Consider the following 243,793-nt stretch of genomic DNA (forward strand, 5'->3'; position numbering starts at 1 on the left):
AAACTACAAGGTTTCACGGCCTGAACTTCTGGCAAGTTTTCCTTATGTCACAATGTTTTGTCACCCTTCATCCCTGCCTCTGCACACCACAGTCCTCCCAGTTCCCAAACTGCCCCCTGAGAAGCCGGCCTCAGGCCCTGTTCCCATGAAACAGATCCCCTGCCATCACAAAGGAATTTCTGTCTGACCTCCATCCTTCTGATCACAGTTTAACCAGAATGCTTCTTGCTCTCATCAATGTGAAAGAGCACAATTGTCCTCAATTTCATGTTGCCCCCACAGTTACAATATGCGCTTACATCTGGTGGTGTAAAACATGATTAAATTTTTTCCCAAAACCCCAGGGCTGGAAGGGGCTTGGAAATTTTATCTTGTACTTCCTCCTGCCTTCAACAGGACGCTCCCCCCATCCTGACACATACCCCACAAAATCAACATAACATAGAAACACCCAGTGAGATCTGCAGGAAGGCCGAGTATTACTAACACCACCTTACATACTTGGAAAGCAAGGCAGAGTGACCGACCTGAAGTCCCTCACGTAGACGGTGGATAAGACAGGCACTGGACCTCCCAGAGCGAGCTCTGGTCCCATACAGCCTTTCCCACAGCGCCTCGGCACTCCCACCCACTACACACTATAGACACGATGAAGGTACGCGGACATGTGAGCGGAGTATCTTCTCACAGGCATTCAGTTTCATTTAGCAAACATTTTCGGCGCTGTGCTAGGGATACAGAGACAGACACATCAGACTGCCACCCCCCAGAAGCTCAGGCAGAGGCCTCAGTCAATAACCACCTCCATAACAGACTGACCTTGAGCGCCCTCTGTGGGCAAAGCAGGGCCTTCCGATCTGGGTTGTTAGGGACTGTCCTACATCTATCTGCCTGGTCCCTCCTGACGTTCCACAATGCTCTGTAGTACAGGGAGCATGAAGCACTCCTCAGGGGGCGTCCTCGCCCAGCTCTGCCACCCACCAGTTGAGCAGCTATGGACAAATGACCTGCACGGATTGAAGCCCGGTTTTCTCATGTGTAAGAGCAGGTTAATAATATTTTGTGGTGGGTTGAATGCTGGCCACCCCAAAAATATGCCCACATCGTAACCTCCAGAACCTATCAATGTGACCTTCCTTGAGAAAGGAGCTTTTGCGGATGTAACGAAGTTAAGGATCTTGAGATCGCCCTGGATTACCCAGGTGGGCCCTAAATCCAGCAACAAGGATCTTCATGAGAGATACCAGGAAGGAAGAAGACACAAGGAAAAGGGAATCAGTCTGTCTGAAGACAAAGACAGAGGTGGGATTATACAGTCACAAGCCAAGAAATGTCTAGAGCCACCAGAACCTGCAGGAGGCAAAGAAGGATTCTCCCCCCAGAGCCTTTGGAGACAGTGTGGCCCTGCTGGGACCTTAATTTCAGATTCCGGCCTCCAGAACTGTGAGAAAAGAAAGTTCCAGAGTTTTTTTCAAACCACTAAATTTGCGATGATTTGTTAAGGCAGCCCTAAGAAACACACCTATTTCATGCGCTGCTAGGCATGGAAACTAACTTATCCCAAAGACAGCCCTTCATTAAATTACTGGTGTTATTCTTGCCCTGACTGTGCTCAGAGCCAACTCAAGTCCCAGACCATTCTGCCCATTCCTCCTGGAGACTGTCACCCTACCAAAGATCCAGAATAAAGGCTTTCATGTTTTTATTTAGGGTTGTTTATTTGTTGCTATTAACCCATTTCCTATGCACACTGTTCCAAATAATAGCCCCAAATTGTTATTCAAATGAATCTGCATGGGACCCAAAGAACGTATTTTAAAATACATTATACAACATAGTACTACTAATAGAACACAACGATATGAATACAATCTTATCCCAAATGTTTTTAAGACAAAAAGTGACTAATATTCAACCAGTATGCTGACCAGCATCATCTCTGCTCCGTTGTGACTGGGTCATAACGGCTAACTACTCCTACCTTCACCCCTGCCCACAGGCACTGCTCTTCTGTCTCCACAGAAGGGGGAGCATCACTGCAGCGACGGGATAGCCTAGACAGACAGCGGACAGTAGATAGTCCAGGGGGTTCTAACTGTGTTTGTGGAAGCCAAGTTTGCACGGAGGAGCTTCGGGGAATACATGTGGGTGCAGAAAACGACAGGAAAGAGCCAGGCAGGACCCTGGGAGTCCTACCTCCTTCACATGGAGCTGCTCTTTTTATGTTTTATGAACTTGGAATATGCATATGATTCTTTTTTGGAGAAAAATGTAAAGCACTTTGATGCTTTTTAAAAAACACATGTTTAGGGGCGCCTGGGTGGCACAGCGGTTAAGCGTCTGCCTTCGGCTCAGGGCGTGATCCCGGCGTTCCGGGATCGAGCCCCACATCAGGCTCTTCCACTATGAGCCTGCTTCTTCCTCTCCCATTCCCCCTGCTTGTGTTTCCTCTCTCGCTGGCTGTCTCTATCTCTGTCGAATAAATAAATAAAATCTTTAAAAAAAAAAAAAAAACACGTTTAAACTACTGGAAAGACACGCTTCCTTTGCAGGCAGAAAACCGAGGTCCACAGCGCTTGAGTGGTATGCTCAGGATCACTCAGGGAGGGACCGAAAGCCAGGACCAGAAGGCTGGACTCAACTTTATCCAGGGACCGTCTGCTCCAGCCACAGCCACAGCCACCCGTCCCCACCGTGAGGCCTTGAGCACGGCCACTGCAGGCCCCACGGTTCCCCTCCAGGGGCAAGAGCCCCTGCGCCTCTCAGGAGGTCTGCGCCTGGGACAGGAGGGGACGCCCAGGCAGTCCAGTCTCCAGGCTGCTGTTGCCCGAGGTGGTGTCCGTGCCTGCGAAATCTTCCTCCCCACTCTACCTTTCTCCTTTCTTAGTGCTGACACCCAGGCCTTATCTCAGGTAAGGAAACGTCCATCATGCAGGACTGTTGAAATGTTTCTTGGAACACAATTGCAAGGCTCGTATTTTCGTGGAGAAGAAAACAAAGAGGAGAAGCCACCCACCAATTACCGAGCTGCTTCTGAGAATGAGCCCTTATCTGCTGAGCCCCAAGTCTGGACCCAGGGGCTGATGTCGGCCTCCCACCTGGCCAATGGGACAGCCAGGAAAAGTCCAAGTCAGGGAGAAAGAGCCTAGCACACAAAAATAAAGATGCAAAAAAATAAATAAATAAACATTATCAAGAGAGCTGTGGCCTCAAAGCCCTGGGCCACCCCCCGGCTGCTGTACCAAAGTGAAAAGACCGTGAAGCACCAGCAGACGAAAGCCCCGCACGAGGCTTCTGGCATGGAGGGGATTCGCGATAAACTGCAGTCAAGTTAGAAACGCTTGTGCAGCATCTTACCTCAAGGGACACCCAGTGCAGTGAGCAGGGTACTAGGCATCTTTGCAAGCTGAATGGCAAAAAGAGTCCAATAACAGTTCCAAGCAGAAAAAGAAAAAAAAATGTAAAAGGTGACACAAGGTACTACATGGCCAGTGAGTGACCAGTCAACAGATGAACCAGTAATTACAAAGGAGTTCAGAGGGGATGTCCAGGCAGGCAGGATTCGTAAGATTTGGCTTAATAACATCTCGCCTTTCTTAAGTACCTACTACCTGCCAGAGTCTGAGGATTTCACTTGGGACAACTCCACAAGGTCTGCATGAACATCTCCACTACAAGGAGGGAAAGCCGGAAGCCAGAGAGACCTGGTGTCCCGCACCGTAACTCAGTCGTGGACCTGGAGTGGGACTGAGGGCCTGCCTGGGCCGGGCCACTTCCTGAGTGTGCTCAGTCAGGGACCAGAAGGAGAATGTGGGTACAAGCAAAAGGGAGGAGACATCATTCCAGGCAGGTGAAAAGAGCATCTGAAATCAGAGGCAGGAAAGCCAAAAGCACACTCAAAACCATTAACAGAGAGAGTGTGCTAGGATGGAGGTTTCTGGAATGGGTAATATCGAATGAAGACTCACGACACTAGGTGAAATTCTAAGAACTTTGTATGTATCATCTCATTTAACCTCCACAAAAACGCTGTGAGGTATGGCATATAATCATTCCCATGTAGAGATGAGAATATAGAGACACAGAGAAGTTAAGTAACTTGCCCAAGATCACACAGCTGGCAAGTGGCAGAGGTAGGCTTTTTTTTTTTTAAGACTTTATTTATTTGACAGAGAGAGAGTGCTCAGAAGAACACAAGCAGGGGGAGTGGCAGAGGGAGAGGGAGAAGCAGGCTCCTTGCTGAGCAGGGAGCCAGATGCAGACTCGATCCCAGGACTCTGGGATCATGACCTGAGCTGAAGGCAGCCACTTAACCAACTGAGCCACCCAGGTGCCCCCAGAGGTAGGATCTGAACACATTCTGGATTGAAAGTCCATGTTCTTAATCACATGTTATACTTGAAAGTGATCGCTGTGGACAAGCAGAAAAGGCTGGATTCAGGGCAGGCACAGCCTTGAACAGAAGGTGCACTCAATCCTTCTGCAGAAAAAAAAAAATGAAATTACAATGAAATAATTGTCAGTATAAAAACAAAGGGAAAGCAGAGAAGATCTCCTCAAGAATAAAGTCCAGGCAGGATGTGGCAGCAGCCTCCCTGCCCCTGGGAGTCCTCTGCATCTTTTGCCTGCATTGCACTCATGGGACGGAAGCAGAAAAGATCCTCTCGCTGTGGGGAAGAAGGTGGCCGGGAGGGGGAACCAGTGGGAGACCAGAGCCCCAAGCACAGGGGGAACGGGTAAAGGCACAAATTGAGCGGGTGGTCCAGGGAGATGGGACAGTGGAGGTAGACATGACAACAATGGAGAAGGAAAAATAAAACAGAATCAGGGAACGAGGTGAGAACAGTACGTGTTGCCGGTTGTGACGACTTTAACCTGCGACAGACCCACTTCCCAAGCCACGAAACAGCCTCACGGGTCCTCATGAGAGGAAGGAGGCAGAGTGTCTGCCGCCGCACCAGAGAGGCAAGGACAGTCTGTCGCGGTGTCTGCGCCTGTCACCCTCTGCGTGTGTCTGGGAAGGAGTCACTAGGGCAGGGGGAGGTCTGTGCCGCAACTTACAACAAGGAGAAAGACCAGACATGAGGAGAGGCCCAGGGCCTGGCCTCAAGAGCCTCCAGACTTCCCGTGAGAAACCCCCGTGCAGTTCCCCTGGCGTCCATGAGGGGCCTTTCCTCTTACGTGATGTCATATATATTACTTGCCTCCACTCTGCCAGAGCGATGGGGTGCGGGGCAAAGAAGGAGCATTCGTTCGGGGTCTGTTCTCTGGGCGCACCCCAAGCGGTCCCAGACAGTCCTCGCTCTCCCTGGGCCGTGGGTTTTCTTCCTCCGACGTCACCGATGAAGAAAGGAGCTCCCATGTGATTCAACGAATTCTCAAGGTCGCATGACTAGGAAGGAAGAGGCTCACGACTGGCCAGGACAGGAGGGTGTGCCCAGTCTCGCCACCTCTCAGCTGAGGGAGTCCAGGCCCGGAAACACCGCGGCTAAACGGCAGAGCGCGGCCAGAGTCCCCCACTCCCAAGCCCCGGGTCAATGTTAGTTTTGCCTCCCATTGTTTTGAGTACACTTGTTTTTCCCCCTCGTTAGATGGCAAGTTCCTCACGGAGAAGGGGAGACCTTCCAATCCTAACATCCCCATAGCGCCCAACGCCACGGATGGCGCCTAAAGACGCAAAGCACGGCTCGCTGGCTTGTTGGATGAACTGACTGTTCGACCATCTCTTTAGCACCCACAGGTCGCTTCGTCAATCCACCCTTCCTGCTGCCTCCGGAGTTACAGTGCCAAAGCGTTCGTCTCCTTCAGCAAACGCGATCCTCTTCCTGCTGAAGGCACAGCTAGCCGAAAGGCCATCTTCCCATGGAGGCTTCCCATCCTCACCATGGTAACCTCCCGCTTCACCCCCTCCATGCTGCTCTGCTCTGCACGTGTGCGTGTCTGCTCCATGATGTTACCCATTCCTTTAGGGGCTGTCATGGCCATCTTCGTATTCTTAATAAATGTTCATGAGCAAACACGTAAAGGACTGCATGGACAGAGGGACAGACAGATGGGATGGATGGATGGATGGATGGATGGATGGATGGATGGATGGATGGACGGACTCATCAATGAACAAATAAATGTATAGAAGGATAAGAGGAGGGAAACACAAAGTACTGGGACACAGGGGTTAGGAAGCTGTATAGTAGGAAAAACAGTGGGTTCCTTGGCAGAGGCTCCAAATTCTACAGAGCTTTACCCCTCACTTGCTGTGTGATCTAGGAAAAGTCACTTATTCTCTCCTGGGCTCTTTGTACTTGAGTTTAAAAAGAAGGGTTTAAAAAGACCAAAATTAAAAAAAAAAAAAAAAAAAAAAAGACCAGAATTGCTACAAGTCCCCATTCTCCGGTTCTGTGAATGGAAAGTTCATCCTTGGACAAACCCATTAACGGATGTTTTGCAACTCCACCCTCGCAAACAGCCATTCTCTCCAACCAGCATCTTATCTGAAGTCACCCTTCTCTGCCTCATCCCCACCAGGAGCTGCTATCTTGTAGGGGACCTCCTGGGGTGTTTGTGAACAAAAGCAGTAGTCTTATCTGGTCGGTCTCTTCGGGGCCATCCTGCCCTTGGAAAACAGGAACGGATTTGCAGAATACCTGGCCTCTGATAGTCTTCCCGTCCCAGGAATTGCTAGCAAGGCAGCCTTGGCTTCTCAGAAAGATGGTGCAATTTCATGCTGCTATCGGGACTGACATGGAGGCAACTCCTAGCCCTGGACCCTTCAGCTAAGTTCAACTTCAGGTCAAGTCAGGGGCCCTCAGCAGCTCAGAGGCACAGGATCCTCAAGGAAGGAATTTCAGAATGTTGCCAGAAGCTAACAACAGTCCCCAGCTGTTCCTGGCCGCCTCCTGCCAGTAAAGTAGTTTGGAGTGGGGGTCTTCACACACACACACACACACACACACACACACACACATACGCACAGCGGAAGGAGGGGTCAAATGAACGGCTGTGCCTCTGGGCCAGGGTGGAGGGCAGGCCGCGGGAAACGGGAGTCTCTATGACTGGAAGGTCCTGCTCACGGCCCCAAGACCCTTGGCAGAGAGCTCCCATCGCAGGAGCCCTGGGGGACCCTGACATCAGTTGTATAGATGCACTACGACGTGAACACCTCTGCTCCCAGCCTGCCTGTGGCCAGGACCTTCACTCTGCAATTCCTTTTGGAACACCGTGAAACTCTCTTAGTAAATGGCTGGTCCAGAACTGATCTCCCTGGAATGAGACTGAAAACACCCACCTTAGAATGAGTTTGCTTCACTCTAAGCAACCCCACTCCCCACCAGCCCCACTCTTTGTCTGCCCTGCTCCCCCTCATCCTCAGGTCTCATCTGTGATGAGACGGGCCCACGCTCCATAGACCAGCTCATGTCCCTCCTCCCAACATACTCATCCACTTCCCCTGGGTATGTTCCTTCTCAGAACTCGACGTGCACTTGTGTGTGTGTGTGTGTGTCCATGTGTGTGTCCTCGGAATGACCATGTCCCTCACCAGTACTTCGATCCCACAGTGATGGAGGCCGCTGCTCGTTTTTGTCATCACTGTCTGTCAAGAACCCACACGCTGCCGGGTACGTGGGAGGAGATCGACAAATAGTTGTTGAATAAAGTGAACAGAATCATGAACGAATTCATTACCAAATACAGAAGAGTATTACTGTCAGAATCGTAAAAGAGCAAACTTTGTACTAAGAGCTATGACACACTTAACACATGGTCTCCTAATTTGTCCTTTTTTTAAAAAGATTTTTCTTTATTTATTTGAAAGAGCACAAGCAGGGGAGGGGTGGGGGGAGGAGGGAGGGAATCTAAGCAGACTCCCCACCGAGTGCAGAGCCTAACACACGGCTCGATCTCAGGACCCCGAGATCATGACCTGAGCTGAAATCAAGAGTCGGAGGCTTAGTGGACTGAGCCACCCAGGTGCCCTAGTAACTCTTATTTTTTTTTTTTTTCATGGAAAAGAAAGAGAGAGATGAAGATGACAGTCCTATGCACTCAGGAGTTCACGGGCTGCTGGAGAAGCAGATGTGGCACCTACAAACGACAAATAGCGCATTCTCATTGAATCTTCCTACGTGGGGTAAGCGCTGTGATCCACACTTGACCAAGAGGGCCTCTGAGGCTCAGAGACGTTAAGTTCTTTGCTCAAACCACAGAGCTACTGAGTGTCGGAGCTAGAATCCAGGTCTCCTGAATCCTAGCACAGAAGGTTTTCTACTCTCTGTCCTCCTGCCCTTCTCGACTTGGCCTGGTTTTTTCTTGCACTTGAAAATAGATGAGCCCAGAGCTCTAGCAACCCACACCATCACACCATTTGCTGGGAGTGACTCAGACGGACCAGAAGGTGGTCTTGCTTCTGAAGCCTGCTGCCCTGCTCCCTATTCCTGGCTGGGTATGGGAACAGTCTGAGAAGGAAGCGTGGACGCCCACTGCACGTGATCACCCTCGCCCTCCCCCCCCCACCCAGAGCCAGCGTTCACACCTTTCCTGGCCCAAGGCATTCTAGAAGGCTTGCGCTGAAGAGGCTTCTTTGGAAGGGCAGCCAGCACGGAGGAGGCACATTGTCAGCAAATGGCCCCTCATCTGACCTGCAGGGTTTTCAGGGTTCTGTGGATGCCCTGAAGGGAAAATGCGTCAGACTCAGAAACGGCTCCCTCCGGAGCAGCATCGGGGAGCCCCCTGCCAGCAAAGCTCCTTCCCTGGAAAGCACGAGGTTTTGGACTCACGCAAAACTGTCTCTGACGACAACTGTATCATTTGGGACAAGTCACCCAAATGCTTTGAACTTCGCCTTCCTAATCTGAAAACTAGATGCTTCTGCTTGTTGGGAAGATAGATCAGACGGACCACACAGCACCACTGGCACATAAGCAGCGTGAGTTCTGTGACAACTCTCCCTGTCCCCACGCCCACCCACGTCTTTAAACCTTTGTTTTACCCCCATTTCCTAGCTGGAGCCTCCTTTGGTCTATATTACCCTGTTATCTTCTGACTGTTTCTCCTATTATCAAGGTCCTTCGGATTCTGATCTCCCCTGGGGTGTAATTCCCACCTCCCAGTGGTCAGCGTGCAGGAGAATGCAAAAGAGCAACTCCACCTTCCCGAGAGCGCTGAGAACAGCTGCGCAGAAGAGGAAATTCTGAACTAAACTGACCACAGAGGGGAAGGCTCCCCAGTGGAAGAACGGGCAGGGGCCCTTGGAACGTCCCAGCTGGTGCCCCGGAGCCGAAGCTCAGAGGTGGGCCGGGGCAGCAGGGGAAGATGGGGCTGCGGAAGCGTCATGGGGCCATTGTGAAAGTCCTGGGTGTCACCAGGAGGCCTCTGGATGCCATCCTGTGGCTCTGGAAGGGTGTGAAATGATATTGCCCGTGTTTTAGCGGCAGTCCAGGCTGGCAACAGAAAGGACGGACAGGAGAGAAGAGAAACCGGAGACTAAGAGACCACTTAGGTTTTCGAGATGACCCAGGCAAGACAGGACAAGGAGGATGGAGAGGAGGCAGTGGGTCAAGGGGTGCACCAAAAACACGACACACAGGGGTTTGCCTGTTGATTTATGAGGGAGGTGGTGGAAACAGCGTGAAAATGCCTCGGGGCGGGGGGGCTAGCTTGGGAGGCCAGGTTTCCAGTGTCACCATTAATGGAGATTTTGGATGCGAGAGACACACCCACAGCAGGAAGAGAAAATGAGCTTGATTTGTGACACGTGGTGTTGTCCAAAAGGGATGCGATCAAATGGGTCTAGAGTGGAGATACAGCCCAGGAGACAGTATGAAGGTGCCTAACGGAATCCGTGAGAGTGGGTAAGATCACCCCTGGGATAGAATTCCTGTTGGAAAAAAAAAAAAAAGGCTTATACACCAGCATTTCAGAGGCAACTGGAGAAGGAGAAGGCTCCTGAGGGGAACAGGAAGGAGCAGGCAGAAAGATAGGAAACCAGGACAGGCGGGAAGGGCCTGGGGAAGGAAAGGACCAGAGAAAGCAGCCACACATGGTGGTTACACAAATTTATACCAATGCTAAAATTCACAGACCTGTACACCAAAACGAGTCAATTCTGTTATACACTGAGTTTAAAAATAAAATCAATGAAATGCAAAAAAAAAAAAAAAAAAAAGTCATCCTAAGATCCTACCTACCAAAAGTGGAAACCACTCCTAACATTTTGGCTTATGTCTTTCTAGTCCTCTTTTTTTTTTTTTTAGGCATTTTTTCAAATAGAATCATATCTGCATTTAACAAGCACGAATGTGATTTTTCCTAATTTATGTTACATTGTTTTAAAATTCTATGCTGTTTAATAAATAAAGTGGTGCCAACACAGGAAGAGAAGAAGGGAGGAAAGAAAGGAGGGAAAGAGAGAGGGAGGCAGGGAGGGCGGTAAGAGGGGAGAGACTGTAGATATTGGTGAACCCAGCAGAGAGGGAAAGACAGTATAGGCCTGAGGAGAGGATATGATTTCTTTCAAATTCGTTTTAAATCCTACCTAAAGCTTAGAAGTATACATCCTTTTAGAAAGTTCTCTCCCCGTTTTTCAAAGAAGAAGAGAAAACAAAAAACAAAAACCACACCAGTTTGCTTATTTTCTTCTGGGAAGGGAGGTGGTGGCGGTCCACGCAGCCGCCCAAACCCCTCCTGCATGTAGTAATATCGCCATCTGCTGGGCATGATGATATCACCAGGGAGTGCAGGCTTTTAAAGGCGTCCAGACCATTGCAATAGCCTAACCCAGGCGAGCCTTCACCCCCCTCGACCCCTCCCCCTTTAAACACTCCACCACCCCACGGCCACAAAGAATTAAGAATCAAACGCAATGCCAGGGGATACTGGGGTCTGAATGCAAGTGGAACAGGATGCAACTTAAGCCTTTTTGTGGCAAAAAAAAAAAAAAAAAAAGCAAGTTGGTATGTGAGGAGCACCAGTACAGACTCCCAGGTCCCAGGCCAGCGCTGCCGCCAGCGCAGCGAGACTCAGGTCCGCCCAACAAGATCATGGGCTTTGCCACCAAGCAGATGAGCATCTGGGGCTGACATCACAGCAATGTTCTTAACAGTAATTAAGTTTATTTGTTTTGCCTCCAACTGCCTGTCCTCTCTCCAATTCTTTGTAAGTTCTGGACAGAGAGTGGGAAAAAAAGGGTGTGATTAATTAGCATCCTCAAACTTTGTATCTTCCCAGAGAGTATCTGCAGGAGATATGTGTGTGTGTGTGTATACATATACGTATATACATATATACATATATATATACATATATACATAAACACACACACACACATATATATGCATGCCAGCCTAGCCAGGCAAAACCTATCACAGAAGAAAGGGACCCCCCCCCCACCAGGCCCCCTTGGTAGAAGTTGTATGGAGGCGAGAGATTCTTCTGTACCCCTTCTGTGACCCCCACAAACTAGACTCCCCACCTGTTCACACAAAGATCAGGCCCTGCAGCACTGCCACATTTGAGTCTCTGATTATAGTTCCAAGATGGGATGGGTTTGTTCTCTCTCTTCTCCTAGCTCACCTGCTGAGAGCCCCAGAGTATATGAGGCTGAGTGTTCCCAGAGAGAGAGCTCAGGGCCCCAAACTCCCAGGGTTGGTTTCATATTAGCACTGAAACTAATCTGATTCTTAGGCCCGGACTGCAGCCAAGTAAACAGATGTGGGCCTAACAGCTGCTGCCAGCAAGGGAGGAGGGCAGGACAGAAGTGGCATCGCCAAGCAAGCGGTTGGCAAAGGCAAGGGTAAGAGAGAGAAAGATCGGGGACCCTCCCTCCCCACCATCTGAAGGGCGAGGTCTCCAGTCCGTAGTGCGCACCCATGAGTCATGACCACGACCTCAGCCTCAGGGGGGCTCCATATCAGATCATCTGTGAAGCGCAACGCTCAGATAATAGAAGTTCTGGCATAAAAGAAAAGGTTTGATTTGGTGAGGCAGGCAAAAATGCCAAAAATACCTAATTCTTCTTCTCTCTGCTCTCACTTAATGATTCCATTCACAGAAACTACCAAATCATCGATGCTTGGGGTTTTATGTTTTCATTAATACAGTGTGTTTATTCAGTGCCTACTGTGGTGAGGCACCATACGGACCCCCATGGGGAAGACAACAGCCAGCGAACCGGGCTCAGGCTCGTCCTCCAGGAGCTCACAGCCATGGGAGGCAGCTTCACGGAGCGGGGCGCGGGCTCCGGGACCAGACAGTGGGGTTCCCGTCTGCCACCTCCTAGCTGAGTGACCTGGAGCAGACTGCTTAACCTCTCCATGTCATTATTTTCCTCACCTGAAAAGTGCAGGTAATACTAGTACTGACCTCATAAAGCTGGTATTAAGGGAGCTTAAAACTGTGCCAGATTCATGATAAACATTTAATAACTGTGAGCAGTTACTACTATGTGGCAAGTCCTAAGGGTCTTCCTCCTAGCACAGTAACTGTTCTGAACAGCACAGATTATAGGTGTTAGGAGGGGAGGAGAGGGCACTGACTTAAAGGCTTACTTGCATATTGTGGCAGGCGGAATAATGGCCCCAAAGATGCCCATGTCCTCAACCCCGGCACCTGGAACATTATATGGCAAAAGAGACTGTGAAGATGTGACTAAGTTAAGGATTCGGGGGGGGGGCAGGGAGGAGACAATCTGGGATTACCAAGCAGACCCCGTACAATCACACAGTCCATATAAAGGGAGACAGAAGGGTCAGAGTCACAGACAGAAGGTGATATGATGATGGAGGGATGGAGGGAGGGAGGTGATGTGATGTGACCCCTTCGCCCTGAGTCAAGGAATGTGGACAGCTCCAGAAGCTGGAAAAGGCAAGGAAGCTTCCAGAAGCAATGGAAGCCTGGATTTTAGCCAATTAAGACTCATTTTGGACTTCTGCCTCCAGAACTGTGAGAGGATAAATTTATGCTTTTATTGACCCCTAAGTTTATGGCAACTTTTCACAGCAACAGTAGAAAACTAATACAGATTTGAATAAAAATAAAAGTATATTTCCTTACAATGAGTCTCTATTGAAAGACAGCATAATAAAGCTGAAAGAGCACCCGGCCTGGGGTTTGAATCCTGCCTTTATACACTACTGTGTGTCTTTGGATACGTTATTTAACCTCTCTGAGCCTCATTGTTCCATCTCTCAAATAAAGATAATGATTTCAAGTGTTGGCTACAAAACTGCTCAACAATCCGATCACTCTTTCCGTGAAAAATACGGTGCCCTTCCCCCCACCTCCAAACAGCTGACAATTTAAAGGCTCTAGCTTTTCCATGCTTTGATTAAAGGTGTTCACTTGTACACAGGCCACCATCCATTTCTAAGTACTTGACTTCTCTGCTGTCAGAGTTGGGACTGACCTAGCTACCGTGTGCTTGTCAGAGATAATATTTAGGTTTCTGTTGCCATGGCCTGCTGATAACCTGAGCTTCACCCAGCCATGTTCCCCACCCTTGCTCATGCATCAGAGACCCCCTGGCTGAGAGTCTGTCCTCTGCTCTAGGTTATGTTGTCATCAGCCCACTGATTCACCATCACCTCACCCTTTTCTAGAATGCTAGAGAAAGGTCAGAACGTTCACATGCCCATTGAAAATACCACTGCTACTATCATTTCCACCAATTACAACGATGGCTAGCAGACGCTGACTGCTCACACCGCACTAGAGATGGTAGAAGACTGGGGGGGGGGTCTTTCAGCCTCTCTAGTCTTTTCCTGGGAGGGTGTCTCAGTAAAAAGAAAAATGCAGACTCTGTTAAAAAACGACATACCAGAATTCTGCAGAAAAAGGTGGTCAGTGGTCTATATTAGCAAAAGAGAAGGTTTGCCTTGGAGATGCTTCACTCTACAAGAGTGAAGACAAGAGAAAAGCCCCCCACTCCCCACCCCGCTCCATCTCTGCCCCCCACCTCTAGCAACCAAAGGGATTTACGTGAGCTAAAGCATTCATTCCACCCTAAACACGATCAAAGGAGTGCAAGATGGAACTCACGAAACCAGAGTGTGGGTGAGCAGTGAGACAGACAGAGAGGGGTGCACCATGGGGGCGCTGGGAGAAAGAATGAAGGGGGGTATCTGGGACGCAGGGCTCACAGATGTCCATGGCAGGCTGAGAGGCAAGCTCCCTGCAGCCCTTCCTCCAGACTCTGCACACACGGTCACCGAACAGCGTGCCTGTATCGCAGTAATGAACCGCACATTCCCGTGGTTCCCAAGGCTGCAGACAGAGCGAAGACACTGCGTGCACACACGTGCTTTCACTTCGTCCTCACAAGAACCAGTTGAGATAGTTCCGTCATTCCCATGATGCAGATGAGGCGCTGATGCCCAAGTGTCAACATGTCCAAGGCAACCGCTAGTCAGACCAGGATCTAAACCCCAGTCCAAGGCCCGTGCTCTTTCCAGGCACTGCCCTACTCCTGCTGCTGGCCCTTGCTTCCCCTCCCCACGACTACGTCCAGAGCCAAGAACATTTCCAGGGCCTCTTCCAACAGGCCTGAAGCCCTGGGTGGTCTAGAAACCTTGAAGCAAGCATCGAGTTTTATCCCAGAACAAATGAAGGGTCCTTCCCAAGCTAAAACAGCTGGGGCCAGCTGAGAGGCAGGCTAAGATCACCCCTTCGTGCAGCACTGTCCTTCAAGAGGAGGCCTATCTACCACGGGGTCTTGGAAGCAGGCCAGGGCTGTCTGCACAGAGCGGGCACTGGCGGTCTGCACAAGCGTGGGGCAGGGGTGGCAACGGACGCCGGACAGCTGCTGAGGGAAGGTGGCCCTGGGCTGGAGGACTGGAGAAATGCCCGGGGCGCTCTGCGCTGCCTGCTTTCCCAGGAGCTACGTGAGACAGTCAGAGAGCCCCTCCGAGTCCAGACTCTCCACCACCAGCCAGCTGCGGGCCCCAAACCTCCTCCACTTACGTCTCCACTTGAGTTCAAGTTCAGTCCTGTCCTGGGCCTTTCTCTCACGGTCCCGAAGAGACCTCTTTGGGGCTGCTCTTCCAAGTTCACTTGGTTCTAAACCTTCAGCATACATAAAGATCACGGATCTCACAGGTCCAGACAGAAGGATGCTCGCATGTTTCACAAGAATCTGCAGGTGATTTTCTAGGAGGATCGTCCCCAGACTACGCTTTGAAAGGCCACTCCTTTTCTAGGCTGCTGCCTCAACGCTTCCATTTTCAGACCAGCCACTAGCATGAGAGCTGGCACCCTGCTCTCAGATCTCCAGGCTTCTGCCCTGACATCCGGGCCAGGCCAACGGTTCAGCCAGCAGGTACTGGTTCACGTTGTGAACCTCACGAGACACCCGATAAAACCTGCCTGTAGGAGGACCTTTCTCTGAAATTGGTCTTGCCTGATGGGTTCTACTTTTTTTGTGTTCTGGACCTCCCTCTGCTTCCAGCTCCCCCTTTTCCCTCACTTGACTCAAGTCTCTCTTCTCTAGGCTGGGTCTTTTCCCAACCTCACCCCAACCCCTCCTTATCCAGCCTTGACCGCAAAGAACTTCATCTGAGTGCACTCCTTCCCCTTCAAGGCTCCATGGTGGAGGAGAGGGCCCCGAAGCCCTCCAGAAGTTCTCAGGCATCACGAAAATACGTGGTCTGGTGGGACGGAGAAACAGAGCAACAAGTGAAGTGAGTGCTTTTCGGAGTTTGCGAAGGAAGCCGGCCGAACGGCAGGAGAACGTGGACAGGTCATCGAGGAATTCTGCCCTGGGAGCCCAAATAAGCCTCCTGGAGGCAGGACATTCCTCTGAAGTGTCCGGTTGCCCTCAAAGTCGTGTATGAATCGTGCACTCTGCTCCACTGGAGACCTGTGTCGGTTCGAACACATCATTCCTGTTTTAAGTCCATTGTGCCCAAGGCAGACGGGCGGGTAGGGGATGAAGAAATCCCTCTCATAACTAATCTGTGTCTGTGTCTACTGGATAACTCGATTACAGAAGTTAGGTTTTAACACTCCAGCATGATGCGGGAGGTCCGATCCATTTCTCAGAGAGGCACAGAAGAATGGGGTGAGATGAATTTGGTTGTCGGGAGGAGGGAGGCAAGGAACCAGAGCAGGACATGAGCCAGTGTCTCCACAGCTCCAGAACAAACTTGGAAGGCAAAGACATAGGAGGTTAAAGGAAGCAAGGAAGGTCTCATGGACAGTGTGACTCGCCATCACCGGTCCCTGGAAGAGACGCGGACAGGTGCGGTGGGACATAAGGGCATTGCTTTCACCACGGATGAGCACAGAACAAGGGAAGCCCAGGAAACTGGCCACCCCCCACCCCCACCACAGAAAATCATCTTGCTCAGCCCCATTTTACAGGTAGGGAAACAGGGTTCAGAGAGAAGTGATCTGCCCTGAGATGTCGGCCCATGGTCTAAAGCCAAGATGACATCAACCTCGCTCTGGGCCCCAGGCCTGTGCTCTGTCCACAGCGCCACGCCATTCCCACAGGCGTGAGGGCCTCCCCTTTCGCTACCTGGTTTCCAATTCATCATGAGGCTTCAAGGGCTTCTGTGATAGGCACGAAAGTGCCGTGCTCTGACCTGCAATAAATCACCGCAGCTAATGGTCTCTTTGCTCCCCATGACCAACTGCACACAGCCCTGTTCTCACTCACGCACGCAGTAAAACAGCTGAGGCCACTGCCTGCCTTGAGGGAAGTGTGGGAACCAGGAGAAAGGGGAGAGTCACCAGGGATGCTGGGCTGGCATTCCTTTCCCTCTTCCCTTGCCTCCCTTCTTCCCACCTTCCCTCCCTCCCTCCCTTCCTGCCTGCCTGCCTGCCTGCCTTCCTCCCTCCCTCCCTCCTTCCCTACCTCCCTTCCTTCCTCTCACCTCCCTTGCCTCTGTTCCTCTTTCCTTCTTTCTTTGCTCCTTCCTTCTGGCATCACACAAACAAGGCACTATAAACAAACAACTTCCGTGGTAAGCCACAATTCAGCCACCTCCCTACTTGGGAATGTCCCCCTACTAGGGTCACGTTAAGGTTCTGAAGGTCTTATGCGGTGCGGAGCACTCACACTCATTAGCTTCTGTCCACTCAGGGGACGGCAAAGATGCCCCGTCCCTGTCCCCAGGTGCTCCAGGTTGGACAGCTCTCTGCTGCTTCTGGGCCAGGCTTCCGCCTTGGGAATCCCTTGCCAGCTGCCTCGGGTCGCAGCTCGCATGACAACCAGCCGGCTCTCCCTGCCATGGGTCTTGCTGCCTCCCTGGTGTGCCTCTGAATCTTCTCTGCTCTGGAGCCTGCAGACTCCCTCCCCACTGCCCAGCCGGGGAGGATCCCATCCTGGCCTGGCAGCTAAGCCAAGTCCTTTTATTGCTTCTCCCAGACACTTTGCCCATTCTTGAGATGCCTCTTCTCCTAATGACACAGGCCTAAGCTTTTTACCTCTCTGCACTCGGTTTCCTCTCCTGTAACAGTATCTACTCATAGGGTTACTGAAGATGTAATGTATTTAGAACACTGGCTGCCACACAGAACAATCATATGAGCCATGACCGTTATCATCAGTGGTACCCTACCGCTGCCTCCCCACTAAAAGTACGTTTTAACAAGAAGAACATGATCTCAGAATAAGAAAACCCTTTAAATTCACGAACTTCACTTTCTGGGACCCGTCTACCCTTCATCCCAAGATAAAACCTCACCTGGACAGACACAGAAGCAGGACACCCATAAAAAGCCCTAAAAAATGCATGGAGGAAAAAATCAATCAAAACCATGAGGACAGAGAATAGTCTGCACTGGCCTGCTCTGACAGACCTTTGGAAAGCTGCATTCTCTCTAGCACCCACACTGACCTCCCCCATTAATAATAACCCCCCCCACTGCCATAGTATTCAGATGCTTTTGTGATCGTGTGTTCATTCATCAAGAATTTATGGAGTATCCACTATGTACCAGGCGATGTACTGGGTTCTGGGAAACACAGCAGCAAAGACAAAGTAGGGTGCCTGCTCTGTGCTCCCCTCGCTAAACTGTAAATTCCTAGAAGAGCAGGGACTTGCAGCCCCCACTGATCTATTTTTTTTTAAGATTTTATTTATTTGACAGAAAGACACAGCGAGAGAGGGAACAAAAGCAAGGGGAGTGGGAGAGGGAGAAGCAGGCTTCCCGCCAAGCAGGGAGCCCGATGTGGGGCTCGATCCCAGGACCCTGTGGGGCCTGATCCCAGGACCCTGAGATCGTGACCTGAGCCAAAGGCAGACGCTTAACGGCTGAGCCACCCAGGCACCCCACCCCCATTGATCTGTTTGTCTCTGGATGCCCAGTACCTGGAATGATTTCGCAATCAGAGAATGGTTAAGAGCCGAGGCAAGCTCTGCCGGCTTCTCAGCCCAGGTAAGCCGTGTGGCTGTTCAGGTGACACACTGCAAAAATATTTGATCAAATAAGCCCTGAGTGCAGGGATACCTACATAACCTGCAGGACCCTGTGCAAAACAGAAATACAGGGCCCCTTCTTCAAAAAAGAGGGAAAAAGTGTCCTTACAGCAACTAAAGTATAAAGCTTTTTCCTCTTTCCTGGCCTCTCTTTCAATTAGTCGTGGTGTTTTCTCATTTGCTATTTAATATCATTCTAAGGGGGAAATTTTGAAACCTTGATTAGCATGAACTGTTCATCTCCATATCATGCAATGCCAATTTTAAATGCAAATATAAACACACTGAACTCATGAAGAATCACTGAAATTACACGATTCAAATTTGGTAGCCGGTGTCCCATTCTTGCCAGGATGGTGGGAACAGCACAAAAATAAGTCGACGATTTTTATTTGACTTCTTGATACACACATATTCTACCAACGCTCTGCCTCTGGCTCATGGATGACAAGGAGGGACACAGAGGAAGGGAACTATGGGATGACCTATCTTCACCTTTTGTTCTATGCCATCACTTTCGGCCTAAGTGGCTGATGAACACCAGGAAGTAACACAGCAGTGGCTATGAGGGGGTTGGATTCGTCTGTGGCTCATGCTTCTAGAACGTCATTGCCTTCTTTGTGTGTTCAATGCAAGTTCTAGCTCAAATAGGAAGCATGGCCTCTTGAGGCCACTGGCAGCTCCACTCCCGTCAGTGTAGATACAACATGCCCACCTTCCTCACTCTGAGTCACGCTGACCTCCCACATGTCACGTCCGCCAGACTTCAGTGCCCACAGGCACCACAAACACTATGTGTGAACATGAGAGCACCAAGGACATCACACTGTGCGTGCTTCATTGTCCCATTAGATCCACTGTCAAAGTACAAGTTCAAGGATAAAACTAGTAAGAATTTTGAGACTGTGACAATACCGCATTAAACGCAGCACAGGGCCTTTCTAAGCATGGATTTTGTGCACCTGCACAGGTCCCATGCCCATAAAGCCAGCCCTGCCTAGATAGGACCAAGGGTTCACAGCCAAGGGAACAGTCCCTAAGGTCTGAGTGGGGCCCCAGCTGGAGCATCAGCGGCTCCTGGAGAGGCCGGGGCACCACAGACCCAGGCGAGGTTAGCCAGTTCAGCCTGAATAAAGAGGGGATAATGGTTCCTTCTAGGAGTCTCCTTAGCAAGGAGAGAAACTCCAGGTCCTACAGAGAGAATGGCAGGGGAGCCTCTGTCTCCCCAGGGAGCTCAGAGATGAGTTTAGGGTGAGAAGCAAGAGAAAGCAATGCAATCCTGCCAAGCCAGCCTCAGAGTAACCGCCTTGGACCTAGAAAGGGAAACATGACCAAGACAGCATTCCCACAGTCACCAGGCCTCAGAGCCCCAGGCAATTCCAGTCCTAGCCAGAGCAGGTGCCGTACACTCAAGCTGGTGACAGAGGCCAGAGGGGCAGCCGTGGGAGGGCCCTGGATGGGAGCAGCCATTTGGCACTGGCCACACAGACAGGTGGGCTGCCGCCATCACATGGCCCACTCCTGGTCCTTATTCAAGCATTGCCAGTCAGAAACGTGGAATGCCATCCTTCACCGACGGCAGACAAAACCGGCCAAAATTCCTCTTCTAACACAAACTCCTCTCCAGCTGTAGAACTCTTGGCTGTCTCTCTGGTAAGCCTCCTAGATGTGAAAGCCCTTCCCACTCCAGGCAAGTGTCTGTGCCACCAACTAGCAGAGTGTCCTTGGCTAATTACTTTTATGGCCTCAGTTTCCCCATCTGAAAATAGAGATAATCATCCCTGCTCTGTAGGGGTGTTAGCGGAGGACAAATGAGGAAACAACGCACAGAGAAGAGAGATGGAGGAAGGATTTTCCTCAAGCTTCACTCTGCTTCTTCTGTCCTCCCTGCCCAGGACATACTCTCCGTTCTCCGAATCAAATCCAAGAAGACCTCACACAAGTCTTACACCATCCATGGGGCTTCTGTCTCCAACTGTCACCCAACTCCCTCTCCAGACGTTCAAGAAGCATGATTTTCTATCCCACGCTCTGGAGCACCTGGTCACATTCGGCTTGCTGATGCTCCCAGAAAGGGAAAAATACCACTGGAAGGGTTTCTAAGCTCACTGTATTTGTTTTAATAGAAGCATCCCAGGCACAAAGCCTGATATGCCAGAGACACACAGTAGATTGAACTAGGATGATGCCCAGCTTCAAACTCTTCAACAGTTCCTCTTTGATCCTGGAAGGAAGGAAGGAAGGAAGGAAGGAAGGAAGGAAGGAAGGAAGGAAGGAAGGAAGGAAGGGGACGCAGGCAGGAAGGGAGGAAGGAGGGAAGGAGGAAGGGGGAGGGGGGAGAGAGAAAGAGGGGAGAAAAGCAGGGGAGGGAAGAAGGGGAGGAAGGAAGGGGAGGAGGGGGAGGAAGGAAAGGGAGGAAGGGGAGAAAGCAAGGAAGGAAGGGAGGTAGAGAGGGAAGGCAGGGGAGGAAGGCAGGGAAGGCAGGGGAGGCAGGGAGGGAAAGAAGGGAGGGAGGGAGGGAGGGAGGGAGGGAGGGAGGTGGGTCCAAACTCCTACACTATCTGGTCCCTTCCTAGCTCTCCAATCTCATCCCCCTTCAACTGTGACTCTCCGATGCTACCCTGTTTTCCAAATGTCTCCTCGAAAATGCCCACCTCTTTTCCACAATAGGGCTTTGCATATGCCATTCCCTGTGTCTGGAAGGCCCTTTCCCCATGCTTGGTACAGCAATCTCTTCCTCGTGTCTGAGACCTCAGCCTACTGGTGGTGTTCCTTCATCAGCTAGTCTAAGGCAGTCTTCCGCATTGCCCTGGTGGTAGAAACACTACCTTTGTTGCTCATCTCTGGGTACCAGAATCTAGCACATTGCGTGACCCACAGCTGGTAATTAATAAGGACGTGTTCGTGCATTAATGTATGAATGATAAATGAAATAAATATTTTTTCTTCTCCCCTGTGCACACAATTCTTTTCTGGGTGTTTTGCAAATGCAAATCGTGTCTCCCATTAGAATGCAGGCGGGTGAGCGTTATAGATTGCTTTTGTCTCCAGCCCAGTGTGCAGCACAGTGCAGCGCTTGTATACAACACTTAAAAAATGTCTGATGGATGAATGAATAAATCACTGAATAAATGAGCAATCGGGCGCTTACCCAAAACTTGCTGGGCTGAACTGAATGAAGGAGACCTGCACGTGTAAAGGAAGTGCCACATCCTCGCGACAGCGAACATGTGTTCTGCATTTGTCAGCGGGGCTTTCTTGCTCTCCGCTCCCTCCCAGGGCCGTCACCCATCAGCCTGCTAATGGGATCATAAAGGAAAGGGAATCTGGGTCCTGGGCTTTCTCAGCGTCATCAGCTCAAAGCCCTTTTAATGTGAGTTTCTGACTCAATTGGGTGTGGAGAGAAGAGAAAAGGTGATGAATGGCCCCAAGACAAGGAAACTCAGATACCTGACTTTGTTCTTATCTCGGCAAGAATGCACAGCCCCAAAGAGTCAGCAGCGGGCACACTGAGTCAGGATGAACTAAGAAACTCAAGAATGTCCCTTGATAAATGTTTGCTGGATAAATGAATGAATGCTTCTGTTGCTTATTACCTTTTAAGTGAATAGGGTCAAAGGTTAGTATTAACCCAAGGCTCATGGGGTAAAATATTCTTTGTGACCTGGCAGGAATTATTACCAAGGGCAGTCTGGGCCAGCCGGTTCACAGGGCTAATGAAGCCAGGGTCACAGGTTTGAGGCTCCCTGGAGACTAGTTATCTGTAGGCAGAGGAAAAATCTGCTTCACAGCCATACTCTGTGCACTAACGTTAACGCTGGGCAACAATCTTGCAAATTCAAGCATTTGTCCGGGACGGGAGGGTAATCGTAGGGATGGCATAGGCGAAACCCTTCAGCAGAGGAAAGCAACTGAGGTCTTGCTTACAGGAGGCCGTAAGCACTGTGATGATAACGGCTAATATCGACCGGGTAGCCACTCTGGGCCAGGCGATGTGCAGAGCCCTCTGCAGGGCACGTATGACCATCCCACTTCCCAGACGAGACAAGTGGAGTGTAAAGAGGTTTACGAGGTGCTTTCACACCTGCTCTGATTCAGGTCATCGAAACAAATCGGATGCAGCCTTGTGAGGTAAATGTCATTCTCTTTCTTCTATGGAGAAGAAAAATGATGGGGAGAGAGATTTGCTGACTTGCCCAAGATCACCCAGCTGGGAAATGGCAGAGACCGATCCCAGATGCAAGTAGTTGCCAAAGCCAATCCCATTCTCTTAACCAAGATCCCAGAGACACTGTTTCTTTCTTGACAAGCAGATTAATAACATGGTCTTTACAGACGAAAAGTGACTAGTTCAAAATCAATGAGAGCAAGGCATCTGACTGTTGCAAAGAGTCGCCACCTAAGGCATCGCCCAGGTAATCCCCCGGATTCCAAGGCTGAGGAATGGGGCAGTGAGAGGCTGAGAAAGAGCCAATCCTTAGGCCAGGGGGCCTTTTTGCAAGTCCCAGCTTTACTACTCACCATGTACTGCTGGACAAGTGACTTGGCATCTCTAGCCTGGTTAGGCATGGTTCTAAATGCTTTAGATGCATAACCACTGTTTAAAGTGGGCAGGACTAGTCCTTCCCCACGGATGAGAAAATTGAGCCATAAAATGGCTAAGCAGCTTATCCCAGGGACTCAACTGGAAAACAGCAGAGTTGGGATTCCAAGCTAGGTGCTCCAGCTAAAGGGCCCCTGCTCCGAATCCAGCAATACTACTACTAATAATACCACCTACCTCACGGGCTTTGGGGATCTGATGCATGTCACATGCACAGCAAAGTGGCCTGTAGTATTTATTCAATACAGGGCACATTTTATCGTTAACTAAATTTCCCACCTCAGGAGATTCATTCTCATTGTTTAGTAGGTGCTTAGGAATACCCTGATTAGCTGCAGCTGGGTGATACAGATGGTCCAGGGGTCCAGGACTTGAAGTCAAACATTTTGTGCATGGGCTGAGCTGCAAGTCCTGGGGAGGCATCCAGTCCCACAGGCTGACTCTGGGGCAGCTTCCCTCATGATGGCTGCTAGCTCAGCGTGACCACCGGCCATTGAAGACAGAACACAGCGACAAGAGACCAGAAGCAGTCTAGGCTCTGAAGCTCTAGGAGCACTGTCTTCAGCCAGCAAGACCTGAATCTTGGGCTGGGGCTCAGAGACCAGGCGACAGGCCCCAGGAAGAAGATCTCACTAGGGCAAGGAAGGGCTCAGAAGTATCTACATCAGGAAAACAAGGACTTGGAACAGAGAATAAAAGAGGGGTAGGAGCCCGGGGTCAGGACAGTTTTGTCCCAGTGACTGGGCAAAAATGGGAGATAAGAGGAGGAGCCCAAGTGGGACCTGAAGTTCAGTTTCATGCACCAGATCATCTAGAGTTTCTTTTTTTTTTTTTTAAAGATTTTATTTATTTATTTGACAGAGATAGAGACAGCCAGCGAGAGAGGGAACACAAGCAGGGGGAGTGGGAGAGGAAGAAGCAGGCTCCTAGTGGAAGAGCCCAATGTGGGGCTCGATCCCATAACGCCAGGATCACGCCCTGAGCCGAAGGCAGACGCTTAACCGCTATGCCACCCAGGCACCCCTCATCTAGAGTTTCTTAAAGCTCTCCTGCCTTGGATGGCAGGAGTCCTGAGAGCTTGGCATAGGGGGTGGGCATGGAGGAGGCTGGGAGGTTCCAGCTGGCAGAAGATGCCCACCAAGGCTGGCGATCAGTTAGGGCCCAACACGCTCAGACTGCAGCTGGATGGGCACTCATCAGGGATGTCAGGGTTGGGGGCAGGGGGTTCCTGCATTTGGTAAAGTGTTGCACCTTCCACTCTGCCATCCCACGATTCCGATAGGCTCACTCCCTCGTACTCCCCCCATTCCCCCATCATCAACATGAGGCATCTTTGGGCTCAACCAAGACAAACGAGGACTGCGTACACGATTCCACTTCAGGTCCAAATATGGAGACAGCACAATTCTCCAAAATCCGAACCTGGCAGAGATGTCTCCGAGAACAATCTCCCTACAAAGTCAATGCTCATCCCGAGATCTAAGATTCCACAGTGGCACATCTGTTCCCGTAGGTGAAGTGGGGAGGCAGGAGCCCCAAGAGTGGCGCCAAGTCTCTCGAGGAGCAGGGATGGGATGGTCCGAGCCGTCAATGGAGCTTTGTGGCCTCAGTGGAAAGCGAGAAACGCCCTGTCTCAGGAATGCAACCTCAGAGAGCTGAAGACAGCCACTCTTTGCCATTATGAAACCCCAAACACTCTGGGTGTGGTGGGGTTTGTAAAAGCGTATTCTGCTACCACTGAGAAGCCTTGGAAATGTGGACAGCGCACCACCCAAGCCATTAAATGCCCAGACAGCTCGGGACAGAGGCAAGAACAAGGAGCCAATGAGTTTAGGGCAGAGTGTCTCAAAGAAATAAACATGCGGTGAAGGTATTTCCATAGCCCGTAAATACTGTCTTTCAGGGGGCTCAGAAGGAGACCAAACAGCCTGCCCCCACTATCCCCCGATAAAAGAGTGACACTGTGTATCTAAGGAGCGAGCAGCCAGGCCCAGAAGCCAGATTTGCCAGCCACCCTTTAATTTATAGGCCGTAAATGATGGAGCCCATGATCTATTGCCCCTGACTCAGGGGGGATTTATTCTGGCTAAGAGTACACACAGAGGCCACTGATACAAGTGACGGCCTTGGGTGGAAAAAGGTCAGGCTCTCACTAAATGCTAAGTAAAGATGTTTGGAACAGACAGTTGTATTACTAAGAGATGGTTCCAAACACATCACAGGAAGCAGCTGACACAACCCATCCCAGCCGAGGTCAAGCTGGAGCGGAAGACAACCCGGGACGCTGCCACGGGGAAGCAGTCCCCAGCAGCTGGGGGCCGCCTTGATCTCTAACAGTGTCCCCACTCTACATCCTTTCAAGCTGTCCTCCTACCCAGCTCCGGCCCCGTCCAAACCCGCTCTGGGGTCAAGGTTGGCTCCACTCCTTCACATGAGCTGCTAGTATCAGAGCACCACGAGGGCCTAGACCTCGTCTGTTCCGCCATCACTGTGACATGAGACGATTCAGTGCCGTCGTGGACCAGACGCTCCGTAACTCCTGATTCAACGAACAGACAGAAACAGTCTGTTTCTTTCCATCCATCCATCCGTCCATCTCTCACCCATCTATTCATCCAATCAGCCTTTCCCAAAGGGCATGACCAGTACATATTTTGTGCCTGGCCAGAAAGAGAGCATTTAATAACGTTTTATGTCACGCATATATATTTTATCATTGCCATCTGTATACGGTAAGTGACACTGATTTGCTATTTGTGGTAGTGATACAAATATTTTGTGTTCAGATTTCTTCATATAAAAGTAGAGCGTCAACTGAAATAAAAACATTGAATTAAATCATAGCACAGGTTTTATAAGGATATGGCAAAAATCTTAAAGGTGGCTCAGGAATGACTAAACCTTGAGGAGTTCCGCATTCAACAAATATTTATTGATTAGAGACAGTTCTGGAGTTAGTACAGTCCAAGGCGAAAAGCACCCATAAGGAAGTTACATCTTTTCAAAGTTCCTCTTTGTACACAAACTGAAATTTTCTGTCCTTTTCACTCATGTTGTTTGTCACTGGTACAACCCTATTATTTGTTAATTTTCGAAAATCAGTCACTGTAGGGCACTGATGAAGCCCTAACCCCCAGTACCTCAGAACAGAACTAATTTGAAGTTCGGGACTTTAAAGAAGTTAAAATGAGTGTGTAAGTGCGGCCCAAAGCCAATCCGACTGGTGTCCTTATAAGAAGAGATTCGGGAGAGCGCCGGGGTGGCTCAGTTGGTGAAGCATTTGCCTTCGGCTCAGGTCATGATCTCAGGGGAGCCCACTTCTCCCTCTCGTCCCCGCTCGTGCTCAATCTCTCTCTCCCACTATCTCTGTCTCTCTCTCTCTCAAATAAATAAATAAAAATCTTAAAAAAAAAAAAAAAGAACCATGAGAAAACCGATTTCTGTTGAAGCCACCCGGTCTGTGGACTTTGCTATGGCAGCCCCAGCAGACTGAGACGGTCACTGTACTCGGCATGTTTTCACGTTGCTCTCGATGCACCGTGTGAACGGGTTTAGATGTGAGTGCGGAGCCGGCGGGCACCTCTCCCGGTGGACGTGGGGCCTGCGTGTGAGCAGAGAGGACCTGAACTGTCCTTGATCAGCATCCCCCGTGAGCAGGCTGGTCTAAAAGTCAGTGCCTGGGGCACATTCACAGGAGTGGAGGTTCTGAAAACACACATCTTCCCATAAAGTCATATTATTTCATAATCTAGTCAGTAGTAGTCATTTGCTAGTCTTAAGTAAAATATCTGACAGTTCTGTTTCCATGGATTCTATGAACGAAACCTCAAATGTTCTCCCTAAAAGTGGCCAAAAATTCATGCATTTTGTGCTGTTTCATCCATACAAACTGCACTTGTGTCCACATGGGGCAATCAAGTGCCCACCTTCTGGTTAGAAAAGGAGTTCCTGATAGCAGGTGAAGGTCTTTGTCCACACCCTTAAACAGAGTTGCCCAGCTCACCGTGTGAAAAGAACACCGCCACATGACCTACAGCCTCTGCCTCCTGAACTTTTTATCTAGCAGAAGAAACAGACAAGTGGCCAGGCACGGTGGAGTAAGCAGAACGCAGCCTATCTCTCCCACAACTTGCAACTAAAAACTCTGCAAAGTCAAAGCTGATTGAACCAAAAAGAGAATTAGAAAAGTCAGCAATTACATTCTAAGATTCTAATACCCATCCCTCAGTAGTTGATAGAACAGGAAGGATACTGGAGATGTGAAAAACGCTATTGACCAACTGGACCCAGCTGACGTTTACAGAACACACGACCCAGTACCAAGATAGCTAAAAAAAACAAAAACAAACAAACAAAAAAAAACAAAGACAGCAAAGCTAGTAAGTTGGCAGGAGCCAACAGTCAAATCCTGTGCTTCTACCAACACAGAAATCAGACACCCTCATGGGGCTGCGGTGAGAACGAACAGGATCATGCTCATGACCCTGTTTTAAGAAGCTAAAAACCACCAACTCAACGTAACGATTAATCACTATTAGTAATATCAACATCCAAGATTATGAATGTGAGTACTTACAATGTTCCGATACCAGGACATACCACATACGTTTCTTTTTTGGCCTAAATTCTTGTTTAACAGAGAACATTTTAAAAGGCAGTCACTTCATTGTTTCCTGAGTACTGAGATAAACACACACACATTCACACTCCCGTACACATATGGTGCATATCATACATATATCGTGCATGAAGACACTTAGCATAACTCCTAACGCATAAAACACTAAAGCTACTATATATTTACATATAAATATACACATAATTTATCACATATTAATGAACACATGCACAAACGTTATATACATTTGCAATCATGCCACCTTAACCACACACACACAGCCGATTACAGGCTCATAACAGTAACGTCAGCTTATATTACGTATTAACTTATAATTTACATGGCAATTTCATATTCACCATTTCATTTTAGGTTCTCAATTGTCTCACACTGTAGTAGGGCTAGAAATCATCACAGCAAAGCAGAATGGGACAAGCATAGGTTCTAGAGACAGGAAGATCTGGTTTGAAATCCTAGCTATGTCTGTTGCAGAAGCAAACTCACAGACATAATGATAATACAATGTGGGAGCATGGTGGGAAGCTGAAATAGGTATTAAGAAGCCCAACTTCAGGTGCCTGTGAGGGACAAGCAGTGAAGACTGCCTGGAAGAGGTACCATCTGGGCTGTCTTAAAGAAGTGACTGACGTAAAAGTCATGGATCCCAGGAAATCAGAACCACACACAAAAGCATGGTGACAAGACAGCACCTTTATTCATTCTTCCCCCTGCTCTTGAGTCCCCAACCTGGGACCTCTTCTTGGGTCTGTACATGCTATGGACTGAACTGTGTCCCCCCCCAAAATTCCTACATTGAAGCCCTAACACCCAATATGACTATATTTGGAGATAGGGCTTTTAGGAAGCAATACAGTTAAATGAGGTCATAAGGATGGATTCCTAGTCTGATAGGACAGCACCCTCATAAGAAAAGAAAGATACGTCCCTTCCCTTCTCCCTCCCTCTCTCCCTCTCCCATGCACAGGCACCTAGGGAAAGCAAGAAAACAACTGTCTGCAAACCAGAAACCCCACAGTGCAAACACCCTGCTCTTGAACTTCCAGCTTTCAGAACTGTAAGAAAATAAAGTTCTATTAAGCCACTTCCTCTATGGCATTTTGTTATGTCAGCCCGAGCAGACTTAGACACCCACCCCCAGGCCCTCCCTTGGTTATTTCACCACTACTTATTTTAATTATTGCCTCCCATTTTAGAAATGGTCTCTCTCTTCCACTTTAGTCCTAAATGTCCAGCTGCCAGATTGGATGGCCAGCCGGCACTCGCAACTCAACACAATCTACGATGGGTTTCCCACCTTTGTCTCACTCCAGATCATCGTCCTGACTTCTTTAGTTAAGAACACCACCATCCTTCTAATCATCGAGAGGCTAAACCTTATTGGCTCTTCCCTCTCTCCATCATCCACCATATTCTTCTATAGTTCTTCTTGCTGTAGCTCTTCTATAGTTCTTTTATATATAGTTCTTATACATAAAAACCTCCCTAATTCCAACGACTTCATTAAAACCTTATTATTGTTCATTGTTCACCTGTATTAAGCATTCTGCTGCATTACCAAGAGCTCTTTTTGCAAAAATGGCAGAAATTCCAGGTTAAGCTACTTTTACCAAAGAAGACAGTTTGTTGACTAACAAAACTGAAATGAAGGCTTCAGGCAAGGCTGAGTCCAGGGCCTCACTGTTACCAAATACCACTCTCCATAGCTCTGCTTTAATTTGCTGAGTTGACCTCACTTTCAGTCAGGCTCCCCTCATGTAAGGGCAAACACAGCTTTGGGCTCACATCCTACCACTTGGCAACACTGATAACAAGGTGCCTTGTCCACTGTTCCAGCAAACGTCCTGCAAGTGATGATTGTGGTTTGAGAATAATGTGCTGTGTGTACCCTCAATAGTCAGACCCAGTCCACTGACCACAGCCACAGGGTGGGGGAGTCCCATCCAAATCATAATGACTATGAGTGGGAGGGATGGTTCCCCAAAGCAACACTGAGGAGCTGATACCCTAAGGTAAGGAGCGTTAACTAGATAGATAGATAGACAGACAGAAAGATAGACAAACAGACAGATAGATAGACAGAAAGATAGACAGATAGATAGACAGACAGAAAGATAGACAGACAGATAGACAGAAAGATAGATAGATAGACAGACAGATGGAATAAAACATCTGTCCTGTATGCCTCTTAATTGTATTTCTTAATTCCAACATCATTCCACTTCAATTCATCTTAAAACTATCTCTGACCATGTCTTTCCTCTGTTCCCAAGCCTCTCATGACTCCCCACTGAAGGCCCTGCAGGGTCCAGCGATGGCAATTCACAAGCACAATGAGAAATTTCAGAGCCCTCCTTGAATAAAAGGAAGAAACTCGGAAAGAGATGAACCTTTCATGACAGCATCGCTGGGAGGGAGAGTGGGAAGGAGGGCATTACGGTTTTGTTTCACTTCCTGTGGTCCCATTGGACACCTTGGGCTGGTAGGGCTCGTAAACAGGTCTGTGACATAAAAATCCACACATCCAAGATGGCAATCCCAGCAAAGCATCCAGAAACTCGGATTCTGGCAGCCCTGGGTTCCCTGTGCACCTGTCAGAACCCTCACCCACCTCCTGGAGTCCTTTTTCCCTCCTCCTTCCTCAGGAGAGCTACACTTTTTCTTTCCTCCTCATTATGTCATGAGCCCCACTAGAATGTAATACTATGAGGACAGGGAATAGATCAATTTTATTTATGTCTCTATTTCCAGAGCCTAGCCGAGTACCTGGCAAGTTGTACCCTTAATAAATATTGATTGATTGAATGAATGAATCAGAGGGTCCAAACATGATTATTCTTTTGCACTTTGACAGCACTTCATCCAGACTCTCGTGTATGGCACGTGCTCAATAGATGTTTACCGGATCTAATTTATTTCAAAATATATAAAAAAGGATCCTAATCAGATTTTCTTGTTTGGGGCCAGTGCAAATTTGGGGAAGCAGCTGGATTTGAGTTATCTCTGTGCCAGCATCCCTAAAATTTACAGCCTCTAATCATAAAACTGTAGAACGTTCACAGATGTGAGGAACTCACTCGCAAACAAGCCATGTTCTATTTTCTGTGTCGTTCCTGCTTCATTGCAAGGGCTGCTGAAGCAAGTGTCAAGGACATCTGAAAACAAATGTTATCCTTTCTTCGATATAAATCATGTCATTTTTCGCCATCTATACAGAGGAATAACAGCCACGTATGCACATCCCTCCCTTCCCCCTGCCCCTCAGGCAAACTCAGCTCCTTCCAGGGTTTTCCCACCTCGATGCCCACCCTCGGCCCTGCCAGGTGGCCATCTGGGTTCAGCATCCAGCAGTTTCTCTTCTGCTTGGGAAACCCAGTGAATTTTAATGCTATTGAGCAACTCAGCTCAAACACTCCTGGTGTGAACTGAGTAAAGCTCTGGTTGCTAGGCAACCGTTACAAAAGAAGAAGAATTTCCAAAATAAAAAGTGACCCAGAATACACTTGAATCAAGTACAATTGCACACTTAATTTGCAACTGGTTGGAGTGCACCCTCACCTTAGTTAGATGGTCTATTTCTTGGTTAGTCTAGGAAATAGCCTTTTAAATTTTTAATGAAGCTGAAAGTATTTTTGACTCCTCCCAGAGACCCAATAAAGAAACAAAGAAAAATGTTTCAGTGCTGGGATTCCTGGCAAGTAGCGGGTGCTCAATAAATATTTGTTGAATGAATGAATGAACAAATGAATGAATGGATACGTGGCCATAAGGGCCTGCTTTTGCATCCGGAGGAGTCATCACCTCGGAAGATATATACACACAAAGTTATATATTTATGTGATGGTTTTAAAATAAGTCCACAAATTCTTTGGTCTTCCTCCCCTCAGGAGATGAAGCAGGAGTGGAAGTCGGGTTTAATGACTGATTTCTAACAAATACAATGTGACAGAATTCACAGCATGTGACTCCATCATAGAAAAAACTGAAACTCTCTCCTCTCTCACTCTCCCTCTGTCTCATCACTCACTCTGGGGAAGCTACCTGCCATGTCCTGAGGACACTCAAGCCATCTATGAAGAGGCCCACGTAGCAAGGAGCTGAGGCCTCCTGTCAAGAGCAACGTGAGAGAATCATCTTCAAAACAGATTCTCTGGCCTCAAGCAAGCCTTCAGATGACTGTGGCTTCTGCTAACCTCCCAGCGCAATCACACGAGAGACCCCCCAGCCGGAACCACCCGGGGAGGCCACTCCCGAACTCCTGACCCATGGGAACAGGGAGATATAAATTAAATGTGTCCTATTTTAAGCCACTATGTTTTGGGGTGACTTGTTATGCGGCAATAGATAATCCTCTTTCTCCTTTGTGGACACGACAGCGGATTAAAATAGAAACTCCTTGAGGGCATCTTGTTCACTCTTGTGTCCCCAACACTGGGCAACTTGTGTGCATTCAGTAAACAATGGGGAGCAATTCATTCAATGCACGCTTGTCCCTAATCCTTTACGGAAACCTATACATACAGAGTCACACACCAAAACAGGAGCATGCTTCACCAATAGAAGAGACTTTTAAACAAAGAACCATTAGAGAGCTTAATTACTTAAAAAGGAACTATTAACTTGAATTTTATAGAAAAAGAAAGACTATTAAAAATTTTTAGTGAAAAGGAACTATTAGAAACTATGGAAACAGTGCTGTTAGAATTTGCATAGTCCTCCTCCCTTACTAGGGTGGCAAGGAGCTGAGTCTACAGGGAATGTAAGGCATATAAGGAATGTAACGTATCCACGGTAAGAACAATAGCACGGCACGGGACAGAGGGGGAACGGTGGGTCTCAGATCCCACTTGGGGATTTTCTTATCGTTCTCCTGAAGCAATGTCATCAAAGGAGTTCAAGGATACAAAGGCCAGTTGAATAGGATAACCCTCCAGTACTTTTCTGTCTTGACCTGCTATGATGGGAAGTCCTCCTGCCTGTGCTCCAGGCACTCCTAGGAGACAGGTGGGGAGCACACCTGCCCTCTGCTGGCCCCAAGAGAACTAAAGAGGAACACCAACAGGGCCCACATTCAGCCTCACACGCTCCCCATTTCCATTATCATAGGACATTATCAGTTTTAGGGCAGGCCATACACCTCTGCAGAAATAAGAGAGGGTGACTAACGGTAGCAAATCACGGCCTTATTTCCTCTGTGACAATTACGGCCATGCAGATTAAAAGCAAGATTTGCCCTAGATGCCAATCTCAGACACTTGAGGACTAACTATTCAAATGCAAAGACCCACTGGTGTTTGCGTTTCTTTTTAACAACTGATACTGTGCACTTCGCCACATGCTGTGAAGCAGGCAAGGAAAGAAGTATCTAGCCTGGAGTTCGAGTAACTTATCACTCCACTCCCACAGGAGGGGACATTTTTAAATAGGGCCAATTGCCCGAGAACACCTAAAAATTAAAATAGTAATTTAAATGTCCCAGACCAGAGAATCCCACTCTTTTTGTCATGCACTGCTTTTGAGTCTTCCCAGGGCCACAATATCAAGTACAAGGCAGGCCTCCCAAACTCAATGTGTTACTGTTGCCCTTAGTTATTTCAAGGAAAGCTTACTGAGTATCGGCTACATGCTAGGCACTGTGGAAGGTTCTTGACATACATCATTTAATTTGGTCCAATCACACTTCAATAAATGAGAAATATGAAGCTCAGAGAAACTGAATTCTCTACCAGAGGTCACAAAGCTAGAGAGGCATCAACCACAAACTCAGATTCTTGCAGCTGTCCCCACTAACCAATCAAAACACTCTACTAAGTGTCTGAAGACAAGCTTCGTCTCCATCATGATAGTGAACCCCACATTGTCGCCCCCTCTCCTTTCACATGTGTTGACCAAGCTTCCAACATTTTCAGAGTTTAATTGCTTGGCTGAATTTATTTAGAAATAATAATATCCCTGCTTATTAAGAGACATTCAACACTCTTAATTTGGGCTTTTGCTCAGCATGAAACAATCAGATTTATCACAGAATCCATAATGATCCCGGCACAAGCTGCTGACATTTTACTAAGGTATAGCTTTTCTGAACCATTGAACATAGCTCTAAATTCCCCGTAATTCAGATCTTACCTCCCAGAGATCTTTAAGGGAGACATTTATAATACAATCAATACAGTGTTTAAGAGGGAGATTCTATTCTGAGTATATAAAAAGAACCCAGTGTTAACCCCCTCTGACATTGCCCCATTTCTCCCAGCCTATTCCATGTTAACCCAGCAGGGAGGAAGCTGGAAGGGGAAGGAAGGGAGAAGTGGGGGAGGGGAGGCAGCCGACCAGAGCTGGAAGAGAGGAGACTACCTTTCATTCCATAGGTTCCAAAGCAAAGAAAGGCAAGAGTGCCTGGCATCACCAACCCAGCTTCCTGCTGCTTGACAATGCTGCCACCTTCTGGCACAAAGTGAAAATTCATGAGAAAATACTACCATTTACTACCTACCGTTCCATAGATGGGCCAACAAAAATGTGATCCCTATAGACCAATAAAGTAAGAAGAAGAAAAAAAATTACCCCCAATGCATTCCTGGGATCTATTTAAACTAGAATTAAGTATCTTCACTTTTCAGGCTCCTATCTTTTCAAATATACCATCTAGTGCCCAATCAGAGAAACTTAATATTCTCCCAACTCCCATTCATGCCCCCCTTCCAATCCATTGCCCCATCCAGCAGTCACAGCCTCCAGTGACTTTTCATTTTACTTGGGGACACACTTGTTGCTCTGGCCCATGAGGGATCCCAAGCTGGCCGCCTGCAAGCCCAATTTCAGCAGCTCCGTGTGTGTGTGTGTGTGTGTGTGTGTGTGTGTGTGTGTGTGTGTAAACAACAACATTTTCAAGTGCTTTAAGTGGGGCACTCCCTACCTCCTCAGACAGCTGCCAACCTCGATGGATATGCACACATCTTCACACCCTTGAAGTCAGGAAAGCACACTCAGAAATCCACGTCCACCCAGAACCTCAAAATGTGCCCTTATTTAGAAATTGATATACTTGCAGATATTCTCAGTGAAGAAGGGGTTGCACTGGATTAGACTGACCCTAAATCCAATGTGACTGGTGCCCTTATCAGAACAGACATAGTGACGAAGACGCACAAGGGAGAAGTCATGCGAAGAAAGAGGCAGAGATTGGAGTGATGCATCTTCAAGCCAACGAATTCAAAAATTGCCAGCAACCATCAGAAGCTAGAAGGGGCAAGGAAGGATCCTCCCCCAAAAGAGCCACAGGAGAGCGCATGGCCCTACGGACACACTTCTAGCCTCTAAAACTATGAGAGAAAAAAACTACTGTTGTCTTAAGCCACCCAGTTTATGGTACTGTTACCGCAGCCTTAGGAAACTCATACAGTATTTGTTTTCTGTATCTTCTACTAAAATAAAGACCCCTGAAATAAACCCTCACAAACGTGGTCAAATTATTTTTGACAAGGGTGCCAAGAGCATTCGGTGGGGGAAAAAATCATCTCTTACACAAAATCAATACACAAAAACCTGTTGTGTTTCTATACACTAATAACAAGCTATCAGAAAGAGAATTAAGAAAATGACCTCATCTATAATTCCATCAAACAGAATAAAATACCTATGAATAAATTTAATGAAGGAAGTGAAATATCTGTACACTGAAAACTATAAGACATTAATGAAAGAAATTGAAGAAGACACAAAAAATTGGAAAGATATTCCACACTCATGATTGGAAAAATTAATATTGCTAAAATGTCCATGCTATCCAAAGAAATATACTGATTCAATGCAGTCCCTATCGAAATTTCAACAGCATTTTTCACAGAAATAGGACTGACAATCCTAAAATGTCTGTGGAACCACAAAACACCCCAAATAGTCAAAGCCATCTTAAAAAGAACAAAGCTAGTGGCATCATGCTTCCTTAATTTAAACTATATTACAAATCTATAGTAATCAAAATAGTAGGTATTGTCAACAAAACAAAGCAAAACAAAATAAAAATACAGACACATACATCAATGAAACAGACTAGAGAGCCCAGAAATAAAACCAAGCATATACGGTGACTAATTTACAACAAAGGAGCCAAGAATACACATTGGGGAAAAGGCAGTCTACAAAAAGGCTGGGAAGCACATGCAGAGGAATGGAACTGGGCCACATCTTACACCACACACAAAAATTAACTCAAAATGGATTACAGACTTGACTGTAAGACCTGAAACCATAAAAATTGTAGAAGAAAACAAGGCGGGAAGCTCCTTTCCATGAGTCCTGGTGATGACTTTTTAGACTTGACACCAGAAACAAAGGCAACAAAAGTAAAAACAAGTGGAACTACAGCAAACCAAAAATCTTCTGCACAGCCAACGAAACCATCAACAAAATGAAAAGGCAACCTACCAAATGGGAGAAAATATCTGCAAATCATATTTCTGATAAAATGTTACAATCCGGGGCGCCTGGGTGGCGCAGTCGTTAAGTGGCTGCCATCGGCTCAGGGCGTGATCCCGGCGTTCTGGGATCGAGCCCCACATCAGGCTCCTCCGCTAGGAGCCTGCTTCTTCCTCTCCCACTCCCCCTGCTTGTGTTCCCTCTCTCGCTGGCTGTCTCTATCTCTGTCAAATAAATAAATAAAATCTTTAAAAAATAAAAAATAAAAATAAATTTAAAAAAATAAAAAAAGGTTACTATCCAAAATATATGAAGAACTCCTACAACTCAATAGCAAAAAAACAAACCACCCAATGAGAAAATGGGCCGGTGATCTGAAAAGACATTTCTCCAAAGAAGACATCCAGATGGCCAACAGGGAGGTGCGTGAAAAGATGTTCAACATCACTCATCATCAGGGAAATGCAAATCAAAACCACAACGAGATACCACCTCACTCCTGTCAGAACAGCTATTGTCACAAAAAAGACAAAAAAACGAGTACTGGTGGGTTTATGCACTGTTGGGATGGCAAACTGGTATGGCCAGGATGGAGGCTTCTCCAAAAACTAACAGTGGAACTATCATATGATCTAGGAATAGATCTGAGAATTCACCTAAAGGAAACAGAAACACTGTGTCGAAGAGCTATCTGCACCCCTTTGTTCATTGCAGCATTATTTACAATAGTCAAGCCATGGAAACATGAGTGTCCACTGACAGATACATGGGTAAAGAAGTTCAAGAAGTTGTGGGACACACACACGTGTGCACACGTGTGTGTGCACACACACATGCGAATATTACAAAGCCATAAAAAAGAATGAAATCCTGCCATTTGCAACAATATGGATGGACCCGGAGAGCATTATGCTAAGTGAAGTAAGTCAGACAGAGAAAGACAAATGCTGGATGATCTCATTTATATGTGGAATAAAAAAAAAAACTTCACATAAAAAGAGATCATATTTGCGTCAACCAGGGATGGGGTGGGGGGACAGGTAGAATTGGATGAACCAGGTTTCAACTATAGGATAAACAAGTGCTAGAGATGTAATGTACAACGTGACAGCTAGGGTTAACACCGCAGGATGGTATTTTTTAAAGATTTTATTAAGTAATCTCTATGCCTAAAATGGGGCTTGAACCCACAACCCCAAGATGAAGAGTCGCATGTGCCACTACTGAGCCAGCCGGGAGCCCCTGTATATGGTATATTTGAAAGTTGCGAAAAGAGTAAGTTTTAAGGTTTCTCATCACAAGGGGGAAAAATGTGTTTTTCTCTTTTCTTTTGTATCTGTAGGAGACGATGGATGTTAACTAAACTCAGTGTGGTCATCATTTCATAACAGATGTAAGTCACGTCATTATGCTGTATACCTTAAACATATACAGTACTGTATGTCAATTAGATCCCAATAAAACTGGGTGAAAAGAACTGTCAAAATTTAAAATAAGAAAAAAAATTTAATGGACAAAAGATTTAAATAAGTACTTCACCAAAGAAAATCCACAGATGGGGGGGCGGGGAGGCGAGCACAGGAGATGATGTTCGACACCACTAGTCATTAGGGAAAAGCAAACCGTAGCCACAATGAGATACCACGATGCAGCTATGAGAACTGCGAAAATCAAAACACATGACAGGCCAAGTGCTGTCAAGGGTGCAGAGAAAACTAGAACTCTGTTGGGAACGCAAAATACTGCAGCTGCTTTCGAAAAACAATTTGGCAATTTTTCGTGAAGTTAAGAGGACGCGCCATACAACCCAGCGGTCCGACTCTTCAGTGTTTACAAGTGAAATGAGAACCTACGTTCGCAGAAAAACGTGCCCAAATGAGTCTTTATGAGAAGTGCCAGAAACCGGAAACAAGCGAAATGTCCCACACGGGTGAGCAGGTAAGTGCATCCTCAGCAGCAGAGAGGAAGACACGCAAGTGATACACGGGGCAGCACATCACAAGGTGAGACGATGAGACGGGAGACCTGAACGCACGATGCTAAGAAGCCAACCGCCGAGTGGGGCGCATACAGTAGGATCACATTTACCAGCCGAGGCAGAAAACCAAGCAGCGGTTATGAGGCGCCGAGGGTCCGGAGACCAGGTGATTACAAAAAGCCACAAGGATCCTTGGGGAGGGTGATGACACAACTGTATGCATTTGCTGAACCTCATAAAAAGCACAGAAAGGGTGTATTTTAGATTATGTAAATTATATCTCTATGCAATCCAATTCCTGATCATCCCCGCTCTACTACTCAGAGCGCTTCAGTGAGTCGCTACTGTCCTATTAGCAGGGTTTTCAAAGACATGGCCGCAGACAGGTCAGGCCCCTGCCTCTCTTTCCAGCCTCATCCATCATCGGGCCTCTCCGCCTCCACCCACACGGCCTTCCAGTTTGCTGAACACACATTTCCCTTATCTTTGCATTTATCCCCTCGCCCAGATCACCTAACACCTCATCCCTTGATTTTAGCCCCCTTCCCACAGCCCAAGGAAACCACCTCCCACCTCCAGGTCAGCTCCGCACTGCACTGCGCATGCTCGCGCACCCTCCAGCTTTCTGCTCTTCAGGGCGAGCCACGCGCTTGGTGGTGACAGGTGTCTGATTATTGGAATGCTAATTTTAGAAAACAAGTGATTGTAAGAACTTTCTCGTCTCTTTGAAATACATGATGTGAAAACAGCGTTAGGGCTCAGGAATGCTTTCTCAGGACCTGAGAACCATTCCTTGAATGGTAAAAGTGAAGAGGTATCACCCCTCCCCATTTCTGCGGAAGGGCAGGAGCCCACATTCAGTGGGTACCCTGCTCCAAGTTGCAAATCTACTTCCTCTCGTAAAAATAGGAGAAGCGTGTTTTTCTTCTAGGTAAAGCTAATTAGCTAACACAGGTGGTCACCCCAATTACCAGGTAAAGTCAGGATAAATAATTCTGTGTGATAGATGGTGCTGTCAAGCCTGCTTCTTGGAGGACTAGTTATCATTTATCTTGCCAGTATGTAAGAAATTGGCTCTATCTGTGTGGCTATACTGAAAAGTGAGATTTCTTTGTTTTTGCAGTCTCCGGATGGGTTGTGTGATGTGTACCACACTCCGGTTTAATACTGACTCAGTAATGACGCTCTCTTGACTACCTTAGTGGGCAGGTTTCTTCGCTTGGGAGAAGAATTTCTTTTTCATCACCTTTCCAACAGCTGAATCTCAATAAAGGCATTCTAATTTCCTCCAAAGTCACACAGCAGGTGCTATAGCAACTTATCGAGCTGTTCCGCACATTATTTTCCTTTTTGATCTGCTATGAGGATTAAGTCAGCTCCAGTAAATCCAGTGTTCATTGCACTGGGCCATTGTAAAGGTTCACTCTCTTCACCCTTAGGCCTCAAGCCTGTCCACACGCCCCACTCGCCTCCCAGTGGCCAAGAAGTGACCTGCAAGCACAGCTGTGAGGTTGACCTTTTGTCTCATTTCATTTAGTTCACACCTTCCAACATTTATGAAATGTGATATTCTGGAAAATGGTGCTCCATTTTTCTCCTTCCTAAATTAAAAGCACTTCATTATTCCCACACACACACCCCCGTTAACAGCACTACCTGCTCCTTTTGCCCTCAGCAGAGTCTCTGACCTCTGTCTAAAGTGTGAATCCCATCCTCCTCCCTACCCCTCAGTAGAGAGCTGCTTTGGGTAAGACTGGTCTTTCTCCAAAAGCAAAGTCCACTGACAATGTGTGGTTGGAGAGGTTAGCCCCTTCTATCTACTGCCACTGACAGGAGGTAAGTGACACCAGGATGCTCCCCTGACAAAATGTTGCCATAATGATACTATAGGGAGTAGTGCGTGTGTGTGTGTGCGCACGCAAGAGAGAGAGTGTGTGTGAAAGAGAGTGTGTGTGAGAGAGAGTGTGTGTGTGAGAGAGTGTGTGTGTGTGTGAGAGAGAGTGGGGGGGGGTGAGGGCATCCCTGATCCCTGGGGAGCTGGACCCCAGCTGTATCAGGCTCACCTCTAACTGGGACTTCAATTTGGGAAGGGACAGGCCAGGGACTCCGAGCTGGTTGTGCCCCAGCACTCACCATTCCACCCAGGGATGCAGCTCCTGCTTGCTGTACATGGTTCCCTCCGGTGGAGTCAGAGCCCAGAGTGTAAGTGTGCTGGGGGCCCGAGGATAGTGAGGGAGGGAGAGGTGTAGATAAAACCCTGCGTTTTGCTCCTAGGGCATTATGTCTGCAGTTTTGTTTGGGATCATGCTGGTATCTCCTGGGCTTTGACTCCAGGTTATGGGTAACCTGGGGGAGCGCCCTGTGGCTTCCCCAAGTGAGCTGCTGAGAGTGGCTTGAGTGAGTCCTTGAATGAATAGAGATGGTGGGATTGGGGGCTGTATTTTGCCCAGTGCTAAGGACACCTCTGTGCTGGGTCCCCCTTCGTCCCTCTCCACGTGGGAGACTGTCTCTGTATCTCCCCCTAGCAGGGTTTCAGGCCATGGGTGCTGGGATGTGTGTGCCCCCACAGCTGGGAATGTCCTCAGCCGTCTCCATGAATGGGCAGAGCAGGGAGTGGGTGCGTGCCGATGCTCCTTCCCCCCTCAAAAGCTGCTCTCTCCTGTGGCATACAAAGGCAGGGCTCATACTTCTGAGGTCAGAGACTCCTGCTGAGGACACCAGGAGACGCTAGTGCTATAAAGCTCATGGTAAATGAAAACGTGCTATATATTTAGGGAAGGGGGAAAAAACAACACTTAATATTTTGTAAATGTTGACAAGTGTGAACTGAAACAAGTTAAAGGCTCTCACACAAGTACCTGCAAGTCACACCAGGTCCACTAGGGGGCGAGTGGGACTTGCTGTTTACACATTCCAGGCTCACAGGGAAGAGAGGAACCTTTAGCATGGCCCAGGGCAGCAGACCTTGGACTTAAAATGAACTACTGTAATCATCATGACAAATCAGACAGGAATGTAAATGTAGAACAGTTCAATAACTTGTCACAGCACTGGCTGTGCAATTTCAAAGAAAATCAGACCGTCAGCCATCTTGTCTGTAAAATGGAAATAAGCCCTTCTCTCCAGACTGGCTGAGGAGTAGCAATGAGTCTGGTGATGTGACTGACAAAAGTCATCCTCGCCCTCCCCACTTCACCTGGATTCTTCCCTGTGACCTGACAACCAGATCAGGTCCCTGTCATCTCACAAAACCTTTCACCCAAGTGTCCCCTCCAGTTACCCCCTCTTCCCAACCACTGTCCCCTCACAGACCACTTCCTTAAAGAACCGTCTACATGCTGAGCGCTCACTCCTCCCTGGTATTCACACCTCAACCCACCAAAGTCTGTCCCCCAGTGACTTTACTCCACGGATGTCACCAAAAGCACACACTTGACTACTCCATCCTTGGAGCTCTATACTAGGACACCCTGGTCCTTGGGGTCTCTTTTATGGGATCATTTCTATTCTGCCTCCTTCACAGGCTCTGGTCCCTGGCCCAACACTTAAATCCTACTGTTAGGCAAATCCCAGGTCTCAGCATTTCTCACATGCAGTGTGGAATCACCCAGGAAGAGAGCAGGACTGGGAGCAGAAACAGGTGAGGGAGGACACCTCAGGAGAGTAAGACAAAGGGCACCAGACAGACAATCCTACTCAAAGAAGGAGGGACAAACTGTTTCTATACCTTACAGAGACAGTTCTCCCAATGTCAGAGAGCACAGTGAACCACCAAGGTGCTTGGGCAAAAGACAGGCTCCAGGGTCCTCTTCAGAGTCAAGTCAGGGGTTCTGAGCTTTAGCCAGCATCAGGGGGGACGATGATGGGAGGGGTCCCCAGGCCACACTGAGAAGAGCTGCCACGGCTGGCCTGGAGGAGGAAGTCTGGGGCTGCAGGTGCAGGGATATGAAAGAGTCCAGCAGGAGTAACCTCAGCTGTCCTGGCCTGACTTCTTCCCATCCAGATATTCTCATCACAGATTACAAGGAGAAAACCTTTCCAGAAGGTGAGCTCCAAAGCTGGGCAGGTTCTCTGCCTAGACGCAGGCCCCACTGAGCCCTGACCTTCATTTGGGTTCAAATGGAGAGACTGTGTGTCTCCCCAGCCCCAACCCAAGGGCACTCTAAAGGCCCACAGAGTGCTCTATACCATCAGCGACAGAAGGGCCTGAAAGAAAGTTCGGTACATGTGAAAAATTCATGTGGTGGGAGAAGTGGTGGCAGCGTTTGCAATTAGCAAGTGAAGGCCTCACCGAGACGTGACATTTGAACAAAGGCTGGAACAGGGTGGGGAGCAGTGAACTATGTGGCTCTCTGGGGAAAGGATTACAGGCAGAGGAATGAGCAAGCACAGAGATCCTACAGGAAGAAATACCTGGCATGAGCCAGGTACAGGGCCTGAGAGAATTCATCAGAAAGGGGGGCAGGTGGGGGCGGGCCCTTGCTGGTCATTGCGAGGACTTGGTTTTTACTCGAAGGGGGACTGGCAGCTGTTGGAGGGGCTGAGCTCAAGAATGACGGATGGGATGCATCTTTTGAAAAGATGCCTGTGTTTGCTGTGTTGACCACAAACACAGTTGGGCAGGAAGAGCAAAAGTAGGGAATCTAGTTAGGAGGGACTGCAGTGACCCAAGTAAGAGCTGATGGGGGATGGGGCCAGGGTGCTGGCACAGGAAGCCATGAGAAGTGATTGGGTCCTGGTCTGTGTGGAAGGTAGAGCCAACAGCTACAAAAAGAGTGGGGTGGCAAGGTGGCCCCCAGGGCTACTCAGAGCCCTGACACTCAGAGTGAGTCAGGAAAGCGCCATTGTACATCAGCAGAATCATTCTGAATGGGTTGTGTGTGAGAGAGGGAGATGAACAAGGGAGCAAGGCAAGATGGAGGAAACAGGAGTCCTGGCAAATGAAGGGGAGCCGGCTTGGGGATCCAGAGAATCGATTCTGTCTACATGTGTCACTCATTGTGACCTCAGAGAACTTGTAAGGACAAGGTTATTTTCCATGTCTCTTTATTTTTTGATGTTTAAAATGTGCATTGCCTGTCTCTCCACAACTAAAGGTAGTCTCTGTGCTGGGGACTCTGTCTTACTACCCTCCCTATTCCCAGCACTAACATTGAGACAATGTGCAGCAAATATATACCGGGGACCTAGAAACTGCAGCTGGTACTCAGTAACTGTTTGGGGACTGACTGCCTCAGTGAGAGAGAGCTTTGGGCAGCTTTAATTATTCCTCAGACAGTGGGGAGAGACTGTGGAAGATAGCAGAGAGGAGGAAGAGAAAAGTGGGAGACAGAGAAGCAGAAGTGAGTCAGAGAAGTGGAAGGAGGGGGTAGGAGGGGGAAAGAAGGGTAGAAGGGGGAAGGGGGAGGAGAAGGGAAGGGAGAGGGGGAGAAATGGGAAGGGGGAGGAGAAGTGGGGAAGGAAGAGAAAAGGAAGGGAGGGGGATGCAGGGGGAGGAGGAGGAGAGGAGGGGAGCGGAGGGGAGAGGAGGGGAGAGGAGGGGGAGAGAAAAGATTTCGTGTAAACCTGTGAAAAAGGCTAACCTGGAAAGGTAACTAGTGGAAAATTTTGAAGATGGTAACATGTGCTGTGCAGGGGCCACCACCTCAGTCTCCATGTGTCATCTTAAGTAGATCGGCATCACTACTCTTGGCCACTAATGCCTGGGATAAAAGCTTCCTGATGATAACGGGCAAAAATCCAAGAATGCTGTTCTGAGGTGTGGCAGGAGTAAAGCGCAGCCGCTAAAGGGGAGAAAACAAGGGAGCGCTATCTACACACTTAGGATTCCTTTAAGAAGGAATTTGGAGCTTTTTCTCAAGCTTTTTCTCATGCTTTTCCAGACTGCTGTCTCCCCAGCCCCGTGGATCCAGGAGCCTTACCTGCTGCTAGCTGCTCAACTTTCCCTTTCTGCCCTGCCTGGAGAGTGCCGTAGGCTGCTCTGGGAGAGAGAACAGGGAGGCCGGTGAGTAAAGCTATCAGTCACTTAACCACAATGATCTTGGTTCTAGATCACGTCAGTTCGCAGCCTAATCAAAAAACAGAAACAGAAAAACTCAGGGTTCACTGTGATGTGGTTTTGGAATGTAGGTGAGGTGTGGTAGGGTGAGGTCCGGAGCTGAGGACCAAGAAGAATTCTTGAGAAGTCTTTGGTGCAGAAAGGTGGTTTTATTAAAGCACGGGAAAAGGACCCACGGGCAGAAAGAGCTGCCCTGGGGTTGTGAGGCGCGACTGATCATATACTATGGGGTTGAGGGAGGTAAGGAAAAACGAAGGTTTTCAAAAGACTTTTCCTATGCTGAAGAGGACCTACAAGATACCGGAGGCCTCGCCACTGTCAAGTTAAGGTTGTTTTTCCCTCTAATAAGGCATTAACATTAAGAGAGTTGGGAGCTTCCAGGATGAATGTCATACAGATCCCACCCAGGAGGGGGGGGGGGGGACGGTTTGCAGGGTGTCAGCTTGGGCTTTGTCCTCAGCCAGCCTTCTGCTCCCTCATCAGTAGCACTTCTTCCTAAAGTCCCCTTAAAAAGGCGAATTCCTGATAACAATATGCCAGTGTGCAGGGCTAAGGGATCTATCTTTGATACACATTTATCCAGGTCCATTCTCAGAAAATCTTCTTTTGTTCCCATTACTTTCTGTCATCCACTGATCTCTTCCATGACCCACACCAAATGGAAATGAAAGCCCTATCAAGCATTTTATAGGAACTGTTGAAAATTCTGTTTCTATTCAACCAATACATATTTAATAGATATGCAATAAATACTCAAAAGCTGAATTCTATATAGCGGGGAAAGCCTACTCCTATTTCCTATCTGTGGTCTGCAAAATGCACTGAGCATTTTCTCCTATCCAGCTATTAAATATTCATTCATGTCTTCATCTCCAGTACACTGGTTTCAATTTCCACCTCAACACACGTAACACATTACATCTCCAGGGCAGGTCTCAGCTCCAAGCTCCAATCTATGTAACTGTTTGGGGGGTGGAGGATTCTGTGGGGTTTTTTTTATGAGTCTCTTTTATCCCTTTTTCCGGCTTTACTGAGGTGTAACTGACAAATAACTGTATATGTTTAAGGCGCACAACCTGATATCTTGATATACGTTGTGAAATGATGGCCACAACCAAGCTAATAAGCATATCCATCACGTCACATAATTACCTTTGTGTGTGTGTGGTGAGAACACTTAAGATCTATCCCCTTAGTAAATGTCAAGTATATAATATTGTTAACTATAGTCACCATGCTGTACATTAGATCGCCAGGATTTTTTCATCTTGTATAACCAAAACTTAGACCGACATTACCCCATTTTCTCTTTCCTCTAGCCCCTGGCCACCACTATCCTCCTCTCTGCTTCTATAAATGTGGCTATTTTATTAACAACTGATAATCCCTTTATTAAAAAGATGATTGAAGCATCTGCAGTGGTGACTTCAACCTCAACTCCTGGCTCAATACTGATGGAAATCATCTGCTTAATGATCTCGGACGGACTGTGCAAATCAATGAGTCTCTCGTGGAGCCTCATCTGATAAGGATCCCAAGTCTTAGAACTTTCACCACAAGGGGTTTTTCTTGTATTCATTCTGAGTCTTGGTAAGCATCTGAACTGGTCCTTTCACTCTGAGATTCTCGTCCTTTGCGCCCCTCTGATCAAGTCAGTACATACCTTTTCCAAAGATTTTACGTTGTGGCTGGTGAGAGTAATTCTAATTCGGTGAATCTCCACATCTGGTTCCATAGGTGTTTTCCCTGTGTCTTTAAAAGCCATGGCTGCAGGGAGGCTTCCTGACCAACTTGTTCCTCAGAGACAGCCAACAATGCTGAGTCAGGGGCAGGAGGCTCCATGGTAGCTGAGACTGCGTCTTCCTCAAAGAGCAGTGTGGCTGTTTTAGATTTCACATATGAGTGAGATCTTGCAGTATTTGTCTTTCTGGGTCTGGTTTTTTACTTAACATAATGTCCTCCAGATCATCCATGTTGTTGCAAATAACAGAATTTCATTTTTTTAAGGCTTAAAAAATACTTCAGTTTGTGTGTGTGTGTGTGTGTGTGTGTGTGTGTGTGTGTGTGTGTGTGTGTAAATTCTACATCTTCTTCATTCATTCAACCGTCAATGGACATTTAGGTCATTTCCTTATCTTGGCTATTGTGAATAATGCCGCAATGAACTTGGGAATGCAGATAGCTCTTTGAGATACTGTTTCGTTTCCTTTGAATATATGCCCAAAAGTGGGAATGCTGGGTTTTAAGGTAGTTCTATTTTTAATTTTTTGAAGAACTTCTATACTGTCCTCCATAATGGCTATACTAGTTTACATTCCACCAACAGTACGCAAGAATTCCAAGTTCTCCATATCCTCACCAACACTTGTTAATTTTTTGTCTTTCTTTTTTTTTAGAGAGCAAGAGAGAGCACTCAAGCAAGGGTGGGGGGGGGGAGACAGAGGAAGAGGGAGAGAGAAAATCCCAAGAAGTCTCCCTGCACAGAGAGGAGCCAAAAGCGGGGGCTTGATCTCACAACCCTGAGATCATGACCTGAGCTGAAATCAAGAGTCAGACGCTCAACTGACTGAGCCACCCAGGCGCCCCTTAATTTTTGTCTTCTTTTAAAAGATTTTATTTATTTATTTGACAGAGAGAGAAAGAGCACAAACAGGGGGAACAGCAGGCAGAGGTAGAGGGAGAAGCAGGCTCCCCGCTGAGCAGAGACACCCCAATGTGGGGTTTGATTCCAGACCCTGGGATCGTGAACTGAGGCCAAAGGCAGACACTCAACTGATAGGGCCACCCATGCACCCCTTGTTTTTTTGATAATAGCTGTTCAACCAGATGTGAGGTGGCATCTCATTGTGATTTTGATTTGTATATTCCTGCTGATTAGTGATGTTGAGCACTTTTTCATATACTTGTTGGACATCTGTATGTCTTCCTTGAAGAAATGTCTATTCACATCCTTTGCCCATTTTTTAATGGACTTATTTGGTTTTTGCTATTCAGAGTTGTGTGAATTCCTTATATATTTTGGATATTGACCCTTTATCAGATAGGTGATTTGCAAATATTTTCTCATACTCCATAGGTTTCCTTTTCACTCTGTTGATTTGTTTCCTGTGCTAGGCAAAAGCTTTTTATAGTTCAGTGCAATCCCACTTCTCTGTTTTGCTTTTGGTGTCATATCTGTGAAACTAATGCCAAGGCCAATGTCCTGAAGCTTTCCCCCTAGCTTTTCTTCTAGTAACTTTGGAGTTACAGATCTTATGTTTAAGTCTTTAATCCAGTTTGAGTTGACTTTTGTGAATAGTGTAAGATAAGGGTCCAATTTCATTCTCTTGCATAGACAAATCTAGTCTTCCTAGCACCATTTGTTGAACAGACCAGTGATGAAGAGATTATCCCTTCCCCATTGGGTATTCTTGGCACTCTGTTGACAATCAGTTGACCATAAATTTATTATAAAGTGTGGATCTATTCTGTTCCTTTTGTCTATATGCCTGTTTTTATTCCACAACCATACTGTCTTGGTTACTGCAACTTTGTAATATATTTGAAATCAGAAGTGTGATACCTCCAGCTTTGTTCTCTCTCGAAATTGCTTTGGCAATTGGTGGGGGGGCGGTGGTTCCATACAAATTTTATAAATTTTTTTAAAATTATGTAAAGACTATCATTGGGATTTTGATAGGGTTTACACTGAATCTGTAGGTCACTTTGGGTTGTATAGACATTTTAACAATATTAAGTCTTCTGATCCATGAACATGGATGTCTTTCCATTCGTTTCTCCTATTTAATTTCTTTAATCGGTATTCTGTAGTTTTCAGTACATAAGTCTTTTACCCCTTAGTTAAGTTTATTCCCAAGTATCTTATTCTTTCTGGTGCAATTGTAAAGGGGATCATTTTCTGACTTTCCATTTTAGATAGTTTGTTGTTGGTGTATAGATATGCAACTAATATCTGTATGTTGATTTTGTATCCTGCAACTTTACTGGATTTGATTATTAGTTCTAACAGATTTTTTTATGGGGTCTTTAGAGTTTTCTGTTTATAAAATCATACTGTCTACAAACAGGGACAATTTTCTCATTTCTGATTTGGGTACTATTCATTTTTTTCTTGCCTAATTGTTCTGGCTAGGACTTCCAGGACTATGATGAATAAAGCAGACACTCTTGTCTCATTCCTGATCTTAGAAGAATAGCTTTCAATTTTTTTACCACTGAATATGATGTTAGGTGTGGACTTGTCAAATATTACCTTTATTATATTGAGGTACATTTCCTTTACAGTTTGTTGAAAGTTTTTATCATGAACAGGTATTGCATTTTGTCAAATACTTCTGCATCTACTGAGATGACTGTGTGATTTTCATTCTTTATTGTTAATATGGTGTTTCACATTAATTGGTTTTTGTATTATTTTGTCAAATTTTGTTGAATCATCCTTGCACCCCAGAGATAAATCCTGCTTGGTCATGATGTTTGATCCTTTTAATATGCTGCTTTATTCAGTTAGCTAGTATTTTGTTGAGGACTTTAAAATCTATACTCATCAGGGATACTGACCTGTTCTTTGCTTTTCTTGTAGTTTCTTTTTCTGGCTTTGGTATCAGGATAATGCAGGCCTTATAAAATTAGTCTGCCAGTGTTCCCTCCTCTTCAAGTTTTTAGAAAAGTTTGAGAAGGACTGGCATTAATTCTTCTTTATTTTTTTAATAATAATATTTTTATTATGTTAGTCACCATACAGTACATCCCTAGTTTTTTATATAAAGTTCCATGATTCATTACTTGTGTATAACACCCAGTGCACCATGCAATACGTGCCCTCCTTAATACCCATCACCAGCCTATCCCATTCCCCCACCCCCCTCCCCTCTGAAGCCTTCAGTTTGTTTCCCAGATTCCACAGTCTCTCATGATTCACTCCCCCTTCTGTTTACCCCCCCTTCCTTCTTCCCTTCCTTCTCCTACCAATCTACCTACTTCTTATGTTCCATAAATGAGTGAAACCATATGATAATTGTCTTTCTCTGCTTGACTTATTTCGCTTAGCATAATCTCCTCCAGTCCCGTCCATGTTGCTGCAAATGTTGAGAAATAGTTATTTTTGATGGCTGAGTAATATTCCATTGTATATATGAACCACATCTTCTTAATCCAGTCACCTGTTGAAAGGCATCTCGGCTCCTTCCACGATTTAGCTATTGTGGACAATGCTGCTATGAACACTGGGGTGCATGTGGCCCTTCTCTTCACTACATCTGTATCTTTGGGGTAAATACCCAGTAGTGCAATTGCTGGATCACAAGGTAGCTCAATTTTTAACTTTTTAAGGGACCTCCACACTGTTTTCCAGAGTGGCTGTACCAACTTGCATTCCCACCAACAACGTAGGAGGGATCCCCTTTCTCCACACCCTCTCCAACATTTGTTGTTTCTTGCCTTGTCAATTTTTGCCATTCTAACTGGCATAAGGTGGTATCTCAATGTGGTTTTGATTTGAATTTCCCTGATGACTAATGATTTTGAACATTTTTTCATGTGTCTGTTAGCCCTTTGTATGTCTTCATGGAAAAGTGTCTGTTATATCTTCTGCCCATTTTTTGATTTGTTTATTTGTTTCTTGTGTATTGAGTTTGAGAAGTTCTTTGTAGATCTTGGATACCAGTCTTTTATCTGTAGTGTCATTTGCAAATATATTCTCCCATTCCATGGGGATGGACGGTTTTTTTTTGACTGTTAGTTTTTTTTTACTGTTTCCTTGGCTGTGCAGAAGCTTTTTATCTTGATGAAGTCCCACAAGTTCATTTTTTCTTTTGTTTCTCTTGCCTTTGGAGATCTATCATGAAAAAAGTTGCTGTGGTCGATGTCAAAGAGGTTGCTGCCTATGTTCTCCTCTAGGATTTTGATGGATTCCTGTCTCACATCGAGGTCTTTCATCCATTTGGAGTTTATCTTTGTGTATGGTGTGAGAGAGTGGTCAAGTTTCATTCTTTTGCATGTAGCTGTCCAATTTTCCCAGCACCATTTATTGAAGAGACTGTCTTTTTTCCACTGGATTTTTTTCCTGCTTTGTCAAAGATTAGTTGCCCAAGGAGCTGAGGGTCCATTTCTGGGTTTTCTATTTTGTTCCATTGGTCTATGAGTCTGTTTTTGTGCCAGTACCATGCTGTCTTTAATTCTTCTTTAAATGTGTGGTAGACTTTACCAGTGAAGGCTGGGACTTTCTTTGTTGGGAAGGTTTTGATTACTATTTCAATCTTCATACTAGCTATAGGCCTATCCACAAATTTTTATTTATAACATTCCTATATAATTTATTCTTTTACCTGTTAGTTATTCTTTAGTTCCAATAAATTCGGGGTTAATTATATTTTTATTATTTATTTAAATTTAATGGCATTGTACATCACAGAACCATATCTATCTTACTGCTGACAACCTTGTCCTGAACCTACAGGATTAAAGTTTTGCCCTGGACAGTGACAGCCTTATCGCGGGGAAGAAATGAGCCTGGTGCACAGGAACTCCACCCCCAGAGAATTGGATCTGTTTCTCCTCTGGTTTTTGAGGAGCCAGCGTGGGGTCCAGCACACCACCATCCCACCCACAATATCATGTGATGGTCTCTTCTGTATCTGTCCTCCCAACCCTTCTTGGATGAACAAAACCTGACCAACTTTCAGGGGAATGATTTTACTCCTCCCTGTCTTGGCCAGAGATGTTGGGACAGTGTGATTTCTGAGTGATTGATTTCCTACAGTGTTGGTTCTTCCCTCCAGGATGGGAGGCAATAACCACCTCCCAGGAATTCCCAATAAATTTGTATTAAGTGGAAAAATAAATAAATAAATTTAATGGCATTGGGATAAAAATGTAATATGAATAATCTTGATTCTTCACATTTGGTGGAGACTTGCTTAATGACGTATGTGTGAAAAGAATAAGTAGTCTCTTTGTAAGGAGTATACAGAGTTTTATATATACCCATTCAATCAAGTTTGATAACTGCACTGTTCATATCTTCTATGAATATCTCCTATGATATATTTTTTTAAGATTTTATTTATTTATTTGACAGAGAGAGACATCCAGCGAGAGAGGGAACACAAGCAGGGGGAGTGGGAGAGGAAGAAGCAGGCTCCTAGCGGAGAAGCCTGATGTGGGGCTCGATCCCAGAACACCGGGATCACGCCCTGAGCCGAAGGCAGACGCTTAACGACTGAGCCACCCAGGCGCCCCTCCTATGATATTTTTATACCTGATCTACCAATTACTGACCTCTTTGTCTAACAATATTTGTTTATATGTTTTCACACTTTATGATGTTCACTCATGTTTTGAGTTACTACATGTTTTTTTTTTAAGATTTTATTTATTTATTTGTCAGAGAGACAGAGAGAGCCTGTGAGCAAGCACAAGCAAGGGGAGTGGCAGGCAGGGGGAGAAGCAGGCCCCCTGCTGAGCAGCGAACCAGATGCAGGGCTTGATCCCAGGACCCTAGGATCATGACCTGAGACAAAGGCAGATGGTTAACCGACTAAGCCACCCAGGGGTCCCCTACATGTTCTTGTTATTATAAAATGATCCTGTTCTACCCCAATAATGTTTATTAAATTGAATCTATTTTGTCTAAAATGAACATGTACATACAGGTTTTATTTTGGTACTTACCTGATTTGTATTCTTCCATTCTTTTAGTTTTCATTTACTAATACTGTTCTAAATGTGTCTTTTGTATAAAGAGTGTACTTCTAACATTTTGGGTTTTTTTAATCTAATCCAGCAACCTCTGATTCTTAAGTGAGTTAGAGTTAATACATTTATATTTAATCCATTTATTGTATATTTTTATTTTTTTTAAGATTTTACTTAACTACTTGACAGAGAGAGAGAGCACAAGCAGGGGCAGCAGCAGGTAGAGGGAGAGGGAGAAGCAGGCTCCCCGCGGAGCAGGGAGCCCAATGCAGGACTCAATCCCAGGACCCTGGGATCATGACCAGAGCCGAAGGCAGTCGCCCAACCAACTGAGCCACCCAGGGGGCCCCATTTTGATTTATTTGTATCATTTTATTTGAACTTTTTTTTTAAGATTTTATTTGAGAGAGAGAGAATGAATGAGAAGGAGAGGGAAAGAGAATCTGAAGCAGACTCCACACTGAGCACAGCCCAAGGAGGGGCTCAATCCCACAACCATGACATCATGACTTGAGCAAAAACCAAGAGTTGGACGCTTAACCAACTGAGCCACTCAGGCACCCCTTTTCCTGTTTTCTCTGCCTTTACTTCCTCTTCTTTTTCTTTTATTGGATTAGTTACGTTTTCTTTACTCTCTTCCCCCCGCCCCCCGGTCTAGAAGTTAAATATTCAATTTTTACTTATTTACTGATTTTCCTTAAATTTTGAAATGCATACTGACTGGATTTAACAAAATGTAAAACCGACTTCCTTGTCAAAAAATACAAAAAGATATTTAATATTTTAATTCTGACTTCCTTTCCCATGACTTCTGTGTTATCATAATCTAGAATTTTCGTTTCACCTTGTTTGCTGCTGCCGCCAAGTTAGTATAAACATAATTCTAACGTAATACTTGCTGCGATACTTGTTTAGATTTATGGATGTGTTTACCAATTGCTTGCTCACACTGCCTTCTTGGATTTCACTCCGTTTTATAATTTCAATGTCATTCCACCTTAACAACATCACTGTTGTCAGAGAGAGTCAATTATTGATAGCTCCTTTCACTTTTTTTGTCTGAAAAATGTATTTATTTTGCATTAATTTTGGCCCAGTAGTTTAGCTGAACTAACAATTTTTGGTGGAGAGTTATTTTCTCTTAGCACTTTTAAAATATTATTCTATTTTCTTTTAGCATCTATTGTTGCAATTGAAAATTCTCTTCTCTATATAATAGGCATTCCTTCATAGATGATTCACCTATTATTTGCAGAGATTTTTAAGATCTTCTTGTCTTTACTATTTCACAGTAATGATTAGCTGTGGGTTTGACAAGTCTTGCCTATTGTATCTGGACTATTGCCTTACTCCCATTCTTTCTATTCTCTCATATATATGCACATCTTCTGTGTATGTGTATACATGCATATATACACATACATGTATATACACATACATGTGTGTTTTACTTTATCATTATGTCCTCCATGTATCTTACTATCTCTGTACTATTTTCTATCTCTTTATAGTTCTATGCTGGATTATGGTTAAGTTCCTAAAATCTACCTTTAACTTAACTAATTCTCACTTAAGCTAGGTCTAGTCAGCTGCTTGTCTAATTCACTGAGCTAGTATCTACGACTACTTTTCATCATAAAAGTTTCTTTTGAGGGGCGCCAAGGTGGCTCAGTTGGTTAAGTGTCTGCCTTTGGCTCAGGGCATGATCTCAGGGTCGTGGGATCTAACCCCACATCAGGCTGTCCACTCAGGGGCGAATCTGCTTCTCCCTCTCCATCTCCCTCTGTGATCTCTCTTGCTCTCGCTCTCTCTCCCTCCCTCAAATAAATAAAATCTTTTTTAAAAAAAGTTCCTTTTGAATCTTTTTTCCAATTTGCCTGGTCACTTTTTTTTAAAAGATTTGTTTATTTATTTATTTATTTATTTGAGAGAGAGAGAGAGAGTGAGTGGGGGGAGGGGCTGAGGGAGAGGGAGAAGGAGAGAAGCAGACTCTGTTGAGTATGGCGCCCAACCTCAAGATCCTGAGATCATGACCTGAGCCCAAATCAAGAGTCAGAGGCTTAACCGACTGACCCACCCCAGGCACCCCTGCCTGGTCACTTTTTTATGTTACCTTGTTCTTTTCTCATGTTTTGTTTCTTTATTTATCCTTTTAATATTCTATATATACTTCTCCTTATAGTCTCTACCAGATTATTCAATTTTATGCCATTCTGTAGGTCTAATCCTGATGTACATTGTGTCTGATGAGCTCCAATATGGGTGATTTGCTTCCACATGTGTTTTCTATTTTTGGACTGTGAGATGATCTTACACACTTATCTATGTCTTCTGTGGGGCTGTGTTGAGTCTGTTTCACTCCAAAGAGACTTTACTATTGATCTGCCAGAGTTACATCCAACCAGAGGCCCATTTTTACATTAATCACTCCTCTGCTTACAATTCTGTATTTGTTGAATTTTGTTTTTCTCTTAGAAAAATGATCAAATACCAAAATAACCTCCAAAGAACAGCACAGACTGGCTGCCACCTACTTCCTGAGCCTCCTCTCCCACCCTTTCCACCACTCATCCCACTCCAGACATACCAGCCTCTGTCCATTTCTGGAATGGACCAAACTGTCTCCCAACACAAAGCCTCTATACATGGTGTTTATTCTACTGAGGGTCCTCTTTTCTCCCCCTCTTATTTTAGCTAACTTCTACTCATCTAGTATCTTAAATAATCACTCCCTTAAGAAAGACTTCCCTGACGTCCCAACTGCCCTGAACAAAGAGCAAAAAAATGTATCATAGTTCTGGGGGCATCAGATGCCTCTCCTTTATGGGACTAATCATGATTTATACATGTGCATGTATTTATTAGTGAAATCATTTGGTAAATACCTTTCTTATTAGGCTGCAAATCTCAGTGGACCACAGACCATTCCTATTTTTTGTTTACCACGGTATTGCCAATTCCCAGGACAGGGCCTTGCATATAATAGGTACTCATTAAAAATTTGCTGAGTGAATGAGTAAATAAATTAATGAACAAGTCAATTTACAGAGAATCAATTGCCCTAGGAATCATCTCTCTCCTCTTAAGCACTGGCCTTTGTTTCTTATACTATGACTGGTGGGAATCCTGAGTTGCTGACACTGAAAACATTTAGGAAGCATGACAGCACCATCCAGGATGATGACTACCTATTCAAGCTCCTGACACCTAGCAGACGGATTGCCTTTATTATGTTTCTAATGATTCATGGCCCGCCCAGCACAATTCAGGCTTCTGGGTTTATTATTTTACCATTTCAGCCCATCTTCATGCAAGTGATTCTCTTGTCCTATTTCAGTCACAGCCAGATTGTACAAAATCTTCAAAGGCGTGAGTTTTGCAGCCCTAAGCTTAGGCCATTCACAAACATATATAAAGCACTTCCCTAGCTAGTATACACAAATTGTACAACTTAGCTGGCTTCATCTCATCTACAGAGGCATAAGAACATCCATAAGTTTGTCCTTTGGAGGGGAAATTCTTCTCTTTGCCACTTCTAACACCTGAACCAGGTGCTCATTGATCCTCCTGATTCTGTCAAGGTTGCATGGCCTAGATCTTATCTCTGTCGTCTAAAGATCACCTGCCTGGGTGCCTGGGTGGTTCAGTTGGTTAAGCAACTGCCTTCAGCTCAGGTCATGATTCTGGAGTCCCAGCATCAACTCCTGCATTGGGCTCCCTGCTCATCAGGGAGTCTACTTTCCCCTCTGACCCTTCCCCCTCTCATGCTCTCTCTCTCTCTCTCCCATTCTCTCTCTCTCAAATAAATCAATAAAATCTTTTAAAAAATAAAATAATGAGGGGCGCCTGGGTGGCACAGCAGTTAAGCGTCTGCCTTTGGCTCAGGGCGTGATCCCGGCGTTATGGGATCGAGCCCCACATCAGGCTCCTCCACTATGAGCCTGCTTCTTCCTCTCCCACTCCCCCTGCTTGTGTTCCCTCTCTCGCTGGCTGTCTCTATCTGTCAAATAAATAAATAAAATCTTAAAAAAATAAAAAAAAATAAATAAAAAATAAAATAATGATCACCGGCTATATACCTACCTAAGTTAGCGTTAAGGCCCATTCCAGCTACAAGTAAGGGCCCCTTTGTGTATGTCTACTACCTCACTGTGCATAGAGACAAAGGCCTGATTCTCTGTGAAGTATTCAAATCATGGTCAACTGTCTCTGAATGACTATTAAGACCCACCGAATCTCTTCTGTAAGAGCGGAAGGATCCCAGGGCTCCTGGGTGGCTCAGTTGGTGAAGCATCTGCCTTCAGCTCAGGTTATGATCCCAGGGTCCTGGGATCAAGCCCCGGGTCAGGCTCCCTGCTCAGAGGGGAATCTGCTTCTCCCTCTACCCCTCCCCGCTCATGATCTCTTACTCTCTCTCAAATAAATGAAATCTTTGAATAAATAAATAAGCAGAAGAAGCCCATAAAAAGCATCCAGTTTGTCCTTACAAGTTCTCTGAGATCATGATGAGTGACACATGTAGACAGAATCGATTCTCTAGATCCCCAAGCCGGCTCCCCTTCATTTGCCAGGACTCCCGTTTCCTCCATCTTGCCTTGCTCCCTTGTTCATCTCCCTCTCTCACACACAACCCATTCAGAATGATTCTGCTGATGTACAATGGCGCTTTCCTGACTCACTCTGAGTGTCAGAGCTCTGAGTAGCCCTGGGGGCCACCTCGCCACCCCACTCTTTTTGTAGCTGTTGGCTCTACCTTCCACACAGACCAGGACCCAATCACTTCTCATGGCTTCCTGTGCCAGCACCCTGGCCCCATCCCCCATCAGCTCTTACTTGGGTCACTGCAGTCCCTCCTAACTAGATTCCCTACTTCTGCTCTTCCTGCCCAACTGTGTCTGTGGTCAACACAGCAAACACAGGCATCTTTTCAAAAGATGCATCCCATCCATCACTCTTGAGCTCAGCCCCCTCCAACAGCTGCCAGTCCCCCTTCGAGTAAAAACCAAGTCCTCGCAATGACCAGCAAGGGCCCGCCCCCACCTGCCCCCCTTTCTGATGAATTCTCTCAGGCCCTGTACCTGGGCTCATGCCAGGTATTTCTTCCTGTAGGATCTCTGTGCTTCCTCATTCCTCTGCCTGTAATCCTTTCCCCAGAGAGCCACATAGTTCACTGCTCCCCACCCTGTTCCAGTTCCAGCCTTTGTTCAAATGTCACGTCTCAGTGAGGCCTTCACTTGCTAATTGCAAACGCTGCCACCACTTCTCCCACCACATGAATTTTTCACATGTACCGAACTTTCTTTCAGGCCCTTCTGTCGCTGATGGTATAGAGCACTCTGTGGGCCTTTAGAGTGCCCTTGGGTTGGGGCTGGGGAGACACACAGGCTTTTCTATTCTAGCCATAGAGAGCAGTGAATTTCACAGTAGTGCTTCCCTCCAAAGCCCAGGCTGTGTCTAGAATACCCAAGTTGAGGAAGTTATGACCTTGTCACTATTCTAAGTTAAGACCTAAGTTAGTCTCATGTATTTTTCCTTCCTTTAGGAAAAATAGCAAGCTCTGTGACAGCTTCCCCCTCTCAACTGAATTTTGGACTGCCCTTCTTCTATCTGTTCCCAGCAACATGTCCTCCCTGTTTGAGTGTATTACCGAGAGCTTGGTCAGAGAGCTTGGAGACAAAGACCTGAGGCCTGTGAGATACCTGCTGAGCACCAACAAATTCCGTCTGCTGTCAGTATTACAGAAGAGGAAGAGCTGCTCACGGTTCTGGGAATCACCCGACGTTCCAGCTGAATACACCCTCATGGACCTCCTGGAGCCAGGTGCTTCAGTCCCAGGTACTGTCAACAAGGGCAAGGGGGCACGGAGTGGAGGCCACAGGTGCTCATAGGCAGTGCGGCATGCAGGGATCCCTGAGGCACCCACATAGGTCAGTGTTAGGGTTGGTTTTGCCACAAGGCACTGGGCAAAGCTATGGTTACTGGAGAATCTGGACACAGGCATTTATTAGTTCATCTAATTCTTATAGCAGCCTCTGAAGTCAGGGACATCATCCTCCCTTACAGAAGAGTGAATTGAAACTTATAAAATAATCTGTTCCAGGTTACGTACCTGGGAACGAGTAAAACTAGAATCCAGACTCAGATCCACCTGGCTCCATATGCTTAATGTTTTCTGCCGCCAGGGTGCTGCCTCCTGGGGCTGGATGCTGCGCCTCCTGCAGAAGAAAGGTGATGTCGTGGGTCCCCTCTACCGGTGCACACAGGATGTCACCACATCTTAGGGTGTGGGGTGCTATGCCTGTTATCCAACCCCTGGGCTGATTCAGACATTTGTCCTCAGCAGTAATTTACACTTGAAACATTAATTGAGGGGCACCTGGATGGCTCAGTTTGTTGAGTGTCCGGGTCTTGATTTTGGCTCAGGTCATAATCTCAGGGTCATGAGATCAAACCCCCACATCAGGCTCCACATGCAGCAAGGAGTCTGCTTGAGGATTCTCTCCCTCTGCCTCTCCCTCACTCTCTCTAATAAATAAATCTTTTTCTTTTTAAGATTTTATTTATTTATTGGACAGAGAGAGACAGTAAGAGAGGGAACACAAGCAGGGGGGAGCTGGAGAGGGAGAAGCAGGCTCCCCACTGAGCGGGGATCCTGACGCAGGGCTCCATCCCAGGACACTAGGATCATGACCTGAGCTGAAGGCAGGTGCTTAATGACTGAGCCACCTACGTGCCCCTAAATAAATCTTAAAAAAAAAAAAAAAATTAACCATTGATGTGTTAGCTTCTCAACTGAGAGATGTAAATGAATAGGAGATTGGGGCAACACTGGACTCAGCCAATTCGATCTCCCAACCATTCCAGAGTCAATTCTTAGTTAAACCTAAAGCTGCCTTTTCTGTCCCCAGAAACTGCTATCACAGGACCATTTCACTTCAGTAACGCTGTGGTCCAGCAGCAAAAGGCTTCTGCCGACTTGACCGCTGGGCTAGAAATGAATGTGTCAGGGGAAGCTACTGAGTGCCATGGATCCTCTCTCCACTTTCAGGTTGTTACTATCCTGCCCCATAACTGGAAAGACCTTCAAAAGAGGTGAGGCCATGGGAGAGGAAGGAAGTGGTCAACAGGGCCACTAGGGCCCTCCTTGTGCGCAAAGAGGCCACTAGCAGGCTTTGCTGCTAGGTCAGTGCAGAACATGACATCCCAGACCATGCTGTTCTTCTTGGGTATTTATTCATTCATTCATTCTATTCATTCAACAAACAGTTATTAGTTATCTAATATATATTTATTAAAACAGTAATTACCCATTACTGTGCTGGCATGTGCTGGGAATAGAAAAATGATAAGACTAATAGAAATCTCTACCCTACAGCCACTTACATTCAGTGTGGACAGCCAAAGGGCAGGGAGTGAGAAAGCAGGCAATAAAAAAAGTATTAATTTAGGTGAGATGAAGAATCTGAGACTCTTCTTAATAAATAAAGTATACAGCACTGTCCTGGGATTCCATTCACCTCCATGTATTCGGGCAAAGGCAGGTATCAAATGTTCCTCTAAGAGCTCAATGGAGCACTTCCTAAGTCAACTTAAATAGTATCTTTACAAAGGCAACGAGTTGTTAGGTAAACGAGTTAAAAATCACAGACCTTTTAGAGACTGAAAGTTACTTTCATGGGCTTTGGGCAACTTCTGTATTCCTGGGTTCTTACAAGGCCCTTATTAAAAATAACATTTGCAAAGACTATTTATGGTGCAAAAGAGTATCTCAGATTCTTTAGCTGCTCAGAAAGAAACAAAATAATTCTCAGTATTTCAGTAGTAAAAGAGGCAATTTCTAGGGTACATTTTAATTAGCTAGCTCCAAGTGAAATAAGCCTGAAGTCAAACCTTTAATATGAGTCCGGGGGGGGGGGGGGCGGGGGGCAGTTGGCTATTTCTAATAAATGGGATGTGGGCGTGTCATGTATTCAGCTGCAAAGGCACTTGCAGATCATGATGTGAGCTCCAGAGATAAGAAATAGGACAAGGGAAAAGAAACACTGCAGGTGGCTGGCATAGGTTTCTCTGGGTGCTAACAGTTGAGCTCAGACTTAAAGAATGACAGAAGCAAGCAAGAGCAGGAGGAAAGGGGTTCAAATTAGGGTTTAGAGGTCCTGGGGCATGGCAAAGCTGGGTGTTTCCAGGACTGGGGGAGGCCGGGGAGGCCAAAGCTTAGTCAACAGGGATAAAAGTGATAGAAAATGAAGCTTAGGAGGTCAGATGACACACCCCTTGGACACATGGTAAGAAGCTGGCCTTTATCTCCAAGGGCAATGGGAAAGCCCACACTGGATGCTCAGTGACCGCCTGCACTGAAAGGTGAATTTAAGGATCTCACAGTATTCCCCACGGAATACCAGGGCGCCAAGCACAGTGGGGCCTGGAGTAGAACCAGAGTTGAGTCTCAGAACTAAAAGGGGATGGACTTTGTCTTCAGCACTGCAGACCTTCCCCATCTCCCCCAGCCTAGATCTTCAAGTCAAGCTCTACCAACCCACCTCCTAGGGATAGTCAGCCCATAAAAGCCCACCTGTGGTAGTCATGAAAAATCACCCAGCATCTGCCTGCTTCATCAGCTTTATCCACCTGCACCACATGGGCACATGTGGTGTGTGTAAATGCCTTTGACTACAGGGCTTCCTCTGCACTGTTCTCAAACACCTGAACTCGTCTATGTCCAGACTCCTTCTGCTGAGAGGCCCTAGTACTGGAAATCAACAAACTACCCCAACAGGACCAAAATAATTTTGGAAAATGCAGATGCCTCTCATCATATGGTGTGCATACTGTCACACCCATATCCCGGTCAGAGAATGGGGGCCCCTCCACCGTGCATAGCAGAGAAGATGTTCTGTTGCCCTAAGGCACCCAACCAATAGGCCAGTATCTTCCTGCCTATTGAGAGCTCACCTGTCACGTTCCAAACACTCTGTAGTCCATCGAGATTCTTAGAAGAGTAACCCACTAGAATAACGCAAGAAGGCATCCCTTTCCCACTGTGACCTTTCTCTTCCCACCTACCCCAGGAAAGTGTTGGATCCAGAGCTGTTATTTCTGGTGAAGTGCCGGGACAGAGGGCACAATCTCTATGTGGTGACAGAGACCGTGGAGCTGACCCACAGTACTGTGCTGCATGACATCGGAAGTGTGACTGCTAGGGGAAACTGCTTAATCCCTTGGACTCCTCTGGTCAAGGTACACGGTTGTCCGTGTTGTGGGTTGTGGGTTAGGGACACCAAGAGCACAACCAGCCCAGCCTCACTTCCCAGGGGCTCTGCATCCTATTAGGACCTGTCTTTGGGGGTGGAATGAATGGGGTCATTATTTCCCACTTCTCATGTGCCACGGAATCCTGACTCCTGAACTGAGAGTATATTGTAACATGCTCATTTTAATATTTTAATATATGACATTATTCAACATTGATAAAATAGAAAATAGACTTAATTATTGGCCATTATATTTTGTTTGGGTAAATGATGGATTCTGGATCCTCTAAAAGTATGGCTGCTCTACCACGTGTATGTGAGGCTCTATGGCTGGAAGAAACAAGGGACCACAGCACAAAACCTCAGCAGTTTAAAATATCCTAAGTACTGGGATACCCTGAGTAGAAAGTACTCTGGATTGAGATTAAATATCTCCAAGCACATGTGATATACATAACTTACAATAACTACAATTTTAAAAATGGTTTAAGCACCTCAATTTACCAAATATTAAGTCAGCATGAACCGTGACTCAGGGACATATACAGTGTGTGTGTGTGTGTGTGTGTGTGTGTGTGTGTGTGTGTTACAATGGACATTTACACATAATATATTTTATATGTAATTGGTCCTCATTTAAGAGATGTAGGAACTAAAAAAACAAAACAAAAACTGAGATGTGGGCTAACTTTCTCAAGATCTGTGAATGAACTCAGAGGGCAAGGTGCCACCCAATGGACAAAGAAGTTTGAAGCAAAACTCACTCCAGTTGGGAGGATATTTCCACGTTCAGCTGTTTTCCCACCTGTTCACATGGGTGGACTGGGTTTTGTGAGGACAGAACACCCTGTGGCATTTTGCAGAGGGTGACTGCTCAGCCCTGTGTCCGGCCGCCATCCCAGCTGTTTGCAGCTGGTGCCGTCTGGGCTCTGGGGCTATGATGTGGTTAAACAGTTTGTATATCACGCCTGGTTCGTGGCTGCCTCAGAGTTTCCATGCTGTTGATTTGCACTTGACTCTCAGGTAATATTTTATTCACTAGGACATTCAAAGAGTAGGGCTGAATTCTGGAGAAGCCATTTACTCACTAGGCTGCCTGAGGACAGTATTCTTGTTTCTGAGATAGGGCTCCCTCATTCATAAAATTAAGATATAACACCTACGTAAAAGTCTACTAGAATACGTATTAACAGTCAGTCAGGTCTCTAGAATATAGTAATTACTAATTACTACTCAACGTGATGGTTAATTTCATGTTGCGAATGTGACTAGTCCATGAGGTGCCCAGATATTTGGTTCAACGTTACTCCAGGTGTGTCTGTGAAGGGGTTTCTGGATGAGATTTGAGGGGGTAGACTGGTAAAGCAGATTATTTTCCCCAGTGTAAGTGGGCCGCATCCAATCCACTGAAGGTGTAAATAAAACAAATGGTGGAGAAAGACTGAGTTTACTCTCTGCCTGAGAATCTTTCAGCTGGGACACTGTTCTTCTGCCATCAGACTCAGATTTGCACTGTGAGCTATACCACTGGCTCTCCTGGTTCTGAGGCCTTTAGATTCGGGTTAGAACCATACCATTAGTTCTCTTGGGCCTGCACATCTTGGGACTTTTCAACCTTTATAACTGCATGAGCAGATCCCTTACAATAAAGCCCTTTAGACAGATAAATACATAGGCAGACAGACAGCCTATTGGTGCTGTTTTCTGGAAAACCCAGACTGATATCTCAGTAAAGTTTGTTCAGCTTTTCACTTGATTTGAGGACAGAGTGACAATTTCTAAGCTCTTTACAAGCCAGACCAGAAATCGGAAGTCTAAAGAAAATTTTTTTAAAAAGAAAAGCCAAAAAATAAAATCAAAGAAATTTCCCCCCCAAAAAAGTAAGCAAAAAGACAGGAAAATATTAATTTTAAAATTTAGAGGATTAGTCCAGGAGATCCAACAACTGAATAACAGGAGGTCCAGAAAGAGAGAACAGAGATACAATAAGACAGGCGAAATCATCCAGGAAATAATACAAGAAAGGTGAGACCTGGGGATGTGCTTCCAGATGAAAGGACCAACAGGAGACCAGTTTCATGGGTCCACATACACCACAAAACCTAAGTGTGAATTATCAGGACACTTGCCTCAAAAAAAAAAAAAATCATGAATATTTCTAAAAAGGAAAACAAGATATAGAGAAGAAGCTGCATCTTGTAGGTTAGGAAGGTCAGAAAGGTGGAGGGAGACTCCCCCCAGGAGGGCACATGTGGAGAGGGCAGAGAAATGGGCCTTCCCATCAGGAAGCTCACACGGGTAATACTAAACCCTATAACATTTGGCTTTAAAAACCAAAGGGGTTGAAATCCATGACTTTGTAAAAATAGTTGGGACTTGGAGCCTGGCGCTTTAAAAATCTGCTGACTCAGGAGGAAAAAATGGCAGAGGAGTAGGGGACCCCTTTTTCAGCTGGTCCCAAGTCAAGCTGGATATCTACCAGACTATCCTGAACACCCACGGAATCAGCCTGAGATGCAGGAAGATACATCTGGATCTCTACAACCGAACATCTCCAGCGCTGAGTATTGAGGTACAAAGCGGGGAGCCGTCAATCCGTGCACAGATATCAGGAAGATAAACGGAAGGGGGAGGGAGCCGCCGCGAACGGGAACCAGGAAGCGGCAGCCACCTGCACTGAGGAGCGGCACCCGAGAGACAGCAGACTGAGACCGTGAGCCAGGGAACGCGCGCGACGACCGGTCTGAAAACCAGAGCTCCAGAGCGCTCACTGGAACCGGACTAAAACCGGGAGCTCAGGAGCGTGCACGGGAACCGGGGGCGGCGATGTTAGAGCACAAAGGACAGAGACGGGCCGGCCCTGGAAGTGAGGGCTGGGAGAGCGGCTGTGGGGCGCACAACCCGGGATGCTGCAGGGGTTTTAGCAGCACTGACAGAAACAGAGTTAAAGAGGCCAAGAATTGCTCAGTGGAGAGCGGACTGCGATCTCTCTGTTCTGAGACAGAGGCTAGGCTACGGCCACTGCTGCTCTGACTCTCAGAAGAGCCACAGAAAACCACCAGGGAAAGCCGCCAGAGAACAAAAGCCCGGAAATACCAGCTCACAGTGTGCCCATCTCCATCCCCCCTCACAGGGGACAGGGAGACTGTACCCAAACAGGGTTGCCTGAGTATGGGCGCGGCAGGCCCCTCCCCCAGAAAACAGGCTGAAAAATCAAGAAGCCCATATCCCTAAGGTCCCTATAAAACAAGTGCACACTGCCTGGGTCCTGGTCAATAATTTGGGCTCCGGGCAACCCCACAACCTCTCCTCATCAGAATGATGAGGAGGAGAAATCCCCCCAGCAAAGAAAGGAGACAGAGACTGTGGCCTCTGCCACAGAAATGATGGATATGGATATAACCAAATTGTCAGAAATGGAGTTCAGAGTAACAATGGTCAAGATGATGTGTATGTAGGCTCGAAAAAAATATTAACAGGAATATAGAATTTCTAAGGGCAGAAATAAGAGCGAATCTCACCAAAATTAAAAATGCTATGAATCAATTGCAGTCTAAACTAGACGTTCTGACGGCCAGGATAAAGGAGGCAGAAGATCGAATTAGTGAATTGGAGGATGGGATGGTAGAAGAGAAAATTAAAACAGAAACTTGCTCAAAAAAATCCAATCTCAAGAATGTAGATTACAGGAGATTACTGACTCAATGAAACGTTCCAATGTCAGAATCATCAGCATCCCCGAGGGGGTGGAGAAAGAGAGAGGTCTAGAAGAGATATTTGAACAAACTGTAGCTGAGAACTTCCCTAATCTGACAAAGGAAACAAGCATTCGTGTCCAAGAGGCAGAGAGGACCCCTCCCAAGGTCAATGACCACAGACCTACACCACGTCACATCATAGTGCATTTCGCAAATATTAGATACAAGGATACGGTATTGAAAGCAGCCAGGGGGAAGAAAATCCTTACGTACAGAGGTAAAAATATCAGAATAACGTCAGACCTGTCTACAGAGACATGGCAGGCTAGGAAGGGTTGGCAGAGTATTTTCAAAGCTCTATCTGAGAAGAACATGCAGCCAAGAATCCTTTATCCAGCAAGGCTGTCATTCAGAATTGATGGAGAGATAAGGACCTTTCAGGATCAGCAGAAACTGACCGAATTCGTAACCACCAAACCAGCCCTACAGGAGATATTAAGGGGGGTTCTACAAAAGTAAAAAGGCCCCAAGAGTGATACAAAACAGAAATTTACAATCTATAGAAACAAAGACTTCACAGGCAACATGACATCATTAAAATCATATCTCTCAATAATCACTCTCAACGTGAATGGCCTAAATGCTCCCATAAATGCCACAGGGTTGGCAGATTGAATAAAAAGACATAACCCATCCATTTGCTGTCTACAAGAGACTCATCTTGAACCTAAAGATACATCCAGACTGAAAGTAAAGGGACAGAAAACCATTTTTCATGCCAATGGACCTTAAAAGAAAGCTGGGGTCACAATTCTCATATCAGACAGATTAGATTTTAAACTAAAGACTGTAGTTAGAGATACAGAAGACACTATATTATTCTTAAAGGATGTATCCAACAAGTGGATATGACAATTTTAAATATCTATGCCCCCAACAGCGAGCAGCTAGATACACAAGCCAACTCTTAACCAGAATAAAGAAACATATAGATAATAATACATTAATAGTAGGGGACCTCAACACTCCACTATCAGCAATAGACAGATCACCTACACAGAAAATCAACAAAGAAACAAGAGCTTTGAATGACATATTGGACCAGATGGACCTCATAGGTATATACAGAACACTACACCCCAGAACAACAGAATACACATTCTTTTCGAATGCACATGGAACTTTCTCCAGAACAGACCATATACTGGGTCACAAAACAGGTCTCAACTGATACCAAAAGACTGAGATTATTCCCTGCATATTCTCAGACCACATGCTTTGAAATTGGAACTCAATCACAAGGAAAAATTTGGAAGAAACTCAAACACTTGGAAACTAAGAACCATGCTGCTCAAGAACATTTGGGTAAACCAGGAAATTAAAAATCAATTTAAATAATTTATGGAGACCAAAGACAATGAAAACACAACAGTCCAAAACCTATGGGACACTGAAAAGGCAGTCCTAAGGGGAAAATACATAGCCATCCAAGCCTCACTTAAAAGAATAGAAAAATCTAAAATGCAGTTTTTATATTCTCACCTCAAGAAGCTGGAGCTGGAACAGAAGAACAGGCCTAAGCCACGCATGAGAAGGCAGTTGATCAAGATTAGAGCAGGGATCAATGAATTAGAAACCAGGAGCACAGTAGAGCAGATCAACAGAACTATAAGCTGGTTCTTTGAAAGAATAAATAAGATCAATAAGCCACTCGCCAGACTTATTCAAAAGAACAGAAAAGGACCCAAATTAATAAAATTATGAATGAAAGGGGAGGGATCACAACCAACACCAATGAAATAGGAAGGATCATTAGAAACTTTTATCAACAGCATTATGCCGATAAATTAAACAACCTGGAAGAAATGGATGCCTTCCTGGAAACCTATAAACTACCAAGACTGAAACAGGAAGAAACTGATTATTTAAACAGACCGATTAATTATGAAGAGATTGAAGCAGTGATCAAAAACGTCCCCAAAAACAAGAGTCCGGGGCCTGACGGATTCCCCAGGGAATTCTACCAAACATTCAAAGAAGAAATAATACCTATTCTCCTGAAGCTGTTTCAAAAAATAGAAATAGAAGGAAAACTACCAAACTCAGTCTATAAGGCCAGTATTACCTTGATCCCCAAACCAGGCAAAGACCCCGTCAAAAAGGAGAATTACAGACCGATATCCCTGATGAATATGGACGTCAAAATCTCAACAAGATCCTAGCTAATAGGATCCAACAGTACATTAAAAGGATTATCCATCATGACCAGGTGGGATTCATCCCTGGGATGCAGGGTGGTTCAACATTCGTAAATCAATCAGTGTGATAGATCATATCAACAAGAAAAGAGTCAAGAAACATAAAATCCTCTCAATTGATGCAGAAAAAAGCATTTGACAAAATACAGCATCCTTTCCTGATTAAAACCCTTCAGAGTATAGGGATAGAGGACACATTCCTCAATTTCATAAAAACCATCTATGAAAAGCCTACAACGAATATCATTCTCAACAGGGAAAAGCTGGAAGCCTTTCCCTTAAGATCAGGAACACGACAAGAATGCCCACTCTCGCCATTATTATTCAACATAGTACTAGAAGTCCTTGCAACAGCAATCAGACAACAAAAAGGGATAAAAGGTATCCAAATTGGCAAAGAAGAAGTCAAACTGTCTCTCTTCGCAGATGACGTGATACTCTATATGGAAAACCCAAAAGACTCCACCCCCAAACTACTAGAACTTATAGAGCAATTCAGTAATGCGGCAGGATACAAAATCAATGCCTAGAAATCAGTTGCATTTCTATACACGAACAATGAGACTGAAGAAAGAGAAATTAGGGAATCTATTCCATTTACAATAGCACCAAAAATCATACGTTATCTCGGAATTAACTTAACCAGAGACGTAAAGGATCTATATTCTAGAAACTACAAATCACTCTTGAAAGACATTGAAGAAGACACAAAAAGATGGAAAAATATTCCATGCTCATGGATCGGAAGAATAAACATAGTTAAAATGTCTATGCTACCCAGAGCAATTAAAATGTCAATGCTATCCCAATCAAAATACCAATGACATTTTTCAAAGAACTGGAACAAACAGCCCTTAAATTTGTGTGGAACCAGAAAAGGCCCCGAATCACCAAGGAATTGTTGAAAAGGAAAAACAAAGCTGGGGGCATTACGTTGCCGGATTTCAAGCTATACTACAAAGCTGTGATCACAAAGACAGCATGGTACTGGCACAAAAACAGACACATAGACCAATGGAACAGAACAGAGAACCCAGAAATGGACCATCGGCACTTTGGGCAACTAATCTTTGACAAAGCAGGAAAAAACATTCAGTGGAAAAAAGACAAGTCTCTTCAATAAATGGTGCTGGGAAAATTGGACAGCTACATGCAAAAGAATGAAACTTGACCACTCTCTCACACCATACACAAAAATAAACTCCAAATGGATGAAAGACCTCGATGTGAGACAGGAATCCATCAAAATCCTAGAGGAGAACATAGGCAGCAACCTCTCTGACATCGGCCAAAGCAACCTTTTTCATGACACATCTCCAAAGGCAAGAGAAACAAAAGAAAAAATGAACTTGTGGGACTTCATCAAGATAAAAAGCTTCTGCACAGCCAAGGAAACAGTCAAAAAAACTAAGAGGCAGCCCACGGAATGGGAGAAGATATTTGCAAATGACACTACAGATAAAAGATTAGTATCCAAGATCTACAAAGAACTTCTCAAACTCAATACATGGGAATCAAATAATCAAATCAAAGAATGGGCAGAATATATGAACAGACACTTTTCCAATGAAGACATACAAAGGGCTAACAGATACATGAAAAACTGTTCAAAATCATTAGTCATCAGGGAAGTTCAAATCAAAACCACATTGAGATACCACCTTATGCCAGTTAGAATGGCAAAAATTGACAAGGCAGGAAACAACAATTGTTGGAGAGGATGTGGAGAAAGGGGATCCCTCCTACGTTGTTGGTGGGAATGCAAGTTGGTAACAGCCACTTTGGAAAACAGTGTGGAGGTCCCTTAAAAAGTTAAAAATTGAGCTACCCTATGATCCAGCAATTGCACTACTGGGTATTTACCCCAAAGATACAGACGTAGTGAAGAGAAGGGCCATATGCACCCCAATGTTCATAGCAGCATTGTCCACAATAGCTAAATTGTGGAAGGAGCCGAGATGCCCTTCAACAGATGACTGGATTAAGAAGATGTGGTCCATATATACAATGGAATATTACTCAGCCATCAGAAAGAACGATTACCCAACATTTGCTACAACATGGACAGCACTGGAGGAGTTAATGCTAAGCGAAATAAGTCAAGCAGAGAAAGACAATTATCATATGGTTTCACTCATTTATGGAAGATAAGAAATAGGAAGATCGGCAGGAGAAGGAAGGGAAGAATGAAGGCGGGAGTAAACAGAAGGGGGGATGAACCATGAGAGATTGTGGACTGTGGGAAACAAACTGAGGGGTTCGGGGGGGGGGGGTTTGGGGGATTGGGATAGGCCGGTGATGGGTAGTAAGGAAGGCATGTATTGCATGGTGCACTGGGTGTTATACACAAATAATGAATCATGGAACTTTACATCAAAAACTAAGGATATACTATATGGTGACTAACATAACATAATAAAAAATTATTATAAAAATAAAAAAGGAAAACAAACGTCATTTTCCAAAGAATTACAGCTTAGAATTCTATGTCCAGTCAAAATAACAGTCAAGTGTGAGAGTAAAGGAAGGAAGTCTTCCGATATGCATGATCTCAAAAAATGCATCCCCAAATTCCCTGGAAAGATGAGTAAGAGGCAGAGAGAGCACATGACTAGCACAGTAATAAACTGCTAAGGAAAGATCTAGAGTGAGAAGAAGCAGTCTCCCCAACAGTGAACAATGAATATTAACTTAAATATTGGGATGTGAACATTTTAGGAGGATGGGGGAAGGAGGGGTAGGGGTGGGGAAGGTGGAAGAATAGGAAGACGAAATCCTCACCATCCAAAGGAGAAAATAACTGGATATACTTAAATCTGAAAAAAAAAAAAAAGTAAAGAGCTGCAATATAAACATGAAACTAAGAAATATGAAGGTAAATACTGGACCAAGAAGGAAAAATGAGCAGTACCTGAAAATCAGAATCAAGGGAGCGTGCGAGGGGGGGGCTGCTGGGTTCTTTGATCATGAGCTTCCTAGATCTATCTGAGTTTTAAGATCACATGCATATGGGACCATATTGCCAGCTTTCTCTCCCCAGGGTCAAGGCCAGGGAGAGGGTCACAGAGTGAGACAGAAGATGTTGACTCTGCCACAGGGCACGGTGATGGCCTACAAGAGGAAACAGCTGGTTTTTAAGGAGAATGGCTGGGGTAAGCAGAGGTTGAAAGAGGCAGATGGGGAGAGGGGACTGCTTCTCCTGAGAAGAGAAATGAGAGGGGAAGGAGCATCAGCACGCACCCACTCCCTGCTCTGCCCATTCACGGAGACGGCTGAGGACATTCCCAGCTGTGGGGGCACACATATCCCACCACCCACGGCCTGAAACCCTGCTAGGGGGAGATACAGAGACAGTCTCCCACGTGGAGAGGGACGAAGGGGGACCCAGCGCAGAGGTCTCCTTAGCACTGGGCAAAGTACAGCCCCCAATCCCACCATCTCTATTCATTCAAGGACTCACTCAAGCCACTCTCAGCAGCTCACTTGGGGGAGCCACAGGGCGCTCCCCCAGGTTACCCATAACCTGGAGTCAAAGCCCAGGAGATACCAGCATGATCCCAAACAAAACTGCAGACATAATGCCCTAGGAGCAAAACGCAGGGTTTTATCTACACCTCTCCCTCCCTCACTATCCTCGGGCCTCCAGCACACTTACACTCTGGGCTCTGACTCCACCGGAGGGAATCATGTACAGCAAGCAGGAGCTGCATCCCTGGGTGGAATGGTGAGTGCTGGGGCACAACCAGCTCGGAGTCCCTGGCCTGTCCCTTCCCAAATTGAAGTCCCAGTTAGAGGTGAGCCTGATACAGCTGGGGTCCAGCTCCCTCGGGATCAGGGATGCCCTCGCCACACACACACACACACACACACACACACACTCACTCTCTCTCTCTCTCAGGCACTCACACATGCCCACACACACACTCACTCACACACTGCTCTCTGTAGTATCCTCACTGCAACATCTTGTTTCAGCACATTTCCCACATAAAGTGTGGAATCACCCAGGAAGAGAGCAGGACTGGGAGCAGAAACAGGTGAGGGAGGACACCTCAGGAGAGTAAGACAAAGGGCACCAGACAGACAATCCTACCCAAAGAAGGAGGGACAAACTGTCTCTATACCTTACAGAGACAGTTCTCCCAATGTCAGAGAGCAAAGTGAACCACCAAGGTGCTTGGGCAAAAGACAGGCTCCAGGGTCCTCTTCAGAGTCAGGTCAGGGGTTCTGAGCTTTAGCCAGCATCTCGGGGGACTATGATGGGAGGGGTCCCCAGGACACACTAAGAAGAGCTGCCACAGCCGGCCTGGAGGAGGAAGTCTGGGGCTGCAGGTGCAGAGATATGATAGAGTCCAGCAGGAGTAACCTCAGCTGTCCTGGCCTGACTTCTTCTCATCCAGATATTCTCATCACAGATGATGACAAGGAGAAAACCTTTCCAAGAGATGCCTGGGTGGATAGCCCAAGTAAGTGTCTGCCTTTGGCTCGGGTCATGATCTCGGGGTCCTGGGATCCAGCCCCACATCGGGCTCCCTGCTCAGTGGAGTCTCCTCCTCCTTCTCCCTCTGCCCCTCACCCGTTTTTGCTCTCTCAAAGAAATAAAATCTTAAAAAACAACAAAAAACAAACAAACAAAAAAAAAAACCTTTCCAAAAGGTGAGCTCCAGAGCTGGGCAGATTCTCTGCCTAGACTCAGCCTCTGTTGAGCCCTGACCTCCTTTGGATACTAGCTAGAGCCATGCTTAGGGCTCAAGCCCCCACAGATCCACAGGGAAACCTTTCCAGCCGGACTCCTCCAACGCTTCCTACTCTCCCCTACCTTTGACCCTGGCGCAGGCCCCTGGCCAAAGAGAAAGCCACCTTTCTCCTTTGAACACTGAGATAGGGTTGTGGGGGGGCTGCCTGGGTCTCCATGTGCCTAGGCACCAAGTCAACTGAAGTAGTGGGAAGAGGTAAGAAACCGGGGGGGGGGGGCGGTGAAGAGAAGAGGAGAAAGCTGGGAAGAGGAGGAAGAGCAGTGGGGAGGAGGAAAGGGAAGAGGAGAATAAGGCTTTGTGAATGAGTACTTCTGTTTCTCTTTCCAGGGGAAAAGGTCCTGAATTTTCTACCATCATCACCACTATTAGGTGAGTGGGTGATTTTCAAGGCAGGAAAGTGGGACTGGATCCCTCCATGAGGCCACTTTGCACAACTCCCGTGATTGCCTCTGCTGTCCTTACCTGAGGCGGGAGGATCTGGCCCCTGGGCAAAGGGCAGGAGTAGATGGAAAGGAGGGGGTCAGGGAAGGCAGAGGCAGAAGGTCAGAGAAACTGAATGTCTTCAGAAGCTAACTCTTGGGTGGGGGATGTACTTTCTCTTTTAGATACCCTCATAAGTGGTCCCATCCCCCCAATAGGTATATGTTTTCTGGAGGTGAGGATGAGGATCCCATCGTGCACACATCTGGTGAGCAGGGCAGACTGCCCTGGCCTTTGCCACCATGGCCCTAGGGCCTGGCGCTAGTTGTTGTGGAATAGGAAAGGTTCAGAAAGGCCATGGGGATGGAGGGATGGACCCAGATTGGGGCAGGAAGAGGTTTGGCAAGAGGAAGTGGTAAGAGGACAGAACCCTCCAAAGTGTCTCAAAAGCAAATCTGAGCATGAGAAAAGAGATGATCACTTGTGATTCTCTTTCCAGGAGGAGGATGGAGAGTCCTCCCGAAAGGTGAGTGTCTATTAAGAGGGAATTAAGGGGCCTCCAGGGTAGGAAGCTGCAAAGCGGAGAACCCAAAATGGAGTTTCCATGCAACTCAGAAAACTGAGCTCTGCTTCCAAATATATGCTTTGGTCACCTCCGCTTATTCATTCTTTATTCATCTGTGCATGTCTGCGACAAACATTTAAGAACTTAGTGGTCAACAGGCATTGTTCTGAGCCCTGAGGATACAGCAGTGAACCAAACAGAAATGCCTATGCCACTGCAGCTTCCCTTCCAGTGGCCTCACACTCAGCAGATCATCTCGAGGTCACCGGAAGTCGGCTAAGAGAAGCAGAGAGCCCCCGAATCCATTCCTCGGTTAATTCTTTTTTTTTTTTTTTAAGATTTAAGATTTTATTTATTTATTCGAGAGACACAGAGAGAGAGAGAGAGACAGAGAGCATGAACAGGGGGAGGGGCAGAGGGAGAGGAAGAAGCAGGGAGCCAGACCTGGACTCTATCCCCATGACCTGAGCCGAAGGCAGAAGTCCAACAGACTGAGCCACCCAGGTGCCCCAATTCCTTGGTTAATTCTCTGTGGATATAGACAATATAGGTAGAATTACACAATAAGAAGGATAACTCATGTGCACTGGTACTACCCCAAGCATTTTCCATACATAAATTCAATTTAATCCTTTTAACATCCCCACTTAACAGATACAGAAACTGAGCCCAGGGCACTTAAGATCCTCATCTCTAGGAGCCCAACGTTAGAATCCACATTATGTCAGACATGTCCCAGAAATGAGCACCTGGTCATTTTCTTCCACTCCCCATGGCCCCTTTCCAGAATCTCCATCGCTGCTCCCTGCGTTCTACCGCCCTCGTTTCATAGTGCTAGGATTGTCCGTTTGCTACTCTGTTATATCTAGCCTATTCCCAGAGAGCAGACATGCCATCCAGAGACGCTTTTGGTTGACAAAACGGCTTCTATTGATGGGGAAGGCCTGGTCATCCCAGGAATGTTCTAATCAAAGCATTGTACCCATTTTCTCGCTGTTGCTGATTCCTGAGGGCAGATTTCGAGCACCTACATGAGGAGATTTTCCAGGAAGTGGAAGCCCTGGCCCAGCTCTCAAAGGACGCTCAGGATGCCATATTCCATAATATCCTGAACATGCTTGGGAACCGAGAGGCTTTGCAGGACCTCGTGGACGAGGTGAGGGGTTCCTACAGCTAGCTACCTAGGGCTGATCAAAAGTGGTAATGGGGGCAGGTTTAGGAGAAAATACTACCAAGGCACACGGGGGAGGAGGAACGGGGCAATGCCAGGAGAAAGAGGAGGATGTGAGAGATGCAGGACACTGGCCCCAGGCACAACAGGGCCAGGGAGTGCAGTCCCAAATACTGACGCTGCTAGGAGTCCCCTGGCACAGGTAAAGCGCCCTGACCTCCCACCTTCGTTAATCACTTACCGACTTAAAAGACACAAGCAAAATTACTTAACAATGCTAGCTGTAGTAGTAGTAGTATCGTATTACCAATAATACCAGTCTCCTACAGCTGGATGGGAACCCCTGGGATTCTCTGGATGGCTTTGGTGGCAAAATCCTAAATGAGATGCAAGAGGACATAAGAGACGTATGGATCCAGGAAAGATTCCACATGATTTATCTCCTTGAAGCCATAATGGGTAAGAGTGATGTGGGGAAATGTAGGAAAGTCTCAAGTTTGGCCTGCAGACCTCATGAAAGCCATGGGTTAGATGCCACCTCTCCAAAACCCTTCAAATATCATGATCTTCATCCTCATACACCAGCTCTCTCCAAAGTCTGGAGGGCTTAGTGAGATAAATTTGCCGTGTGAACAGAGAACCAGCCTGAGGACTAGAAAGTGACCCGCCCAAGTTCATCCAACAGATCATTGTGGGTGGATGACTCCAGATTCCAGCCTCAGGATCCCAACCTCTGAACCATGTCATGTAGCATCCTGAGGACCATCCCAAGAACAGGTGGAAGACTTCCCAGTACAGGGAATTTGACCTTCAAATCCAATGGATTATTCCTCTGCCTCAGAGTTCTCCTCTCATGGGGTCTCCTAGTTCACAGTGGGGAGAGGAAAAGTATGACTCTTCATCACTCTCTTTCCCCAAATGTCTCCCTGTTCCCAGTGCTGAGTAACGCCCAACACGATCTGCTGACGCAGTCCATGAAGAAGAGGACCCTGCTCCAGCAGCGGGAGCTGGTAAGAAATCCCCAGGGGCCAATGTCCAGGGAAGAGGGTGAGAGAACCAGAGTTAAGAATGAGTCTGAGGAAAAAGAGATGATGGAGGTTTCTGCCAGGAAGGGAGACAGGATCCTGCGTTGGCAACTGGGAAATCCCTGGATGCATCTGCCTCTAGGGAACAGGCCCAGTAGGTATGAGGTTACCTTAGGAGGGTCTCCGTTTCCATGGCAACCCCTGCAGAAGCCCCCCCCCCCCAGTTCTAAAGTAGCCATATAAGAACCCAGGTTTGGGAACTCGGGGCCTCGGAGTCCTATCCCTGCTTTATTAACACAGTTACCACTTGGTGATTGCTCTTTCTCTCTCCTCATACGTATATATAAGTATGTATGTGTGTGCGGACATGCATATACATGTACACACATTGCACATGTGTATGTACATGTACACACATCTGACACCCGATGCCACTATTCTACAAGGGAAACGTTAGCATAACCATTTAGCAGCTGAGAAACCAATGATCAGCGTTTTCAGATAATGTGTCCACAATCCCACTGATCACAGGACATGACAAGTACATGACTCCTGGTCCCCTTGACTCCAAAGCTCTTGTCCTTTTCAGCTACCCTGCATGACCCTCTTAGGGACAGATTTTCTCTTTCCAACCTCAGATGCTGACCTGAAACATAGGATACTGTTTATTCTAGGTAAAGAGCATCCTGGAGCCCAATTTCAAATGCTCCGGAAACATCCCCTTCACCCTCAAACCTGAGCTCCTTGCCCCACTCCAGGATGAGGATTTGGCCATCACCTATGGCCTGCTGCAGGAGTGTGGCCTGAATATGGAGCTGAATAGCCCCAGGTCAACCTGGGATCTGGAAGCCAAGCAGCCCCTGTCCGCCCTGTATGGGACCCTCTCTGTGCTGCAGCAGCTGGCAGTCAGTCCAGAGAGTCCTGGCCCCGCCCCAATCTATGCTGGGAGCGTCCCAGGTGAGCTCAGGGGACCTAAGGTAGCATGGAACCAGGGGACGGACTTAGGGTAGCATGGAGCCAGGGATCAGCACACTTGAGGGAATGTTCTGAAGTGATCAAGGCTCATGCAATTGTCAAAACTCATCAAATAGTATCTAAAAATATGAGCATTTTGCTGTATATTAATGCTACTCCAAAACAATGTAAACAAATACTGAACTCTAGTAACAATATGAATTGTTTGGGGTGAAGTGTACTGATATTTGTAACTTACTGTGAAATCCATCAAAAAAAATAAGGTGATTAATGAAGGGACAGAGAGACAGATACGTAACCAAGAAGAGGTGGTAAAATGTTAAAAACAAGAGGGTCTGGAATTGCTGCAAAAAAAAATTAAGTCCCCCCCCCCAATTATACCTGCATATTGATCATTATGTGTGAGTTTTCCAAACTATGCTTTTTGAACTATTTTAAAAGGAACATTAAGAAAACAAAAAAGGAGGTCTTAGAAATTAAAACTGCAGCTCGCGGGCCCCCTCGCCTCCACCCGCCTTTCCCGTGGCCAATTTGCCTTAAACTCCCTAAAGCCTCTGCAGCCCCGGTTCCTGTGGCAGCCGGTCTCTAACAGATGATGGCAAAGCCCAGCTACACAGCTACATCCTTCAGCTAAACAACCAAAGGGAGTGGGGTTTTCTCTGTGACTGTTGTACTGCAATTGAGGACGTTTACTTTTCAAGCACATAAAGCCGTCCTGGCTGCCTATAGCTCCTCTTTTAGAATGTTTTTCTTGAACCGTCAGCACAGGACTGCACAACTGAATCTCAGCAACATGGACATTCGTGCTGAGTGTTCTGATCTCATTTTGCAATTTATGTATTTGGGAAAAATTATGACTGCTCCCTCCAGCTTTGAGCAGTGGGAAGTGGCAATGAACTACCTGCAGCTGTACAGTGTTCCCGACTGCTTAGAAGACATACAGGACGCAGACTGTTCTAGTTCAAAATGTTCATCTTCTGCTTCTAGCAAACAGAACAGCAAAATGATATTTGGGGTAAGACACAGTGGCTAGAAATAGCAGTGAAGCCAACAGGTGGTGGGCAGAGCCAAGTTCAACAGTAACTACACCACACGATCGAGAGCCTGATGAAGAGTCTTTACAATTTGGCAATTAACCCAAACCACTATTTGATGTATGTAAAAAAAGTTCAGTGTCCAAATGATCTACTCACAAAGAACACATGTTATGCATGCTTTGGATGGAGTTTTACCTGGGATAGATGTGGATCTGGCTTTAGCTGTGAAAAATTACTACATGAGCATTCTCTAACCTGGACGAACGGACATTCATACCAACAAGATCCTATCACAAAATAGTAGATACCAGAGATGGAAAAGACGGTAATATCAAAGCCGGATGTGGTGAAAAGGACTCTTCCAACACATTTTATACACAGACAGATGAATACAGAGGAGACTCCAGCCAGGCTGCCGCTGATTCGACCTCAACCACTGGAAGCAGAAAGGGTAGCACCGTGGAGTCTGAACTGGCCCGTGAAGAAAAAAGCAGAGCTGCTGAGAAGGAAAGAATCAAGATGCAGCCAGAAGATACTCCTGCAGACGAACTGAAAGGCTATAAACTATTAAAGTTACTGATAAAGACTGTAATGAATCCACTGATAACGATGAATTAGATGAACCTGAAGAGCCATTTCACAGATACCTTGTCGAAGAAGTTAATGGTATTAAGAACAGTGGTAGGGAGGCGCCTGGGTAGCGCAGTCGTTAAGCGTCTGCCTTCGGCTCAGGGCGTGATCCCGGCGTTCTGGGATCGAGCCCCGCATCAGGCTTCTCCGCTAGGAGCCTGCTTCTTCCTCTCCCACTCCCCCTGCTTGTGTTCCCTCTCTCGCTGGCTGTCTCTCTCTCTGTTGAATAAATAAATAAAATCTTTAAAAAAAAAAAAAAAGATTCTCTCTTTCCGGGGCGCCTGGGTGGCTCAGTCATTAAGCGCCTGCCTTCGGCTCAGGGCATGATCCCAGAGTCCTGGGATCGAGCCCCACATCGGGCTCCCTGCTGTTGGGAGCCTGCTTCTTCCTCTCCCACTCCCCCTGCTTGTGTTGCCTCTCTCACTGTCTCTCTGTCAAATAAATAAATAAATAAAATCTTTAAAAAAAAAAAAAAAGACTTTCCCTCTCAGAAAGAAAGAAAGAAAGAAAATAAAGGAAAGAAAGAAAGAGAAAAGAATAACTTTAAATTACAACCACAGAGCAAACTAGAGGCAATGGAACAATGACTTCTTACATTTTGATGGAAAATTATTTCTAACTAGAAGTCTACATCGTTTGAAGGTAGAATAAGGGCATTTTCAGACAAACATTTTAAAAAATTACTATGTTCCATTTTCCAGAAAGCTATGAGAGGATGTGATACAGCAAAATGAGAGAGACCCAGGAGGAAGATACTGGCTACAGGGAAAAGATTTAGTGTGGAATAGAAATGGGAATTCCTAGGATGACAGTGGTGGGGGCGTGGCGAAGAACAAGTAGTCCCCATATGAGCAGACAGGAAGGCTTAGGGCAGATTCTCCAGGAAGAGGAAAGTGATAGAATACCTTGAATCTGAGATATTAAATACAAGAGTTAAGGAACTGGCAGTTTGGATTTAATTAGATACAAACACAGAAAATAGAAGGAAAAATAAACAAAAAATAATGAGAAAACAAAAATCCTACAGGAAAGGAAAAATATTTATGGTTTATTAATAGCTGAGTCGTGTTTACATGGTCATAACTGTGATAGGACCTGTGGTGCGGTGTAGTGCCAAGGGTACCCTAAATCCTCATCTTCCCTAGTTTAAATACATGGACAACGCCTACAACTGAGCAAGCTTATTATTAAGAAATGACAGACACAAAAGGCCGCATATTATATTCTCCCGTCCATGTGAAATATGTAGAATAGGCAAATCCAGAGAGACCAGAAAGTACATCGTTAGGGTGGGGAGTAATGAAAATATTCTAAAACACTGTGGTCTTGGCTGCACAATCCTGTAAATATACTAAAGCCACTGATTTGTACACTTTCAAGGGGTGAACTTATGGCTTGTGAGTTATATCTCAAGAACGCCCTTTAAACAAGAAATAAGGGAGGTAATTACCAAAACAAGCCACGAGCACATTTAAAGTGATCATCTCTGGGGAGAAGCTATGGAAGAAAGGAGGGGCAGGAAAGAGGGGCTGGGATTGGATGGGCTTTGATTAAAGAACACAAAGCGTCAATATTAATGTAAGTCCACACGCCCTTACTGAAAGCTGGAGGATCACCCCACGGGTCAGGGGCAGGAAACCCTGTAGTGCTGGACGCATGTTCTAGACTTCCAATCTAGACTTCCAACGCTGGGCAGGGCCTACAGTCCGGAACGGTCACCCGGCCACCACCCTATGGGGCAGCCACCCAGGGCCTCACGTGAGTGTGAAGGGCAGGGGACAACGGGTCCTGGAGGGGTGGCCGGACTGGGGGTAGGCAGGGGGCCCCAGGCAGGAGGGCAGGCCCGCAGCTCCCCCCCCCCAACCCCCCCACCCCACACACACACCGGCCGCTCCCGGCCCGTCCTTCTCAGGCGCCCCCTCCTTTAGAGAGCGTCCTACTTCCCCTCCCGGACTCCGAGCTGGCGCTGCCCCCAGGCGGTCCCCGCGGGGGTCCTCTTGGTCACTAGGTCACTATCTGACCCAGCACCATTTCCCATACACCTCGCCGCCGCCCCTCTCCGCGGTCGAGCGGACGCGCCTCTGGCGCCCCCTGCAGGCCTGAGCAGGCCCGCGCTTCCCCAGGCCGCTGTCGCTTTCCGGGGCCCCTTCCTCCATAGAAATAGCAAATACTGTCATTTAAAGTTGTGTTGGCCCCCATTCCCAACAACACGGAAGCCTCTCTTTGGCTTTAAGTTGGACAGAAAAGGAAAAAAAGACTACTGGCATAAAGACGAATATATTAACACTATATATTAAGACACTCTCTCAGACCTAAAAGCTATTTCTTTCTTCTGATTTTAAAGTAAACAAAAACATTTTCATGGACCCTAAAAGTAGTGTGGGCCCTGGGCACCGTGCCTAGTGGAGAAGCTGACCCCTCACCTCCCTCCTTTCCCTGGGGCTGCAGAAAAGGTTGGCCCCCACATCACGCTGGAGCCCTGGGTCACATTCCCCTGGACTGTAGTCATAAGCTCCTGGAATCTCCCATTTCGAGTGGACTGTCAGTACTCACCCTAAAACACATGCACTGGCTTGCAGTGTCACTGCCCTGCTCACAAGCCTTCGGTGACTGCCAGGGCCCACCTCAGGAGGTGCTCACAGAAACAGCAAACTCCATCAAAGACCCAGGAACAAAATGCTACTGCGGCCCACTGGAGGGGGAAAGAGGCTTACCCCAGATGCCTCTACCCAGAAAACTCCATTATGGGTGCTAAGAGGAGGGAGAAAAGAGAGGAATCCCTGTTCCCTTCTCATGCCACCCCCATCTCCTTTCTCCTCCCACCCACCTGGGCACCCACTACCTCAGAAACGCAAGCAAGGCCAGAACAAAAAGGGTAACAGCTTATCAACGTACACCAACATCAACTTGTTATTCCTCCTAACAGCCCAATAGAGGGTGTACTGTTACAGACAGTAATTGTCTATATTTTACATAAATATGAATAAATTTCTACTTTACAGCTGAGGAAACCAAGGAGCAGAGGGATTTAGTAATGTTCCCAAGGGAACACCTGTTCTAAAACAGAGAAGGGAGTTCTTGGCTTTGGAGCTTCTCCAGGTCCCATGCTGGCAGGAGGGGAGTGATCTAAAGGGTATTTCCAGGGTGGTTTTGACCACCTGTCATTTCCACCTACCTGCTGACTTTAGAACCCAGCCTGAGTCAGAAGCACTAGGGAGAAATCTGCTCAGGGCTCCCCACTCCTCACACTTTTGGAAATTCAATTCAGCTGAGAGACCTCACCAAGGTCCCCAAAGCCTTGTAGGACACCTGCCCTCTTTACCCCTCCAGGAACATGTCATCCCTGTTTGCAAGGGATGCCAGGAGTGTGGTCAGAGAACTGAGCAGGAGAGGTGAGCTGGTGCCTGCTGACAGTCTGAACAGCACCCCACACCTGCGCCCCTTCTGCCTGGTGAGGAAGAAGCACAGACACCACCCCTGGCCTTAGGACACCCCCTTCATCCCTACAGACTTCTCCCTCATGGACGCGCTGGAGCCCAGTTCCCCCATCCCAGGCACTTTCAGGTGGGGCCTGTGGGTAGCACAGTGTTGCAAAAAAAGGTAGATTCATGTGGCTGAGAAAGCAAACAGCCTCTGCCCAGACACACAAAACCCCGGTCTGTCTGGCCTGGACCATGCCACTGACACCCCATGGACACCCATCTTCCGTGTAGGGGAAGGATGAACCCATTTTTTCTTCCTCCTATCCCCAGCTGTGTGATAAGTAATGATAATTTTAAACAACAATAATGGTTGAACATGGGTCAAGTGGTTGCTATGTGCCAGAGATCATGCTGGCAGTTCCTCAGTTAATCCTCACAACCATCCTTGGGGGGAAGACCCTGTCATTCTTCCCTCCCCTTTTTTAGACGGGGCAACTGAGGCTCCAAGAGTTAAGTGGCTTGCTCAGGGTCACACCCAGCCAGTAAATGGTGGAGGCCAAACTGGACCCCAGGGCTGAGGCCTTAGCCACACTCAAACCTGCCTCCTTCGCCGCCTGGCTCCAGCCTGGACCTCTCTTCCCACAGAGTTGAACAGGGGCCAATCCATTCCGATCCAGGAGATGGTGGCAGGAGCTGTGACAGGGGCCATGAGTGTGAGCACCGGGCTGCCAGTGCAGGTGACAGGGAACAGTGGGGTGATCCACAGTTCCACACTGACTGTACACACACTTATGGTTTCCCCTAACACCTGGGAAACTCTGATGAAGAGGTGAGAGTCAGGTGGGCCGACCAGGCCACCTGGGCTCTCCTGGCTGAGGTCTGTCTGTGGACACAGGTCTTCCAGGCTGGAGTAGGGATCAGGCGGCAGGAGAGAAAAGCCCAAGGCTCCGGCCAGCCCCTCTGAAGAGTGGGTAGGGATGGGAGAGTCCACCATTAGCAGAGAGCCCGGGAGCCCAGGGACAAGGGAGTGGGTGGTGAGAAGGGCTTCTTTGAAGTCAGAGATTTCAAACCAGATGAAAAAAGAGAAAGAAAGAAAGAAACATGGTAGCTGCTCAGTGCGAGGCAATAGGGAATGTTGAAGACTATGGCAAACTGTGGACACAAGCCTACCTAGAGCTGAGCAGCAGCTGCTGGGACTGCTGCCAGGCAGGACTATGAGCTCAGTGGCACCATTTCTTCAGAGAAGCTAGAAATTGGGATTTTTATGTGAAACCTACCAATTTTAATATTATCTAAAAAATTGTGAACACCTCGTGGGCCAAATAAACATAAGCCTTCTGTCCAATTCAGCTTGTAGAAAGCCACATGGTGGCCTCTGGTCTGGACATTTTACACCTTGTAGAAGACAGATGTCACACTCCCCTCAGTTTCTCTCCTTTTCCAGCCACCCCCAAGTGACCTTAAACAAGCAGTCCCTAAGTCCAGGTCAGTCACACCATGAGAGGCCTGGTCCCAGGAGGCCTGGTCCCAGGAAACCTGGCAGAGGCCCTCCCCAGCTCTGCCCTACAGGAAACTGAGGACCCCAAAGCCCTTGTTCCTCAGGGAACTGCAGCGCCAGAAGGAGAAGGAGAGCCTGTATGTGGTGACAGAGGCCGTGGAGACCATACACGACACCATGCTTCAGAGCCTCAGCAACACAGAGGGAGCAGGACGGCTGGCCTTCCTTGGGCCGGGCCATTTAAAGGTGCAGGGTGTGCCCTAGGGGTGCAAATTCGGGTGTGCTGCAGATGCTTGCAGCCACCAAAGAGCTCCCCCTCCACCCTAACTCCTGCCAAAGGACTGCCCCACTAAAAATCGCCCCATCTAAACAAGAATGGGATTCCTGGGTGCTTGTGTCGTGGTTCTTAACTCCGATGACACGTTAAGAGTCACCTGGAAAGCTGTTTTGTTTTTTATTTGAAAATCCCCAACACTGCCCTGCCCAATTCTGTTTTTGTTGGCCCAAATACCCATTGGCTGGTATTTTTCTAACTCCCTCAGGTAATTCTGTGCGCTGCCAGGGCTGGTATCACTGCGGAGGGGGTTCACATCAGCTTTGGAACCAGGTGCGCCTGGGTACGCTAGTTGTGTGGCCTCAGGCAAGTCACTTGACCCTCTGAGTTTGCCCGTTCTTGCCCCGGAGGTTGGGCTGCAGAACCAGGGGAGATCAGGCAGCAGTGTGGGGAAGGTGCTGAAGACACTGGTGCAGGGACACTCCTCTTCCTTCCACACACCCTTAAGACCTGGATCTGCTCCTCACCAGCTCAGTCCTTAGGTCATTTAGCACGTGTGGGCCTCAGATCCCCGTGGTGATGCAGGAAGTGTGAGCCCCACACTAGTATCCTGGGGCCCTGGGATTCTTGTCTCCCACAAATTAAGTGTGACTCAGCCTCACAGCTGGCCTCACCTCTCACTGGCCACAGGAATGCAGGTGAGTATGGGTCACCTATCAGTCCAATCCCCAGCTGCCATTGCTGACTACTGTTTAGAAGACAGAACACAGGACAAAATGTTCTCTATCAATTTTTCTCATCCATCCCTCCTGACGATTCTATAAGGTGGGCACTATATGTCAGGTTTTCTGGGTGCCGAACCTGGAGCTCAAAGAGGTTAAGGGGCGCTGGGGTGGCTCAGTGGGTTAAGCATCCGACTCCTGATTTTGGCTCAGGTCATGATCTCAGGGTCATGAGATTGAGCCCTGCCTCTGTCTCCGTGCTGAGAGTGGAGCCTGCTCAAGAGTCTCCCTCTCAAAAAAAAAAAAAAAAAAAAAAAGAGGTCAAGCTCCTTGCTTAGGAGCACGCAGCAGGCACGTGCTGGGGTCAAAACCCAGACTGGGCCTACCTGGTCCTAACACCCATGTGTTTAATCAAACCAGTTACACTACAATGCCACCTCTGAACACAGCAGATGGCTGGCCTTCTAATCCATGGGTGAGATGTTACTGAGATGTTCAAATATGCAGCCTCGCTCCACTTGCCAGTTGTGGGAAAGACAGGACAATACAAGGGGAGGGTGGGAGTAGCTGGGGAGCAGGGAGCCATCTCGGGATTACATATTTGCTGTTGATTTCTTACTATGTGGGACACCGGGTGTGTTATGGGACGAGGGTCAGTGTAGGGTAACCGACCTTCCCAGCCTGCCTGAGTGAGGGCTTTCCCGGGACAGAGGACTTTCAGTGGGAAAAGCAGAACAGTTAGTCACCCTAGTGGTGAGTGACGGAAAACCCTGAAATGACAGTGGCTCTTAACCAGTAAAGCACTTCTCTCTTAGGTAAAAGTCCAGAGGGGAGCCTGAGGTAGTGGCTCTGCAGGGCGGAGCGTAAGGATCAGAGACCTAGCTCTTTCTGTTTTGTCACTCTGCCGCCCTTTGGTCCGAGACGGCTGCTCTAGCTGCATTTATCATGTCCACACTGAAGCCGGCAGAAGCCACCTCCGCCCATTTGCATCCCACTGGCCAGGATCTGGCCACAGGGCCACGTGTAGCTGCAGGGGAGCTGGATTCTCAGTCTTTATTCAGCCAGCCAAGTGCCGGGGAAAGGAGGTGTTCTCTTACTGTTGCTTTTTTTTTTTTTGGAGATTTTATTAATTTGAGAGAGAGAGTGTGTGTGCATGCTTGCATGTGCATGGGGGGGGAGGGGCAGAGGGACAAGGAGACTCCCCGCTGAGCACAGAGCCCAACACAGGGCTTGATCCCAGGACCCTGAGATCATGACCTGAGCCAAAGTCAAAACCGACTGAGCCACCCAGGCGCGCACTCTTACTGTAGGTTTTAAACTGCACTTTCCCCATGGGAGGAGGGCGATCGCAGTGACACCACTGGCGCCGCGTCACAAGTCCCAGCTTCCGGTGGGCCCCATGCCACCCAGGGCTTGTGCACCGCGGGCTCCGCCTCCGAATGAGAGGGGATGACTCAGAGACCACTTGGAGGTGATCCAGCTGCAGTGCCTCAGGACTCCAGCTCAGCATTTCCCAAAGCCAGTACCCCAAACTCTGGACAGTGCTTAACAACACTAAGTGAAAACCGTTTCTTTACTGTGGGACTTTTTAGAGCTTTTACCATGCCAATGTGTATTGCTCTGACCCCAGAATGCCTTGGGGTTTTTTTCTGGAAATATCTTGTGTGCAACTATTTTGCTATTCTTGCTGCCTAGGTGTCCCCCCGTCCACTGCTTTTGGATCTTCCCCTCCCCTCCAACCTGTAAAGTCCCTACACTGATCATCAAGAGACACCCATGCAGTCCCTCCTCCTGTGTCTCCCCGTTCCCTGCTCCTGTCTGCCCTGGAGACACCTTCCTGCAGGTCCTTCAATCCTGTGTGGACTTGAGGTCCTGTTCTCCCTGCCTTCTTCCTAGCTCCAGGTTCAGAGCCACATGGCCAAAGAGAAGACAGTGACTATCCCCCGGGGCACTGTCCTGGCCTACAGGGTGCTGCAGCTGGTGATCAAAGAGGATTGCTGGGGTAAGTGGAGGCTGGAGGCGCAGGAGCAGCAGAGACAGGACTCTCCCTCTGGAGGGCTGGCAGAGGGGCAGGGGCTACTTGCAAATGTGGAGCAGGAAGAGGGAGAGGGAGGCTATTTCCCAGCGGCCTGAGCCCTCAGCCAGACAGCTCCACCTTCTGGCAGCTGCTAAAAGGATCTGAGGTGCAGAGAGGGCCCCGAGGTCAGCTGTCCAGGAGAACTTACAACCCAGTCTGCACCCCACTTGGCCCAGGAGCAGGAGGGGGGCCAGGGAGAAGCTGCATTTGATGGGAGGAAGGGCTGTGTCATCTAATTAGCCCAGAGAATCATGCAGACTGGGTGGTCCTGCCCATCCTTAGCCAAGGGGTGACCAGTGGGAGGCAGGGGGTTCGCTCTCCCAACAATGCTGCAGCCTAGAGATGGGCTGGGGACTGAGCCCAGGGTGGGACCACTCTGATGCTCAGATCTGGCCCACTGAGTCTGTAGGGGTGGCCTTCGGTGGGGGAAGGAGGAGAAGGAGGATCCAGCCACCCCTGCCCTTATGCAAAGAGCATGAGCCTGAGTCCAGGGCACTGAGGTTTGAATGGTGGCTTTGCCGTTTGCCCTCTGTGTGGCCCTGGAGATGTCACCAAATGTCTCAAGCTTCAGCATCCTCGTCTGTAAACGGGGCTCATGCTGCCTGCCCCCAGAGTGCTGTGCGGCCACAGGAGATCAAGCTGTGAGGCCCGGCTCTCTGGCCAGCGCACCGTAGGAGCGCCGTAACTGCTGACTGTCTGCCTTCCTCTCAGGCACTCTTCTCTTTTGCCCTACCTGTGCTCCCACACAGCTATTCTGTACCTGCCTGAAGGAAAGCTCAGTCGAGACTTGAGTGGAGGTAAGGCGTCCTGCCCAGGGCCTGGACCCCAACCAGAAATCATCCCTTCCCACAGAGAATGCCCTGACACTGTTCTCGGGGTCCCTTCCCTCCCCATGTGGTCACCCCATGTCCAGGGGCAGGGAGGGCCATCTTCCAGCTGAAGCATGGGCCCTGAGCAGGAGGGGGAGAAGGAAGAAGGAGTGTGAGTGCAGGAAATAGGGAAAGGCAAGGATAAGACCCATGACTGCTACCTGGTATTTGGTGGGTACTCAATAAACCCTATGGAAAGAAGGAAGGGAAGGAGGGAGGGAGGAAAGAAGGAAGGAAGAAATGAAAAGTAGGCACACACAAGAGGGCTCTGCATGAGGTGGGAGCTTCAATAGGCCAGGACTGTGGCACCAGGACCTCCTGGGTAGGCAGAGGATCCGGGCAGACTGGCCCTGGGCAAAGGGCCTGGGCCCAGGAGCTGGGGGTGCCAATCCTCTCTCCACAGGCTCAGCCTACAGCTGAGCCATTGGTGAGGAGCCCAACTTCCAGGGCCTGCAGAGGCAGGTGGGTGCCCAGTTGCAGGACCTGGCCACGCTGCCCGCACCTGCTGCTAAGTGCCCTCCAAGAGCTGCTCCAAGACCCTCGGGCCCTGCAGAAACTCGAGGACGCAGTAAGGGGCCCATAGGCCAGACCGGGGACTGGGGACTGGGATCCAGGGAAGGGGGAGGAACAGGGAAATGAGAAGCAGGAATGGGATGTGCTCTGAGTCTCGGTAGTTCCCAACCTTGGATGGCACGGTGAGGCCAGCCCCCTGGTGACCAGGCACAAGCCTGTGCCAGCTTGTGTGTCAGCCACTCAGCATTTGCTCACAAAAGCCCAAAGGAGGGACCTGGCTCAGCACTGCTGGCATCAGAACCCAGGCTCATTCCATCATCACTGGCATCAGAGGGAACACAGTGCCAGGGGGTGGGGTACAGAAGCTTGGGTGGTTGGGTACGGGGTCAGAAGCCAGAGGAGGAGACCCACAGCCTGTCCTTGCTCCCCTTTGCCCTGCCCTGCAGATGGAACAGGCCCTGGACACTGGGGTGCTGGGACAGCTGGTTGGCCCTGGGGGCTCCATCCTAAGCACCGTCCGGAACCCCTCAGGCAGCCTGTTGACCTTGAAAGGCAGGGCCATCCTCTGCATTCTTAGAGCTCTCGTGGGTAAGACAGTTGCACAAGGGGCTAGGGTGGGGAGGAAGAGAGTCCAGAGGGAAGTCCTCCCAAGGGCCCTGCCCAGCAGCCCTGTGTTCCCTGCCCACCCTCTCTGAGTGAGCCTTCTCCCGTTTGTTCTGTGCTCTGGATGGTCTCAGGCCATTCCCACTCACATGTGATGCTCTGTCCAAGCTCTGTCCAAAGTCAGCATGGAAAAGCACAGCCCCCATTCTCTCATTTTGCTTGTGGTTAAGTGAGGGTAAGTGGCACTCACCTTGCAGGACGCTCCAGCCCTTCCTTCAGTGATGATTTACTGAGCACCAACTGTGTGTCCACAAGGCACCAGGAAAAATGGAGACAGCCACTCTCCTCTTTCAGTCTGTAGTGGGGACAAATGTCAAACCAATATAGAGAATTACCAACAGCATGAGAGTGTCTAACAGAGGCCCTGCTCCAACCCAGAATGGAGACGAGGCTCACAGAGGGAGCTAGGAAGGATCCCCACACTGGTGGCCCGTGGCATGGACAGAAGCACTGGGGCAGGCAGGAGGACAGAGGCTTTGAAGACTGGGCCAGTCTGTTCTGCTGTCACTTCAGGACATTGGATCATTTCCCAGAACCCCCTTCCCTGGGTTCTGGGTGAGAACCCCCCAAAAGAGGAATCAATGTGAGATGGGGGCCAGAAGTGAAGCAGCAGCCATTCATCTCTGAAGGCTCCATGATGGCCAGGTTCCCAGTGCCCAGATTCGCAGTGCTTCCTCCCAACTGCAAGTGCTGCTGACAGCAAGGCCTGGGCCCTGTCACCACACACAGAGAGGCCATAGCTCCCCATTGGCCTTTACCAGTAGCACCTTGACAGTCCCCTTCCCACTAGCCTTCACAACTTTCCACCTTGCTTCCTGCACTCCAGCCACGGCACTCCCTGTGCTGTCGTTGCTTGAACTAGTCAGACTTGCTTCTGCCTCGGGAGCTTTGCACTGGATGTTCCCTCTGCCTGGTATACTCTTCCCCCCAGATATTTCCAAGGCTGACGGTGTTTATTGTTTCTCATCAGTCTCCCCCTGCCAGAAGTGTAAGTGCCATGAAAGCAAGCATTATGGTTTGTATTACTCACATGCTCCATCTACTGAACACGTCTGTATATCACAGGTGCCCAACATCAGTTAGGTCCCTCCCCACGCATGAAAAGGAGATTGAGGGGCAGAGATGCCCACATGGGGCTAAAGGCATGCTGTTCCCCAAGACTGGAGCTTCATGTTTGGAATCAGGCCAGCCTGGGTTCTCATCGCAGTTTTGCCCCCGACAGGATGAGGAATCACCATTATCCTGGCTAATAACCACCTCGCAAAGCCTCTGGGGAGCAGATGAGCTAATATGAAAGCCCTTTATAAAACGAAGCCCACCATCTACCTTTCATGGATCGTGTTTTAGGGAAACTGGGGGGTTGGAAGGGGTGGCAACTTATTCAGCACTTCCAGGGCAGGCGCAGTTCTCACCTTCTTGAACCTTTCTCAGGAAGGATGGCCCAAGAGGTACCCAGTGGAGGTTGTCTCCACTTTAGGGCTCCAGTATCCCAGCCATTCCTGGGTTACTAGGGCCCACAAGGACACACACAGGATGTTTCAGATGCTCAGTGGCCCTCAACCCGTATCTCTCAACAGTGCTCAGTGACACCCAACATTGCTTGCTGACCCAGTCCTTGGAGAGGGGGATCATGCCCCAGCAACTGGAGCTGGTGAGAGCCTCCAGGATGGGGCATGGAGGGATGACATCTAGGGAAATATCCCAGGTGGTTTGTCAGGGCTCTGGTCCCCAGTCCCTTGAGAGCCCTTTATCAGCCCTCACTCACAGAGGGGTACTTCCTGGCTCTGACTTCTGAGCACCCAGGCCTGTGCAGCCTCTGCTGGGTGTGCCACATTCACTCATGTGTGGGTTGATTGATTATGCTGAATCCATACCTTGTACCACCAGGCCCTCTGCTAGGCCTGAGAATACAAAGGTGATGGGGTACCTAGGTGGCGCAGTCATTAAGCGTCTGCCTTTGGCTCAGGGCGTGATCCCGGCATTATGGGATTGAGCCCCGCATCGGGCTCTTCTGCTGGGAGCCTGCTTCTTCCTCTCCCACTCCCCCTGCTAGTGTTCCCTCTCTCTGGCTCTCTCTCTCTCTGTCAAATAAATAAAAATAAAATCTTTAAAAAAAAAAACAAAAAACAAAGGTGAAAGACGTTCAACCCCTCACAGTCTGGTTAAGGGACTATGTAAACCAGTGACAAAAGACATTTCCTGCTTTAGCTCAAACAGGAGGCTATGAGGACACCAACTACAGGGCTCAGGGGCATTTCCCAGGGGGGTTGACTCCTCCATGCAGTTCATGAACTCATGGATGAAAAGATGGGGGGGGGGGAGACAGAATTCAGGCAGAACAGTGCAGACAGAGGCTGGGAGCTATCAGGGAGTGTTGGAAACCAATGACTCCAGCCAGTGTGGGAAGGGCGGTGTTGGGAGTACACTATTTTGCCAAGCCTCAACTGTAGTGGGAGATGGGGGAGCACTGGCCCCAGGTCCCACCCTCAGAGTGGATTCCACTAATGCAGGGGCTGGGAGACCTGTTTGTTCATTCTGGGTGGTTCCTTGCAGGTGGTGAGCATCTTGGAGCCAAACTTTAATCAGATGGAGGAAACCACCTTCTCTCTCCCACTGGAAGTCCTCTCATCCGTGCAGAGTGAGGATGCAGTCCTCTCCCTGAGCCTAGTGGAGAGCTGTGGACTGCAGCTGCAGGCACCCAGCCAGCAACTCATGTGGGACCCTGACGTGGTGCCACAGCTGTCTGCACTCTGTGGGTCCCTCGCAGGGCTGCAGATGCTGGCTGCCCCCAGCCCTGTAGCCCTCTAAGCCAATGCCTGAGAAGGGTGCCACATCCTCCCCTAGGGTTCCAGTTCTGCCTCCAGGGAGCTGCTGGCCTAGGCAGCTGTAGGTGATTATGAGCTCCACCAGGACTGGCCCATCTCCTCCAACCCTTTCAGGACTGGTCTCCAGACATTAGTCACCCATCCAGATGCGAGGGGGCAGGGGCACCCATTAAAGTAGGGTCTCACCTTGGATTAGAATTCTTCCTTGAGAGGCAGTAGAAGCTGGTTCCAGAACAGCTTGGACTCCATCCACTGCCCCACCACGGACAGCTGTGTAGCTCTGGGCAAGTTACTCCCCTCTCTGTGCCTCCTTCTCCTGCAACATTACCCCCTATGAAATGGGGCTAAGAATCCCTAGCTCACCGGACCGTAGTGAAGACTTCAAAGTTGTACATAAAGTGCTCAGAACAGTGCTTGGCTGTCAGCTATTATTGCGTGACGTGGCTATTACTGATCGTCTGGCTACTCTGGAAGAAGCTGCGGGACCCTTCCCCAGCTGCACAGAGGACCTGCACAGAGGAGCTGCGTGCCGCTCACCCCGGCCTGCTTTCCCCGCGCAGGATGGAGATGGGGGAAAGTTCCACTCGGCCTGCGCGGGCCTGCGGCCTGGGACTCCTGGGCCGGGCCCTCCCCAGAGCCTTGTCTGGCGGTGGGAACTTGCGGGGTCATGGCCAGCAACGCCGCAGAGCGGCAACCGGACTCATTTCACAGTACGAAGTATCTTTGCTAAGACTTGCAGGACCCAACATGGCTGAGACGTGTAGGAGCTGTGAAGGAGTGCGCGTGCGTGCGCGTACGTCCGTGCGCGTGCGTGCTCTGCGTGCGCAGGGCGTGGGAAGGGAAGAGCCTGAGGACCCGTGGCGTTGCGGGTCATGGAGCCTCAGCTTAGTTCTGTTGACTTGGCGGAGCCCCTCCACAGCCGGAACAAAGCCCGGGACACGTCCCCTTGGTTTTGGCCAGGCCCGGCAGTCACAGTATATGTTCGTTTCCCCTGATAAAACTTACTTAACAGTCAAAACAATGGCCCTTGTAAAAAAAAAATGAAAGTCTCAGAAATACACGAAGAACATTTGAATCTCCGTAACTCCACTCCCCAGATATAAGCAGTATCGATATTTTGGTAACATTTGCCCTTCAGTATTATTCCCATGCATTCACACAAATCATCTTGCAGGTAGCTGTGTGAACTTAGGCAAGTTTCTTAACCTCTCTGAATTTGTTTCCTCTCCTGTAAAGCAGGGGTAGAAGTATCTCGGGCTAGAGAATAGCATCAAAAGGACGTGACTGTCAAGTGACTTGTGAGCTGGACCCCGCCACTCCCAGGCTCCTCACCCCCTCCCCTGTCCTTGGAACGAGGGTTCCACTTGCCTTTCCTGCTCTCAGAGGCTGCTCCAAGGACATAGCCTTGAGATGGTGATGTGATGTTGAAAACACCTGCATTGTGTATAAATGAGCACAGTTAGAGCCTCTCTATAAACTTTTAAGATTTGGACGGTACCTGCAGGGGTCCATTCGTCCTGTTGCAGCTCAAGACCAGACCCGTATGTAAGTTCCCTCCACTGACATTAAAAGTACCCACCTGGAGTGGCCTGCTGCTTTCTTAGGTCTCTCTCCCAGCCCTCTGATGACAGGGGCCAGTTTCAGATCATACCCAGGAAGCCGAAGCTCCCAAGAGCTTGTGAACCAGCACTCCATGTGTTTGTACCCCTTCAATAACATGCTCACATGCAGTGGCCCCTCAAAATAATCCTCCTCCCTTCGTAGGACCCCCCTGGAGAGTCCCCCCCTAACAGGACTCACAGGAAAGCTCTTGTCTAAAACCCCCTTTCAGCAGCTAAGTCAGAGTCTCCAGGAGCTGTGAGCTTGTGGCCAGCAGAGAAGGCAGGATAGATGAGCTGCCTTGCAGCCATGGGGGTCTAAAAGAAGAAGCATCTCTCTGCCTTTGACCACCCCTGTGCAGCTCTCCCCTTTCTTTGGACCTCCCAAAAGCACATAGGGCATAGCCTGCAGGCCAATGTTGCCTGAGCAGCTTTTCCAGGTCTGAGGTGGGATCTTAGAAGTAGGGAGAATGGGTCATAAAGCCACTGACAGGCAGAAGGGGGACCAGAACCCATACAGTGGACTTTCCCCTACCCAAACCGTTTTGGTGTCCACCTTCCACCCCCCTCCCATCTCCCAGCCTCTCACTGCCTTATGCTCTTGGGAGAAATACTCCCCCACCGGGGCTGGAATCTCAGGGCAAAAGCCCTCAACTAGTGAAAGATGCTAGTGCTTACTGAGCCAGAGATAATCTCCCTGCTCCTGCAAAATATGCTCCACTCGCCTCCTTCCCACTTCTTTCCCACCCCATCCCTCCTTCCAGGCATTCAAGCCCCACACTTGGATCCTTCTTGACACCAACCTGCTGGGGATGCCTGTGGCGCTCCCTCAAAATATACAGAATCTGGTTCCTTCTCACTGCAATAATCTGCCATTATTTCTTGCCTCGATTGATTGATTGATTGCCTCTTGCAATTCCTTAACTGGTCTCCTTGCTTCTGTCTTGCCTCATCTCAGTCTGTTCTTGGCAAGGCAATTAGAGAGTTAGAGTTAAACCTCATCAAATATATCAGTTTATATCATTCCTCGCTTAGAGCCCTCTGATGACTCAGGGCAAAAGCCAAAGTCTTCTGGTGGTTGCTATGGCTTTAAGTGATATGATCCCATTACCCCTCTGACCGCGCTTCCCTCCCTGACTCCCTCTGCTCCTCAGGCACTCTCTTGCTTTGAGGTGTCTGCACGTGCTCTCAGCTTTGTCTGTCAGGGACACCTTTCCCGATACCCTCACTGATAACTGCCTTCCCTCCTTCAGTTTTGGCTCACATATTACCTTCCTAATGAGACCTACCTTTGTCCACCCTATTAAATTGCTAACTGATCCACTGCCCAGTACTCCCAATCTACTTAAATTTTCCCATAGCCCTTAGTATCTTCAACTGTACTGTATAGCGACTGAAATCAATCTAGTAATTGACTCCATCTAGACACTGGGAATACAGCAGTGCAGGGAACAGACCTGGTCCTGCTCTCATGGAACCGACCATCTGGGGTATGACACAGACACTAAACAAAAATTCCACGATCATTTTGTTAATTCCTGCCATGGTGAGTGATATGCAGGAGACTACCGACACTGGTTAGGGGAATCCAGGGCCTCCTCAGAGCTGAACGTGACCTAGGATTCCACTTTGGTCAAGCACATTGATCAACAGCATGACTTTCCCAGGTGTCACTGACAAATGTGCTACTTTGGGAGATATGTCTGAGGGCAGAAGGAGAAGAATAAAGAATGGGGTGGCAAGAACAGCAGGGGCCAGGCCTCATATTGTTGTAACCTTTGACGAACTACAGATGGGTGCTGGTGGATAAATACTCCCCTTGAATGCCTCCAGAAGGACAGATCCAAGGGGCTTTCTACAAAGCTCCCCAGAAGGGCCAGGGACACAGAATCCCAACTTGAGAACCCAGCCTTGTATTGACTTTCCCTGTTTCACTCTGCCCAGCCCCTGGTTCTGCTCCCTGGGACCTCCTCCCAAAATCACCCACAGCACACAGCCCCTACTCGTGCTCTGCTTCCCGTGGACACCCCGGGCTACAACAGCAGGTTCAGGGATAAGTGCAGTGGAGACAAAAACAGAGTAAGAGTAGTGCGAAGTGCCTGGGAGGCTGTCATTTTCAACAGCAGGGATCAAGGTAGGCCTCCCTGGAAGGGAACATCTGCACAAAGACAGAGGGAATGACCCATCCACAATCTCAGTAGGGGGACCTGCCACTGCAAAGGACTTGGGACAGTGGAGTGACCACCCTGTGCTCAAGGAACAGCAAGCTTAGCATGCCCAGGGCTGATGAATGCAGAGTGAAGGAGACACACGATACCTGCACACATGCGTGATGTGTGTACAAGGCTTGTCTTCACACCATTGTTTACAATAGTCTGGAAACAATCAGAGTCCATCAATTAGGGGAATGGTTAAGTAAGTAATGGTACATCCATACAATGGACTACTACACAGCATTCAAAAAGAATGAAAACACTCTTTATATAAAAATATGGAACAATTTGCAATTTGTATTAAGTGAATAAAGCAAAATGTGGAATTATGCATATAAGAAGTTGCATTTGGGTAAGGGGATGGAAGAATAAATATGAATGACATAGAATTTTAAGTCTATTGCACTTACAAAAGCCATACTATTTCTCCTATAACCACACATTATTGAGGAATTTCTCAAAAAAAATATATTGAAAGAGACTGGTGTTTTGTGTCAACATATTCAGACCACACAGTGGAGAACATACACCCAACATTAGCTTCTACCATGGCTTCTTCTATCTGAACGCTCTCTCCAAACACCCAGAACATGCTGCCCTCCTCCATTCAGGCCCCACCCAGCACCCATCATTACAGAGCTAGGAACAGTCTAAGTGGGCTCTGGAGAGGTACTTACTAAATGTTGACTGACATAAAGATGTGCCTGTGAACACAATAACTGAAGCAATGTATCAGTATACTGGAGCTTGATGTTTAAAATCATTGTGTTGCTAATTTTCATTTCAAATAGGCAGTGAACCGCCTGTCCCCTTAGAAAACTGGAACTATCATGCAGTGTTTATTAGTTATAGGATCTTTAAAGGGTTCAATAAAATTGAGCAGCTTTGCCTAGCACCCTCACTGACTGAGGGAAGTAGAACTGGTACTGTTGACTTCTCTAGAATAAATGGAAAACAATACAAGTTAATGGACAGGACACTTGGAATAGACTGGGCTGTTTTTAGTACAGTTAAATGCCATGATGGACCTAGTAAGACTGACAGCGAGCACTTCTGACATGTACAGGGCATTACGGGCATTATCTAGAATAATCCTCAGGGCCGCTGTAGAGGGGTAGGTATCTCGAGTTTTATGCATTTTGTAAATGAGGACGTGGACTCACTCAAAGTCACACTGAGTTAAACTCCAGTGCACCAACTCCAAAGTCTGTTTTAACTGTTCACATTCCTATTGCCTTTTGCAGATAGTATATACAAGACATGTAGTATATGACGTGGCATTAAACGTGAGAGATTTTGTTTCAATTCTCTCATTTTACTGATGACGCAGAATTCCAAAGTGATGCGGCTTGAGTTTCCTGATTCTTAATGCACAAATCCTTCTATGCCATCTTCTGTGATCACAGTGTGCTCTACTTTTGAAATATGCTCTGTAAGGGATTATATGAATTTATGGAATGGAGTTAACTGCAATCTCAAATGGAACCAGAATGGCATTTTTAACTCCAAAGACCTAGATTTGAGCACAAATGCTAACTATCTTTATAAGTCTAAAATATTTGGGGCAATCTTAAAATAGTCGAGTGCTTTTTAATCCCAATCTGTAAGGGGGAAAATAGAGGACTGAAATGTCCTGCTCATCCACATGAGGGCTGTAGAAATGGGGCAGTGGTGAAGAGTCATGATGCAATGGGTACTTTGTATGGTGAGGGAAGACGGAAGAGTGCACATGCACTGGCCTGAGAGCAGCAGAGAGATACCGAGCAGGGCTGTGTTTTAGAGGGGAAGAGCGAGTGAAAGGAGGCTGGCTCTGAGTGACCTAAGATGCACCAACGCAGAGTAGGGTCCCACCTCCCTTCAGTACGCAGGGCAGACCCCGCCAACTCACCCTGGCCCTCTTTCTTGATGAGCCCATGGCCAGTCCCATAATCCTTCACTCTAGGATGGACGTAATGAGTAAGAGATCAGACTTGGTAGGTGGGAAGTTGCCCGTTTGGTCTCTTTGGCCATCTGAACAGCAGCTATTAGACCTGAAATTAAATCCGTGGCAGCAGGGATGGCTCCTTTCATCACACTGCAGCACAGCACTTCCAGCACACCTGGTTCTCGAATAAACCTGCTCTTGTGACTAGCGGAGGGGTCGGCAAACTCTTTCTGTAAAGGGCCAGACAGTAAATATTTTAGCCTCTGAGGGCCATATGGCTTCTGTCACAAGAATTCCATTCTGCTGTTGTAGTGCAAAAATAGCCAAAAATAATACATAAACAAGTGAGTGAGGCTGTGTTCCAATAAAATTTTATTTGTGGACACTGGAATTTGAATTTCGTATACTTCACACATGCCATGAAATAGTCTTTTGATTTTTCTCAACCTTTTAAAAATGTAGAAGGTATTCTTAGTTCACAGGCTGTATAAACATAGGTGGTGGGCGGATCGGCCCGCAGACCAGTTTGCTAGCCCTCAGCCTGGAGTTAGAGATTTTTCTACTTCTTTTCCAATATGCGCAGCATGAGCTGTGCTGACCGCAAAGGCCATAGCAGTATTGCTTTCTCTCTTCCAGCTGCCTCATTATTTTGTACTTGTATTCATTCACTCCATTCGAGCGTTCGCTTGGCCCCTACTCCAGTCTGGGCACTGTGCAAGATCCTTGGTGCACAGAGGGAAAATCAGACACAGCTCTTTTCCGAGTTCTCACAAAGTCAGAAAAGGTACCCACAAGTGCAGTCAAATATCAGAGGTGTTGGCCGAGACACCTGTGTTAGATTCCGAGGGCTGCCATGACAAATTACCACAATTGTGGTAGAAATGTGTCCTCTCATGGTCCTGGAGACCAGAAGTCTGAAGTCAAAGTGGTGGCAGCGTTGGTTCCTTCGGGAGACTCCCTTCTTCTGGAGGGAGCACCTGTCCCATGACTCTCTTCCAGCTTCAGGTGATTGCCAGCCATTCTTAGTTCCATGGCCTCTCGGTGCGCTGCTCCGATCTGCCTCCATCTTCACATGGCCTTTTGCTGTGGTTTTCCCCTTCTTTTCTAATGATTTGTCATTGGATTTAGGGCCTGTTCTAATTCAGGATGATCTCATCTCCAGATCCTTAATTTTATCTGCAAATACCCTTGTTCCAAATAAGGTTGTATTTTCATGTGCCAGGTAGACCTATCTTTAGGCCACTATTTAACCCATTACAATATTCTTAGAAGACTGGGGTTAATGTTATCCTGAAGGCTTCATGAAGGTCTCAAAAAAATGAGAGCTCCTGTTCGTCAGATGGATGTGAGGGAGGAAGGGGAGGGCACGTTCGGGGACCAGCCAGAGTTAGCGAGGTGTGACGCCGCATGCAACTTGTAAACTGCAGGCAGCTGAGCCTGGCTGGAGAAGAGCAGGGTATGCGCTGGGAGAGCGTGAGATGAAGGCCAAGGAGGTCAGCAAGGAGTCCACGGTGACGCTGTGGGCATCATGATCCAGCACCATTAAGCCAGAAGGATTTGGTGGGAGCCTCTGGGACTCCTTCCACTTCAAATGCAGCAGAGCTCAGACACTCCAGACACTCATCACACCACCAGCACAGCGGGACTAGACAACTTTTAAGCTGCTTCTCCCAATCAGGACATTTCAATCTCTTGATTAAGGTTTTATGATCTTCAAACAACACACATGCTGGTTTTCTACCATTTGTGTCAAGGTTTGTGGCTTCCAGCCCGTCTTACACGCACACTCCTCCCAGTGTTGAGGGCTGCTCTTCCTGCCACCCTCTTCGCCTCCTGTGACTACCCTCTTACTCCAGGGAACTGTGAGTCAGGCAAGTGCAGTTTTCCTCCAACAACTACAACCATACAAGAGTAAATCAAGAGTAAAATGCAAGTTAACGACAAGATCACTGGTCTTACTGCATTTAGCAAGATTTTAAAAGCAATTAAAACTACCTACATAGACAGTAATGAAGAAAAATGCTATTACAAAGAAACAGCTCTCCTTTACAAAAAGGGGAAATGATTTGTGTATGCATTCCACTAAAATAACACGGGGAAGGCTTTACAAGCCTAAAAACAAAATACCAGTAAACCAAGCCACACTTAGAAAAATGAAAGCTGATTTTTATTTTATCATCAACAGCCATTCTTTAAACATGAACATGCATACGTAATATTCTACGCACACATCACAGTTTTTAACGTTAGTTAATAAAGGTTAAACACACAACATACATCCTTACAAAAAAAGTCAAATGCAAACTTAAAACTTTAAACAAAAGTCTTACTAATTTAAAAAAAGTTTGTGTTGGGTACCATTTGTACAACACAGTTAATTTAAACATTTTCATTTTGGCTGCACATGAAAAAAGCGGCAGTAGAAAATAAAGTCATTGAGGGTTTTTAAATAGCAGAATAGGCAGTTTTGCCATGCAGGAGAAGCAATATTAAATATTAGTTTTCAAAAAAAAATCCACATTTAAAAATATTTAGTTCAAGTCACAGAATTTTTCTCAGTAGAGATCCCAATGCAATGCATAATTAGCTGCCTTAGCTGGCCCGTCTGAAAGGACAACTTCCCTTCAGAGTATGACTTTACTGATTTTGGCACAGAAAAGAAGTCTTAAGAACGAGAACATGATTAAAAAAGAGGGAAGAGGAACAGAGGCAAGAAATAAAAAGCAAGAGTACATGAGATAGTAATTGCAATCACTAAAAACTGTGCATTCCCAGTCACTGCAGAATACTGTCTTCCGTCCACAGCAGGTGCGCACTCCTCGACTGTTACTGCAGCATGGACTTGATTTGCTTGGAGGTAGTCTCATCATTCAAATGTTTTGTTGTGTACCTAAAGGTAAAAAACAAAACAAAACACAGCAATTTTAGGGAATTTTTAAAAAAACCATTACCTGCACCGGGTTCTAGAATTATTACAAGATGAGCAAATAGGCAAATCTTCTCTCACAGAATTGTGCCTTTGATTTCCAGCTTCAACTGGGTTCAGGTTCTGCCTCGCTTAGCCTCCCTACCAGCTTTTAAACAGAAGATCCACGAGCTGTGTTACTGAGTCCCAACGACCTTGTTGAAATGATCTGGTTAAATTCTAAAGGACCACTCAGCTGCACCTCTCACTCAGAGGAAAAGAGTCCTTGCTCCATCTCAGGGACTGACAAATTACACCCGGTGGCCCAATCTAACCCTCTACCTATTTTTGTATGGGCTGTGAGTGAATTAGATTTTTATAATTTTAAATGAATGGGGAAAGAAATTGAAAGAATAATATTTCATGTTAACATCAAGGTTATATGAAATGTAAATTTCAGTGTTTTACAAAAGTTTTAATGGAAGACAGCTATACTGATTCACTTCAGGATAACCTACGGTTAACTTCTTGCTACAGTGGCAGAGTAGCTGTGACAGAAACCATGTGGCCCCAAACCCTAAAATGTCTGTTGACCCTCTAGCCCTTTACAGAGAAATATGCCGAGTCCCATTCTAGTCCCAAACCGTCACATCCCAAAATGTCCCAATACTCTACGTGCCTTGTTTCCAGCTAGACAGGTTTTGCTATAGGCATGAAAACACAAGAATCATAGAGTGACCACTGCTTTATGAGAGGATTCACCATGGGAGCCCTTTAATAGCCCAAAGTCAGTGAGTAAGCCTGTTATGTGTCCAGTACTGTTCCAGGAGCTTAGAGCCTGGCAGGGCAGACAGACGGTAATACACTCATACCAGGGGCAAAGGAGGAAAATACTAGACGAGGCCTTACAAGCCAGAAAAGCCCAGCGCACAAGGATACCGCAGGCCACAGTGAGGAGTTGGGAGGTTATTCTAAGTGCAGTGAAAGCCAGTGGAAGATATTAGGTAGGGCAGTGATGTGGGATTTCATTTAGGTTCTGGAAGGACTGCTCTGGCTGTTGAGGAAGAACCGTAGGGAGCAGAGCAGCAGCACAGGGACCAACTGGGGGCCGCTCCAGGGGCCTCAGTGAGAGACGACCAAGGCCTGGAGCAGATGAGCAGCAGGGAAACAGGTGCTCAATGCTTGAATGTGGGACAATTCAGACAGAACTTAACGCTGGACCAGTTAATTTGGCTTATAAGAATTTCATATATAATCTTTAAGGAATAGATCATTTTAAGCAAGTACACACAGATGGTCTCTGTGTCTTCAAGAAATTTAAACCCAGTTCTTGTTAGTTTCATTTCAAATCAATTTGAAAATTGAAGAAAGTACCTGAAGTCAAATCCTTGGAGAGGTAAGGACACAAACATGTACTTATTAAGTACCTGATATATTCTCAACAATTTTACTTAGAAGTCACTTCCAAATTGTTCACATGTTACTGAAGAGACACCAGAGCACCTGGCATGTGATAGCTGCTCCATTAGTACTTGCGGAAGGAAGACAAGAACGCAAGCAGCCAGGCTGGAAAAATAATCCATAAAGGAATATTTGCATTAAGTGGCAGGTGATGTAGCCGAGACTAAAGCCTTCTGTTTTCTTTTCCAAGTGCAGATAAAGTGTATATATAGCTGCACACAAGCCTCCTGATGTCAGGAAATAAAATGTTTAACATCCTTCTCTTCACTTCCGCTTTTTCCCCTTTCCTTTATGGGCCTGAATAGGGGAGAGGGCCAGGCAAGTGGCACACCAACATTTCTACTTCGAGTGGTTGTTAGCACCGCTAGTCAGCAATGTTCTGTGACATTCCAGGAGTTGTGAGTGCTTTCCTCTCTACCAGACACAAGTTCTTGCTGCTTCTGCGGAACGTGACCATGCATTTCTGGCAGTTCTCAGATCCTTCCCCCAAGCGGGACTGATTAGAGGGAGGCCTGTCACATCACCACATTCTTCTCAAGAAATGGCCAGGAACTGGGGCACCTGGGTGGCTCAATGCGCCAAGCTGTTCGACTCTTGACTTCAGCTCAGGTCATGATCTTGGGGTTGTGAGGTGGAGCCCCACGTCAGGCTTTGCACTGGGCCTGGAGCCTGCGTGGGATTCTCCCTCACCCTCTGCCCCTTCCTCTCTAAACAAACAAAAAAACCAAACCAAACCAAAAAACCGAGAAGAGAAAGGAAGAGAAGGGAAGGGGAGGGGAGAGGGGAGTAAAGAAGGAAAGAACGAATGAAAAGGGCAGGAATACCTAACACATGTGAAAATAACGTACAGACACATGTGGCCTTATCTCACTTTGTGCCTAACAACAAAGTTCCTCTCTGAGTACATATGTCTTTTCTAGCAAAGAAAATCAACTATTATCTACCTTTCCTCTAAAATGTAATAAAGAGTGCAGTTATTTAGCACGGAATCTTAACTCCCAGCTCTAGCTTGCTCTCTCATGATCAAGGCACTTGGTTCCATTTTTTCACCTGTAGAATGTAGGCACGCCTTGCTGCTTTTCTGTAACTACATTCTGTAAGTTGGAGGCACTACATAGAGAAGCATTCAAAATAAACAGCATATACATGTGTACACATTAAAATTTAAAGTTTTTTAGGGGCGCCTGGGTGGCACAGTGGTTGCGCGTCTGCCTTCGGCTCAGGGCGTGATCCCGGCGTTATGGGATCGAGCCCCACATCAGGCTCCTCCGCTATGAGCCTGCTTCTTCCTCTCCCACTCCCCCTGCTTGTGTTCCCTCTCTCGCTGGCTGTCTCTATCCTGTTGAATAAATGAATGAAATCTTTAAAAAAAATAAATAAATAAAAAATAAAGCTTTTTAAGTTATTGGGGCGCCTGGGTGGCTCAGTCGGTTAAGCATCTGCCTTTGGCTCAGGTCATAACCCCAGGGTCCTGAGATCGAGCCCCACGTCAGGCACTCTGCTCAGCAGGAAGCCTGCTGCTTCTCCCTCTCCCTCTGCCTGCTGCTCCCCCCTGCCTGTGTGCTCTCTGTCAAATAAACAAATAAAATCTTTAAAAATTAATCAGTCAAATTTTTTAGTTATTAACTGCTGACTGAGGAACACGATGGAGTGAGCATCTCTAGTAAAGCAGCTACTCAGAAAGTAATTCCACAAAAGTATCTCCCATTTTGTAGAGGTGTCAATAACAATTAACAATTGCACAGCACTTCTGGGATTGCCAAATGCTTTTTAAATAGTATCTCCTTTGCTCTGAGTGAAGCACGTTAAGGGCTGTGGTAATTTAGTTTGAGCAGTGTTTCTCAAAGTGCCAGCGTTATATAAGCTAGGGCGTTTACTTATAAAATGAGGTGCCTGAGCCCCATCCCAGACCTAAGGAGAGAGACTCTCTGGGGGATGGTGACCTGGGGATCTGCATTTTCACCTCCTTCCCAGTTACTTCAAAGCACTCCAGGGTTCAGTCACAAGGAAACCTAAGGCTCAATGATACAGCATCAAGCATATGGGATTTTCAGAATGAAATCCTAAATGTGAAAACAGATTCCAACATTTATTAGCTATACAATCTCTGAGTCTCTCAAGAACTCAAGGTAACTGTTTGTACAATGGAGACAGCCCCAGCACCTCATATCCATCACCTACCTCACAGAGCTGTGGTGTGGATTAAGTAAAGTCATACATGTGAATCTGTATACGAATGTACATTGATACAAAAATGCTACTAACTGTAACCACTACCACACAGCATCAAGGGCACCCATGAACCTTACAAAACTTCCCAGGTGAAAAAGAAAGAACCAGACATGTAACACATTCACTATGTATAAAAACAGTTGGACAGTTATCTCTAACAAAACCTTCATCTGCTACTTTCCATTAGTTATGTGAAATGAAAACTGAGAACTGACAGGTGGCTCTTGCCTCAATGGTGCTTTTCTTCCCCTTTCCCTCAAACACAGACTGCTGTGTGCGAGGCTTCAATTCCACCTCTCACTTAGCCCCGCTGTGGGGTGCTGCCTTAATTCTAGAAAAGGCCCAACTACCTTTAAATTCTGAAAAACAAAAGCAAACTCTGAGTTTTTAATGTGTGGAACACCGTCCCTTCAAGGTAAAGAAATATAACACCAGACCCGGGGAGCCTGGGTGGCTCAGTCAGTTAGGCGTCTGCCTTTGGCTCAGGTCATGATCCCAGGGTCCTGGGATTGAGCCCCGCATCAGGCTCTCTGCTCAGTGGGTAGCCTGCTTCTATCTCTCCCTCTGCTGCTCTCCCTGCTTCTGTTCTTTCTCTCTCTAGTAAGTATAAAAATCTTAAAATAACATAACATAACATAACATAACATAACATAACATAACATAACATAACACCAGGCACTCCTAGACTTTAAGTCCCTCTTCCTTTTCAAAGCAGGTTTCCTGTCGTTGGCTGGCTTCACAGAGTCTCACCAGCAGGAATGAAGGGTCTTGGGAGAAAAAACAGGCTGACTGGGACCCAGGGAGTCTTCAGAAAGGGATCATGTAGTAAGATTCACCATACCATGACATGGATAAAACCAATGAGGTTTATGTTGTAAAAACCTCCAGAGTAAAAAACTCCCACAAGTTGTGGTTTCTGCAGGCTTATGGTTGAAATAGTTTGACATTATGAGGCTTTTTATTGTTATATTATGGTCCTGAATCATTCTGGTATTTGTTTAGAATTGACCTCCTTTACTCAGGTAGTCACTGCTTGCAGAATACTTTTCATAATCCTAATAAAAGCATTTAATGGCTCCATTCAGCTGAAATGACACATACAGCACAGAATTCTGCTTTACGGTGCACCAAGTGTGACTAAGCATTCAAGAGGAATAATGACCTGTTTTTTGCTCATTAAACGTGAGAAACTTAATACTGAACTGGAAATTATTTTTGCGTATCATATGAACTACAGTGCACTACACTGAAAAGCAAAGATGGCCCGTGACCTCAAAAGTCTCTATATAAATACAACTGTGCTCGTGTAATTTTGTGTTTAAACACAAAATAATGGAGCAATAACCAAATTATCTTTTATGTTAGGAAAATTATACTATAAAATAAATCTCTGTAGTCAAGACGTTACAATATGCTGAGATTTGCATTTAAAAATATTCCAGCCTTCAAGACTCTGGCTGGCTCAGTCAGTAGAACATGCAACTCTTGATCTCAGGGTCATGAGTTCAAGCACCATGCTGGGCCTAGAGCTTACTTAAAAAAAAATAAAAGAAAAAGAATCTTGTCTTAAAAAGAAAGAAAAAATTCCAGCATTCTTTGGAGCTACAGTAAGACATCAAGTAGATTTAAGCTGAGAAAAGATAGCAAATAACTCCTTATTTTCATTATAAGAAATATTATAAGAAATATACAAAAGTAATAAAGGTATCTGTGAAACTAGAAATGTAATTACACTATATTAAGGAAAAAGAGCTCGTTTTTGTAGAAGAGTTGTTATGGTACTGTATTTGTAAAAAGGTAAGTATCACAGAGCTGCGACTATCTGTACGTGTAAAGAAAAAGCTCTACAAGACTATATACCAAAATGTTAATAGCAGTTTATTTCAAAAATAGTGAGATTATGTGATTTCCTTATTTTGCTTTAAATTTTCCTGTGTTTGTGAAATTTTATTTACAATTAGCATGTTGTACATTCATGAAAAAAATTAAAAAATAAACATCCCAAGACAATCAAAAAATGAAAGCCAAAAATCTTTGGCAAAGAAATAAAGCTGCTATTTTCATGTGAGTGCCCCCCCCCCACGCACACTCTCTTTATTGTGAAAATACTGTAACCAATATTTGAAAGCAAGATTGCCAATAAGCAAAATGAGATCTTCCCATTTCTAACACGAACATGTACATTCATATTTTTCGTACTAGTACTATTCACATTTTGAAGCATTTTCTTAGGTATTTTTTCTATAATATGCACATGTACATATACACACCTGAGAGCATTTAGAAGACCTTCTACACTATTGGGAGGTTGGTCCTTTAGAACTTTGATACAACCTTTCATCTAAGGAGAAAAGAAAACAGAAAAGGTAAAAATGTTTGTTTTCTCATATAACATTATCTCAAAACAGTAATACTTAAATTAGCACAACTATGGAACTCATGAGAAATTACATTCTAGAAATGTCAAAATCATTTTTTTTAAAAGAGGGGAAAAAAAACTACCAATTGTTATTTTCGGTTTCTCTGTCAAACAAAACTTTTTTAGAACTGAATCGGTCAAACAGAAGCACCATGCACACGAATGAGAAAACAAAGGATGGGCCAAGGGAGGACTTCCTGGAAAAGGTGTGGAGCAGCCTTTGAGAGGACAGAATAGACACGCTGCCAAGGAACAGATGAGCCTTTCTAGGTAGACAAACATCTTGGCAAAAATAATAAAACTTATCACACACTGAGAACAGAATTTTGCAAGGCTGAAATGACTAGCATAGGGGAGTTTACAGAGGGCCTCACAAGCCAAGGAAGACTCAATTGTAACTAATGGGGTAGGGACTTGTTACAGGTATAAAAAGGGAGCAACTAAGCAAAGACGGTATGTAAGGAAGATGAGTCTGATGACTGAAAACGCAGAGCATAGTGGAAACAGCACAGGCTTGGAGCGCCAGGGTGGCTCAGTCAGTTGAGCGTCTGTCCTCTTGATTTCGGCTCAGGTCATGGTCTCGGGATCCTAGGATCAAGCCCTGCCTCAGGCTCTGCACTCAGTGTGGAGTCTGGTTGGGATTCTCTCTCTCCCTCTACCCCTCCCCCAGCTAGAGCGGGCACTCTAAAATAAATGAATGAATGAAACACAAAGAAAGAAAAGAAAAGAAGAAAAAAAAGAAAAGGTGAGCACAGGCTTTGGAAGCCATGGAGATGGGGGTAAAAATCCCACTCCACGATTCACTAGAGATTATACTATGTAATTTCCCTAAATCTTAGAATCTCTATTAATACAAAGGAGATAACATCTACATCCTAGGAGTATTTCCAGACGTACGTGGCATAAAATTCCTAAGACACAGTAATCACTCAATAAATGTTAACTCATTTCTCTTCACAGAGGATGAACATGAATAAAGTAAGGTAGGGAGGCTGGTTAGCACTCAGTAATCTGGATACGAAACGCCGAGAGCCAGAGCTAGCTATGAAGGGGAACCTGGAAGACAATTCTCAGCAAATACTGGTTATAATTCTGATGAACTAGATGTGACAGGGTCAGGAGAGAAATTATAAAACAGAGAACCCAGGAACCTGCTTTATTCCTAATATGAACTTCTGTAGAAACAAGCAAAGTAGGAACCCAGACCAGAGCCACAAATTATTATGATTAGGAGGGAGGAGAAAATCTGTATTACATAGTCTTTTTTCACTGGAGCATCTCTACTGACTTTCTATATATATCTGGAAATAAATCTTTTGTTTGAAATGGACTTTGGTCAAAGAACACAAGGAAATTTCTTATGTCTGATTATTTATTTATACTGCCAAATATGCAGAAGGACCGCTAAGGAGTAAGAGGGACAAGGAGGCATGCTGAAAGACTGCGGCTGTCCTTTGGTTATTCTACTCCACCATATATGGTGGTAAAAAAAACCAACACAAGACGAGAGGCAACAGACACCCACCATTATCAGAAACTATAAAACTGAGGTTTGTGACCGAGTGCAACCTGCAGCTCTTTTAAATAAACGCCTATGAGTTCTACTTACAGAAATGGTTTGGAATTAAATAAAGCAATATAACTTACATCAATCTTTGAAGTTTTGGCAAATGCTCCCACTGGATGTACATGGTCATAGAGTATTATGACACCCACCATTACCCTCAAGCAGAATGACACCGTCTCTTCATTTGTAAATCTGCTTCTGTATTCCCTGGAGGGTAGAAAAGATATGGATGGATGAGGCACATCACTACTTAATGAGCTGGTTCAACATTCAGCTGATGCTGAAGGATGTATCCTGTTGCTTTCTAAAAGGAATGCGAACATTATGCCCCCCTTTCTCCACGGTGATATTCCCAGAGAACTGAGGCGGGTGGAGCAGTTATCACGCACGTATTCCGATCTCGATATGCACCCTCCTTGGTGTAGCACCCCTTCTGCTTGGCAGAGATGAGGCAAATTTAGAGAAATCAAAAGTAGCCCCAAACTAATGGTTTCAGGATAGGTGCTTTGTAAGGTGTTCCCACCAATATGATGGAAAAAGCCACTAGCTTAAGAGAGCAATGTGCTTGCTATTTAGAAGCTAACGTAATCTAAGCATTTATATTACTGTATTACTGGATTCTAACTTTACTAGAATTCACTCATATTCTTCTCTCATTTGGGAAAAAGGAAACGAGAACTTTCATCTATATATAAGGCAGCATGGCATAGCAGAAAGCGTCCAGAACCAGGATGGGGCCATCCAGGCACAGGTGTGGCCGACCAGACCCTTCACTTCCCAGGGCCTCACTCCCCTAAATGACAATGATAATGATAAATAGTTGCCCTCTTACTCCATAAGGTTTTCCAGTAAGATGATGTGTATAATACTGCTCTGGACAATGAAAAGCTCCAGAAAAACAAAAGTTATTCTAATAAAACCATATGTTATTAGGAATCCAGGAGGGATTCTTTCTGCCTGCTGATAAGAAAATCCAGCCAGACAACACTGTGGTATATATGATAAATGGCTTGAAAGTAAAGGGAAACCCAGCAGAGAATTCAGATTAGTGTTGGAAAAAATAAATAAATAAATAAAGATTGTGAACTAATTCTGAGAGAAAGGGATAAGTAGAAGAGTAACTCTAGCCCTCTAGCAAAAAGGCAAGGTTCTTACTGAAAAGGAGAGAGAATGCTGATGAGAAGCATAACCAAAACAGCAAAGCTCCTCCCGTATTTCTGAAAAGAGCACCACAAAATTCCCCATTCCGAAGAGTCTAATGAGTGAATCTGACTGGCCTCACGCACCTGAAAACCCACTGTACTTTCTACTTAACCAGAAGTTACATTAAGCTGCAAATTATTTTAATATTGTTCATATATTAACTTTGGATACTTCAGATACACTTATTTTCCGCCTTCCAAATAAGACCTGCTCATATCTAGACAACCGTTTCAAGAGGATTGTTAAAGTGAAAAAGAATCAGCTAATACTCACGGTGTTTCGAGCATGACTCTGCATACACTAGCCATGGTGCTTAGACAATCTGTGGTATTTTCTATTGGTAAATTTTTATTCTGTAAAAGTGTATGGAGGAAAAAAAGTGAAAGTGATAGTTATTACTTAAGTAAAATTTAAAATTTAGCACAATGTGAAAAACTGACAACTTTAAATGTTGGTTCCTACTCCTAATTTTGTAAAAAAAAAAAAAAAAAAAAAAAAAAAGAAATGCAATAGATTCTAGATACTTTTCTAAGCTCTAGGGATACGGCTATGGGCAAGAGAACCAAGACCTGCTCTCCTGAGAGTCACTTACATTGTACCTGAGTGGAAACAACCATCACATGCAGACAGGGGCTCACAGGCCATGAGGTATGGGGAGTTTATCCTAAGGACACTTGGGGAGTCACTGGAAACATTTTAAGCAGAGGAAGAAGGGCATGTGGTTTTTAAAAAGAAGATTACTTGGCTGCTCTTTGGAGAAAGGACTATCGTGGGGCAAGAGCAGAAGTAAGACCAGTAGGAACACAAATGCAGTCATCCAGGTATGAGGTGAGAGAGTGGTGGGCCAATCTGGAGAGGCAGAGTAAGAGAGGGGCTAAGTTTTCAGAATCAGAGTCTATTTTGGAGGGAGAGTCAATAACACTGTCTCACAGAGGAGATATAAGAGGTGAGATAAAGAAAGGAATTCAGGATGATAACCTCTAAGTTACCTGCCTTTACAGTGGTATTATTAATGCAGACAGAAAGACTGGAGAAAGGGCAGGGTTGGGAGAAAACACCCAAGACTTTGGTTTGGCCACGACAGCACTGACGTGTTGACTATGCAACCAGAGGGAAGCTGCCCATGGCAGGTAGATGTGCACATGTGGGCCTCGGGGAAGGGACAGGACTCAGCGCATACGGGCACAGAGATGGCAACATCACAGGGCCTGCAGAGGTCACCATGGCTGCAGACAGGAAGAAGAACAACACAAAGAGTAACTAACTGTCCAGGCAACACTTACCTCTGATACAAACTTTGTCGTGGCATCACTTAAGGTTTTCAGCATTGGGGTTGCCTCAGCATAAAACAAAGACATTCGATTTGCCAATTCATTATTTACTTCATTTTCTCCTTCTGCCTGTGTGGAAAATAAGAGCATGTGATATCAGCTCATAAATTATTAAATATAACATTTACAAAAGAAGGGCCTAGGCAGAGTGCCTGTTCTGCTAATGCTTGTTCAAATACTCTATTAAATACTCCTAAATTATATTTTAGACCCTCATGTGCACTTAATACTTAATATTCTTTAAAAACAGGTTAAAAATGATATTAAGCAATTTTTCAGAAAGAGTAACCTCTTTTAAAATATTGTAAATGATATTAAGTAAATGAGTAAAACCTGGATGGGCTGCCTACTGTAACAAGGGATTGCTCTAAATGCTATGAAGACAGGGAGATGACGAGGATGCTGCCCTGGCCTCTGTTTCGGGAACACACAGGTACCCACAACAACACGCTAAGAGGAGATGACCAAAAAAGGAGGTGAAAGGAAGACTACGTTAGACAGGAAGAAACTAAAACGGACTCTGAAGATCTAGCCTTTGCAGGTGATGATGGGCAGGTACGCACAGCATTCCAACCAGTCAGGGGAAAGAAGCATGTTTTCAAGTGGCTTAGAGTGTAATACGGTATGTTCAGTGTAATAAGGGGCAACAGCCAGGAGACAATAAGGTTGGGAAGGAACGCTGGGGTCAGACTGCAGAGTGTCTTAGCTGCTAGCTTAAGTTCGTATTTTTCTTCTGCATGTAACAGCGGGCCCCTGAACATGTTAGAAGAAAGGAACAACAATTGAGTCAATTTTCTAAAGCAAACTGACTAATGGTGGTGGGCAGAGTGTGCCAAAAAGGAAAGAGACCATGGGTCAAAAAATGAGTTCTCCTGCAGCAGAATGCCTGCCAGAGAGAGTGAGAATGAGGCTCTCAACTGGAACAGAAGAACTGAGATGAAAAGGGGGGTGAGGAAGAGATGTGAAAAAGATTTCACTTGACAACAGTTGAGTGTACCTGTAATTACTGAGGGTGAAAGACAGGACAAAGGTGATTTTACGGTCTTTGGCCTTGAGTGGTAACAGGATGGTTATACCAGCGGACTGAATGGGTGTTATGTGTTTTGATTTGATTTGATATGATTTTACATGGTGGGTATGAAAAGACAAATGATAAGGTCAACCTCACAGCAGGAACTGATCTATGCAAAACCAAACTGATATAAAATAACAGATGCTTCATGGAGGAGAAATCCTTTTCCTACCAAGGCCTGTCTTACAGCAGCCACTTCAGGAACTACTGATTCAATGAAAAAAGAAAAAAAACGGTCACTCCTTTGGCACCTTCTTTAACCTCTTACGCCACTTACCACTCCTTACACACTTATGTAATCTTTCTTTATTAAACTATCTAGTTGAGGCTATAAGGCTAATCCTAAAAATTTCCCCATTTTTCACACCAATTAGCACAATGTAGGTCCTCAAAATCCCTAGAGAAAAAGAGATTTTCTTTCTATTTAAGGTTTTACTTACGGTATTTGACTCCCTGGAGGTAGAAAAGGGTAAAGACAAGGAGAACTCAAGGGAAATCAAGCCTAAGTAAACCAGAAGATCGCCTATGTAGCCAAGGAACAGGCATAGAAGTGCTCACGGCCCATGACCCTGCGCTCCCCCTTTACAACTTCAGTATCCTCCTATTCCAGGTCAACTTCTCTCCAGGATTCTTCTGTGCTAAGACTATGGGGTCAAAAAGCTCACAACCACAAATTCACAGTTTTTGTGCAATTTAAATGAGAATACACATAGGGCATCTGACTGGCTTGGTCAGGAGAGAGTGCGACTCTTAATCTCGGGGTTGTGAGTTCAAGCTCCATGTGAGGTGTACAGATTACTTAAAAATAAAATTTTTTAAAAAAATTAAAAATAAATAAATTTAAAAATAAATGTAAAAATAAATAAGATGAGAATACACAGATAAATTTTTTAACTATCAACGTTGTATGGACCGATAGCAATTTTACTGAAGGAAGGAGTCGTGGGGACTGAAGGGACTCAATGGAAGGGCAGGCCAGCATTGCGTGTGGTCTGCGACATCTGCCCTTTCTTCTCACAGCTACAGCCCGTAGTGGGTTACCAACTTTATCACCAGCTTTAACTTCATTTGAATGCACAAGCACATGAACAAGCAACTAAACTAACGGCTATCATTACTATACCCCTGATTCAAAGCATTAACTTACTGGGACGTTATTAATCCTCATACGACTCAATGTTCTTCTATAATAGCTGAAATCGTTCTGTATGGCAGGATTTGTCATCTAAAGAAGACATTTATGAAAGAAAAATGTATTATGCACGCTAAGTGATAGTGTAAAAATGAAGTGAAAAATCTCCTAATTACAGTTTTAACTAGTTAAGTGACACTCCCTAATCTGTTAGTATCATTTTAAGAACTAAAACTGGCATCACCCAAGATAGCTTTTTGTACCTAAATCACATAACATTGTACTTTGTCCTTCTGAACATATATAAACCACGTAGACTGTTTTACAATCATGATCTGTATACTTCCCTTCTTCTTTTCAATAATTTTAGGTAATATACTAAAAGGTTGTTTCCCCAAAACTAGTATTACCAAAAACCAGTATTACCAAGTAAACAAAAACAAGAAGAAATACGTAGGCACTTGTTTTGAATTATTACAATAAAAGTATGTGTATATGGTCAACAGGGCAATCCTCAGACTAAACTTTTATATTCAAATCCTTTGTGCTCAAAGTATTAATAAAAGATAATAGTTTATTAATATATTTATTAATTATATTAATAATATTAATAAAAGAGAATAGTTTCCTATTATCATATTATCATAAAAGGCTGTAATTAGGAATCCACCTCTTCCTTTTATCAGATAAGGTCCCCGAGGTCTTGGAAAGTCGAAGGCCCTGCCTCACACCTGGTTACTGTGACATAGCCTCAAGTGGATCAGGTCTCCTCACATGAAAGTTACTTCTGGTTTCTTTACACTCAGTCCTTCTAACAAAGGGGGGGTGGGTGTGTGTGTGCAGGGAAATAGGAAGATAGACAGATAAGGAAGAAAGGGAGGAGGGGTGGGAGGGAGGGAGGAAAGAAGGAACTATCCTAACATCTTTATATAAAGGGATGTTGAAAATTAGGGATGAGGGGCGCCTGGGTAGCACAGTGGTTAAGCGTCTGCCTTCGGCTCAGGGCGTGATCCCTGCGTTGTGGGATCGAGCCCCACATCAGGCTCCTCTGCTATGAGCCTGCTTCTTCCTCTCCCACTCCCCCTGCTTGTGTTCCCTCTCTCACTGGCTGTCTCTATCTCTGTCGAATAAATAAATAAAATCTTTAAAAAAAAAAAGAAAAAAAAGAAAATTAGCAGAAAAGAAAAAATAATATTAGAAAAGGTCAATATTATTCCAGCGACACTTTAAAATGAAGCTAAATGAAGACTGAGTATTGGGTAATTTGCTATTTGCTACACATGTAATACATCAAAAGACCTGCCATAACTTTTAAATCCAGTTTTCCACGTTTTGCTAAGGACTAACAGACACCATGTAAACACACTGTGACAGGTCTCCAGGCATTTCCTGCCGTGCTCACTGAAAGGCTCACAACATCCATGCACTCAGGGCCAGCATGAAGTCCTACCTTGAGCTCGTCGAACCGGAGTGTGAAATGAAGAATCTCTGCAAACTGTTTGGCAAGAGCCTGCTCTCGCTCTAGATGCTGCGTGGGAGAGTATGGGGTACTTGTCAAGGCTCCCAGAAGACCTCTTAGTGCTGCTTCTAAAGAAAGGAAGATTAAAATGTTAAGCCATACCTCCCTGATTTTTATTTAAAAATGAACAATTTATAAATGCTATGATTTTAATTCCCATAAAAATAAGGTCTCTTCAAAAGCCAGATTATCTAAATATAATCACTGAAACTGAATAGTGTTTAACAGAATAAAAACCTTAAAGGGACCAAATTCAGTTCCATAAACCCAAATTCAAAATAACATAGAATGTGAATCTGAATTAAACACCAGAATCAAACAGCAAATTTTATATTATTTTCACCATTCTACAGTGTTGATTTTTATGAACTGGTAAGGGTTACGTAGAGCTGAGTAACTTTTTCAGTGGCATCGTGTCCACACAGTCAAATCTCTACATGGCTGAGAACGAATTACCAACTTCTCACACTTCGAATGTGTTGCTTATTTATAAACACAAATTGCTTTCTTTCAGATATTGTAAAGGAAACAAAGTATTTGGTTTAATAATTAGCTTCCTGAGTGTCTTTAGAGCTTGGCATCTTAGAATCACAATATAAATATTCTAATTCATTACATAAGTAAAACGGTCCCTTCAAAATAAGTGCTCTTTTTGGAATGCTAGACTAATATATAGTGTTTAAAAATGGTAATATAGATATTTCACTTCAAAAAAAACCAAAGCAGTCAAACTAATTCATTCAGATTTCAGAATCAGAAAAAAACGCCAGATTCTATTCAGAGAAAATAAGAGTTTATGGTAGTAGGTAGTGATTTGACATTAATGAAAAAATGTCAGATTAAGTAAATATTTATTAATAATAAATTTATGTCAGATCATCAACCCTTAACTTAAAAAAACACCAGCTCTACGATTTATGAAGAACCCTACCATGAACTAACATCCCTACTATGCATTGTGACTTAGTCTCATATTTAATTTTCACCATCAACTAGGACATGAGCATTACAGATGGGTGCATTGAGTTTCAAAGATTTTAGACCCCCCAAGGGTATAGCTAGTAAATGCCAGATGTTTCTGACCCTAGAGCCCTTTTCTTTCCACAATAATACATAATAAATTGTCTCAAATAAAGCAACATTCTACCTAGCCTTCTGTAACCTTATAAAACATGAATCTATGGATTACTACATGATAGATATGTGCTAGTATGTCTAGTATGTGCTGGTACTGATACTAGTATGTCTAGTATGTGCTGGTACTGAGCTAGACACTACATAGTCATTATTTGTCACCTACACAATAACTCCAAATGATAGTTATTTTTTTATAGCAAGTCAGAAAATGTGCTGATTGTCTACCACGTGCCAGGCACTGGGAGAACAGAGATGAAAGCAGACATGCCCCCTATGCCCACATGGAGCGTGACTACACAGAGAAGAAAGACAAATTATTACAGTTGTGATGTGTGTTAAGGAGTACATGATACAATGAAAAAACATAAAAACAGAACTTCACCTAGTTGAAGGCTCAGGAAAAGATCTCTCTGAGTAAGTGACACTTGGGCTGAGACTGAAGTGTGTACTAAGGATGAGCAAGAGTTTGCAAGCACGGCAGTAAGCCAGATCCTGAGCTGAGAAGAGCATGACATAGCAGAAGAACTGCAAGAAGACCAATACAGGTAGAAAATAGAGTACAAGGAGGAGAGTAACCCCAAACTAGAACAATAAGCATGTGATTTATGTGCCATATCAGCTATTCTGGTCTTGTCATCCTAATGTTCCTGGAAAAACTACTTGAGCAGGGTAGTGATATCATCAGATCAACATGTATAAAAACTCCACATCATCTGCTATGTGCAGAATGGATTGCAGGAGTATGGATGGCTTATAGACGTGCAAGAGTGGATGTGAAGGTCAATTAAGAGGAAAAAACCATTTTAGCTATTTTGAAAAATGGTCTACTCATCTCCCAAGATTTATTCCATCTGTCAGTATTAACATAAGTGGAACGCAAAGTTTGAGAGAGATGAGAACAGTAAAAACTCTTAAAACACACACACACCCAATACTGTTACAGGCTGTTAAAGAAAAAAAGAAATTTGCATTTTTTAGATTTTATCGAGTCTCAGGGTAAATTTAACATTCAAGGTGATCTACCACTTTGGGGGACGGCAGACACCCTCCCTCAAGGAGTGCAGGCCAGTCACTTGACTGAGTTGGGATGGACAGTATCCATGTTGGATGACTTCTGTCCCTGAATGGCTGAAGTCCTCAAGGGCAAATCTGTGAAAAAAAGGGCATCTCAAGACAATGGCACTGCTTATCTGCCTTTGGGGCACCCAGACCAGCCTCTCATCTTGGGGGCCTCTGTGGATACAAAACAGTCCTACTAGTCTACAATGCCATGTGTCTAGAAAGGAATCAGAGACAGAAGATCCCAGAAGGTGGCTCATGTCTCTGGCTGAGTTGGAAAGAAAGGGAGGTCAAGGAAGAGATGATGTAGGAACTGGTCCTCCTGATGGAGCTCCTAAAACAAAACTCTGTGATTAGGATTCTTAGGAAAGGTGACAAGAGGAAATTAACAGGCTACTAAGCCCTAAATTCTAGAAGAAATTAGCTGGTAGATCAGTGTACAAGGTTACAAGGAAGAGACCAAATGGGAGAAATAATAAAGACAGATTAGTCCACAAAGTAGAACAGTAAGGAAATAACTGGATGCCTAGGAAGAGGAAGCCCCTGTGGAAAGTTGCCCTTTAGAGACAAGAATTTATTCTCACCACTACCATCCACACCTCAACCAAAGACTTATATCGGAACTTAAATCCTCAGAAGAGAACACCAAAGACGTGGACTGTGGGTGACTTAACATAGCCAAGAAACATGACCACACTCATGTGGGCAATCTAGCCGAGTAAAAACGAGCCAACATGTTGGACAGACCTACCCATTATGACCCCAGCGGATGGTCCCTTTTAATAAGCCCCTAGAACAGGAAGAAGACTGAGGAAAGACAAAGGAGTCTGTTGACTGTCTGATCATACAACCTTCACTGAGGTTCCTCAACCAGGAAGGCGTCAGCCTGAAACAAGCAAGTACAGGGTATTTCCCAGGCCAGCAATGTTAATCTTGTCAACAAAGGTCAGTATATCTTCCAAAGTAGTCGAGTGATCCCTTCCCTGTCTCTCTGTAAGTATGCAACCTGGCAAGGGATCAGGGCCCCTCTTCTGGAGTACACACCACAGTGTACTCGTGGTGTTGAGGCCAAGCACCCTCCCCTTGGAATTGCAAGATTCTGAAGGAACACTTGTATCTTAACAGTTAGGTGGTGCTTTGTAGGCCATTTGTAATGTGTACCCTCACCTGTGGCTCAAGTCGGAACAGAAGAGACAAAAGGTTCAGTGAATATAAACCAAATGGCTCACCAGACTTGAGGTCCAGATAGAGTACTGAAACTCAGAGAATTTAAGTCATGTGGTCAAGAGTACACAACTAATACATGGCAAACACCAGATTTCAAATAGGAAGCTATGCCTCCAAAGCCTAAAATCCATTATTATTGCTTCTCCTAAATACCCAACACATATCCAATACATCAGATGTGTATTCTTTATTTTTTTTTAGAAATTATTTATTTATTTGACACAGAGAGAGAGAGAGAGAGAGAGATCACAAGCAGGGGGAGAAGCAGAGTCCCCGGTGAGCAGGGAGCCCGACATGGTACTTGATCCCAGGACCCTAAGATCATGACCTGAGCTGAAGGCAGACAGACGCTTAACCGACTGAGCCATCCAGGCACTCCTATATGTGTGTATTCATTAATTCATCCCTCACTCACTCAAGAAACAGTGAGTTACTATAATATGTAAACAAGGATATGTTTCTGTCAACAAGGAAACTGGAAACATTACTAACCAGGTTACTGGCAAAGAGATGAGGGTTAACTTGTCCTATCTTAAATTTGTACTTTGTTCATAACTTTACAGAAGTCCCTAGAGTAATCAAAGTTCCAGGCTCTCACATGACGGCATGAAACACCACAGCTTTTCGCTATTACCTATGTTCTAATACCACTCGGCTGAAATGGAACACACACCACTAACCTGATTTAACTCCAATAGTTAAAACATAAGAAAACATGTAAGCCTGACTGGTTGGGCCTATTTTACAATGATCCTTTTTTAAGTGGCAAATGCTAAGAGGCCAAGATGAGTCTGAACAGGCGTGAGCACCACCTAAAGCAATGTAACTTCAAATGCAGCTAGGAACTAGCAACTCAAGAAATACTCTCAATACGAAGGAGTCAAGATAACCACAATTAAAAGATTTTAGTTCAATGAGGTTACAAAACTACAGACTACAGAGATACTTGATTCAAAGGTCGGCAGCGTGAAAGAACTGACTGTCCTGTTGAGAAAATAAGCTACAATTCCTATTTCTAGTAAGAAAAGGATAATTTATATCAACATTTCTATTTCAACAATCTGTACATTTAACAGTCTGCTTCATCTAAGGAAAAACAGCAGTTGTCTTTGTTTTTAAAAAACCTAGGCATTTTTAAAAAAAATGAACTTCAGCTTTCAAGTACGTTGCAGACCCAAGTGGCCTAGTAGCTAATATGAAAGTATGGAGAGCCGGACAGAAAAATCTAGGAAGTGACAGGGACCTATGAGAAACTGGAAGGCATACACCAATGGACACAGAGATGCTGTGCCACAGAGATCGCTCCAGCCAACTGAGACGTAGACTAACCAACCACTGCCTAAGCCACTGATTTTTCCCAAGGCATCTGGAGATTTAAACAAACAACACAGAACCCAAATAATTACCAATTTTTAAAACCTGGCAACTTGTGTCTTTCAAATTACTCCAACAGCTAACTGCCTAAATCTTACCTGCTCTGTCTCCTTCTTCTTCAAAAGAAAAGGAATTTCAATTTTGCTTACTCATGGTATGGAAGGTACAATTCTGATCTCTGAGTAATTTTTCCCATGCCAGGGAAAAAGCAAATGGTTTCGAATGCTTCTTGTTTGAGTAACTCCCTACATAACTTTGGGCACATAATCAACTTGCTATTTCTCATCTTGTACCATTTTAGATACATGAACTGACCATAATCAGCAATGATTTTTAAGAACACAAAAATCTAAATAACCCAAGGGCCTGCGAATTAGTTCCCACATATGGGACAGGATTCGCTATAGAGCTGGAGAGAAATTCTACCAAGTGGTTTCTCATTCTAGGACTCTTCAGGCTACAAAAAAAAAAAAAAAAAAAAAAAAAAAATCAGACATTTCCTTGTGGAAGTTATAATTTGTTGGGGGAAATGGTCTAAATAAATGAAAGACCTGGACTGATAGGGATGGTAAGATTATGCTGTAATCTTACAGTCTTAACAAGATTACTGTACCTATGTACCACACAAATTTAGCCAGGTGAACATAAAATACTCTACATTAATTCCTTAGCAATAAATGTCTTTTTCACTAGGGAAGTCATAATTACAAAACTTTCAACTTACCTAACCTCTGAGAAAATTCATAAAATGTCTTTAATTTGCCTACTAGTGGGACAACTGCACCCCAAGCCTTCTCTTGCAACTTCTCATCTGCTGGATGCTGGATTGCCTTCAAAATCCAAAGAATAAAAATAGTTAGAGTTTTAAAAATCAAAACAGTGTTATTTTTACATTAAAATATAGGTTTCGGCAAACATAGGAAACCCTGGTATACTTGATAAAATATCACCAGTCTCTCAAACCATTAGGCAATCTTTTGTGAATATGGAGGGCACTTCCAAAGAAAGGTATTTTCTTGCTTTCATCTTTCTTTTGCTTTTTTTAATCTTTTATGGAACTTAACGCTTTTTTCAACTATCTGGCTTGTTTTCTCTAACATCTTCAAACAAGCTAAACACGCTATCTGAAAGTTGAAACTCATAACCAAGATGGGGGAGTTTATGGGGGTCCTTCTTATAAACATTATCAGGAGGTATCGACATGTTTAGATTTTCCAAAGGCACTAGGTACTCTGACTCCATCCACACTAAACTGAAAAACAAGAAAACAAAATAAAATTGAAACCAGAAAGATTTAGGGAATGCTCTGAATAAATCAGCTACTAACTAAACAAATGGGCTAGATATTATTTACACAATGTGCCTTATAAGCTGCCACTACATCCAAATTTTCTTTTTTTATATAAAACTTTTTTAAAAAGATTATATTCATTTATTTGACAGAGAGACAGGTAGAGCATGAGCAGGGGGAGGGGCAGAGGGAGAGGGACAAGCAGTCTCCCCACACAGAAGGAAGCCCAACTGTGGGGCTCGATCCCAGGACCCCGAGATCACAACCTGAGCCTAAGTCAGAAGCTCAACCAACTGAGCCACCCAGCCGCCCCTATATAAAACTTTTTAAAATGATATTTAAACACAGCAGGATTCTGAAGTGAATCCCATTTATGTGACTACCTAGAATTTTAATGTTAAAGAAAATGTGTCACTACATATAACAATCCTTCCTCCACATTGATACAAATATTTCAAAGGGACTGTGATACTATCCTGACATATATGAAAAAGTTCTTTTAGCCTCAAGCCCCATCTCAGCAATGTTTCACATCAAGTGGTAAAAATCTGTTTTTTAGGAAATAAGAAACAGATAAAAATTAAAATTTTCTTTTCTTGAGAAGCATATCCAACTTTTCTTGCAAGGATCTAAAAATACTTTCTCTTAATATCAAAACGGTCTGGCAAACATTATCCACGTTCGCAACTGAGTGAGTTAACAACTGAGTGAGTTAACAACTGAGTGAGTTAACTACTTCCCTGACCCTGCCTGCCCTGCCTCGATGGAGAACTGGGACACTGGCTGCTCTTTTACAACAACATATTATGGTTCGTCACTATAATTCTGATTCCTTCTCCTTTTGCCTCAGTTTCACTGTGTTAGGTGACATTTTTGGTACAGCACCCAGACAGCCCAACATGCAAATGACATTTAGTACACGTCAGCAGTGAGACTGTCGTGGAGCAGACATGGTAACCCTCAGTTTCAAAAATGTTAAACTGGTATAGATGTATCAAAACAGTACTGGAGAGTTCTTATTTCCCTCACCCGTGGTTTATCCTAGAGAATAAGCTTTGTTTATTTAATAGATCCTGTATTAAATCAAACTTTATTCTATTTCAGTCATGTTTAATAAAATGCTATTTAAACAAAAATGTAAGTAATTCCACATCCTCAGCGTGGGTTTTTACATTTACCTTGCTCTTGAATGATACTGTTTCAGGGAATATTGTCTAAAATGTAATCTGGTTCAGAAGTACAAACAATTTTGGGGTGCTTGGGCGGCTCAGTCTGCCTTCACCTTGGGTCATGATCTCAGGGTCCTGGGATCGAGCCCCGTATTGGGCTCCCTGCTCGGCGGGAAATCTACTTCTCCCTCTCCCTCTGCCTGCCACTCCCTCTGATTGTGTTCTCTCTCTCTCTCAAATAAATAAAATCTTAAAAAAAAAAAAAAGTACAAACAATTTTATAGATCTCATTTTAACTGGCCAAACTGACCTCCAGAAAAGGCAACCATTTTATAATAGCACTTGTATTAAACTACCTGTTCTTTCATAAACCAACCAATACTGAGCTTTTAACAATTTATTATCATATACAGTAAAACTGCTTGACAGTGCTATGCATTTATTGGTAAATCTGAACATTTTTTTCTATCGTCTGTGCTTTTTCACAGGTAGAATGGTTGTTCTACCAAGTTTATTTAAGTCTTCCTATTGACAGTTGCTGTAGTTCTATCTGTTCTTTGTATATTTGTATATAACCAGCTGTTATTTATACTTTTTTTTCTTAACCTCAATTGTTTTCCTACTATTCAGAAATATTTTCTGCTTATAGAGTTAAACCCAAACATCAATATGCATTCCTCAGTGAAAATTTCTTCAAATGCTTGAATAGTCACACACTACTTACCTTAATCTACATAAGATTTAAATGCTGTTTTAAGTCTTCTAGCTTACATTTTTTTTTAATCTATTTTATTTACCTATTTCTCTGTTCTTAATTCCTTCAACAAAGAATTAATGAAGGTACCTTTATAATAAGTCTCAAAGCCTGGTAAGGTGAATCTCTTACTATCTCCTGTGATTCTCCCCTTTCCTTTTAGTGTTATTTTTCTATGTAAACTTTAACTTTGTAACATTTATTTACTTTCCCGTGTGACCGACCATGGAATGCCACGAGTGCTCTGAATATGGGTGACCGCAGGGTCCTACGGAGAACTCCAACCTTTGGTCACTGTGTCTAAAATTCCTGGTTTCACAGCTCCCTCTTTGAAATGGCTCCTAAGTAAGGTTTCTATCATTTTACCGGCTTTTAGAAGAAGACAACTGCATTCAATTAAGTCAATATATGAATTTCATTAAGTCAATATAAAGACTATAGTAGCCTTCCCACACAGAAGCAGAGTAACCCTTCACTTGGTTAAGGTTTAAAAAAAAATCCCAAGGGCTCTAACCTTACATATAGGTAAGTCTATTTCTCTATATTTTTTCTTTATTGTTTATGGGAGACAACTGTAACCAGCTGATCAGAATTCAACTGTAAAACAAACTTTAAAAATTTAATGATATAATACTGAACATTTAAAAATAATTTGTAGCACTGATAATCAACACGAAGACACTAAAACACTTATAGAACAAATTGTGAATTGTTGTGACCTACAGGAAAAGAATTTGTCAATTAGTTAATTAAGATCCTGTTTGTTTAAATTTTCCATTTCAACAAATGTTTGATTTTTCAAAATACGTTTAAATGTTTAGGACTTGAATTTCACAGAAATGGTTACATGCCTTCATTTACTGAAATCTTAAGGTTTCACTTAAGCTAACGATATTGGCAAGATTCGCCGAAGCTCTTCTATTTATTTCTTCAACAGTTATTAAGTGCCTCCTAAGCGCTGTTCTGGTGCTGATGACACACAAATTAGTAAGAAACCAGGTTTACCCTCCTGCTCGAGCTGGAGGTGGTGGTGGAGTTATCAACATTAAATTTCAATATTGTTTTTAAAAAGTGATAGTTACCATAAAAGAAATGTGTGCAAAGCACTGGGGCAACAGAGTAAGGGGGAAGTAATTACTGGGATGTGAAGGAAGGAAAAGTGTGCATGTGCAAGACATTCAAGGAACAAACAGTCCAAGCCAGGAGAGGTAAAAAAACGGGAATTCACGTTATCTATAATTTCCCTCAGCTAATGATATCACCAATGGCTAATCTAAACCAGAAACCCTGGAATCATTTAACTCCCCTTCTCCCTTATATTAAATATCCAGTCAATCACCAAAACCTGTGATCCCTTAGTCCAAAACTAAATTGTCTTGAATCATTTTCTGGTGCCTACACTTAATTCTGCCTTCACTAATACTCCAAATGTCATTAGAGGAATGGAGCTGGATATGGACTATAAACCCAACAGACTGCTCCTTGACAACCTCTGCACTGTTAGTTATACACAAGAATAAATGAAGCAGAAGGGTGGGGAAAAAATGAAGAAACAGGGCAAGGCCCTTAAGAAATGCAGTAATGAGAAAGAGATAGGTCCAGAGGCTAGGGTGTTTCTTTGGGTGGTAGAGGACACCTGAGTATGTGTATACTCTGAGAGGAAGAAGTCAGCAGAAGAAAAACACAGAAGATGTAATTAAGAGAAGGAATAATTAAAAGAATAAGGTTCCAGAGGAGGATGCAGAACAAAGGTAGAGACATTAGTCTTGGTAACAAATAGAGATACAGCTTCTGAAAAACAGAAGAAGTGGAATAAGTGGAATAAGAGATCAAAAGAAACCTGGACGAGTTCAGAGGCTCAGAAGAAGAAAAATCGAGGCGACCACACCAAATATATGTTCCATGGTGTAAAGTCATCAGACAGAGTTGGGGGAGTCCAGACCGCAAGGATGATAGCAACCTTCTCCCGGGAAGCGCAGGAGGAGTGGAAAAAATAAGGCTAGCAGGACCAAAGGCCACAGAAAGTTTCATTCTGTCCTCCTCTCCAAAGTATAAATAGTCCCCCCATGCATACTGTAAATTTCTGGTGTGACAGAAACCAAAACGTATTTTCTTTAACATACATAAATTACATATTCACAGAACACCGTTTTCCTTTTACCCTTGTATCACTACAACCACTTTTGAAATAATGCAAGTGATCATTCTTAAGTATATATTTAACATGCAAAAGAGAATTCGAAAGTCCGTACAAAAGAGATTAAGAGGAGAAGGGACATAGTAAATTTTAGTTTATCAGAAAATGTTTAAACGTGCTTTACCTCTCGTATTTCATGGCCAGCTCCTCTATATGATTGCAAATCCTCCAAGATACCTTCTGCATCTTTTAATACTACATTCACCTGATTATAAATTTCCTTCTCAGACTCTGTAGGCTGGGCATCTAAATAGCAGGAAAGCACAAAAAAATTTACAGTCACATGATTTTTTTTTAGTACATTATAACTCTAAACAATGAACAATCTCAATTTCTAAAGATGGCTCATACTTTATTCAATGTTAACTTTGCACTTCTTATAAAAGATTGATAATTTTTCCATACTTCTGTATTTGAATAACTAGCCTCAACTTTGTAAATATCACAAAGGAGCAAGGGACCATCAAACATTACTATTTACCTTAAGTTAGAAATCATGACTTGGTATATTAAATGAACTTGAGAACTGTAATTCAAAATTTAAACTGTGATAGTGTTAATAATCACTTTTTACTACTGTAGTAATCATTATCAGTAATGACTGTAAATGCATGAATAATGATTTATTTTAATGCAACAGAAATGGAAAGCCTACTAATAGATCTTATTCCTCTATGGTTTAAGACAAACTGTTTTCCTATAAAGTTCATTTTAATGACTTGAGTTTCAATATAAAATAAATTAAAAACTACTTTAAAAGAATAGTTGTTAGATGTTCCCCTTTTCTAGGGACCACTTTCAATTCTGTGCCAATGAACTTCTCTGCTGATGAGCACAAGGTCAAAAACTCCTGTGCAGAGGGGTGCAAATTATGACACTGCTTCAGAATGGCTAGGCTGCTGAAAACCAGTACTTGCAGCTATAATGCTGTCACTGAAATTTTGAAATACTAAAGCAAAAACGGGCGTGAGAGAAAAATGAAGGGAGAATTATAGTCATAAAAAGCATAATCAGGAACACAAACATATGGGCATTTCCACCACCTGTGGTGTTGCCACAGAGCATATGCTAATAGATGACTAAATCTGGATTTCTCGCTCCTAAATTCGAGGCAACAGAAACTCTGTTTTTAATAACTTGGTCATTTGTTTCTCTAAAGATAAATCTTTTTTATTTAATACGATCCTTTTTTTCTCTTGGAGAAAAATGGGCAATCTGTGTGAAATGGAGTTTTTCATAAATCTTTCCAATCAGACCACATTAGATGCTACAGATAAGGCATAAAGCATTAAAAATGATAAAAGTTATGATTATCATAATGTCTTAGAGAGGCACCGTGTTGGCTGAATTCCTCCACACAAAAATTTTTCTTACAGGGACAGGGGAAGCAGACCATATTGATAATATGAATTGAGAACATTTCTGATAAATCCCTTTGTCTACCAATCATGTAAAACTAGTACTTAGACTTTTCCGCACCCACTTGACCTTCCCACAAATATACAATATATTTATTTCTTTCCTTAGAAAATTTAAAGAAACTTAGTTCACACATGAAACTACGAGTCCAGATGTCTAAGAACTGTAACTTTATTTTGCACATGGGGCAAGCCATAATTCAATTCCACCTATTAAAGCTGCAAACTAGTCAAAAATATACCGGTTTTTAAAAAATCAACAGAGCACCAAATTTTAACTTCAACATACTTAAACAGTACTACGGTAACAGTTAACAGCTAACATTCATGTGCAAAGCCAACTTAAGAATTTGTGTTCTTGTATCGGTTTCTTTATTTTCCAAATCTCCTTTCAGAAATCATGTTTTTTAATAAAAATACTGTGACAAAATTACACAAGAGGAGCCAAATTAAAAATACTGTGTCCAAAGTCGTAAAGGTATTACTAGAAGCAAATATTGATATTGGAGCTAAATGATTTTTTAAAAATCAGGGTTTGTCATTTAGCAGTAATAATTTCTCACATTTAGCCAGACCATATTCTCCAAGCTAATAGACACACACTAAAAAAAAGTACACCTCATAACTTTTATACTTACACCAGATGCAATAGAGAAAAATACTTTTTTTTTTTAAACATGCAGTTTTATACTTTTTCATATGGAACTGTGAAACTACAGACATAACATCAATAGTAAACACACATCATAGTTTTAGTTCATGAAGTGGGAATTCATGACAAAGGACAATATTATGACTGTTATATATCAAAAGATACTTGTGAAGTTTGAAAATACTAAACTGTATTTTTGGTGTGGTGACTAGCTGTTAACAGAAAAATGTGACACTGAGACTTACATACAAAAGAAACATTATCAAGTAGATTTACGTAGACCTTGGAAGTGGTTAATAATTAAAAGTTTAGTAAGTACCAAGAAATTTAAAAATAAAGGAGAAGATTCCAGTTCCCCCTCAGGGTGGAAAAAATACCCAGCACCACACTGATTAAACATTTTTTAGACTGTCACAGGAAAGTCACATTTATAATTTTGAAAGCTGCTGAAGACTGCTGTAGAAATGAAGACAAACAGAAAGTAGCAGACAGGTAATAAGCACTACTTTACCGAGAGCAAGTCATGCAAAAGGGTGAAATACTAGGGAAGGAGAAAGACTATAAAATAAAGCATTTTTTCAAAAAATGGTATCATATAATGCAACCAAGACTTGTCACTTTGATTTTTCATGGCAAAGAATGAAAAATTTTATTACTTGAAGAAAAAACTATCACTTAACCAGCTGACAAAAGGACATTCATTTGATTGCAAAATAAAGTATCTACTACTGAGAGTAGGAGTAGTGATTACTCATCAAGCTTACTTTCAGCTGTTCAAGGGAAATTAAAGCACGTTTCAGTTGCTGTTATTATTTGAAGGTAAAATTAAATACTGTAGTAATTTCATACTGGTCTATTAAAGAGTCACTGAAAATAATTGCTAAAATTGAATCTGTTCTGGTACAAAAGGGGACAAAGATCAGCTACAAAAAAAAAAACAAAAAGCAAGTCACATAAAAACTCTAATTGTGATAAGGGGTCATTGTGCTTTAGTGTTGCACTCACTCATTTGGTAAATATTTACAATCTATCTCTATAAGTTTCATGAAGGCAGGGACGTCAGTGTATAGCACATACACTGTACAGGATGTCAACTCAGTCCCAAGTAGATTTTCTATAACAAATATTTGGTGAATGAATGAGAAGGTAGAGATACAAATGCGCCTCCAGCATGAGTTAAAGCAAACTATTATGCATTTTTATCTCCGTATGAATACAATCCTCCATCATTTTAGAAAAATAAATATAAGAAAATGCCACCAGAATAAAGATATTTCAAAGTACAGGGCAAAAGCAACTGAAAATATGCAAGAAGTAAAATAGGAAAATAAAGTTAGACTAAAAGAGTGGATTTCAATAGTTTTACAAGATTGCAGGGGACAAGTCACACAAAAGACACAAGAATTAGAGGAAATGTATGACTAAATGGAAAGGCACTTTAACAAAGAATCAGAGAAAGTAAGATTCCATTCCTCATTTACAAACCACCACTTTTATTTACTCTCCTATTTTGGTCTACCTGGAGATAAGTAAGTCAAGTTAACTAACAGATACTGAACTTCTATCATTTACAAAGCACTATGTGAAGGTTGGAAAGGGACATAAAAATAAACAGAAGTCCCTCTCCCCTAAGAACCCCAATTTAATGGACTAATAGATACAGTAGTTACTCAGGCTAAAGATGTGTCATTAGAATGAGCTATAAATGTCATTATCAAATAAGAAATTCCAAAAACTGGAAGAGGCTATACTGCCCCCAATTCAGTGCTTTTTATATACTGCCATCAGTATAAATGCTGCCAAATTTTCTGGGGCAATTCTAGGCTTATATCTTAGTTGAACCATTATTCTTAAAATAAAATCTTATCATAACTTAAGAAAAAGGCCCTCTTTCTAGTACACCTCAAGAGTAGATAATATATTTCACTGAAAACAGAATGTCATTTCATGCCTTAAGGCCTTTGTAGATGTTGTTCCTTCTTTCTAAACAAAGTCCTTCACTAACCTACCCTGAAACACTCTAACTCACCCTCCACAACCCAACTCAAAGTTTACCATCTGAAAGTCTTCCATGATAACCCATCTACTCACTGCTAGGTATAGTTAATCCCCTGTGATCTACACCTTGAATGGTGAAGGATATAAAGGAAATGATTAGTTTGCGTTTCTACCTACTAGATTGAGAACTCCTGAAAGGGAGGGGTTGTATCTTCATTATCTCTGAATCCCCAGCTTCTACTGGTTGGCATACAGAAGGCAAGCCGGAAATGTTCGTTGAACTGAACTGAAAAACCATGTATGTGCATGCATATAAACTAAAGGAGTCAAGACTCAAAGACAGGTTCATTCTGTAAACCACAGGATTCCACTGGATCATGTTTTATATGCATAAAAATACTGGATTTTTATACAACTTGATGTAAAATGCCAGTATATCTATCTGTATGAAATTATTTCTCTAGCTGCCCAATCATGGAGATACAGTGAGCTAGATTTAACCACTAAGAATGATGGAATAGTAAAGCTAAATTACTCTGGTAACCTGAATATTAGTGTTCAACCAGAAACAATGTAGTATTAAATATGCTACTTAATAAAATAATGTGGCTTTATTCTCAGTAATCACAAGGAACTGGCAAATCAACTATATTGACAAATCCGAGTCCGCTATATAGCTGTTGAAGACAGGACCCACGCGTTGGGCTGAAGTCACTGAAGGAGTCTAATGATAAGATAAACCTTTACAAACGCATAGTTCCAAAAAGGAGCAAATATGCAAGAGATGAAAGATAAAACTTAAGAGAGAACTTTAATGTTGGAATCAAAAGAAAACATTTAAAAACCTACATAAGTAACAACGGGCAAACTCTGGCCAAGTATACAGTATATCAAGCGTCAAACTAAAAGTTCTACTTTGGGTGATAAGGGCAACAAATATCACTTTTACTTTACATCTGCCTTTAACAAGTTAACATTTCATATACAGTTCTTCATTATTATTATTATTATTATTACTGGTGGTGGTGGTAGTAATTTTAACCTATTCCTGCCACTAAATTACCTATTTGAATTTTAAGGATAATGGTTCAAACCCCGAAAGACTGTAAAACCAAGACCAAATAATATTTAAAATACTATAGTAAATTCATGCTCCTCACTTGACAACATGATGCTAGGTTAACAAAAAGATCAAGTGCCAAGTCTTGAACAAGATCTTGACTGTATCAAAGCCAAGATTCTGCAAATGTAAGGAATTTGAGACAGAATAAAAAGAAGACAGAATAGCAGAAAAATATACAAGACCAGTTTGAAACAGATGCAAATAAACTAAAATACAGCTCTAATGTAAGTTGCCTCATCTGAAAGAAGAATCTTCAAGTCAGCAATCTGCTTAACATCCCCAAGCTGATTAAAATTCATGCTGAACATGCACTGAAAATGGCACTGTTAAATTGTTGAGAAGGGTCAAGAAAACTAATATTCATTTAATAACATCTTCCCCTAAAAACCCAACAATTTAATATGGTCCTGATATTCACATTACTATTCTTTGCTAGCCTGCACACAGGACAAACTGTAACAGAAGATTTCTAGGAATGTAATAAAAAAAAAAAAAAAATCAGAGACCACAAATTATTCCATAAAATGGTGATAAGCTACAAACTCATTCATATGAACTGTCCTGGTTTAAAGAAAAAATATATAAATTATTCATAAAATAGAATGAATTGTATAGTATCACATAAACTGAAGTTGATGGAAAATGCAATGACTCTCTGGGGATAGATTTTAGGACTTATTTTGTTTTCAAAACCAGAAAAGGCCTTAAATTTTAAGAATTTAAAAATCTGTTCAAATGTTTTAATCTCAGATAAAAATGCACGGGATCACACAACTTATAAACTTCTCTCTCTTCACCCTTTCCTAACAATTTTTTAATAATGATCAGTTAAAACAGCAACATTCACAGTGAAACAACCAATTTAATATCATTGTTCTCAATTTGACAACCAGATAAGCTAAAGCGATACAGACAGCCAAAAAGCAAAAGCTTCCCAACATGCACAGGGGTCAATGACACTTACCTGCCACTCTTAGACCATATTACAATAGGTCATGCAACATAAAACAAACAGAAGGCAAATTACTTAAAGGTCTGTGAACCCATTATTTTTCTTTTTATTTAGAGTTAGAAAAAAAAAAAAAAAAAAAGGATTCCCAAAATACATACATAAGGAGTTTAACTTTTCAAATTATCTGTGAAGATTAAATAATTAAGGTTCACACTTACCTTTTAATATTATGCCCAAATTACTGAGCTTTGAATGGCCTTCATGAACAGATTTGTTTTTAAAATACTTCGATACATAGAGTAATTAAAGTCTAGTCAATTTTTCTCAACTGCAGTAAAATTTTCCCCAAATATTGCTTCTATTAACAAATCTCAAAGTAGCACTTGTCCTTTCCACCAAAATTTTTTCATAAAATTATTTTCATTAGAGTATCTCCAATTATAAAATAATGTCCAACTAGGAGATAAGACTCTGTTATAAAAATTCAAGTAAAAACATTTTATCACAATTTAATCTATAAAATATGACTTCCAGTTCTAGAAGGCACCAGAAATTTTACTCAAACAATTCATAGCTCAGTCATGCAAAGCAGTTAAAAAGATGGCAAAGTGGAAACATTCATTTAGTGCAAGACAAACGCAGTCTACTGCAGGCAAAGAGAAATAGATATAAAATCATCTTCTCACTTTCAAAATCAAGGAAAAAATTTGGCCCCTGCTCAAGGTCTGTGCATGTCAAAACTTTAAGAAGATTCCCCATGTTAAGGTACCTGTCAAGACAAGAATGAGAAAAGAGAAAATATCCCTTTATAAAAAAGAACATCTGAAATTAATTTTTTTAAAAAATAGTAACAGGGAAAATGTTCATTAGGCCATGAATTCGTCCTTCAGGTTACCCAGACTGTGCTCTGGCAGACAGCAAACCGGGTTCTCAAGGTGTTGATATGTAGGACCTAGAGGTGAAATGTGGTTTTCCTGTACACAATGGCACAACTGTTGCTCTAATTCTTCTCAAAATTCTCCCAAGACAAGTTTCATTAATGGCCTTATAATGAAAAATTCTTTAAGTATTCCAATAGTGCTAGTATTCTGGAAAAGAAATTTCTGATCAAGAATTATTCACATGTAATCTTAATATTGCACTGGAACAAAAATTTATTCCAAAGCCAAATATTAAAGAGTTTTGGCCACAGCTCACCTTTGCATTTCATCTTAACATAGCAGAATATTCAACTTACTTCCTATATGCCATTCAATAAAGCATATATTTCTAACCAAATTTGGATGCAAATAATTTGTGGTAGTTGTCTAAAGTATTGATTATGGATATGCAGCACCATACTGATTTCCTGTAAGATTATCATAGGATTCTGAGCAAACACATTGCTGGGCGTAGTCACCAAGGCATACTATTAGAATGTTCATCATAAGGCTGCTTGCTTCATGGACTAATGAAAGGACAGCACTGGCTACAGACTCAACATGATTTTAGCAAATGAAAAACTAAAGAATTATACATATGATGGTGATGTTTGCCTACGATTAAGAAAAAAATCATGCAAACTTTGTTTGATCCCCATATTTTATTAACAAATATTTGGGCCAGCCTTCACTGTGGTGTGACCATCTTTCACCTTTACCATTATGCACCAGCTGTGAAGGGCTAAAGAGACTTACTTTCAAAGTCCAAGAAAAAATGTGCTGCATTGTGGTCTATGTCCCTGGTTAGCACCTTAATGAGATTACCCATGCCAGCAAACCTAAAAATAAAAATGGCAACATCATTTAGTTCCAGTAAAAAAATTTTATGCAGAGGCCTGGGATTCGGCAAAGGCTGGCTTGCTCATAATTACCAACAGGTGCAGGTTTATATACTTCTGGCATTGAAAATTTGGAACAACAAAAGCACATTTGGCTCTGAGTTTAGAGCCCTTTCCCTCTTTTCCACATATCAAAAAAGTTACATAAAACAAGACTGGAAAAAAGATTATATTTTTACATATAACTTGCAATATTTACATTTGATTAATTTCTATGCTAGTGTTACTCCTTTAAAATGTGTGAGGCATATATATTCTCAATTTAAATTAACATAAAAAATAGCCCTCTCAAATAAGTAAAAACTGAAACTATTATTTTTAAGCCATAGGGACATTTTCCTCCTTGCAGAATCAAACCCCACTGGGAATACTAGGAAGACAGTATTCAAACCACATTTAACCATTAAAAACTGAAGGGAGTTATCAACTGATGACCCATTTAAAAAGTTTTACCACACATAAACCAGTATTTCTTACATCTTCTATACTCCTAAAATTAATCAGATTTTTCATTATTTAACTCATAGACTGATAATTGAACAATATCAACTATATACAAAGTATATAACTTGGAAGTTAACACAGCAAACAAGCAAAAGGGAGCCAGAAATCATCACAATTTAGTAAGTTTACAGAGGAAAAATAGTAAAAATTAAGGCACTGGCATAAATCTTGCCCCAAAATTTGCCATGAGTCAGTGAGGACGAAGGTGGAAGGAGGTGTCAGGAACATCCAGGAAACCAGGCTCAAACTGTGAAGCTGCAGTAACTATAGGGAAGGCAGACTATGATAGCACAGGCACCTCACACCCTCTCCTCTCCCAGTTTCAATTGTTTTTTTCCTCCAAATATGGAACTGCTAGCAAATATAAATGAAACAAAACATAAAAGTAACAATATTTTTTATCAGCGAAAGAAGACATCTTATTATAACTCACCCTCATTACAGACAATCTGAAAAGAGTTAGGATTTCTGGCCATCTGTGCTGTCCACTCCCCTCCCTTCCTCCACCGACTCCCTGGACAGTGGCATACGTATCTAACTTTGAGCCTCCCAAAGAGGAAGTAATAGTATATGCAAAACAGTTATTTGCCTTATAGGTCAAAGTGTGGTGGACTGACACACACACTTCTTAGAAAACGTTAAAATTTATTGACAAGTGTTAAATTTATTCACAAATGATAAATACTGAAAAGTTCTCTCTCTTTTAAAACAATATTATTCCTCCAATGGGAGAGGTCAGAATCTATCTTATTTTTGACATTAAAATCCTTATTACACAGAATTTCACTGGAAAGACTTTGTACAATGTCTGACACAGATGGATAAACTGAGAGTAAAACCAAGAGGGAAATATTTCATCTTGATTACCTTACACACTGTAAAAAGTTTAATTCTAGGCTTTTTTATACAGGAAAAATATAAGCATTTTTCCAAAATCATCACATCCAAATAAGACCTCAAATTGGTTACCAAATGTATCCAAGAGTTGTTTTTCCCCTTTGGAACCACTTGGAAATAGAGTATTTCACAGCTTTAATTTTTAAAACCTTTCATGTATATATAGAATATCTGTTTCCAAACATATATAAACTGCACTAACAGGAACTGAGACCAAATATACAAAGAATTACCTAATGGTATCAAAATTTCAACCGCAGATGGAAAATAAGCACAAGAAAGGACTGAAACTGTCTTTATGAGGAAAAAGGCAGCACATCATTTGGTGTTAAGAGTATACGTCTATGGAATCAAAACAGAATTCCACCTCCAGCTGACAAGCTATCAGACCTTGAGGATGCTAGTTAACCTTTCTGGGACTCATTTTCTTCATCAGTAAAATATACATATCATAGAAACTATTCTTAAGGGTTATTAGGAGAGTTCGATGAGATTAAGCACTAACTTAGCACAGTGTCTGGCACACAGAAAGCATGCGATAAATGTTGGCTATTTTAACTACGACCCTAAAATTACAAAGTCACTTTTAAAAAATAGTAATAGCTCTACTTCTTTAATACAAACCAGTCTTCAATTTATTAATGAATTTCAATATCATAAATCAGAGTAAATGACAAAGCCAATGTTTCGCCCACTTTTGTCAAGAATATTGCTGAAATGCTATCCTAAAATTAGTCCTATGATATCATCATCAGGTACAGGAGGAAGGGAGATTAAGTTTCCTTACCTTTTTACTTGTATGCATACAGCCGATGCTCAAGGAAAATATTCAAAATTGGCCAAGTCTGTCTGCTCCATTTTCCTACACTCCCCTCTGTAAACTTCTTCCACTATTTGGTCCTCCTTTCAAGGCATCATAGCCTAATGTGACCTTAACCCCCTCAACATGCATCATATTTGGTCTGGACCTATTTATTCCCCACAGGTACTCAAAAATTTAGAATTTCTTACCTCTTCACCCCAAACCCAGACACTTAGTGTGAAAATGGCCCAGCTTGTCTAGTACAGGTTTCTCAACCTCAGTACTATTAACATCTGGGGCTGGATAATTCTTTTGTGGAGAGGTCTGTCTCACACAGTAGGACCTTTAGCAACATCCTGGGCCTATATGTACCAGAGGCCACCAGTAATCCAACACACAAGTTGTGACAACCAAAAATGACTCAAGATACTATCAAATGTCCCCAGGAGGAATCATCCCTGGTTGAAAAACCACTGAATGTAGTATAACTGCAGTCCACTGCAGAAAGTTTCTTTACCATAGAGCACTCACGAAAGATCTATGTAGGCAAACCATACCATGCGTGTCTCTTTGAACAAAAACTCATGGAAGTCAGGGTGCTAGGGTGGCTCAATCGGAGGAGCATGCGACTCTTGACCTCAGGGTTGTGAGTTCAAGCCCCACACTGGGTGTAGAGATTACTTAAGTAAGTAACTCACAGAATTTTTCAAAGATCTGAAAACAGTTCGTTATAATATCAAGTTGTTTCATCTTTTTAATATGGGTAAACAAATAAATCAAAACCACATTCTTGTCTCGTGTAGTTTAACTCTTCAGCCAAAACCACTACAAACAAAACCTCCCCATCCCCTGATTTCAACGAATACAATATGGCAGCTAACTGTCAGGTCTGGTAGGTACCAGACCGCCTGGTTCAAACCCCAGCGCTGTCACTTACTTCTAAGCCCTGCAACTACAGTCAAGTTTCTTAATTTCCCCATGCCTCATCTGTGAATTGTTCATAATATTAATATCCACTGCAGAGGATTCATAAAGTCATTAAACAAGTTAATAGAAGCAAAACATTTAGTAACCATGCTTGGCAACCTATTTGCTGCTATTGCTATGGCTATGCTAGAGGATCTGTTCCCAGTAGCAGAAGCCAAGGAACATGAGGCTTCAGAGTGTATGGCAGCCATATTTCCTGCCATAGAGGAAGCCAGTCTGTTACAAAAGGATAAAGCCAGCATGCCTGAGACAAAGTGTCCTAAGGTCACTAATTTCTAATTCCATTTGTTCCTGAATTCTAGTTGCCATTTCCCTCAGTTTAGTTCCTAGATTTTCATCTGACATTAAGATATCCTAGTTGATTTCAACCAATTTCCTTTCTACCTGTTTAGTTGAGTGGGTTTCTGTCATTTACATCTAAAAAAGTTCTGGCTAATAAGATTTCTAAGTTTCAGATTAATAAATGTGATACAAAAGACAATAAGAGATATCAGAGAGTTTTCAGATTATATAAAACTGGGGCCAAAATGTTTCTTATATTTTAGAGGCACTATTTCAAAGTGAGTAATAAATATTATAATTTAGAACAATAAGCTGTCTTACAATCTGAATTTAGAAGGAAAAATCTAAAGACACTCTTTCAAATTATTTTATTGTAACCTTTGGATTAAACTAAATACTATAAATATTTACTAAATAAGCTAAGAAGAAATGTGACACACAGAAACCAGATGTAAGTCACTTCTAGTGTTCACAGTATTTCTGGTAAAACTTTGTGACTGTGAGCTCTTATGTTACATGTTTGTTTCAAAGTTGGTGAGTTATCTGGAAAGGAACTTGCTCTTCCTGGCCTGGAGTCTGTGGAATGTATTTTTGAGCTCACAAAAGGCACTTAATAAATACATTGGATGATTTTCCCATAAAAATTTGAAAAGAAGCTTCTTTAATTAGAATAATAGAAGCCAACAGAAACACAACTATACGTTACAGTTAATATACTATTTCTTCCTTTTTTAGAAAATTCCTAAGAGACGCTATTATTTCATTTACCCTTTTGAGCTCAGGGGCTTTATAATGCTGTCTCCTCCGCCTAGAATGCTAGTCCCCAAGATTTTCCCACGGCTGGCCTTTTTTCATTCTTCAGGCTCCACCTCAATGCCCCCTCTTCAGATAGGCTCTGTCTGCCAACCTTATCCATAGTAGTCGCCCCTACCTCATTATCTTCAATCACATCACCCAACTTCCTCCTTCAGCATACTTAACATAATATGAATTACTCTATAAACTTAGTATTTCTGAGTGGGGGATGAAAAAAAAGAAAAACACACACACCAATTAGCTTCCCTATAAACGAGGGTTTCTTAAACTTGGCATTATTAACATCTGAACCATATAATTCTTTGTTGTGGGAGCTGTCCTGGAACTGTAAGATGTTGAGCGGCATTCCAGGCCTCTACCCACTAGATACCTGACTGATATCACCCCAGCACCCAGCTGTAACAACCAACAACACCTCCAGATGTTGTCAAATATCTCCTAGGGCGCAAAACAGCCCCAGTTAAGAACCACTACTTTAAACGTATGGCCACTAACATGAAGTGCATCCGCAGTTCTGCCCCACAATCCTACTATGCATCTCCAACCAATCTATTCTCCCACTTCACCAGGTGACCATTCCACAAAGCTTTATCTATTTTTAGTCTCTTCATACCTCTAACAATCTATTCTCCATTCTCACTTGCAAGAAGTGACCTCACTACATTGCTTACAAGAAAGGAAGGAAGGAAGGAAGGAAGGAAGGAAGGAAGGAAGGAAGGAAGGAAGGAAGGAAGGAAGGAAGGAAAGAAAGGGAGAGAAAGAAAAAAGAAAAGAAAGGAAGGGGGGAAGGAGGGAAGGAAGGAAGGAAGGAAGGGGGGAAGGAGGGAGGGAAGAAGGGAGAGGGAAGGGGAGGGGAGGGGAGGGGGGGAGGGAGGAAGGAAGGATGGATCATCTATTGTTCTTTCTACCCTTTATTCATCAGTATCCATTCAGTCTGCCCTCTGCACCTGTTCCTGAAACCTGGTTCTCCTACTCAAGGCTTCATGTCTCCCATACACCATCTTGCCTATCCTCTTTACAGCAAGAACTGGTCATATAATAAGTTGCCTGTAGTTATTTCTTTCTATTTTACCTCCCATTCTTTCAATTCGTTTCAATCTGGCTTTTATTCCCACCAATACAATGAAGCTGGTCCCTGTCAAGGTCACCAAAACCTGCATCTGGCTAACTCTAAAGGCCAATTCTCACACTTCATAGCCTCTGACCCAGTTTATCACTCACTCCTTCCTGAAATACTTTCTTCATCTGATATTTACGACAATCCATTCTCCTGAGTTTCTATTCTACTTTATGGCTGTTCTTTTTCCGTACCTTTCTCTTTCACATCCATAGTTACTTCTTCCATCTTAAACAAAATAAAAACTCTCTTTGATTGTATTTCCCTCCCAGTTCCCATCCTATTCCCTGCTTCTCTTTGCAGCAAAATTCCTTATGAAGAGTTGCTTACACTCAATTGTCTTTTACTCCTCTCCAACCAGGCTTTTGTCCAACCACATACCACCAAAACTGTTCTGGCAAGGTCATCAAATAACCTCCATGTTTCTAACTCCAATGGTAAATTCTCAAGTCCTCACCTTACTTCCCCTTTCGGGAGCATCTGACATAACTGACATTTTCTGCTCCTCCATACACTTTTCTCATTAGCTTCAAGGAAACCCCATCTCACCTCCTTCACTGCTATACCAGCCCTGTTCTTGCCACCACCACTTCTTGTCGGGATTAACTGGAAAGCCTCCTAACTGCTTCTCCTTTTGCTTCCTATTACAGTGTCCTTTTATCATAAGAAACAAAGCAAACTCTTAAAAATATAAATCAAGCACATCCTTTCTCTACTCAAAAATATGCAATGGCTTACAGATACATTCAGAATAAAATCCAAACTTCTTACCAGGTCCTATAAAACCCTACATGATCTGTCCCTGACTCACTTTGGCTTCATCTCCCACACTCTCCACAACAGCCCGCTGCAGTTTCTCTAACAAAGCAAGGTTTCTCTCTCCTTGGAGCCTCTGTACCTACTTTTTCCCTAGCCTGGAAAACTGTGTCCGCGGACCTTCAAATGACAAGCTACTGTACTTCACTGAGGTCACAGCTTCAATCAAACCACCTCAGAGAGGGCTTCCTTGACTAATCCATCTGTAATATCTCCTCCTCTTTTCCTTTTCCCAAATTAATGGTTATCACCACCTAACACATATTTGTACCTTTATCTATTTGTGTCTGCTACTGCAAGGTAAACTTTTAAGAAGGCAGGGGCTTTATTTTGTACAGCACTCTATCCCCAGCACCTGAAACAATGCTTTGGGATGTACTAGGTAGTCCTAAGTATTTACTGAATAAATGATTGAAAATACAGAAAACAAAAATTTGTAAAGTTTTAGAAGTGTTCCAAAGAAGGGGGGGAGGAAAAACCAAAATAAATATTGACAATTGAAAACTGAATAAAAAAAATTAAAAAAAAAAGAAAAGGCCTGAGAATTTAGAGAGCATGCACATTTTCCCGGTCAGATCAATGAAGAGTCTGTCTCTCACTCTCTCAGTAAAAGCCAGTAGTCTTATGAGCAACTAGTTAAGAATTTTTGAAATATCAAATAATTAGAGAAATAAAGTGACAGATAATATGAGTATCAAGAAAGTCTACAGTATGCCCACCTAACTAAGCAAGAACATAATATTCTTCTACAGTCATAAATATGGCTCCAAAGTAAGGATGGAGACTAGCCTACATCATAATTCTGATCTTTGTAAAACTGAACAGCATTCATAACAACAAAAAAGAAAAGCTTGGAAATGTGGGTTTAAGTTTTATTTAGTTTCCTTTAGACCATAAGTCTTCCTCCAAAAGCCCTGTTTGGGAATTCTCCAAATCTGAGAAAGAATTAAAAACACAGTGTTGATCCTGTTCTATCAAAATTTTATATGGAGAACAAACTCCAATACCAAGCCAACATTATCATCTTCAACCAGGATAACCAAAGAACTCAAAGAAATATGAGGAAGTGTTAGAGAAAAGGAGATACTGAAAACCATACTTTGTCCTCTTTAAAAAAAAAACTTCAGAACAACAGATTTTATAAGAATCCTTTAATACAAAGCCATACCTTTCAATTTACAGTGACTAAAAATGTGTGAGTGTGAAAAAAACTTATCGAAATGGTCACTAAAAACTGCCAACCACTTTTAGTGTTGAAGACAAAGAACTTCTTGTTATTTATCCAAGCTCTGAATCCTAGGCAAAAAAGTCTTCTAGAAAACATATAACCATAAAATGTTGCTGAATTATATTCTGTTGTGCATAAAACAGTATTTTATGTTAAATATGATATTTCTCTGTATTATCAGACATTTAGACCTGTAGAAGCAACAGGAAGCCTTTAAAATGGACAAGATGGTGGGTTAATGTGGGATTCAACCACACTTCTGCTTTACTTGTCTGACAAGAAATTTCTGGTTCTCATATAACATGTATCATGAATCTGAAGAAATATTAACAGAATGGAAAATCAGTAATGAAAAATATGATTCAGTTTTCACTGACAATGGAACACACATGATGAAGGCCAAGAATAGCTGAGGAATCACAAGCTTAAGCTTTGTTCACACTCTTCAGCTATGTGTTCAGAAACTAATTATGACACAATGTAATATAACAAAACATATGTTGCATAAGCAAAGATGTAGTGAATCACTTTCATAACTCTCCAAAAACAAACCACCAGATATATGAGAGATTCTGGAATTGCTTTCTCACCTACTCAGTCAAGCGGCTAAGTACACGTTAAAAAATCTACTTTAATATAAAAAAAAAAATTAATATTGCACTCTCAATAACAACGCCAACAGAAACAAAATTACCAATAAGCAATGGTTTGTTCAGAGAAAGTACTTCACCTACCGGAACCTGTTGAAAAAATAACTAAATTGGCAGGCTCTTAGAGAGTAATTACAAAAATACTGTAAGACATACACTAGAATGATCCTTCTAATCAATCCACTATATAAAAAATGCTGCAATTAGGTGAATGCAAAGTTGAAAGGCAGGTAGAAATTCAGTTTTGCTATTCTGCAAGCCAGTTACAAAACTCTAATGCCATACTTCTAGATCTAAGGTTTATTAAAGATAAACATTTCTCAAGTGATTCCATAAAGCAGCAGGTACAAGCTATAATAGTAGAAACTTCAAAAAAAATTCAAGTAGTATCAACAATCTCACTTAGCACATCTGCTTCTAAAAATATTCAGACACCATCCTCTTCAAACACTGCACAAAGTCTTGTTTATAGAACTACTTCTGTGAAACTACATCATCACCATTTGAAAGCAAATGTTGATTTAATATTGCAAATGAACAGTAGAGTAGACTCCAGGAGTCATCAAGCAGCTGACAACAGTACAAGAACAAAATATTTTCAGTATGTCAAACTTTTAAAATCTGACTGTTCAAACTAATAATATTGTAATAATTACATTTCAATAAATTTCCCAGAAGTGTATTCTATGATTTTTGGCTTTGGTCTTAGCTGAATATTGACTTTATTGGCCAAATATGTATTTGATGCATCTCTGATACAAGCACACAAAGTAAATCTTCAATGTGGTACAGAGTAAATATCCAATAAATACCTACTGAATTCATTTAAGACCTGTAAATAGGTGAGATCCAGTGACATTTCTTTTATTTGAAGAATCAGTCAGGTACACAATAATTTAAAGGAGAGGTATAATCACCATTCCTTCTTAGCTTCTAACATGGCTACAACTTACTTTAGGAACATGGCGGTTGATTATAATGAACGTCCTAACTTTGTGCACGAAGTGGGAAACCTCCAATAGTTAGCTGGGTGCCATTATAATGGAGAGAAATAACCAACTCAAGCTAGCCTACCAATAAAGCATCTACAATAATTATCCTGACACTACCCTATCTGCTCCACTGATTGCACTACAAATGCACATCACACCCTAACCTTCTTGTACCTTTGTCTTCAATTCTTTCTTCCCTCTTTCTTCACACAAGAGAAGCTGCTAAACAGGATCTTTGTTCTAGCACAATGACGACTCTGCAACAAATAGTCGTTCAATAAATGGCTTAACCAAGATTTCCCTTTTCCTCTTGCCCCTTCTGTTTTCTGATCTTTATGTGGTAAACATATTTCAGCAGAATCTAAGCTCCCAGGACTTCAACTCTCTCCCCACTCCTGGTTCCACAGCATTTGGTAAAATAAGTAAGCTGAGCATCCCCTCTGGGATTCTATATTCATAGGGCTTTTTCCCTCTCGTCTGTACTCCTAAGACCATCCGAGCATGCGCTATCCAAGTGCTAAAATTCTAAAAGGAAGCATGAAAATGGTGGCACTGTACTTAAAACATAAAAGATAAATGAATACTGTGGGGTCAAAAAGGTAGACGGTGACAGTTATTTACCTGCTAATGCTCACCACCAAGCCCACAGTTCTGTTATCTCCTTTTAATGTTGGGACTAAGAAGCTGAAGAGTATTTCTCCTAGACTACTTTGTCAGCTGGCTTCTCAGGGGACCCCATCAACTACAAGGAAATTGGAAGGTGGGAAGAAAGAAGGTCCCTCTTTGGGGGCTTCTGGCTGACTCAGCTGGGAGAGCATGTGACTCTTGATCTCAGGGTAATGAGTTCAAGCCCCACAATGAGTACAGAGATTACTTAAATAAATAAAACTAGGGGGAAAAAGGTCTTTGTTTTTCGAGTCCTATCAGCATTTCCTGTCATCAACAGCTAGCTATCTGGGGCTGCCTGGGGTTGCTCAGTCGATTGAGCATCAGACTTTAATTTCTGCTCAGGTCATGATCTCGGGGTCGTGGGATTGGGCCCTGCGTCGGACTCTGCGTTCAGTGCAGACGTTTGCTGGTCTCTCTCCCTCCCTCTGCTTCTCCCCACCCCCACCCCCCCATTCGCACATGCTCTATCTCAGGAAAAAAAATTTTTTTTAATTTATTTGAGAGAGAGAAAGAGCACAAGCAGGGGAGGGGCAGAGGGAGAGGAAGAAGCAGACTCCCCGCTAAGCAGTGAGCCAGATGTGGGGCTCAATCCCAGAATCCTGGGATCATGACCTGAGCTGAAGGCAGACACTTAACCAATTGAGCTACCCAGGCGCCCCTAAAATCTGAAAAAACAAACAAAAGCTCTATGGCTCTAGGCTCCAGCTTCCTGGGGAATGCCTAGCAGCACTGCAGTGCCTGGCCCCTCCAGAGGTCTGAGCTTCCAGTCTCACAGAGTTCCTCCTTCAAGCTCCTAAATTCTGCCTAACCTATCTTTTCCCTTCTTTCCCCCCAGTTCAAGAAGTGACAGTTGCTTCCTGTGGTTACCATTAATATCTTAGTTACCTCATGTGATAGAACAGCGTATGTATTTGGTCTTTATCCCGCCCCCTCCACGCCTAACCCAGAGCTCCTAAATCCCTTGGAATTTCCTGGGTGACAGGAGCATCTTTTATTTTAATGAGTCCCCTAGAGAGCTTCAAGATGAGGGCTGGTTGCCAGAAAGACCAAGGCACACTTAGATTTCAGCCCTACCTCCTGAACTCTGGCGAGGGGAGAGGGACTGGAGATTGATCACCAATGGCCAATGATTTATCATCAGTCACGTCTCTATAATGGGACTTCCATAAAAGCCCCTAAATGATGGAGCCTGAGGAAATTCCAGACTGGTAAATGCATCCACATGCTGGGAAGGGAACACACCCCAACTCCATGGGGACAGAAGCTCCTATGCTCAGGTCATTTCCAGACCTCACCCTATGTACCTCTTCATCTGGCTGTTCATTTGTACCCTTTATAAAATCCTTTATAATAAACTGGTACTAGTGTAAGTAGAGTATTTCTCTGAGTTCTGTGAGCCATTATAGCAGATTATCAAACCTGAGGACGGAGTCATGGGAACAAACCCCCTCCCCCCACCCCTTCACAGCTGGATGGTCAGAAGTACAGCAGGCCTGGGACTTGCGAATGGCATCTGGAGAGGAGGGGAGTCTTGTGGGACTAAGCCCTTAACCTGTGAGGTCTGCACACCAACTCCACATAGTTAGAGTCAGCATCAAAATGAACTGTAGGACACCCAGTTGGTGTCTGGAGAGTTAGAGAATTGATTGGTGTGGGGAAAAAAGCCCCACATATTTGGTATCAGAAGAAGTGTTGGAAAACAGTTCAGAATTAATGTCAGCAGTGTTGTGAGTAAAAGCATGCACACCTCAGCATCCTTTTTTTGCTCAAGCTTCCAACATTTGTGTAAATAAATCCACATGCTAAATCCCTTTTTAAAAATACCAAGCAAGGTTTCTGCTATCTTGGTTGAAATCTGACTGATACAGAGGAAGTTTTAGAGAGTAGCTTAATCCTTAACCTTACCCACAATATCTAATCTATCATCATCAGATACTAGTGTAGCTATTAATAAAGTGATCCTTTGATTCTCCTTCCTTTGCAAAATGTAGAGGAGAAGAAGCAGGGTTCAGGTATTACTGGGTGTCCAGCCATACTACCACCACAGAAGTACTAAAATCTCACCATAAATCCCCAGCAGATGTCAAGAGCAATAAATTAGCCTAGTAATTACATGGAGATCAGTTACTGCTCTTAAAGAAATGTGACATAAATGAACAACAGAATAGAAATTGGGAGACTTGATTTCTAGTGTTGACTCTCTCACAAAATATGTGAATTTACCCAAGTCAGTACTTGTTAGACTGAATCTCTCACATTGCTTCTGGCTATGACTCTACACGTTACACTGCATCTCTCCTAATGCTGACATCTAGTGGATACACTCAGATGTAGTATGTTAAAATGAAATACCTTATTTACACTATTTAAATAAAAGACTCACTAGGATGCCTGGCCATGTGCAATAAATACAATAAATTAGGAGACCAATACTATTCCTTAAATGGAAGTGAACCATAATAAATTAGTATCACATCAGATCGTCATGGCATCTTTGATTCAGAGATTGCTAGTAACAGTACTTCCGCACCTCCAGCTATTAAAAATTAAACCACCAAGGCAAATTACTGCTTGAGTTGCAAATTTAAAACAAGAAAGCAAAGACAGGCTTCCTGCTACGATGCCCTATATCAGGTACAGACACAGGGTATTAGAAGGGCTAATATAAAGTTCTGAGGCAAGTAGTTTAAGAACGTACAGAAAGGTGATGGGAATATGAAAAAAACCAAAAACACTGAACCCCCAAATTACCTATTTTACAAGGATTAAGAAGGTTTTTCTTGAAAAAAATATGATCATTAAACAAGAAATAGTACTGTGAACTCACTTTCTTAAAACGTACCACTATTTTAGGGGCACCTGTATGGCTCAGTCAGTTAAGCGTCCGCCTTCAGCTCAGGTCATGATCCCGGGGTCCTGGGATCAGGCCCCACATCAGGCTCCCTGCTCACCGGAGAGTCTGCTTCTCCCTCTCCCACTGCCTTCCCCCTCCCAGCTCGGGCTCGCTCTCTCTCACTCGCTTTCTCTCAAATAAATAAATAAAATCTTAAAAACAACAACAAAAAAGTACAATTTTGAAATCCATAAAAAATTATATCCACATATATAAAAATGTAAAAGAATGATAAACACAAAGTTTAAGATACTGGTTATCTCTGGACAGAGACAGGCCATAGGACCAGGCAACTTCAAAGGTCTGGGTAACAATATGGTTCCTCAGTTACTGGTGGATTCAGGGAGTCTTTTAGGCTTTCAACGTTTACAAATAAAGGTATTCTTCTGTATGTATCCGTAATTTTTTTAAAAATTTAAACGTAGAGGGGTGCTTGCATGGCTCAGTTAAGCATCCTACTCTTGATTTCCACTCAGGTCATGACCTCAGGGTCCTTGAGATGGAGCCCCATAAGATGGAGCCCCAAGTCTGGCTCCACACTCAGCAGGGAGTCTGCTCGAGATTATCCTTCCCTCTCCCTCTTTCCTGTCCCTCACTCTTTCGATCTTAAAAACAAAATTTAAATGTAAAGTGACTGATATTCAAAGAACACATATGACTCATTCAAAGATGCCCAACAAAAATAACTGGATTGGAATTCAGGTGTCTGAACACTTTGCAATACACATGCAAAAATACATGGATGAGCCATTAAATAGAACCCCTTGCATAATGTAAAACCTTGAGTACTTCTACAGCTTGAGTGTTTACAGTGCCTGGTGATAGTTGCTGCTGTTTTCAATCAAACCACCTTTCCTTAGCTCCTGTCTGCCGATTACTGTGACGGATACTGAATATTTGGCACCAAGGAAATCACAGACGAGCGGAGGAGACCAGACAAGATGGTGTGGCATGCTTCATACAGAAGCATGCAAACAACACAATGAACATACAGAATAAGGAACACCTAACCAAAGGCTTCCCAGAGGGGCTGATGATTAAGTCCTTCTTGCTTTCTATTTCTTTAAATTAGAAAAGAATTTAACCGTAAAAAAAATATATTCACTGGGGCGCCTGGGTGGCACAGCGGTTAAGCGTCTGCCTTCAGCTCAGGGCGTGATCCTGGCGTTATAGGATCGAGCCGAACATCAGGCTCCTCCGCTATGAGCCTGCTTCTTCCTCTCCCACTCCCCCTGCTTGTGTTCCCTCTCTCACTGGCTGTCTCTATCTCTGTCGAATAAATAAATAAAATCTTTAAAAATATATATATATATATTCACATCCTCTACCACCAGATTAAAGCAATGACATTTTGCCATATGTTGCTTCAGATGCCTCCCTAAATGTTTTTGTGCAGTTAACCTCCCAACCTTCCCCAACTAACTTTCCTCTCCTCCATCTCCTAAAGTAACCTTAAAAGTATGCTTCCTTTCCAAACATATTTTAGAATTTTTACTGTGAAGGTCTGTCTTCATAAACAACACAGCACTGTTCTGCCTTTCAACTTGCATGATTTATTGTCCATACTCCTTTAGAACTCACTTTTCTCACTCAGTGATGTTTTGAGAATTATCCATGTTAACTCAGTACACAGTACTTCATGATTCAAAGAAACTGGTTTATTTACTTATTCACCTACCGAGGGACAATGCCTTTTCCATTTTTCTCTATTAACAAAGTGTGCTTTACACATATCCTTTCACGCACTACATATACTTGTATTCACGTACAAGTTTCTACTGGATGGCAATCTAGAAATTAAAGGGCAACTGTAACTTTACTACATTGTGCCAAACTGCTCTCCACAGTACTTCAATCAATTCACTGTTCCACTAGTAAAAGATCTCCTCTCTCCCATCCTCCAAAACCACAAGAAGCTTCAATGTTTAGATTGTGAAATATCTCGTTGATGCTTTAATTTACATTTTCTTGATTACCAGTAAAAATGTGCCTCTCCATGTTTATAGGCCATCTGTAAAATGTATACTCATATCCTTTGTAACTTGTGCCATTCATTTTTCTACGGTCTCTCCCACACCTAGCTTTCTATACACTGTACTCTGCACTGTGGGGCCCGAATCTGTAAAGGACACCCTTGCCAGCTGTCAGGTTATGGCAGTAAGAGGCACTGGAAGGTGAGAAGGCAGGAAAGAGAGAAGCTTTCCGTCTCTGGCCAGGACAGACCAGCAGTTGCTCTAAGAGTAGTCAGATAAGGTGAGGTCAGTACGCACTTCCCTGTCAGAGGCAGAGAAGCAAGTGCAGCCTGTGAGTTGCAGTCTAGTGGTGGGAGCAGCTTATCTCTGGTAGCAGAGCCATCATCCCACCTTTTTTTTGCCACTCTCTGTCTCCTCTTCCCCTTTGCTCATCTATAGTCTAATACCTTCATAACCAATCCTTTATATTAAGTTCCCTGTTTGAAATACCCAGGGTGGTATGCTTTCTTAATTCAACTCCAGCTGATATGCCACTCTCCTATCCCCCATAGTTGGGCTTTAGGAATTCTAGACGGGACTTCTGGGTACCAATCTTTTGATGCTTATACACATAGCAAATATTTTCTCCTCGTCTGTAATATTACAGTAACCTAGTCTTAACGTTGTCTATGGTGCCATCTGTGCCACTTTTCTTTGTGGTCTATGCTTACCATTTAAGTAATGATTCATCTGCAAAAGTGCCTTAGCTATTCTTGGTCCTTTGTTCACCCATGTAACTGTCAAGTTCTACAAAAATCTTAATGGGATTTTCACTTGATTTTGCATTAAATACACACACACAAATACACATACCACTCTAAGGCAGAACTCCCATCTTTAGAATATCAACCATTTTTTCATTTAATCTTTGAATACGAGCTTATAAGAATAGATGATATGACTACACTTTCTACTGCTAACCATCCTTGTATTTAAAAATATGTATTTCTAGATTTGATCTAATATTTCACTTTGGATTATTTCATAAGTAAGACTGACCTATAATTTTTTTTCTCTGTTCTTGTCTGGTTTTGCTATCAAGCCTATTTTATGTAACAGCTCTTTCTATTCTACATAAAAGTATAAAAGATAGAACATGAACGTCTGTCTCCCCTCAAAATTCACATGTGAAATCCTAAAACCCAATGTGATTAAACCCTTTGAGAGGTGGTCAGGTCATCAGTGTGGAGCCCTCATGAATGGAATTAATGCCCTTATAGAAGAGACCCCTGAAAGCTCCGTTGCTCTTTCTACCATGTGAGGACACAGCAAGAAGACAGCTGTGTTATGAACTGGGAAGTGGGCCTCACCAGAACTCAACTATGCTGGCACCTTGATCTTGGGACTTCCAGCCTCCAGAAGTCTGAGAAATAAATTTCTGCTATTTATAAGCTACCTAGTTTACTTATTTTGTTATAGCAGCCCAGACTAAATACAATATATGCTGAAATGGAAGACTCACACTTGACCCTCTAGCCTTAGTATGTATCTGTTCTACAACATCCATGCCAAGCAGCCAACTAGCTCCTGCTTAAATATTTCATTCTGTATGACTATGCCCAGGGGGTAACTCATTCTACTCTCAAACGACTTAAATTTTAGACTTCAGGGGAGCATAGGTGGCTCACTCAGTTGAGCGTCTGCCCTCGGCTTGGGTCATAATCTCAGGGTCCTGGGATCGAGCCCTGCATTGGGCTACCTGATCACTGGGGAGTCTGCTTCTCCTTCTCCCTCCGTCCCCACCCCCTGGTCGTGCTCTCTCACCAATAAATAAATAAAATCTTCAAAAAAAAATTTTAGAATTCAGTCAATTTTTAGAAACTTTTTAAGGAACTTCAGCCAATGATTAAATGAAGCACAATTAATCCAACATGAATCTTGCAAAGAATCATACAGGCCTTTATTAAGCTGGTATTTGCCCATTTGTTGATTTCTCCTTGCTGGCCCCAATTCTCACTGGCCTCTGATAACTAAACTAAATAGTCTCTATGCCACCTGTCAACCCATTAAATATCTGACATATCTTAAAACATATTAAACTGAGGTCAAAAGAAAGTTACCCATGAGACTATATATATGTGTGTGTGTGTATATATATATATATATACACACACACACACATATATATATATACACACACACTCACAAAAGCAAAAAATTATAAACAAGCTATCTCCTGTCTAGTAAATTATGAGAATTTAGCTTCTGAAACAGAACGAAGTTTAGAAGGGGTTATTTAGGAATATTTATCATAAGGACCTTCTTAAACATTACAGACTGAAGGAACTAAGGGCAACAGAACCATCTTGCCCTGAGTGTGACTATAACTTAACTTTCGTATCCCAAGAACCTTGCAGAGGTCCCTGAACACTGTGAAGACTAAATGAAAGTAAAAACCAGTGACTGAGATCTTTCTGTGTGCCACACACGATGCTAAGTAATATATACACAGTATTATCTTATAAAACCCTCCATCATTTTGGAGGTTGTCTAGCACTACAATCCTCATTTTACTTCTGAGCAACCCGGAGGTCTGAAGGATTAAGTAACTTTCTCAAGGTCAACAAATTAGTAAACGAGGCCGGAATTCTCACTCAGGCAAATCTGGCTCCTAACAGGTCTCTTAACCATTTTGCCATTTGCTTCTTAGTCATAAATGAAAATGCACATAATTCAGCCAAAAAGAGTAAAGAAAACTAAAACTTTCAAGTCTTCCTGAAAGAAATTAATTCAATACTAGCACTAAAATTTCTAAATTTGGGATAAAATTATCACAGAAAAAAAAATTTAAGAAAAAACACATTGACTAGAAAAAGATGACAGATGCTAACTAAGAAATGTCCTTAAATATTTCCCTACCATTTGTCAGGTCTTTCTGTTTGAGCCCAGCATGCTGAAGGAATTCAATACTGTGAAATTACAGTTTCTGAACTTCAACTAAAACCATTCTCTTAAATACAACTCCTCCAGACTCACCATAATCAAACAGAATACAAAAACAAAACATAACTTTCCTCTTCCTGGTAATCACATAATCTTAAAAATATGTACTTGAATAATCTTCCTACAATTAAAAATCAATATCGCTTATAATAAGGCTAAAAAGACTCCAGCAGACCAAAATGCAGAATGTGTATATAATAAAAACGTTCTGAACGAAGTACACTAATTTAATAATTACAGCTTTTAAAGTTTTGTATAGCGTTTACTAGGGCAATATTTATATAAACCGAAGTTCAAATCACTTAACAACTCTGAGTATTTTTACCACATTTCAAACGTTGCTAGTAGGGAGAAAGAGAAAGGAAGTGAAGGGTCTCAGAAAAGGTAGAAAATCAGACCAGAATACAGCGTTCATGAGAAATGACCTGAAATCATGTAGCTCAGTTCTCTAATTTTATAGGAAGAAACTGAGGATTAGAGAAACTTAGGGACTTGGCAAAAGCAGCAAATTAGTTTTTAAAAAGTGGGGCTTAACCTAACAGACCCTGACAGTGAAGCCTTTGAGAACATCTTTAAAATATGGCATCAGGGCAGATCACATTGACAGGACAAATCAAGTGCCACAACCAAAAAATACCTCAAAATCAGATGCCCTAATGTGTCCCTTCAAAAAAATAGTGTTGTTTTTGCTATCAGCCAAGCTTCAACAGATCTGCCAGTCCCTTTACTCGTAGTCAGCTACAAGGTGCTGAACGACCATTTAATTGTCAAATTTAGTGACACCATTCTAGGCTCTTCCTAGCTTAGGCTGGCACATGATCATTACACAGTTCATACGATTGAAGTAACTGTAAAACATCTGATGACTTTTTGCAAGTCTTGACCTTTTTTTGTAATTCCATAACACAAGCATCAGACCTTATATTTGTATTCTTCCTGAGGAAATTATGACAATTCTCTCATTAAACTTTCAACATCTCAAGGTGGTATTTTATTTTTTACATGTTAATGTTATGTTCCTTGAAACAGAATGTGAATTCTCTGAAGGTGGGCACTCTCCAAGTCTTACCACTTATCTCCAACTCCCTTTTCCACAGAATATGTATGCTGCTGTTTCTGTGATTTTTTTTTTAAAGATTTTATTTATTTATTTGACAGAGAGAGGGGCAGCAAGAGAGGGAACACAAGCAGGGGGAGTGGGAAAGGGAGAAGCAGGCTTCCCGTCGAGCAGAGAGCCCGATGTGAGCAAAGAGCCCAATGCGATGCAGGGCTCGATCCCGGAACGCTGGGATCATGACCTGAGCCGAAAGCAGATGCTTAATGGCTGAGTCGCCCAGGCGCCTGTTCCGTGATTATTGACCAGCAAACCGAAGTTTCTTCAAAGCTATTTCAAGAACTTCTAGCCTACACCATTGGGATGTCTCTTAAGAAATGACGGTCTAGGGGCGCCTGGGTGGCGCAGTCATTAAGCGTCTGCCTTCAGCTCAGGGCGTGATCCCAACGTTCTGGGATCGAGCCCCACATCAGGCTCCTCTGCTGGGAGCCTGCTTCTTCCTCTCCCACTCCCCTTGCTTGTGTTCCCTCTCTCGCTGGCTGTCTCTGTCAAATAAATAAATAAATAAAATCTTTGAAAAAAAGAAAAAGAAATGACTGTGTAACTCTACTTTTTAAAGATTAGTTACACAGAACATAAAAAACTGCACTTATTCAAATATGATGGAGTAAGAAAGGTCTAGCTGACTTTTCATTAACAGGAGTTCTTAATCTGGGGTCCAGAGAAAGAATTCAGTGACCTGTGAACTTGGATGAGAACCTTTTCACTAACTTCTATTTGAAGTTTTGCAATTCCTTCAATCAAGATTATAGGCAACAAAGCATAGTAGTATCAGAAATACCTGTGAATTTATCATCAATAGAAATCACTGGTATTTTCATATTATACTACAGTTACTGCAAACATCACTATTTAAAATTACAGTATTTAGCAAAAGTGTTGCTAAAGCTTATTCTCTAATGTGAGAGGCATATATATGACTCTATCAAAAATTTATATTTTTAATATTTGTTAGCTATCTTTCAATATAACTAATTTCCTTTTTAATCTTGTGTGTTTTACTTCATAAAATCATGAATCATTTTTAGAATCATTATTCTGAGAAGGGATTCACAGGCTTCACCAGATTACCAGAGGTCCATGGAACAAAAAAAGTTTGAGAACTCCTGCACTGTAACATACACAGAGTAGGTGAGGTAATTATAACTCCAAAGACCATCATGATAACTGTCTTATCAGTTCTCATAAAATGACAGGCAAGTTTTGAAATGTAAATATCTCTGTTTATGACTAGGAAAAGCACAGAAAGAGAATTTAAGCTGATCATTTTCACTTTAAGAACATAAAATATATCCACAGAAAAATTACATTTTCAAATACCTATTAACTTGTTATAATTAAAACAATTACAGGATTATAAATGTTTAAGTACTCAGGACCCCTGTATCAGTAATTTTTGTGGTGGCTATTGTGTTCTTCTAAGACTTTTTCTAGAGGACCAAAATCAGTAACAGCTAGAATTCTTACTGAAGAAATCATGTAAAATTATCTTCCTTTCTAGCATATATAAACCACTAGAAGTAAGGGTTAGACCTTTCCTGATTAACTATACTGGTGATAACTAAAATGACTTAAAAAGGAATACAAAGAAAAACACATACCTCTCCTACTGAAAGAAAGCTGTAAAAAAAAAAGTTCTAATTAATTTACATTTTCCCCACTACCTCCTATTTTAAGAAACTAAACAGTATAGGGTATTTCCTAAAGATATTTTTACCAGTTCAGTATTATATACAGAATATCTTCCTTAAATTATACTGAGCCAATGTAGTTTTTTATTTAAATCATAACTTTTCATTTGTATCTGAATTATCATTTCCCCCAAAGACATATTTACCTTCAGCCAGTGCTGGTGATTCTGTTCTTGTCCTTCTATCTGTTTAAAGAAAGAAAAAAAGGAAGAAAGTCTAAAACATTATTATACTTTAAAACATGTTTCATTTTATTAAAACTAACTTTAATAAGGTTTATGAATGCCATCATATATCACATACATATGCTATACACGTTTATGTGTGTGTATGTATACAAACGGACATACACCTACTCGAATTAAATCAACAACTATTTATAGAGAACCTACTAAGAGTAAGCCATTGTGTTAAGCCCTGGGAAATACCAATAGGCTTAGATAAGACACCCTAATTGCCACCCTCAAGACATGCCAAGACTACAATCTTTATCAAGATAAGTACATAATTCTCATCATATCATGAAGCAGGAGACAGCAAAGGAAGAAAATTTGTAATTCACCTTTATTCTTATAACAGGGGCCTAAGATTACCAAAAGATATATTTCTATACTATTATCATAGTTTACGTTGATTTCCTTTCAATGTATTAAAAATACCAGTTTTGCTAAAGGTACTAAGATCCTTATATTCCATGACAATGACCTATTACTTGCCAGAGGCACATCTAGCAAAACTCAAGTGAACCACGAAGTCCTCTGTAGGACTGGTTTACTAATACTACTATGGTATTTGCAAATCCTAAAACACTTCAGGTAAGATTAAATCTTCAAAATGATTTTATTCTAACTTTACAACTAAGAGCAACTACAGCTGCTACAGCAAACTAGCTGAGTTCACATACAGTGGGGGGGACACATTTGGCCAATGTAACTACTCATCTTTACGTAAAAATTTCTTTCCCTAATTGTTTATTCTACAACCACAGTCTTTTTTTTTTTTAAGATTTTATTTATTTATTTGACAGAGAGAGACAGCCAGCGAGAGAGGGAACACAGGCAGGGGGAGTGGGAGAGGAAGAAGCAGGCTTCCAGCGGAGGAGCCTGATGCAGGGCTTGATCCTAGAACGCCAGGATCAAGCCCTGAGCAGTAAGACAGACGCTTAAGGACTCCGCCACCCAGGCGCCCCTACGACCAGAGTCTTGGACTTAGCAAACACAGAATTTTTATGTGCTTAGTAACATTTAGAGGGGATGGGGCACTGCCTTCCAAGATGGTAAGTGATCTGATACTTACATTGTCTTCTAAAGGCTGAAATGTGGTGCTGTGTCTCTAACAGAAAAGGACGGGAGGGAGGGAGGAAGAAAAAGGTCCTGGAACCAACAGATGGAAATAGGATTGACAACCTTCAAGTTCACTGGATTAGACATTCTGATAGTGGGGGAGGAGAACAGTGGTTTCTGCCAGAAAACACAGGAAGTATTCTGAAGCAACTATCGCCTGGTTATCTTGGACTCCTTACTGGACCAGCACGCTAAGGAAAGAATTACCATATTGGGGAGTCCTGTAAAGTGACCCTAACAACAACTTATGGCTGCTGCCACACAATGGGGACAGGAGGAAACCTATCCAGAACCTAGAGGATTCGACTGGGGCTGCCATGTTCAGTAATAACTATAAATGAGCAGCTGCAACAATTATGATCCAACAAGGATAAATCAACTACAGGCATTGATCCCTTGGAGAAGAAGGTCTGTGTCACTGAACCAGGACAATGCCTTGACCTGTTCAAGTGCTGGCTGAAGGTTACACAAATCTAGAATGAGTGGTAGACGACTGCAAAAATGAACATTATTCCACTAACCCTCTTATTATAAGTCTAATGTAGAGACTGTGGCCAGCCACCATCTTGAAAACTTTGCAGTAGAATGGACTAAATTGCAGGTGCTTAATGGAGGATACGAGGCTGTATGGGATACCTCTCGCGCGCTGCCTCACAATTTCTACTCCAGCTGAGGCACCTCCCCTTAGATGCCCTATTGGGGCTCACTTTCTGCTCACAGGCTTTGCTCTAAGAGATGCTTATAGGAACTCTTCAGCCATCCTAGGATATATGAACCCCGACCTGGAAGTGTGAAGATGTTAACATCAGCACCCTATGAGCAAACACTGACCACCGGAGAACGGGATCTGGTATATAAATACACCCTCCTTTCCACCCAGAGGCATATTCTTCATATCTTCTCAGAGGACTTCCTCAGGATCAAGCCCCAGGTACTCACAGATGTGACCAGGTCAATAACAGACCCTTGCATTGACTTTCCTTCCTCCCTATTTCATGTGCCCCAGTTCTCCAATTCTGTTTCTTTTTTTTCCTTAAGATTTATTTATTGAGAGAGAGAGTGAGATTGAGAGAGGGAAAGCAGGTTCCCTGCTGAGCAGGGAGCCCAATGCTGGGCTTAATCCCAGGACTCTGGGATCATGACCTGAGCCGAAGGCAGACAATTAACCGGCTGAGCCACCCAGGCCCCCACCAACTTGTTTCTTGTTAACAGGTCCCCAAATAAATTATCTGCCTAAAAAGTCCCTGTCTCAAACTCTGCTTTTGGGATGAAACCAGGTCAGGACACTTGTCCTTTGAGACACCCTACTTCCTTCCTTTTCGTTCTAACTCACTTGATGCTCTTTCTTAATCTCTGTTGCTGAACTTCTCTCAAATCCCCAAAAGCTGATGTGCCCAGAACTCAGTCCTGGGTCCTCCACTCCCTTTGAGATTTCATTCCATCTCATGGCTTTATGTATCAACTACATATCTCAAATTTACTTATCCAGTCTAGACATTTGTCTCCAACTCCATACTCTCATAGCCACTGCCTACTCAATATCTCCTCTTGCATGTTTTAATAGATACCTCAAGCTTAACATGTCAAAACTAAACTATTCATCTTCCCTCCCCAAACCTGATCTACCTAGTCCCCTTTAACTCAGCTGATGGCATCCCTATCCTTCCAGTTGCTCAGGTAAAAACCTTGGATTCCTCTGCAACTACTTTCTCTCATATCCCAAATTCCACTACAGCTATCTCTACCTAAAATTTTCACACCTACTATTCTAGCTTCTATTAACTCAAAGTGGAGGGTTCAGCTGCATTAACAGTCTTAGGTCTACTATTACTTCTTAATCCAACAGCCTCCAGGGGCTGCAAAGTTAAATGCATCTGGGTTAGGTGGAGCCACATTAGAAGTGCTAACTAGGGCAAGCAAATGTCTATGCTTAATCAAAAGGGTGCCATCGCTATTAACATGCCATGCTAAAAATGCAGGTGATCTAGGGCTGGATATTCAGGTAAAACAATTTTTAGATGTTATCAACTAATTAAGCTTTAGAAATAATCAGTAGGCCAAAAAAAAAAAAAAAAAAACCAGTCTGAGGGTAATATTTGTTTGATGAAACATCAGTTTGCAACTCCTGCTCTAGGATTTGTCTATAATTTATATATTATTAATCCTAATCTTTCCTTTTCTTCTATCAGGTAGGAGAGGAATGGGAGCTATTTATGTTCAAAGCCTAATTATTCTGGTTTTCCTCAAAAGCTCCTCTTGGATCAATGTTACTACAAATGGAATGAATAAACACATTTTTGCTTTTTCTGCCAAAAACAAACTTCCTTCCCTAAGGCAGACCGAAACCACCCAGAAATAAACAAAACAAGTGGCTTGGCTGGCCACTATCATTAACCAGAGGAGCAAAACCAGTGCCACTTGCATAAAACCACGGGGGAAAATTCTATTCATTTTGTCTAATTCTTAATAAATCAAGAAATAAGAAAACACTTGTAATTGTTTTTACCCTTAGAAATCAAATGTCAGGTCATAAATAGTAAATATTAGATAGTATGTAAATTAGATAATCCAGGCATCTAAAATCCGCAAACCTAGAGGTTCTTCAAGTAAGTGTTAAAATTCCTTTGCCTCCAGCAAAACATAAAAGCTATGACTTCAGAGCATTCTGTCAACCACATTTACAGCTTTGCAGCATTTCAAATGATGACACATAAATCTAACTGGTTATGTAACCTACACTGCATTCCTCCTTCATTTGGGTATATGATAAAATCAAATTCAATTCCATTAGTTTAAGCTCCCCTTGACATACACAAAGCAATCTTAAAGCCATCGTAGTTAACAGAAAAAGAGCACTTGAATTAAAGGGCCTATTGACCACGTTCCCAGATCAGACAATATTATGAAAGTGCATTATTATATAATCTCAGCAACTATCTAAGTTGTTTTTTTTTTTTTAAAGATTTTATTTGACAGTGAGAGAGAGCGAGAGCAAGCGCGCTGGGGGGGAGGGGTAAAGGGAGAGGGAGAAGCAGGCTTCCCACTGAGCAGGGAGCTGGGATGAGATGTGGGGCTGGATCCCAGAACCCTGGGATCACAACCCGAGCCAAAGGCAGCCACTTAACTGACTGAGCCACCCAGGCGCCCCCATAGTAAGCTTTAAGAACTTGAAAAGGTTACTTCATATTCATTTGAGAAAAAAAGAAACAGACAAGTCTATAAAAAAGTTTTTAAAAACAGAAGAAAAGAACCAGTCCTACACATTAATAATTAAAACTGAGTGGAACTCATACAGATATATAGGCAGATGAAGAGACCAGAGAAATCACAATAGTCCAATAAACGGAAAAAAAAAAAACAAAACAAAACACCTCACACCAAATATTTACTGGAAAGTCTATTATGTATAATAGTCCCAAAATAAATACCTGAGGAGATGCTAGGATGAAAAGATTGACTGCACTCTCTAGAAGCAACTACTCTTCCTGTAGCAATTAAAACATTCAAGGTAAAAATGAGGTATCATGAGAAATACCTACATATACAGCTGTGGCAATTAAAAGAAGATAATGCAGCGAGGGTAGAGCATGGAAATAGGGTATTGGAAAGATTTTATGAAGCCCTGGGAGCTGAGATAGATTTGAAGAATGAATAGGATTTGGGCAAGCAGGAAAAGGAGGTAGAAGGCTCAAAGACAATATTCCTGATGAGGAATTTATAAAGTCATCACTATATAGGGCAATGAAGAAAACTTTATTTAATAAGTGGTACTGAAATACTCCCATGAAAAACTGAGACACAAACTTCTCAGCCTATATATTCTTTTTTTTTTTTTAAGATTTTTTAAATTTATTTATTTGACAGAGATAGAGACAGCCAGCGAGAGAGGGAACACAAGCAGGGGGAGTGGGAGAGAAAGAAGCAGGCTCCTAGCAGAGGAGCCTGATGTGGGGCTCGATCCCATAACGCCAGGATCACGCCCTGAGCCGAAGGCAGACGCTTAACCGCTGTGCCACCCAGGCGCCCCTCAGCCTATATATTCTAAGTGGATTAGAGTGTAGTTTCTTAAAACGAAATCTCAAAAAAAAAAAAAAAAAATCTCAAAAATAATAACTTACTTATTTTTAGAGGAGTAATTTGAAGCACAGTAAGAAATTTAAAATGGAAAGATGGAGTCAAAGCATATAAAAATTAAAAATGAAGGAAATCCAAAATATTATAATGTTTAATTTTCACATAATGTATTAATTAAATATATTTAAAATCACGTCAAGAGGAAACATGATAATTCGTAAGAGCAAGAAAACAGTAAACATATAAAAACCTTTATATTCCCTACTAATAAAAAGGAAAGAAATATAAGCAAAGTGGTTTAGAGCACTGATTCTGAAATAAGATAAACCTGGGTTGAGTTTCCACTTATTTAATTATTAGGTTCTTTGAGCAGTTTTATTTCTAATTTCAGATTTCCATTTATTTAAGTTATCTAAGCATCAGTTCTCCTTATTTGTAAAAGAGCAAAAATAATCTCAAAGATTGTGTGAAGATTAACAGAAATGCCAGTTTTATTGAACATGGTCACTACTTCTCTTATTAACATTAAAATTATTTTGACATTCTATCTCAAGCACAGTACACGTAAAAATATCCATGTCTGAGACACACTAGAACTCAAACACGTGAATACAAATCTCAGTCTTTTATGTCTTCTTACACCATGATTACCACTGTCTGGGTAGCACTTAAAACAGTCCCTGACACACAATGAACACTCTGTAAATGCAATGCTGTTACAATGATCATCATCATTACTAAATAAACCATACCCATATACTTTCTCTAAAATGTCTAGTCTCGTTAAAATGTAATTAAAGATGAAAATACTGTAAATACAGAATGCTTTATAGTTTTATCACTTTCTCCCATCTTTTACATTCATTATTAATGACCAACCACATCATTTCTTTCAAGTCTATTAGTGATTGTTCACTGAACATCTGTTACTCAGGTCATGCACAGACTGCAATGTGTGTCACTGTGTTACCCCCTTGTCTCCTGGTGACAAACCTGCATGACATTTTAGAAAAATGGATAACCAAACGAGGGAATCTGCCAACAAAGATAAAAGAGCAGCAAAAAACCAGAAGTGGTAACCCTGCAAGTCAAACCCTAAGAGAACATAAATGAAGTTGCACAGAAGGAAGGGCTGACGGCAAGAATATGACACTGCTGCCATCAGAGAAACTAAACATGCCAGTCAGAGGAACTCTGTGAGGTTGAACTTCACCACCATAAATGAAGAAAGTGGTTATGATGAAAAGAATGAAAGGATGAAGATGTCCCAGAGGAAGTAACACAAGCAAAAAAAAAAAGAAAGAAAGAAAATTAAAGGAATTCTGGGGGATGGCATCTGACTGAGTCAGTGGAACATGTGACTCTTGATTTTGGGGTTGTGAGTTAGAGCCCCACGCTGGGCACAGAGATTACTTTAAGGAAAACAGGAACGCTTGGATATATTTCAAGACATTGAAAATACAACGGATAAAACGTTGGAAGCAAATCCAAACTTAGAAGTATGACAATGTGGCCAAGGCATAAAAATAATGTTCACTCCAAATTATAAGCTATACAACAAAGAAAAAGAAAGCAGGTGATTGCTCACTTTTAATTACATGCAACCTACGTAAAAATATATACAAATATCAATATATCTAATCCACACAAACAAAAGGAAAACAGTCTCTTTTGAAAGCAAAGAATACAATGTCCATCCACTAATGTCCTTTTCTACAATCGTGACACTTTGCAGAATACCTCTGAATTACACCTGATAGTAATAGAAACACAGACAAGTTCAAGGTTGAGAAATACGAAGTCCCAAAGCTAAGTTTTTACATTTTAATTTGCCACAGCCTTTTTTTTTCTATTGGGGAAATACGTAACATAAGTGTTTAGTAGCAATAACTAAAGTACTAAAACAGAGATAATGATCTCACAACATGTTGTAAGTACAACATATTCTCATTTTTTTTTTTAAAGAGAAAGAATGCATATACAGCAGGGAGTGTGGGAGACGCAGAGAGAAAATCTTAAGCAGACTCCCTGCTGAGTATGGAGACTTGCTGGGCTCAGACTCAGAGGGATCTCATGACCCTGAACTGAATCAGGAGTTGATGCTTAACCAACTGAGCCATCCAGGTGCCCGAACATTTTCTCGTTCTGTGTCTGAATTGCACACCACAAATTTCAAAAGACAGATAGCTGTATCTTGAGTCATCTATACAATTTTTTTAAAGCCTATTCTATATGCTAGAATGAAAAACCAACATATACACAAGAAAACTAGGAACCACTAATAAAAGCAAATACTCGCATCCCACTCTTAAATTTCTTAATTCTTAATGTATCATTAAAAATTAGAGAAGTAATTTGCAAATCTGGCTGGTTTAAAGGCAATCTGTGGGGGTGCCTGGGTGGCACAGCGGTTAAGCGTCTGCCTTCGGCTCAGGGCGTGATCCCAGCGTTATGGGATCAAGTCCCACATCAGGCTCCTCCGCTGGGAGCCTGCTTCTTCCTCTCCCACTCCCCCTGCTTGTGTTCCCTCTCTCACTGGCTGTCTCTATCTCTGTCAAATAAATAAATAAATAAAATATCTATAAATAAATAAATAAATAAATAAATAAATAAATAAATAAAGGCAATCTGTGTTCACAAATAACATAGGCCAGTGCAGCATTTAGTTCAGGATACCACAGCATGATGTCAAGCAGGAGCAGCATTACAGACCTGATCCACATTCGGCCTGTGAGTTTCAGAGAGAAGCTCTGTGCCTGGGTTGTCATGACCAAACAAATATTTAATCACCTTCCTAGCAAAAATATGCATCCACATATAATGTGTTTTGATAGAGAGTCCATCGGTGTGTAAACTCTGAGCAAGAACCTTAAGTTTCTCAAAGCTTCAATTTCTTCATCTGTAGAAAGGAAGATAATTCCTATCCCCCTAAGATTGAGAGACTCAGAGTGAGAGGCACCTATTACACTGTCTGGCTCTTTTCCCAGTTCTTACCCATCACATCAGGCCAAACTTACTCCCTCTCACAGGTGCTGTTCCTATCTTCCCTATAGTTCTAAGGGCCCAACATCAGAATATTACAAAGTTTGTTTGTCAATTCCACAAGTATTATTAAAACTGTTTATATCTCCAGCAGTGCTTATGATACAAAGAAATAAGACAATCTTTACCCTGAAAGAGGTTAATGACTTTCTATGGAAATAATACTTGCACGTATAAAAAGTAAAAAGTCCATAATAATTCTGTCCACACTACACTATCATTAAGGACTACAATTATAATAGAAATTTAGAGAACAGGACAGTGTGAAAGAAGAGTGTATTCCAAGTTTGGGTTAAGTATCTTCAAATGGGCCCCATGACACATCATTTCACTCATCAAAATGTCTGGCTCTTTCCTAGGACTGAAAGCAGTTATCACAGCCTGTTCATTGTTATTATAGCCCCTGAACTATAAGCACAATGCTTGAAACATTGTAGCCTCCAGTGTGCATATGCTGAATGAGTGGATGAGTGATTTAGTGATGTAAGCAGCCTGGCATAAATACAACTAGTTCAGAGTTATGGTCCCATAAGACTGGCCATCCTGCAAAAAGGATTTGTTTGGGAAAAATGAGCAATAAGGAATGATCGATATACAGGTAGCAAATAACTGACAAAATTTTAGAAAAATGTACAATTCCTCCTATTAAAAATTAAAGTGATAAAGAGACTTTAAATACACTAATGTGTCCACCACGGTTTTATAGATGATTTTTCCAGGCTGACAAAATAACAGTAACAAATACAGATAACTGATCTCTGGAGATCTAGTATCTCTGGGGCAATACTGTACATCTGATATGTGATATTACTGCACAGGTATCTGTCTTGGTAGCAATCAAATATTTTAAAAGACTATTAAAAATGCTCCGCCACAATCTTAAATGTGAACTGCTTCCTAATGGCAGTTCTATAAAGATTAGAAGACCTCCAACAGGCCAGAGATGTTATGCAATGCAGAGTACAAAATGCCGAGTAAAACAAGACCTGCCCTCCAGAAGCTAAGAGTCTGTAAGAACACATGTTAAAAATTATTACAGTGGGGCACCTGGGTGCCTCAGTCAGTTAAGCCTCCACCTCTTGATTTTGGCTCAGGTCATGATCTCAAGCATTGTGAGATTAAGCCCCACTTAAGATTCTCTCTCCCTCTGCCCGCCCCTCCCCGTGTCCATGCACGAGTTCTCTCTCAATAAACAAACAAATATATAAATACTACGATGCAGTAGGTAAAATACTAAAGAACTGACATTCTTTGGATAAACTGCAATGGGAAAACAGGGGAGTAATTGAACTGTACCTAGAGGACAGTCTCAGAGAAAGCAACGATATTTGAGTCAGCCTGGTATATTTAAAAAAAAACTACCACCACTAACAACTTTCAAAAACATTTTTTAAATTCAGTAAGCTTTAAATTAAGTAAACTTTTTGGGGGGATAAAATGAGCATATCCACTAACCTGGAAAAGGGGAATATTCTTTCCTCCTAAGAGACATTTTAAGTGCTGACTGTTAACAAGGGGTTCATAATTAACACTGAAGTCCTAAGAAAAAGGCCTTGCTAAACCGAGACTGAGGCAACATCAAGAACTTCACAAACAATGGGTAAGATTTTTCAGTGTGACTAAACACAAAACACACACACACACGCGATAATTTTTTAACAACTACTATTCTATCTTCCATGCATGTCTGAACCTTAATCTGTCTGCTCTTCTTTTATTTCTACTTACTGAAGTTTAGATAATTCCAGATTTTGACTACTCAAGTCTGAATTTATAAACCAGATGACAGGAAGACATTTTCAAAAAAGGACATGTACTAGTCTAACTCTTTAATGATCCAAGACTACCTATGTATGTGTTAAAGCTCTATCTTTAAAACAAATAGCTCAACACGCTACAGTTCCTGGAATGAAGGCAGAGGTAGGGGGGTGGAAGGGAGGCTCTCTTCTCTTTTTAAAAACGACCTTACATGTCTTACAGGCTTTCCTCCTAAGAATGAAATGTCCACTGATAGCCACAGGTTACCTAATGGGTTTAACAAATAAAACAATACACACAACTACAAAAGCATCACACCATATAGGTTAACTTTATTTCTCAAAAAAGCTGGTAATCCTTTGTTTTAAAGAAAAAGATTTTATTTATTTATTACACACACACACACACACACACACACACACACAAGAGCACAAGCAGGGGGAGTGGAAGAGTGAAAGGGAAAAGCAGCCCAATGTGGGGCTTGACCCCAGGACCCTGGGATCATGACCTGAGCCGAAGGCAGAAACTTCACTGATTGAGCCACCCAGGCACCCCAAGAGCTGGTAATCCTTTAGTGGAACTGTTTCTCTTAAATTTTAGAGGTTGTACAGAGATAATCAAGTGGAAAACATTCAGTATTTGCAGATTTTGGCATATGTATATATGTATATTGCTTCATGTTGCCTTCTGGTAATAAGAAGGGACTGTCATTTCCTGAAATCAATGTCAACACACATACATACAATTTTGTGCTACATGCTCTAAACAGTGTATTTGAATGTTTTATTCTCCAAACAGTATAAACACAAGAATAGAAAGCAAATCAACAAATTAAAACTTCTCCAAACTAGGAATTGTTTTGGTCATGTTAAATTTGCCAGGCCAAGGCTTCCAAATGAAGATATGAAGGGTCAATGGAGCAAAAGTGTGGAGGTCAGGGAAGGTCAGCCCACAAATACTGCCGCTCTACTCCCACGACTTCCTATCTTGAGAGAATGGCCCAAAGACCTAGGATACTTGAGAAATCATTCACAGGACCAGTGAGTGCCACAGTGTCCTAATGGGACCGTTACTGTAACATAATCTGCTTCTCGCCCTCCTGTGGTTACTGCTCACTTTTTGAACCTGAATTCCTAATCTTTCCACCACCAATTCTGGGAGCTACCTGCCATCATGCCAATAAATTCCCTTTCCATTCAAATTATCTAGTAAATTTCTGCAACTTTTAACCGAAGACCCTTGAATGAATTATAAAGAATATTCTGGACTCATATAGAAAGCTAACTATAACTCCCTTCCTAATTTAAAGTCATTCCTACAAATAAGTAAAACTGTGTTAAGTTCAGAGTATGAACAGTAAAGATACTCTGAAATTAAAGATTAAATAAGTCAGTTTTTTGAGACTTTTAAGAGGTACCTATATTACTAAAATTTTAAGTTTCAAAGTATAAATAAGAACATTAAAAAAAGTGTAAGAGAACATTCAGAAAGAAGACAAAATACTAATAAGATCACTTTAAAATATATCAGTCTAATAAAGAATTTAAAAACTTCCCAGAAAAAGAAAAATGAAACACAATTTGAGGAAAAAAGGACACAAAAATGATACTGATTTTTACAAACTGTTCTCTCTATAAAAAGATGTCTTCCTTTTTGTTTTATATATTCTAAACTGTTCCAAGAACAGTAATGAAAAGATTCTCCACCTGGGCCTACCTTTTCTTTAGACTCCTCACTCATATGTTTCCTCACTAAAAAACAACACATAAGTGAAATTACTTTTCATTCTTTCTGAAAATATTTCACATTTCAAATCAAAAGCAGAATTTTTAGCTATACTAAAAACCAGCATTTTTTATATCCCAGGTAGTATGCTATAGTCATACTCAATCCCCTAATCCATCTGGTTTTTTTAAGGAATATATTTAGAAGAAGCAAATCATATATTAAGGAGAGTAATAACATTTAAAACTTTAGAAAGCATTTGCTATAAGGAAGGAAGAGGGTTATTAATATTTGTGAATACCTACTGTGTACGACACATTTTGCTATAGACCATAATTTTTTCATAAAACACTGCAAAACAGATGATGTTACCCTTTCCGTAAAAAGTAAATGAGGAAAATGAACCTCATAAATTGGTTTACTTACCTCATGTCAGTGTTAATAAGGGCTGATCTGACTGAAGCACAGATCTCACTGGTCCCAAAGATGATGACTATATTTTATCTATAACAAAATGCCTCCATGGGCACCTCCTTGTAAAAATTCTTTTCATTGACAGTTTTCTTATTAGAAAAACAATTGTAACCATGACCCTGAACAAGCAAAATCTGTGGGATGTAACCATAAAGCAATGTTTTATCTACCACTGTCCTTTAAAGTTATTCTGTGGTGACAGTTCAACGTCCCTGAACTTTTATTTAGGTAAGCCTATGACTTTGGTCATTTTCAAGTTATAAAAACTGTCAGAATTTAGGAACCAGTTTAGTATAATTGTCAAAATTTGTCATCCATCACTACGCTTCTTCCCGCGTCCCAGTTCTGCCTGCAACCCGCTAGCTGTAGCACAGTGCTGTACCGATTCCCCAGCTTACTAACCCTGGGTGTAGCAGTTAAGTGTCATCAGAAGAGGGCATGGGCACTCTCAGCTCAAGAAGTATTTAAAATTGATCTGTCAGGGAATGCTTTCTGGAGTTCCTTGGAAGCTCTCACCCACTCCGGCACTGGGGATCTCTCTCCACAATTTCTTGATGCAAGATAATGCATCTCCTGTGGGAATCCAGCCATTTCTTCCTCCCCCTCTGCCTCATACTACCCTGATCCTATGAGCTTCCTCTCACTAGTGGCCCTCATCCTGTCTATGGGAAACATGTACCCCTTGAGAACTTAGGGAGGATGGGCAGTCCACCCACACAGGCTTTGCTGTGCTGCCAGAGCAGACAGCTTCTCTTACACTCAGGCACACTGAGATAGACACCAATCCACTGTCCCCCTAAACTACACAAGTTACATATTCAGCTCTCCACATCACCACCAGAAAGCTCCTGTACTTGAGGGGGAGCACACCAAGAAGGGAGGGGGGAGGTTAGGAGACACTCCGAGCACACTAACAACTTGGTTTAAAAACACTTTTCCAATTTCCAACAACTCAGTTCAAAAACTATTCTAATTTCCAGCTCCCTGATTCTTTATACCAACAGATGGGGTAGGTATTTAGAGGACACAAATTCATTTTCTGGCTCTTTATTTTGCAAGACCTGCATGGTATGCTTATAATTCTCTTTAGAAATGTGCACCTCTCAACTTAGGGCCAAACCCAGAATGAAAGAGTTCCATTTTAACATCTTATTACATGATATATTTAGCACTTCACTAAATTTTCCACAAAAAGTAGCTAGAAACATCCATAATCCCACCACATAGTTAGCCACAGTTAACAATTTAGCATGCTGCTTTCCTTTCTGTAAAGAGTGCATTTGTCATTCGATAATTTCTTAAGTTTTCTTTTTAAAATCTTGTACAAAAACACCTCATTTATATAATTTCATCGAGCAATCCAGTTTCCCACAGAATTTCAGCATGCCTTTTTCAAACACCGAACTTCCACTAACCCAATGTAAAGGTGGCTTTCTGAAACTTGTTGCATTGTCACGCCCCAAACTCAAAACCTTTAATGGCTTCCCACTGCCAGAGATTAAACTTCAATCTTTTAAAATTAAGCAAAATCTATACAGTCTCCTGTACATGTTACATCTCTAAATATAACTTTAAGCCCTGTATTCATCACATAAAAATCATACTGCAAGAAGCATGTTAACTGTCAGGGGAGTTTCTGACCATGGGATCTGACCTACACTCAAGATGAGAAAGTGTTTCAGGGTTTGGTCACAGTTCCACAATGATTACTGAAAGTATCACAGGATGGAACTTTGTCAGGATTACAGACAGGCTGAATCCACAAAATGCAAAAGAGCATATTAATGTGGCAAAAACAAACTTGCGGCAAGGATCAGTCCTCATGTGACTGCAAATAAAACGCTATCACCACGCATTAATATTTACTGTAATCACAACTGCCAAAAAGTTAATCTAATGCTCAAGAGCAGATTTGTGGAAACTTTAAATGTTTAAAACTGGATTTGGGGATTAATTTTGTTAATGTTCCACACATAATCTGCCATCCACTCACAGAGCACACATTAAAAAAAACTGTTTTAAAGTCATCTTTCAGCAAATGAAGTGAGAAATAAATTCCAATTAACATGCTACAAGAAAAAAAGCACTCTGTTCTTAGCCCAAAGAATCTTTGCTCTTCTCAGAAGTATGTGTCAGTAAAAACTCAAAGAATTATAGAAGTGCCTGAAGAAAGGAAAATAATCAGTTCTCTCTTAAAGTTGACAATAAATGTATTCACTCAAAAAGTACACAAGAACAATGAGCGTGGGGTAAATACTGATGTGTCTTTATGTATAAACTCTGGAGGATATGTGTGCATTCACACAACATGCATGTATGTGCGGAGACATCTGGAGAGATGGTCACCAGAACACTGACTACTTCGACGGTGATTTTTGCTTTCTTCTTTTACTTTTTCATTTTGTTTCATTTTTTTAAATAAATGAGCATATACTTTTACAAAAACAGAATGCTATTTGTGCTATTAAAATACGGCATGACAAGCTATAGTCATTAAGACATGTGGTACTGGCAGAAGGACAGACATGTAGACCAATAAGAGAAAAGAGAGTCCAGAAATAAAACCATATACCTAGGGTCAACTGATTATCAACAAAGATACCACGGCAATTCAGTGGGGGAAAAGAACAGTCTTTTCAACAGATGGCACTGAGACAACTGGTATCTACATAACAAAAAGATGAACTTAAAAAATTCACCTCACGCTATATTTAAAGTTAATTAGGGGTGCCTAGGCGGCTCAGTCAGTTGAGTGTCTGACTCTTCGATTCAGCTAGGATCACAGGGTCATGAGATCGAGCCCGTGGCAGGCTCTGTGCTTGGCAGAGTCTGCTTAGGATTCTTTCCCCCTCTCCCTCTGCCCCTCCCTCCACTCACATGCTCTCTCTCAATAAATAAATAAAATCTTTTTTTTAAAAAGTTAATTAAAAATGGATCATAGACCCAAACATAAGAACTAAAATGATAAAATATAAAATATTTAGAAGAAAACGCAGGCATAAATCTCATGGCCCTGGGTTGGACTAAGACTTCATGGACACAGCACCAAAAGCATGACTCTTAAAAGAAAAGAAAAAGATAAACTAGACTCTATCAAAGTTCAAAACCCTTGCACCTCAAAAGATACCATTAAGAAAATAACAAGACAGGGCAAAGACTGGGAGAAAATATTTGCAAATCATGTGACTTATAACTGCCTGGGATAAACTGTCTCACAGCACCTGTTTAGCCCTACTTTATGACTTGAAGACAGTTCCCTGTAACACTGTAAGCCAGTTATACTTAAAAAAAAAAAAAAGCTCACTCATCTCTTATTTGTGAGACCCAAACAAGACCCTAGAAAGGATCGGAGAGGGAAAGGATTTCACTAAAGTTTTGCCTGTACACCTCAACTAGGAAAATTTGAAATGTTTAAATATTTTTTAATTATTTAAAATCATAGGCTATCTACCTACCCAAACTAGGTAAACTGAGAATGGTTTAAAAAATTAAATTTGATTTTAATAAAATATACGTGATTTTTAAAAGTTGCTGATAAGAACACTGAAAATCAGCTAAAACGAAGTTCTTCAATGAACTTTTAATATGCTAACAGACTACTAAGAAGGGGTCAGTGACACATACCAAAGACAGAACACTGGCCAGTTGTCACCATGACACACACTCTAATGGAACTCTGGCACACCCATTCCAAAGGGTTGCCAACCCCAGGCTACATATTTTGACTATTGCTTCAACATAGTGTTCTATAAATAAAGAGGAAAAGCTTTGGTTTAACTATATTCACATTTTAATATAGGAAGTCCCAATTATCAAAGAGTATTTCCAAAATGCTTTAGCCCTTGATTCTCAGACATCAAGCTTTCATCCACTGGTGACTTAGAAGTGGCGCCACCATAGCTAGAAGATTTCTTTACATTTCCAGCTCTGTACATTCACGTACATTTTAACCCAAATGAACAGAATAAATGAAGCTGACTTTTCTGTACTTTAGAAAACAACTTGGTAAATTTATGTAATACCAGAACATATTAAATATTTAAGTCAAAACAAGTTTAAATGTAACAATTTTCAGCAAATAAAGTTAAATTTTGAAATAATATTTCTTACGTTTGTTTACAGAAAATAACTGGACAGGAGTTAGAAAACGCTGATTGAGAAAATGAAGCCCAACCCCCTTTAATAAAATGAAAAATTCCAAGTTTAACCTTCCTCCAACTATGCTAGCCCCTCTTTTGTTTTTTTAAAGATTTTATTTATTTGTCAGAGAGAGAGAGAGTGCGTGTGCACAAGCAGGGGGAGCAGCAGGCAAAGGGAGAGGCAGGATCCCTGCTGAGCAAGGAGAATGATGTGGGACTCGATTCCAGGACGTTGGGATCATGACCTGAACTCAAAGGATGCTTAACTGACTGAGCCACCTAGGCATCCCTATGCTAGCCCCTAAATCTATACTGTCCCAAGATCTAAAGGAAAAGAAACCTCATTAAAAAGGTGCTTATATTGTTTTGTTAGAATTTTCCAGAATTTTAAATAGAGAATCGTTGTATGACATAAACAAAAGCAAAGTAATCTCATACCTTGCAACCCAAGGTGGTTTTCCCATACCTCACTTTAATATAATGTCCCTGAAATTCTTAAAAAACCATGTATGATTTTTTCAAATCAAAAGATGTCTGGACATGTCAGTCATTACTTTTTGAGTAACTGTTATCAGATACCAACTTACCTTGGAGAAAATACATCTCAAATGCTGATGCTCTGGCTACTGCTATTAGTGAGAGTAATACTGTCCTTCATCTCTTACACAGGAGTCTCATGTTTTCTACAAGCATCCATGATAAGGTGGCATGGTAACTTACAAGCTTGCAAGTAGGGTAAGATCTCAGACCATTGTGGTTCTGGACAGTTTTGGCAGTAAGGATGGGATGCTGACAGAGCCATCCATGACTTTCTGGAAGACAGAGGATAAAGGCCCCAAGAGCAGAGGTCTAGGAAATGGGCAGACACCCTAGGATCTGAGAGTGGTCCTGACGGTAGGTGGGGAGGTGGTGAGAATATGGATCCCTACCGCCCTACCTGTTAATGAACAGGAGTTGGATTAATGTTTAGAAACTGAGCAGTGAGGGGGCGCCTGGGTGGCACAGCGGTTAAGGTCTGCCTTCGGCTCAGGGCGTGATCCCGGCGTTGTGGGATCGAGCCCCACATCAGGCTCCTCTGCTATGAGCCTGCTTCTTCCTCTCCCACTCCCCCTGCTTGTGTTCCCTCTCTCACTGGCTGTCTCTATCTCTGTCGAATAAATAAATAAAATCTTTAAAAAAAAAAAAAAACTGAGCAGTGAAGAAATGGAATTGAAATCAGCCACCCAAATGCTGACTTTGTAGTTGTTCATTCTCCTCTGGGCTGGCAGGGGAAGGTATATGCCAAGACAACGGGGCAACAGCCCTGTGTCTCTAGGTGAAAGGCAATGTGGCTGTGACTGCTGAGCCTCGGAATCCCCAAAACTAAAATCGATTATTTAAGTAATGATGGCCTTGCTGCCAAAATGAAGTTTATTTGGACCAAAATTATTAGAAGTTCCTTTGACTGAACTATGAGGAAATGACCAAAAGGGAATACAAAGTTTTGATTGCTAGTACAGGTGCTCTCTCCCTCGGTACTCCCATCACCACTCTGCTCTACTCCTACCCCCAAAACTCTTCTGCTTTACAGGAAAAAATGATAAAGGATGGGGTTGAGGTCTCTCTGATTCCTAAGAAGGACAAAGGCCATAGGGCCAATAGGCTGCCTAGGGAACTTTAGAGAGGGGCTCAAAGCTTTAAGGTTCTTTTAGATATAGGCACCCATGTCATCACCACCCTACCCAGTCCCATGAAAGGAGGGAACACCCAGATTCAATTAATAGGGTTTGGGCAGGATTTACAGAGGGGAAGAAAAATGAATGCGACTAAAGGACAGTACTCTGGGCCAGTTTGATGTTCTGTTGTTGCCTCTATATCCCAATGTATAGTAGGAGTTGGTATGTTACATGGTTGTACTTCCCCACCCTGTAAGTGCCAGAGGGGAGTCTTCCAATCAGGAAGGGACGCATGTAGAAAAATACTAGTACCTCTGGGGCCCCAAAACCCTAATGACCGTTTTTTGGTTACAAGTCTCTGTGACTTATGATTTTATTGATTAGAGCTTCTGACAGAGGGAGGCAGGCAGTCTCCACCTGCAGGTGCCCCTGAGGGTTCGGAACTCTTTGCCTCCCCGACACAACCAGCAGGCATGCTCCTTATCTAAAGTGATTGTTAGCATGCTACTGGGCTCTGTGGAAACTGAATGCCTGACTCATGGAGGCCTCCTGAGTCCCCAGGCTGATATTCCTATTTTGGTTTTCTAACCTGCTGTCCCCCCTTGATTTACTCTAAAGGGCAGTTTTTAAAAGGGGGTCAAATGTGCCCCAGCTTCCAAACCTCCAGGCTTATCTTACAAAAACAACATTTCCCATTTACTTTACCAATTCTGTCTGCCAAATAAAGGACCCATAAAGTGTCAACTGCCAATGTTAGGCAAGGCTCTTCTCTCCCTAAATCAAATTATTTGGAATCCTGAGCAATCGCTGCAAAAGAAGGCAGGTAAGAGCTTAATCCAGCAGAACAGCAGCTGATAAAAGCAGATTTTTCTTTCATTTCCAATCAACCTAGATCCAGACAGGGGGTGCTTAGAGACCTGTTTCCCGCATGGTTTGTCTCCTCTGTCATTGTCCACAGGACTCCGAGAATCTGTAGGAATACGCAGGCACAGACTCAAGGCGTGATGGAAATGGACTGTACATCAAGCGGCAGAACCCTACGCTCCCCTATGCCACCTGGACAGAGCCCAGGGAGAGTGACCTCCCAGGAGTGTCCACGTTTGGTCTGATAGGCCTACTTTAGGATGAGTCAGTCAACTCCATAATTAACAATGAAGAGAGTCAACTGAAAATACATATTTGAGAACACATCTGGCTTTGTCTTAGCCCCAGCAGCGTCTCAACTTTACATGAAAAAGTAGTAACAGGACCTCTGGGGAAAATTTATCCCCTACTCTACCACCAGAAGCAAAATTATAGGCTCTACAGAGCCTGGATCCAGTAAATCATCAAATCTTATGGATTTAATACTATTCCTCCATTGTCAGTATTCAAATACTGATAGCTATCAATTCTTTCCTGGACTTTAGCAACAATAGCCTCTTAACTTGCCTACTTGTATTGAATCTTACTTCTCCTTCAGTCCATTCTCCAAAAGCTGTCAGAACAAGCTAGTATTTCACTCTCTCCTCCCTTAAAATCCTATAATGGTTTCCCCATAGCCTTCTGTCCAAACTGACCTGAACTTGTTAACAAGACTCATGCAGCCAGGCTTCTGGTTTACTTATTGTGTATCTCTTTCCCACATCTCCTTTACAGAACGAATATTGTTTCTAAAATGTACCTGACCTCTCTGATCCCAAAGCTTTTGCCTCCCCCTCATCTTATGCCCCTGCATTCTCCCTTTTGCCTGATTGACTACTTGTCCACTCCTCAGGTTTTAGTTTAAACGGCATTACAACATGGCCTTTTACCCTGACTCCTAAGATTAGGTACCTATGGAATAGGTAGCACTGAATTCACACTATTTTTCTCTCTCTTCTACTCTAAGAAGGAACCACTAATATTTTATTCACTGTTATTATAAGCCTGCTCATTTGTTCATTAACTATTGGGGGGAATAATAACAATCATATACCAAGTATATGCTAGTTGTCAAAAAATATATTAGCAAAAACAAGCTTTTTATTTTTTTTTAAAGATTTATTTGAGAGAGACAGCAAGTGGGGGGAAGAAGGAGAGAGAATCTCAAGTTGGTGGGGAGTCTGCTTGAGATTCTCTCTCCCTCTTCCTGTGTCCCCCCCCTCCCAAAAAAAGAATTGCATTAATTTTAAAAAAATGATATTTTGCCTTCCCTACCACACTGCATTGAAATTAATATAAAAATTTCATAAAAATTGTGAGGCACATAGCAGAGACATTATTTTTTGCATTTCATAGGTAATCTGAGATCTTCACACTATCAGACAAAAGCAAATCAGGGCTTAAGTGCAATGTTCTTGTCCATACATACTAAAATTTTACAATGAATAGAATCTCTCAATAAGAGTACAACAGCAAACTGTAAACGTCCATTTCAAGACCTAGTAAATCACGCATTATTTAAATTAGTGCCTTCAACTCTCTATTACTCTCAAAAAGAACAGAGAAACGGCATAAATAATCCCCAAATAATAATACCTGGGAATATGTCATAACTTTTTTCATAGCAAGTATGTCCTAACATTGTTTGACCTGCATTAGTATTCAGTGTAACTTGAATTATCTGAGAACATGCCAATTTATGATTGGAAGAAATATTCTAAGCACAGTGAAGAGCGTCTGTATCAGTTTAGATTTATAATACAGTACCTGACATATTGCACCAATTAGAATATATCAAGTAGAAATTACTCCCATGGCAGAATATAACTGTACAGGATTGAAAACTTCACAGTGTTGCATACAATAGTACCACTGAACATCATCTTTTTAAAATAAATAGCTACAAAAATATATCTTTGCATTAGGTCTTCTACCTAAACAAAAATCACCCAACATCTTTGAAAAAAAGCCATTCTCACCAATGGTACCACTATCAGGACACAGGATGTGTCACAAGAAATGTGTGTTTTTAAAGAATCAACATTCTAAGAATGATTTCCTTGTTAAAAAGTTTTACAAATGTCACTCATTTGCATTCCAATATACTTACATGAGCGGGAAAAGGGTGAAGCTACAGCTAGTAAGCAGGAAATTATAATCCTGTATATGCTCACAAGAGAGTAGAGAAGAAGCGAACATTTTCCATCCTGTGTGTCAGCTGAAAAAGTTTTTAGATTGGCTGTTCTAAGTATGCCTTCTAAATATATAATATAAAATACAGGACCTCAAATTAGTACTTTGAAATAGAATTTTAGTAAAGACTACAAATCACAGAAATCTGGGTTTATGCCAACCTTCCTCACCCTACTTAGGAGCATACTTGGACAAGCAACCCAAGCTCTCTGAGCCTGACATTCCTCAAGTTAATTAGGAGTTAAACTAGGAATTAACCTATCCCATGCAGAGTTGTCATAAAACTATCTAAATGTATATAAAGAACTTGGCGTACAGGTGTTCACTACCACAGCATAATAATTAAAGAGCCAAGACCAAGTTCTATCACTTAGTAGCTGGGTCACTTCAGTTATTACTTAACTTCAATTTCCTAGTTTGTGACATGGGAATACCGACACCTACCTCTAACAAGGTTGTTGTAAAGACTGAATTTCTTAGAACTCAACCTGGCAAGTAGTAAAACACTAAGTGCTACTTATTATTAACATTATCATTACACCACCACTGAAATATTACATCCACTGAGGTGCCTGGGTGGCTCAGTCAGTGAAGCATATGCCTCAGGTCATGATCCCAGGACCCTAGGATGGAGTCCAGCGTCAGGCTCCCTGCTCTGCAGGAAGTCTGCTTCTCCCTCTGCCCCTCCTCACTCCTTCTCTCAATCTCTCTCTAAAATAAATAAGATCTTTAAAAAAAATATTACATAACCACTGTCACATTACTGAGGATACCTTCCATTTCTGACACCTGAAAAAATATCTCTTGAAAAATTAACCGCATTTTAGTGAACTGATCATAATATAGGATAAGCTTACGCAGCTAAGAATTTTTATGGTGACTTTGAGTGCACCTGAATTGACTGTTGCTCATCGATACTGAGAAGACATCAAATATCCATTCTAAGTGAACAAATCCACTCAATGGACTAAATAAAACATAACACAAAATAACAGGTCTATTGTACTTTCTCCCCCCAAATTTCAAAGCAGTTTAAATAATCAAATATAGCAATCCTCAAAATATACTAACTTGAAAAAACTGCTTAGAGCAATCAACATTTTCCCCAAACTTTTGCCACATAATTACAAAATGATGCTATAGTCAAAAACTCTTTGACCTTACTATTCTTTCAATTACTCAAAACATCTGAGTATCCACTGTGCACCAGACTAAATTCTGGTGCTGTAAAAGAAAAGGTGAGACCAAAAATAATGTCAGTAACAATATAATTAAATATTTCCAAATATTATAATTTTGTTTTCCTTAAACAGTGAAAGAGCAAATTATAGGCCCAGTTAAGTGCATCAATACTTAATGATTTAAGTAACCTCATATAAGCGACAGTCCAGAATTTTCCCCAAGGAAACCAGGAGTAAAATGAGATAAGCATCCCTCTATATCCACAATCAATTACTTACTATGGTAAATGACCATTCCAAATATGAGTTCAATAATCTGAAGAGCGACACTATGTAACGCATTTTTAAACCCATTTTTGGGGAAAATTCAGAGAAACGGAAAATTTTAAGTCCGATTATGTAAAATATCACCTGTAATCTATCAGAAATAAACTACATCCGCTTAATCTTAGAATCTGAAATTACATTTTTGCTGGGGCAACTAAAATCAATTTACTAATCATGTCTCCCTTTGATGAACCAGTTTCATAGGAGGGAAAAATCTAGCCTCTATTCAATTATCAAATGATCTAGAGTTTATACTATGGATCTAAGAGCTTCCTCTGGAGCAACTATGTAACTGTTAAAAGTTTTAAGGAATTGAAAAATATGTTATCTAACAAAACTGCTCTGCCAAAGAAAGGCAATCCTATCTATGAGTTAAGAAATCTTACTGCTAGAGTGGTTATCTAAAACCTAAAAGAGAAGAAATGGCCAAGTGCCTTTTTAATACCTAGCTCCCCAGAAACGCTATTAGAAAATATTGATATTAACGTTGATAGCAACTACATCATACTGATATCCAAGTAGGTATACTGCAGGACTAAAAACCTTCCTTTGACTTCATTATTACAGACTATGACCCTCACGAGAAAAAAGGGGGGGGCCTATCATTTCATTTTATGAATGCTGAACAGGCAGTTTTAGCCAATTACAACACTTTACAAAGGGGTTATTAAATAAGCCCCAATTATCAAAGTGCTCTAGACACAAAGCTTCTGTTTCTATTCTTAAATACAATTAAAGAATTAAAAGGATCAGGGTGTTTTTCTTGAGGTACATTTGTCTAAAATGATTTGCAATAAGTCCCCCAAAGACCCAAGTGACTGAAATTCCTTCAGCTATATAAAACACTCCTCTGGAATGTCAGTCTGCCAAACTGAAAGACTGTTAAGAACACAAAATTGACTGATACACATTTTCCACATAAAGATTACGGAGTAAAATGATGGCAAACTCAGTAAATTTGCAGGAGGGGGAAAAAAGTGTCAACAAATTCCAAAAATCTTTGTCTTATCCAGAAGGGCACTTTGTGGTACTGCAAGAATTCAGGCATTTCATCAGTATTCCGCACACCAGCGGACACTCGATAACTGTTGTTGACAAATTAGAGGAGAAAAAGTCTCACCAACAAACGGTAGTAACAGGTATGTTGCAAATCAGTCAGGGAACCAAGCGAGGAAGAAGGTGGAGGAGTAGAAAGAGTAACAATCTTCTGCCAAATTTTACATTCTGAGAAAATTAATCCATCATAGATACCCCTCCAGGAAAAAAAAAAAAGATATTTGGTACAGCCTAGAACAGCCATGAGTTACACACACACACACACACACACACACACACTGCCACTTCCACAACAGTTTGACAGTCACAGATTTGGGTAATTATAGTAGAAATTGTGTGTTTTGGAAACACCCTAAGACCACACCCTAGGGCTGAGAATCTGGACTTTAAATGCTGGCAATTTAAGAGGTCAACGCGATGTATAAGTTGGACACCTGGCCGCGCAGGTGGAAGGGCGGAGAGGGGCAATAAAGACGCCAACTTCCATGCGGGTGACCAAGAGGGCTGGCTGCCGCGGCGAGGCGTGGCGGAGTCCGAGGGAAAAGGGGGTGTGGATCTGTGGGTGAGTCCGGGGAGAAAGGGAGGGAGAGAGGAAAGGCGGCCGCGAGGAGGAAAGGGAGGTGGGCGCCAGGGGTGGGGGGCGAGCGCCGACGCGGGAGGGGAAGAGCCGGGGAGCCCGAGATCACGCGCGGCGGCTGGCTCTGGGGGTGGGAGGGCGCGGCGAGCACGCGCGTGGAGATGCGGGTGGGAGGAAGGAGAGGAAGAAAGGAGGTCCGAATGAATGAGCGCCGGCGGGGCCGGAGCCGCGGAGGAAGGGGCCGGGGCGCCGCCGCCCGGCGGGCGGGGGGCGCCCGCAGTGGTGCAGCCGCAGCGCCGGGGCGGGCCCACGCCGTCGGGGGCCGAGGAAGCCCCGCGCCGGCGCGGCCCCCACCGCGCCAGCCTCTCCGCCAAAATGGGGTCGAGGGGGAGGAAAGCAAGGGGCGTGAGGGAAGGGGGAAAATGGTAAAAATAAATCACTCACCCTCCGCTCGAGCCTCCGGGCTCTCTCAGCCCCGCTCCTCCGCCCTCCTCGAGCCGCGGCGGCGGCTCCTCAGCGGCGCTAGAGGGAGCCCCGGGCCCGGAGCGGGGCAGCGGCGGCGGCCGGACCGGGAGCCCCTCCGCACCTGCCCCTGTGGCGGAGCCGCGACGAGCCAGGCGGCGGCAGCAGCAGCGGCGGCGGCGGCTCCGAGCGGGGAGGGCAAGTGACCCGGATGTACAGGGTAACGGCGAGGAGGGGGAGGGGGGAATGCCAGGAAGTGAGGGCGCCGCGGACCTGTCCGGCCGTGCGCATGCGTCGCGCGCCCGCCCCGCAAGGTAAATCCTCGGCCTTCCTTCCCCGCCCCTCTTCCCCCGCCCCTCCTGAAGGGGGCGGGGCGAGGCCGGAGACAGGTGGTCAGGCGCTGGAGGGAGGAGAGGAAGGGGGCGCGGCCACCGCCTCCGCGCCCCCGCCCCCCTTAAAGGGGCAGCACCTCCGCGTGGAGATGGCATCTGGGTGGGTCCGAGTCTTGCAGCCTTCTCATTTTACAGAAGGAAAACTGAGGTTCAGAGGTGGGGGAGAGCTGCCTCAGGTCTGCAAGATCGGAAATAGCAGGAACTGGAACTTGGAACTCGCAGATCAGGACTCTTTGTGCTGAACTCAGCGAAGCTGCCACCTCCCACCACTCTCCACGCCTGGAATGGCTGGGCTGGTGTGCAAGCCTTTCCCTCTCCGCCAGGTACTGAACCTCACTCACGCTCCCCAACAAGGCAGAAGCGCTGACAGGCTCCCCAGAGCTTAGAGGTGCACCGTTATCACCTGTGATGGTATCGTGGAGACGCCCTCGGGAGGTGTTAAATGATCAGTCTGAGAACAGAAATCAGGAGCCACTTGAGACTTGTACCTTGCCACGCATGGCTCTTTCAGATAGATGAGATTTTGTTCTAGGGTTCCTTCCTGGGCAAAAATGTCGGGGGGTGGGGGGAGAACTTGGATGTCGCCCAGGGCACAGCATTTTATTTCCCTAATCCTACTTCACCCTTGAACATAAATGCTCTCCCTTTACATACAAAACCAGAACATCCCATCTAGCTGGTTCATCCAAATCCTGCTATGAAACTCTCAGATTTTTTCATTAACACTAAAGTGTAAATGATTACAATGTTATCTTTCTCTGGAATATTTTCGGTTTGAGCAGATCATTACCATGGAGGTAAATGGTTCTGAATATTTTGAGGTCAAGACCCCTACTGAAAATCTCACAAAAGTGGGGGTTTTTCTCCCCCAGAAAAATGCACACACATTTGCATACACTATCAGGGGATTTACGGTTCCAGGAAGCTTACCTATGAAACCCTGATTATGAACTCCTGTTCTGGTCAAATAGGTTAAGTCCCAGAAACTATCCAGGCCTTACCAGATGAGGCCAAGAAATCACTCCCTGCCCCAATACAGAAGAGCAACCCTTCCTTACCTTATTTAGCCTTTTGTCTTCCTCCTGAGTTACATGGAGACAACATGGTATGAGCCATACTATATAGAAATGTGTTAGAAGAGTCAGAGAGATTAGATGGCTTTTTCAAGGCTCACACTAAAGGCAAGAGTCCTAGGCCTCAGACTTTTGCCCTAATTATCATACTTTAGGATGATTTCGGGGTTCTATACTGTATCTATTATAATCTTCATCAATTTCAATTAAACTGAGGGAGCCAATTTTTTGCCAACATTAATGCTGGCAGGACGGTCTTTACAATCCAAAAACTTGGGTCCGTGTTTCTGACACACTAATACCCATCCTTAAATAACCCTGGTCCATAGAAACCCACTATCCTCAATTTGTACCAAAGGCACGGAGTTCATACACCTTCCCCGTCCCTTAAATATGTGCTCTGAGTAACCACACACCTCTACCTCAATATTTGAAAAGCAGAAATCTCTTCCATAGTATTCTCAACCCCATCCACTTTAGCTCAAATATCTCCCATCATGAGGAACTCATTACTGCACTGGTTGGCCTCTTCTCGTTGCGAGGAACCTCTTCTTTTACACTGAGCAAAAATCTGATACCCAACAATTTTCATCCACTGGTCCTAATTTTATCTCTAGAAAGCAACATAAACATGATGCCAGCCTGAGGGAGCTTACAGTCCAGCCAAGAAAAGTCCACTGATGAATCGTAAAATAAGATCAGCCCCTTTTGGAGACACCTTTCTCCTTGTCAGCCCTAGACCCATTCCTGGCCTGTGTCACAACTCACACGTAAGCTCAACCACTACCCCATGTGGGATATCCTGAAAACCGGAATAGAAAACAAGACCTTAAGAGAAGTGCTGAATTTATTCTTCTCCGAGCCTTTCTTCGTCATCCTGCACGAATCTAATCCCATTTCAGCTGAGGTCAAAGCTTTCAGAGTTTTATATTGAAAAAACAAGCAGGAGGATGCAAAAAAGAGGTTTACATAAGAGCACAAGGCTCTCAATTTAATCACTGTGGCTTGTTAGCATTTTTCTTTGTGAGTCCTTCCTATGTGCCAGGCACTGTACTAAACACTTTACTGGCATTTCCTCTGCTGCTTTTTACAACCACCCTATATTGTGCTATTATGATGTCCACCTTATAAATGAGGCAACCAAGGCTCAGTATGAGATCCAGGATTCAAACCCAATCTGTCAGCTCCACAGTTTGTCCATTTACAGAACTTGACTCTGCTTATGTAAATTTCAGAAGTTCCTGATGCATTCTTTAAATGCTGTTTCCTTTAAAAATTGCATTACTAAATCAACTTTAAAACGTTACAAAGAATAAATTGTGTCACTTAATCATTGATGCATTCAATCAACACACAATTCTGCTCCTCTACTATGTCCTTGGCACCATGCCAAGGGTTTAAAGTGGAGGTCAGTAGAAACGGCAGGTGCCTAGGTCCTGGAGGGGCTCAGGATTTAGTGAAAGAGCTGTGACCTCACAATTATAGCACAGCATGATTCGTTGTAATCTAGGAGAGTGGAAGAACCAACAATCCCTGGGACAGCTGTGAAGGCTTCAGAGAGGATGGGTTTGGTCTTGAAGAGATCAGGAAAGGGATGAGAAGAGAAGGAGCAAGGAAGGAGAGTTTGTGACATGCTGGAGGGAAGACTGGGTGAGATGGTGAAGGATCTTCTCAACCACCATGCTGTGGAGTTTGAACTTGCCCCCTGAGGGCAATAACAAGTAAATAGAAGCTTCTCAGCAAGGGAGAGACATAAGCAGATGTGTTTTATATCAAGATCACTCTGATGACAGTGTCCAATATGGACTACAGTGGGAACGAGAATGGGAGCCCGCAGACCACTGAATTTGCTGTGCAGTCCAGGCGAGAGGTAATGAGAGCCTGCTTTAGGAAACTGGCAGTGGAGAGCAAGAATGGGCACCAGAATTAAGATACTGATGTCCAGGGGCACCTGGGGGGCTCAGTTGGTTAAACAACTGCCTCTGGCTCAGGTCAGGATCCCAGGGTCCTGGAATCGAGCCCCACGTTGGGTTCCTTGCCTGGCAGGGAGCCTGCTTCTCCCTCTCCCTGTGCTTGCTATTCGGCCTGCTTGTGCTCTCCGTGTCAAATAAATACAATCTTAAAAAAAAAAAAAAAGATACTGATGTTGAGTCTACAGGAGTTCATAACTTTAGTTGAATCTGGGGGAAGAAGCAGCAGGAGCTATGGGACATGACCCTGATATTCCTAGCTTAGCGGACCCACCGGAGGGTGATACCACTCAATCCCAATACCTTCACACAGTTTTCATTCCTGTCCTCTTCCCACTTTTACCCACGTGAATGCACATTGCTTCAACTATTGTCGGATACGTGCAACTATTTCCCAATACCGTTTCATATTTCTACAGTCACATTTATCATTTTAATGGCTGCAGAATATTGCATCATGTTGAAATAACCCCATTTCCTTCAGTTACTAAATGTTCACACCCTGCGTGCCTGGTTTACCCTAGACTCATTTGGTTCTGAGCATTTTGCAAGGGATGGGTTGAGCGAGGGAAGACAGCCTTTAGGTGAAGGGTGTTGGAAAAGTGTGGCCACAAGGGCCAGCAAAGCTGCAACTCTCATGTGGGAGACAATTGGGCAAATGCACTGCACGGAGAACTGCAGAGCTGTGGAAAAGAACACGTCAGCCTACCATTTATTCACTCATCGGCAATGCGTTCTCATGAAGCCAAGGACAATACAGCAGAGCCCAGAGCCCCTCAAAGCTCTGGATTCAGCCAAGCCAGGGTCTGAGTCCTGTTCTACACCTTATACAAGTTACTCAACCTCTCAGAGCCTGTTTCCCCACAAATCTGTTGTAAAGATGAACCTGGCGAAAATTTACAAAATGCCTGGGATGGAACAAAGCATGCATTAAGTTCAATAATGATTTTCGGTTTTGGTCCCTTCCCTGTGCTTTCTTGACTTCCATCATTTTCTTGAGTTTCTGAGCAAACCCATCAGGCAACAATGCATGTACTAGAGGTCAGAGCCTGAATCTGCCAGAGTGAACCAGGGCCACTCACGTGACCTCACTAACCTTTCATCTCCCGTCTGGGAAACTGGCCTAAGAACCTCATTCACAGGAATGTTGCAAAGTTCTCATAAGTACTATACAGGAAAATATGTTCAAAGCCCCAAAGCACAATGTCATTAATGACTATTACTGCTGTTACAGATATTGCTGTATTCTTGGTTTCTCCCCATTAAAAAAATAAATAAAATAAATATATATATATATATATTTGTAAATATATAAAATATTTTATAAATATAAACATATATATTATATATTATATATATAATATATATATATATATCCTCCACATAAGTTCCTTGGACTGAAGTTTCTGGGTTAAAGGATCTAAACACTATTAGGGTTCGTGATCTGCATTGCTCAGATTGCTCTTAGAGAGGACTCTGGATGGTGCTACCATAGTTAACTCAAAATCACTGTATAAGTCCTCAACCTAACATTCAGGGACTTCTATCAACTGCTTCCCTCCTCCTCTTGGTGGAAGGAATGAATACCAAATCCTTGAGGAAAGAGGCACCCTCCCAAACATTTCCAGGACGGCCAGGGGTCCGAAGGCTAAGGACTAAGACTCCAATGTCCTGCCTGATGCCTGAGCATCCAGTGGGCGAGTTTCACGAATCCAGAAGAAGGCAGGGGAAGGAGGCCTGGGCATCCCCAGGGCAGCACTCGAGGCCTGTCCAGCATGAAAGATGGCATCAGAGCTCCTACCCAAAAGCAACAAAGTACAAGGCCAACAGTGCAAACCCTAACACAGTCCTGACACTCCTGTGATCTAGCAACACATTATCCAATCTCCCAGGAGTCATAAAGTTGTCCTTAGGGCCATATTTCCCCAGAGGCTCTGTCTATGAGCGTCTGTCACGTTCCCAAATGTACCATTTCTCACAAGTGGGCAGTTCCACAACATCCACTTGCCAGCCCTCTGGGTGACCTGCAGGAAGGTGGCAGTCTCTCACAGCTGGTCCTGTGCCTCCAAACTGCCTTCCAGCCTCTTCAAGTGGCTGTTTCTTGGCCTTCCGGTTCAAGGGTCACTCCTCAAAGTGGTCCTCCCCATCACCCCACCCCCACCCCTTGTCAATCATTCCTGTAGGTCACTGGCTTTTTTTTCCTTCACAGTACTTATTACGACCTGTAAATATTTTTATTTTCTTTCTTTAAAATGTTTTTATTCTTTTTTTAAAAGATTTTATTTATCTGAGAGAAAGAGTGAGAGAGTGAGAGGGAAGGAAGGGCAGAGGCAGAGGGAAAAGCAGACTCCCCACAGATCAGGGAGCTCGATGCAGGGGCTCGATCCCAGGACCCCGGGATCATGATCTGAGCTGAAGGCAGACGCTTAACTGACTGAGCCACCCAGGTGCCCCTTTATTTTTTAAAAGCCTTCCACAAAAACACCAGCTCTGTGAAGGCAGAGGGAAGGGCTATTTTGCCCACTCCAACACCTGTCCCTGTGCCCACCCAGCTCCTCAGAGACCCTCAATAAGTATGCAGAATGATTGGGTAAAAAAGGGAGGTTCCCAGCCCCCCACGCACACCTTCCTTTCACCCCAACTATGTGAATAACACATGTTGACTGCAGAAAAAATCTGAAAACACAGATGAGCAAAAGGAAGAAAATATAAACACTTATGATCCAACCTCCCACCATGTGGATACCCTTCCAAATGTTTTTTCTATATCTATATAAAGATAATGCATATATTTTTACAAAAATGGTTCATATTCTAAACTAATCTGCTATGTTTCATTTCACGGTATATCTTAATCACCTTTCCTTAATCAAAGTACTTGAGCGGCCCTGCTGTGCAAGGTTCTGTAACACTCAGCCCTGTCGCTATACCATAAAGGATGTAACACATCTCCTAGTGTGGAGCGGAAGGGGAGGTTTCTTCAAAGTCATTAAAGGTAACATGTTTTAATACAGCACTTCCCTCTTGACAAGCTTCCCATTTTTTCCTCTGTGTTTGTATTGCTTTGGAGCTCGTATTTCTACGGAACCCTACTCCCCACCGCCCATTCACCACCTGGAGTTATTAGAGTCCCCGTCAACTGCAGAAGCAAAATTGTTTGCAGCCGGAAAAGCTGACGTCTGATGAAGCCAGGACGATGCCTCGGAGTTCAGTTCGAGAATCTGCTGCTGATACAGGGGACAGAAATAAAGAGAGTGTTTTCTTGCCAAGATTTTAATGTAAAAAGAGGAAGAGACTTTCTGCAAGCCTTGGCTTCGCCTCCCCAGCCCTGCCCTGAGGTAGTTGTTCCCTAGAGGGACAGGCTGGTGGTTCACAGGGTTTACTGACGTCCTAAGCAGTCTGCAGCCCAAAGCGCACTGCCCCATTTGGACACAAAGAGCTGGCTGCAGAAAAACCCAAAAAGGCATGCTCAGGAGGCACGGCCTTTTCCCGCCAGCAGCTCTTTCAGCCCCTGGTGGGGTTCAGGAACCACTTGGCATTTTCAGCTCTGACAGTCACTCCCCTACAGCAGGAAAGGCCTCCCCAGTGTCACCTGGGGAAGCAGACCAGAGGAGCAGGCCCCACTCCAGCGGGATGGCTCAGAGCCCAAGGGCACTCACTGCCTTGCCCACCTGCCCGCCCCCCACTGTGGCTGGGCCACCTTATCAACACGCACAGGCCCAGGAGGGGGTCACCTGAAGGAGGGGGCCAAGATGTTGTCAAATCAGAAATGGCACCAGACAACGGGAGGGAGAGGAACAGCTGGGTGGGCCTTCTGTTCTTGGACCTCCCCCCACGGTGACCCAGACACCCAAACCGAGCTTCATCTCTGTTGCTCCACCCATCTTATATGGCACCCCATCCGAGTGAGAGGACAACTTTATCTGTAAAGGAAGAGACTCCCCAATGGTGTCAAGGGTCATTAAGTTATCCATGCCGTTTTGAAAAGCTTCTTTCTGTGTTTTACAGAAACACTGTGGTTGGAGAAAAGAGATGGGTTTGCTTTGAAATATCATGGCAGAAGGAATTACCCCCACCGCCCCTGCTCGGATTAATTGCTTTGGTTCTGCCAGTTTTGAGCAAAATGACTTCCACCCATTTTATAAATTCAACCTTTGTAATGACAGTTTTTGCATGAGAAATGAGTACAAGGAATTTAAGAATTTCTCGAGAGGTCACAAAGCCACCAAGACATGGAACCAGGATTTGAGCCAGGTATTAGCAGCTGGTTACTTGGCCTCAGTCACGCTGCTCTCCTTGCCTCCCGTCCCCCCTTTCTCCGATCTCTCTGCAAACATTCATTAAACTACTCAGTGTCCAAGCTCCATCTAAAATACTAGGCGACTCATGCATAAAATAGGCACGATACCACCTAATTCACCGTTATTGTGAGGATTAACTGAAATAACAGACGGAACATTAGAAACTGCTAACATTCACCCACGTTTTATCCTAAAAACAGCAATTACATACAGCTAAGCCTAATATGTCAACATTCTTGGAAAACTCTTAAGTGTTTAAATAGATGTGCATTACTGATTATCTTGCTTTTTGAAATTTGCAGCTTTTGTATCCAAACTTGGAAGGCTGTACATCATGGTGACTAAGTATTCGGACCTGAGTCTGAATCCCTTCGTTTTCTCATCTGTAAAAAACAGGAAAGTAACGGTACTCGCTGTCAGAATTAAGTTATTTCATGGAAAGCACTTAGCACAGTGCCTGGCAAATGTAAGTGCTCCATAAATATTAGCCTCTTCTATTATTTATTATTACTACTGTTATTATTAACTTGCTTTCATTAAGATGGTATCGGTATAAAGCTGCCCATTGTAGCATTATATATAATAAAAACCAGAAACAAATTCAATTTCCCACAATAGGAAGATAACAAAGCAGGGTTCTGAAAGAACTGTCTTCAGAATCAACGAAAATCAATTTAATTGAAATTTAAAAGCCCCCACTTTGCTAGTTAGGGGCTATATGATTTTGACCAAGTCATTTCTTTTCTCTGGACCTGTTTTTCGTCACCTCAAAAATGAAGGATTTGCTCTCAATGATTCATAAGTCCTCTAAGATTTAAAGTTTATAGTCCTAAGGCTCTAAACACTGTAAATAAAATACAATCCATCCACATCAAGGATAATATACAACCCCTAAGTACACAGGAAGATGGTAGTAACATGAGAAAATATTTTATAAATACTCCTGACCTTCTTTAACCCTCCTGTTTCTTTTTGCAACAGTGGTCGCGTCTTAAGAGAATTTGTATTATGCGTGTTGTCTCTCTCCATGAATCAGGTGGAAGCTTCGAGGAGAGCCGGGATTTATGTCTGGTTTGTTCACTGATGCGTCTACCCTAGCCATTGTAACAATGCCCAGCACACAGTAGGAGCTCAATTAACATTTGCTGGTTGAAAATTTGTGACTATTCTAGAAGAGCAAAGTACAAAACTGTATATAGAATAGAATGGCATTAGTATACAATATGCATCCCCATGGGGAAATGGCAGATAGGCTCAGAGAGGTTAAAAGGAGAGAGCAGGGATGAAGTATTTTTTTTAAACTTTCCTTCAATGTTTTGAACAATTTTATTTATAAAGATGGCCTTCAAAAAGGGAAGTGTGTAGCCAGAAGAAAGATAAAAGAGAAATAGAAGAAGTGGCCAAGGGGGCGGGGAGTGACTCTGAAGGAGGGCATAAGGAAGGGCGGGTGGTGCCGAGGCAAAGAGAAGCCTCTCTTAATGGAAATAGAATCACAGGGGCAGAAAGAAAACTAGGTAATAAGATGCAGAAAAGAAAAGCCGATTTATCTTGGACTTTTAATTACAAGCTAGTATCTCTATTCCCAAGTCAATAGGTTTCCCCCACTAATTGCCTCAATCGATGGAAGCTTTAGTGAATTTGAGCACAAAGGGACACTTGGGGCTGTTACCTGTTACTGTTCCCACAGGTCCTGGGCCTTCCTTTGTTCCGCTGCTGTGGATGTAAGAAGGACGAGTCCCACATACTAAGGTTAACTGATGAGCTACAGGTCTTTTCATTAATCACCTGATCAACAATTCCATCCAGGGTTACACACTTTGGGGTGGGAGGGAGACACACCGAGTATAGGAAACAGCCTTCCCTTCCCGGGGATGAAAGACACCCTACCTTACTACAATACAGAACAACACACAACTGCCAAAGAAATGATACAGACATATGCCCTGGAGATTTTAAGAAAATCTTACAGATTTTACAGATTAAAAGAACACTTCCTTTGCCCAAGGAAAGCCTGGTGTACTGAACTTCATCCACAGGGACCCTGGTGCTGGTTGCAGGCTTAATCTTGAACCTTTCCCCTGTTCCCATCTTGCACTTGATCGTACGTGACTCTCAATGCCTCCAGCTTCCCCAACTGTTTTCCTGAGCTCTTCATCATGTCCATGCATTTGAACTTGGAGCAAACTCGGTTAGATGCCCCACTGTGAGAGTGCTCAGGACCCTGCACTTCTTGTATGTAGCACAGACATAATTGTAATCACACGGTGATGTATGTGCTTTCCTTAAACACTGGGAGCCCCATAAGGGCAGAGCCCATGCTGTGTTTTCTTTTTAAGCTTTTATTTATTTATTTGAGAGACTGCGAGCGAGAGCATGAGTGTGGGGAGGGGCAGAGGGAGAGGGAGAAGCAGGCTCCCTGAACTGAGCAAGGAGCCCCATGTGGGGCTCGATCCCAGGACCCTGAGATCATGACCTGAGCCGAAGGCAGACGCTTAACCGAATGAGCTACCCAGGCTCCCCAGAGCCCATGCTGTTTTGTCACCACTGTATCCCCAGTGCTAGCACAAGAGCTGGACGTAGTGCTGGCATAAGGCATGCACTCAAACAGGTGCAGCCGGTCAAGCCTGGTCAAGCTGGTCAAGCACTGGTCCAGCCTGAGTTATCCCAGTCCTAGGGCCATAACCCTTCTCCACACTCCCAACATGGACACGCCCTAAAACCAGGGAATCAGATGAGCAACGTGAGGAGGTGAGATATAAACCCTCCCCACCAAAGTCACCAAAACGATTAGGCATATAACCAACTAGCTGAAATACAGAACAATGAGGGTGTCAAACACGAGCTTACAGCATGAAAAAGTTTTAAGTTGTGAGACTACAAAAGAAGACATTGCATAAGATTTAAAAAAAAACCAAAAAACAAAAAAACCCCACCACCTTTCTAAGAGAGAACCAATATGGTCCAAGCTAAGAAGCAGCTTACTCTCTAAAATCCTGGTGCTGATTTCATGTTAGACCACAGGTTTAATGAGAAAGCATCCCTCCTTCCATTTTAATGGACAGACTAAGGTAGAGAGGAGAATACTACCTTGCCCAAGCTCACAGCTTTGGAGAAACCCACAGCTTTGGATAAAATGTCTACAGTATCCATTTCAGTATTTACCTAGCATTTTTATTTATTTAATAAAAAAATAAAAATTATTTATTTAATAAATAAAAATTATTTATTTTTATTTTTGGAGAACATAAACCCACAGCTTTGGAGAAAATGTCTACAGTATCCATTTCAGTATTTACTTAGCATTTTTATTTATTTAATAAAAAAATAAAAATTATTTATTTAATAAATAAATAAAAATTATTTATTTTTATTTTTTATTTAACGCAAGTGTCCTGTTAAATAACAGTGAATATCTGATGAATTACCTAATTTTAGACACGTAAGGGACCTTGGAATTCATCTTCAATCTAACATTTTACACTGAAGAGAACTGAAGGCCCAAGAGGGGCTCAGAGGGGTCTCACGGGAACACAGTCACCAAGGCCTGGACTCGGAGTGAGAGTCAGACAAGTGCTGAGTTCATTTCCAATGGCTAGATGGACCCAAAGGTTGAGGCATCAACAGAGTCCTGTAAAAAAAAAAAAATCTCTACTAATAAGCATGTGTACAACATTGGGTGCAGTGTCTGGTGTGATCTTTTAGGATAAACGAAATCAATTAAAACATTATGCTTATTTGGCCCTTCATTACACATAAATCTCTCCCAAAGTGGGGGAAAAAAATGTTAGGAGACATGGACCAAATGATAAAGAAACAAGTGGAAATGCAGACTGTATGGGACTTCTCAATCACCCGTAAGAGTGGGGAATGATGTCTTTCTTGGTGCTAATACTGAACTGATTATAGAGTTCCTATAAATACTACTTCCTGTTGTGCTATTCTCTGTGCTATGAACCCCTTCCCAACACTACCACACCTCCCGGCCAAACTCCTACCTACCCTCCAAGACTCGAGTCAGGCATAGCATTTCATTATCACTTAGCTCTTGTTATTACCCATGGTAACACATGTCCCTTCTGATGCCCGATGGTCCTTCTAGGATGTGTCAAGAAGACAAGCAATGGTACGACATTCCTATAGCACCATGTATCCCATTGAGAAAAGCACTACAAACATACAAGGTAATGTTTTATTAATTTATTTAACCTGATTCCTTGAAACACTGAGTGATTTTGATGGATGAATCAACCAACCCAAGATTAATAGCTTGGTTTACTACACTCATTTCTCTTTCCAAGCCACAAGCCAAAATAAACTCACTCTCAATTTAAAACTTTGCAAAATGTGCTTTTGCATATCGACTCCTGAATCCACTGTGGTTATTAAAAGGATGGTTGCATCCATCAGGATGGGCCAGGTTATGCTATGGTAACAAACAACCCTCGAGTCTCAGCCCCAATGATGACCACAGTGGTCATTCTGGGGTCAACAAGAGCAGCCCAACAACTCCATCTTTCTGGACTATACCTGACAATCTGGACTTAGCAGCTCTGTGGCTGCCATCAGTTTTAAAGATATGACCCCCCTCTTTTCCTTCTCCAACCACCTACAGAGCTGTCTGGCAGGGCTGCAGTATGGATTAGATGTGACAATGTTTAGATGTGACAAGTATCTGCCAGGATACTGCCTGGCAGATAGGCAACAGTCAGTAAATGATAATGATGGCTAGTACCATTGTCATTACCACTATCCCTACTCCTCTTCAGATAATAACAGGGATGTTATTATTATAATTCTCATAGACCAGTGGTTCTTGAACTTGTCTGCAAACTTGAATCACCCAGAGAGCTTAAAATCTATTAGTGCTTGTGGCCCACCCCCAGAGTTGGTGAATTAATTCATCTACACTATGTCCTGGGCTTTGGAATTTTTTAAAAGATCCCCAGGTGATTCTAATGTGCAGACGAGTTTGAGAACCACTGTCATACAGGCATCATATTCATATCTATACTTATATATATTTGCACATGCACACATTCATACAGGTGCATACACAAGCTGGCCAGATCCCAGGAATCCTGCCCCCTCTATGATAGTGGTGATCACATCAGTCAGGATGAGTTAGGTTATGCTATGGTAACAAAAAAAAAAACAAAACAACAACAACAACAACAACAAAACCCTAAATACTAGTCCCAATGACAACCACAGTATTCACCCTCTAGGGTCAACAAGATGAGCCCAATAATCCCTCTTGACACCTAAGCCTACGCATGCACCCTCAGGTCTTTCCTGTTTCCTCTTTTGTACTTCACCCTTTTTCTAAGGTCCAGTTTAATGAGTTTGCCAGGCAAACTCAAATCAAAACCAGAAAAATATCTGGTATGGACAGACTGGGAGGAGATCTGTCCAGAGGAGAACCACTGAAGACTATGGAGGCTATGCTTTGTTCGGCTCTCTATCCCCAGGACCCAAAACATGGTAGACAACTTAATAGAAATTTGGAAAGGTAAATTCATTAGTATCAGTAATAACCTGAAAAAAATGGAAGGCAGACACAAGAACTCCAAAAGCACAGCATCTAACTTGAAAGTCTTACGTGTCAACTTGTCACCGGCCACCATTTTGATTTCCCATTTTTGTTAATTTCTCCCAGGACGCAACCATGTCCAGCGGGGTGGAAGTAAGGGAGGTCAGGATATCTATGAATAAACCAGTGCTCTTTCAACGGGCAGCAAGGCTCAAGACATGCACGATGGGTGCGGGGGCAGTAAGAACACAGACATTTTGCCACCAGGACACTCATGAGTTTTGGTAAATCATCTCCCGCTCTGTTGGATGTTCTATCTTTGTAGAGTCTGGAGAAAACCAGAAAATCCGGCTTGCACGCCCTCGTTTTGGCAGTTTAATTTAGGAATCACACTGGCTTTACATAAACTCTTCACTAAAAAATATATTCTGTATTTTGAACACATGAGTTAACTTGAGGCCAGGGAAAAGAAGCATTGTATATGATTACATAATAGTTACTCTATTACTTTAAAACCAAATGGAAGCCTCAGGCAGCAAAGTCAAAAGGAGCGAGAAATCATTTTTGTAAAATTATGTGAATGCAACCCTCTCTTCTGATGCATTGTGAGTTGACAATGGTTCTGCTTTTCTCAGAAGCTCATTCAATTATAGGTTGCTTATTTGGACCTGGGAGAGGGGTTTGCCTCCCCACTACAGTTAGTTTAAAGAAAAAAAGCAGGCAGAATTCCACTAATAAAAGCCTGAAATGAAAAGCAGTAACTACTCCCAAGGCCCTGCTTGTTGTAGAGGCATCATTAGATGAAACTTTGTAGCGTCTCTGGTAACCATCTATTTTCTCTACAACCATCACAGAAAGGAGAGGAAGGAACGTGGGTTGCACAGCCTCAAAACACCTTGATCTCTTAGGCGTGTGGCTGCTGGCAAGCGACTAAACCTCTCTGAACTTGTTTCCTCATCTGTGAAATGGAAATACCTACTTGACAGGGACATTATAAGAATTAACTAAGGAAACATGTGAAGTGCCTAGTGTTCAATGAATGTAGTAAATGTCCTTCCTCTGATCACTGCCAAAGTCAGGAAGCTCATTAGAATGTGAGCTGTTTAAGAGAAAGGCCTTTTTTTTTTAAGTTCAGAGAAGGGACCTTGCTCATCTTCCTACACCCACATCCTACACACTGCCCCCTTAAGGACTATAGCTGCCTCTTCAACATCTATTCTATTCTTCCCACCAAGCAACATCCTTCAGTCATTCGGTCCCCATTGCCAGTTCCAGGGATGATGAGTCCTGACTGGTCTAAGCCAATCAGTATTACCTCATTTCTTCTGCCACCATGATGGATTGAGATGGAGGCATCCTGAGATGATCCCATCAGAGGGAAGCTTAGGAATTTTGCTGAGTGGCCCTGGGGAGAGATGATAGCTCTTCAACAAGCATGATCCAACAAGTATGTGGTCTGCGAGGTACCGGCAGCCAGGTCACCACATTGGACAGCTCTCCTCTACACTTCCTGGAGCACAGTGCAGAAGCCCTGCTAGCAGCCCTCTCACTACTATAGAGGAAGTCAACCTGAGAACAAAGCCAACAGACACAAGTGGGTTGCCCAGAGAATCACCAAGAAATGAAGCCGCAGCCCTGATCAAAGTGTGCCTGAAACCTATCCCCTATGTGAAACACTCAACTGCTCCTACCAATTATCCAGTTTGAACTAGGTTTTTCTGTCCCTTACAACACAAAGGCTCCTAACTGATACGTCCTCCCGCATGGCTCAATGAATCACCAAGCAAGGGAGTATGCAGAAATATCATCGCTCTTCCAATGATTTAACTCAGACTTCAAGTTCCCTGGGAGTAAGAGCGCTCATTGGTCTTGGCCAGTATCCCAGGCTTAACAGAGTTTCTGAACACAGGCCCTCGATAAATACTTTCTTAATTAGGCGAATGGAATGAAACTAACAGAATCACCTAGAATTTCACAGCCTTTTAAAGTCCTACTCCCCAATGTATCTGGATCAGAGGAACATGAAGAGGGAGCTCACGGGACTGGGAGCCATCAGACAGGCCCGAGCTCAAATCACAGATCCCACTGAGCCTCAGCGTCCTCCCCAGCAAAATGAGGATGTTAATACCTACTTTCCCAGGCAAGGAGAGTCATGCAAAAGTACCTAAGGTTGCATTCAAGAAATATGTATTTCCCTCTCTCTGTTTGGCTAACCCCGCTTCCTATCCTGAGTTGTAGTCTGAGGTCTGGAAAATAGGGTCATCATAGGTACACGATATGGGCCAAACCCCAGATTACCCAGAAGAGCCAGGCCTGGGAGGCCGAGGACAGGTAATGCATACCCTGAGCCTCCCATCCCTCAACATCCACCCATTTCCTTCAGGAGAGGGATCCTGGGGAGAAGGCACATATCAACTAGGCCCCTGGCTGCGGTGCTTCCTCTTTGCTTTGCTGGTTGCTTCCCGACAAAGCCATCAGCAGGCCTAGGGGCTGCTGATCTAACCCATTTACAAGTGAGGTGGAGCTCAGCTAGACAGTCAGCTCCAGGAGGGCAGGAGCCTGGCCTCATCCACCACTACACCCCCAGCACCCAGTGAAAGATTTCCTGAGTACATGAATGAAGGAGTGAGGGAATGAACTGGGAGTGATGAAATCAGGATTCTCAGAACAGAACGGTAGTAAAACCCTGTTAGTGCACACACTGCTGGTTATGTAGCAGGCAAACCTAAGCCCAGAAATGAGAGAGGACTTCTGAGGCCGGCTTACGGGGACTGAATTCTGGCCTGAGGATTCCAGTGCCTCGGTCTGAGCCACAGGTTCTTTCTCTGACAAGCACCATTATCAAGACTAAATAATATCTTTTTTTAATGTAACTGCAAACAAGGAGAAAAGGCTGACAGAATATATACTCAGGTATTAATAACAATTAGCCCTCGATGGTAAGATTATGGGAGGGCATTTATTTTTCTCTTTTGTGTGCATTTTTGGATTTTCTATAATGAGCGTAAATGGACTGCATAATAAAAATAAAATGAAAATACAAGCAGGGAGAGGCTGATCCAAGTGCCTAGCCCAGCACCTAAGACATTAAGTTGGAACCCAGCAAAAGCTCCATTTCTACGAATGCCCTTCAGACATTTGGAAACGGCTATCATATGTCTCCTATTTCTTGTTAAATATTTCCGCTAATTTAATGTCATCCTCACAGGACTTGATTTCAAGGCTCTCTTTTATCCTTCCTCTGTGCAAAGGCTCCATCTGTTAAAACCCCACTCTAGGTATTGTATAACCAGCTCACAGAATCAGCAGCACGCTCCCGTTTGCTCATTCATCTGTTAATTCATTCATTGAGTAAACAGTGGTTAAAAACCTACCCTATTGGACATCCTTGGTTTTGCTTACCCACCCCTCCCCCCACGCACAAAGGGTTCCCAGACTTTCCTGGGGAACATCCACCTCCCCTTGCCTCAGTCCGTGAGTTCTGGGAGGTGCAGACCCTACCCTAGCTCCTTCAGGGGGCGGGCATTTGATCCAGGATGGCCAATCAGATCATTGCATCTGCCTAGGGCAGGGATTGGTCCAGGGATGGACATGTGACTCACACAAGCCCAATCAGAAACACGGAGATTCAATTCGGGGACTTTTCTTGAACTGTCGGAAAAGTGGTCTTTTTTTCCTTCTGCGACAAGTGCTGTTGGCCATCTTGCCACCACAGCCCAAAAAGAAATGGTAGGTGATGCTGAGGGATGGAGAAAAACTGGGTAAGCCTTCGCAACACCACGTAAAGCACGCCTGAATTTCCATCCCTGGACTTTTCAGTGGCATAAATCCCCTTTCTGCGGAAGGCTGTTCAAGTTGGGGTTCTGCTTGGAGGTCAAACGAGTCCTGGCTAATGAACTCTGAAGGGCTGTGACACATGCTGCATGCTGGCTATGCACCGAGGAAGCGAGATGATCCAGGCCATCCTTCCTGGCACTCAGCCTGATGTGGAGACGGCTACAAACGACTACAATTATTTAAAGCCACTAAGATAACTGCTTTAATTAAATACTACACGGAACAAGAGGAAAACAGCGTGGGGGGAGCCAGGAAAGGCCTCATACAAGAAACAGCGTTGAAACGTACTCTGCATCGCACTCAGGCAGGGGAGATAGAATTACTATTCGGGGAGTTGGGAGAACACTGCTGATGCACATTCAGCTCCCAGCAAACTAAAACCACTACATCCCACATCACACAAGGGACAGTGATACTTTAAAGTACTTAAGGGCACTCTCTGAATGAGCCCACAACACAGCATCTCGAGAGACAGCCAAGTGCCCATGTCAAACAGCCCTCACTGGCAAGAACTTCATCTGAATGTTACAGACGATGTCACACTCTTAAATAATACTCAGGTCAGTTTTTGTGATTTCGATGCTATAAACTTTTCACTCCAGTCCTTTTGCCCATTTGGATTACAGCTGATAAATCATAATATCGTAACAGCAGCCCTCTCAAGATGAATAACCTGTTTACTGCATTTGTTACCAAATGATAAGAGAGAAGAGAGCAAGCGTCTAGTTCCATAAAACGCTCGGTGATGGGTTAGAAATGTGGATCACACGTTCACTGGGCAACTGCTGGGGTCCAGGCTGAGCCTACCAACGGAGAAACTCACAGTGTACGGGTGAGAGGACTGAGCCAGAAATGATGGGGAAGTGCCTAGCACTCAGCATATGCTCAATAAACAGTGATCAGCACCACACGGAGATCTGCCAATCTCCTCTAAAAAGGAGAGGGGCTTTCATGTTGAAAACTCCCAAAGTGAAGTTTTTTGTTAACTAGTTTATTTTTAACAGAAAGGATACTATATACTTATGCTTTAAAATTCAAAAAAATATGGAAGATATACAACAAGACATCTTCCATCCACTCTAGACCCCAAGACATCTTCCATCCACTCTAGACCCCAATCCCTTAAGCATTTTCCCCAAGAGGTAAACTGTATTCCCCACAATCACCTTCTTTCTTGGTGTCTGCCAGCAACAGTCTATGCATAATTAAGCATGTAATGTGTGTAGGTGGGTATGTAGACATACTTTAACCTCCCACTTTTTCCCCACACATGGGAACGTACCACATACACTTTTCTGCATGCTGTCTTTTTTTTTTTTAATTTAAGAATGTATCCTTGAGATCACCCCTTCTTAGTATACATGACCTACTATTTTAAACAGTGGCCCAGCATTCCACTGAAAGAACATACCATAATTGATCCAATCAATCCCCTACCAACGATACATTTCAGCTGCTTCCAGGGTCTTACATTACAAACAATGCTGAAATGAATATACATTACATACATCTTCACATAAACCATGTGTGACTATAAGAAAGACAGGATTTATAAGATAAAATCTTTGAAGTAGAATTCAGGGTCATGCAGTTAGAAATAGCAGATAGTACCAAACTGTACTTGGCAGATAGTACAAACTGCCCTTCAAAGATGCTGGACTCAGAGGCGCCTGGGTGGCTCAGTGGCTGGATGTCCAACTCTTGATTTCAGCTCCGGTCATGACCTCAGGGTCATGGCACTGAGCCCTGCATGGGGCTCCATGCTCAGCAGGGAGTCTCCTTGGGGATTCTCTCCCTCTCCCCCTGCCCCTACCCCTGCTCGCACATGCTCGCTCTCTAAAATAAATTAATCTTAAAAAAACCCACAAAGATGCTGTACTCATTTTCACAGTCCCCCATAGTGTGATATATATGCCACTTCCCCACCCACATTCCCAAAATGTTGTTTCGTTTCTTTATTTTTTATTTTTTAAAAGATTTTATTTATTTGAGAGAGAGAGAGAGAGAATGAGCAGGGAGAGGGACAGAGGCAGAGGGAGAAGTAGGCTCCCCGCTGAGCAGGGAGCCTGAGGAGGGGCTGATCCCAGGACCCTGGGATCACGACCTGAGTCGAAGGCAGACATTTAACCAACTGAGCCACCCAGATGCCCTGTTTCATTTGTCTGTTTGTTTGTTTTTAAATACAAGGGAAGAAAGGGGGCCAGAGCTCCATTCTTGTCCCATTGTCTCTCCCTGCCCCTGTGATATCACACATGACATTACTACTTCCTGTAAGTTCTACCCCGGATGCACAACCCAGAAATTACAGTTTAAAAACAGAATGCATTGGACTCCTGGGTGGCTCAGTCAGTTAAAGCGCCTGCCTTCAGCTCAGGTCATGGTCCCAGCACCCTGGGATCGAGTCCCACATCAGGCTCCTTGCTCAGTGGGGAGCCTGCTTCTCCCTCTGCCTGTCGCTCCCCCTGTTTGTGCTTTCTCTCTCTCTCTGACAAATAAGTAAATAAAATATTAAAAAAAAAAAAAAAAAAAAAAAAACAGACCGCACATCAGAGCCATTGGTGTGCTGAAGCCGGCTCACACCAACTCAAGAGAGCTGAGTCGGCACATCTCTTCCCAATTCTGGGTTCAGGGACGTCAGGTGGGTAGCTTGAAACTGGTCATGGGAAGTATTTATACCACAGCAATCAGCAAGCTACAAAGCAAGGCTTCTTTCCCCCCAGAGAGAACTTTGTCAAACATATCAGCACATCAATGCAAACTAAGTGGAAACTGAGCCTCTGCCATACTTCTTTGAATATTTCTGCCCTCAACAGGGCCACAGCTTCTTGTGACTTGGTCACAGATTCTTGGAACTTAAGGACTGGAGGAGATCTGAAAGGACATCAAATCATTGTGACATCTTTTTTTTTTAAATTGTGTCTTTGAATACTGCCTCTCCCTGGGCCCGTCTGTTTAGACATAAGCAATCTCCTCTCATTCTCTCTTCTATATCTCTTTACCATTCTTGTGTATTCCCATTTCTTTATTGTTTAGTGCTTATTTTTGAGGACAGTCTACAGTATAATAATTACACACGCAGACTCCAGACTACACGAGACAGCCTGGGGTCAAATCCCAGCTCCATCCTTACCAGCTGACCTTGGGGAAGCGGCATAAACTACCATGCCTGAGTTTCCTCACCCATAAAATACATGTGATATTGATCATGCCTTCCTTATAACTTCGTTCTGAGGATTAAATGAGTTCATATACTTACACGGCATAGCACCTGGCGCATACTAAGGACTTAACAAATGTAAGCTATTACCACTGTCACTAATTGTTTCTTTGGCTGGGTCTAATGTGTGAGTTAACCCTTTCGTTGGATTTGAATTTGGAGGACTATTTTTCATTTGAATTTGGCCACCTTTCAAATCAACCTATTCTTTTTCATCTTTCTTTACGTTTTTCTTAATATCATCTTTAGTCCTTAATTATTTTAAATATGCTATTGTATAGTCTCTTTTAGATGATTCTATTACTTCCAACTGGAAGGAGTTCATTTCCTGGAGAGCTCGTACTATTTAACTGTGAACTCATCCTCAGAAGGAGTTCTTTATGTGGGAGTCCTGTTAGGTCTGGGTTGTCAAATATCCTTACAGGGTGATTCTATGTTTGCACTGGGAATTTCCATGGCACTAGACAAGCTTTTATGCTCATTTTTCAGCTGGAGGGGACTCATAATCTCATACACAATAAAAATGTCGATTCCACAACTACATATGTTTTTAAATTTCTTGCTGGTGACTTTTTCCACTCAAGGCAAGCTTCCTCTCTATTTTGCCCATGGAGTTTTTCTAACCTCTCTCCATGAAGAAGTGTGATGTTTATGGCTCCCAGTGCTCGATTCCACCTTGGGCCCGAACCTCATTTTAGACCTGCTGTGGCATTAAAATCAGAACACCCAGACTCTGTGGCCTTTTCCTGGGTACAAAAGTCCCACTAGTGGTCATGGCTTCAGCCCACATAACCATGTGGCTTAATTTTCTCTCTTCACTTCTGACACTCATGAACTTCCCTTTCTGCTGAGCTCCCCTAGATGCAAATCTTCTATTTCAGCCCACTCCGTGTTCCTATCAGGAAAGACGCACAAATCAGGGTAGTCCGCCATGTTTGCAGAGCATTCTAGGTCTCCATGTCTAACATAACAACCTACCCGTGCCTGGGTTTCTGTCCACATTACAGCGGCAGCTCACTCAAGGTTCAGCTTCCAAAGTGAGCACGAATATGAAAACTGAAAGGAGTCAAAATTCTCCTTCACAATATAATAAGATCTCACCATGGAGACTGACAAACCGTCTCCCAACACGGGTCCAACACAGGCAGTGTCCCTCTAGCACTGGATATGGTTTCTTAGGCTGAGCACAGAAGAAAGAGCTGGCTTGGATTTCAGAGCTGTGTTGTAGGATAATTAAAATCTATAAATGTAAGAAACACCCTTGATGGCACAAGATGCTCACACTCTAAAAAGCCATCGGAACAAAGAGTGACAGAAGGAACAGCAGAGCTGTCTCTCATTCACACTCACTCCAAGAGAGACGCGGCTGGGTGGAATGACAGGATCACCCACGCTATTTAAAGTGTTATTTTTATCTGTACTTTGTTTTTGTTGAGTAAGTATATTCGGATCTAGATAGGTCTGAAGCAGGAATCTATGACAGGATGGATATAGGACTTCTGCAGGTCAGAACAGTGGTTAGCCCTGGGGCAGGACTAACTATGAAGGGGCATGAGAGAATGTTCTGGAAGGATGGAAATACTGAATGCCCTGTCTGGGTGGCGACAAGGTGGGGTGGCATATTAAGAATTCATCAAGGGGCACCTGGCTGGCTCAGTTGGTAGAGCATGCGACTCTTGGTCTTGGGTTTGTAAGTCTGAGCCCCATGGTGGGCGTAGAGATTACTTAAAAATAAAATCTTGGAAAAAAAAAAAGATCTGTGCATTTTACAGTATGTACGTTACACGTCCATAACATAAAAGTTAGAAGCATACACGAGAGATGGATGCACTGGTCCTACCCCTGCTATGCACTGTTTGTGTCCCCGCCAAATTCCTACGTTGGAACCTGAGTTCCAATGGGATGGTGTCAGGAGGTGGGGCTTTCAGGAGTGATTAGGTCCTGAGGGTGCAGCCTCACGAATGGGATTTGCATCCCTGATGAAAAAGACCCCAAAGAGCTCCCTCACCCCTTCAGCCATGTGAGGTGATAGCGAAAAAAATGGCCATCTATGAATGAGGAAGCAGGCCCCACCAGACACCAAATCTGCCGGCAGCTTGATCTTGGACTTGCCAGCCTCCAGAACTGTGAGAATCAAGTTTCTCTTGTTTAGAGCCCCCAGTCTGTGGTATTCTGCTAATAACAGCCCAGAGGGACTAAGACAACCCCTTACACTTGGAAAGAACTTGGGCAAGTGACTTCTCTTCTTTGAACCTCAACTTTCCCTTGAAATTTAAACAAGATATACAGACAAGCTCTTGACACAGGGTCAGCTCTTCACTAGTGCTCAGTAACTGTCAACTATTATGACTATTACTGATCACAGGAGGCGGAGAGTGTCTCCTGCCCTCCAAAGTTCTCATTTAAAGTAATAATTTGACCTGATAACCTGGTAGATTCTCTAAATACTCGTGGAGTGAATGAAAGAAAGCACATGGATTCTAATTTCAACAGAAGCAGAAGGTTCTTATTTCTACTGAACTGAAACCCATGTCCTGGTCTGATGTTACCCATCCACTTTAATTTTTCTTCACAGTGAAGTGGTGAAGAACACAGGCTCTGAAGCAGATGGCCATGGTCAAATCCGCCATTACTTACCAACTCAGTAACCTTGAACGAATAACTCAAACTCCAGGCCTCAGTTTCTTCTCCTGTAAAACAGAGGTACGGCAAGGGTTAAGCAAGGGACAACAGACCTGAGCACACGGTAAGCCCCCAGTAAATGCTAGCCACTATTAGTCTTCCCATACCAGAGAGACAGTCTGGGGATGAAACTCCAAATTCTATTCCTTCAGATCATTAAAGTTTACAGAGCATGTTTTGTAAACATCTTTCTCATTTAATGTTCAAAGTAGTTTTATGTATTACAAATAAAGAAATGGAGATTTTAAAAAAATAAAGGAGATTCAGAGAAGTTAAGTAACTTGCTGATGGTTGCACAGCCGCGTGAAGAGCAAAGACCCAAACCGAAATCCTATGACTAAGGGACAGTGTGGCTGGACTGTGTGGTCCTGGGGACAGAGGGTGGGGCCAGGCTGTCCTTCCAAATTCAGAATGCTAAAATAAAGAATGCTGGAACTCTGAGTTACAACAGCATATCTTGGTCCCAGCAAAACGCTCAGCCCAACTTGAGTTTGATCTGGTCTGAATCATTCTATCCCTGAATCACTTCCTGTTTTAGCTTTCTTCTTGGCTGACGAAAGAAAACAAACATGTACAGCACCCTGTCCTTGTCACCCTCAACATCTCTTGCAGCAGCAGAAACTTATGAATCAAAAGGAGTTTTCATAAAACCATAGTTAACCAACGTCCCAGGGAGCAAAGTCACCAGCATGAGCGTGAAGATGGAAGCAACGTCCACGGCGTCTAGACATTCTTGTTATCGTGTGAAAGAGAAACAGAATGCCTTTTTAACGCCTTTATTTTGATTACATCTCAGCTGCCTTAGTGTGTTCTCTGTGCTTTTCATCGGGTGCTGAACCACAGGAAGCCAATCCACCAGCCCCGCTTTATTCACAAAAGGTTAGGGGGCTGAGCCTGACTGTGGTGGGAGGACACTGCGGGCTGATCATGTCAACCCTTGTGCCCCTCCTCCCATCTCCCCTTGGGTTTCCAGGCACAGGTTTTCTTGTTGTTCTCATTCCATCATTCCATGAGTATGGTTTAAAATTCCCTTTATTAAAAAAAAATTTTTTTTTTAATTTTTAAGTAATCTCTATATCCAATGTGGGGTTCAAACTCACAACCCTGAGATCAAGAGTCGCACGCTCTACCGACTGAGCCAGCCAGACGCCCCTAAAGTTCCCTTTTAAATCATGATCACAGAACTGCTTGGTGTCCAAAGAAAGAGGGGATTTAACTTATGAACCATCTAAGCATTCTTACAAGCTCTGCCCTCTAGCATGTGCAACACGTGTCCCATGCCCTTGTGTGCACACCACACACACACGCACACACACATACACGCACACACCACTACAGTTCTCTGAACTCCTCTCACTATGTCTTCCAATTACATTTTTTTTTCTTTCTTTCAAATTTGACCGGATTTACAAAATAGAGAATGGAAGAAAGTTGTTCTCTTGGGGCAATGTTAGGGCCTTGGAAAAAGGACCTAGAAATCAGAAAAAGAACCCCCCCCCTTTTTTTTTTTTTTGGTTTGAAGAATACAAAGGATAAGCTGGCCACAGCATCACCTAGAGATAAACCCAGCAGACAGCAAGTAGCTCCCCTAGAAGGAAAGTGGTAAGGGTGACTTGTTTTCACTTCCATGATAGGGACTGTGGCTCTAGAAACCAGATCTGATCTTGTCTCCTCTTTAGACGCACACCATGCCTGCTCAGTCTCTCAGAGCTGTGTGACTTTGGGCAAGGCACTGAACCTCTCTGAGCTCCTACAGCCTTTGCTATAAAGTGAGGACTCTCATTCTTCCGAGAACTATCTACGGAGCACCTATGATGCGCCAAGCACGTGGCCATGGAGATAATTCCAGGAATGAAACCATCCCAGCCAGCCAGGAGCTCTTGTGGATTAGTGGCCCAATGACAGGCAGACAAGCAATTACAACGGAGTATGAAAAAGTGTCCAACAGTGGTGAGTGCTGAGCAATCACAAAAACAGGTATTTAATTAACTAGGCAAGGGATGGCAAGTGGGGGATATAAGAAAGGCTTCCCCGGAAGAGGTGATATGTAAGCTGAAAACGAAAAGACAGGTTAGAATTTGCCCAGCCCAGGCAGGAGAGGATCCAAGCAGAATTGACAACACATGCAAAGGCCCGCAGGCTAATTTGCCAGTTCACATGGTCAAGCACAAGCAGCCGGAAGAGAGGTGTAGGATACTAGACCTGGATACGTAAGCAGGTAGGCTTGCCAGGGTAACTTGCCTGGACTAGGTGACCCCCGAAGTCCCTCCAACCCTAAGGGCTGGTTATGTGGTCTTCTGAAAGCCCGAGTCCTCCTCCTGCCCTGATAGCCCTTTAACCAGCATGCAGAAGCCCCTGGGTCCATTCCAGGGCACCAGGGAAGTCCCAACCATCACACGTGGGCCCTCCTCCTTCCTCTTTCTTTTCCCCTCAGGAGTGGCTGGGCAGAATGACTCAAAGAGGGAGCTGTCTTCTCCTTGTTGTTTGTTTCTAAAAAAAGCCACCCAGAGCTCACACAGACAGTCTGCGTTCCCACTGACCCCTTCTCCCACCCAGCCCCTGGCCTAGCTGAAGAAATGCTGGGATTCCCTGTGTCCCTCTCCGTCTCCTCCTGGACATCAGAAGCTATCTGAGGGCTAACACTGAGTTTGGCCATCCTGCTGTTCCCAGCACCTGGGATTCTGCCTGATACATAACAGGTCCTTAAAAATGCCTACAGAACTAAACGGATTTCCTCTCTCTGCAAGTGAACACACATCCAGATGCCCCCACTCTCTACCGCCCCCAGCAGCTCTGAGCCCAGGGCGGGAGAGCCAAAGACCCGGAGTGGCCACCCTGATGCTTCTCCCCCATTGCTCTACAGACGACGCCAGGGCCCCAGGGCAGCCCCACCTGGACAATGACGATCCCCTTGTGACCCCAGTGAAGAACCCCAGGCCCCAAGGAATGACTGAGTTGCCCCAGTTCTCTTAGCAAATGTACCATGATGCTTTTAAAAGGACACAACATTCTTAAGTAGAAGGCTCTACCAGAAAACTGGTTTATTTTCAGGGAAAATGCTTAACAGTGACAGAACTACTGAAAATTTTGTTGTTTCTGTCCACCAGTTACACCACACGGCTCCTGGGGTTTCTAGGCAGGATGAAAAGTTCGCACTGAAGCAAATCGATCTGTGAAGATGACCGTGAATTTTTTTTAGGGACTGGATATATATACATTTTTAAGATTTTATTTATTTATTTGACAGAGAGAGAGACAGCCAGTGAGAGAGGGAACACAAGCAGGGGGAGTGGGAGAGGGAGAATCAGGCTCCCAGCGGAGCAGGGAGCCCGATGCGGGGCTCGATCCCAGGACCCTGGGATCATGCCCTGAGCCAAAGGCAGACGCTTAACGTCTGAGCCACCCAGGCGCCCCTGGATATATGTTTTTGATTATGGAATATTTTTTAGGTTAACTCTCTGTGATGTGATCTCAGGCTAGCACCATTTTTAAAGAAAAGTTGAGCTTCCCAAACCACTTAATTCCTTAATTTTTTTTAATGTTTTGATGTTAAACACTTTACTGTGCCATCAAAGACGATGTTTAAAGAAGCCATTTCGACCTATAATCCCTCCACCAGAAGAATTCTGCATAATTCTCTGTGTCCTCTTAAACTCTTTTTATTCACAGATCCATAGTCCATACATATGTATGTATTTCATTAAAAGGAATTACCTCTACCGTGAAGTTCCCTAGTCTTTTTTTTTTTTTTTTCAGACCAAAAACAAAACAAAACCTTAGGCAAGTCACTGGCATGATAAACGCTACAGAGTACGGCTCAGCGATTAAGCACCACTGGACATTCTGGGTCTGAGACATTTAGGGCAACATTTTTCTGGCCTGTGTCATTCAGCCATTATTCTGACACTTCCCACAACCCAGCTCGTAGGAAACAGTCCAAGGAAAGCAGGTGTACTTCTTATTCTACCTGGCATAGCCAACGACTCCCAAAGTTTGTGATGAGTGCTGATTGCCGAGGAGTTTAAGTCACTATTTCTCCGCCGGTGAGAAAACATCTCCAAGAGTCCAACACCGAGGTCCTCATCCCTACGACCAACTTAACCAGAGCCCGTGGGAGAGGAAGGAGAGTTGTTTTTAAAAATCCTGCCGCCGGGTCCCAACCCTGTCCAATCAAACACTCTCTAAGGACGACACCCCAGCACCACCATGGTTCTCCGCCTCCCCAGGGGACTCACTGTACCAGCAGGACCGGCCAGAATAACTCATTAGTTGAAGGAAGCCCATGGGAAATCTTACGTGGAAGTGAAGAACTCCTCGTAATTAAATAAAATAGCAGATGTAAAAGTACCTAACAGTGCCTGTGACCCAGAGGACACTTAATAAATGTTAATTAAGCACACAAAAATAACTGAAATAATTACTCTTTCTCCTCAGTGAATTCGTCTTGTAATTTGATTGGCTTGTTTATCATTTGCTGTTTTTTTCTTAGCCATGATGCATTCTAGCCCTGTTAATAAAATCATAAACTTATACCCATAATCCTGTTCAATTATAAGAGCTCTGTAATATTTCTAACAACGCTTAATCACTTATTTAATAAAACTTTCCCTCAGAACAGTGGCTAATCTATACCAAGTGCTCTGTGAATATTAGCTATTTGTAAGAATTATTATGATGCAGAATTCATGATAAATCATCTAAAGCAGGCCGAAGCCTTTTACGGTCTTCGGAGGACTTAACGATAATGTAAAAAAAATATTAGGGCAATATTTTACAAACGTATGAAAACAGACTCTTGAGCAAATCAATGCTTTTTATAATTTTGTCAAGGAAAAAAATGTGATCATTGCACAGGTAGCTGGGTTGATCAACCCAGAGAAAGTAGCCCAGAGAAAGCCACACATTAATGCTCAGCCGTTTCCATAGTTACTCGGAAATGCTAACACCGCAAAGAGTTACAAAAGGTCTCTCAATCCAACTTGCCTCCTGAGTGAGGAAGGTAAGATTCTTCCACATGTTCATATTACCCCCCAGTTCTGAGAAACCACAAGTCTCTTTTAAAAAAGAAATGTAGGAGAGGGAGAAGCAGGCTCCCCGCCCAGCAGAGAGCCCGATGCGGGGCCCAACCCTGCTTGTGCTCTCTTGCTCTGTCAAGTAAACGGGTAAAATCTTAAAAAAAAAAAAAATTAATAAAAATTTAAAAAGTAATAAAAAAGAGATGTAATTGCTTAATCCAAACAAGGAGCTTTTATGATGAAAACTTCCAAACCTCTGGCTTGCCCGGCTCCGCTGGGATACCAGTCCTCGTCTTCCTCACATTGTGCCCAGCACAGGAGACATGGCTGCTGTACCCAGTCCAGGATTCACATGGGCCAGGATTCCCTCCTACTGCTTGTACCTGACCTTGTGCACTTGGCCCTCCCTGTGCCTTCCACCTCCAAACGTCTGCTATGTCCAGTTTTAAACCAGCTGGACTTAAAACACGTATCCCAAAAGAATCAGGACGGGCACTGCTTTGTATGCACATTATACGTCAGTAACAAGTACTAGGTCTGAATGTGGGTGTTCCCCCCAAATTCACACACTGGAATCCTAACACCCCATGTGACAGCATTAGGAGGTGGGGCCTTGGGGCGCCGGGGTGGCTCAGTCAGTTAGGCGTCTGCCTTCGGCTCAGGTCATGATCCCGGGGTGCTGGGATCAAGCCCCCACGTCAGGCTCCCTGCTCAGCGGGGAGTCTGCTTCTCTCTCTCCCTCTGCTGCTCCCCCTGCTTGTGGGTGCACGCTTTCTCTCTCTCTCTCTCTCAAATAAATAAATAAAACCTTTTTTAAAAAACAAGCCTTTGGGAAGTGCTTAGGTCATGAAGGGGGAACCCTCATGGATGGGGCGACGGGCCTTATGAGAGAGGCCCCAGAGACCTCCCTCACTCCTTCTACCACATGACGATACAGCGAGAAGTCTGTGACCCAGAAGAGGGCCCTCACCCGACTGTGGCGATGCCCTCATCTCAAGCTTCCAGCCTCCAGGCAGTGTGGAATAAACCTGCTGTTTATAAGCCCCCCAGTCTGTGGTATCGCGTTACAGCAGCCCCGGGTAAGACAAGGTCACAGGGATAACACACGGGCCTTTGGCTGGTAACAGCCTGGGTCTCAGAATGGAGCAATGACCTTCACAGGCCAGGCAGCCTCAAAGGGGCAAGACAGCGCCTTCCTCGAAGACCTCACTCTCGGGGGAGCGCGCACCTTGCCTCCTGCAACACCGCGTGACAAGGACTCTGACAGAGGCAGCCACAGGGTGACGGAGAGACACAAGGACGGGGTCACAGAGGCAGCCCCAGACACCTGGGCTGAACAAGAACCAGAGACAAGGAGGGAACAGTTGAGGACAACAGTGTTAAGGAAGTGCTGCCGTTCACATCACTCATTCTCTCGACTCCACCACCTGCACTTGAGACCCCTTCCTACGCCATTTGCATGACCTCCCAACATTTGGCTCTTTCGGTGAGATCATGAGCACTTTGAGGCTGGTGGCACCTTGTGTTGGTAGAAGCAGCACTAATGTTGGCTTCTCTGCTAGTCAGTATATAGTGTACTTCAGAGAGTTAGACATTCATATTACCTGAACATTAAAACTTTCGTAACTCACGTTTTCAGTTCCTCCTCTGGTTGGCCAAGCCCTGAATGACTAGCGTGAGTTGGTGGCAGGAAGGCCTCATGCCAAGTGATGCCAATTCATCTTGGCTGATTTGTTTTTGTTGTTGGAAAAACTGCAATGTCTGGAACCCCCACTGTCACAGAGGATTCCTAGAGAACACACCCCCAGACTCACGCAACAGTGGGTGCCACCTCCCACGGGACCGTTCCAGGACCGCAAGATATCCAAGATGCAGCCTGGAAATAAAAGCCTCTGGAGGAGCCCTCCGCCATGCTGGAGTTTCTGAAGTGTTCCTTGATCCGTTCAGAATACATCCTTTCCTATTAACCAGGTTCTCCGTGGCTCTGCCAACCGTATCATTATCATCACTTACCAAGGAGGCAGTCCAGAAAGGCAACTAACGTACAGGGGAGAAATGTCCCTTGAAACACAGTCCCAGGTGTTTAATTTCCTAATTATAACTAGTGCTAATTGGCTATGGAAATCTTACATGACAGCAAGACCCACTATCTTCAGCAGCATTGCTTTTATTTGCAAAAACAGACCGATGCCTCATCCCCAAGAATGTACTTCAAATGTTAAGGATTATACATGAAGGTTCTGCATGCACGCACACACACGTGCACAAACTTAAATACACACCAACCTTCTACGATCCCAATATGACGGAACATACAAAATACTCCTGACTTCCAACGCACGTTCCCTACTCAGATGCGAACCCCACACATATTTTGGGATTCTTTTGAAAGAGCGTAACGGATTCTAGGGTCCACTACAAGTTTATAAAAATTCTCTGTCTTGGGGAGGGGGTTGCCTGGGTGGCTCAGTTGGTTAAGCTTCCAACTCTTGATCTCGGCTCAGGTCTTGATCTCAGGGTCGTGAGTTCAAGCCCCTTGCTGGGCTCCACGCTGGGTGTAGAGCCTACTTTAAAAAAAAAAAAACTCTCTGGCTTGGGTCCCCCTCCCCAAAAATAGTAGCTTCATTTCATATATTTAGCCTTACTAGCGTTTGGGGGAATAAAAGCTCCTAGAGTTTCTTTCACACACTGTCCCCCTGAGGTTGTCACCTTCTTAAGAATGTTGAAGGACCGTGAGAGGCCAGGGGAGCACACTATCCTCCCAGCCCCAGGCCTGGGATCTGTTACACCAGGCAGTTCTCTGTCAAAGATAACAGTCAGCGACAGGACCTACTAATTACCATTTCCCTTTGCATCCTTCTCCTACAGCTCGGCACTATTTTCAGGATCACATTCTGCAAACAGGAGAGAGGCCAAACATGGTTTCTACACTTTCCCTCCTCACTCTCCCAGATGCATCCATGTCTTACATTTCCCCGTAGTGCCATGATCTACCACTCACATATTTAACAATGTTCTTAATGAAGCTGTAGTACTTGCAACTCTATGTCCAAGGGATGAATCGGGGAGAGACTACACAGGGTGCTCAACACGTTAGTAAATATTCAAAATAAATATATTGGAGGCTTAACCAATCACCTCCTCAATAACCTTAATTATTACTGTATATTGTAACATGAGTGGTCATTCAAGAAATGCCATTCAGCCTGGCATTAATTTAAGAAACAGCATGAAGGCGAGGAGGAGGAGCATAAGGAAGGGAAAGAACATACCAGATGGCCACAGCGTGCCAGACTTACTAGCATCTCCGTTAAACCTGAACCCCGCAGGCTAGCTCTGGCCCTCCCCTTACCAAAGTAGAGAAAAGGGGAGCTGTTCGCCAACAGAAGAGCAAGATAAAGGTCCTGTGCTTGAAATACAGATTATCAAACACATTCTCTGTGTAAGGATGGGTCGCCTTTAAAGACGTATCCCTGTTTACTTGAAAAAGTGACACTGGTAGAGGCATGGAATATTATTCCTGCATATTTGGTCTAACTGCCGGATTCTAGAGGTGCGGGACTGTGACGGCTGGAGGGAAAGGAACGGCCTGGGCTCAGACAGGAAGATCAGAGCAGAGCCACACCGGCCACCAACTTTCCCACTGCTCACCACCCAGGGACGGTCACTTAGCTTCCTCCCACTGCCCAACTCCTTCACCTGCTCAACTGCTTCCCAGGTGTCCGCTCTGGGTTCAGGTGCACCCATTCAGAGAGCCTTCAATCCAGACTGGGGGCCCCTGCTGGGTACACCTTACCCCTGGTTCCCGTTTTTCAGAGCACTCCTCTCACGATCCCTGAATGATGCCATCACTTAGCTAGCTCACTCCTGAGCTTTCAGCGACTCTCTGCTAAACTCTGCGTGTCCTGGATCTGGGCACAGCAGTGACATCCACACGGAAACAGCGTCGTGAACAGAGTGACCAACCCATCCCAGTTTATCAGGGAATTTCCCAGCTTTAGCAAGGAAAGTCCCAGGTCCTGGGAAACCCCTCTGCTCCAAGCAAAGCAGGACGGCTGGTCCCTCTGGTAGTAGACACCAACACGGTCAGAAAGCCTGCTCCCCATTTCCTCCTCCTAACCATCCTCAGCTGTACAGGCTGGGCCCGGAGCCCCTTCTGTGCCATGAGGCCGCTCACTACTGTCCAACAGAACTTTCTGCAGTGATGCAGATGCCTGTTTCTGCAACGTCCAGTACCACGGCTCCTGAGCACCTGTACTCTGGCCAGTGCCCCCGACGAACTGAGTTTTTCAATGTTAATTAATTAGTTTAAACTTAAAGAACCTCATGTGGCTAGTGGCTACTGTATCCAGCTCAGCTCCAGTCTTACGTATGGGGAACTAGGGTCCACTGCCGTGCAGAGGAATGAGCTTCGATGTCAGACAGACCTTGGTCCCAATCCTCACTCCCTCATTTACAGACGGGCCACAAGTTCTTGGGAGAATATGTTTCTTCATCTGTAATCCTTACAACTTTACTAGGGGATAATGTTCAGGGTGCCTGGCCCACTGAACTTCAAGAAATAGGATTTCTTTAGAAGCAGCTAAACCAAATCTAGGTCAAAATGCTAAAAAGAATTTGACTTTGTACCCCAAAAGTGAACAAAAGGGGAATAATTTCAACCAGATTTTCAAAATACCTGTCAGGTTTAAATTCGGATTCTAACCTGCCACAGCTGTCCCACTGGGCTCTCTCTGACTTGATTTCCGTTCCAGGCCTGTCGACGGCTGTCACTGGGTCCCATCAGAAGGTGCCGTAGGGCAGCAGGCACCGGGTTAACTGGGGGACACTGTGCCAGGTCACCAGAGTGTGGCCCTACACAGTGCCCGGTACAGGGATCCAGCCTGGTCACAGAGCAGGGAGGAGGTGGCGCAGACGAAGCGGGCTCTCCCGTGGCCCTACACAGTGCCCGGCTGGGACAGAGAGGCGCGACATGGAGCAGAGCATGCAGGGGACCACCCTGGAGCTCGTCCTTCCCAGCACAGAGTCCCCCACGCACCTGTCCCTGCTCCCTCCCACGGGGATCCGCTCCCTGCCTCCTGACGGAGCCCACTGTGGCAGATCCTCTCTGGAACCTCTCCAGGGCAGGAATGGGTGGAGGGTCCCCAGAGGGGCAAACTGCAAATCAGCACCACCCCGGGGGCTTTTCAGAAACAGTGTTCCCCAGGACTGGGAACCGGTGTTGCCAAAAGCTCTCAGGTGACTGCTGCACAGCTGGGGACTCTATTTTTCATCTGAATGCTCAGGAAGGGGAGTCTCAGGAGCAGCCAAAATGAGAGGGATTACAGCAGAGAGAAGCACTATCTATGGCTGCTAGAAGTCTCCTTCCTAAGGGTTTCTTCCCTCCGCTGCAGGGCCAGCAGTGAGAAGGCTGCAGGGCTCTGAAGCCAGAGTTGGGGCACAAGCCTCCCCCCTCCCTCCCACCTTCTGGTTCCCCAGGACCAACCCGTCCAAGGACAAACCTGTCTAATGTCTCATGTGCAGCATTAGTGGGGGCATGGTGGGGTGGGGGGTGTCCTCCTTGCCCACTAGCCCCTGAACCCCCCAGGGCAGAAGCGGAGGTCCTTGTACCTCTGTGGTCCTGGTGTCCCAGAGCTGGTGCTGGCACTAAGGAAGCCCGCAATAAATGCTATTATTGTGGTTCTTACCCTCATTTCACTGAAAAGGAAACCAGCTCCTAGAGATGGTATGACTCACCCAAGGCCCCATGACGCTGGGGGCAGGGCCGGGACAGGAACTCTGGGCTCCTGGGTTCTTTCTCTTCCTGATACCCCAGGTTGCTGCCCGTTGCTCCCCCGCCCTCACTGCACACACACCATTTTTTCTCCCTCTTTTGGCCAATATGCAGGCTCTGCCCGTCGAGATATATTCTCATTTAGTATTCTAGGGCTTTAAGTTATAGGACCCCACCTAGCTTCAAAACAGTCTGGGGGTTCTTTTAAGAACACCCTTTGGGCACGATACACGGGGCCAGGCTGGGCACAGCTTTGGACTCTGACTCATCTGGGGTCCCACTGAGTTGCTGGGTGATCTTGGACAGGTTTCTTAACCTCTCTGGGCTCAGCTTCCTTAACTATAAACCAGGAATGATAGTATTTACCACTAAAGATTGTGGTGAGGATAGTTCCCTGAGATCAAAGGGACCAGATGGGCGCCACAGCCAGCCAACAGGAAGCACTAACAGGAGGCAGGGACTGACCAGATGGCAGGTGTATACCCCTCTCATCACCTGCTCTGAGCTCCAGATTCTGGCCCAGAAGAGCTTCCCAGGGGTGCACCCTCCTGCCTTACTTACCCCCTTCCCTTCCCACAGGCCACCGTGGGCCAGCGGACCCCCCCCCCCCCGATGGTCCCTCTCCTGACCCCTCCTCTTGGGTGCCTGGACCACCCTGGGGGCGCAGACAACGGCTGAGGTGGCCGAAGGCACCACAGTCATCCCCACCCCGCCCTGCCAGAGCCCCCAGAAATAAGTGAGAAGTAGCTTTTCTCTATTCCTCATTCCAGACTTCCTTAATTAAAATCCAATATTTGCACACTCTCCAAGGCCTATAAACCTGAACTGCTCACAGGAAAAAAGAAAAAAAAGGTACAAAGACAGTAGCGTGGGCAGAGGTGACCCAGTAGACCCTCGGAGGACAGGGCAGGCAATTTGGAACAACCGCACAAGGCCAGCCAAGAGCACGGGGTGAGCAGGGGAAGCCGCCGTCTCCAGAGCAATCACCCCTGCTTGTTTCAATCGACCGCCTCAAGAATCAATGGCGCATTCCCTCTGGGAAAGGCCCCGCAGAAAGTCATCTGAGGGTGGAGTGTGCGCAGGGGCTGGGGAGGGATGGAGGTGAGGAACAGCCTACTCTGGCCCCACCCCGAAGCTCTCGCACTAGCAGGAAGCGTGCAGCTGCTTCACCCCAGCCTGGCCGTATCGGTTGTGAAAATAGGAAATACTTGGAAGGGGGTGCGAAAGGGTTGCTGCGCAGAGCCCTTACCCTCAGGGCCCCTCTGTCCCCAGCGCCCCCAGACCTCCTCCAGGACCCAGCCAGGAAAGGATGAACATCAGGCACTGCAGAGGCTTCCAGAAGTTACTCTGGCAGGTCAGGCAGTCTGACACAGGGGAAGGGCATGAAGCATGCACACAAAATGTGGGGGTGACTGAAGACGGACAAGGCTGTAATAAGAGTTTACTGGAGGCAGAGACAGGGAGGGGAGGAGACTGGTTCGCGTGGCAGTGGCACTAAGGACAGGCCATGGACCCACCGTAACTCCCTCTCTCTACTCACATCCAAGTTCAGGTCATCGCTTCAACAGAAGCCTCCCTAAGCAGGCAAAAGCGAAGTCAATACTGAGCTCCCTGCAATGCGCAGCTGACGTCTTTGCCCAGCCTCTGTGCCCCTTCTGGTAATGGGACCCCATTTTCCAATGAGGCATCCCCAGTCCTCCCCTCCACATCCTCCAGGGGCCAGTATGTTACCTAGGGGAGCGCACTCAAAGCACAGAATCTTCTAGAACCCATGGTTGGCTGCAGAACAGGCATGTGACCCTAAATGGCCGTAAGAATCCTCTTGAGGTTCAAGAATGGGCATGGGACCCTGAGGGGCTAGTAAGAGCCTTTTCTAGCAGTGGGGCTGCAGATACTGCAAAAGGATGCCTTGATTCCCCCATGGGGTGGTGAACATGAGAAGACATGAGCCTGAGTCCATGCTGCTGATAGGCTCTTGCCATCTGGAAAGGAGAGACAGCCTAGCAGGAGGAAGGAAAGCAGGGCCAAGAGACAGAGACAAAATCCGGCCCCTGGATTAGCCAGGCCTGTTTAGCTACTTGACACAAGAAATTATCTTTTTTAAACATAAGCTAGCTTGAGTTTGGTTTCTGTCACTTGCAACCCAGAGCGCTGACGGACACAATCCTCAGTGGTTTGTAAGAAGCTGCTGGTTGCTGCCAGGCCCCGCTTCCTGCCCTGGTTGCCATTTCGGGCCTGACCCAGTGGCTTGCTGATGGCAGGGGGGAGGCTGGCTCCAGGCCCAAGGCCCTTTGCATGGCCACCAAGCATCCTTCTCTCTCACTGTGGACCCCAGACGCTCACCCTCAGCCCTGCACCTCCCAGGATGCCTTTCCAAAGGAACCTGCAAATCCTTCACAGGCTACGAATTATGATGCAGATTCCTTTCACAGCCCTTATCCCTTCCACCACCTGGCCGGAGGGTCTGTGTTCTCCTCGACAGGAAACCCCTGTTCATCTGGGGACATTTGCACACTCTGCCTGATAGCAAGTCTTCCAAACAGTAGGTATTGCTACAATCCCAGCTGACACCATAAGCTCTTTGAGGACAAGGTTGACCCCTCCTGTTCTGTAACCTACAGCCCCTCTACTGAGGTCAAAGCCCCCCACTCCCCATAGGGGGGTAGGAAGTGTTTAAAGAACCTCCTAAACACAGCCTCTACCCTTCCCCAAAGCTTTCTAACACCCACCTAAGACTCAGATGCTCTGGGATCAATAAGCCTTTGTCATGTAAATTAAAGGGGTTTATTTGTTTCCACTGAAACCACGGGCCAGCTGTGTAAATTTCATCCAAAGCCACAGGGAAAGTCTCTGGCTAAAACTGTCTCTTGACGCTAAACACCAACTGACAGTGTTTCTAAGACCCAATGGGCAGAGTTAATGTCAAAATAGATTTTAGAGATATTCTGGTGCCACCTTCCCATTTTACAGAAGTGGAAACTGGAAATCCGAGAAGTGACATGACACCCCAGGGTCACACAGTCAGGAGGCAGAGGAGTCAGGGCAAACACCGGGCTCTCAGCTCCACATCATCCCACCCCCACCCCGCCCATCAACCAACATAATCGATCACTTTACCTCCATTTGATTTTCCTACGACACTAATGAGTACACGCTGACTTAAAATTATCTAAGCCACGTGTGTTTTCCGCTCTGCATCGTATCTCATCTGGAAAATGGGGTCTCTGTGTTCACTGGCCCAGCGACTGGAGCCTTCCAGCCTTACTTAGACGTAGCCGGTTTCTCACCCTCTCCACCACCCCTAACACTGTCAACACAGACAGTAACAGCGGCGGTGGCTCTTTGTGAAAATGTCTACCCTCTCCTGGACCCAGCAAGTTGTCAATGTGGACATTTATTCACCGCTCGGGGTTGTGTCCTATACACCCCATTAATCTCTAAAGAAAAAGCATCCCACAAGGTCACAATGATTTCAGAAACAGGCTGGAAGGTGAATTTCTGACTGTTCCTTTCACTCACTGTGGACAAGTCACTTGGCCTCTCTGAGTCTCAGTGTCTTATTTTCAAAAATGGCACTAATACCCCCGCTAAATGGGGTTTGAGTCCCTTGAGCTGCTCTAGGGCTCGGCCAGTCTGCTGACCCAGGTCATGATCTTAGATTTTCTGAGTCTTTCCCCTCCTGCGATCCATCAACCCCTCAGCTGCTCAGGCCAGCCGACACTATCCCATCCACACCCCACCCCTTCGGCGCAGGGTCAGAGCCCAGGTGGCTGGCTTCCTGCCTGGGGGCCGACCGACCCTTTGGCCCGGTCAGCTCCGGGTTTCAGCTCTACAGCCGGTCATCCAGGTATGGGTCTAGAAGCCCATGGCAGAGTTTCTCCTCAAACTGAAAACCTCTAATGGTCACCATAAAATTACTCACTGTTTTCCTCATGGGATCCAATGGAATTTAAAGCCAGGCACCAAAGTCTACATGACCCTTTTCCACATGTAGCAATAAAGAGACTATGGAATACCTGCAATTCCTTTAGTGATCTCTGTCCAAAACTAAGCTTGTGCTCTGTTTCCTGCAGCCACTGAGGAACAAAGAGGGGCCTCCCTACCCACTGAGCCCAGACGGAATAATCACACTTGATGTCTGGATCTCACCCCACATCACGCCCCCCACGGCAGGGCCAGAGCCCATCACCACCACACCCCTGCTAAGCAGTCATCTATCTATAGGCTGAACCTCTGGGTCGGCTCCCCAAGCCCCAACCCCACCCAGCGGAGTCTAGACTTGCTCAGACGAAGGGGAAAGCAGAACTTAGAAGCAGAAGCTGGAACTGGGGGGTGGTGTGCTGATGCCGTAGCAGACCAGCTTGGGGTGAAGAAGAGAAGCATGGTGACTTAAGCCATCCACACTCAGGGCGGGAACTTTCTGTCTCTCTGCTTACAGTAAAGGAACCAATATCAGCCCCAGATTTGGGCAAATGCTCAAGACAAACCCAGTGATAAGAGAATGTAGGAAGGATCAAAGATCACAGATCGAGAACCCCAACAGACTATTTATTTATTGAGCTGTAGGGCTTATACTGAGGGCAGGGTGGAAAAGGGATACAGAGAAGCTGCTGGAACTTATTTCTTCAAAGCCCAGAAAAGAGAGCGGCTTTTCTTCTCTTCTTTACCTCCTACAGCCAATTTCAAGTAGCGGAAACAGTCCCTTGAAAACGTTCTGCAGGTGTGGGGCTATGAACACAGGTGTGCCCGTCCGTGCACGTGCACGCACACACGAGTGTGTGTGCTCAGCCCTTTCTGCAACCCACCATCCTTTGAGAATTAAAAGCCAGGTAGAGGGGGCCCTCCTAGATTGCTGGTGGGAATTAAAAATGGTGTAGCCCTTTAGAAAACAGTGTGGCAGGTCCTCCAAATGTTCAACATAAAGCTCCACACGACCCAGCAAATTCCACCCCTCTGTATTTGCTCAGGAGAAAGGAAAACCTATGTTAAGCTACAGATCTGCACACGAATGCTTACAGCAGCATTATCCGTGAGTCCCAAACCAAAACCAACCCAAATGTCTACCCACCTGAATCCCCGTGGAGAGAGAGACCACGCGGTATGTCCACACAATGGATTATTGTCCCACAATAAAAAGGCACAAAGTACTCACGCACTCGACAATGCGGACGAACCTCAAGAACGTTACAGTCAGTACAAAAGCCAGACACAGAAACCACATTTACAGTATTTCACTTCTATGAAATGCCCCAACGGCAAGTTCATAGATGGATTTAGAGAGACAGAAAGTAGATTCGTGGTTACCTGGGGCTGAGGACAGGGAGTAATGTAAATGGACATGAAGCATCTTATCGGGTGATGAAAATATCCTAAAACTGTATTACGGTTACGGTTGCACCAGCGGGTAAAGTGACTAAAAACCACAGAACTGTACACGTGAAATGGGTAGATTTTATGATACATAAAATACACCTTGAATGAGTTTTCTGTTGCTGCTGTTACAGTTACCACAAATGTAGCAGCTTAAAGCAACACAACGTTATTATCTTAGAATCCTGGAGGTCGGAAATCCAGACAGGGCTTCACTGGGTTGAAATCAAGGTGTCAGCAGGCCCCCACTCCCTCCAGAGGCTCTGGGGGGAGAATATGTTCTCTGTCTCTGGTGGCTGCCGTGTCCCTTGGCCTGTGCCCCGCCCCCATCTCCAAAGCCAGCAGCGAGGCATCCTCGGATCTCAGATGCGGACCCCGTTTCCATCATTGACCTCCCTCTGACTCTGACCCTCCCTCTTATGAGGCCCACCAGATAATCAAGGGTGATTTTCCCGTCTCAAGATCTTTAACGTAGTCACGTCTGCAGGGCCCTGCTGGCAGGTAAGGGGAGGTACTCACAGGCCTTGGGGATTAGGGCATGGACATCACTGGGAGGCCATTATTCTGTCTACCATATGCCTCAGTAAAACTGTTAGGAAAACAAAAAAAATGCCGGTGTAGGACGTGGCAACATGTAGGGCTCATGCAGGTGCCCTGCCTCAAACCCCTGCTGCTGAAGAAGCCCCCGGGAGCCCTGTCCCAGGGCACCACGTGCAGCATAAAGGACCTGAAAAGGACCTCGCTTTGTCTTGAAAACACAGGAGGGAATAGGGCAAGAGAATGATACACCCTGACACGGAGACCTGGACAAATGGTCAAGCTCTAGATGAGGGTATGAAGGGACAGGGGAGAAATGCCTTTAGTTTTCACTGACGTGACTCTCCGACCCCGCTGCACCCGCCCCCCGCTCCACGGTCAAGTCTAAGAAAAAAAGAGATGTCTGCACAAATCAAAGTCTCTGCATGTTCTAAAATATCCATTTCATTGATTATTTTAAAAGAACCCAAATTAAGTCAGTCCCCAGATGATCTCTGATTTTGGCAGGCACCTGCGTCAATACGGAAGGAGCCCCCTCACCGAACGGTCCCCCCCAGCAGGCGCCACGCCAGACCGTCCTCATCATGGGAACAGGAAAGTGCAAGCAGGACCCGACTCTGCTCCATCACAGGCAGCATTCCGAGCCCCCGCACCCACAGGCCTCATGCCCCTCCCCATCACACCCTACAGTAACCCTGCCCAGGGTCACCTCTCTGCCTTGTCCCCATCAGGTCTAGAGAGTTCCTGGCAGAAGGAAATGGTGCCTTCCTCCCCACCTCTTCTACGGTGCCTAGCATGGTGCGGGCATAGAGTGCGTCTCGGGAAACACCCGGGTCCATATAAATGTATAGACTGTACGCGTATGTTTTATGTATATAAACAGGTTGTTATTTGTACACAATGGGTATTCGAAAAATGCTCGTTTTCATATACATGTATGCACGTATATGTGCATGTTTTATATATACAGACACATTTATATGTATAAAAGCATATTTTATACATAGAACACGGGTGTTCAATAAACGATGGCTTCACAAACACCTATATGCCTACGTATGTACGTGTGTGTGCAATACATGGACGTGAATGAAACAGGTAAAGGACAGACATGGTTTAGAGGCTGAACAGGCTGAGGAGCTAAATGAAAACTCTATGAAGACAGATATTATGTCTCTTCTGTTCTCCACTGTATCCCTAAGTCTTATTTAGCCAGCCTGGCACTTAGTATGTGCTCAATAAATATTGGTTGAATGGATGAATGGTCAGCCTCGTTTCATTCAACAAGCATTTACTGAGCAAGTACTTGCCAAGTGCCAGGGGTGGGGCAAGACTCTGGGCAGCCAGGGTGAACAAACAGAAAGAAGCAGTCTCTACCTTTTGGAGTGGTGGTGGGGAGACCTAATTAACAGGCACACAAGGTACACACACCACATACAAATCGAGAAGAGAGCTTTGAAGGGAAGGAACAGGGTCTTGAGATGAAAGGGAAGCTCTACAAGAAAGTCTGAAACCGAGAAAGGAGGCACCTGTTCTGCAAAGACCCAGGGGCACATTATCAGGCAGAGGGAACAGTATGAGCCCAGGGTGGAAGGAGCCCAGTTCTCCAGGGAACGTAAAGAAGCTGGTGGGTTACAGAGGTGAGGAAGAGCGGAGAGCCAACGGGGAACTCAGGAAGGCAGGGGCTGGGGCCTCAGGACCGTGGGCTCTGTTTAGTGTTTCAGTGACAACAGAAAGCCACTGAGGGTTTTCAGCAGGGACAGTATGGTCTGATTTACATTCTCAATAGGAGAAATGGGGAGAATGAATTGGGGGGGGGAGATGTACCCCCAGCATCATGCCAAGTTGTCAAAGAATGAGAAACAACACTATTGGCCACCCCCAAACAACACTCAGAATGCTAACACGTGACTCTGCCATGATTAATTCACTTCCATTTTTCCATTTTTCCAGACATTTAGTAAGCGCCTAGGATATACCAGGCACTGTGATAAATGCTGGCAATCCTGAAGTAAAGGAGACATGGGCCCCTTCCTTCAGGACCCTAAAATCTCTACTGTCCAAGATCAGCCAGCTTGCCACAGATGAAACGAAGTTAACTCAGACCAATATTTATGAAAGGAGGTGGAAATGCAGTCTCCAGATCAACAGTGTTCTGATTTCCTCCTTTCTTTATCACTTATTTGTTTATACCCTGCCTCCTTCCAAAAGAGATTTGGGATAACCTGCAACACAGAAAGGATAGATGAAGAGAATAAACAGAAAGAGGAAATGACAGTGGGAATAAAGCAAATAGACTGAATTAAGGGCCCGTTATGGCTGCTGGTTATTAAGCACAAATTTGGCTCTGAGCACCCTGGCAGCCAAGGCAAAAAGGGATAGAGGGTAAGGGAAGAAGAACAACCTTTCCTCTGTGGTAGCACAGCTTGTCCTGGCTGTCCCTAAATTCTACAAATAAAAGATGGGGTCTACTGTGGGTGGGCATGGAGGTGAAGCCAGGAGAAGTGACCCTGGGTAAAGTTACACCTGCTAGTTCATCTTGTTCACCACGTAACTCCACATCTTCCCTTATACCTGGGCTCCCCATCTAGTTCTCCTGGTTACCAAGCTAGAGACTGGTGTTTCTTAATAACTTTGTCCTTCTCATTTCCTCTCTTCCCATTGCTAACTTCACACGTTAGACACAAGTTCTGTCAATCTCATCCCCAGTATTCAAATCCATTCTCTTCCTTTACTGTCCAGCATCATTGCCCTGCTACTGGCTTCCAGGCTCAGAAACAACCTCCTAACAGTGTCCCTGACTCTAGCCTGGCTCCTTTCCACAATTTCACCAGAGATTTTTCTAGAAATCGTGTCTGGTTGCATTACTCTTCTGCTTATAGTACCTTCATGAGTGGACCCAATCCACCATTGCCCACTGGGCAGCAGCCATGTGGCTTGGGCAGGGCTGACCATGTCCCCCTTACGGGGGGCCTTTGGTTGGACCCTTAGCCTATCAGCACACAGCATTCTCCTAGCCACAGGGATTGGCTCCAGGCTGCACACATAACCTAAGAATTGGAGAAGAAAAGTAGATGTGAAGGCTGGAACTGCTGAAGCTATGTTAGCACCATGAGGGAGGCAGCCTGAGCAAGAAGTTCATACGGGAGGGCAGAGCTGAGAGAACAGAGGAATGAGCCAGGGCCCAGATCCAATATCACCTACAGCCTGCATACCTGGATGTTTCAGTTACATGTCACGTGCTCATCAACTTCCTTTCCTCGCTGAGCCACCATGACTTGAGTTTACTGTTATCAGCAACCAGAAATACCTCTATTCTCCATAATCTCAACAGAAAGTACAAACTCCTTAGCATGGTATGGAACAGAGGTCAGCAAACTACAGCTCATGGGCCAAGTCAGGCAAACCATCTGTTTTTGTCAATAAAGTTTTATTGGAATACAGCCATACCCAGTCATTTATGGATTATCTTTGACGGCTCAGCTGCTACCGTGACAGAGTAAATCAGCTGTGACCATACAGCCCACAAAGCCCAAAAATTTACCATCTGGTTCTTTACAGTAAATGTCTGCTGGCCCCTGGCACACAGGTCACCCGTATTCAGGCTTCTGCCTCCCCTTCCAGGCGGACCAGCCACCATCGTCTTCTGCCCCCCTCCCCCCCACCCACCGCAATACCTGTCACCTCCCTGGTTTGGTTGTGCTGAGCCTTTTTGCGAAATTCCTCCCATCGATCTGTGTGGTCTCGCTAACTGCCTGCATTCTTCCAACCTCAGCTCAGGCACCACCTCTTCTTTGCAGGTCCCCTGGGAGGGTCAGGAGTGCCCTTGTGCAAACAGGACACCTTTGCCTGCATCTATCGTCCCACCTGGCTGAGCAGAATTATCCCACGGTGTACCTGTGTCCACCGCCGGACCACTAGCCCCTTACTGCCCACGATCACAGATGCTTTACCTCTGTGTCCCTGTGCTTGTTCGCCCAGCAGCACAGGACACCCAGCAGGAGGCCCAATGTTTACTGACCCGAACTGCAAGACACTGAGTCTTCAAGGACTGTGAGTGGGCTGGCCGGTGTCTCCACCACAAAAAGGGAGGCGGCCGGAGACAGGAGAGCATCCAAAGCCAGCTCGCCCATCCCACCGTTTCCAAGGTCTGCTGGACGGAAGAGGGCCTCGCTGTGGCCGCAGCTGCGCAGCTCGGTCAGGGTTATGGACTACAGACAACACAAGTCGGTGACAATTATTTTCTGGAGAATGGGAATCTGATGAGAAAATAATGGAAAAGCCCCAGAATCAGCAGGCAGGCTGGAGAGCTCGGCTGGGATAAAAGAGCGAGGGAGACTGGGCAGAGGGGAAATGGGACTGAGGCCATGCCACAGGACGTCGGCTTAGGACACCCGCCATTCTCAACTGGACTCCCGATTCCGAAAGACAGCTCGCTGCCCCTGCTTCAACGTGGCCCTCGGCCGGGACCGATGCCACGTGGCCGAGCAGAGGCAGGAAGAAAGAATGTCTGGTCTGCCTCAGCTTCTGTACAGAGAGGCTAACCTCTGCCCCCTTCCAAGACCTACACACTGGAGGTTCCCCCAGAAAGGAAGGCAGGCAGGATGCTGGGCACCCCAAATTCCAGCAAGTGTCCATGAGACACCCCAATTCAGCAAGCTGTAGAAATTAAGTAATGGTAGATCCATGAGCCCTTTGTCTCTGTAACTGGTCCTGCGGAGTGGACTCAGGAGCTCCCAGGCTGGCAGGAGGGAGGCAGAGGCCCCTGCCCGTATCTACAGAGCGCAGAGCCAAGTGTGAACAAAGGAAGTGTTTCTTCATCTCTCACCACAGAGAGCAAGTGTCAAGCAGAATTTCAAGTATCTGCTATTGCAAAACATCTAAGGCAGTAGCAAAAGGTCGTTTCCAGAAACATCCCTCTCCCTCTACCCCATAAAGACAAGAGGCTGCAGCTACAGTCTGGACAACTTCATTGCCATTATCTGAAATTCATTCATTCACGTGTTCCTCCATGCACGCATCCATTCACCCTGCAACTGGCCCAAGACCCAGATGTGTCAAGTCCTACGCTGGGTATGTGGGTTACAAAGAAGAATAGGCTGCCCTCCTTGACTTCCAGAAGTCCAGTCAACTAAAGGAGAAGACAGAAACAAAGTGACTTTTGCTTTGGGGATGGCAGCCGCAGTGGAGGGTTAGAGGTGATCTGAATATAAGCCGTAGACCTTTCTTAGCATGAACTGGGCATCAGTCCATGTTTACACACACACACACACACACACACACACACACACAGTGAGCTACCCCCTTAGTCAGCCACCTAGGATCCTAGGACCCTAGGGCCACGGTCCAGAGGACCAGGGCTGCATGTCCAATCTGGATACTACTGAGCTGGTTAAAAACTGCAAGCCTTGGGGGCGCCTGGGTAGCGCAGTCGTTAAGCATCTGCCTTCGGCTCAGGGCGTGTTCCCGGCGTTCCGGGATCGAGTCCCACATCAGGCTCCTCCGCTGGGAGCCTGCTTCTTCCTCTCCCACTCCCCCTGCTGTGTTCCCTCTCTCGCTGGCTATCTGTCACATAAATAAATTTTTAAAATCTTAAAAAAAGAAATTAAAAAAAAATTGCAAGCCTTGTGCAGTCTGCTTCCCTGAATGGGGGGACAAAAGGCAGAGGCGGACACCCGAGGTGTCCTAGGGCACACCCTAGTTCTTGCCAACAGTCAGTCCTCAGAAAACGGGTAAAGTTAGTCTCAGGTGCCCCTGCTCTAGCCTCCACAAATCAGGATACCAACACCTGCCGTCTGCATCATTTTCCGGTTCATTAAACCCTTTCGCACATTCCCTCATTCATCATTCACTGAACACCTGTTTATATGTGAAGCACTTTCCTTAGAGCTAGGAATGTGAAAAGTAATAAAACACAGCCCCTACCCTTTTGGATACCTCTTCCTCTGGGAAGCCCTCCTTGGTCTCTCAGGCTGAGGTCAATGTCTCCCACCCCATCACGGGTTCACAGTTCCCTGTATCATCAGTGTCTTTCAATCAAAACTCCCTGGCTTAGTGGAAAAAGGGATTCTTGTACCTCATGCATCCCCAGGGCCTACTCCACGGCGGCACACAGTGGGGGTACAATGAACCCCTGGGGGTGGGAGGTAAGAATCTAGCATCATCCCCCCCCCCTTTATTTCTAGATCAGGACGTTCATCTCCGAGAGCAGGGATGCTGGGCCTCTAATCCCACTCTCTTGATAGCAAATTTCACACTGACTTGACACCCTGGCCAGCTTCTGGCTCTCCCTCTCCCCCGGAACCATAGAATCCCATCTGCCCTCCTGTGATCAATTTATTGTTGGGGATTCTACACCCTCCCTCTGGGCATATTTTAAGATACAAGGAGACAGAGCCTGTGATTAAAAGAAAAAAAAACAGATGCCTAATGATGGAATGTCAGGCACTCATTTATTCATTAAGCAAATATTTACTGAACACCCACGCTAGGCTCTATCCTAGGGGCAGAGAAGCAGAGTGAACGCAGGCCAAAATCACTGGCTGCCCTCAAAGGTCTGGCTGTGAAATGGTGTGGTGCTAAGTGGTGTCCCTCCGGTGAATGAATGAGTGAACAGACTGCAGGTGACATCAAGTGATCACAGCAGATGATGTCAGGAAGTAACCTGAGCTGAATCGGGGCACGTGATCTATTGTAGGGGGGAGACCACAAAGTTCTTCACCCCCAGGTCCCTCTATAACCATCAGGGTACCCCTGCCTCCCTCTGTTCTCCCGTCCACATCCACAGCGCAAGACACATGGATAGAATGAGCCCCTTCTGGCCACTGCTGGCTTCCTAATCAAAGTTGAGGATTTGCGTTTACTCAGGGTCGATAAACACACACCCAAAAAAAGTGTTTAAGAGAAAGCAGATGAAATGTGGAGAAAGACAAGCTAATAAAGTCAGGGGAAGATGCTGTGAGTTTTCAACCATGGCCATAATTAAACAAGCCTGGCAGGGAGGAAGCTTGGAGGGCCAAGGCCCATGGATGTGCGCAGTGCCTGCGTTTCCAGGGAACATGTAAACCATCACTTCCTGCAGAATTAATTGGTCCCCGGTGGGAGATCCGTGCTAGGTTCCCCTGGACCATGCAGCGAATGTGGCTTTCCCGCCCCACTCCTGCCACCAGGCTGTCACACAGCTTGTCAAGACCGCTTTAAAAAAATCTGCGAACTGGGAGGTCAGTTGAGGACAACCTTTGGCGGAGGAATCTGTGTTCCTAAGGAAGTGTCAGAAGTTGAGGCTGCCCTCTTCCAGAACATTCACTGTCACCTCACCTCCCAAGGCATCTATCTCATGGGGTCACTGCACCAGATACCTAAGCGACACCTGCCTGCACACCATGTTCTTCCTCGGTCCAGGCAGGAACCTGGCGTGTGGAGAAGCACCTCTCTTCTCAAGTATGGGCGAGAGTCTGGCCTGAATTTGAAAGCAAGGGGCCAAGATGGAGAGCAGCCCAGGAGCCCCAAGGATCCCCCAGGAAGTGGATGACTTCCCAGAGATCAAAGGCGGCAAATGAGGGGGGATGCATAGGGCCAGCCTTAAGGAAACCCTAAAGAACAAATTTCCACAATTAAAGACAATAGCGGGGAGGGGATGAGTGAGGCCCGGAAAACAGTCGATGTCTTTGATTAAGCACTGATGAAACTCCCCATCACCGCTTTAATCTGGCTCCCCCGAGGGTTCTGCCGGCTTCACAATGTTTTCAGAGAAAACGATCTTGAATATACATCATTCCCCAAGCCACCACACAGAGACACAGCCCTGCTGCCTACCCCCCCTCTTCGGAACAGTTTCCCAGATGAGTCTTTAATGTCACATAATGGCAGCCTTGGCTCTTCTCTGTCGAAGATGATCTTTCTCACCAGCTTTTGCACTCTGCAGGGCCAATTCCTTTCGCAGAGTCTCCGTCGACCTGCGGCTTCCCGCACTTGAAGCTGAAGTCAATCTCCTTGACCTGACACCAGCTCCCACCAAGCCGAGGCCCTGATAACACTGAAGCACTCTCAGAAAACTGACTGGGCTCTAATACCAGAGTGAAGTCTATCCTGAGTTGATTCCAAGCATACCTGGATTCTGAGCCATTCTGAGTATGAATGATCACACGGCCGGACTGCTCCAAAGCTGAGCTGATCCACCGTTCACTGACTGCTGGCCTGCCTGCTTTTGCACACACTGTTCCCTTTGTCTGAAATGCTATTCCCAGCACTGGACTTCAAAATTCAGTTCAAACTGTCGCCTTCTCTGTAAAGCTTTCCCCAGCCCCTCCAGCAGAGTTTACTTTAACGCATCTTGAGTGTGTGAGCGTGGCCAGGCACAGGGCTTGGCCAGATGTACAGAGAGGAGAAACTTCTAAATGTGGCCAGAGACCCTCCCAGGCCAGCATCTCCAAATAACCTCTGGCTTGCAATTCTATTATTAAAAGTTTTACTGTGCAATATTTAGGCTGGACAAAAAAATATATAAAGAATAATCAAACCATCTCTTGTACCCATCGCCCAGCTTAAGGAATAAAATATAATGAATACAAAGTCCCCTGGATACCCTGCCCCAATCATATTCATCTCCCCAGTTCCCCAGAGGTAAGCACTATCCTGAATTGGGCATTTATTACTGCTGTGCATTTCTTTATACTCTTGCCACATATGATTACAGCCCCCTAAACAACGTGTATCAGCGTTTTCCAAGTTTTAAAGTTTTTATACCCTTAACCTTTTGCATATTAATACAATGATTTGTTTTTATGTCCACCCCTTCCACCGTCCAGGACTCTGTGAGCAGTGCCTGCATCCTGCTAATCTCCGTCTCGGGGCGCCCGCCCCAAATCCTGGCCCACAGTCATGCTGAATGCATGCTTATTGCAAGTGGGAGGGGAAGAAGAGGAAGAAGGAGGAAAAGAAAACAGTGAGGATTGAGTTTTCACTCACTGGACCCAAAAAGGCTTCCCCATGGAGTCTATCTGTGGCACAGCCTTCCGAAAGCCTCCTGCGGTCTGCAGACTCCAAAGGCACAGGGACCCAAGGAAGACAGGGCCCGAGCTGGCTGAGGGGACAGGGCAGCATTTGCTGTGAGGAACAGAGCCCACAGTACTGTACCCAGCACACAGTAGGGGCTCTGGATGCGTTTGGTGAATGAAAGACCATTGCTACAGGTAAGACGATGGAAAGCCTGGAACAAGGCAGCATGGTTGGTCTGGAGGAGACCCAACTTGGGGACCACCTCATAGAGAGGACGGTCCTCACTCATGGAGAACCAGTGTTTTCCTTCACTCAGCTCCACAGCAGAAGGCCCAGGGTGACACACTAAGTTGTCGCTCACTGCACAACACAACCCCAGGTGGCTTCCAGGAACTTTGGAGAAATCCGGAGAGGGTCATACAAATGAGAAGATGTTTAAACACGTGGTGGGGGGGGGACAGAGAGGGGAAGACAGGTTATGTGGCCACCACGAGAACAGGCTAATTCTGAGAGTACAAGAAATTCTAGCCTCCAGAATAAAGGAGGGATGAGGCCTCAGTAAGGCTCCTCCCCTTCGTTACGCTGTGTCTCTGACTTTCCGGTTTCCCTGTCGGCCTGAGGTGCATCTGAGAGGAGACCACCAAGTGGCGTTTAAGAGCAGCCAGGGCTAAGAAATTAAGTCCCAACTCTAGTCCTGACCAGCTGCGCAGCCTGGGACAGATTACCCAACCTCTCTGGGCTTCAATTTTCTGAAAAAAGTATGCAAGCATTCTGCAAACACTCTTGGAGCAAGGCCTGCTGTGAGCCTGACCTGAGGACCTGAACCAGAGAAAGGCCCAGCCTTAGGGCCTGGCAACGGTTAATGGAAAAGGCCACAGCATAAAAACAAAGCACTGTACGGATGCCAAGTGCTGTGATTAGACCTTATTTGCTGTCACATAAACCACTTTCTGACTTTTTCCTCTTCCTTTTTTTTTTTTTAAGATTCAAGACATAGTGTTTGGTCAATGCTAAGTAGAACAGAGAGCCAGGAAACTCATCTTTAATTCAGTGCTGACAATACTCAGCTCAGCTCAAACTTGGCAAAAATGCTTTCTTCCAGCACATCTATTCATAGACGTCTGTTCCTAGAGTTAGCTCTCAATTATTCAGTCTAACAGAGGAATTGTCCCATGCTCTGAGAAAGGCGTGCAGGAGGACAGGAGGGAGGGGGAGGAAGGAGAGGGAAGGAAGGGCGAGAGGAGAGCAGGGCAGACCTAAAAAAGACCGCTCTCCCCCCCAGAAAGCAGACACAGCCCCCTGAAGGGTGCAAGGTGATGGTGCCCTCAGGGTAGGGTCATTAGGACAGGGACGTGGGGAGGTAACAGACATATTACCCAACTCACTCCTGAGTAAGGAGTGCTTCGTGATGGCCTCTCCATAGGTGAAGAGGGGGAGGCTCGGGGGAGCAAAGTGGCAGCTAGAGGCAGTGGCACAGCTGGCCTGTGCGCCCAGTAGAGCCCCCTCAGGAGCCCCCGAAACGGAGACCCCAGGGAAGTGCAACCGTGGAGGGCCAGAGGCTTCACCCTTTCCCAAGGGCTCCACCTTGCACTGAACCTCCTACTTGCTGAGCAGAAAGCCATCTCTCCACCAGGTGCTGATGGGGATTTGGGGGTGGGGGTGCCGGGCACCCTGCTGTCGCCAGCTTTTCACACTGTGCTCTGGTCCTTCCCTTTCTTCCTCTGACCCTGGACACTGCAGCACGAGGAACAGGTGTGACTCAGCTGGGGACGCCCAGGGCCAGCCCAGCAAGTGGCGAGAGCTTCAGCTCCTCCTTCGCTCACCCACAGCCGCGCACCTGCCTGATCTCCTCCACACCCCTTCCCCCCGCAGGTGCTAGGGACGCAGCCAGTGCCCGGCAGGACAGAGGGCCACAGGAATGGGGAAAACAAGGGATGTTCGGGACCCTCATAAATGTCTGTGTGAGATGCTAAACCATGTCCCCATTTGTATCTAAACACACCCACATAAAGATTATGAACCTCAGGGTTTTAAATGAACGCTTAAAAAAACACCCCAATTTCAATTTGCCACCCAAAGCAGAAAATGAATTCATACCCTTATCCATCAAACATCCATTGGGCACCTGCGCACCAGGTACCTTTTGATGCTCGGTGCCTTCGTGAAAAAAATGGCTAAGGAGTTTTTAACTAGAACCTCTCCAAAACGCAGGCAGAGATGACAAGTGGGCTGCATGACAGACATAGAACTTGAGAGAAAACAGCATTTTAAATACCATGGAGACTGTCTGGAAATTTGCAATCCCGGCAACGACAGTGCAGCCCCCCGCTGAGGTGCCTGGGGCTGCTCCCTCCGGGTTTCTCAGAAGGCTGCCCGTCCTTTCCGCACCTCCTGCATCCCGCCACAGCGCCCGGGCAGCAGGTTCTCCTCCCCAGAGGTCCAGCGCAGCCCCCTCTCTCTGCATGAGCAGGAGGAGGGGGACCCACGTGCTCGTGCACAGAAGCTGGTCTATCTCCCACTGAGGACGCGCTGGACCGTGGCTCCCTCCACCGGAACCAGAAGCTCACTTTGGCCCTTATAGACACCGCGTCACCCCAACCGTCACCCCAACTGAAAACACTTTGCTATTCTTCATGGCAGCTGTCATTCACCCCACCTTTCCCCGAAAGTAACTTCCATCGGACTCGATGAGAGTCGCTGCCATTGTGGTGTCCCCAGATGCCCTTCACCCCATCAGCTGCTAACCAGGAGGGCGGGGGGGGGGGGGTGAGTCTTGAAAAGTCACAGGACCTCTGACCCCGGGTTACCTCCTTTATCAAAGGGCAGCAGTGGCTCCTTCCCCCCGGGTCTAGGACGCTCTGCACATTCAAGGACTACTGGCTGTGTCTTTCTCCAACTGTCTTCCAGTCTACCATCAGGCCTGTCAGTATCTCAATCTCGGGCGTGCCTGGGCCTCGGTTTTAGTGATTGTTCCATTCTGTTGTTTACTATTTATAAAGTGATCTAAATATTGGTTTTTCTTTCTTTCCCTGCAAACAGTAGAGCTCTAGGTTTCTTCGAAGAGATAAGAAAGGCACACAGAAGAGGGGAGGGAAGAAGGTTTCCTTCCAGTTAAAGTAATATCATAACCACACTGCAGAAAATGCATAAAAGAGAGAAAGGAAATTTATCCACATTCACATCCCCCAGCACGGCCTCGGACACCATCTTGGTGTGTACCTCCTTCCAATCTTTTTTCCTACAAATAAGTGCTTTTCTCAGTGTCCTCCCAGACTCTTGAGCCCTCATTTCAGTGGCTATAAGATATCTGATTGGAGTACTTAGTACATTTCAGACACTTAGGTTACTTCCAATTTACTATGTTATTGTGAAAGGGGCTGAACAGACCATCTCTTTTTTTAAAGATTTATTTATTTATTTTAGAGAGAGAAGGCACGAGCAGGGGCAGGGGCAGAGCGAGAGGAAGAGAGAGAGAATCACGAGCAGACTCCCTGCTGAGCACAGAGCCCAACAGAGGGCTCAATTCCAGGACCCTGAGATCGTGACCTGAGCTGAAACCAAGAGTCAGTCGCTCAACCAACTGAGCCACCCAGGTGCCCCCTGAGCTGATGATCTTTATGCCACATTCTGTCCATATCTTTAATTGCTCGTTTAGGAAAGCTTCCAAGAAATAGGTTCACTGGGTCAAAAGCTACAAATATCTTCATGGCTCTTGACATGAATTGTCATGGTTTCCCAGATGGGTCTTTAGAGGACCTGGTTGGCCACCAGCAAAAAGATACAGGTGCCTTCATGGGGCAGTGACACTGTCCACAGGCATCATGGGGTGGGGACAGGGGTACCTGCTGGGTTTTCTCTGCAGAGAGCTCTTATGGAACATTCTGGTCTCTGCACATCAGCACATGCACTCTCAGGGGTTTTTCAACTCCCCCTTGTTGAGTGGGAGCTCCACAGTACACACAAGAATAAGCTCCAAAGTGGAATCAGATACTCCCTCCCTCCTGTCCCAACAGCTACTTAATATGACGGGCGACGGAAGATCAGGTTCCTTTTCTTTCGGTTTTAAGTGTCCAAGGTCTTGAGACAAAGATCAATTTACCCGAGAGAGGCATTTTCCAGCCACGTTCCTGGTCACGAAGGGAGTTGCTGGCGGAAGGGGGGTGGGGATACTCAAAGGTCATACCTTGTTTATCCCTCATTTACTTCTGCAAGGGGGAGGTCTAGGGTAAAGTCACAAGTATGCAAATGCCGTTTTTCTACACTTCCCCTGCATTTCATCACCGAAACTTTGAGAAACTGCTGCTTGGGAAAGAGAAGGTCCCACTGGGAGGCAGTGCCTCGGGGAGTCGGGTCATCTCCCAAGGTTCCGGGGTCCCTCTGGGGCTCAGGAGCCTTCTCAGATCAACTCCAGATTGGGGCATTCAACCACATCCTTGAGCTGTGCAGTATCAATGGCACTCACAAAGGTCCCACTCCAGGGGCTGCTGTGACCAGACACTTGGCTTTTATTAAAAAAAAAAAAAAATAGAGTCAGGCCTCACTAGCCTGAAAGAGGCCGCCTCTGTCTGTCTACTGAGTCTGACACATGACACAGGACAGCTGGTCCCCCCAGCATTCTCTCCAAAGTCAATCACACTCAAGCCAGAGAGACCCCTGGAACAGTCACGCATACCTATGTGATACACGTAGCCCCACTGGGTCGGACGGCTGCATGTTCTGAAGAAGTCCCCGACGCACCACAACGAAAATGGGATCATATCCCAAGCTACTGTAACTCAGCCACATTCAGCTCTACTCAAATGGCCAAACGGGATTTTTTTAATTTTTAGAAGTTAGTAAGGGGCGCCTGGGTGGTGCGGTTGGTTAAGCATCCGACTCTTGGTTTCAGCTCAGGTCGTGATCTCAGGGTCCTCGAATCGAGCCCCACCTCAGGCCCCATGCTCAGCGGGGAGTCCGCTTGAGCTTCTCTCTCTCCCTCTGTCCCTCCCCCGTTCACACTTTCTCTTTCTCTCTCTCAAATGCATGAATAAATCTTAAAAAGAAATAACAGAAGTTTAAATAATGAAAAAGTGTATTCTGCCTGTGGTACTTAACGTGTATTGGTTTTATTTTTTGGATATTCTACTCAGTTGTACGTCATACGCTGCTGTCTGTGCCCTACATCTACTCCGACCTGTTACTGCACGGCATCGCGGACATGAAATCACACGTAGGCAAACTATCCCTCAGGGACAAGCTGGGAGACTATCTGGGATCATTTTCACCATGTAGTGCTGACTTCTGAAAGTCATGATTAAGACGTGACTCCATGTAAGGTTTCCCCTCCCTCGGTGCTTTTAGGTCTGTAAGGTAGTGGCGGACAATCAGTCTCAGATCACAACAGGAAACCAGGCCTCCCAGGCCGGCCAGTGCCGCTGAGGAGTGGGGGGTGGGGAGAAGGCCCCTGGCTTTATAACCTGCCTACCAAGGACAGGTGGGCTGGGCATGAAAACTTGCCCTGGCACTGCGCCCGAGCTGGCTGTCCAAACAGGTCCCACGTTAGAGAAGAAATCAGCGCTGTCCGAGTGCAATTTCCAGACATCGCACCCCTGACCTCCTCAGCACCTTGGGCAGTGGCCCTGGGACCGTCACCTCCGGCTAGGAGATGCGTCCTCTTTTACTGCCCATCTCCCGACCTACGCCTTACAGATTCCCTTTCCTACGTGAGCCATGGCCTGAAAAAGCCTGGGAAGGAGGGGACTAGGTGATCTTCAATATCCTTTCCTTCTGAGCACCAGCCACCCCACCCCCAGCACACCCAGAGTTACAAACAGACGGTACAGGGGCAAGAGAGGACAGTACCTGGGGGGTTCTCCAACTGGGTCTCTAACAGAGACCTCTGCACCAGTATCACCTAAGAGAGCTTGTCAACAATGCGGCTTCTTGGCCCTTCCACCCAGGAAGCATAAGCACACCACGTCATGTCAGATGAAACGAGTACTGGGGAAGAGGGAACGAACACATGCACAGAATGTTCTGGCAAGTTTACAGATTGAAATCGGATGGGAGGAACCAGAAGTATTAATACTATGTCCACTTATTTTCTCAAGACTACAACAACCAGTATCCAAACACGGAGATTCTCCTTTCAAATTCAACCCGCCGCCAAAGCATGAGCCCACAGCACCTATCTCCCCCCACATCTTTCTCTTGTGGGGGTGCCCACAGACCATGCGATGTGCTTAAGTTCCCAACACCAAATGCATCGAGAGCTGTATTAATAGCACGAGTCAGTTTCACACTGAATTTACCAAAACACCTCAGCACTCAGATTAGCTCAAGTCATCCATCTACTTGCAGTGCTCCGTAATGCTGACTTTCCTTGGCCATAGTAGGTGGCTTTGGTGACGGTGGTGGCCGAGATGCCTACATGAAAACCACCCCGTTCCAAAGCAGCATCGAGCAGCAACAGCGGCTACTCTTTGCAGACAGCTCCCTTTGGAGATTTTTGGAGTTACAGCCGAGGTTCGCTTGAAAGAGGAAGTCAAAATAGGGGGTGGGCACTCACGCTGGCGGGGTACGTTTTCCTTCCGGCTCCGAGTTTTCTCAGCGTCCTCGCCTGTGAGATGGGGACAACATGACCCGCCTCGCACAGACCCTGTGACCGTCAGAAATAAAATATGCAGATATACGTTGTCCATGCTCAACAGGGAAAGCTGTTACCATTTCAGGGGAGACCAAAACCCACCACGTGATGCTCATGGGAGCCCTATGATCCGGGAGGCTTTTGCCTGAGCCCTAACCTCTCTCCTGCCCCACTTCCATCAGCCCGCTGCTCTGTCCTGTCTGGTGTCAAGGGACTCCCCACTGCTATCCTGTCCCCAAAGCCAGCCAGAGAGCTTCTCTGGTTCCTGGGTGACAAGAATGGACCTGGGGGGCAAGGGGCTGGGCCTGGGTTAGCCCAAAGAAACAAAGCCTTCCTCTTCTCAAGTTGCACAGCTCCTTAGAGACTTGTGTGGGTGGCAGTGGGACACACACCCTGTACCCCCCACACAGACCCATCACAGGGCCTAGCACACAGTAGGTGCTCGCCTAATTCTAGTCACCGTATAGCAGGATGCATCTGGTAATGCATCTGCATTACCAACTGAACACTGACACCGAAGGCCTGCTCAGCAAGGACTGGAAAACGTCACTCGGCTTTCATTCACAAGCCCGTGTGATCTTAGACACACAGCCTGGCCGCTGGGGCCTCCGGGGTTCAGAGCAATACACGAAACCGGAGTTCAGGAGAGCAGAGCAGACATTTTAGGATGTTACTGACCGAGTTTCACTTCCACATCGTCTTCTGCATTCAACTTCCACTCTGGTTTTGAGCAAAGCTGGGGCCGCGCAGAGACAGGCAGGAAAAGCCTCCGATAGCGGCAGGCTCCTCTCCCTGAGGCCGGGTGGGTAGCGGCCTTGAACTCTAGAGCACCTCTCAGCCGTCAGGCCCCGAGCCAGGTGCAGTCAGACGCCTTCTGATGCAAGAGCACAACAGGCTGCAAAGCAGGCACTGAGATGCCAGAGGAGGGTGTGCGACCTCAAGCCGCGACGCGAGTGAACCAGGCGAGCCGACACGCGGCTGGCCCCAGCTGCCCAGCTCTGCACCCTGCCAGCCTCCCCGAGCAAAGGAGACCCCCAGAGGGGCCAGCCACAGTGTCTGGTTTTACGTAAAGCCACCGCAGCAGGGTGATGTTATCTTCCAGAAACATCCGCCTCCCGTCAAGTTCAGACCTTGTATCTCTGCCAAACGGACGGCCCTGGCCCGACACTTGCACTGGACACACCAGTCCTCGCTCACCTGTGATGAGGGCCTGCAAGAGGGGGACCTTTGGGGAGTGTTCCCGCCAGGGACTAGCTAGCAGCTTACATGCACATGGCCTCGTTGAGTCCTTCAAAGTACCCGGAGAGGCGGGCGTGGTCAGCCCCACTTCCGCTGTGACAGCCCCGGCTCAGCAAGGTGAGGGACTGGCCCAAGGTCACACCACGGCTGAGTGGCAGGGCTGGGGCTCCGGGAGCTCCTCGGGGTGGCAGTGTCTGCTGAGTGGGCATTGGGTTTAAATTCCAAAGAGCTCCAAGTGGCCAGACAGAGCCAGTCCCAGGGGCTCCCTGAAGCAGATGAGCAAAGACGTGTGCTGCCCAAGCCTCCTTCCATCCTTGAGTCCTGCGCATAAATGCACCCCACTGTACTCCCCACATCTCACGATGTGGGGGAGGGGGGGCAAGCGGGCCATCAGCCTCTGAGGGCATGTGAACTCGACGCTGTTGCTTTCCCTGCCTTGGGCCTTCTTTTTCACTGTGGATTTAAGTGCTTAGTCCTCTGCTGAAGGAAGGCCACAGCACTGATACCGAGCTGGGACAGGGCACCCAGCCAGCACCAGTCCCTGGGCTGGGGCTGCCTTACACCGAGGACCGCCCCAAGACACTCACAGGCAGACACCGTGGAGCCATGTGGAAAGGCCCGGCTAAGACCCAGGTTCCAGGCCTGATTGGGCCTCTTGGGCAAGATGCTTCCCCTTCTGGGTCCCAGTTCCCTCATCTGTTAAGTTGAGAGTCCTGGACGCCTAACCCCTGACACTCTGAGCATGAGCTTCCTGCTCGATCCTTCCAGCCCAAACCACGTGTGAAGACCTGTTGCACTCACACTGCCTCCCTTCCCGCCTCAACTGCTCCGAGGGTACAGGCCTTGTGGTAGATAATGGGGGCTCTCTTCTTGCCACCCCTTTGTGTTCTCACTGGACTCCGCTCTAGGCCTCCATCTTTTTAATCGTGTGTCATGGGCAAGGCTGCCTCTTCCACTAACTGAACTATCAGCTGCCTTCAGACCCTCGGGTGTCGTATTCAGATTCACATCCATGTCAGTCCAGGTCCTGAACGAATGACGGGAGTGGGGGCCTCCATGCTCTCCCTACTCAAAGTGTGGTCCACGGACCAGAGCTTCCTATGGGAAAGCGTAAAGAATGCAGAATCTCAGCACACCCCAGCCTCTGACTCAGAATCTGCAAAGGAACCCCAACTGATCTGGGGGCACACTCCAGTCTGGGGAGCCCTGTTCCAAGGTGCTCCCCGGCTCTGACTTGCCCCCACCCCACATCCCTTGCTCTGACCACCTAGAAGCCTTCCAACTTATGGACCTTAGCAGGACTCACTAAAAAGCAGCCCGTCATTAACCAAAAGAGATTTGTCTTAGGAACCTTCTAGAAGAAACAGGATCTGAAATGTACAGGCCCTAGGGTGATTCCTGCCCTGTGTTACCCGCTGGCTCCCCATCCCCACCCCCCAAGTCTCAAGGAAGCTCAAGCAGCTCTCGAAAACGTTGAGGTCCCTTACCCTTGGTTCTGTGGATTTGGCTACCGTCACCCTCTCCACCCACCAGCCCCTATAAATGGATGATTGCCCAGCTGCCAATGTCCCCCAACAGAGACAAGCAGACCGGCGGGCCACCTGCCCCTCAGGAGCCCTGTGTCCATGCTCAGAAAATGCTCCTCCCTCATTCTCTACTCTTGACATTTATTCAACTTGCAAAGAAAAGAAACTTTTCCAAAACACATTTCTGGTTTTTTAATAAACCCTGCAATTCCTCTAATGGTTTCAGATCATCTTAAATATTTATTAAAATCATTCTCAGCCACACTTCTTTAAACAAATCTCGTTGACTTCGATTATTTATATATTTACGAACATGATGTCTCCTTTCCTCGGAGCAGATGGCAGCTAGTAAGTCTTTGGAAAGGAGAAAAAAAAAATCAATGGGACGGAACGTAAACTCAGTGACTCCCCGATTTACTCTTCTTGACAAGCTCTGGTACAATTATCTTCCCATTTAGTGGAAGCGCCATATGACGGCCAGTCAAACCAAACCAACGACTGGTTTGGGAAAGCATGGCGCCCTGAACTGGAATCTAGCCTGGAACTGCCAGCCCAGGGCTCAATTCCCAGGGGGAACTGGAGCCCTGTTCATAGAGGGACAGGACAATGGGGCAGGGGTGGGGATGGAAAGAGCCGTGGGGACAGGGAGACAGGAACCCACACTGGCACAGCACCTCCTCTGCGCCATGCACGGTGCTGGGAGGTGTTGCACGTGACATCAGAGCTGATCTCCACAACACCTCTCACGTTCGAGCTGAGGAAGGCCCAGAGAGAGAGGACAAAGCTTGTCCAAGGTCACAGAGCTAGTAAGCAGCAGAACCAGGAGGCGAACCCAGGCAGGCTGGGCCCTAAGGCCGTAGCCACACTGCCGCTACAAGAGGACAAGGACAACAGGAAAGATGTAATTGCCCTTAACCTCATGTGTTCTGGGCTACAAAGTTACTATCTTTCTTTCAACCTGGCGAGGCCCGTCACCCCTCTCCAGACCATCAGAAACTTCATTCCCAAGCACCAGGAACTCTGCCTATCTGAGAATCTGAGGGACTCAGGTGTTGGCGTTAAAGCTGGAGGGGTCCATGCAAAGGTGATGAGAACACAGGAAGTGAGTGCCGTGAGCACACCAAGAGTTAACTTTAGGAGAGAGTGAAGAAAAGAAGACCTTTGCCCTCAGCAATGGATGAAAAAACGCCATCTGAACACGGGCCTTTATCCAGAGGGCCAGACAGGGAAGGTGAAAGAGAATGCCATCAGCCAGTCCCCTCTCACCTCAGTGTACTTCTCTGGAGAAACTCCAAGCCCAGTGAAAACAGAGACATGGGTCTAGACTTCGAGAAGCTCCAGCTGAGGAAGCAGATGGTGATCGCCATTTAGCAGGGGTCTCGGCTACGGGCGTCACACAGCCGCATGAGCAGAACAACCCCACGCTGCACGGTCCCATTTTACAGATGAGAACACTGAGGCTCTGATGCTTGCTGAGCGGCCGATGGGCAGTAAGGGGCAAAAGTGAGCATGTGGACCTGGGTCTTGCCCTCTTACTCAGGAACCTGTGACACGGACCGGCTGGAGCGGAGATGATTTTGCCTGTTGGCGGATGAGGAAAAGGGGGTCCCAGGCGTGCAGCGACCTCCCGAAGGCTGCCTGACCAGCACGGAGCTAATGTGGACCCATCTGAAATCTGATTTGTCACTGACACGACACTGCCTCCACAGCGCTCCCTGCAAGACGGTTTCCCTGAAGATGGCCAAGTCCCAGGCTGCCGGAGCCACGGGACCGGGGTCTCCTCAAACAAGGAGGTGACAGCAATGCTCAAATTGAGGCCACGTGACACTGGCGTCCCTCAAGAGTCCTTCCTGTCACGGTGTCTGGATCCTGAAGTAAGAGCTGTCAGAGGCTGGGATTCCAGAATGAGGGATCAAAATGCACTTGGGAGGAACTGTCAAAGAACAATTTCAAGGTCACCTATGGGCCAGTGCCCTGACCTTGAGGTGGAGACCGAATGTACCTTCGTAAAGAGCAAAGGGGGGGACCATCTCTCTTTTCTTCGGCTGTCACAGAACGTGTACCGTGTATCCAAGCACATGCCAGACAGCCTGCCAGGTGCCAGGGGAAACACAAAGGCCATTCAGAAGGGAGCAGAGCTCACAAAAAAAGGGAGAGCGCGCTGTGGATGGAAGATGGGCAAGGATCCTGAATCAGCCGCTTCCTGGCTGAGGGTATGGGGCCAAGTCCTGCACCCTCGCTAAGTCCTGCAAAATAAGAATAAAACCTCTCCTTGATGGTAACCGTGACCACTCCACATCTTAAAACTAAATCTGCACGTATCAAACGTCAGCAGGCTGCCTCTTAGAATAGTAGCAGCACCCGGGCTCACCTCCTGCCCTCCGGATGTGAAGAATGTCACAGCTAAGATCCAAAGAGAGGTGCACAGAAACCTTTGGGAGCTGAGAAAGAAGGGCCGGCTGTCAGAGAAAGCAAAATTACCTGAAAATCTCCCAAAGTGAAGTGCAGAAACCCATACCAGGCCTTTATCTGAAGGCCATTTCCAAGTCCCCCTGTGCCTTAACCCACCCTGGTCTCCTTCAGCACACACACTGCTCCTCCCCATGCCAAAAGTCTGGCAAGATCTGGAAAATGCAAATTCCAACACGCCTCCCCAGGAAGAAAACTCAGGCCAGCTGACCACTCCCGCATGCCCTACCAAGGAAGAAAACCACCTCTCCCCGGTTCCCTCCACGTTTACCAGGAACCCCCAAGTCTGGGAAAACAGCCCAGCTGTTAGCCCTGGCAACCCTCCGCGGACAGTCATCTGGCGGTGGCAATCAACATGATGCTTCCTTTTCATTTCCACAGAATGCAATCTTTCAAGAATAGGAGAGGCTCAAAGTCAGAGTTTAAGCTCCTTTTCACAAGGAATCAATATTTTCACAAGATAATCCTTCTCTGGGGAGGGGATGGATTACACAGATCCCAGGTGGCAAAATGTGGCTCTCCCCGGATTGTGGGATGGATGGTCCTGGGCAAGGAAGCCAAAATGTAGACCCACCCCCACTCACTTCTCAAGATTCACGATCCAGCTCTTCATTTCACAGATATCTACCCACAGCCTCCCAGGTGCCCAGGGACCCCTTCTAGGCAGCGAGGATACAGAAATTAAAGGGGAGGCGATTGACAATGACACTTCCCATTACTGCGCCCCCTCCAGGCCAGGAAGTCCACACTCACTTTCTCTAGGCCCTACTCAAAGCACCCATTTTACAGACAGCCGTCTAAGACTCAGAGAGGGTAAGCGATTCGTCCAAGGTCACACAGCTAGTAAGGTGGCAGGGCCAGGAATTAAGCATAGGTGCAAAGTCCACGTGATACTCCCCAGCGGGGCCTCCTTCCCGCTCAACTCCTCCCCCATCGGCTCCATTTCTTGCAGCAGGGTGGGGATCAAAGCCGCCACCCCCCTCCCCCCGCACCGGGCTCCAACCAGGGAAGTCCCCGGTTCCTCTTTCCTCCCACTCTTAGGACGGGACACACAGGTTCGCTACCCACTGTGTGTGAACACAGCCCCAGGAAAGCCCTGCAGGCTGCAAGGGCATCCACCCGATTGCACTGAACTTCCATTAAAAAAAAAAAAAAAAAAAAAAAAAGATGATGAAAAGATAAAGGGCAAAGAGGAAGTGCTCTTTAAACATAGGCGGGTGGTTACCCCAGGAGGAAGTCTTAAGGCCAATGGAGATTTTGTTCACCCCCTCTAGTTCCTCTATTCGAAGCGGCTGGCCTTCCAGCCCCCAATGCAAGTTGGCCGGGGGCTGCACTGCGCGGGGGCTAGACCCTGCGCCCTCACCTGGCGCGCAGGAGGGGTCGGGGTGGGGGGCGGCCACCCCGAGCGCTCCCTCCCTCCCGGCGTGGGGCCCCGCCGCCCGCTCCCCGCAGCTGGGTGGACCCGGGCGGCGGCCCCGCGGCATGTGCGCCCCCCCCCGCCCCGCCGCCGCCCCCCGCCCGCACCGCGTCCTCCGGTGCCCCCCGTGCCGCCCCCGCCCCTGCGGCGCCCCCTCTCCCACCGCCGCTCGCCCGGCCCGCACCCCCGTCCCCGCACCCGTCGCGCGCGCCCCGCACCCGCACCCGCACCCGCGCCGGGCGCAGGCGGCTCCGGGGGCGCGCGTGCGAGCGGGGCGGCCCGGGCGGCGGCGCGGCGGGGCCCCAGGCACGTACCTGGCGGCCGGGCAAGCGGCGAGGGGAGCGCGGCCGCGGGCGCTGGAGCGCAGGAGCCTCGGAGCCTCGGGTGCCGCCGCCGCCGCCGTTTCCGGGTTGGCCGGTCTCACGTCACCGCCACAGGTTCGCGAGCGGCCCCCGCCGCGGCGGCAGCAGCAGCAGCGGCGGCCCCGGCGAGTGCCAGGCGAGAAATAACTATAAAAGGAAGAGACGCCTCGAGGAGGAAGAGGAAACGCTGTTTACCTTCGAGAAGGCGAACCGCCGGCGCTCGCACAAAAGGAGGACGCTCGCCGACGCCGCCTCCCCCCGCGCCCCGTCCCCGCCGCATCGCGGGGCCCGGCGTCAGCGCGCGCGGCGCCCCGGGACCGCCCCGCGCCGGCCCCCACCCCAAAACCCGCGGCGGGGGCCGGGGGCCTGGGGGGGGCCGCGGCGGGGTGACCTTGGGCGAGTCACGGCGGGCGAGTGAGCCGCTGCATGGGCGCAGTGTCGGGGCGGGGGGGGGGGGTTCGACGTCCCCCTGGGCCAGACCAGGAAACCCCCGCCCCAGGAGGTGCAGGGCTGGCCCAAGGTCACAGGCTGTCGGACCTGTCTACAGCTTCACGCGTCCTGCCCTGGGTCCGCTTCCCCCTCCCCTGTGCTCCGGAATGATGCCAAGCCCGCCCGGCCCCCCTCGCCACGGGGTCGGTGACAGCGACAGCGACAGCGCGGACATTCAGAACATTCGGGCCGTCAACAGATACTTATTGATGGCCTACTAAGTGCCAGGACTATTCTAGGCCCTGGGGACACAGCTGGGAACCCAAACAAAATTCTAGCCTGGGAGGCAGGGGGACAGTCAGTAAGCAAGTATCTGCTGTGTCTGGCGGTGCTAAGTGCTGTGAGGAAAAATAAATCAGGGCCAGGGGAGAGAGAGTGGGGGTACGGGTGCCATCATGAGTGGCTCTCCAAGGACTCTGAGTACAGAAAGCTCCTCTCTATAATAACAGCGTCGGGCATTATGGAGACCCCATCTTTCCCCTTGTCTATAATGGCAAAGAATACATTTTTCTCCCTGTAACAACACGACATGCCTGGGGAACTGATATGATGTTCTTCCCTCTGCCTTGATCTCCCGCCCACCCCAAGCCCATCCTATCGCTGTCTTGAAATTCAGCCACATTTCTCAGGAATCTAGACAATGTTCTTTAAAGTGTCTTTCCACTGACCTCTAGCAGGACGTCAAGAGTTACATCAAAAACCTTCAGTGTCTTTCCACCCTCCACCTCTAGCTATCCTGGAGGAGTTGGGGGCTGGGATGTGTCCAAATCATATCAAGGGCTGGGTTATCTGATTATAACCCGCCAGTTTCTTTTACAAAGATGTCTAAACCCTTTCTCTTACCCAGGCCCAAGGCTAGGAGCTGGGGGCCCCGGGAAGATCCAGTTCCAACAGGCCTTGCAAGGGGCTCCAGGCCCTGTATCTGCAGGAAAGCGGCCCAGGTGGCAGCTCACAGAGGAGACAGAGGGGGAAGGGTGTCTATTCAACTTGGAAGGGAAGGAGCCCCAGAGAGGGCAGAAGATCATAAAACTCTTCCTAGAAGTTCTGAGAGGCATTTAGCTAAAGTGAAAAAGAAGCATCTGGAAGCTTGCCTGAGCGTCAGTGCCCTCATCTCTCAAGAGAGGAAGTGAGGCCCACCTCACCTAGGTGGAGAGGAGGTGACCCAGCTGGGTCTTGAACTAGGAACTTGAGTAGCAAAGGGGTTGGAATCAGAGCTGAACTGAGTCCGTTTCTTTCTTGGCCACTTACAACGTGGGCATTAATAATTCCAAACAGTTCTGAAGTTCTAACCGGTTGCTGAACGCTGTGCCCATCTAATTTCATTCTCAGAAGAGCCCCAGGAGGCAGGTTCTTCATGCTCAGTGTTATGCAAGATACCAGAGCCCAGACAGAGAGAGATGGAATTTGCCCAAGGTCAGACTAATTAGCTAGCTAGCGGTGGAGCTGGGCGTGAACCCAGGTTGTCTGGCTCCAAAGCCCAGCTCTTCACGCCGGGCCTCAGTTTGCTCACTTATTAAATGGGATTGACAATAACTGCTTCATTAGGTTGTGTTGGGCGTGGGAAATGAAACAACACGTGTAGAACCTAGCCCATTAGTCAGACCCAGGAGAGTGCTCCCAGCATTGTAATTATCATCACAATAATTATAAAAGGCATAAGGGTAAAGACCTTTCTGGCATGCTTGGGAACTGCAAACGGTTTGGAGTGAATGTAACATAGAGTGTAAATGTAGGGGGTTGGCAAGCAGGGAAGAATCAGTGAAGGTGTGTGTGCAGGGGCTGGATCACACTTACCCTGCACTCCACTGAACTCAGAGATGTCTGAGATGAAGAGTCCAACCCATGTGTATGAATCTCCACTCACTGGGTACAGGGAGGCTAAGTGAATGATTCGGGCCTCTGATCTTGCTCATCCAACCAGGTCCTGATAGATGTGACAAATTCAAGCAAATGGAACCTGGGGATAGTGCCTGGGAACACCTATGGCAGTTCACCCCTGCAGTGGCCTGCTCTGTCCACCTGGGGTATCAACCCAGGCAGTGACAGATAGGGCTGTGTGGGCTGCTGCATCAGAACACCAGAGCCTGGGGGGCTTACACAACAAACATTTATTTCTGATGGTTCTGGAGGCTGAGATATCCAAGATCAAGGCCCCTGCAGAGTTGGTGCCTGGTAACGGAGGGCCCCCTCTCGGGTTCATAGTCCTCATCCAGTGTGTCCTCACCTGATGGAAGAAGGGAGAGAGCCCTCTGGGGTCTCTGTCGAAAGGGCGCTCATCCCATTTACGAAGGCTTCACCCTCAGGACCTAATCACTCCCGAAGGCCCCACCTCCCAGCACCATCCCATTGGGGATTGGGTTTCAACACATGTATCTGGGGGGTGGGAGGCAGGAAACACAAACATTCGGTCCATCATATTTGGTGTCCCGAAAAGAGCATTGATTTGGGGGTCAGGAAGTCTTGCCTGGAATTTCCAGCTGTACAGTTGTTTAACTTCTGACTCCTTTAATTTCTTCATCTGTAAAATGGGAATAATACCGTTATCTTCTGTTGTTGAGAAGAGTCTATGAGAGGATGAATGTTTAATGCTTTCTAGGCTGTAAAACAGCCTGCACATTTTAGTTGGTCTCAGAATCCTATTCTCCCATAGCACATGCCGTCCACACATCTTTCAAGGGAAGTAGCCAGCTCTTTCCCTCGTATCTGCAAAAGCCCTTCAAAAATATGTCTTTCCCCGTGAGCATTGGCTTTTTCGCTGGAGTGAACGCTATTACGTGTGGAAGGCAACAGAAGGCGCAGGTTAGGGGACACGGGCACTCTGTGTCCTGCTGGTTAGTGTTTTGTCATTAAGTAGGTGCCGCATGCCATGGGGGGAAAGCAAACCCAGTGATGTTTTAGTTCCCTGCTGTCAGGGTCCCGGCAGCTCTGGCCATTCAGAACACAACGGACTTAAGGGAGACCCACCACCTGAACGCACTAGGGGCTTCTGTCCTGGAAATGTGAAAGGGCCCCGTGGAAGGGGGCTGGCAGGTGGCTCGGGCAGCCCCTTTATCTTGGGGGATTCCGCTCAGGAAGGCAGACAGGGCGCTGGCCCCCGGGCTGGAGCAGGGATCTTCACCCACACAGCCCCGGAGCCCAAGCTTCAAAAGCTGATGACTGATGGTTTCCAGGGCCTGGGACAACGGGTGGTAATTGCTTAATGGACACCAAGTTTCCTTTTGGGGTGATGAAAATTCTGGAACTAGATCGAGGTGGTGGTTGAACAACATAGTGAATGTATTAAATGCCACTAAATGCTCACTTTAAAATGGTTAGCTATAGGTTATGAGATTTTCACCTGAATTTTTAAAAAGGCAGGCAGGCAGGCAGGCAGGCAGGCAGACAGGTAGGCAGGCAGGCAGGGAGGGAGGGAGGGAGGGAGGAAAGAAGGAAGGAAGGAAGGAAGGAAGGAAGGAAGGAAGGAAGGAAGGAAGGAAGGAAGGAAGAAGGGAGGAAAACTTGGTGGGGTTTTGGGGGGGGGCTGGTGAGCAAGACCTTTAGCATATTTTCAACATTTCACAGCATCAACGATCGGGCTGCACCAACGAACTGAATGTTGGAATCACAGAAACTGGGTGCTGGAATTCCTTCTGAGCAGCCGGTTTATATAAGCGAGTCTTTAACAACTGAAAATTATTAGGAACTAGTATTGAATGATGCAGTTTTGATATTATGTTTATTATTATTATTATTATAGCTTAATTTCTGTTTCCGCAAAAACGAGCATGGAGAGTGGACTAGCTCCGGGGCGAGTCTGAGAGGCCTGAGCAGCTGCAGGGCCCCAGGGAAAATATTTAGCCTCTCTGTGCCTTGCGTTTCCTGCTTCCATAAAATGTGGTGACAGTGACATCTCCACCATAGACTGCAGAGAGCATCTCTGTGTGGACCGAGTGGGATGATGTCGGGAGACTTTCACCTGGCACGTGCAGGACAGGTGGCAAGTTCTTGTCACTACCTGGTACACAAAATCTTCCAAAACAGGGGTGGGGGGGGGGACAAGCCAAAGAAGTTCTTGGGGGAGCTCTAGAAACCACTACCTAGACTCTGGTGACTTGGGGGAGCTCTAGAAACCACCTAGACTCTGGTGACTTGGAACTACACACATGAATTTCACACGTGCCTGGTACGCAGTGTATGGTGGGCAGCAGGGAGGGGACTGCGGCAGGAAGAGCCAGCCCCCCTCCCTCTCCACTCCTCTGCATGGCAGCCTGTCTCTGTACCTTAGAAAATGCCAGTTATCACTAAGAGCAAGAGCGCAGAGTCAAAACACAACAAATTCCCTGGCATCATTCAGGGCAGGAGGCAAGCAGCCTTCCCCACTGTCCCAGAGCCAAAGTCCTCACGAAAAGCTGGGAAATGTGATCCGTCACGGAAGCATCACCCAGAAGCAGTTACCTTTGGAGGAATTGCCATG

General features: G+C 45.0%; 3 protein-coding genes, 1 non-coding gene and 2 pseudogenes across 14 annotated transcripts; 3 read left to right on the forward strand and 3 right to left on the reverse strand.

Annotated features, from left to right (window-relative positions):
• Positions 1-43,906: 43,906 nt before the first annotated feature.
• On the forward strand, positions 43,907-76,474 carry GSDMC (gasdermin C). Its single transcript, XM_057307801.1, has 11 exons — positions 43,907-44,052; positions 57,419-57,636; positions 58,710-58,893; positions 60,870-61,038; positions 70,049-70,160; positions 71,409-71,474; positions 72,093-72,134; positions 73,767-73,906; positions 74,251-74,380; positions 74,858-74,931; positions 75,621-76,474. Exons 1-11 carry the CDS (start codon positions 43,919-43,921, stop codon positions 75,954-75,956), a joined length of 1,605 nt encoding a protein of 534 aa, XP_057163784.1. The 5' UTR covers positions 43,907-43,918; the 3' UTR covers positions 75,957-76,474.
• LOC113252671 (40S ribosomal protein S20-like) lies at positions 44,105-45,871 on the reverse strand (annotated as a pseudogene).
• Positions 76,118-77,804, forward strand: LOC130542883 (zinc finger and BTB domain-containing protein 1-like; annotated as a pseudogene).
• An 18,731-nt stretch (positions 77,805-96,535) lies between these two features.
• CYRIB (CYFIP related Rac1 interactor B) lies at positions 96,536-239,095 on the reverse strand. Of its 11 annotated transcripts, none has more exons than XM_057307727.1 (14): positions 238,804-238,958; positions 199,477-199,529; positions 151,757-151,795; positions 131,055-131,137; positions 130,065-130,147; positions 123,360-123,481; positions 118,549-118,654; positions 112,959-113,095; positions 111,524-111,601; positions 109,257-109,373; positions 108,247-108,326; positions 106,851-106,977; positions 105,055-105,125; positions 96,536-99,076 (listed from the first exon to the last, which is right to left on the reverse strand). In XM_057307727.1, exons 5-14 carry the CDS (start codon positions 130,135-130,137, stop codon positions 99,013-99,015), a joined length of 975 nt encoding a protein of 324 aa, XP_057163710.1. In that variant the 5' UTR covers positions 130,138-130,147; positions 131,055-131,137; positions 151,757-151,795; positions 199,477-199,529; positions 238,804-238,958; the 3' UTR covers positions 96,536-99,012. The 11 variants fall into 11 exon arrangements, with proteins under 11 accessions (XP_057163710.1, XP_048068428.1, XP_048068427.1 ...); XM_048212471.2 differs by lacking the exon at positions 131,055-131,137 and adding an exon at positions 151,521-151,539 and having other exon boundaries at positions 238,804-238,957; XM_048212470.2 differs by lacking the exons at positions 131,055-131,137; positions 238,804-238,958 and adding an exon at positions 239,047-239,095.
• On the reverse strand, positions 170,736-170,923 carry LOC113253106 (small nucleolar RNA SNORA73 family). The gene has a single exon (XR_003315244.1). It is a non-coding gene; the product is annotated as a small nucleolar RNA SNORA73 family (small nucleolar RNA).
• Positions 176,262-239,269, forward strand: LOC130542884 (collagen alpha-1(III) chain-like). The gene is made up of 3 exons (XM_057307802.1): positions 176,262-176,437; positions 176,555-176,833; positions 238,525-239,269. The coding sequence occupies exons 1-3, from the start codon at positions 176,262-176,264 to the stop codon at positions 239,267-239,269; spliced, it is 1,200 nt and encodes a 399-aa protein (XP_057163785.1).
• Positions 239,270-243,793: the final 4,524 nt, after the last annotated feature.

The sequence above is a fragment of the Ursus arctos genome, unplaced genomic scaffold (assembly GCF_023065955.2).
Source record: "Ursus arctos isolate Adak ecotype North America unplaced genomic scaffold, UrsArc2.0 scaffold_6, whole genome shotgun sequence".
NCBI classification, from domain to species: Eukaryota; Metazoa; Chordata; class Mammalia; order Carnivora; family Ursidae; genus Ursus; species Ursus arctos.

What these genes read in the sequence shown, in the direction of transcription:
- CYRIB (XM_048212470.2), bottom strand. Translation starts at nt 130,137, where the DNA reads ATGGGGAATCTTCTTAAAGTTTTGACATGCACAGACCTTGAGCAGGGG. An exon ending in CTGGCCATGAAATACGAGAG is followed by an intron (nt 118,655 to 123,359) that starts GTAAAGCACGTT and finishes TGGATTTTGAAG; the next exon opens with GCAATCCAGCATCCAGCAGA. An exon ending in CGACAAAGTTTGTATCAGAG is followed by an intron (nt 108,327 to 109,256) that starts GTAAGTGTTGCC and finishes ACACTTTTACAG; the next exon opens with AATAAAAATTTACCAATAGA.
- GSDMC (XM_057307801.1), top strand. Translation starts at nt 43,919, where the DNA reads ATGCTTTTCCAGACTGCTGTCTCCCCAGCCCCGTGGATCCAGGAGCCT. An exon ending in TGGAAAGACCTTCAAAAGAG is followed by an intron (nt 58,894 to 60,869) that starts GTGAGGCCATGG and finishes CACCTACCCCAG; the next exon opens with GAAAGTGTTGGATCCAGAGC. An exon ending in TCTCCTTGAAGCCATAATGG is followed by an intron (nt 74,381 to 74,857) that starts GTAAGAGTGATG and finishes CCCTGTTCCCAG; the next exon opens with TGCTGAGTAACGCCCAACAC.
- LOC130542884 (XM_057307802.1), top strand. Translation starts at nt 176,262, where the DNA reads ATGAGCGCCGGCGGGGCCGGAGCCGCGGAGGAAGGGGCCGGGGCGCCG. An exon ending in AGCCTCTCCGCCAAAATGGG is followed by an intron (nt 176,438 to 176,554) that starts GTCGAGGGGGAG and finishes GCCCTCCTCGAG; the next exon opens with CCGCGGCGGCGGCTCCTCAG. An exon ending in TCGCGCGCCCGCCCCGCAAG is followed by an intron (nt 176,834 to 238,524) that starts GTAAATCCTCGG and finishes CGCTCCCCGCAG; the next exon opens with CTGGGTGGACCCGGGCGGCG.